Source organism: Alexandromys fortis, unplaced genomic scaffold (genome assembly GCF_014885135.2).
Source record: "Alexandromys fortis isolate MF-2015 unplaced genomic scaffold, M_Fortis_MF-2015_v1.1 scaffold_107, whole genome shotgun sequence".
In the NCBI taxonomy this organism is placed as follows: Eukaryota; Metazoa; Chordata; class Mammalia; order Rodentia; family Cricetidae; genus Alexandromys; species Alexandromys fortis.
Window position 1 is genome coordinate 757,673 of NW_026067987.1, and position 260,971 is coordinate 1,018,643.

The following is a 260,971-nucleotide window of genomic DNA, read 5'->3' on the forward strand; positions in this document are numbered from 1 at the left end:
ACCAAAATATAATTAATACCTTGCTAGAGTCCAAAGCATTGGAATGAACCAGTCATGGACTGAAGCTTCCAGAACTATGAACCAAATAACTCTTTTGTTTCCTTATGAGGTGTTTATCTCATGCATTTGTTATAATGGTGGAGAGCTGACACAAATGTGCTTCATTCCAACAACTTATGAGATGTCTATAGCCCACTAGTATATGTAAAAGATATGCACCGTGTATTTTCTCAACCCACACACATCTATTACTGTTTGTTTCCCTGTGTTGACCTCATCCCTAGAGCCTCCCTTGCCAGACTTGAAGCAGAGCACTCTGGGAGCAGAAGACTTAGAGAAATTTAATTCTCAATATGTTTTGAAAGTATTAGAGGACAGAACTTGTTTTTAGTTCAGTAAACTTGTTGTAGACATCGTTGTTTATCATCAAAGGTCTTGGGAGGTGTGTGCACTGTTCTGGCTCGGGTAGAACTTCACTTTTTGAAAGCAACACTGAGACTCTACCACTTCCCCTGCTTTTGAGGTTAGAAGCAGGTGTCTGCTCTCATGACCATAGTCAAGATCTTATCTTCTCTTGTTTTTCTACTTCTAATAAGTTGTCCCGGTACTTATCCTTATAGAATAGAAAAATGATTGGTAATCGTGGCTCCAACGGCAAAAACAGCAGGAGCACACACCCTGACTAATACAGCCGTGGTTCTGCGAGCTCCCATGTACCAAAAGGAAAACAAAGAGAGAAAAAAATGCATATATTTCAAAACCCCAGTGACTGCCTAATACCATGTATAATATTCATCCCTATGTTTAATTTATAAAGTAGGCATGTTAAAATTAACAATAATAAAACATTAAAATAGTATATTTTAATTAAAATTATGTGAACCTTTCTAATTTCCCCCTCTCCTCTCTCTCACTTTATTGTATTTTTTTGTACTATATTTTCAGACCAAGCCTGACCGTGGATAACTGAAAACGTGACTAGTAAAATCACAAATGAGAGAGAGAGTATACTTAAATATACATGTAGTAAGAATGTAAGAATCTTGAAAAGAGCAGAATGGAAGGACCCTCACCTTCAGAGATTATAATTTAACCTGGAAAATAACTGGATCTTCAGCTTTTTCAAAGTAACTTCTTAGAGCCTGGAACTATAGGTTAGTGCTGGAGGCCTGCCCAGTACGCACAGGCCCTGAATGCTCTAACCTACAGGACACTTTCCGACATGTCTCTGTCTGTTTGTCTCTCTCTCTCTCTCTCTCTCTCTCTCTCTCTCTCTCTCTCTCTCTGTGTGTGTGTGTGTGTGTATGTGTGTGTGTGTGTGTGTTTATATTTGCATTTGTGAGAAAAAAAGTGAGAGGAGAAAGAAGAAAGTTGGGGGAAGGGAGGAAGGGAATGCACATTCTTAAAACTTCCCCAGGGATTCTATCCTTTGACAAAGACAAAGAACCATTGACTTGGGGCAATTAGAGAGGACTGGTGTAGTTTTAAGAAGGATTTGTAAAATAGTATAGTTTTAGTATGTAAGTAAGAAAGATGAGGTTAGATCAAGAACTGGGAAGTGGGAGAATGGATTATGTTCAGACCTAGAATGGAGTTTTTAACCAAGAACAATTTTAAAATACCAAGAAACCCATAATGGTTTCCTCTAGACACTCGATAAGTAATTGTAATGATATTTTGTTTGTGATCTAACAAATAAAGCTTGCCTAAAGATCAGAGTGCAGAGCTAAACCACTAGTTTAGTCATAGAGGCCGGGCAGTGATGGCACAGGGCTTTAATCTCAGCACTGGGAGCCAGAGGTTTACCAATCTCTGTGAGTTCAAGGCCACCCTGGGCTAAGGTAGATTAATCCAGTCTCAAAGAGAAACAGATCCAGCCGTGGTGGCTCACACCTTTAATCCTAGTACTTGGGAATCACAGGTCTTTAATCCCAGCCTAAGGAGGTGATAGGAGTGATATATAGGACAGAAGGAGACACGGGAGTTCGGCAGCAGTCTGAAGATTCATAGAGACAGATGCAGTCTGAGGATTCATAGGAACAGGATAGCCCCTTTGGTCTGAGCATTGGTAGAGGTAACTATAGTGGCTGGCCCTCTGGTGATCCTTCAGATTTCATCCTCAGATAGCTGACCCCAAGTTTTTATTATTAAGACCAATTAGAATTCATGCTACAAGTAATAATTAAATTGAAATAATTTTAATATAAAAATGTTAAGTGAACCAGGCAGTAGTGGCGCACGCCTTTAATCCCAGCACTTGGGTGACAGAGGCAGGTGGATCTCTGTGAATTCGAGGCCAGCCTGGTCTACAAGAGCTAGTTCCAGGACAAGCAGCAAAGCTACAGTGAAACCTTGTCTCGAAGAAACAAACAAACAAACAAAAAATGCTAAGTGGCTCAGATAAGTTTTGTACTTACCACTGAGTCTGTTTAATCCTGGTCTTCTCCCAACACTGAGAAGAGGTATTGATCATTTTGTATACTCTCCCTCCCCTGCACACCATCCGTCCAATAGCATATTGGAAGGAAACATATTGTTAGCAACTTGTACTTCTTATTCTAAGAAAACTAAATGTCACCCTAACCCCGTGCATCGAAAGATCACTTTGAAGGGGCTGGTAAGATGACTCATACAGTAAAATTGCATGCCACCAATCCCAGTGACCTGGGTTTGATCTCCTGAGACCTCACATGGTGGAAGGAGAAAATTGACACCCACAAGTTGTCTTCTGGTCTTCACTCAAGTACATGCACACACACACACACATACACACACACTCCCCTGGAGATGGGAAGAAAGGAATTAAAGCTTAATAAAACACAGGTGCTAAGCTTTAGACTCTAATTGTACCTTAAAAGTCATGCCTAGTTCCTTTTTTAAAACTGAAAAACATCTTTGCCCTGTTTTTAATGTTATCTTCTCCCCCATGTAGAGAGCAGAGTAAGCTATTGATAGTTTGTGAGACATATAAAGAAGCTAGTCAACAGATTAGCTAATCTAGAGTGAAATGTTGAAACTTGCTTAAAAGTCAAACATGACCTGCCTGTAAAATATTTTCTTCAAGACCATGTGATGGACACTTGAAACTAGCCACTGTATCCCTAACATCAAATGAAAGTATCAACATTGTGTCAACAGTTCTCACCCACACAGATCCAGGAAAGGCTAAACCAAGCAACACCCTTAACACCTGCATGGGTTTGAGTGAGATTGTCCCACAGTAGCACAGGCGTGTGAACACCTGGTCCCCACTTGGTAGTGCTGTGTGAGGAGATTTAGGAGGAATGGTCTTGCTAAAGAATGTGTGTCACTAAGGGGTGACTTTGAGAGTTTAAACACCCCTGCCATTTCCAGTTCTCTTGCTTGATGTTCAAGATGTGCACTCGGCATCCTACGCCAGCTGCCACACAAACTGCGTGTTACCACTCCTCCACTCTACCATCGTGGACTCCTACCCCTCGTTGGTCCAAAATAAACTCTTTAAATTTCCGTGGCCATGATGCTTTATCACAGCACCAGAAAAGTAACTGTTTGAATGGGAAATAGCACCTGTAGGTAGAAGTACTTCATAGTGTATACTGGCCTAGTTATAGAATCTGTAGGCATCGTGCAGTTTCTGACCTTGAAAAAATATTGAAACAGGAACAGTGTGTCTTTGGTACCACCATCTGTCAATCATAAATTAATTCATCTATCTACACATTCATTCACCAAATTCCATGGCCACATTGTGTAGCAGACACAGAACAGAACAGGCTGTTCTCTGCTGTGGCGGAGTTCAGTGAACAAACATTAGCAACAAATAGGTAGACAAGGGAAAAGTTGTGCTTAAAAATTGGAGGGAAAAAAAGCATTACGAAGATTTAAACAAAAAAACACCTGGTTTCTAATTAGGCGATTGAGAAGGAACCAGCTTTTAAAAGTCACACGGGTAGTACTGTATCCAGAAATCCCAAAAGCATGGTGGTCACAACAAGGTTGTACAGGACCTTTTTCTGTTGACCCTTCTCATCTGCTCCCAGGTGCCGGGGCTTTGGAATCAAGAACACCTTCTCTATACCCCACCTGTGCTTTACTTAGCTCCTCAGCGACTGAGCCCTGCCTTGTATAACAGTCATGTATGTAGGTCTAGGCAAGGGCATATCTTTGTTTTAAGGGGAGGGCAATTGCTAGCTTAATTTACATTTTTCAGTAAAATCTATTGCTTTATATCTCTTACAGCTATGAACTTAATTTTTAACAAAAGCAATAGGTAGCATGATGGAGGTGGGTCATGTAATAATAAAGAAACTGCCTCGGCCCTCATAGGACAGAAAATTAGGTAGGCGGAGTAGACAGAAGAGAATGCTGGGAAAAAGAAGCTGAGTGAGTGAGTCGCCATGATGCTCCCACTCCAGACAGACGCAGGTTAAGATCCTCTCTGGTAAGCCAACTCATGGGCTACACAGAATATTAGAAATGGGTTAGAACAATATGTAAGAGCCAATAAGAAACTGGACCTAGCCGGGCCAGGCAGTGTTTGAAAGAATACAGTTTCCGTGTAATTATTTCGGGCATAAGCTAGCCATGCGGGCGGCCGGGTGCCGGGGACGCAGCCCCGCCGCCCCTAATTCAACAGTAGCAGGCTTTTTTTGGACCACCAGCCCCCAAATCACAATAAATCAGAGAGACTTATTATTATGGAAGCTTGGCCTTAGCTTAGGCTTATTGATGACTAGCTCTTATAACTTAAATTAGCCTGTTTTTAATCATCTATGTGCTGTCACATGGTTTATGGCTTTTACCTCTCCTCCTGCACGCCTTGCTTCCTCTGGGTCCAGCTAGCAACTCTGCCTTTCTTCTTCCCGGAGACCTCTCAATCCCTAGAAGTGCCACCTTTTCCTGCCTAACTATTGGTCATTTGGCTCTTTATTAAACCAATCACAGTGACACATCTTCACACAGTGTAAAGGAATAGTCCACAAAAGCAATCTATTCCTGAAGATTCTGTGTCCCAGGAGCCCAAACCTCTCACCAGGAAAAAAATGCTCAAAATTAGCAAACCACAGGAAAAAGACAACAAGTTCTCCCTCCAAAGAAATGAAACTGGCTCCTGCTTGTTCTTGGACTTCTGGCCTCCAAACTGCAGGACATCATCTCTCTTGTTTTAGCTGCATGATCTGTGCTGCCGTAGTGAAAGCTGGGGCAAACTGACACAAACTCCAGCTATTTTATTTGAAATTTCAGAACAAATGAAAAAGCAGTTTCCTATGAATCAATTATTTTAAAAATAAAAAGTTTCCAAAACTGGAGAGATGACTCAGTTAAGGGTACTAACTACTCTTCCAAAGGAACTGTATTTAGTAAATCACATAGTGGCTAACAACCATCTGTAACTCCTGTTCCAGGACAGCTGATGCCCTCTTCTGGCCTCCAAGGGAACTGCACACATGTGATGCACAGACATCTATACAGGCAAAACACAAGAGAAAAATAAATGATTTTTAAAAATAAGTTTAAAGTGTAGAGTTCCTTCTTACTACTTCTCAAACTCTTGGCTAAGATCAAAGTGGGGGTCGTCTATCCCTTTCTCTCAACCCTGTTGGTCATCAGGTCAAGAGGCTATAACGGTGACAGATGTAGATGGCTCCCCAGGAGACAGACTTCAGTGAATCAGATCAACTTTATTACAGAGAATAAGGAATATATAGGACTGGAGAGCCAGGGGACAGGCCCTAATTTTCATTAAGTGGCACACTTCAAGCATAAGGCTCCTAGCACAAGTCTTAGTTACCACATGTGCAGCAAAGGAGCCTTCTGGCAGGGATCTGTGCCAGGGTTCAAACTAAAGATAAGTCAGACATCTGGTTTAGAGACAGCTGGTTTAAAGACAGCTTTCAGATAAGGTCAACCCAACCCTCCAGGCCCAGGGACTAAAGGAATTAAAGTACTTAACACCATTTGAAAATATATGTTGCAGTCCATCCTGGAGTTTATGCAGATTTAGTGTTAGCCCAGGGTGAGATCTCCATTCACCAGGTATAACTCTGGCACAATCAGTGCCCTCCCTGTGATCTCTACCCAACGAAGCCCATACAATACAGCAACAACAGTCTGGACAATTCTGTTCCCCCAGGCCTAGAACCTTAGGAAACTGCTCCATTTAAGAGAGAACAAAGCAAGAAAGAGCTCACATTCAACCAGTTTGTCCTCAGTCTTAGTATGTAATGATGTAAGGGGATTCCAACTCTCCTCGGAACAAATACCATGTGTACACTACTGATTTTCTCTAACGGCCATAATCAAGTACCACAAATGAAAAAATAGCAGAAACTGACGTCATCTCGTGATTCTGGAAGTCATATTTCCAAAATCAAAGCTTTGGGAGTTGCTTCTTTCTGAGGGCTGTAAAGGAGACTCTGTTCCCTGCCTTCTGCACAGTTTCATAATTGTCAGATGCATAGCATCGACGTCTGTCAATTCACTCCTGCCTCTTCACATGGCATCTTCCCTGTGTGACTGTATCTATGCCCACATAGTCCCTTTCAGTAAGAATGTAAGTCAAATTGATTCAAGGACAACTCTCGTGACCTCATTCTAAGTTGACCGTCTATTTCCAAATAAGTCTTCATTCACAGATAAGAGAAGCTGGGGAAGGTAGAGCAGGCCGCTGAGCCGATAACAGATGTCAACCTGCCCATCCATAGTCTGAGAGACTCAGGTTCTGGACCAGAACTTCATTCAGAAGGCCCAACACTCACCCAGTCTACAATCTACCAAAAAGATCGAGCTTCTCCTTGTGTGCTCTCTCTTAGTAATTTTACGTCAAATCACATGTCCAGTTGCACTTGTGTCTGTGTCCCCAGGTGAAATTAGCCACTCATTTTCTGTTCTTGTCACTCCTTTGAACCAAAGTTGCATTATTCTCATATGATGAATGGAGAGATTGTTCCTTTCAATGTCTTAAATGTTCTGTTTCTTTTGAATTTCTTTTGGTACAATGTGTTTTTCCTGAAAATTGACATTTAATTTGTTTTCATAATTACAGCATATACTTCTTCATCATGTTCTGTTAGGATTTCTAAAATACGTACCATATGTGGGCTATGCTGTTTTTTTATTTAATTTTTCTAACATCAGCCCTCCTTCTCACCAACAGTTAATTTTGTTAGCTGTTTTAAATAATTAGATTATAATCTGTGGGTTTTTTCTCTGATACATAGTTTTTATTATTCATGTTCTGTTTTCGTGTTTATTATTAGCCTCCTTCTAGTTTGTTTGGTTTACTGTATGGCTCCTTTCTATCTTTCTGTGACTAATATTTGGAACATTCATTTCTACATTCCCATCATTTTAAAATTATACTTAAAAGTATTTTCTTTCCTAGTATGAAAACACTCCAGTTTAAGAAGTAGTATTTTACTTTGCAAATAAAGATATATTCTAGCCTATAATCCAAATAATTCTGAGACTGAGGCAGGAGGATTATGAGTTTGAGACCAGACTAAGTTATACAGCAAGATGCTGTTTCAATGGGTTCCCAGAGACACCCCTGTTGTAAGGAGGCCTCTTATTCATTTCCTGGCTGCCCAGACTCCCAAAATAACCACACAGAAACTGTATTAATTAAATCACTGCTTGGCCCATTAGCTCTAGCTTCTTATTGGCTAACTCTTACATATTAGTTTAACCCAACTCATTAATCTGTGTATTGCCATGTGGCAGTGACTTACCAGCAAAATTTTGGCATGTCTGTCTCTGGTGGTGGCACCATAGCTTCTCTTAAACTCCGCCCTCCTTCTCCCAGCATTCAGTTTAGTTTCCCCGCTTAGCTAAGTTCTTCCCTGCTGTAGGTCCAAAGCAGTTTCTTTATTCATTAATGGTAATCAAAGCATACAGAGGGGAATCCTACATCACACCCCAACCAAACATCACAGGCTATTGCCAAAGCTACTGCTTATTCTTCATAACCTTAATGGTAAGGCCCTTTCACTGAAGACAGACACCCCTTAAGTCACTGAACATAAAGAAATTGAGCTAGTTCTGACTAGCATCCATAGTACTATGGAAGGTACTTACTATTAAGGAGAAAAGTAATGATATCACTCAGCCACAAACCCTGAGACCTGAAACAGAGTCCTTCCTGTAAGATATACTGGTGCAATAGTGGCACAAATGTCATGAGAGTAACCAACTACTTTTTAATTGGATTTAAGGATCACCCCATGGTACACAACCCATACCTGACATTGATCAAATGGCCAAGAGCCTGAGAATTGAGAGGGGAAAGCCTACAGATGTTATTGCTAAAGGAACATAACAATAAGATGACTTTTCATGACATGTTGCTATATCCATAGAGCAGAGCACCAATCAACTCTCATTAGAGAAGCTGCTTCTTACAATAGATGAAAATTAAAAAAGAGATACACAATTGAACAATAGGTAAATAGTGAGAGACTTCAGAGCACTGAGTTCTAAATGAGATTCTTTCTCAACCCCCCCCCCCACCCACCTTCACCCTCCCACATCCTCAAGGTGCAGGGATCTATGTGAAAGAAGGGGCCAAAAGTTGTAAGAATAAAGGTGGTAAATGACTCCAGGGAATAGGACTGCTCCATATATAAGCTTACAGAGACGGACAGCACAGCATGCACAAGACCTGCACAGGCTCAAACTAGATAAGATCCCAGCACTGAAGTGGACACAATGTCCCACACCTAACCAAGAAGCCATTTGCTGTTGATGCCTGCTGAGGTAGGAAAAATCCATCTGCAATGGAGTGTCACTGAGTATATCACCACACCTCAGTAGAGACCCCACACCCAGGAATAGTTGGCCAACACAAAACAGACTCCATGTTTTCTTGTTTGCTTTTTGCTTGGGTGCTTTTTTTTTTCAGTTTTAGAAAATTTGCCTTCTATTAAAAACACAAACTTTGGTTATTCTGAGATGCTTGCAGTCTGCATAGCATGGTCAGAAACAGGAATGCTTGTGCTTTCTACCGTCTACCTTAGATCCCTGTGAAGAAGCATCATTACAGGGTTTAAAGATGTTTCTTATGCATATGTACTCAGAGATACATTTGCCTTGAGGAAAAAACAAGGACAAAATGTCCTAAGACATGCTAAATACATAGTTTATTAATTGCAAACCAAAATAGATTACACATAGCCCTGCAGAATCTAAGACAACTGGTTTGTTTGAGGCAAGAAGAGAGACATCTGGGGTGGGGGGCTGGACATTTCATTGTGTCCTGCTCCAGTATTGAGTAACCATGCAGTTAACTAGGCATTTAGTTGTATCCCAGAAAGACCACTGCCTAGGATCTTCCTGAGAGGCTGGTGAGGACTGTCGAGGGACAGCCTCGACAAAAATACCTCTCGCCAGGGTAAGGGCGTGGAGATTAGAAATACAGTAAAAACACAAAACTCAAGTCCAAGTGGATTAAAGACCTCAATATCAGTCTGAACACACTGAACCTGATAGGAGAGAAAGTGGGAAGTACACTACAACAAGTGGGCACAGGAGACCGCTTCCTACGTATAACATCAGCAGCACAGACAGTAAGGGCNTAAGTATATGTACATATATATTTAGACTCTTGTTTAAGGTATTATGTTTATACAGCTAATTTAAAAATGTAATGAATAATTAAAAATTACAAATTAATAGTCACTTGTTATAGTCAAACTTGTAGCCATGTTAGTTAGGTTTTCTAGACGTACAGAGATATATTTCAGATGGATGGGTATTCTTTAAACCTTTCAAAGACCTACAGAATGTGGCATTTAAAATGTTTTAAGAATTTAGACTTTTCTCTACAGTGAGACACAAAGAGAAGCAGCACCAATTACTTCAGAGAGGTTGATGGGCATTGAAAAAATTTTGTCTTCAGTGTGACAAGGATAGCCATTTAGGCAAGGAACTGCTCTTGCCTAGACTGCTTGATGGTAAGCTGTATAAACTGGACATGCAGGACCCACAGAAAAATGACCGATGAACTTGTCTAAAGAAAGTGAGAGAGTTCTTCAGGGTTCCTGCTTCATAAAAGAATCTGGAGATATTCTACAGGATATAGAAGAAAGTGACTGACAAACTGCCAATATAGGCAAAGTAGCCTTTCAAATTTCCCGCATCATGGAAAAGCTGGCCAGATATATGGGTCTGTAGGCTGAATATGGATGCCACAACATTACAGAAGAACTTTGGGTGACTGTCTAGGCAGCAAAATGTCACTGACAATTCTAGAGTTGTGGAAGTTGCTTATAATGCACTTCCTGTTTACTTAGGTAATAATATATCCTTCTGGGGTCTTTGATGGAGTTGAAGACAGATAGTTAAGTAAATGGACTAGATATTATAACTATAAATCTTGCTTGATAACTTTTGTTATATATAATTTTACTATGTTAAAGTTAGAACCTTCCTTTCTATTTAGACAGAAAATGGGAGATAATGTAGGATTCCCCTCTGTATGGTGTGAATATGTTTTATTTTCATTGGTTAATAAAGAAACTGCTTCAGCCTATGTCGGGGCAGAATAAAGCCAGGCAGGAAATCCAAACAGAGATATATATAGAGAGAAGACAGAGTCAAGGAGATTCCATATAGCTGCCAAAGTAGATACATTCCCAGAACCTCACCCAGTAAGCCAAACCTTGTGGCAATACATAGATAAATATAATGGGTTAATTATAATTAGCTAGGAACACAGCTAACTATTGGCCAAACAGTGTTGTAATTAATATAGCTTATGTGTGATTATTTGAGTTTGGGAAGTGGGAAATGAAAGAGCAGTCTCTGTTTACAAACTTGGAATATAAAATATTGGGAAATGAAGTAGATCAGGAGCATGGGTTGTGCACATGAATCCACTATGCTTTTCACTTCAAGTTAGCTCTTCAAAATAAACATATCAGTCTGCCTAATCTATAGCCACTCCACCCCTATGCAAAAGTATACTTTCTCAGTTCCTCAACTGAGAAAACCCTAAGTTGTATCAGTTCCTGAATTCAGGTCTCTAAGCCTAGAATGTCTACATTCTCCTGTTCCATCTCCAGTTGTCATCATCCTGTTCTAGTCTTTGCAAACTGAATTATAAATTCAACCCCCAAAATGTAGTGGGGAAGGCAACAGATGGATAAGGGATCATAACAAATTCCATGTTAGTGTGGACCTGAGGATGAGGTTCCTCCAGAAGTTGGCCTGGGCCGTGGCTGTTGGTCTTGTGTGCTTTTTTGTGGCCCCATGATTCCCATTCCATGTACCTCCTCTCTTCAGCCAGTACTCTAAAACCTCACCAGAGCTTCCTTTCCTGAGGAATCAGAGAGTGTTGATGATTCCATCCATATGGAATTGCCAGACCTTTTCTCTAAGCTTACATGATGATGGTGGTCTCAAGGGACTTCCCAGACAAACCTAGGGTTACAACAACTCATGTCCACCATTTTTCTCCTTACTCTAATTTAGAGGACTGTATCAAGTACTACAAGTGAAGGTCACCTTTAGTTGGGTCCTGGATTTTGTTGTTTGTTTATTGTTGTTTGTTTTTGTTTGTTTTTACCAGTTTACTCAGTGTAACAAATAACACAGATAATAAGTTCAGTTCTCAGTTCAGTGGAAACACTGTAGAATCTCAGATCAGATTCATTTCCCTCTTGGGACCTGAAGTCCCTAAATCAGATGAGCTCATAGTTTCAGCATTTGTGAGAGACTTTGTATGAGTTCTCACAAGAGCCTCCTGTAGGAACCCACTTTCAGTCTATATCCCCATATGCATGATTTACTGGTTCAAGAAGCACACCATCAACTCCTAACTGGAGATTGATTCTTAAGCTGCATACAGTGGTGAAGCAGAACACATCAGATGGGGTGAACATGAATCAAATAACCCCACACTAGCTCTGAATAGGTATTCTTTATTAAAGGGGAACTCATGGATCACAAGGAAACAGGAATGGAATCCAGCATCCTGGTGTGAGAGCAGGGAGTAAGAGAATGGGAGGAGGAAACCACATTCCTTTTGGTACCCAAAAGCCATGTCCAACCTGGTACAGCCTCTCAAAGACCATTGGCTAAAGGACAAAGGCCATTGGCTGAAGTCCCCCTTTTGACTAAATAAGAGAGTTTCAAACCCAATACAACACTATATACAATAAGAACAGATACCAAGTATAAAAATAGAATTACAACCAGGATAAACAATAGTAAGCAATACTAGTTTTCAATGTCTCAGAGTGTTAAAGTGATTGACTATTTAAGTTATCCTTTGTATCATGTTAATAGTCTTTTGTTACATTCTCCCCCCATTTACATTGGGTATAAAAGCTATGCAAAAATAAACACAGATGATTTTAGTAATCAAAAAAAAAGAAATACAGTAAAAAATATAAAGACGTGAATGAAAATAATAAAACTGAGAAACATATAGGATAGTATCGGGAGGAAATTCCAATGAGTACTGAAAATTAGCCTGCATTTAATTTCCAACTGCTTAAAATACCCCTGGCCCCAAAAGGTAGGAGTAAAAAGACTGCATTAAGGATACAAGGAAATAAGCGTACCAATTGAAAGTCCGTTGGCTATATTCACAGTTAAACACTGTGTTGTTAGAACAAAACAAGGCACACTTAACACCCTAGACCAAAACATTCTGTAGACAAACCACTGTCTGGGTGGAATTCATTGTTATGTCCATAAAGGGGATCTAGAACTTAGTTGGATCCTTAGACTCTTGTTGGCGGTGGGAACAATCTACTTCTCTATTCCTGGAGCACTTGGTCTGGATATTAGCCACACCTGATGACAATAACCTTGAGAGAGCAGAACTCTCTCAACAGGTGGGTGGGACCTTTGTTTGCCGTAGAAGCTATGAAGGAACTAGAAGAAAATTCTAACTCTCTGACTTTTGGTCAATGTAGACCAATTTTCGGGCCTCCACAGAAGACCCAGGCCAAAACTGAAATATCACTCAGAAAAGATCAGTGAAGCCAGGCAGTGGGGGTGGATGCTTGTAACTGGGGCCCGTGCAGCAACAGCCGTCAGCCATTTCTCTATCAGTCACAAACCTGTGCACAGGAAACGATCATTGGAGCAACAAACAGTAGGCCTGAAAGTTAAAAACATTCTTGCGTGGCTCCTTACTGGTTCTCTGTTCATTTCAGTTTGTTTGGATTTTTGTGTTTTTGTTTCTTTGTTTTTCTCGTTTGTTTTTTTTTCCGGAGAGAGAAAAAAAGAAAACATGGTGTTGAGTAGGTAGAGAAGCAGGGAGGATATAGGAGGAGTTAAGGGAGAAGAAAGAATATGATCAAAATATAATGTATGAGAAAATTAAAAAATTTTAAAATATAAAAAATAAATATTTTAAAAAGATCTTTGTTTCAGAAAGAAAAAAAAAGAAAAACTGAAAAGAAAAGGAAACATTTTTGATTGTATCATCCAGATTTGAACAATCAGAAATGAAGAAAGGAAAGAAGGAGGGGAGGAAGGAAAGAAGAAAGTGTCGGCCTTCTTATTCATCTGCATAGGTGGCTGACATCCTCCAGCAGCTGGTACCTTCAGCCTCTATCACGTCTGTTTAGCAGAGCACTAAGGTCACCACAGGGCTGTTCATTTCTACCCTAACTGAGGCTGCTCTAATGGGCAGCTTGTTTCAGAGCACTCTGTTTGGGTCAGACAAGAAAATGCATTATGGAACACTCCCTGTCTAATTTGCTCTCTTGCTCTGAAGTTTCATAAACATCAGCTCTGTATCATGGTCTGAGTGCTTTGCCTTACCAATTCATTTACTCCCCATTTTATTTTTCCTGAGCATAACACCCAAATAAATCTTTTATGCCCATGGTAGTTGGCTTGTCATCGCTATAACAAAATACCTAAGTTAGTAAAAGTATAGAGGTTGATTTTAGCTCCCAGTATGTAGTTTCCAAGTCCATGGGCATCCTATTGCTTGGGGGCTCTAGGGAGGGGTAGTGCATCATAACAGAGCATGGAATAGAATAAAACTGCTTATGCCATAAGCCAGAGAGCACAGACAACGTGGAAGGGCCAGAGTACCATAACCCTCTGTAGGCATGTTCCCAAAGACCCAAGAGCTTCATCGAAGATCCTCCGTCAAGCATTCTGTCACTCACAATAGCACTACTCTGGGACCCAATCCTTGAACACATGGATTTTAGGAGACATTCAAGATATAAAGTACAGCAATATTTTACATACTTGCTTGGTTTCTGCTTCCCAGGGGATACCCCTTGCACACCTATCCATATGATCATGAAATTTGTGATCTCAAGTAAATATGTTATAACTTTTAACAGATTTAAAAACAGGAGCATGAAATCATTGCCATCAGGCTTTTTTGTGCCTGTATCATATTTTTCCCTGTATATGAATTAAAGGGGGAAGTGATTTACATAAAATTTAAAACTTACTGGACAAAACTTTTAGAAAAAAATCTTTATAGATTTTATTATATTTTTCAGTATGTGCATGTCTGTGTGGGGGTATGTACAGGTGTCTGCAAAGACCAGAAGAGAACATCCGATTCCCTGGAGTTGAAGTTCTAGGCAGTTGTTAGTCACCCAAGTGGGTGCTGGGAACTGAACTCAATGTCCTTTGTAAGGACAGCATGTGCTCTTAATCTCTGAGCCATCTCTACAGCTCCAAGAAAAAATTCTCAACTATTTCATTCAGGAATAAAATAATGTGAGGGAAATTAAATATATTTTGTTTGCAAGTACCAGAAAGAAAGTTATGTGAACTGACTTAAGAAAAATGGTAAATTATTACAAAGATGCACAGCTGTTTTACAAAATCTTCTTTAGGTTGGAGTCCCAAGAAAGCAAGGCCTACAACAAAAAAAAAGTATGTGCTGCAGACAAGTCCAGGTAGGCATGGCACAAAGTGGAGAAGGAAAGAACGGAGAGCCAAGACAGCAGTACATTACAAATCAGTGCTCATGGGGTTTCCATGGTGACAGACTAGAAGACTAGACTAGGACACGACTGGTGAGGTGTCTGTTCTCTAGGGGCTCTGTGAGTGAGTGTCAGCACCATCCACCCAACACCTCCTGACATGTTTGAGAAATAGCTTCACCCACAGAGAGTTGACTTCTACGTACTACTGGCATGGATCATCAGAAATGGGCACAAAGCAGGCATCAAAACCTCTCAGGACTCAAGTCCAAAAATGAAGCCCCCAGGAAGGAGACAAGAGGAGGAAGATGAGAATCAAACAGGAGCAGGCAGCAGGATGCTGTCTCATCGTGCTTATATGACATTAGAGCCTACCCAGAGCTACTTGTTGGTCAAAATAGCACTTGGCCAATGTCTTGGAGACACCAAGACCAAGAGCTCTGAAGTACATGTGGGATGCTAGAACTCTGGGTGTTGTTGAGTCTCTACAGTAGGCTGGATCCTAGGGAGAGCACAGCTATCCTGATTGCCCATGTCTTTTCAGGTCAGCTTTACCCTGTTGTTGCTGATTGACCTTTTCAGAAAGGAGGGGGATTCAAAGCAAAGGAGGTAAGATGTTAACCCTGCATGAAGCAAAGAAGGGACATGGTGATGCCCTCCCTGTTTTGAGTCAAAAACAGAAACAACTAGAAAGGATACACACATCATATAAAATAGAGGAGGAGCCCAACTACTGCAAAGATGAAAATATTTTGATATAAACTTACAGATTTGTTATAATCCTCATCACCACTGTAGTGGAAAAAAGATGAAAAAGATCTTCAAGTGATTCCAAATTTTTGCTAGAGAAATGTGTAAGGTTAGTGTTTTTTAGGTTTTTAAATGAAAATAGAGTCACCTGAAGAAACTAGACTTTTCAGCTCTTGAAAATATATTTAATTATATTAGATTTGCACAAGAAAAACAGATCATGAAAGATCAATGTTCAAAACAGCCAATAATAACCAAGATAATTTCCTTTGGTCTTTTTAAAGAATGTCTCTGGTCTTTATGAGGACATTAAAATTTAAGTTTATTTCTCCTGAGGGCTATGAAGGAAAGAGCTATTCTAGACTCTCTCCCTGGTTTGTAGATGGCCACTTTAAGGTTTACTTGACATTGTCCTGGCTTACTGTTGTGTCCAAACTGAACCTTAAAAAGCAAAGAGGTGGGGGGGGGGGGGGTACTGGATCCCTGTAAACCAGAGTTACAGGAGTTTTGGGGGCACTCACCCGGCTTGTCATGTGGATGCTGGATCTGAACTTTATTACTCCATCGCCCCCAAATTTCACCTTTGAAAAAGGACATCAGTCCTGTTGGACTGTGACCCATCATAATAATCTTATGTAAACTCCACGATCTCTGTGAAGAACAGGTCTCCAAATGTGGTTTCATTCTAAGAGGTCAAGGCCACTCCTCTTAATAGTACCACTCTCTTTGGGGGTCATTTTCTTTCAGACCAACGTAAGCCTCGTTGCATTTGCTTCCTGAACTAAAATCTTCTTTGCAGCACTATTTCCCAGGAGCCACCACTATTCCTACAACTTCTGCTACTTTTGAAGTTTTGTCTCTGTGGGGTTTTGGAAAATGTAAATATCTTTGTTTTAAAAAAAGAATCATAGGGTCTTGCAAGCACTATAGGATTAGCACTTACTCTAAATCTCCCAAAACAAAATCATAGATTTAGCAAGGTCACAAAATACAAATGCAACATACAAAATAATTATATTTTTATGTACTTGTAACTAGTAATTAGAAAATAAAATCTGGCAATTTATATATAGATATAATTTACAGTAACATTTATAGGCTACTCTGAAAATTAAAGAACAATATTGAGAGAACTTAAGGGAAAAATATAAAGGTTCCATGCTTGTATATAAAAGTACACCTTATTTGTTCACAGATTTAACACAATCCTAATAAAATACATCAACATGATTTTTTTTTTTTTTTGGTTTTTCGAGACAGAGTTTCTCTGTGGTTTTGGAGCCTGTCCTGGAACTAGCTCTTGTAGACCAGGCTGGTCTCGAACCCACAGAGATCCGCCTGCCTCTGCTTCCCGAGTGCTGGGATTAAAGGCATGCGCCACCACTGCCCGGCGTCAACATGATTTTTTATAGAAAGAATAAAAGATGGGGGATATAGCTCAGGGGTAGAGTGCACACATTGGGGTCTTAGGTTCAACCTCCAGAATAACAAACAACACTCCAACCCAAATACACATAAAAAATCCTTTTGGCTGGAGAGACGGCTCGGCACCTGCTGCCCTTGCAGAGGATCCAAGCTGAAATTCCAACAGCTGCGTGGTGGCTCACAACTACCTGTAACTCCAGTTCCAGGGAATCCAACACCCTCTTTCGACTTCCACAGACACCAGGCATACATGGAGTATTAGGCCATATAGGCAGGCAATACACCCATACACATAAAATAAAATAATAATGAAAAAGCGAAAGTACTTCCCACACTTTCAGAGGATCCAGTTCTCAGCACCATGATAGGTAGGGTACAACTGACTGCAATTCCACGGGCTCTGGTGCCCTCTTCTGGCCTCCGTAGGCATCTGCACACAACATGGAATACATTCACACGAGTTAAAAAATAAATCTTTTTAAAAAAGACTATTCAAAGAAGACAGAGGTGGTAGTGCATGCCTGTAACTTCAATATTGTATTAGGAAGGCTGTGGCAGGATCATAAGTTCAAGGACTGCCTCAGCTGTTTCACAATCACCAGCAACAGCAATAATAAGAATATTCAAAGAAACTTTGTTCATAATATCCAAACATAGAAACATTATAAATGTTTGTTAATAACAGGCTAATTAAAAATTGTATTAATAGAATGGACTACTGCCATTAACTAGAATGAACATTTCACTAATCATATCACATCACAAAAACATCGCAAGTGTATTATGTTGGTTGGACCAGTGCACATAGTGTACATGTGCTTAAATGTCACTGAACTTTTAATGAATAGTCACAGCTAATACTTGCTCATAAAATATAGTTAAAATTGTAAATGAAAGAACTCTGACACCTAAGAGCATGTAACATGTCTTTACAATTATATAAAGTCCAGGAACACTTAAGACAGTAGAAATTAAAACTTATTCTTCTCAAGTTGACAGCACAGGGCAACTTTATAGAAGAATGAACACATTCTATGTATTGTTTTAGGTCAGTGGTTCTCAACCTTCCTAATGCTGCAACCCTTCAATACATGTTGTGGGGACCCCCCCCAACTATAAAATTATTTTTATTGCTGCTTCATAACTGTAAGGTTGCTACTGTTATGAACTTTAATGTAAATATCAGTGTTTTCCAATGGTCTTAAGCAACCCCTGTGGAAGGGTCATTCAAGCCCCCAAAGAGTCGTGACCCACAGGTTAAGAACCACTGTCTTAGGTGCTAGTTACACACACACACATATATAGAATTATCAAAACACTTCGAAGTTATTATTGACTATAATCTGTGGATTTAAAAAGTAATGTGTATAATATATACAAAATAATACATTTTCAAATGTATAATCCAGACTTGGATAATCAGAGACCCTTGTTAGTGGCGAGATCATGAATCAAGCCAATCAGAACCCTCCTTAGGACTTTCCCTGTAGTTTCCAGAGAAGATTGAGGGCATTCGGGATCTTGTGAGCCACCTGCTTTGCCATCTTCACTGATTTAAGTATTGGCAGCTGACGGCTCTCAGCTGAGTTGCTCCTTGTGAATTGCCCTCAGCCAGACACAGCAGTCACTAATTGATGGGAGGATGGGGCTTACATCCTCCCCTTCCTCCCATCATACCAGACAGTTCTAGGAGTTATCTGGTGTAGAGTTCCTTGCTGAGCTGAACTCCTTCCTCTGTCCAGTTCCACTTCCTTTAGTCCTTTCTTTCATGCCGATATTCAGAGTGCTTCCCAGTAAACTTCCTGTGCATACCGACAACAGCGACAGAAAAGAAGTTGTGTTCCAGGATCCTGATTACCTGTTCAGGACTACGAATCCAACCTTTGGATCCCTTGACTATAAGAAGCAATAACTTTCCCTTTTTCACCTAGACTTATATTTTGAATTCCTCTCATTTTCACCAAAAGGAATCATTACAACACCTGGGATGGAAGTTGCAGAAGTAACCTTCCTTGTATGAGCCGTGATGGCGTGCCTAGAACTTAGTTGAGCAGATAGAATCCAAAGACATCTGATCCGTGCCGTGTTCTATTCCAGGCCAGAGAATATATAAGTGCAACATCCAAAGTCCTTCCTATCAACATTTATTATAGAACAAGGAAGGTCTCGGGAGGCATTGCCCTTCTCTTGAAGGCTAATGGTTAATGGTATCTAAAGCAAGGGGTTTCTTTCTTTCATGAGGTGACCACTGATGAGTTATCCATACCAAGTACATAACCTCTCACCCATACTCATGCAGGAAACCCCAAATAAAACCAGTGGGCCACATAGGAAAAAAATAAAGACAAGAGAGCGGAAGGGGCTCTTGTAGGGAAGAGAGAGGCTTGAGCGGGGGAAAGCACAGTGGGTATGAAAATGACTGACGTCATTATACACACGTCTGAGACTGTCAAGGAATAAAAAAAAATTCAGAAAATTCAAAGCCCATGTTCTCAGATAATTTCATGTTAGTGGAGAAAATAGAAAACGATCAAGGAAGAATTCAAACCGTTTTAAGTAAAGATTACCTATCCAAACTCAGACTTTGGTGCTGGAATACCACTGGAACTAGCAGATCAAATGGCACTAAACTCGAGCAGAAGAGGCAATCTCCAGGTTCTTTACTAATGTACCTAGCATTTAAAATCATCCACAGGAGTCAGACAAGGCAACACACATCAATAGTCCCAGCTCTTGGGTGCCCAAAGGGAGAGGATTATGCATTCAACCAAGGGTACCTAACCTGAATTACATAACAAGATCTTGTCTCAAAAACAGTTTTTACATTAAGGACAAGGAGAGGTCTTGCAGTTAATATGTGCCTTTCAGTATAACCTTTAACCAAGACCAGCTGAGAAGAATTCCTAAACTGCAGCAGCTCCCGTCCCTGGAATGTTGTCTCCTGGGCTCCATCTCAGTCCCGCTGTTTCCATATCATCCCGAGTGTCTTTGTGGGTATTAGCTCTCATTCCACTCTGTGAAGTGGGGATCGCCCTCTCCTCCGATGTGTAAGAGAGCTAAGTCACAGAGAAGAGAAATAACTCCTCCAAGGTCATAACACTGAACAGTTCTGAGACTTGGCAGCCTGGCATGAGACCTTAGCTCTCTCTTCGGTAGCCTGAATAGCCTGGCAATACTTGACCCTGGGTCGTGCCTAGCAGACTAATATCTGTCTGTGCTTCTGACAATGCCAAAGTCAGGAGAAAAAGGCCTAGCATGTACTAGACACATAACTCAGACTACAAAATACTTAAATAGATAAGGACATATTTATAAACACCAACATTTTGTATGTCATTGTTGCTTCCCTGCCCATTAGTAATTCATGCAATTATATATTTTAAAATGAGCAACTGTCCTCTGACTAGGGCTAGAGATGAGTGACACTGGCTTCTGCCTGACTCCAAAGCATGTCTTTTCTTAAAATTACAATTAAATATATTATTTCTCCAAGCAAATGGTTTTCTGGATCAATGGGTATCAGTTGGTTATTTTCAATCAATTTCCTCTTTAGTAGCATTCAGATAGAATTCTTCGTCTTAGAAACTGAGAGTTTAAAGAGATCGACTGGGAAGAATCCAGTCAATGGTCTTACCATGCTTTTAACTTGGACAAACATTTGTTTCCTTCTATCCATAAGGAATAACACTTAGGATGGCTTCCACACAGGCACAACAGGGTTTCTCATTCAGGGTCTCGGCATATGGCTCCAGCCACAGGCAGGTGAGCGCAGACTCCCATTTTGGTCACACCACCAACCTTCCTCTCCCACCAGTTCTAGGATTGGCCTCGCCAGATTATTCTTTTAAAGTACCCGGCACTGTACTAGGTTCCCAGTGGGTTTCCTTGGACTCAGCCTTTCCTCTGCTGATCCCAGTAATTACGGCACTGTTACTTTGTGGCTCACCACGGCTGCCGTTTGTGCTCGTCCACCACATCGAACTCCTCGCTATGAACAGGACCCTTCTCTGTTGGGCTCTAAAAGCAGGACTCCTGGTTTGACCCGAGATCTTTGCTCATCTCAAAGCTATGATTTCTCTCTGCGCACAAGGACCTGAAGCAATCTCCCATGGACATATGCCTTGGCTCCAGGGCCAAAAATCAGTAATCTCTTTCAGTCCCTCTTCATCCTCCTTTGCTGGCTATCTGATAACTGGCCGCATATCTGTGGTCACTATGCATTTTAGCTCTCAGGCTTCCACCATCTTCCTCAACCTTGAATTTCTTCTCACTCTATCCTGGAGAGAACCTTCTATGTCATCCCTGTGGTTTTTGGTGAGGAACATCAATCTCCTTGGGAATGAATATTTCCCTCTCTATAGTTGCTCCCTAGGTCCCCTTTGAAAAAGTCTTCCTTGTTACGTTGCTTCTGGAAAAAGAGACAAAAAGATCCATGCCGCCAGCCAGGTCTCTAGCTACTTTTCCTGCAGAAAACCCTTTCCCACACCTAACAGCTCTTTGACTTCGCCATGTTTTGCTCCCTTGCATATGGGTTATGTGTTTCTATCTCCATTGCGCCATCGACTATATCCTGTAGCTTTTAATAGATTAGCACACTCGCAGTGTAGCAAAAGAGCTCATTCTGCCCCTGAAGCATCTAAGTCTAATTATAAAATGTAGACTTGAACTTTGGAACTAATAGTAAACGCTGTTTTCTCATTATGTCATCATAAGATATTTATAAGTGATCTGATAATATATTGTCATGCACCTATGTGAATATCATTTTCCCCAAAATAAAGTCTTTAAAAATTTAAGCCAAAGTTCAGGTCATTAAAAATGCAGGATGTGGCTAAGAATAAAAGGAACAGTTTACGTTTAATGAACAGTTACTATGTGCCATGATCTATGCTAAGCATGTTATGGACATTATCTCTCCCTTAGACCCTTAATGACGCTGAGAGGCTAATATACAACAGTAATTGCCAGCTGAAACTCAGAGAACCTACATAGCTTTAGAGTCCCAGAGCTAGGTCACGGTGGTGTTTGATTCAAACTTTAGTTGTGAAATCATATTGCTTCTTAAAACTAGAAAAGGATGAAAATGTGTGTATGTGTGTGCGGGGGGGGGGGGATGCAGATCAGACATACATAATAACAAATTGCAAAATTTCACCAGAGTAGTTTGTAGAAAAGAAACGCATAGTCTAGGTTCAAAACACATACAGTAACCTTAGAAACATGCTGGTACTTTTGTTACACATAACCATCATTTGTATAGTTTTCCATGGTTACAAGAGAAGGCCTCGAGCACAATATTGACCATCAGATAGGTTTTGACTCTTTAAATTTGACTTGTGAGAAACCAAGAACAAATGAGCCAGATCCTTGTCTAAATCATGGGTTAACAGTAAGGCATCCAGGAAGTGAAATTAAGGTTTTCCATCTTCCAAAGTTGCCATTTAGTGTATTGCAACTCCAGAGCAGCAAATAGGCACCACTTTGTGGGGATCTCATTTTAACGTGGAGTGGGGTGTTAATGATAGCCTGAGTAGTGAGTCACTCCTGCAGAAGCAGGAGCCATGGCAGTGATGGTTAGGATGTAGAGAGGCTGTAACGGTGACAAAAGCAGATCATAGCACACTCATCTTGCAGTTTTGCTGCCTATCCTGCTCAGCCCAAACAGGAAGATTTAGGAGGCTATAATTTTCCTTAAACCTGATGGTAAGGTGATAGGGTCTCTTGAATCCCTTTCCCATTTTCTGGCTTTGGTCCATACTGACCCTTTAGGATTGCATCCACCTCTTTGCTAGAGGTCCTAAAGACATCAACTACTATACAGTGATGTTCACAAAAGTTTTCTTTGAGAATGCAAAGGGGATCTAGAACACACACACACACACACACACACCGAGCTATATAGAACTTTAAGACCTTACTGTACCTCAAGATCTACTAAATTAGTATCACTGAGCTAGCAAACTTTCATTTATATGTGCTGATGTATGTATGTACATGCATGTGTGTGTGCATGCATGTATGTACATGTATACACGTGTATGCATGAGTGTGGAGGTCAGAATACAACATTATGTCATTCCTCAGGAGACAACAACCTTGTTACTGGTTTTTGTTTTGGTTTGTTATTGCAGTTCTGGGAATTGAACCTAGGGCCTCATACATGCCAGCAGGAGGTCGACTACTGAGCTACAGCCCTAGCCCTCACTTTGATTTTTGAAACGGTCTCTCACTGGCCTGGAGATTGATAAATAGGTTAGACTGGTTGGCCCGCGAGCCCCAGGGATCTACCTGTCTCTGTCTGCCTAGTGCTGGAGTTACCAGTACCATCACCTCCAGTCTTGTGGTTTTGTTTGAATGTGGGTTCTGAGGATTGAACTCAAGTTCTTGTGCTTGTGATGCAGAGATGTTATGGGTAGAGTCATCTCTGCAGCCCCCAAGACAGTGGCCTTCTAATCAAAGTGATACACTCTTATATACCTTGTCGTAGGTATTCTAGATTGGCCCAGTCAACACACAACCTATCCTCCTCCTGCTTGGAAGGACGGGGACTCTAACAATGGCCTTTCAAAGACTCCTTTACAGCTGGGATCCTCCCCATAAACTTATCTCCCATGCCATGCAATGTCACGAGAAGAAAGCAGAAATGGGAGAGAGAAGCCACGCTCCTCCCGATATATTGGTGATTGTTTTTTCCTGCAGCAATGTCCCAAAGTTTGTTTGGAGCTTCCTAGATGTTGAGGGCAATTGGAAGAGCAAGCATCATGTGTGAGTCCACCTTCTCGACAACTAGAACACATCTGTGCAGGTGAGGCTGTAACAGCATCTCAGGGAGAGGCTAGTCAGATTCTGAGACCCCTTTGTTTTTAGAATCCTGCATGAACCAAACCTTTAAACCTGCACCACCAGGCAGGACCATCTCCAGCACCCGCCTCTCGATGCCAAAAGTTGTAGAGAAATGACACAAGTTAAAATTTAACCACAGCTCTCTGTTCTTGCTGTTCTGTTCCCTCTTCTGCGCTTGCCGCAAAAGCTTGAGGATCTGAGTTTGAACCCACATAGAGTTCAAAGAGGCTAAGAGACCACAAAAGCAAAGGTGGGAGTCTTAGAGAGTAATGAATAGCAAGGCTCCTTCCAGAGAGCAGATCCAGGCCTAACTGCGGCCTTCATCATCAGAACCTAGGTTGCCATTACTCTCTCTGGAAGGAATTCATTCCCATTAGCTCATGACTGCCACATATTTCAGTCCTCTGAATATAGCAGATCAGGGTGCTGAGGTGACCCTATTTTTACTGATGTTATTTTGAGCATGAGGTGCAGGCCAGAATACTTTTCATTCATGGTCCAGCAAGGCAAATGATTGACAGTCCTGCCGACAAGGGCCATGGCACATCAGACAGAGATCTTGGGCTTTGAACTAGCCAAAGGAATAAGTAACATGCTTGAACTGCATCCTTTAGGGAAGAAGTGAATGGGATGGGTTTATAGGAAGAAAGTGCCTATATTCATTCAGAACCCCAGAGGGGAGGATTGTAACAGGCTAACTTTAGTCCACTAAAATCCATAAATCTCATTAATGACAGAATTAGAACTCCCACACTGTGGGGGAACATATGGCTGCCAAAATATCAGATGTATCTCTTAACACCCTTGCAATTAATGCTGTGTTACTAACTTCTAGCCCACGGGATACGTGTGACTAGCTGTGATTCTGTCCCTCCAGAGTGGTAGCCCCCACAGTGAAGGCATATATGCTGTATGTGATGTAGGAGCTAACTCCTAGCCCATGGGACACGTGTGACTAGCTGTGATTCTGTCCCTCCAGAGTGGTAGCCCCCACAGTGAAGGCATATATGCTGTATGTGATGTAGGAGCTAACTCCTAGCCCATGGGACACGTGTGACTAGCTGTGATTCTGTCCCTCCAGAGTGGTAGCCCCCACAGTGAAGGCATATATGCTGTATGTGATGTAGGAGCTAACTCCTAGCCCATGGGACACGTGTGACTAGCTGTGATTCTGTCCCTCCAGAGTGGTAGCCCCCACAGTGAAGGCATATATGCTGTATGTGATGTAGGAGCTTTGGGAAAGAAATGGCAGTTACTGAGGCTGACAGGGCTTCATCCTTTCTCTAACCGATTCTGGACAGAGCTACATTCCTGTCTTACCTGAGTTATTGCATACCTCAGGCAGCTTTGCCACAAGATTCCCTCCAACTCAAATATTTGTGTTTTACTATGAAAATACATAAACAAATGAAAAATTCATGAGCAACTAAACCAAGGACAAAATCAGCTACCAAAAAAGTATACGTATAATGCCCAGTTGTAACCCTTTAAACCCCTGGTACCTTGTATTTCTTTTTGTGTTCTAACACGTGTTTTTATGTGGGGAATGCATGTGTGTGCATGTGGAGGTCAGAGGGTAACCTTGGGTGTTATCCTCAGAAGAGCCATCCATTCCTTTGAGACAGGATCGTTCGTTGACCTGGAGCTCACCAACTAGCTGGACTGGCCCGATAGTTGGCCCCAAGGGTCTCTTGTCTCCACCTCTCTAGTGCTGGAGTTACACATGTGCCACGACACCTGGCATTTTTATGTGGGTTCAAACTCAGGCCATCATGCTTGTGAGGCAAACACTGTACCAACCGAGCCATCTTCCCTAGCCCGGAGCTTTGCATTTCTAAGGTATCCTTACTTGCATCTGTTTCCTCTCTATTTTTAGATCCTCATCATCTTTCCATTGCTCCCATCTCTGAAGCCACCTGGATAAATGGAGGGTTGGATTGTGGTTAACCCTTTCTTCCTACCTAAGATTTTCAGTTCTACGATGTGAGGTCTGACTAGCCTTATCATTTTCTTCTGAGAAATGTTCTGTCTAGATGGATCTATTGACTTCCTTTAAGTCACTTGTCTAATATCTGGTGGGATCGAGCTGACAGTCGGTCCCTCTGAATTCAGTCTTAGAGCTATACAACCATACATACTCACTAGTCTAGCCGGGCGGTGGTGGCACACACCTTTAATCCCAGCACTCGGGAGGCAGAGGCAGGCGGATCTCTGTGAGTTCGAGACCAGCCTGGTCTACAAGAGCTAGTTCCAGGACAGGCTCCAAAACCACAGAGAAACCCTGTCTCGAAAAACCAAGGGAGGGGAGCAGTCAGACCTGGAATATAAGTAATTTTGTGTCGTCTATGCTTTTGCCTTGTTCTGGATCTAGGAATCTGGATTAATGTCCCTCAGTGTCAGCCTTGCTGAATTGTATCAATTAGCTTGGATTTTCCATCCCATTGGGTATCCTGACAACTTCAGAGAAACCTGGAGTAACAGAAATGTGTCATTGCCAAGCCCCTGGCTTATCAGCCCATTGTGTGTCCCCCACATCCTTCTGCTACTACTGCCGTCATTACCCCAGGCCTGTCAGCACATGCAGCCAGCTTTGACCATTCTATAACAACCTCTGGGTTCAAGTATTTGGTTCTAGAACAGAAGTTAATATTCTTACCATAACCTTACAATTCAAGTGAATTTTGGCTTTCTAGGAAATTTTCCTTAATGTCACCAAAAAGACAAGATGTGATTGCCCTTTGTCTTTAACAAGCTATTGCTTGAATATTGTAACTCAAACTTTTTGGACCACTGTCCATTTAAATATGGAAAGTGCCCCCCCACACACACATATTGAGTATTACCAGATTTTATTTTCCGATAGGAGGAAGATAAAAGATAAACTGTAGCTCCTTAAACAGTTGAGGAGTTTGGTTTGGTATCAGTTGGGTAGGTGGCTGGCTGGCTGGCTGGCTGGCTGGCTGGGTGAGTGGGTGGTTGGGTTTTTTGAGATTGTTTGGCTCTACAGTCCAGGCTGACCTAGAATTTACTATCTAGCCTAGGCTTGTCTAGAACTTGCAATCCTCTTGCCTTCAGAGTGCTGCAATAACAAGTGTATATTACCTTACCCAGGTAAATACTATACATTTTATGCATAATTCTGTAGCAATGGATGAATTATTTGTGTTTCAAAGTTTAGCTTGATCAAACTACAGATCATAAACGCCATTCCGCAGATGTGTAACACTAAATGTAAATACTCTAATTATACAATCTATAAACTTAAAAAATCTACCTTTATCCAAATCTGCCTTCCTTGCTCTTATTCTCTAAGTCCATGAGAACATTCTACCCAATAGCAAACTTCCCCAGGCAGGCCTGTGCCATGGTAGACCCTTCTGGACATAGCTGTCCTCTTTCTTGTAAAACACTTCTTGTAAGGTGTCCTGTTGCACACCACCTGGCTCTAGATCACACCAGCTTCATCCAGAATTTCCCACTTTCAGTACAACCCTAGCAAAGGCTCATTTGATCTCCAAATATAAGACATAATCTAAAAGTCCAGACATGAAACTTTGTTGTTTCATAAAATACAGGAGTTCTATATTACTTCTCTGAAAAAAAAATTCATTTGTCATCTAAACACTGTGTAATTAAAGCTGCCAAAATACTGATATTTTAAAATCCTGTTAACTCATTCCCCAATCAGATAAATACAGTTACTACTCCCATATACTTCCTTATTAAGTTGTAAGTAATCAAGGTACATGAGATTTTAGTGTTAATAGCAGCAACAAAGCTCATTAAATCCATTCACCCATCCATCCATCATCCTACTCATTCACCCATGTATCCTCCCTTCTCCCCCCCCCCATCCATCCATCCTTCCATTCATCCCATTCACTCACCCATGCACCCACTCCTCCATCCATCAACCAATCCAGCCAGCCATCCATCCAGCCATGCACCTATCAAGTCATCCATCTATCCAACAGTTGTTACGCACCTACTAATGTGCTGGTGCTATTGTAGTCTTGCAGATTTATGGTTGAGCCCACATCCAAAGCACCTTCCCTTTATTGTGGGTATGGTGCTTTATGAATGTTCTTTTCTCCTTTGGTAGCCCGCTATTAGACGGTTCCTTTCCTCTGATTAGAACATCAACAAATATTGAATACACGTGCAGACTGTTTACTATTCTAATCAAATCGTGCATTTCACGAAGTTAATTTGATACCTATTTAAGATGACACATAATTGTCACTGGATTGCCTAGCAATTAGATAAGGTTGTAACAATAAATCTGTAATTGGCCCCCACACTGTTTTCTGTGCTGTGTGTGTGTGTTTTCCCCCCAAGAGCTATCATTTCCTGCTGGCAAGCTGTTCTTTCTTCTTTGCATCTTATACTTTGGTGCCTTCAGAACCCAAGCGAAATAAATGATAAACCTAGATTGAGTTTTTCATGGGCCTGAGTATCATATTCCTCAGGGCTCAGAGTTTTCTGGGCCTTTCCAAGCGTACCAACCTGCTTTCCCTGATCCTCACCTCTGCCTGGAGGCTGAACATTAAGCGACAACACAAGTCAGGTGAACATGGCTTTGAGACGACTATGGATTCATTTGCTGGTGACTCAGTTGACAATGACTACCACAGCGATGACACGGTAGAACTGAGAGTGAGCTCTGGACTCCCTGCATTTGCAATTTGACTCTTAGAATATTAATATTACTCATATTCTATATATATCATATACATATATATGATAAAGAAAGGGAGGTTTCCCAGTCACCTATGGCGAAACCAACAAGTTTTAAAATATTCTTATTCCTGAACCCATTCTCAACTGCAGTTAATAAAGTCACAATTTGCCAGGACAAAGAGTATGAAAGAAGACAGTCAATAGCGAGAAGCAATGTGAATTGCCTCATAGAGACTGGCAAACAGATAGCAGAGAAGTAACAGCTGAGAAAGCTTGCCCTACATTGTATATAAAACCACCAGCAGGAGCTCACCGGTCTCTGATTACAGGGCCTGGAGAGGCTCAGCAGGACATGGCTGCTCCTTTAAGAGAGCAATCGCGTATGTGACGGAAATAAGGTGAGTGGGTTGGTCATTTGCTCACTGAGCTGATGACCATCTAGACAAGACTTCTCTGCACCATACACACACAACCAAGGTCTCTGAAACCCTGGAGAGGAAGTAGTTCCTCACCGGAGAATCCCAAGCATATCAGACAATTGTGAAGCACAGACGAGGACCTTCTACTGACTGGAGCAGGATCCCAGTCACTTCTGTAAGTGCTTCCAGAATCGCACATGTGATAAAGTCAATAATGGCTGAATTCTCCCCAAGAGTTCTGTGCCTATGGTTAAGAAGCTATGTAGTATGTGGAATATAAAATTTCGACAGCTAACTTCAGCAAAGTTTATATGAGTTTCTATCTTATTAGTCATAAAGAAAGAATTTCTATTTTAAAGATAGAAGGATGTTATGTATAAAAGGCATATATTTCCTCAATATATAGAAAATGTTGGAAGGTCTAGAAAATACAGCAACCACTTGGGAGAAATATTTTTTTTCTTAACAGGAATAACCATGTCCTCTCAAGTAGAAGTTACTCTCATAAATCAGACTCCATAAAGACAGGATTATTGGAATGCAGTCTCTCTGTCTGCCAGATCTACAGGCCTTTAAAATATCTCAGCACTCAGACCCTGTGCAGAAACTCTAATCCTCTGGTAACTCAAGCCACCCCCTGGACTACACCTTCCTCACCACCGCTCTGCTCTGTGTGCCTCACCTCGCCACATCGCAACCACAACTAATTAGAACGGGGCTAGCCAGCTGGCCCCATCAGTCCCTGGCTGGCCCTGACCCACGAGGTGCCTTGGCACAAAAAGTTGTCAGTTATGGGCAAACCGGGCCTCTTGGGCCTCCATTGGGCATCTGTTTTGGTTTGGCTTTAATTAACAAATGATAATAGTGCACATTTATAGGGTACACTGTGCTATTTGAATGCATGTGCTGTGTAATTATTAAATCAAGATGATTAGTACTTCAACCACTGCTCATTTCTTTGTGGTAAGGACATTGAAAACATCCTCTCTTCTCATTATTTTCAAGTACTTATATATGATACGGTTAATCGCAGTCACCCACCTTATAGCTGAAAGGCTAGAAATGACCTTTACCATCTAATGGCCACATCGTACCTGTTGGCCAGTCCTTTCCTCTGGCATTTGACCTCAGATGTAGAGACTCACACTGTAGGAGACAGCTGTCCACAAGGACTAAGACCCAGTTACTCAAGATAAAGTAGAAGCTGAGTTAGAGAAAAGAGAAGAGAAGGGGAAGCTGAACAAAGAGCAAGCCTGAATCCATGAACATGGCAGGGTGGTGTCAACATGGCAGCCCCCGTGAAGTGAAGGGTTACTTGCACACCCATGCTTGTGCTTGGGCCACATCTAGACCCACAGATCAAATCTCCAGGGTACTCAGGTGTTGGAAAGCTACAAAATAGGGGCTGGAGAGATGGCTCAGCCGTTAAGAGCACTGACTGTTCTTCCAGAGGACCTGGGTTCCATTTCCAGCACCCACATGACAGCTCACAACTGTCTTTTAGTCAAGTTCCAGGGGACCTGACACCCTCACATGAAGGCAAAACATCAGTGCACCTAAAAGGAAAAAAAGCTACAAAATGGCAAGATGGGGGGGAAAAAAACTACAAGAGTCATTAAGATACCCTCTGGCACGGAGTCCTCATCTCAAGCGGCTCCCTTATGGATTACATAAGGTCTGCTGCATTCCTCTCTCTCTCTCTCTCTCTCTCTCTCTCTCTCTCTCTCTCTCTCTCTCTCTCTCTCTCTCTCTCTCTTTNCCAAAATATCAGATGTATCTCTTAACACCCTTGCAATTAATGCTGTGTTACTAACTTCTAGCCCACGGGATACGTGTGACTAGCTGTGATTCTGTCCCTCCAGAGTGGTAGCCCCCACAGTGAAGGCATATATGCTGTATGTGATGTAGGAGCTAACTCCTAGCCCATGGGACACGTGTGACTAGCTGTGATTCTGTCCCTCCAGAGTGGTAGCCCCCACAGTGAAGGCATATATGCTGTATGTGATGTAGGAGCTTTGGGAAAGAAATGGCAGTTACTGAGGCTGACAGGGCTTCATCCTTTCTCTAACCGATTCTGGACAGAGCTACATTCCTGTCTTACCTGAGTTATTGCATACCTCAGGCAGCTTTGCCACAAGATTCCCTCCAACTCAAATATTTGTGTTTTACTATGAAAATACATAAACAAATGAAAAATTCATGAGCAACTAAACCAAGGACAAAATCAGCTACCAAAAAAGTATACGTATAATGCCCAGTTGTAACCCTTTAAACCCCTGGTACCTTGTATTTCTTTTTGTGTTCTAACACGTGTTTTTATGTGGGGAATGCATGTGTGTGCATGTGGAGGTCAGAGGGTAACCTTGGGTGTTATCCTCAGAAGAGCCATCCATTCCTTTGAGACAGGATCGTTCGTTGACCTGGAGCTCACCAACTAGCTGGACTGGCCCGATAGTTGGCCCCAAGGGTCTCTTGTCTCCACCTCTCTAGTGCTGGAGTTACACATGTGCCACGACACCTGGCATTTTTATGTGGGTTCAAACTCAGGCCATCATGCTTGTGAGGCAAACACTGTACCAACCGAGCCATCTTCCCTAGCCCGGAGCTTTGCATTTCTAAGGTATCCTTACTTGCATCTGTTTCCTCTCTATTTTTAGATCCTCATCATCTTTCCATTGCTCCCATCTCTGAAGCCACCTGGATAAATGGAGGGTTGGATTGTGGTTAACCCTTTCTTCCTACCTAAGATTTTCAGTTCTACGATGTGAGGTCTGACTAGCCTTATCATTTTCTTCTGAGAAATGTTCTGTCTAGATGGATCTATTGACTTCCTTTAAGTCACTTGTCTAATATCTGGTGGGATCGAGCTGACAGTCGGTCCCTCTGAATTCAGTCTTAGAGCTATACAACCATACATACTCACTAGTCTAGCCGGGCGGTGGTGGCACACACCTTTAATCCCAGCACTCGGGAGGCAGAGGCAGGCGGATCTCTGTGAGTTCGAGACCAGCCTGGTCTACAAGAGCTAGTTCCAGGACAGGCTCCAAAACCACAGAGAAACCCTGTCTCGAAAAACCAAGGGAGGGGAGCAGTCAGACCTGGAATATAAGTAATTTTGTGTCGTCTATGCTTTTGCCTTGTTCTGGATCTAGGAATCTGGATTAATGTCCCTCAGTGTCAGCCTTGCTGAATTGTATCAATTAGCTTGGATTTTCCATCCCATTGGGTATCCTGACAACTTCAGAGAAACCTGGAGTAACAGAAATGTGTCATTGCCAAGCCCCTGGCTTATCAGCCCATTGTGTGTCCCCCACATCCTTCTGCTACTACTGCCGTCATTACCCCAGGCCTGTCAGCACATGCAGCCAGCTTTGACCATTCTATAACAACCTCTGGGTTCAAGTATTTGGTTCTAGAACAGAAGTTAATATTCTTACCATAACCTTACAATTCAAGTGAATTTTGGCTTTCTAGGAAATTTTCCTTAATGTCACCAAAAAGACAAGATGTGATTGCCCTTTGTCTTTAACAAGCTATTGCTTGAATATTGTAACTCAAACTTTTTGGACCACTGTCCATTTAAATATGGAAAGTGCCCCCCCACACACACATATTGAGTATTACCAGATTTTATTTTCCGATAGGAGGAAGATAAAAGATAAACTGTAGCTCCTTAAACAGTTGAGGAGTTTGGTTTGGTATCAGTTGGGTAGGTGGCTGGCTGGCTGGCTGGCTGGCTGGCTGGGTGAGTGGGTGGTTGGGTTTTTTGAGATTGTTTGGCTCTACAGTCCAGGCTGACCTAGAATTTACTATCTAGCCTAGGCTTGTCTAGAACTTGCAATCCTCTTGCCTTCAGAGTGCTGCAATAACAAGTGTATATTACCTTACCCAGGTAAATACTATACATTTTATGCATAATTCTGTAGCAATGGATGAATTATTTGTGTTTCAAAGTTTAGCTTGATCAAACTACAGATCATAAACGCCATTCCGCAGATGTGTAACACTAAATGTAAATACTCTAATTATACAATCTATAAACTTAAAAAATCTACCTTTATCCAAATCTGCCTTCCTTGCTCTTATTCTCTAAGTCCATGAGAACATTCTACCCAATAGCAAACTTCCCCAGGCAGGCCTGTGCCATGGTAGACCCTTCTGGACATAGCTGTCCTCTTTCTTGTAAAACACTTCTTGTAAGGTGTCCTGTTGCACACCACCTGGCTCTAGATCACACCAGCTTCATCCAGAATTTCCCACTTTCAGTACAACCCTAGCAAAGGCTCATTTGATCTCCAAATATAAGACATAATCTAAAAGTCCAGACATGAAACTTTGTTGTTTCATAAAATACAGGAGTTCTATATTACTTCTCTGAAAAAAAAATTCATTTGTCATCTAAACACTGTGTAATTAAAGCTGCCAAAATACTGATATTTTAAAATCCTGTTAACTCATTCCCCAATCAGATAAATACAGTTACTACTCCCATATACTTCCTTATTAAGTTGTAAGTAATCAAGGTACATGAGATTTTAGTGTTAATAGCAGCAACAAAGCTCATTAAATCCATTCACCCATCCATCCATCATCCTACTCATTCACCCATGTATCCTCCCTTCTCCCCCCCCCCATCCATCCATCCTTCCATTCATCCCATTCACTCACCCATGCACCCACTCCTCCATCCATCAACCAATCCAGCCAGCCATCCATCCAGCCATGCACCTATCAAGTCATCCATCTATCCAACAGTTGTTACGCACCTACTAATGTGCTGGTGCTATTGTAGTCTTGCAGATTTATGGTTGAGCCCACATCCAAAGCACCTTCCCTTTATTGTGGGTATGGTGCTTTATGAATGTTCTTTTCTCCTTTGGTAGCCCGCTATTAGACGGTTCCTTTCCTCTGATTAGAACATCAACAAATATTGAATACACGTGCAGACTGTTTACTATTCTAATCAAATCGTGCATTTCACGAAGTTAATTTGATACCTATTTAAGATGACACATAATTGTCACTGGATTGCCTAGCAATTAGATAAGGTTGTAACAATAAATCTGTAATTGGCCCCCACACTGTTTTCTGTGCTGTGTGTGTGTGTTTTCCCCCCAAGAGCTATCATTTCCTGCTGGCAAGCTGTTCTTTCTTCTTTGCATCTTATACTTTGGTGCCTTCAGAACCCAAGCGAAATAAATGATAAACCTAGATTGAGTTTTTCATGGGCCTGAGTATCATATTCCTCAGGGCTCAGAGTTTTCTGGGCCTTTCCAAGCGTACCAACCTGCTTTCCCTGATCCTCACCTCTGCCTGGAGGCTGAACATTAAGCGACAACACAAGTCAGGTGAACATGGCTTTGAGACGACTATGGATTCATTTGCTGGTGACTCAGTTGACAATGACTACCACAGCGATGACACGGTAGAACTGAGAGTGAGCTCTGGACTCCCTGCATTTGCAATTTGACTCTTAGAATATTAATATTACTCATATTCTATATATATCATATACATATATATGATAAAGAAAGGGAGGTTTCCCAGTCACCTATGGCGAAACCAACAAGTTTTAAAATATTCTTATTCCTGAACCCATTCTCAACTGCAGTTAATAAAGTCACAATTTGCCAGGACAAAGAGTATGAAAGAAGACAGTCAATAGCGAGAAGCAATGTGAATTGCCTCATAGAGACTGGCAAACAGATAGCAGAGAAGTAACAGCTGAGAAAGCTTGCCCTACATTGTATATAAAACCACCAGCAGGAGCTCACCGGTCTCTGATTACAGGGCCTGGAGAGGCTCAGCAGGACATGGCTGCTCCTTTAAGAGAGCAATCGCGTATGTGACGGAAATAAGGTGAGTGGGTTGGTCATTTGCTCACTGAGCTGATGACCATCTAGACAAGACTTCTCTGCACCATACACACACAACCAAGGTCTCTGAAACCCTGGAGAGGAAGTAGTTCCTCACCGGAGAATCCCAAGCATATCAGACAATTGTGAAGCACAGACGAGGACCTTCTACTGACTGGAGCAGGATCCCAGTCACTTCTGTAAGTGCTTCCAGAATCGCACATGTGATAAAGTCAATAATGGCTGAATTCTCCCCAAGAGTTCTGTGCCTATGGTTAAGAAGCTATGTAGTATGTGGAATATAAAATTTCGACAGCTAACTTCAGCAAAGTTTATATGAGTTTCTATCTTATTAGTCATAAAGAAAGAATTTCTATTTTAAAGATAGAAGGATGTTATGTATAAAAGGCATATATTTCCTCAATATATAGAAAATGTTGGAAGGTCTAGAAAATACAGCAACCACTTGGGAGAAATATTTTTTTTCTTAACAGGAATAACCATGTCCTCTCAAGTAGAAGTTACTCTCATAAATCAGACTCCATAAAGACAGGATTATTGGAATGCAGTCTCTCTGTCTGCCAGATCTACAGGCCTTTAAAATATCTCAGCACTCAGACCCTGTGCAGAAACTCTAATCCTCTGGTAACTCAAGCCACCCCCTGGACTACACCTTCCTCACCACCGCTCTGCTCTGTGTGCCTCACCTCGCCACATCGCAACCACAACTAATTAGAACGGGGCTAGCCAGCTGGCCCCATCAGTCCCTGGCTGGCCCTGACCCACGAGGTGCCTTGGCACAAAAAGTTGTCAGTTATGGGCAAACCGGGCCTCTTGGGCCTCCATTGGGCATCTGTTTTGGTTTGGCTTTAATTAACAAATGATAATAGTGCACATTTATAGGGTACACTGTGCTATTTGAATGCATGTGCTGTGTAATTATTAAATCAAGATGATTAGTACTTCAACCACTGCTCATTTCTTTGTGGTAAGGACATTGAAAACATCCTCTCTTCTCATTATTTTCAAGTACTTATATATGATACGGTTAATCGCAGTCACCCACCTTATAGCTGAAAGGCTAGAAATGACCTTTACCATCTAATGGCCACATCGTACCTGTTGGCCAGTCCTTTCCTCTGGCATTTGACCTCAGATGTAGAGACTCACACTGTAGGAGACAGCTGTCCACAAGGACTAAGACCCAGTTACTCAAGATAAAGTAGAAGCTGAGTTAGAGAAAAGAGAAGAGAAGGGGAAGCTGAACAAAGAGCAAGCCTGAATCCATGAACATGGCAGGGTGGTGTCAACATGGCAGCCCCCGTGAAGTGAAGGGTTACTTGCACACCCATGCTTGTGCTTGGGCCACATCTAGACCCACAGATCAAATCTCCAGGGTACTCAGGTGTTGGAAAGCTACAAAATAGGGGCTGGAGAGATGGCTCAGCCGTTAAGAGCACTGACTGTTCTTCCAGAGGACCTGGGTTCCATTTCCAGCACCCACATGACAGCTCACAACTGTCTTTTAGTCAAGTTCCAGGGGACCTGACACCCTCACATGAAGGCAAAACATCAGTGCACCTAAAAGGAAAAAAAGCTACAAAATGGCAAGATGGGGGGGAAAAAAACTACAAGAGTCATTAAGATACCCTCTGGCACGGAGTCCTCATCTCAAGCGGCTCCCTTATGGATTACATAAGGTCTGCTGCATCTCTCTCTCTCTCTCTCTCTCTCTCTCTCTCTCTCTCTCTCTCTCTCTCTCTCTCTCTCTCTCTCTCTGTGGATTTTCAAAATAGGGTTTCTCTGTGAAATAGTCCTGGCAGTCCTGGAACTCACTCCAGAGACCAGGCTGGCCTTGAATTCGCATATCTACCCACCTCTGCCTTCCAAGTAATCTACTGTATTCTGAAATGTCCCGAGTCTACCCTACAACTTAGTCCTTTTACATAGCCAAGTGGATTTCCATTCTCTTTAGATAAAAATGTCAAAAACTAAACAAAAACCAACCAACAAACAAGCCAGTAATTCAAAGGGGAGATACAAGAAAAATACATTTTAAAGGAAATTTTGTTGAGGCTGCCAGAGATAAAGACTATAAGAGATGAGGGTTTCACACTGAGTCATCTTTCAGAAAAGCAGGTTTGTTTCTGGTTTCTCACCATCAAAGCCTCCTGAGGCGATGGCTTTGAAGAATTTTTTAGGGAAAAGGAAACCCCAAGATTGTTTACCTATATATAAATTAAAGATGGCCCATTTCTCTTGACCTTTTCTAGACACAGAGGACAATGATGAACTCAATAACCCAGGCCATACAGAGAAGCTGGCCTGTTCTGTGCCAGTGTATGCTTTTATGAGTTGTCAGCTCCAGGGCTTTCCCCACTGTTTTGTCTGGAGCCATGGGCATAGTCCAGACATCAGGGAGACCTGGATGTTAGCAGCTCAATAAAAGCCCTCAAATCAACTGTTTTTTGGGGTTTTTTTTTATCTTATTTTTAAATTATGACTCCATGATACCAAAGCATAAGGGTTGGATTTCTATGACAGGAACAAAAGGAAATTTGCATATGCAAAAGTCATATGCATCCTTAGTCACTCTTCGCATTCACCATGATGACGACGAGCTATAATTAGATTGCCATATAATTTCAATACATGAGAAGGTGCTGTTGTAGAACTTGAAAAAGTTACTGCATAGCGAGCAGTGCTATCAAGTTGTCTCTAGAAGTTCTTTACAATCCACTGTTCATACATAAACCTAGAATTGGTATAGCTTAAGAATTTTTTTTTTTTTTAAATAATGTTCCAGGCTTCCCTTGCAGTGCAGATCTTGAGACTCTTTTTCCTCAGGTTACTAGATTCCTCTGCCTTTTTCTGGAATGACACCACCACGTCTAAAATCCTTTGTGTTGGTTAAGTTGGCCAACTTAACACAAACTAGAGTCACCTGAGAAAGAGGGGACCGCCACCAGACTGGCCAAGGGACCTGTAGGCTTATCTGTGGGGCAGTTTCTTGATTAGTGATTGATGTGGGAAGGCCTAGCCCCATGTGGGGTAGTGCCACCTCTGGGCAGGTGCTCCTGGGCTGTACAGCAAAGGAAGTCAAGCATATTACTAAGATAATTAACTGGAACCCAGTTTGTGGCCAAGAAAGAGAGATTTCACTGTAACTTTGGCAAAAAAAATAAAATGTAATAAATAATTATGAATGATCCAACGAAGAGTCATACCTACAGTTGTTACAAAAGAAATGACCACCTGGAACCTAAAGAGAAATTCAGAAAACTGCATTGTGGGTATCAGTGTGGATAAAAATGCTGGTCAGCCAACTTATCACAGTAGCCATGAGGAGTCTGAGCTGCAGTCCTGTCCCAGCAGTGAACTGCTTTAGAGTTTAACTTTTCTTAAACATAGGCTTAGAAGATGTCTCTCCTTTGCCTTTTGGGCGTTTATATAATTCTTTGCTGGTCCAGATCCTTCACCATCATGAACTTAATCACCTAGACCAGGGTACCTGCTGTCACCATCACGACACAGAAACATCACATTCACCATGGGAAGCCCGTGTTCCAACTTTGTACCCTTTGGAGACAGAGCCGCCACTGTGGGTCTCCGCCAGGCTGGCCTCCAGTTTCCAATCCTCCTAGCTCTTCTCCCAGGTGTTGAGCTTTGTAGGCGTGGGCCACCATGCCTGGTTTCTGGTCAGTTCCTCTCTCTGGTTTCTGAGTTTACAAGGAGAGACTGTCTCTTCTCAATCACCTCTCCCTTTCATGCTCTTCCTGGCCAGCCTCATGGCTTCCCTTACACAAGATCCTGCCTTGGTAACACACGCCCCTGCTATAGTCCTCACTTTGTCCCATCTTTCTTGTCACTTCTCAATGTCCAACCTGCCTACTCTAGGATGAGCACTCTGGACACTGTGGCCTTCACTGACAGAACCCTGCTTGACGGTCTCCGTCATCTTCAGCCACGTGCTGTGGCTGCACCGTGCAATCACAGAGAGCTTCCTTGATATGGGATTCCCCTCTGTGTGCTGTGAATACCATTAATGAATAAAGAAACTGCTCTGGACCTATAGCAAGGCAGAACTTAGGTAGGCAGGAAAAACTAGGCTGTATGCTGGGAGAAGGAGGACTGAGTCAGAGAGAAGCCATGGAGCCACTCTCACATGGCGATTCATGGTGCAGGAGGTTCTTCTATCTATGTGTTGCTTTTATTGGTTGAATAAAGAAACTGCCTTGGCCTTTTGATAGGGCAGAATTTAGATAGGTGGAGTAGGCTGAACTGAATGCTGGGAAGAAGGGCAGTGTGGCAGCTGCCTTGGTTCTTCTGCCCAAGACAGACACTGGTTAGACTTATGCTGGTAAGCCACAGTCAAGTGGCAATACATATTAATGGAGATGGGTTAAACTAATATGTGAGAGTTAGCCAATAAGGGGCTGGAGATAACGGGCCAGGCAGTATTTAAATGAATACAGTGGTTATTTTGGGGGTTAAGCTAGCCGGGCAGGACGAAACAAAAGGACCCGCTCTCCTTACTATACATACACAGATTAATATGTAAGAGTTAGCCAATAAGAAGCTAGAGCTAATGGGCCAAGCTGTGATTTAATTAATACAGTTTTTGTGTGATTGTTTCGGGTCTAAGCTAGTTGGGAAACCTACAAGCAACCCTCCTCCAACACTTCCTATTGTTTGAATCTAACAGAAAGGTAAAGAGGGAGTTTTTTGCCATTTCCCCTGACTTGGGGGCTAAGTTTGCATCCACATCAAAACCATAATTCTTATTTAGTTAACTTTGTGGGTTTTAAGATTTTTTTTTTCTAGATTAAGGTCATTTTTACTACAGTGACCTAATTTTGATACAAAATCTCAATTGTAAGAGGCACACTCATACTTAATGACAAAACACAGCTATCACGAATTTAAAGGCAGTTACATGTTTTTATTACATAAACACAGCGTTCCTCATGGCAGCTGATCTTCAATTTGCCTCTTGCTTTGACAGAATGTCAAGTGCCTGTAGAAATTCTCCAAGAATAAATCAAGAAAAACAAAAACTCCTCTCACATCTCCAAAAATGTTTCATTGCCTGCATTTCCCAATCACATTCTTAAGAAAAATAATAGGTTTTGTTTATTTTACAGTGTAATGTTTCAAGGTATAAAAACAGGACTTTTCAATGAGTCCCCCTTGTTTACAAAGTCCTATAAAAATACATAAGGAAGCGTATGTTTGTCTTTTGACTTAATTATTCCAGTTTACCGGAGATACGAAGATACGCAAACCACATTAATCTTGTAGCAGTACAATGTCAACATTGTCGTGAACACCCTGCAAAAGCAGTTCTCCTGTGTATGTAACAATCTTTCTTCGCTTTGCGGCTTTCAGAGTTCCTACCAATGCTTCAAAGAGGTTGGCACATCTGTCGTCTTGGAAGAGGACCCCGAACTTCACGCTTAACTTCCCATCGGCATCTAATTGCAGAAACACAACTGTTAGTAAACGTGTCTTGCCTCCATGGATGGCAAACTTGGGGCATCTTCGGAAAACATCTACTCAGGGGTAGCCAAGATTAAAATAAAACACGAAGCCTCTACCTACACTCAAGTAGCAGAACAAACATGGTATGCTTTGTAGACAAAGACTGAAGGACAGAAAGAAGCATTTATGAAAGGTGAGTGGGGTCAGTCGTGGTGATGCACACCTTCAATCTCAGCACTCAAGAGGCAGAATCAGGCAGAGCTCTGTGAGTTCAAAGCCAGGTTGGTCTACATATCAAGTGTGAATCCAGCCAGGGCTACATAGTGAGACCCTGTCTCAAAGTTTATATAGTGTGTGTGTGTGTGTGTGTGTGTGTGTGTGTGTGTGTGTGTGTGTGTGTATGTGTGTGTGTGTGTGTTCGGAAGGCTGTAGATGAATTTTTCTCAGTTTTGATATTCAAAATTGTTAGTTGGGACTAGAAAGATGGCTCAGCAGTGAAGAACACTGGCTGTGTTCTTTTTGAGGACCCAGGGTTCAATTCCCAGCATCCACATAGCCACTCATAACTATTTGTCACTCCAGTTCCAGAGGATCCGATGCCCTCTCCTGACCTCTATGGACACCAGGCATGAATGCGGTGCATACACATACATGCTGGCAAAACACCCACAAAAATTTACACATTTGATTTAAAAATAAAATTTTAAGAAATAAATCCTTTTGAAAAATAAAATTCTGTTGGCTGCCAGGTTAATAAAGACAAGAAATGGAAGGAAAAGAGCATGTTATGAACATACTCAGTGTCCAGGCTTGGAGTGAAGGCCTTAAAACGGCGCATATCTGTCTGTTATGACCACTGAATCTCAGTTCCTGGGGGGAGACCCAGACATTTTTACAGGATTATCTCTCATGGATATCAGTTTATAAGATATTTATTAAAAACTAGATGAAAAGTAGGTCTGCTGTTTAAGAAGCTGTCAACTGCTGATGGGTTGATGTAAGTAAAGGCGCTGGCTAGTCTTGGACAGCCCTCAAGTGTTGGCCTTCTGTTACCACATCCAGCAAAGGAAAGTGAAAACGCACTTGGCAGGACTGTGCAGAGTGAATGGACTTGGTATCAGTAAAGCCATCTAAAAACTTGCCAGAATAGTAAACTCCAATTTACAATACATGTTAAGGTACCAAATGCAGGAATTTGGGTATAATCCTAGAGTTCTCCTTCCTTCTTGTCCTTCAATCTGACAAATACTCAGGTGACTACACCTTCCTTGTGTCTTTGTAATTCTATCTGCTTATCTCCAATGGCCGTGCATTGCTGAGTTGAAGCTCTAATTGTTGTGCACCCAGATAACTTCAAGCTGTAACTGGTTACTCCTCACCAGTCTCCCTCTCCCTGTTTTTGCCCCCAACATACCATTCACATTAATGGGAAATAAAACATACGGAAGACATTTTATAAGATGCAAATCTGATGCATACTATTCTACGTTAAGCTTCCAATGGTCCCCGGCATCTTCAAAATAAAGCGAAGAGCATGGCCTCTCTTTATCTCTCTGTTGCTGAGCATCCAACGCTTGCCTGGTCTTCTTTAACTTTATGTTTGGATTTAGTCATAATGAACTGTTTGTCATTGCCCAGGAGACCTGGCTTTTGTAACTGTACCCATAGTGAGTTATCAGCGCAGCATTCCAGACCCTCTTCTCTACCTAAATGCCTTTATTCAAGAACAGAGTCAACTGTAACCTTCCTTAAGACTTCCTTCACAATTCTCAATCCCACTAGTTATCTCTTCTTACTAAACTCTGTGGCTATTAAAGCACACACCATCAACTTCAGTAACATTAGGCAGTGTTTACTGAGTACTTGCTATGTTCCTAGAACTGTTAAGTGAACTTTACAGTCATTAAAATGCACTTAATCCTCATTTCGTGTAAGAAAAGACACCATTGGTTTCAAGACGCACCATTATTTTATATCCAATTAAACTGCCAAGTTCAATAAAGCAAAGCAATATTAAGATACATTCTAAGCCAGACAGTGTTGGTGCACACCTTTAATCCCTGCACTCAGGAGGCAGAGGCAAGAAAATCTCTTTGAGTTCAAGGATAGTCTGGTCTACAGTATTAGTTCCAGGACAGTCAAGGCTGTAACACAGAGAAATCCTGTCTCAAAAAGACAAATATAACAACAAAATGCATTCTATTTTAGAGACTTTAAAATGAAAAGCGTCTGGATTAACCAAACATTATTATTAGACAAATAAAGAAACCAAGATACAGAAATGTGATAAGATACACAAGATCACCCAGCAAGTATAAGAACAAGTCTGACTGGAGTCCAGCTTCCGACATGCCCTTCTTTTAAAAAACTTTCAGAAAAGGTCTCATTAATCCTGGGTGGCCATGACCTACCAAAAGCTGGGATTACAGGCAAGTATCATCACAGCTAACTAAGCCCACAACCTCTTCCCAGTATACTTCCAGTCTGTTCATCTTCCAGCTGCCTCAAGAAGACCTTAAGGACCGAAATAGAATCTCTTTTTCAATTCTATAGTCTCTATACTTAAGCCCAAAGTGGGTACTCAAGAATTCTTGTTGGATGAAAGAATTTAAATCTCCAAGTAATCATAGTCTCCACTTCATCTTCTCTAACTGGATGAAAAATGAGACTTTAAAGATTCGGACTTTCAAAGAAACAGACAAAGAAACAGAATCATCAGTTTTTAGTAGGAGCGCATACTTCATCTGTAGATTAATCAAAATCACTCCAGCCTCAAGTAAAATAACCATCACATGTCAGAAGATGGCATAGTTCCATATCTGCTTTCCAACTCGATCAGTCATCTTTTGCCAACAATGAAGTCAAGGTGTTCTAGTACGTCTGTGAAATTTAAAGGATTTTCATGCATATGGATGTTATGCTAATGACCTTGTCTTGTAATTTGTAAAGCTGCTCGTTTTGAAATGGAGCTTCAGATCGCCCGAGTAGAACACTGACACTCTTTAGGAGTGCAAAGGTTAGAATTTTAAGGCCAGCTGAACCTGACCAGCGAACACCAGGTTGCCGTGAATAGGAACAGTCTGCAAATCGTTGGGAATACACTCTTAACAATCCAAACATACTAATTCCAAGTAATGTGACCCTACTGGAGCTGGAGAGACCCAGGAGATGTCGGAGAAGAACACAAATGGGGTGGCATTAGTGAAAATCAGACACCCCTCCCCAGACATGGGTACAGTGAGGGGTAAGAGAAGAGTAAAGTTAGGAAAAGATTTGGTTTGCCTGAGGACCCAAATATTAATAAATTACACTCTCCAGTGTCTTTTCAGTGTCCTGCACAAGCTTCAGTTCATTCCCATTCCTAGTTCAGCTCACATATCCCCTCCTCAACTCACCTGCCTATGCTTCTACACATCCAAGTACCACCTAGTCTAGGCTTAACCAAGTATGTGCCCCCAACTCTACAGTCATCGCTAATCTATGGCCCTGGAACTATCTTGAACTGAATGCCAGCACTTCACAGTCTGGCAAGCCATTTTTTTTTTCTGATAATTGCCTCATCAATTTTTAGGTATTTTCATCAATTAAGTAATAAGATGCTTGAAGAAAAAGAACATGCCTATGTCACATGTACTTAAACAGGGCTTGGCGCATACGGGAGAGAAGTATCAGTCAGTGATAAAATGATTAAACGCATGTGGCTGTGACCTCAAACACACTTCCATATGTCTGTCTTGACATTTCAGTTATGATGTCCAAATAAAAAGACTAGAGACGGCTCAAGGAGGAGGAAGCTGGGACTGGCTCCGTGGTGGAGCACCTGCTTAGCATGTCTGAGCATGAATTCTATACCAGGTCCGCCAAAGGGGGCTGGGAGAATATCGCCACCCCAAAATAATCCATGTTCTATTCTGTAGAACTTGGAGAACATTACCTTAGAAAGCAAAAGGAATTTTACAAATGTGATGAAGTAAGGGCTCTAAAATGGGACATTATCCTGGATTATCTGGATCCATTAATATGGAATCCTGGGAGTTCTTAAGAATGGGAGAGTGAGGACACCCGGTTCCCTACAGTGCTACTGGTGCAAAGGAATACAGGCAGCTACAGAAGAGCAAAAATAAGGAACTACAAACAGTCTCCGCAAAACCCTCCAGAAAGGATTGAAGTCAGCCAGCACCTGGATCTGAGCCTGGAAAGCGCCTGAACTACACAAAATAGGAAATGTGTCCTGGTGTTAAACATCTTGCTTTGCCATTGCTAAGTCTGTGGTAACTGGCTACAGCAAGAAGAGAAAACAATGCAGGGGGCTGGCGAGATAGCTAAATAGATGAAGTCCTTGCCTGTGCAAGCCTGGGGACTTGAATTCAATTACCAGAACCAACAAGAAAAGGGGGGTTGCACACTGAAGAGGTAAAGACAGAGAGGTTCTGGGGCTCCCTAGCCAATCAGCTTAGTCTGTTTGGTGAGCCCCATGACCCAACGAGAGACCTTGTCTCAAAAAAATAAAAATAAAAACAACACTCAAGAGAAGTCCCAAAGAATAATGCCCAAGATTAACGTTTGGCTTCTCCATGCATGTACACAGCTGTGCACATACACAGAGAAAAGGAAGACATCTAACACAAGACACAGTAAAAAATAACAGCTTAGTGCAAGTTTTGAAAGTGTGTCTATCCTTCTAGATTAAAGGATTTGTAATTCATAAGCAAACAATTCTAAGAAGACTCAAGCTGTAATGACATAGCTTCTTTTGTTTGTTTGTTTGAGATAGGGTTTCATTGTGCAGGCCAGTGTGGCCTTCAATTTGTCATCCTCCTGCCTCCACCTCCCGAGTGCTGAAATGACAACGTTTGTTTATGAGATACTCTGGAACATTAGTTTTCATTTATATAATAAGTTTAAAACTTTGAATTCCATATGCTCATTGTTCTTACATTCAGTATGCTCTCCAATCCTGTACATCTCAGATGTAGCAAATATCTCATGCTACAAATACAACCATTTTAATACTACTTAGGAGAAAGACGACACACACCAATTTTACACATTATCCTCACAATATTCACAATAGCTGCTTGGCCAATGAAGTCAAAGACACCAAAAAAGAATCAGTTGGTTTATTTTACTATTATGTTTGAAATTGTACAAATCCCAAGAATTTATAGAAAATAAAGAAAATTGTGATGGCTATTCTTGGTTGTCAATTTGACTCCATCTAGAATTAATTCAAATAAAACTTAAGTAGCTGGGTACACTTGTGAGAGGTTTTTATTCTTAATTAAATCATTTGAAGTGGAAAGGCCCACTTCTAATCCAGACCTTTGGAGGTGGGAAGATCCACCTTTAATCTGGGCCACACCTTCTGCTGGCAGCCAATACCAATACCAATATACAGGGCATGGAAGAAGGAAGCTTGCTCTCTTTGCCTACTTTCTCTCACTGGCAAATCTATTTCCTCACTGACAGCAGAGCCTTATTCTTCGGAATTCTGGCATCTACTGAAGACGAGCTGGGACTGAATAACTACTGGATTCTTGTACCTTCCATTAGTAGACAGCCATTGCTGGGCTACTGGACCACAACCTGTAAGGATTCTAATAAATCCCCTTTCTATACATATATAGATTTGTTCTATAAGTTCTGTTGCCCTGGAGGGGCCTGACTAATACAATTTAGTGTAATTTCCCTCTAAATCTCTAGTCACTTGTAAATTTATAAAATAAGGCAGAAAACAAAAATTTTAACAGCCAAAAAAAAAATAATTCAACCTAACTCAAATGCCAGTCTTTAATGCAAACAAAAGAAGCTCAGGGAGTTTTCAATTCAAAAACCAACAAAACATCTCAGCTACTCTCTGCCTCGGAAACCCAACACCCCAACAGCCCCATGTCTCAAATACCCCTTGAAAGAAAGCTAAGAGCATCACCGTCTCGGGCTGTGAACCGAGTGTGCACTGTACCCTAAGTCCTGGGCAGCTGCTCCAGAACGCCCGTCTAGGAGTGCACTCAGAGGAAACACCCTGCGTTAGAATACTTACTCTTAGACCCCAGACGTCGAATTTCCTCTACTAGGAGGTTCACCTCATGATCCACATTCATTGCGGACTGGAAGAGAAAAGAAGCCTTTATTACAGCCATTTCTCTACCCCATCAGGCACAGCAACCCAAGGGTCCTTCTCCTTCTCATGAAGCTTGTCACTATTATTGACCACGCCCCCTTTCTACTTGTACGAAGTAATGCACTTGAACATAATGAAGTAATTTCCCTCGACCTATAGACCTTCCCTCTCTGTTGCCCCACTCCTGGCTACTAGGGAGAAGATGGCCTCTCTCCTCACCACGGCATTACTCCTTGCACATCTTATCACAGAGTTCTGCTTAAGCACCCAAACTACAAAAGGTAATGGGATCCATGCTTAAGGCAGAGAAAGGCCTCCAACAAAGAGCAACATGGCAAGCGTTCTCTCGGCACTGGGTCCAAGGCATTACAGGCAGGTTCCTTTTTGGAGATGACGGGGTGGATCAAGTGGACAAATGGGAAAAGTAAATGGAAAATTATGGAGACAAAGGAGAAAGCCCAAGGCACAGCTGGGGCAGGCGCTGAGCTAGGAGACAGAGAGGCCAAGATAAATACATGCTCCCTGCTCTTCAGGAGCCTGGGGTCTAGCGGTAATCCCGACCCATGCAGGGCCACCTGAATAGCCTCCGGTCAGTGCAGTGATAACTTCCAGTTCACACACAGGCACCTACCTCGCACCCTTCTCTGGATTCTGCCCATGAAAGCTGACTGCACTGCACAGCTTATAGTGAAGCCCATTCGTTTCCCATCGTGAAGAGTCCAGATCAATACGAGCTGAGCCCCATAAGTCATGTTAACTCCTCTGTGGCTTGCTGCATCTTCCACAGGCTGGATTCTGGCCTCTGGTCCAGCCTCCTCCACTGTACGCCTGAGCGCTAAGCTGCAGCGGCAGGAATTTTTCTAGTCCTCAACTATCCCTGGCAATACCGCTGGCCTTCTCTGCACGCTCTGTTCTGCTCAGGTTACTGCCATTCCCCTCCTGAGGCTCATGAATCAGTCCCAGCTTGGATGGAACACCCCCCAGAAAGCATTCCCTAATCTGAGGAGCGCTCCCCTACTGGGTCTTACCACCACACTGTACGCCTCTTTTTTTTTCACTCGGATGGAATTACTGGTTTTGGGGGTTTTCTAGCTAGAAGGAAAATGCTCTCCACAGAGATCTGACTTAAATATTCCTTGTTAGCACACCCAGCACAAACACTGCCTCACGAACAAGAACAATCAAAGGCAGGAGGGGAGAGAACACCACCAGCAGAGACCAGCAAGTACGACTGACTGGGCAGGGAGTGACTGGGCAGGAGGGACATGGATTCAGTCTTTCTCAAGAGAGGTTCTCCAGGCTGAATAGGAGCTAAAAGGTGGAGCTGTTCCACTGTTTCCTTCCAGGTGATGACCCGATAGAAACAACTTCATCCGGATTGATTATTATTCATTCCTGGTAGCTTCTAAAGTAAGAGCGGCACCTCCAACTGGATACCACCTGCTGAGACGATACTGATTGGGACACCGTATTTCCTGTCGGCGGATAATTAAAATTGCCCCTACCATCTGCTGTTGTTTGCATGAACATTGTAGTTCAAGGGGCCGACACTACAGGAAAATGCAAAATCGTCGATTAAATGCAACTTTCTAAAACTTGTTATTAATAATTATACTATCCAAGCCCGGTATGGTGGTGCATGCCTTTAATCCCAGTGCGTAGGAGGCAGAGGCTGGTGGATCTCTGTGAGTTCGAGATCGCCTGGTCTACAGAGCAAGTTCCAGGACAGCCAGGGCTATACAGAGAAACCCTGTCCAAAAAAAAAAAAAAAAAATTGTGCTGCTCTCTTAAGGATTTTTGTGTTGGTGAAAGCATGGCACAATTTAGAAAGGACATTAAAAGGCTAAAATATCCCCCAGAGGATGTAGAATAAACCTGTCTGTGTCAGCGGTGGCCAGCTGCTATTTGGGGGTGGGGTGGCGTCCGTACTGTTTCCCACTCTGGCACAAGCAGTCTGTGTTTTGTTTGTTTGGGGACAACAGTTCTGTCTTTACTCTGAAGTCATGTGTGTGGACAGAGCAGTCCCCTCTCCGGAAGTGAACCTGAGTCAGTAGGATTGGTCAGAGGCCTCAGGTTCCTCATCTGAGTCAATTCATGTAACTCTTCTAGTTTTAAGCTTTAAAACATTTATTTATTTGGGGGTGGGGCGCACATATGTGGAGGTCCCAGGACAAATACTCTCATTCAGAACAGTCAAGTTCAACCCTAAGATTTTGCTAGACTATTAGTAAATAACTCCCTTTCCACTGGTTCTAAGATGTGAGGTTGCAGCCCCAGAGTAAATGGTTACCCTATGGGAAGATTTGACTGGGAAATCCAGCAGAAGGAAAATGACTCCGCCTGTTCCTGATCCTGGATATTTTGGTTATAGGAACCAATGACATTTTCCCTGTTTATAATGTGTATGTGTTTTGTATGAGTTTCTTTACTTGCATGCTGAAGACTATTGATCCAAAAAGCTAGCCTAATGAACTATTATTTAAAAAGCAACCAACCATATTTTAAAAAATGACATCCTTTAATGTACTTCTATACATAGTCTTGTTGGGTGTTGTCCTATTGGTTAGGATGAACAGCGACACCAGGAAAGCAGATCTGAAGGCTGGAGGAATGGCTCAGTTAGTAAAATACTTGCTTTGCAAGCACAAGGTTCCTGTGTTCGAGCCCCAGAACCTTTATAAAAATGTTGGGTGTGGTATCTGGGGAGACAGATATGGGAGGGGGGCACCCAGCTCCACAGCCAACCAGCCTAGCATAATGGTAGACTCCAGGCCACTGAGAGAACCTGTCTCAAAGGAGGTAGGTGGTGGCATCCTCGAGGATGACACCTGAGATTGTCCTCAGACTTCTGAGTGTCCACGCTTACATCTGCACCTGAACACTCACGTTCAAGATACACCTGCATGCACACGTACGCAGGCGTAGGAGAACAACACAAGACGAGATTTGGGAGCCGCATAAAAATTCTCTACCAAACTGGCCTGTTTCAGGAAGTACGGATTTGTGAGAATGAAAAGAGGAAAAAAAAAAAAAGAAAAGAGCCAACCAGGATTGAAGGGAGATTGAAACACCCCAGGTCAGAGACTTTGGCGTCTCCTATCCGTGTATTTCTCTCTTCAACATCGTCTGTCTCTTTGGACACCAAGGAGATACTTCGGTTTTATATACCATTTAACAATGAGAAACAAAGAGGAAGGCCCTCTCTTACGTGCGGTATGATAACCGCTTACATTAAAATGGGCACTTATCCAGTTTTCAGGAGGGAAGGCAAGGGGCATTTCTTTATAATTAACTACACACCAGGCTCCTTCTCTGAGTTAATTTATTTTTAATAAAAATTTTTTTTGCATTTATTTATTTTGGGAGGGTGTGAATGTGGAGGTCAGACAGAGCTAATGGGCTTCCCATGAGGGCCCCAGGGATCAAACTCTGGTCATAAGGCTCCGCAGCAAGTGCCCATAAGCACTGATCCATCCATTCAGCTACCCTAATTCATAAAATGCTAAGAACACGACAGAGCACTTAGTACCTACCCCGTTTTATTGAGAATGAAACAAACCTCACAATGGTTAACGCCACAAAGCGCTGTTCCTAACACATCACTTTGCCACTTCTTCCCCTTCCTTCGCTATTATGCAAATGAACCTACTATAATAGTGTATTCTTATGTAATATCATATACTGAGTACTTATTAAGGCGGATCATTTGCAAAGCAAGAAAAGGCTCCCTGTCTGGACCCCTATGAATAGGAAAATAACAGGTTTACTACTGCTAGCATACACAACTTGGCATGTTTTAGTCACTTATTATGGGAGGGACAAAGAAGAAAGCATCCACATTATACAATCTTTGGAAGACCCATGGCACTCTAAAAGCAGGACAGACCCCCTTCGACTGCAGTGAGCGAGATCAAGAACAATGAGAGGTCAGAAGCAGAGCAAGCCTAAGAAAAAAGACCCTGTCTGTGAGAGGCTGGGCCAGAAGAATGGCAGTGGCAGATGTTAGCCGGGCTGCTTAACTGTCACAGACTCTAATTGGGCTGTCTGTGTGGGTCTCACAAAGAGTAGGGCTGTGGCAAACGCGGCAAAGCGCCAACAATACACATTTGGAGAGGTACGTCTGAAGCGTCTTCTAGTTATGCATTAAAGCTCCAAAGGCAATAGGTCAAGGAAATAAAGCCTACTGGAGTCGCCTCCCCTGGGAATCCGCAGCCAACTTTACACGAGAGCTGGGCGCTCTTCCAGACTCAATTCTATCTCGAACAGCTGGCGCGGGCCAAAGGCTGACCCGGTACCTTTCTCCCTTTTCGTTGGATGGAGCACACTCCTTATTTGGTCATTCCCTCCCACAAGTTTGAGGGCTGGCCAAATATGGGTCCCCAAAACCTGGGGCCTGCGGGTACCACACGCTCAACTCTTAACTGGTGGAACAGGGTCGCGGAGTCCCGGACCACAGGAAGGGCTTAGTCCGGAGGCCTTTGTCTCCTCAACTCACCCGTCCTGGGTCCCCCAGAGCACCCAAGGGCGCTGCCCGGGGTCCCCACGAGTCCCGCATCCCCTCACTTACTCGCCCTCCGCACTGCAGAGGACACTGTCCTGACGCCGCTTTATTCCTCCGGGACCCCCTCCAGCCCTTCCCCACCCAGCTCTGCAGAACCGCACCACAAACCGATGCCAAGTGCAAAACCCACACATTGCACCGCTGCAAACATCGGTTCGGGCTGCTCCTTTCCCGGTCAGCCCCGCCCGGCAAAACGTCACGTGAGCCCAGTGCGGAAGTGTGCCGGCCGAGTGGGGTGCCCACGAGTGGAGCACGGGAAGTGGGGAGCGAATGCCCGGGGCCGGTCCAGCCACACCTCAGCACCCCGGCGTTCCCACCCTAACCCGGTACTCGCCCCCACCCCCCACCCCGAGACCGTGGTCCAGCCTTCCCTCCCCGGACTCGCTCACCTCTCTGATTGTTTCCTTCTTCACCGAAGAGCAGCTGCCGCGTGGGTCTGGATCGGGTTCTCTGCTTCCGCACCCTGGGGAGGAACAGGCAGAAGAAGGAAGTGGCCCGGGCGAAAAGAAAGGCTGAGGTGGAAGAGGGAGGGGAGAAGGAGAGGCGTGGGGGGCCAAGTGAGACTAAGTGCTCTCAGGAAAGGGGCCGCCCACTCTCCGGGGGGACACGCCTAGGAGGAGGCACCCAGAGCAGACGCCAGAGCTGGAGGCAGGCTTCTAGGAATGCGGACCCAAAGTAACACCACCTCTCTCCATCCTGCCGAGGCAGGACCCGCAGCCTAATGCATCTAATACTGGGCATTGATCTTCTGCCAGGATATCTTACCCAACAAGAGATAAAGCGCCCCACAAGCTGAATACTAAGGTCTCCTAGGAAAACCGTGACTCACATGGGTTCTTCTGTATGCCAAGAGCGTGAGGCTCAAGAAACGACAAAAAAAAAAAAAAAAAAAAAAAAAAAAAAAAAAAAAAAAAAAAAAAAAAAAAAAAACTCTGAACTGTCCGATTTGCAAACACTTGCATTCTTCAAGGCCAGTTTGTTCTGCTGAATTGGACAAACGTGGTTCTTGATCTTGGGACAGAACATTGTTTTCCACATTCAAGTTCATAATTCAAATTATTCACATTTTCTTTATTCCCATCGTGTGTGTAATATACTCGTCCTGCCCAGAGTTTTCTAAAAAAGAAAGTCAACCCAAATTGTTTTTTACAGTAGTTTCGATTGTAACTACGAAGAAAATTTCTCTTTCCAACTCCAATTTATTGTCCAAGTCACCAGTGTTTTAGTGGCCTAAGACTTTAATCCCAGAGGCAGGCTGATCTCCGCAAGTTCCAGGCCAGCCTGGTGAGCTCCGGAACAGCTATTTTGAGAGACTATATGGAGCTATGTAGAGCTATGTCTCAAAAAGCCAAGTCTTTGCCACCCCACAAACCTGGTCTTGAAGAACAAGGATCTATCAGATAGGTCTCATCAAACAGGAAGTCTGATCATTAGCACCAAAGTCTCCCTTTGAAATCTAATGCGGCGAATATGGAGAATGAGCCATCTGGATTGAGGCTGAAAAAGGCCAGGTCCAGCCAGAGACCCAAAACGGATTTTCATTAAGCAAAAAAACGTGGCCACGCAGGAACCAGGGAGGAAGAGGGGGGGGAGGGAGAGAGAGAGAGAGAGAGAGAGAGAGAGAGAGAGAGACAGAGACAGAGACAGAGACAGAGACAGAGAGAGAGAAAGGGGGGGGCGCGAGCGAGCTCAGGAAGTGGGTGGAGTCGGGTGAAGGGATTGCGGAGGTTGGGGGAGGTGGAAGGACAGCCTGAGAGAAGCTGCTACTGTGGAGGGTCCCAAAGATCTGCTTGCTTTCTGGGGATGTGGGAATAGCTTAGTCCCCTGACTGCTGCTGTGTCCATACGCTCCCCAAGCTGTGGCCTAGTTGCCCTACAGGGTCGAGGTCTGTCAATGCAGTGTGAGCCTGAATGGGTTGCTGTCCTGTAACTGACCAGCAAACCGGCACATTCTTCTTCTATTTCTCCCATCAGAAGAAGATGAAGGTAACTCCAAGATCCCTTGAGGCCCATTTTTGTCCTCTGATAGAAGATGGAAATTTATAGCCTATGTCTTTCAAAGTATACCTAATGCAAAAAAGTTATCATTAAGGCAAAATACCATATTTATCAATTCCCCAAGCAAGTCCGCACTACAAGGCTGCCTACACTGTAGAATCGCTTCTGCTCTGATGATGCAGTTACCCCCTACTCTGTGAACAAAGGAAAAGTAAAATAGATTATTTTATCTAAGTAAGTAAAAAAAAAGTTCCTTCAATACTTAATTTACTCTCAGTCGGGCATGGTAGTGTACATGTGAGCCCAACTCTAGGCAGGTGAAGTCAGGAGGATCAGGAATCCAAAATCAATCTCAAACTCAAAGCAAGGGAAGACCAGTCTTGGCTATATAATATCAAACCTCTAATTATTTAATTAATTAATTAAATGATTTACTCTTTTAAAAAATATATACTACTTGTACATATGTTCCAGGTAATCCACAGAAGGAATAGTAAATTTCATATTAACCTACTGAACAAAGAATTTTAATTCAAAAAAGTAGCTTGTGGTTTTTGTTTTGTTTTAGACACGTTCTCACCATGCAGCCCTGGCTGACCTGGCACTTGCCATGTAGACCAGGCTAGCCTTGAACTCACGCAGATCCACCTGCTTCTACCTGCAGAGTGCTGGGGCTGAAAAGGTGTGCCACCAACCCCAGCTTTGAAGAAAAGTCTGATGAAAGAAATCATGAAAAAATACTTTCTACATTCAAATCATCCACTTTCAGTTCTCATTCAGACTTTTGCTGTTTTCTTGTAGAAATGTTGTCATGTACAATGTAAACAAATGAACTTTAACCTGGAAAGACAAAGAATGAAGCTTTAGCAATTAGTCCAGAAGCATTTATTAATTATCAAAGACAGCTGGCAACAGTATGCCAACATGGAAAGTTACAAAGTGGCCGACTAGGTATGATGTTGACTTTTAAAAAAAGCACCTGGACAGTAATAATGTTCATATAAATACTAAGACAAGCTTATTCATTTATTTAATTGCAGAGTACAGATAAACACTATCCAGTAGAAATAGAATTGTGATCTATATGTGTAATATTTTTGTTTATATATATATACATACATAAATTTATATTTTTCTATAGCCAAATTGAAAAATAAACATGTAAACTTAACTTCAATAATGGCCTTATTTAACTCAGTCTATATAAACTACCATCCATTTGGCCTGCCATGGGTGGATTCATAGATTTTTTTTTTAGTGTATAAAGTAATAGGTTTAATTTTGTCATTTTCATACATTGTATTGTTGTACTTAGTTCATAATTTCCACTACTTTCTTCTACTTTACACTTCCCACGTAGTTCTTCTACTTAAATATACACACACTTACAGATTCCACACGTGAAAGAAAACTGTGACATTTGTCCTTCTGTCCTTCATTATCCGCTCTCATTCTTTTTCATCTGCCTTTGGACTGCTTCCTCTCCCAGCATAGCCCCCTTCTACTTTCATCTTGTCCTGGCTAGTTTTTTGTCAACTTGACACAACCTAAAAATCATCTGAGAGGAGGGAACCTCAATTAAGAAAGCAAGATGGATTGCAGGCAAGCCTGCAGGGTATTTTTTTTTTAAGTAGTTATTGATGGGGGTGGGCACAGCCCATTGTGGGTGATGCCGTTCCTGGGTTGGTGGTCTTGGGTTCTATTAGAAAGTAGGCTGGGGCTGGAGAGATGGCTCAGAGGTTAAGAGCATTGCCTGCTCTACCAAAGGTCCTGAGTTCAATTCCCGGCAACCACATGGTGGCTCACAACCATCTATAATGGGGGTCTGGTGCCCTCTTCTGGCATGCAGGCACACACACAGACAGAATATTGTATACATAATAAATAAATAAATAAATAAATAAATAAATAAATAAATAAATATTTAAAAAAAAAGAAGAAGAAAGTAGGCTGAGCAAGCCACGAGGAGCAAGCCTAAGCAGCACCCCTCCATGGTCTCTGCATCAGTCAGTCCTGTCTCCAGTTTCCTGCCCTGCTTGAGTTCCTATCCTGACTTCCTGTGAAGGTGAACCGTGATGCGGAAGTGTAAGCAGAATAAGCCCTTTCCTCCCCAACTTGCTTTTTGGTTATGGTGTTTCAGGGCAGCGGTAGAAACCCTAACTAAGGCCCAAGCCACGTGTGTCTTTTGTCTAGATTGTTGCGTATGAGAAGAGGCGTGCTCATTTTCCTTCTGAGCCCGCCTTATTTTGCTAAACATGCTGGTCTCACGCCCCAGCTGTGTCTCTGCAGAAGATGTGATTGCATTCTTCATTACAGCCCCATGAAACGTCCCTGTGTCTGCTCCACATTTCCTTTATCCATTCATCTGTTGAGGAACATCTAAACTGATTCTAAAGCTTGGCCATTGTCAATGGGGCCCAGTGAATGTGAATGGCCAAGTGTCTCTGTGGAATGGTGATCTCCATTTCTTTAGGTGGATGCGCAGGGCGTGGTACTGCTGGTTCATACCATACTTCTGTTTTTAGCTTTTTGAATAACCACCACTCTATACTTACACAACAGCTGCACTAGTCTACATTCCCAGCAGCAGTGTATGAGCCGCCCCCCCATCTCCACCCCCTCCTCACCCCAGCCCCGCCCTGCCTCACTCTGCCCCAAGCCCTCGCCAGCTTTGTAGCCCTTGTTTCCTTCCAGATAACCCCTTGAATAGAGGGGGGGGGGAAAGCTCCATGTAGTTTTGGTTTGCGTTTCCCTGTAGCTAAGGATTTTGAGCATTTTTTCATATGTGTTTTGGTTGTTTTTATTTGCTCTGAGAGTTTTTTGCTCAATTAATTTGCCCATTGATGACTGGATGTTTGGGGCTTGGGCTCTTTATTTTTATTTTTTTTTTTTGAAGTTCTTTATATGTTTTTAGGTCTTTCTTGATGCCCTGTCAGAAATATCACTGGAAAGATTGTTCTCCTGTTTTGGGATAGGCAGTTTACTCTGTCTGCTGTTTCCTTTGCTGGGTGGAAGTTTTCTACTCCCATGCCACCCCGCTTGTCAATTCTTGCTGTTGTTTCCTGAGCTATTATAGTCTGTCTCAGAAAGCCCTTGCCTATGCTCATAACCTGAAAGGTTCCTGCCTGTTGTCCCCTGGCAGTTTAGAGTTTGAGGTTTTACAGTAAGATCTTTGATCTACTTTGAGTTGATTCTTTAATAACTTATTTTAACTTTATTTTGCGTGCATTGGTGTGAAGACATCAGATCCCTGGGAACTAGAGTTGCAGACAATTTGTGAGCTGCTGTGTGGCCGCTGGGAATTGAACCTGGGTCCTCTCAAAGAGCAGCTAGTGTTCTTAACCGCTGAGCTCTCTCCAGACCCTTGAGTTGATTTTAAGCAGAGTAAGAAGCACAGATCTAATTTTACCTTTCTGCATGTGGGAATGTCATTTTCCTGGCACCATTTGTTAAAGTGTCTGTCTTTTTGCCAGCATGTGGTTTTAACACTTTTTTTACAGCACTGATTTTCTTCTGGGTATCCTATTCCATTGATCTCTTGCTGCTTTGTGTCATGCTGGGCTGTTTGATTGTCTTTTGCTTCACTATGATAAGATTCTCTAGTATAATTTGAAATCATGTACCCAGGCCATTGCTCTTTCTGCTTAGGAATTCTTTGGCTATTCAAGGTCTTTGTGCTTCCATATGCATTTTAGGACTGTTTTTTCTTTCAAGTTATAAGATGAATCTAATTTTGATAAAGATCACATTGAACCTGCAAGTTGCTTTTGGTAAATAGCCACTGGGCTGTCTAGTTTTTTTGTCAGCTTGGCACAACTTAGAGTCATCTGGGAAGAGGGATTCTCTCTCACCAGGTGTGGTGGTGCAAGCCTAGAACCCCAGCTGATAGGAACTGGAATCCGAAATTTTACATGTTCGAGGCCATCAACTGCATAGAGATTTGGAAATCCTCCTGAGTCACGTGAGACTCTGTGTCAAACACACACACACAGAGAGAGAGAGAGAGAGAGAGAGAGAGAGAGAGAGAGAGAGAGAGAGAGAGAGGACTAAAGAAGCTAAGAGTGTATCTCAGAGGCATACACAGGCCATGGATTCAAACACCTCCACCCAAACCAAAACCAAACTATACAATACATCTTCATATCCAGCAGTAAGATTACTTTATAAATAAATAACAGGTATTTGTGGGGTTGTAGGGAAGTTGGACACCTACACATTGCTGATAAGAAGTAGAAAGGTATGTTTATTAAAACATACTTTTTGACATTACTATTCCTACATACTTGAAAGTATTACAAGTATATGCATATGTAAAAACCCATACATAAATTGTCATAACAGCATTACCCATAATAGCCAAAAGTTGGGAACAATGCGGCCGTGACCACATACCCACAGCATGGTACAACAGATGCAGTAGACTGTTGTTCACATGTAAAAGAATGAGGTTCATGCTACAGGGTGGGCGAATCTGAAAACACTGTGCTCAGTGAGGGGAGAAAACCTAGGAACAAACGGATACGCACGTGTAATTCTATTTGTATAAAATCCCAGAAAGGATAAGCCCCCGGGAAACACAGGTAGGCTTGCTGTTGCTGGCAGATAGGGAACTGAGGAGTGAAGAAAGCGCCTGTGCACAGGGATCCTGTCTGTGATGATGAGAGACGGCCTGCAGATGGAGCTGAGAGACAAAGAGCAACCTCCTTGCTTCAGGATTCCATCACTCTACCTTCCTGCCTGCCTTGCCTTCGCTGGCCCTTTCCTACCCTGAGGTCCTAAACGAAGGAAATTCATAGCTGCAGACATCAGACCCCCGAGCCCTCCCCAACCTGATGTATGTGTCCTGGTTAGTTTCTTGTTATTGTTTTTCAACTTGACACAAACTAGAGTCATCTGGGAAGAGGGAACCACAGTGGAGAAAATGCCTCCATCAGATTGGTCTTTGGGCAAGACTGGGGCCATCTTCCTGATTAATGATCGATGAAGAAAAGTCTAGCCCACTGTAGACTGTTTTACTCCTGGGAAGGTAGGTAGTCTCAGGTGATGGAAGAAATCAGGCTGAACAAGTCATGGGGAGCAAGCCAGTAAGCAATAGTCTGCCATGGCTTCTGCAGTTCATGCCTCCAGGCTCCTTCCTGGAATGCTGGTTCTGATTTCCCATCATAATGGACTGGAAGAGTGAGACCAAGTTGCTTTTGGTCACAGTATTCATCACAGCAATAGGAAGTAAGCTAGGATGGCATGGGAATCTTGTGTCAGCAATACAGAATTTCAGACACAGGAAAAGAGTGTGAGTCCGTGTTAGGTTGTGTTCGAGATGCTCTGTGCCTTCCGGCACCAGACTCCCATGGACTTCAGCAAGAAGTACAGTTTTTAGCATGTAAAACCCCCACTCAAAGTCTTCAGCAGCTCATCTCTGTTAAAGAATGTGCAAAGTTTCCACTGTGCCTTTTCAAACCTTCTGCAGCTTGGCCCCCACTCCTGTCCAGATTCTTCACCCTCCAGTGCCATCTGCGAGAGCCACAGATCTGTCACAGTGACGAGCACATTCTGTCCTTGAGTCTGGCTCAGAATCTAGTGTCGGGGTGGGGTGGAGGTCATTTTCATTCTGTAAATGTTTATTGAACACTTTCTTGCCTTTGCTCAGATTGTTCCCTCTGCCTCAGGAGTCCTTGCCTCCCACTAGGTCTTCGCCAACTGAAATCCAAAACTAGCTTCGTGCCAGCTCTGGTGTTGAGCTCCCTGTGTCTCTGTGAAGCAGAAGAGACCCAGACACTCAGGCTGCCTCCAGGCTTGATAATATGTGTTCTTGGAAAAGTTACTAGGACTGAGAGAAAATCTAAATAAACTCTAACTTTGCTTACATTTTGCTGACTTTTAAGATCACTGATTTTGGCAGTCAGGCAGCTGAGTGATACAGGGTTAGTCTACCACTAGCTTTCTGGTAAATAGCACCGCTCGCGTGTGGGGAAGTTGATAACATTTGTCTGGATTACTTTTTTTTTTTTAAGGTCATGCTTATCAAAACCGCCAATGCTTCACCTGAGCCCATGGAAGTATCTGGTGGGTCACTGGACAACAGGCGTGAAAAACACCGCTCATTCAATGTAACCTAGTTAGTGGGCTCTGAGCCAGAGAGAACCTTGTCTCATAAAAGGGTGGATGGTATCTGAGGAATGGCACAGAGGTTATCTTTTGGTTTCCACATCCACTGCCACACATATACACATGTATACAATATGAACACATGCACGTATACTCACACACACACACAAAATGAAAGAACAATAGTAATTTACACTGGAACAGAAGAAACATAAAGGAATAAGAAATGCCCTCATCCAACATGCCTCCCTCTGTCTGTTTCTTATTTCACTACCCTCCTCCCTCCTCCCTCCAATGAGGTCTCCTGAGTCCCTCTCCCCCGCACCACCTCTCCTAGCCCTCTGTCTATTCTCAAGGCCTGACTGAGTACAGGAGCTGCCAGGTCCCTCCTCTGTTGTACAGAGGAGCTTAGCTTCCTGGTCCGAAATCCAAGCATCCTTAATATGCTCCGCTGAGAAGGGGAACCTAAAGCCAGAAGACAGTGCTGGCGCACACCTATAATCCCAGCACTCAGGCGGCAGAGGCAGGCAGATCTCTGAGTTTGAGGACAGCCTGGTCTATATAGTGAGTTCCAGAACAGCCAGGGCTACTCAGAAAAATACTGCCTCAAAAACAAAAACAAAACAAACAAAACAAAAACAAAAAAGGGGGTGGGTGGGGAACTGGTTGAACTTGAAACATTTCTTTTTTTTCTTTGTCTCTCTCCACCACCTAGACCATCAGTCCAGTAGTTATGGCAGCTTCTCTTCTCAGGGATCTGAACCATGATGATACTCTGGAGGACAGAGGTCCATACCATACCATCTGGTTTGTGTTTTGATTCTTTGAGACACAAACTCCCCCGTAGTCTATGCCAACCAGGAAGTCAGGATCCTTCTGCCTCTGATCTGTGAGTGGTTGGGTTATAGGCATTTTCCACCATGCCTGGCCTATTTGTTGTTTAAAACAAAGTTTAACTAACTTTGTGTTAGAGACTGTATCATAGCAATTTCTACTTAGTAGACTACAAAGGTTTGAGGGTAGACACGATCTCAATATTCTTTGCAAAGTTTGGCACCATGCTTGGCTGAGAATGAGCACTCAATAACTGCTTAGTTAAACAGATCAAATATTGGCTATCTAACCTCTTGAACTACCTCCTTCAGGCTACTTAAAATTAAAAATTAGATGTATAATTGCCATTTTACACAGAATATATTTTTAAATTTTCACTAAAATTAAACAAGTTTCCTTTTTAAAAATCTTTCAAGTTATATTTATTTGTGTGTTTCGTGCACATACATGAGCCTATGCCACAGTCCACATGTGAAGATCAAAGGGTACTTGGCAGAAGTTAGTCCTTTCCTTCACTAAGCGGGTCCCCAGGGATTGGCAGGAAGTGCCTTGACCTGCTGAGTCATCTTGTCAGCGGTAAAATTCCTGCTGAGTCATCTTATCAGTAGACAATTTAAATAGACTTCTATTAAGTCCCAGAGAATCACACAGAGGTCTACATTAATTATAAACTACAGAAGAAAAAATATTTAAATTTTTGGTATACAAGGGGCATAGTGGTGCATGCCTTTAAATCCAGTACTTGAGAAACAGAAACAGGTGAATCCCCATGAGTTCAAGGCCAGCCTGGTCTAAAAAGTGAGTTCCAAAACAGTCAGAACTTCACAGTAAGAATCTGTCTCAAAAACAAAGAAACAAACAAACAACAACAACAATTTGTATGTGTGATGGCTATTCTTAGTTGCCAACTTTATTACATATGAAATTAACTAAAATCCAAGTGTAAGTGGAGACTTTGTTTTAGTTTCCTGGCCGTCCAGACCCAAATAATCACACAGAGACTATATAATTACAACACTGTTTGGCCAATGGCTCAGGCATATTCCTATCTAGCTTTTACATCTTAAATTAACTCATTTATAGTAATTTATGTATCACCACCCATGAGGCTGTGGCTTACTGATAATGTTCTGGCATCTTTCTCCTTCAGCAGCTTTGACTCTGTCTACTCTCTCTCTGTATCTAGATTTCCTGTCTGACTTTACTCTGCTAAGCCATTGACCAAAACAATTTTATTCATCAACCAATAAAAACAACACAAAAACAGAAAGACATACCACATCTCCCAAGTGTGTTTTTTTTTTTCTTTATTAAATCATTTGAAGTGGGAAGACACACTTTTAATCCAGATCTTTTGGGGTGGAAAGATCCACCTTTAATCTGGGCCACACCTTCTGGTAGCAGCCTATATAAAGGGCATGGAAGAAGGAAGCTTTTGCTCTTTGCCGTCCCTTCACTGGCATCAGAGCCTCCTTCTTTGGGATTCTGGTATATATTGAAAACCAACTGAGACATCCAATCTTGTGGACTGAGCTACTAGATTCTTGGACCTTCCATGGGTAGATAACTGTTGACTGAAGTTTCTGTCCCGCCTGGTCTTGCAGCCATTAAGTCCCAAAGAATCACACAGAGGTCTACATTAATTATAAACAAGTTGGCCTATTAGCTCAGGCTTCTTATTAACTCTTATAATTTATATTAGCCCATAATACTTATCTGTGTTAGCCACGTGGCTTGGTACATTTTTCAGCGAGGCAGTCACATCTTGCTTGCTCTGTGTCTGACTCCCTCTGTGTCTGGGTGATGACTGCAGACTGAAACTTTCCTCTTTCCAGAATTCTCATTGCCCCACCTCTACTTCCGGTCTGGCTACTGGCCAATCAGCATTTACTTAAAATATAAGCGACAAGGTACAGACCATTGTCCCACAGATTGTTGGGATAGCCTTTAAGCCATTCTAATAAATCCCCCCATATATATTCATATGAGTATTCATATATAATGATAATATGAATATATGAATATATAAGTTCTGTTTCTCTAGAGCCATGGTTGTCAATCTTCCTAATGCTGTGACCTTTAATAAAGTTTCTCAGGTTGTGGTGACCCCAACCATAAAATCATTTTCATTGCTACTTCACAGCTGTAATTTTGCTAATATAATAAATCATAATGTAAATATCTGATATGCACGATATCGGATATGTGACCCCTGTGAAAGGGTCTTTAGACCCCCAAAGAGGTCCATGACACACAGATTAAGAACCGCTACTCTAAAGAACCCTAATACAGTATGACTGAGCATTTACAATTCTTTATACTATTGAACGTTGTATTTAACTTCCACTGTCCTTTTATTGTAAGATTAACATCTAATGTCATGGCCCTTGCTGCCTCTACAATATATTTAATTGAAATAATCCACCTAAATATGTAAAAATTAACTGAATGTATTTTAAGGGGCTAAAGTGGCGAGTACTTACAGTGATGAAAATTTCATTACTATAATCATTTACAATGTGACATGAATGTTAAGTTTAATTGTATGTAAAATTCTTCAAGAAACTTGCTATTGAACTCTCAGTTATTAATAAGTGTCATAATATATACATGTCAATGCTTTCTGAAGGAACTTCTCCACTTCTCCTGATAGAACCTTTGGGAAAAAAAAAACAGCAAAATTACAGCTTGATGTTTTCTTAATAAAGATTTTTAAGAATCTACCCATGACAATAAATACAGTCTTTGAAGTCATTTTCTCCCCTATAATCAAAGACTGAAAACACAAAAATATGTGAGGGAATCCAAAGCCAGGAGGCTGCACAAGCATTTCAAGGCCAGCTTCAGATAAACAGCCTGGACATGTTTTTCTCTCTTAGCCTTAGCAATGTTGATTAAAATTGTTCAAGCCATAAGAATTCCAGACTGTTTTTTTCTAGTCATAATTCCAGCCTCTTTCCGGTTCTTATTGTTTGTTTGTTTGGTTGGTTTGGTCCAGTTTTTCAAGATAGGATTTTTCTGTGTAGCCCTAGCTGTCCTGGAACTCGCTCACTCCCTCCGTAGACCAGGCTGTCCTTTAACTCACAGGGCTCCACCTGCCTCTGCATCTTGAGTGATGGGATTAATGGCTTGTGCTACCACTGTCCAGCTGGTTCTTTTCTGACTTTTAAAGAAGGTGTCACTCAGCTCAGGTTGTCCTGAAACTTTGCTATATGGCCCGGAATGGCTTGAAATTCCCAATCCTCCTGTTGCAGCCTCCACTGACCTGAGATTACATAAGGTCCACTCACTGGTTTCTTAAGAAGATGGTTTCATTGCCAAACTTTCCCTAAGATAGTTTACTCTCTTCCTTGAGGGCTAAGAAGTCAATTGAATTTAACAGGTTTAGCATAGAAATTTCTTAAGTGGTGCTAGAGATTGTATCCAGAATCCTTGCAAGTATGACGCAAGCACCTTACACTGAACTGCATTTCTGCAGTCTTTTGCAATTTTTGCTTTAGGACAGAAATTACTCAGTGTCCTAGGTGGGCCTTCAACTTGCTGTGTAGCGCAGGGTAGTCTTGAACTCTTCGTCCTCCTACCCCAACCTTCTAAAGAGCTGGATTTATAAGCATGTGCTTCTATTTCTGGCTTCGCTGAAAGATTTAGCTTTAAAACAAAGTATCCTACTATATTGTACACAAGTTGATGTTTTTACAGCGCAAACGTCCCGATCGTTCTAGATAGGCTTCTCTTTTGAGAAGTCAGGTGGCTTCAGAATGCTCCTTCATCTACAAATAAGGTTCATGTTAACCATTCCTACAGAAGATTGTCTCCAAAACCTCAGTATCAGTATACATTCAGAAATACAACTGTATACTGGGCAAGAAGATGGAGCACATCTGTAATCGTAGCATTTGGGAGGTGGGGGCAGGAGGATCAGGAGTTCAAGGTCAGCCTAAGCCAGCAGTGAATTTTCAGCCAGCCAGGGCCACAAAGGACCCTGTCTAAAAAGAGTTGGTTTTTTTTTTTAAAAAAAAAAAAAGTAAGAAAAAAAGCAATTTAACTATAAGAAAAATGTGATGAGTTGTTCACATAAGCACATCTGTAATTTACTGGCAGTATTGCTGCATGTGTAAAATCAGGCTGGTTTCACAAAAGTAGATTTGGTAATCACAGAGCTCAAGACAAAACAATGTGCAATTTTCCTTGCAGTGATCTAATTGCTGTCGCATAAATAGAGCTCAAAACTTATGACGGCAGTGAAAGAAGATGAATGGGTTGTTGGAATAGTGCTAAGATTTGATGCTACTACTAGGTCATTTCAAATAATTTTGCTTATCAGTCATAATTATAGTCATAAAACTAGTACTTATTAAGCAAATATTTACTGATTCCCTGCTATGAACTCCACAGGCTACCTTTTGCTCTAGCAGGATTTATGTCTAGGATATAGAGTTATTCCCTCTGCTGGGGAAATTTCTATTAGGTAGAGCTAGACCTTAGCAGGTCAACATCATAGTTAGTGTCAGCTGTCAATTGGACACAATGGGAGAAGAATTCTCAGTTGTGGAATCACCTCCATCAGACTGCCCTTTAGTCACCCTTGGGGGGACATTTTCTTGGTTGTGAACTGATGCAGAAGAGCTGAGTCCACTGTGTGTGGTACCACTGCTGCCCTTGCCCAACACTGGTGGAAACATTAAATCTCATTATTAGGTCCCCCCAAAGCAGTGGTGAGAACCCCGGCTTTACCACTTAGCGTGCATCCTTGGGCTCAGTTTCTGCAAGTCTCGAATGCCTCACCTCATAAGTAAAGGAAGAATAACAATAAGGTTTAAATGCACTTAGCCTTTCAAAGCAATATTCAGTGGACCGTAACCATTATTATTCTGCACTCTGTGGCTAAATGACAGAGCTGTGTGTCCAGTCCTTGGGAGTCATTCCATCTGATGTGAAGCCAGGCCAGCACTTCTGAAATTGGTGATAGTATGGATGTGTTGCAACCCGTGCCCAAGATAAGAAAGTAGGTGCAGTGTCCTTTGCATCTTGTAGGGATCCAGGAGGATATATATGCTGTTCCAGGAACTTCTGATTTTGCTGTATCATAATTAATCTCTAAGCTGCTTTTGTGTGGGTATATACAGACAAGTTCTCCGGGCTTTCTTTCTACTAGTTGATGAGACATCCCAGGAGCTGTAACAGGGACTCTTCTAATCCATATTAGGTGTGTTAAGACAACAGGTAAGGGAGGGTGTGCCTTACACCCACGCTTCTGACCTCTCATTGTTCCCTGCCACAGTGGTTACTCAGAGATTGTTTACTACCTTCAGAGGAGAGCACACCAATTACCCTCTGAAATTTCCAGAAAACTAGTATGGTTTGGTAAAGTAATTTGCATGGTAACCTAAAGAGACTTGACAGGTAAACCCCACACTAGACTTAACTGGTTCATAGGCAGTAAAACGGATGACACAGACTTTGTCTGGAAGCTCAGAGACAAGTCCAACTCTTTCTCTTGCCTTTGGGGAGGGAAGGGAGAAGGCAGCTTAATCAGGGTACTACCCACAGGGCAGGAGTCAGGCTGGAGAGTCACGTAGAGCAGGAGATCCTGAGGCTGCAGGAGCAGGACAAGTAATCAGGCAGGATGGCCAAACCTCATAGGATAAGAAGTGTAGAACAATAGGTTTGGAGGTCTAACACTGAGATAAAAACAAAACAAAACAAAACAAAACAAACAAACAAAAAACCAAAGAGAGCTGGGTGGTGGCAAGTCTTTAATCTCAGCACTCTGGAGGCAGAGGCAGGTGGATCTCTGTGAGTTTGAGGCTTGCCTGGTCTACAAAAGTTAGTTCTGGGAGAAAAACCCTGTCTCAAAAAAAAAAAAAAATTAAAAAAAAGCAGAATGCAACTCGGTAGAAGAGTGGCAAATAGACAAAAGAGCAATTGCACTTCTGCAGCTTACTAGACTATGTAATGCCTTCCGTGGGAACTGAAGAGATGCTGGTGGCCTCAGATGTGTGGTAAGCACAGATAAAAGGATATGGGGAAAGGCAGGTAACAGGGAGGTCAGCTAGGATCTCAGCCCAGGCAGGTTTGAAGCTAACTTCTTTGGCTCAGTTCCTTGCTGCAAATGCCTTCCCTCTACTCTCTGCTGAGAGCCATGTCCCTTTCTCTTGGATGTCCCTTTCTCTCGGATGTACGGATATTCTAGATCATTAAAGTCTGTGAAGGTGCACACCTTGGTAGTCAGATGGGGAATCAGTTATGGTATAAATGGTTTCAGAGGACGATATCTTACTTGGCATATGCATCATAATAAAAAAAACAGCGGCCCCTCCCATTAAGAGTGATATATGATTTTCCTCTAATTAAATCTAGGCTGGTCTTCATGACTCACCTAATAGATGGAATGTGACAAGATGATGCTGTGGCCTGCCCGCATCTCTTAGGAACTTGTCCTTTAGATAACTTTCTCTTAAAATCCCACCAACTCAGCCGTAAGAAGCCCCAGCGCTTGGACAGGTACGAGGCACTCCAGCTGAGCTCCTGGATCACACCCAGTGATAGTTGGCGCCACTCACAGGAGCAAGCTATCCTGTTCACCCACATGAGCCTTGGGGTGACCACAGAAGAGACACTGCAAAAGATAACTGCCAAGACAGGTTCTTCTCAAACCTCCGACCCAAAGAAGCATGCTTTATGTTGGAGGATTTGGAGGCAATTTGTCATACAGCAATAGCTAACCAAGTTCCCTCTTTAAGAAATCACCTTCCTGAACTCCCAAACAGGCCAATAAAACTCACAAATGAAAAGATTGGTAGAGCAAAAAGACTGCTATTTGGAGGTCAGTCTGCTAGTCCTTTGGTGACGCCAGTCAGCTTGATGTTCTCAAAAGCCAGACTGAACCAGCCAACTCTGGGTCACCTCACCTGAAGCTTGGGAATCAGGTTACACCGGTCCCTGTGCCCTGGAGCCAGAGGCAGAACAGGGACTCTTGCCTGCGGATTTGAGGCCCCCTCGCCTTCATACCTTGAAAATCGTGTGAACTGATTTCTGCTCACTGTTCACATGTGGTCCCAGGAAGAACAAGGAAGAGAAGAAGAAACATGAAAGGCTGAAACTATAATGCAAGAAACTGAATTACTTTAATAATTACACTTTAACAGAAAGCTCTGGAGACGTGGCTGATCAAAAGAAGTTGAGCTCCTATGCTACAGCTGAGAAAATAATACTCGAATTAAAATATTTGATTCTGGGCTGGCTCAGTAGGTGAAAGAAATTGTATCCAAGCCTGATGAGTTCAATCCCCTGAACCCTCATAGTAGGACAGAACGAACTCTAATTCCAAACACCTGCTGTGGCTGCATCTACCTATATACCTCTCTCTTCCTCTCCTCCCCCACACAAAGTATCAAAAATAAAAATTAATTACATAGATGATAGGAAATAAACATTTGATTCTACTATATTATGCAAATATACCAAAACAACAAGAACAATAATAATATTTAAATAGTAGGTGGTTTTAATGACTAAATGCTTCCTGGATAGAATACTAGTTCCCAATTTACTAGCTATGGTCCAGTTTTAATTAATCAAAGGATTTATAGAATAGCAATAACTTAGTGGCATGGAAGAAATAGATATTATAGGTGATAATGCATACTGTAAACAATTATTTATGTTCTGATGATGGATCTCCTCCCTGGTTGTTTGAATTATTTTAATAAAAAGCAAGTTGAAGAATCCCTATTACAATCGGTGTTTGTCTTTGATAAAGCTGCTATATAAACACCATTTATATATAACAACCTGTGGCATACATCAGTTCTATCTAACTCTTAGACCAAATGCAGTATCCCCTTTCATGATGAAAGATAGTGAGGCTGAGAGAGGTTAAAATCACATTAGGCTGCTTGGTTAAAAACTCCCAGAATTGAGTTTCAAATCCAGATGGGTGTGACTTCAGGGTGAGACTGCTGTGTTTTCGTTTCAACCCGCTGCTTTCCATCGCTACAGCCACAGAGATGTACACTCCCTTTAATTTCCATATATTTAATCTCTAACCTTGCACAGAATCAAACCCTAAGCATCCCCAGATATGGCAATCCTGACAGGAGCAAAGCCTGCCATAGGAATAAACCGAAAACAAGTTCCATGAAAAGACCCTTAAGTACCACAAAAGTACTTTTCCTCTATAGAACAAAGAGAAAAGAAATGATCTTTTCTCCATGTCAAAAATTCAGACTCACCCCAAAACACACTAAAGTGAGAATATTTAGAAAAGAAACGAAAGGAAAAACTGCCTTGTATGGACTAGGCAACCAATAGATATATGTCGGTTTGTCTTTTATTTTAAAGATTAAAAAGATGGTTAATCTCACAAGAACTGTTTCCACAAAGTTGATTTATTTTACTGATTTATTTACTATTAAGCTATGTGAAGGTTTCCACACCTTTGTTCCTGATGAGCACAATGCAAATATGAGACCCTAAATTTACCTGATGGTTTCAGCCTCACAGGCTTACAGCTGCAGTAGCCAAACGTAGTCATTTCATGACTGTTTCCTATTTGAGTAAATAAATTGAAAATAAATCCAATTGGCAGTATAAGGCCACCTCGTGTCTTCTGGTGGATACAGGTTTTTATTATTATCCTAATCATATTGTTTATATGGATGACTTCAAAAGAAGGAACGAATTATTTATATCAAGTTTAAAAACAGAATTTATACTTACAATCTATAGCTAATCAAATAGGACACACTACAAAAGAGATTAGAAAGAAGTAAACATACATTAAATAAATGAATACATTATGATATTCTGTTACCTGTTACTACATCTTGTAATATATAATGCATCCATTTATTCAGTCTGATTATGTAATACATAGTGATATGTACATGTATAAGTCCATACAGATATAATGGATTTTTTTATTTGATGTTATATGCCTAACATATTTTGTGTATGCTAACCAAATCCTGCCAAGAATATTCACTGCAATGCTAATTGGTGTCTGTAAATTGCAGGATTCCAGACAACTTGATTTTTCCTTATTTATGTCTGAATTATTTTGAATTTTCATAAGTGAGTATATTTTTTGCAAAAAATAACATATTTTTCAAAAATAAAAGCCAGGCATTCGTATAACAACCAGTCAACTATATCCTATTTCAAACTTTACATCAAACAGAAACTATACATTGAATATGTAATGTGCCAGGTGCATGGATACCATGTTATTTTTCCAAACTCCTACTCTCTCTCCGTAAACCCGTGACTAAATTACCTGCAACTTATTGAGATAAGGCTGGGTCCTGCCCTAAGGCACTCCATATTGTGAGAAACTGTAAATTCCAACTTACTGAGATAAGGCTGGGCCCTGCCCTAAGGTACTCCACAGCGTGTGAAACTGTGATTTTTCAGACTGCGAAACTGTGATTTTTCAGACTGCGACTTGGCTTGAGAGACTCTGTTTTCCAAGCAGCCTGTGACTCTACTTTGAGGACACAGGATGACACCGCAATTGGTGAACATGTGGTCACACCATCTGCCTGGGACCCCTCCAGGGGCACAGATGATAAATGACTCTTCCCTATAAATTCATCAGGGCAATTTGGGGCTGTAGAAGCACACAAACCTGTTATAGGGGGTGGGTAAAACAGGACCAAGAACTACTTATCAGACACCCTGGACAGAGGAAGAGACGTGCCCCCCTCAGCTGCAGCGCTAAAACCGTGGACACCTAATGAAATAGTTCTGGTTTGTGGGCTCAATAGCATGTCTAATGGGCAATGAGGAATGGTGCCTGAGGACGCCAGAAGTAGAGTGCTTAGCCAGAGTCCTTCCAAGCATCAAAGATTGTGTGCCTTTAAATAATAACAGAACAGGCATGAGCGAGATGGCTTAGCCCATAAAAGTGCTTGCCACCGCCTGACAACCTGAAACCTACAGGATGGAAAGAGAACTGACCCTTACACAGTGTCCTTCGGCCTCCATAGGCACTATCATAGAGCAGTTTCTTTAGAGATAGAACCCTTCCACCTAAAACAAACAAACAAGAACAAAACAACAACAAAAAGAAACCTTCCATCTTGAAGGGATGTTAGAAGGCTGTGTGTGTGTGTGTGTGTGTGTGTGTGTGTGTGAGAGAGAGAGAGAGAGAGAGAGAGAGAGAGACAGAATACATTAAGACAGGATTTTAGAGGGAGGTAAAGTAGTATGCTCTAAGCAGGGAGCTCCTTAACACACAGGAGGTTTACCAGGAAACTTGCTAAGCTCATGGAGTAAGCAACTCTAGGGCTTCATTAAGCCCCTGAAACTGACCAGATTCTCTAGGCCAGTGGTTCTTAACCTTCCCAATGCAGACCCTTTAATACAGTTCCTCATGTTGTGGTGACCCCCAATCATAAAGTTATTTTCATTGCAACTTCACAACTGTAATTTTATAAACTGTAATGTAAACATCTGTGTTTTCTGATGGTCTTAGGTGACCCCTATGAAAGGGTCATTTGACCCCAGAAGGGGTTGCAACCCACAGGTTGAGAACCACTCCTCTAGGCCCTTCTCTCCCCAAGCACAGATAAGCCCTAGAGATGGCTGGGAGATGCTCTCAGATAAGCTGAGCTACCTAGAAGAAGTAGAACCCCACCAAGCTGCCTGAAAAAGAGGCTCAGACCAACAGAGCTCTCCAGCCAAAGGGTGCTCTCCAACCTATGGGGCTGCCTGCGAGTTGTGCAGCTGGCCCAGGTTTCCATCACTGGGTCATTTCTGTTCCATAAGGAACCGCTCACCCATGTTCCTGTAACACCAATAAAACTCCTTGGTCTACCTAGCTGGAATTGGCTTTTACTGTTACTTTGTTCTGTCATCACTTCCCTTAGATCTAGGGTGAGATGTTTGTTCCAATCTCCCCCAGGGACGGTGTCACACAACATGTCCTGGGACATGACCTCCCCCCCCCCAAATAAATGTGATTTTAAAAATAATAAAACAAGTGGCTACAGTACAAAGAGAATGATTGTGGGCGGGGGGGACTTTTTTCCTCCTGGTGCACGGGAGGACTTCTTCCCAATGCTGAACCTCACACTCACATACTTACCTAAAGGTCATCTAGCACCCCGCCTTTGATCTGTGGAACATCACTGACATCATGAGTGCCGCCCAGACAGCTGTTGGGCTTGCCGGGGCCCGTCCCTAACTTCTTGTGCACCCTGAGTCTCCTATCTCAGGTCATCATGGTGATGACCCCAGCAACCTGACGTCTACACCACCTGGTGTGTGTGTGTGTGTGAGTGAAGGGCCCAAGGAGCTGACTGCCGCAGGGCCTTTAGCTTGGCGTCTGCTGTTGACGCTAGCTGTCTATCCTGTTTACCCTTCTGGGCATGTCATCCCCTGTCTCCTCACTGTCCAGCCCTGACTCTGCCCTTTCACCTGAGCAGCTGGGCTCAGCTCTGCAGCTTTGGCTCTCAAACCTGTAACCCTGCATAAAGTCTGACTCAGCAGCAGCAGCAGCAGCTTCTCCAGCAGAGCCAGGTACATTCATTTGTTGATGTAATATTCCGCCCTGCAATGCTGTCGTCATAATGATTACAGTCATGAGTCCAAGCGGCTGGCAGCAGGAACTCAACCAGTAAAAGCACAAAGGAGTGTTGAGGTAGTGTAAGTCAGGTTCCCGGGAAACAAGTCCTGAGACAGCCATCTTGGAAATGGAAAGTTCCCAGAATGTCAGGGCCAACAGCCATGAGGAAGTCGAGAAAGCAGAGAACTGGGCAGGGAGGGAGGTGTGAGGTGGAAGCTGCAGATGTCTCCATCCATCCTGAGATCTCTGAAGCTCAGATGCCACTTTGAAATTCCTAAACACCATGGTCCTAGTGGCGCACACCTTGAAGCCACCACCTGGGAGGCAGGGGCAGGTAGATTCTGAATTTGAAGCCAGCGTGGTCTACAGAGCAAGTTCTAGTCCAACCAGCGCTACATAGAGACACCCTGCATCAATCAATCAATCAATCAACCAATCCCAGCATCTCACAAAATTTCAGGGAATGTTAGGCTCCTAAACCCTCTGAGTGATTATTGAAAGTCAGCTCTCTTTGGGTTTGTAATTTAGGCAACTTTCTTCTCTCATGGGCAATTTCTGGAGAATTCCTGGACAATTCAACCCTGAGCTAAGCTTTGTCCTCCTGGAGGACACTCCCATGGCAATGCCTACTGTCCCATCACTGCTAGGGCTGAGGGCCATAGGATCTTATCCCAGCAGTCACAAACACACACGCTTATGTCAATCAGATCCTCTTGTGTCATATGTTTATTTGATGTGGAGGCAACTCATCAAGATTCATTAATCTCCTCTCTCTCTCCTTCTTTTCTTACTAGCTTTCAGTTCTTCCCCCTTTTCTTCTTTCTCCTGAATTCTTCCTCTTCCTATTTTTTTTTTTTTTTGTCATAATGTCTCTTTACACAGTCCTAGGCTGCCGATCATTTTACTTCATCTCCCAACTGTTGGGACTACTGCCATGTGCCACAATGCCTGGCTAGTGGTACCCATTCCAATCTCCTCCTCTCTTACCCTCACTCAGCCAGTGCTGAGGATAAAACCTGAAGCATCTTGCACTGCAGGCAAGGGCTCCCCCACCGAGCTACACAGTCTCTCATGATTCTGAATGGCTTTGTTTCCTGGAAAACTTGACGGAAGGGAAGGTAGTGGAAGGAACATTTTTCCTGACAACAGCACAGCTTATCTCAAGGTCATTTCTGTGACTCACTGTCTCTTGTCCAGGCAGCTCGTGTCTCACTGTGGATTTCCCATGGCCTCAACCCACACCTCTGCTGCTCCAGGTTGCTAACATCTCAGGGCAGCCCCGAGTCTCGTCTCTAGGTGATCTGTTGTTACCCTGTCCTTCTAGATTATGGTAGTCACATCTGTCCTGTTATTGCTACAGGTGAACATGGGCGGGGCTTGGCAGTTCACATCTCTAATCCCTGCACTAGGCAGGGTGGTGGTGAGGTGATGGGGTGGGGAGCGGGGGTGGGGTGGGGAGGGGGGTAGGTAGAGCGTGAGCTGCATAACAGCAAGAACCTCTCTCAACGAACAGAAAAAATAACCTACCAGGGGTATTAGAGACAGTATTACCCACTGAAAGTTGTTGGGGGACAGTAAAACCGACTCTATTCAGGACTACCATGATGGCTACAGGAGATTTCTGTAAAGAGATTCTACAGAGGAGGAGAGAGACTAGACCCAACTAGCTCATGGGTGAGCATGAACTGGCAGGAGTGTGGTAGGGTAAGGATATGGGAGAGTTACTTGGGAAACAGTAGGCTCAGTGGGGATCTCAGGGCTAAATCAACCCACCATGTTTCTTGTCGAAAACAGTGGGGAGAGCTTAGGCGTCACCTGAAAGATGGTGGAGGAAAAAGAACTATCAGAGATGCAAGGTGCCCAGATACTGTAGGCAAGGGGGGTTCTTGCTGAGTTGACTTAGCAGAGCTTTTTGCAAAGATTAGGCTTTCTATGAGAATGCATAGATGGGACTAGGGGACATTTTAAGAGATGGATCGAGTTTGACCAAGCAAGATGTCATTATCAGGGCACTCACGGAAACCCCAATAGATTGCTTGGTGGTGAAACCCATTGCTTCCTTGCTCAGCTGTGAAAAGCGAGTACTATTTCCTCCTGGTGAATAAGTTCAATTCCCCTGCAGAATGTCGATTCCTTTGTTCTCTGCTCATCTGTTAGCACGAGGAAGCCTAGGTGACTGCACAGCATTTATAGCTGGAAATTCAGTGGGACTAACAATACACCCCCCTTTTCAAACACAGCCTCCCATTGCTGTAGCTGGGGACAAGAAGTGGGATGCTGGAGCTAAAGTGAGGACCAGTCTTCCAGGCCTTTGGTTGTGTGCAGCGGGGGAGGGGAATTGGAGTCACGGTAACATATCTGGTCATTAACTTAGGGTATATCCTGTCTTCTGCAACGTGGAGACCATTCTGTGCAAAATATCACGTGCAAGTAGATACATGTCTGTCCCTTCAAAGGCTATCCTCTTACTCCCCCAAGACAACAGCTTCTGAGAGATGTGGCTTCTGAGCCGTCCAGCAGGACAAGTCTCTTGTTCTGAAGTGAGGTTATCCAGGATACCAGCCCTCAGATAGTGATGCTGCTGACACTCAGGGCAAGAAAGCAAATGTCCACACATAACAGGTTTGACCTTAGTAAGATGAATCACTTCCATTACCCCAATGCCTGGTAGATGCTCTATTAGCAGGAACTCACCCCAAGTTTCTGCGATTGTCAGGATAGAGATTTGGACTTGTGAAATGAAAACACACGGTAAGGGGCCTAGCACAGTCACGATAGCTAAATAGTTCCTTAAGACCACGCACCACACCCTGGTTGCTGGTTGGAACGCTGTCTTAGATCAGCTGACTGGGTCACTTTGTTGGCCTGGTTGTCTTCTGTCTAACTCACAGGGGGTGTTTCCTGGTAAGTATTCACACTAGCAATCCTTCCCGTGGGCTTCGCAGGTGCTTTTCACAGCCTTCTCCTTCCAAGTCCCCAGCCTCCTCACCAGACCAAGGTCATTGCCCGCAGGGCAGATTTAATGTTTGTTATCATCTTGAATCTACTTTCACACACAAAGCAAAAGACCAGGTGTGGGCACCCAAACTCTCCCCAGGAGTGTTCCAGTCTTCAAGTGTCCCTAAGGCTACCCTTTCTATGAACTTCACTCAAAATTTATTCTTGTTTCAATTTGAATGTAATAGGTTTCCCCCACTATTTGGGGAGGTCAGGAAATCTATAGGTAGGGAGGAAGTGGGTTGCAGGGAGGTGATAACCTTGAGGGTGAGAGGTAGCCTGCCTCCCTTAGAGTCAGAATCACCTCTGCTGAGCTCCGCTGCTAAGATGCGAGTAAGCCACGCTGTGAGCTTTTCCGCTGCAGCTGGCGCCCACCACGTGCACCTCCCCTACCAGGATGGGCCAGATCACCTGAACAGGGCCCAAATAAACTAGTCTCCTCTTAAGACGTTTCTGCTGGGGCCTTGGTCACAGGACTGTGAAGTTTATTAGTACAGTTCTGTTCTGCGAAGGATATTCCTAAAGGAGTAAAGATACAAGCCGTGCCGGGCGGTGGTGGCGCACACAGGCCTTTAATCCCAGCGCCGTGGAGGCAGAGGCAGATCACTGATTGGAGGCCAGCATGATCTACATAGTGAGTTCCAGGACAGCCAGGACTACACAGAGACACCCTGTTTCGAAAAACAAACCAACAAAAAGATTGTATACTACTCTTGCAGAGGACCAGAGTTCAGTTCCCAGCTCCTACACCTGGCAACTTGTAACTGTCTGTAATTGCAGCTCAGGGGATCTGATTCCTTCTCTGGCCTTCATATAGGCACCGGCACTCAGTTGTACACACATACACATAAACAAACAAGATAACAAATAAAACAGTTCAACATAAAAGCGGAAACTTTTTAAACATTGGCTTTTGCCAAAGGCAAAATAGATATTCTGGTGCTGAGCAAATATGTGAGAATTTGCATAGGGTCATTAGAAAAGTGCAGGTCTGAACCAGAGTGAGGCACCACAATTCACCCATAAGACTCACTCCAGAAGTATTCATGAGGATGTTAGAAAAATACCGCAATTTCATATACATTTCTAGTGGGAATACAAAACAACATTACTGTTTCTGAACAATAGGAAATTCTTTGTAAGAGTATACAACCCAACAGAGATATTTCATAAAAAAAAAGAATACCAGAAAAAGAATGATTAGTGATTTCCAGTTTTAAAAGAGTCTAAACATTTTTCTAGCAGTAACCAACTGTTTGATCTTACTCCAAAAACCAGCATTTTAAAATCTGTCTGGATATAATATAGACCATCTGTTTAAAATAGCTCTCTGATGATGTCACTAAAAATTGATATGCCTAGAAATGCCCGAGAAAGAAATTAGACTGGACTTCAAAGGGCTCGCATGGTAAATTGTATAGACCATACTTCTTTCCCTTCGTACTTGAAATATCATGGACGTGAAGGATACAGAGAAAAGCCCCCACTTAGTTCTGAAACTGCTAAGCTGCCCATCACCCACTGGGGATTCATGGGGTGGTGGCTGAGGGGTGGGGACAGGGAACAGTTTCTCCTGATGACAATTTCCTCATACTCCTGAGTTTCCCTTCTCACTCCATCTCTGTGTACCTTGTAGTTGGTTTTTTGGGGAGGGGCTGGCACCCAGCTCCCAAATAAATACATGGAGACTTATTCTTACCTATGAATGCCTGGCCTTAGCTTGGCTCATTTCTATCTAGCTTTTCTAACTAAAATTATCCCGTTTCTCTTGAACCACACTTTTCCTCTGGACTTTTTACCTTTTTTTATTCTATATATCTTTCTTTCCCTCTTACTCCGTGGCTGGTTATGTGGTTGGATGGCTGGCCCTTGGTGTCCTCCTCTCCCCTTTTTCTTGCTCCTCCCTCTTCTCTGGAGCCTACTTTTCTTCTTCTATTTATCTCTCTGCCTGCCTGTTTCTCTCTCCTGCCTAGCTATTGGCTGTTCGGCTCTTTATTAGACCAATCAGATGTTTTAGACAGGCAAATTAGACAAATTTCAGAGTTAAACAGATGCAACATAGAACAATGCAACACATCTTTGCATCATTGAAGCAAATGTTCCACAGCATAAACAAATGTAACTCATCTGAAACTAACTTTCCACAATAGTACCTCACAGAGCAGTGTTGTCCAAGGTACTCAAGAAAGGGGTCTGTGGGCCAAAGGCAGCGGCTGTTGGCAAAGCGAAGCTTTCAGACGCTTCTTATTAAAAAGTGGGAGTGAACTTTGTTGCTTCTCTTCAGAATTCATGGTATTAGTGGTTGTTTTTACTTTTAGTTTTATTTTTAAATTACATATATGTGTGTATACATGTTTGTGCAGGTTTCTGTGTGGGCTAGAGGTGTTAGATCAGATGGAGCTGGAGTTACAGGTAGTTGTGACTTGCCCAACAAGGGTGCTAGGACTCAAACTCATGTCCTCTACAAGAGTGGTCTGTGACATTCACTGCTGAACTGTCTCTCCAGCTTTATTAGAAACTTCCTAAAGACAGGGCCTTTCTATACAACTTAGACTGGCCTTAAACTTACGATCTTCATGCCTCAGCCTCTCCACTGTTGGGACAGCGTGCACGCACCACAATGCCTGGTCTGGGGTTGGTATTTCTTTGCCATCATTTGGGCCTAGGCTGTCACTGAGAAGTCTCCTACTTAAAGGCCTGTTCCATTAGGAAAGCGTTGCAGGACTGTAGAGTCACAGAAAGAGAACTTCACACCTGAGGAAGCCCATGCTGTAGTTAACTTAGTATTAGTATCCACTAATAGATAATCGGAAGGACGGTGTAGGGAGGAAGCAGGGGTCTGCAAAGTCAGATCATAAGGTCCTAGACTCTGTGATTCCCGAAGACAAGAATCCTTGCTGCTTATTCTACAATGGGACAATATGATCAAAGTATAGGTTTCTGTCTGTGTATTTTTTGAGACAGGGTCTCATCGTTGTAGGGAGGCTGCTAGTTAGTTCCCAACTGCTCAGTTCCAAAATCACTGCTTGGCCCATTAGCTCTACTTTCTTATTGACTAACTGTAACACGAGGGCCTGCTTGTTGTCCGGGTTTCTGTCCTGCCCGGTTCACGCAGTTGTTATGGTCCCAAAGAAAATCACAGAGAGGTCTATATAAGTTATAAACTGATTAGCCCATTAGCTCAGGCTTTGTATTAGCTCTTATAACTTATATTAGCCCATTATTCTAGTATATGTTAGCCACATGGCTCAGTACCTTTTTCAACGGGGCAGGTCACATCCTGCTTCTTCAGTGTCGGGATAGGACTCGGGAGGAATGTGCTTCCTCCTTTCCAGAATTCTCCTGTTCTCATTGCCCCGTGTCTACTTCCTGTCTGGTTGTCCCACCCACACTTCTGGCCTGGCTACTGACCAATCAGCATTTATTTAAAACATAATTGACAGATACAGAATTGTTCCACACCAACTAACTCTTACATATTAATTTATCCCATCTCCATTAATCTGTCTATTGCCTGGTGCCTGTGGCTTACCAGCTAAAGTTCTGGCATCTGTCTCTGACTGGGCTATATGACTTCTCCCTAACTCCGCCTTTTTCCTCCCAGCATTAAGTTTAGTTTTACCGCCTAGGTAAGTTCTGTCCTGTTATGGGTCCAAAGCAGTTTCTTTATTCATTAATGGGAATCCCACATCATCTCATTATGTAAACCAGGCTGGGACTGAACTCACAATTCTTTTACCTGGGATTACATGTTTGTACCATCATGTCTGGATTTCAAAGTATAATTTTGACTCATTTATTTTTATTTTATATGTATGAGTGCTTTGACTGCATGCACGTATATGCACCATGTATGTGCAGTGCCCACAGAAGCCAGAAGGGGGCACCATATCCCAGGGACTAGACTAACAGATGTGGGAAGACGTGTGCTGGGAATGGAACTTGGGTCCTCTGCAAGAGCTGCGAACGGTCTTCTTAACTGCTGAGCCATCTCTCCAGCCTGTCAAAGTATAATTCTGGATACACTATGTTGGATCTTAGAGACTCGGAAGTAATAGGCTTCCTTGAGGAATGGCAGGGGAGGGTAAAATGACAGATTCTGACCTGAGAAGGACATTTCAGAACCTAGCACATGTGTATGAAGCAATCTCGCTATTACTTTAGATTGTAAGACAGGCATGGAGCTGGAGGTGCACAGATTAAGGATAGGAGATTAGAGAACAGACAGTTCATCATATCAGTGCTGAGCTTCCTTTGATCACTCATGATTGAGGTACTGGCCTCGGGAGGGTGGTGAGGAAGAAACACTTTCTAGCGAATTCAGACCTAGTGACTTAGGGGACTTTAGGTACCGATTTTAGAGTTGAGTAGATTTCAAATCCTAGATCCAGATATTTAGTATCAATGCAAGTTACACGTTATGAAAACCATTTTTTTGGTCTCAATTTCCTAATTTTTTCAAAGGAGAAAAATACTTGTAAAGCTTATTTCATGGGGTTGTTGTCATTATTGTGGTAATCAGTATAAGATTTTAGGAAAATGGCCACAAGAGTACTCAGTAATTATTAACTGTTAATACACACAGATTCACACTTGAATGCCAGGTAGAAAATGCAATAAAGACAAAGAATTCAAATAAGAGGAGCACGTGCAGTAGAAGAGCTGTAGGCCAGGTGGAGAGGAACAGCTCTCCAAGAAGGTGACCTTGGAACAGGAGGCTAAACCAGGGGTGAACCTGTGGGAAGACTTTCAGACAGCAACAAAGGCCCAGGGCATCAAAGAGCTGCTAGGCCTTGGGGAGGTGGCAGGGGAAAAAAGGCCAAGGAATCAATCCCCCGTCATGGAACCTATATTTTAAAAATTATACAATAATAATGGCATTATATGAAGTGTAGAGTAATATGAAAATATCAACATGAAGTTGCATCTATAAAGACTGTGAACAGCTTCATGGGAGTTTGACTTGGCCTTCAAACGAGGCATGGCAGGATCTGGTAGCACAGAGCTCCCCTTTCAGGATTCTGGGCTGTGTTTGTGTGAGACAGGGTCTCAGCTCGATTTTAGTTCTCTCCGCAGCTGAAGGTGACCTTGAATTTCTGATCGTTGTGTCTCCACAGTGCTTTAACAACTGAGTTTTTGGAGACAGTGTTTCTCTGTGTAACAGCTGTAGCTGTCCTGGAACAAGCTCTGTCCACCAGGCTGGCCTCACACTCACAGAGATCCCTGTGCCTCTGCCTCCCGAGTGCTAGGATTAAAGGCGTGTACCACCACTGCCCAGGCATCTCCTTTGAATCTTACAATCATGTCCTCTTAATGGGCTATTTGTAGGGTCAGCACTCAGGGGAACATGTGTAACAGAGACTAGAAACCAAACCTGAAAAGTCCTCTGTGTAATCTTTCTTGGCCTGTTTCTGAAATACTTCATATTTAATCCTAACAAGATAGACGGCTGGCTGGTGGTGGGATTCTATCACCAGAGAAGCAAAAATGCAGGGGGATCAAGAGTTCAAGTCCAGCCTGACTTCACAGAGCTTCCGAAAAACAGCTTTAAAATATTAGAAATTGCCGGGCGGTGGTGGCGTATGCCTTTAATCCCAGCACTTGGGAGGCAGAGGCAGGCGGATCTCTGTGAGTTCGAGACCAGCCTGGTCTACTACAAGAGCTAGTTCCAGGACAGGCTTCAAAACCACAGAGAAACCCTGTCTCGAAAAAAAATAAAATAAAAAAAAAATAAAATTAGAGAGAGTTTATGCACCCCTTTCTAAAACAGGCGCAGAGTGAGGCAATGCAACCCCATCACTTTCACAGAGGAAGCAATTTTGAGGCCCTGGGGTCGGCTGAAGGCCTACACAGGTTTCCAGAGTCGATGACATATACATCGACAATATCCGGCTCCTGGTGACCAAAACTTTGACCGTTTTCCTTTCTAGTTTGCAAACTTGGTTTTACAGAGGCCACGGCTTGGGGCTAGAGTGGGGGTTCAGGCTGATGAGTGTCAGCCAGCGGTCCACATTTGAGCAAGGTTTCCAGCTCCAGAGCACAGCAAGGCGATGCATTCTCTTCGGCAGGCACAATCGGGTAGGAAGGGCTGGCTGCCAGGAGCTGCCACCCGCGAGCCCGCAGCAGCCCTATCTGAATCCTCCCGCAGTGAGCCAGCCGGGTCCCCACGTTGTCCCCTTAGCTAAGGGTCCTCGCGGAGGGCGCGCGGGCCCCCCCGGCCGCGCCGCGGGGCTCCGGCCAGCAGGGGGCGCTGCGTCCCGCTCTCCCGGGAGCGGCCAAGCCAGCCCGGTGGGTGTTTCTCTCTCTCTCTCCCTCTCCCTCTCGCGCTCTCTCCTCCCGGCCTCACATCCGGGTCTGGAGCGCGGCCGCCGCTGTCAGTGCCGGGCCCGGGGCGCAGTCAATGGCGGCCGAGGGAGGCGGAGCGGCGGCCACGCGCAGCCCCGAGCTCCCGAAACTTTAGACTTCCGAAGCCCCACAAGTTCGCGGGCGGGGCGTGGGGGGGCGTGGGCGGAAGGGGAAGCCGAGGCGGGAAGCCCGAGGGACGCGGCCGAGCCGAGCCCCGCGGCCGCCGCCTCCTTACCCACGCCGAGCCCGCGGCCGCGCGCCGCCGAGCGCCGCCCGCCGCCCCAGGGCCACGCGAGCTCGCGGCCCCCCGCGAGGAGGCCGTGCCCGCGCGCACGAGTCCCCCGCCGGCCGCCCCGGGTTGCGGGGCCGGCGCCCCGGTGGTGCATGCGGGGCGGGGCGGTCGCCGGGCCGAGGCGAAGATGGAAGGCTTGACGCTGAGCGACGCCGAGCAGAAATACTACTCGGATCTCTTCTCCTACTGCGACATCGAGAGCACCAAGAAGGTGGTGGTCAACGGGCGGGTGCTCGAGCTGTTCCGGGCCGCGCAGCTGCCCAACGACGTGGTCCTCCAGGTACCGCCGCCGTGTCCCTCCCCCCCACCTCCGGGTCGGTCGCGCGGGCCTCGGGCAGCGGGCGCGGGCGACGTTTCCAGAAGGGCAGGTTCCCCCGGGGGCTCCCCCGCCGCGGGCCGAGGCCGCAGGTGCGGGTGCGTGTGTGTGTGGGGGACTCCTGGAGGGGGAGGGGTCGCTCAGCCGGGATGGGGGGACGGGGGTCTGCGGGGTCTGAGCCTGCATCCCCCCCCTCGGTCAGCCTGTGCACTGGGAGAGCGCGCGACTTCCCAGGGAGGCTCTCGGGTGAAATGAGTGTGAATCCTAGCTCCTGGTAATGTATTCCCGTCTACACACAGCTTTTCGGATCCTGCACAATAGTAAAGTTACGAGTATAGGCAGGCAGAATGCCATTTGGGTTCTTGAGTGAGCCGAACAGACTCGATGAAGTGAGGGTTTTTTGTTTGTTTGCTTGCTTTTTTTGTTTTGTTTTGTTTGTTAAACTTAAGGTATCCAAGAAGCAGGTTGGTTTGGTTTTTGTTTTTAAGGAAGCTATGTTCTTAGGGAGACTTAAGAAATTTGAACTTCTGGCTAATACTTTGCGTGTAGATGGAAAAAGAACTTTTTCGTAGGATGGGTCACCGATGTACGGGTGGACAGTATCTTCCAGTGGGCACTCGGGAACGGTTGGTGGGTCTTGTGGATTTGGTTTGGACTATATTGAGCAGCTGGAATCGAAATATGTAGTCCTGCCCTGCAGCAGAAAGCACGGATGTTTAACCTTGTCATCTGGTTTTACGGGAAACTTCGTAGAAGTTCCTATCTGATATTTGTGATGAGCGTTAACGCTGCTGCTAAATGATTCATAGCTGGTAGTAGTTAAGAGCCTATTTAAAGTGCCTGGCAGGAGCCGTTTTCAGTTCTCATCCTAATATTGATCCAAGCCAGTTCTCTGAGTTTCCAGACACATGGGCATAAGGTAGCAGGAGCAGAATATTGGGCCAGAGGTTTTATTTTATTTTTAATGTTTTGAGGCAGCTTCTTGCCCTGTAGCTCAGGCTTGCCTTGAACTCAGGGCCGTGCTGCTCCTTCAACTGCTGGGATTTCAGGTGTGGGCTGGGCCAGGAGTCTCCAGGCTTTGATTGTAGTCTCTTGTTAAGAAGCCTGAGTCTGGGCGAGCACTTTGCCTATCCAGCCTTGAGTTCTTGTAGGCCCGTGGTAGAGCGAAAGTCGCTTTTCTTCTAACAAAAATCCCATGCTGTATAAAAATGTATGTGCACATCCCTCATGTAAAAGTTGTGCCTAGGGAATGAGTTCTTTCCTTTTTTTAAAAATTTTGTTTTACCTTTTTAAAACTTGGGGGTGTGGTGATCCATGCTGCTGAAAAGGGCCACATGATGATTAGGCTTTAGCAGCTAGGTAGATTCTGTTGTGGATTCGTTATTTTTGTTTTTCTGGCCCTTTTGCAATGTGGAGCCAGTGTTAGCCCGGGATCACACAAAACAGAGCTTGTAGTTTGCTTATGGGTTAATGGTGGTAATTTGGGGCTAGTGTCTGACTTGGGACAGAACTTACCAGGTTCGGTCAAAACATGCTCATTCATGATTCTGCTCTTTTTGTGGAAACAAAACACACTTTCAAGGGCTTAAAATGAAGGAGAAGCTGCCCAAAATCTATTTGGGGTGATATCTGGGGCATGGGGTTGAGCATGGAGTTGACAGAACCTGACTTTTGTCATTTTGTTGGTGCACAAAGCTTTCGGCTGTTTAAATGTACTGTTTAGGGCTCACAAGTTAGCATCCACTAACCTCCAGCTGAGCCATGTTCAGCTAAGTCCAACTTGTTTTTATGTTTTACTCAATTGTATTAGCATTTGAAAATAAATTTCTATTGCCTTTGTGCATAGACAGCTTAAATAGCTTAAATATTTGAGATTCAGTTACAAGTTGGAAACTGTTGGAATTCCCTGAAGCCAGACTCTCACAGTAATATGTTTAGGTTGATTTTCCCTGTTCAGAACATCTGTGATACTCCTAAATTCAAAGCTTTGAAGGCCAAAGTAGCACAGGTTTGAAAATCACACACCATGAATTATCATTTTTTTTTTAAATTTACTCTCAAACTGTAAAAATGGTGTATATGAGACATAAATGAGCTCTCTTTAAACTTGGATCCCACCCGCAAGATATCTCATTGTGTATATACAAACAGTCCAGACCCTGGAGGGAAAAGAAAGAACTCAGAACACTTTAGTCTCAAGCATCACTGATAAGGGATACCTAACCTGAACTGAATAGCAATCTGGAATACTTAGAATTTGGCCTAAGACCTAGAAATGTGAGACAGAAGGGAATGTGGCCGAGTTTCTGTCTCTGAAAGGAGTTTTGAGATTTTCTGAAAACAGCCCTGCCTTGCTTTTCTAGTGAGAAGTATTTGGGACAAGACAAACAGGCAGTTCTGTACCCTTTGCTGAGCAAGTTCTGCGGGGAACTAGGAGACACAAGGTGCTCTGGGTCTAAAAGGCAGGGCTGCTCAAGTGTGAAGAAGAGGACGCCTGGGAGAGGTTCTTTGTGTTCACGAGCACAAAGGAGGCGGAAATAGGGCACAGTTCAGGTGGACTTCCAAGCAAGGGGCAAAATATAACCGAAGGCAGATCACAGTGGGGCCTTCAAGGACTAGGAGATTGTAAGATTTGGAGATGATGTAGAAAGAGGTCCTGTCACTAAAGACTGAAGGCAGGAGACTTGATATGTACTTCAGTAGGCAGTGGAGAGGCCTTGGAAAGTTTTGGCTTTGAATAGTTGAGCTGTTAGAGGGTAGGGAAGGCGGCTCTTGCCGAGACCTGTGGTATGGGTGCTGGGTAGTAGACGTGCAGACCAGAGTGACAGCAGTGGAGTGGAAAGTCAGGGTGCGGTGGATTTCTGAAGGGTAGCCTTACTTTACTGTGTGAAGCACCTTGTCAGACAACATTTAATCGCGTCCAGATGGTCAAGGCAGGATGGGGAGCTTTGAACTTGCTGTGAAGGGTGTTGGAAAGAAAAGCTTCACAGAAGCAGTGTTCTAGGAGGCAGTTGTCTCTGATACAGCAGAGGAAAGCAGCTGGAGTCTGGTTATCTTGGGGGCTGATTTTGTATCAGAGATAGGAAATGGTGAGGAATTGGGCCAGTAACAGTCAAAGCGTGAGGTCAGGAGGCTGGTGACATGGTTCCATGGGGAATGGCATTTGATGCCAAGCCTCATGACCTGGGTTTGTTCTTCAGGACCTACATGGTGGAAAGGGAAAAAACTGACACCCATAAGTTGTTTTCTGACTTCCCAAGATCAGTTATGGCGTATGCCTCAGACTCTCCAGAAAATATTTTTAAAGTAATGAAATAGTTAAAAACAGCAACAACAATAAAAACCACAAAAAAAAAAAAAAAAACCCAAAACCCATAGAGTGAGAGAGGACAGTGTATGAGGGAGTAGTTTTTGTTCCCTCTGGCTATTTGTTAATGTCTAAAGATATTTTGGATTGCTATAAAATGGGGGGAGGGAATAATTTTACTGACATGTAGTGGGTAGAAGCCAGAGATAATACTTAATAGCCCAGAGCACAAGGGACAACCTGTATAACAGGAATTATCTTCTTCAAAATGTCAGTATTGCAGAGATTTGAGACCTGACTTGGACTCTGGCCATGGGACAGGAAATGAGGCTGGAGTTACAGGGGTTCTGGAGGCTAACTTGATTAAGTGTGGACTCTTTGGCATAGTTTGGATAGGAGAGATGGTGGCAAGGATTCCTCACTTTTGGACGTCACTCAATTAGAAAAGGTCAGGAGGAGTGCCGAGGGACTGCCTTGTGATCACGGGGCATTTTGGGATGTGCTAACCTGCAATGAGTAGAAACAGGTATTTTATTCATGATGCCTGTTGGTTCTGTTCACATGTTCGGGCCTCTTTCTCACCTATGTTGATGGCAGGGAGCAGACCTTGATTGATCCAGTGTTTTTCAACATTTGTTAATAAAAGTCACGAGAGAGGACTGAGTCATCCGGAGAAATGAGGGTAGAGAACAAAGAACAGAGGGCCCAGAGCTGAAGGAGGCAGGAGCTGCATTTACTCAGTGCCCAGTGGGCTCCTTTTACCAATGCAGGAACTCACTTGATCCTTGCCACAGCCCTGTGAAGTGGATATCATATTTATTAACTAGGAACTTGATAGGCAGAGAAGTTAAATAACTTGTTTACAAATAGTGAGTGTCCTCCCCTTCTCATTGTCCCTTGCCACCTTGAAGCTGCTTCTTCACTGTTCACATGATATGAGACCAGGTGAGGAATGACGTTAAATCATGCAGACTTTGATTTGTGCCTACTTCTTCATGCAGGGTAAAGATTTCAGATTGCTTTTGAGTTGTATGTAGACATTTTCTTTTGCATAGTAAAGAGTTTAATTTATAATGATATCCTGAAACAGTCACTTCAGAGAGAGATGGATTCTTGTTGCTTTCTGGGTACAGACAGATACCGTTTTATATTATTACAATGTCAGACATCTTAAAGTATATCATTATACTCGTTAGCATCTATTTTTTAAAATATCAGTTTATTTATTTTTATGTGCAAAAGTGTTTTGTCAGCATGTGTGACTGCACTGTGAGCATCTTCGTGCCTATAGAGGTGAGAAGAGGGTCTCAGATTCCCTGGAACTGGAGTTAGAGACTATTGTGAGCCACCAAGCAGATGCTGAGAATTGATCCCTGGGCCTCTGGAAGAACAGCCAGTGCTCTTAACCGCCAGCTGATCTCTCCAGCACCCAAGTGTTTGTTTCTTGAGACAGGGTCTCCCTATATAGCTGGAGCTGGCTGGAACTGCAGAGTAAAACCTATTTAGGGGTTCAGGTTTGTGATGTTTTGTCCCAGCGCAGGAATCACAGATCTGACCTATAGGATTTAATCATCAGTTTTGCTGTCTATTGACAATTTTCAGTGTTATAACTTTAAAATTAACTTCTCAAGAAACTGTTTTTTAAAGAATAGGAAAAGTATATTATTTACCACATTATTCAGTATGTCTTCTTAGCTTTCATGTTTAAAAAAAATTCTTTTTCTGGGAAATGTGAAACTTACACAGACTTTGCATGTGTGATCTCTTGATAAACGCTTTGGGTACTAACTGCCTTTTTATTGAAGTTCGCTAGCCAGAAGGCTGAAACACTTTAGATCAGTTGTGTTGAGCAATAGCTTGGTAGGATATTTGAATAAGATAATAAATTTAATGAAAGAAGACAATGAAGTGTAAACCAGGTTCTGTCTTGTTAGCTTGAGCTAGTTACAGATCTGTTCACTAGCGAGCCATCTGAAGTGCATTGGATATTAGAAACTTAACTCTCAAGTTGTGAGATTTTTGTTTTGTAATTTCTAAATCACTAGACTATTTGTCAAGAATAAAAAGTACACTTGCATTAATTAGACATTTTTCACTCACTACTTATGAAAGAGGTCACACTGAAATCTTCATACAGTGCCACGCTTACTTTTGGAACTCATATCATGCTACTTGGAGCCTTACCTTCCTTCTTGACCCGATTTTAGTGTTTTGGGAACTTACTGCAAGCATTATGACACAGTAGAAAAGAACAGGGCCTTGGTATGGGAGCACTAAACAGAAGCTGGCTTCAGCCAGTCTTGTGACCTTGCGGATCACTTCATCCGGATCACCACGCGTGAAGTGGCTGGGTTGGGTTTTCTAAAGTCTGATTCAAAAAACTGTCTTTGTGCACTGGGCCTGTTCCGTCCAGCCACACCCTTAAGAAACAGGAGCTAGCACTGCTCTGCTGTTGTTGCACATCAGCTGCTCGTGTGCACTCTGAATGCTCTGTTGACTAACAGAAGCAGCAGCTGAGGGGAAGAGTGTATTGGTTCTTCAAGGTGTCTGACCAGTGGGACTTCAGAATGAGAGTTGAACTGGCTGCTAGTCTTTATCCTTTCTGATGTTTCGTTTTCTGCAACCTTTCACCTGTCTGGTGTCTTGATTGGGAAGGTTTAGGAGGTGTGGCATTTTTAGAGGGAGATGTGTCACTGGAGATGAGCTTTGAGAGTGCAGAAGACTCACCGCATTCCCAGTGTGCTCTCTCTGCCGCCTCCTTGTGGATTACATGTGAGCTCTCACTGCCCCTGCTGCCATGCCCTTGCCCTGCTGGCGTGGGCTCTAACCCTCTGAAGCTGTTACCCCAATCGAATGCTTTCTTTCTTAAGAGCTTTTGGTCATGGTCTTTATCACAGCAATGGAAAAGTAACCAAGACACTGGGATAGATACATCTTCTTTCAGTTCTTCCTGTTTACCGCTGTAGAAGAGATTAGGCTGGCGGGAGCTAATTACCTGCCATATTTCTCTTTTTGTGCTGATGGTTTTTGTTGTTGTTTTGTTTTTGCTTGTTTCTTTTCGAGACAGGGTTTCTTTGTGTAACCCTGGCTGTCCTAGAACTTGTTCTGTAAACAGGCTGGCCTCTAACTCAGAGATCCTGCCTCTGCCTCCTGAGTACACAACTACCCAGCCCAGATTTCTTTCTTTCTTTCTTTCTTTCTTTCTTTCTTTCTTTCTTTCTTTCTTTCTTCCTTCCTTCCTTCCTTCCTTCCTTCCTTCCTTCCTTTCTTTTTTTCTTTCTTTCCTTCTTTCTTTGAAAAGTCACACTGGCAAAAGGTTTTTTTTTTTTTTAAATTTATTATGTATACAATATTCTGTCTGTATGTATGCCTGCAAGCCAGAAGAGGGCACCAGACCTCATTACAGATGGTTGTGATCCATCCTGTGGTTGTTGGGAATTGTACTCAGGACCTTTGGAAGAGCAGGCAGTGCTCTTAACTGCTGAGCCATCTTTCCAGCCCTTTTGTTTTGTTTTGTTTTGTTTTGTTTTTGTTTGTCAAGACAGGGTTTCTCTGTGTAGCTTTGGAGATGGTTCTGGAACTCACTCTGTAGATCAGGCTGGCCTCAAACTCACAGAGATCCACCTGCCTCAGCCTTTGGAGTGCTGAGATTAAAGACAGGTGCCACTACTGCCCCACCCACACTTCTTTAAGATTGGTAAATTACAGGACTTGGACTTTAAAAAAATACATCTCTTTTCTGTTTTGTTTCAAGAATTTTACTTAATTTGAGGTCTGCTGTTTAAAGGACGAAGTCAGATTTTGTTAGTAAGTGTTATTTTTTGAGTTGTTTAGTCCTTTGGGAGTCTGGTGAACACACTGGACATCTGCTTAGAAAACACAGTTTTGCAACATTTTGCATTTAACTTGATGTTGCTGGCCTGTTCTAGCCTAGGAAGATCATTTGACCCGAGGTTAACAAAGTCTTATGGTAGAATAACATGGTCTTGAAATGCTGAAGGGACATCTTTTACAAATCAGTTTTCTACACTACTCCCTGTGGTGGTCACTGTCTACCTCCAGGGAATGTACATGGCGGTGAAGGATCAGCTGTTGTCTCTGCCTTGTGCCTTGTGTCTGGTAATGTTGAAAAGAACTGTGTGATACTGGAGGACCGCTGATAGGAAGACAGACATCCCAGAGGAGGTATGGACAGCCATGCTAGGGATGGGGTGAGCGAGACAGCGTATCAAGAGAACTATGACGGGCCTGGGGCTGTGAAGAGATAATGTGTCAGATGAGAAGCTGGGGATTAGTGGACCGGAGAGGAGGAAGGAAGGACCACTTACTGTAGGCAGTGGGATCTTATAGGAATCTATAATTTTTTATTTATGGGAATAGCATCTGAATTGTATTTTTTAAGACCACTCATAACTGGGGAGGTGAGCAGTTTGGCCAGTGGATAGGAAGTAGTTCATGGTGACTTAGATTAGAGCGAGACAGCCAGCTAGAGAGGAGTGGACTTTTAAATGAGATTGTTTAGTTTAAAGTAGGAAGCCACAGAAATATATATGGAGCGTGAGAGAGAAGAAAGAACATAAGAATGTTGTTGGAGTTGTCAGTATTGGATGGTTGGGAGAGGAGTGGGTCCTAGGGAGTACTGTTTTGGTAAAGGAGTAATGAAGAATTCTCCTTGGTTCATTTTAAATTTATGGAAGCCTGTGTGTCACTTATGAACTTTACCACGGAAGACCTACAAGTTTAAGATATTTATCTCTGAGGGGAAGATAAGTTGAAGATTTTTACTTTGTTGGCAAATTAAAAGCAGTAACTAATGAAATTATTGAAGAAAAAACTTAAAAAAAAGAAAAAAATACCTGACAGTTGAGTCTCAAGGAGCAATGAACATTTCTAAGTTGGGAAGTAGAGGCTGTAGGGTGAAGGCTAAGGACGGCAGAATGTGTGAAGAGAGATGGGGGACAGCGTGCATGTCATGGTGGAGATGGCACGACAGTCATCAAGGGTTCCAAGGAGGTGAGAGCCAGCTGCCCCGAGATTTCATTTGGCTGAGAGGCAGGGAAATGTGAACAGAAATGAAGCCATTGGATTGCTTTAGAAACCTAGATGCCATTGATAACTCTTTATAGCCTTGTTTCGTGGACTAGTTGCAATAAATGCCAGATTGAATGACCTGAGAAATAAATGGCAGCCAAAGGACTAGAGATGGAGCATATAGGGAGTGTCTGAAAAGTAAAGGACTAGAGATGGAGCATATAGGGAGTGTCTGAAAAGTAAAGGACTAGAGATGAAGCATATAGGTAGTTTCTGAGAAGTAATGTGCCCATAAGAGTGACAGACCCAGGTCAGGGGCAGCTGAATAAAGTGTGTGTGTGTGTGTGTGTGTGTGTGTGTGTGTGTGTGTGTGAGAGAGAGAGAGAAGGGGATTGTAAAGTAATGTGTATTTCAGTTGTCAGGATTAGGACTGCTGAGGGGAAGAAGGAAGAGATGTCCTCCAGAAAGCAGGAATGGTCTGGATCCTGTCCACAGTCTTCTGGAGGGGTCATTGCTTCAGTCTGAACACAGGGAGGCGAGTAGGAAGGTCCATAGATTGGTGGGGCGGTGTTCCAGCCCAGTGGCTCTGCTCTCTGCTGTAATCTGAGGCCAGATTAGCAGGCTAGTAACAGGAAGTCAGCATACAATAGTAGGAAACACATTTGCAGTAACATCAAAAAGATCTCAAGTCTTAGGGTTCAGCTTAATCAACGAAGCATTAATTTTTTACACCGAAGTGTAAGATATTGCTCAGAATATAAAGATTTAAATAAGCAGAATATGTATCTAGGTCAGAAGGCTGAATTTTTTTAAACTTTTTTTTTTTTTACTTATTCTTTGTGTCTTTCATATCATGGATCTCCACCCATTCATTTTCCCGTCCCTTTGTATCTGCCCTCTGCCCTAGCAATGTCCCTCCAAAATAAAATAAAATTTAAGAGAGAAAAAAAGAAAAAAATCTCATTATGAAAGCTGCAATGTGACGTGCAGTAAACCCATTTATCTATACATCTTTACCTGCAAGTGTTCATTGCAGAGTCGTTGGTCTGAGCCTCTGGGTTCTGCTGCACTATTGCTGCTGGACCCTCACTGGGACTCCTCTTGTTATCCTGCTGTTGCCCTGCGTTGTGGAGATCCTGCAGCTTTGGGTCTGCAGGACCAGTTCTTTCACATGCTCCAGCAGATCCCAGATGGGGTGGGCCAACACTTAGCTGTGGTTCTAGGTCTGGGTCGGTCAGTCTGTCAGCTCTCCCTTGTCCTTAACCACGAGGGTGAGCTCTCCTGCATCGCCCTGGCTAGTTCACCCCGGAAGGTTGCATATTAATACTGAGACTTTAACAAAGTTCCTGCAAATTTTTCATTAGCCAGTCCCAAAGATTTGGAAGAAGAAGCAGAACAAATTGGAGACTTGGCCCTTTGCATTCTAAACATTGACTGCTCTGCTCTGCTAATCAGGGCAGAATGATTGGCCTAAGGTCAAATACAGAGGTCAGTGATCAGACCTGAGAAATCAGAAATAACTCTTTACACTTATGGTTAGTTTATTTTGGGGAATGTGCCAGGATAGTTCACTGATAGTATTCTCATCAGATGGTTACTTAGGAAAAAAATTTACTTAAACATTTTTGTTTATAAATCACACAATATACAAAAATTATCTCAATTATGTGCTTAATTATGAAGTCTAAATCCATGAAATTTCTAGATGATTTCATAGAAAAAAATCTTCTGCAACCTTGAGTTAGCCTGAGTTTTTAGATATAACACTGAGAGCATATGTACCATGAAAGAAAAGAACTTATAAATTGAATTTTATCCAAATATATTAAATCTTAACAGTTAATATTACAGAGAATACTTAAATATAAAGAATACAGATTTGGGAGAGATATTTGCATGTTATAAACATGATAAAGGTCTTGCATCTAGAGTACATCATTAGTAGTTAGGGAACAACACATTCAATCAGTGTTAGACCGTCACTAGACAGCTATAGTTAGAGACTATATTCTTAGTATTGGTGTTGTGGAGAGATGGAATATTCTCACACTGCTCTTGGGAACATAAGTGGCACAAAACTATTTTGGAAGACACTGGGCGTTTCTTTAAAAGGTGAACATAAATTTACCTAGGAATAAGTAGCTCTATTCTTATGTATCTACCCAAGAGAAATGAGAAAATGTTCAAAGAATTCTTTGTTGGAACATTTAAAATACACCATTCACAGTAGCAAGCCTGAAAAAGAGTCCAAATACTCAAAAGTTAGTAACTGACAAATAAAATATGTTATATCCCTAAAGTGAAATTGTTCTGCCACTGTAAGAACAGGTTTCTAATATATGCTACAACAAAAAATGTTAGAAGCATACTGAATGAAAGAAGCCAGACATAAAGAAGTACCTGTTGTATTGCATTATGTGAAATAGTTGAAAATTATCTATAGAAAAATGTCTGTGGGAAAGATCCGTAATAACAGTATTGGTGGTTTCCTAATGGCAGGGCAGAAGCAGCAGCCTGGAGGGAATCATTCTGGGATAAGGGCAGTCCTAAGCTTGGGTGATGTCATGGTACACAGTACTGTAAGTCTGCTTTAAACTCGGTAAGTTGTATTATGCTGTAAAAATTGTGCTTCACAGTGCTAGTTTGGTTTTGTTTTTTTAATCATGAATTTACCATTTTGGAAGTGTTGTATAAAGGACTGTACTGTATATATAATTTTATATATCAAACTGAAGCATAATTTAATGTAAAGTGGCATTTGGTGAGGGACTTAGGTTTTAAAGATAGACTTTATATGTAGCTTGTCTCATGAAGAGTTACTAGAACTGGCTATGCTTCCTTGCTACTTTTTGCTAATGTAGCCTAGACTGGCCCCACATATGCTATGTAGCTGAGGATCGCCTTGAATTCCTGGTCCTCCTGCCTCCATCTTTCAAATGTTGGGATAACAGGCATGTGGGACCATGTCTGGCACACAATGTTGAAGTACTTATGGTTAGTATTTATTCAGTTTGGTCTGTGTGTTCTGTGTGACAGGGACTGTTCTGTATACTCTGTATATATAAGTTTTCCCCTCTAAACTCAAGGGATCCTGCTGTCTCGGCCTCTGGAGTACCAGGTTCATGCATGTGCCATTATACCTAGTTATCTTACTCTGTGTGTGCACTCATTTGTTAGACCTAGAAGGGGCTGAAAATGATGACTTAGAATGAATCTAACCAGTGTCTGTCTTTGGACTTTGAGTGGTATATTCTAACTTCTGTTGCTGTACTAAAACATCACAACCAAGCTAACTTTTATAGAAAGTTTAGTTGGGGCTTAGGACTCTAGAAGGTGTGAATCCACGATGGCAGGAGCCTGGGGCAGAGCTCGTATCTTGGACCACAGATGGGAAGTAGAGAGGGACTAACTCAAAATACCATGAGTCTTTTGAAACCTCAAAGCCCATCTCAGTGACATACTCTTCCTCCAGCAAGACCCTCCCTGCTAATCATTCCTAAACAGCCACCAACTGGGAACCAAGTGTTCAAGTGCCCAAGACTTAGTGGGAGCATCTCATTCAAACCAGCTCATATTTACTGCACTTATATATTCTTAATTGGAGTATCGTAATTTTTATGGGAAATTAGAGAAATTTAATGTCCCCAAATCCTGAATTTGAAATAGTTGTGTCTGACAAATTATAATCTTAATGTAATAGTAATATCTGCCCCTTGGGGACTGAAAAACTAGTCTGTCACTACTATGAGTCGTTGTAGACAGCTAGCTGCTGCTGTTATCTAGATGGGTTGATCTGACATATCCATTTAATTCTCCTTGAGCTTTTGTAAGCAGCGAGATCTGAGGTCCAGGCGTCACAGTTGTTCTACTCCTTTGTGTAAGATAAGTTGTAAAGAGGGCTGATCTAATAGTGACTGTTACTTCTTTTGTGCCTATGAGTTAAGCAAAAAATAGACGTGGATGTAGAGATATTAGTAGCCATGAACAGGGAACTTATTGCCTATTTTATGTTGAGTTTGTGACTTGGGGTTATGGGCTTGGTGTTCTGAGTACATATTGCCATGCTACATTATTAGTAATTTACTTAGAGTGAGTGTTTCTTCTAGAGTACTGCGTTATATCCCAGAGGACAACATTTGTGACTTTCCATGTCAACAAGCTTTGAGGTTAGTTAAAATAGCATAGACTTTGGAATGTGACAGCTTCAGATTTAAATTTCTGTTTGCTGCTTATTAACTTCTTACCCTGATCTGATAACTTAACCTGCTGAGACTATTTCCTTTTAATCCCAGTTCAGAACGATTGGTAATGAACGCTAGCGGAAGTGTGTGTAAGCTGTGAGCATGGGGCCTGGTTCTTAGAATGTGATCAAGAAGTTTCATTTGTTCTGCTCTGTGAGAAAACTTGGAATTTGCAGTATCTTGGCTTTGATAACAGAAAAATTGCTCATTGTTCTCAAACTGGTGTCACGCCTTTGGTTGTGTGTGTTTTGTGTGAACGTGGTGCTGCTGCTCCAGTCCTGCCGATAATCCCTTTGCTTCCCTCTTACCTGTGCGGCTAGGTTGAGGGTTTGTTTCTCCAAAAGTGTGCACAAATAAAAACCAGAGACACCAATAAAAGATGGTTCTGAGGTGGTGAGCTCACTGAGCAGGCGGAACTGTGATGCTGCTAACCGAGGGGATGCAAAGGAGCTGCTTTTGTTTGTGTGTAGATCTCATGGTGAAGTCTAGACATGCAGAGAGAGACACCATGTTCGTCCCATCTAGGCAGAAGTTAGGTGGACATTTGAAAGCATGGCGGTACCAGTTGGGTGACTTAGCATGGGCAGTAGTTTCTGAGGAATGCAGGCTTAATGTTAGAAATGTCTGTTAGGTCTCAAACCCAGGACAAACAGCTAACCGAGGCATCCAGGTTCACTTTGCTGTGTTAATGGACAGCTCAGTTAGCCCTTTGTCCTGGCTTCAAGACCTAATAATATCCTTCTGCCTTTAGCATTAATGAAGGTAGAGGGCTAGTGTGCACACTGGGGCATAATAGGTGCTTAATAATGCTTGTTGAGTTAATGAATGGTGTAATTATAGGATTTTTTTTCCCCTGAAATGGTTTTATGTTATAGCATGAAGCTCAATGTATACTAGGCTGGCTTTCTCCCAAGTCCTGGGGTTAGGATGAAGATATGGAGAATGGGAATTCTATAGTCTTTGAAGAGGTGCGGTAAAACCCTAAGCATGACTAACCCCTAAGGACTTTCAGGATCTCCCAGTTCTTGAAGATCACTGGAAGCATACTTTTTTTTTTTTTTAAGAAACCACGTGGGACTAGCAGTATCTGGTGACTCACTCTAAGGGTTAAATGGGGTACAGTGAGAACATTTTTCTACAGGAATATGTTGATGCCAGGTGACAGGCCTGGCTGTTCCAGTTTCAAGGACCACTCTTCAACTAAATGCAGCTACTATGTGTCCAGGGCCTTGGGGGGGGGGCACTTGCCAGTAGCTAAGATATATGGTTAATGCTTATTTTCTCACATATTTGTTGTCTTTGCCCTCAACCACATGTTTCTAATACTCATCTGAATACCCAAATAAAAATTATTTGACATTTACAAAGCATTTTGATGGTGTCATTGGTAATTGGTAGCATATTCCTGTGTGCTGTTGGGAGTCCTGTGAGAATCTAAAAGTTATAACAGGCCCTTTCTGCCTTAACTTGTCTGGGCATGGCTAGGGAACATTAAAGATAGGTCTTCAAATAGTTCCGTTTGCTGTGTCTATTTAGATCCCACTGATTATTGTCAGTAATTTGCTAAATAAATTAATGATTTTCCTAAGGGACTTAATTTTAAAACCAAGACACTTAATATTCTATTAGATTTTCGATGAACATAATTTTATCAGTTGAAGCAAAACTAATCAGCATCTGCTCAATAAGTGTAAAGTATATGTTTTTAAATCCTTATTATTTGTATGTATGTGAGTTTGGGTGTGCATGTGCCACAGGGCATATAGACGTTAGAGAATCACTTTGGGAGTGCATCTTTCCTTCCATTCAGTTGAGGTAGGGTATCTTTTGTTTCTGCAGCCGTGCTGTGGTACTTCAGAATAGTTAGGAGCTGCTGCTGCCCATGTTGTTGTAGGCATGCTGGGATTAACCTGCCAATTCTGATCAAACCCATCACCCTTGACCCCCAAAGGCTCAGCTTATCTTCCACAATTGAGGTGTATATGAGGAACAAACCTTACTGACCTTCAAATTTTTCCTTTACATCCTGGAACTAGCTCTTGTAGACCAGGCTGGTCTCGAACTCACAGAGATCCACCTGCCTCTGCTTCCCGAGTGCTGGGATTAAAGGCGAGTGCCACCACCGCCCGCCTGGCAGGGCAAATGTTTTTATATGCAGATTTGTGGAGGTCAGAGGAAAACTTGTGGTAGTCTGTTTCCTTCCACCATGTCTGTCCTGTGGTCAGGCTCAGAATATCAGGTTTGAAGGCAAATGCTTTTACCTGCTGAGCCATCTTGCAAGCCTTTGTTTGCATTTTTTGAGGGCCTGCTTAGCAGTGCCTTCCATAACATGATTTTTATATCCTTAATAAATAGATGCCAATTTATGCCAAAAGTATGAAAAAGGTCAGCCAGAATGCATTTGTTAGCAAAAGAAAGTAGAGGAGAAGGGGCCTGAGGCAGCTAACTCGCTGTCTGAGGCTTCTGAAGGAACAAGTAGAAACTAGAAAAGGCTGTTGCATGCCACACAACTCAGTATCAGATGCCTTACAGGTAGAAGAATGAAAGATACTTTTGCCAGTTTGTATATTGCTCCTTTAAAAATGTTTTCTAATTTAAATTTGGACTGGTTCCTATTGGCACTTTGAAGGGGAATGTGCCAGATGAAGGGGAACATGCAAGATGAAATAATCCCACACTAGCTCCAAATAGGGCATAATAAGGGGTTCTTTATTTAAAGGGGAACTCATAGATCACAACGGGGAGCAGGAATGGAATCCAGCATCCAGATATGTGGGGGGAGTGCACAAGTGGGCATGCATCTTTTTGGTACCCAAGGCCCCACCCAACCTGGTCCAGCCTCTCAAAGGCCGTTGGCTAAAGGAGGTTCACCATCACCTCTCCCTTTTGTCGAAATAAGAGTTCCAAATCCAATACAAAACTATATATAATAAGAACAGATAATCAAGTATAAAAATTAGAATTATATAAACAATATTAAGCATAAACAATATTAAGCAAGAAACATGCTAAATGTTTTAATAATTATTCTATCCTAAGTAGTCTAAATCCTGTATTAGAAATAGCTTGGCTAAGTCATAAGAGGAAAGTAACTACAACTATCTAGTCTTCAACTCCATTGAAGACCTGAGAAGGGAGATAATATTACTTGAGTAAGCAGAAAGTGCAATCAAGCAGCTTCCAAAATGTGTAGTAAATGACAGAGACAACTGGCTATTTGGGCAATCACCCAAAGTCTCATTTGTAACGTTGGAGCAACCAACTTTGACTAAGACCTAGAGTAACTGACAGATATTTTCAGAGGCAGGAAAAATTTTAAAACTGTCTTACCCTGTCTTGGCAAGATTTGGCAGTCTTTTTTTCTTGTATCCTGCTTGTCCCGACAACCGAGCATTTTGTCAGTGGTCAAGGAATGGGCAGTTCCTTTCCCAAAGACCAGTTTTGCCAAGAAGAAAACAAGCTCCAAGTGGAGTGTCTTCAGTACTCAGCCAGGAGCACTTGTGTCTCACGAAACAGAACCCTTAGTTATTTAAATGCCATGTTTTACAGTTCTTTGAAGTGGTTGAAGATTACCTATCTATGCAGAATACAATCTCCATGTATCTAAAGAGCCTGATTAGTCTAACCATAAGTGTGACCAACATGGATGACTATTGATCTGCAATTCTTATATATATAGCTCAAAGACTAAGCTTATATATATAGCTCAAAGACCTATATAGCTCAAAGACTAAGACATCATATTAGAATATTAAACAATCTTTTAATAATAGTGTGGCAAATAAGGACAATGGCCTAAAAATGTAAACAATGTGTAAGTATCTTGATCAAAGGTAGAAATGTATAATGCAATGTGATAGATATATTCTAAAATTGTATCAGTATACAAAATGTTTTAAACAGAGGTAGAAACATGCATGCATATAATCTGACAAAATAACTGAATAGATGTACAAATATTGTAAATAGAAATAGGAGCATATTCAATCACAAATATCATTTGAATTTGTATAAATATACAGGAATCTATACCAATGAAAATTGCCTATAAATAATAGTTGACAAGTATTCCCTATATTACTCACTATTATTATTAGTGAGGGTAAGCTCACTCTAATCTACCTATTATCCCATTCAATTTCTTTTTTAAAAAAAGTGAGATCCCTGAGCCTACAAAACTTTACCCCAAACCCCAACCCTATACAGTTATAATCAACCCCTAATTGATGTCCCTGGTCCTGAGGACAGACTTTGTTGGGAGAAGAGCCATTGTCTTCTAGAATGTAGTCATGTTAGTTAGGTTTTCTAGATGTACAGAGATATATTTCAGATGGATAGTTATTCTTCAGACTTTTCAAAGACTAACAGAACATGCCATTTAAAATGTTTTAAGAACTTAGGACTTTTCATGACAACTAGACACATCTGTTCCTGGCAGCACCAGTCTACTTCAAGAGGATGATGGGCATCAAAGAGGCTCCTTATAGAATTTGCTAGCCATTTGGGCAAGAAACTGCTCTTGTCTGGACTGCTTGATGCTGTGCTATGAACTGGACATGCAGGACTCACAGAAAAATGACTGCTGAACTTAACCTAAAGGTGAGACTGTTCTTCAGGGTTCCTGCTTCATGAAAGAGTCTGCTAGACTTTCTACAGAACACAGAAGAAAGTGACTGACAAACTGCCAATATAGATGGAACTGTCTTTAAAATTTCCTGCTTCATGAAAAAGTCTGCTGGATACTATGGGCCTGTAGGCTAAATATGGGCACCCCAATGTTACAGAAGAACTTGGGTGACTGTTCAGACAGCACGATGTCTCTGTCAATTCTAGAGTTTTGGAAGTTGCTTACAATGCTCTTCCTGTTTATGTAGGTAGTATTTTATCCTTCTGGAGTCTTTGATGGAGTTGAAGAATAGGTAGTTGTAATTATAGTTTTCCTTAGTTATGACAAAAGATAAAGTAGATATAAATATTGTAACTGTAATTCCTTCTTGATACCTGTTTTGTTATATGTATTTTTACTATGTTAAAGTTAAAACCTTCATTTTTGTTAAGACAGAGAAGGGGAGGTGATGTGGGATTCCCCTCCTGTATGCTGTGAATACCATTGGTTAATAAAGAAGCTGCTTTGGGCCTATTGCAGTGCAGAATAGGGCAAGGCGGGAGTTCCAAGCAGATAGAGGAGGAGAAGTAGGTGGAGTCAGTGAGACACCATGTAGCTGCCAGAGGAGAAAGACCAAGCTGCACACCAGTACCAGCAAACCACGAGCCTCGTGGTAAAATATAAAATACTAGAAATGCCTTAATATAAAAGAGTTTGCCAGGAATATACCTAAGCTAGTAGACCAAGCAGTGTTTTAATTAATACAGTTTCTGTGATTATTTCAGGTCTGGGAGGCCAGAAAACAAATGAGCAGTCTCTGTCAATAGCACTTTGTTTTACATTGTCATTATTTACTATATTCTTGAAACCTAGAGCACATTCTTTTCATGATAAATTCTTTTTTTAAGATATTATAAACCTACTCACTTTTTTTGTAATCATTTAGTTTCCTTTCCCTAGAAGTATTTATAACAATCTGAATCATCAAGGTAAAGAGTGCTGTATTATATGAAGTTAGCTATTCAAGATAACAACTTAATACGTCTATATAAAATATGTTTGTGTTTGTTTGTTTGCTTATTATGTCTTGAACTTGTCATTGATCCTCCCAGCTAGATAACTCCTCTTCTTTACTTTTCTAACACTGTTCTTTATGTTTTCTTTTCTACACTGATGGGGGAGAGTCTTCTGTTTTGTGTTAATTTCATTGGTTAAATAAAGAGACTGCCTTGGCCCTTTAATAGGACAGAAAATTAGGTAGGCGGAGTAGACAGAACAGAATGCTGGGAGGAAGAAGCCGAGTCAGTCAGTCACTATGATTCTCCCACCCCGACACAGACGCAGGTTAGGATCGTACCGGTAAGCTACCACCTTGTGGTGGTACACAGATTGTTAGAAATGGGTTAATCGAGATGTGAGAGCTAGCCAGTAAGAGGCTAGAGCTAATGGGCCAAGCAGTGTTTAAAAGAATATAGTTTCCGCATAATTATTTCGGGTAAAGCTAGCTGTGCTGAGCCAGGCGGCGGGAAGCAGCCCGCCGCTCACCGTACAACACTACACTTTTAGTATCTTCGTTCCTTAACAGTATATTGTTAGGTCCTAACTAAACTCTTCTACCACCTTAAAAATTCCAAATGACAGTGATTGATCGGCTCTTGAACTATATGGAGCCTCTGAGAGCAGACTGTGTAAGTCTTTCAACTAGACCCAACATACTTGCTGATAATGGAGAAGCTGGTAAGATGCCTTGAGCCAGGCAGTGTGAATACATTACAGTATCAGTATTGTTCTTGTGGTTTTGTTTGTTTGTTTTTGGTATCATGGCTAGGCTGGAGATAAAGTTCAGTGGTAGAATGGTGTTCAGAGCCCTAGGTTCATCTCTAGCAGAAGCTAGGGACACAGAGAAGGGGATGTAATGACCCACTGAAGTAATTACGCTAACATGAGTATTTCTGTGTAGATGTGTAGTATAATTCAGGGTAGGTTAGTGGCTTTCCATTTAGTTAGTTCTTATAGTGTGAGATCAGAATTCTTGTACATGGTGAGAGCAGTCTTTGAAGTGGTATTGTGGGCGTGCCCTAGGTGACTAATCAGCTTTGTGAGCACACAAACTCAGGGCTAACACATTGCTGCTTCAAGCCTGTTTGCCCACTTACAGTGTGCTGACAGCTCACTCCCACATGTCCAGCTCAATCCTGATTTTTCTCCTAACATGGACTTTCAACTCAGCAAGTCTGTGATCTGTTTCTCACATAGCTTGTGTTTTTTATCACTTGCTTTTATCAGGCTGCTTTCCTTGTCTGTAGCACCCTCTTTCCTCCTCAAGATACTCCTTGTCCTTTTTATGAATTGTCTTCTCTTTGCTAGGCTTTGGAGACCCTGAGTTGAACAACATTATGGTTACGCGGAACCTGTGCTCCCTCCTACGCATGTGTGTTTGTATCTTAGTTAGGGTTTCTATTGCTTTGATGAAACACCATGACCAAATTTCGGGAGGAAAGGGTTTGTTTTACTCACAGTTCCAGATAACAAATCACCTTCAAAAGAAGTGAGGGCAGTATCGTGGAGGCAGGAGATGATGTAGAGGCCGTGGGCGGAGGCGGAGGTGGGGGTCTCGGGGTGCTGCTGCTTACTCGCTTGTTCCCCTTGACTTGCTCAGCCACTTCCTTATACAGCCCAGAACCTTTAATCCAGGGATGGCACCATCCATAGTGGACTGGGCCCTCTCCTATCGATCACTAAAAAAGAAAATGCCCTACAGGCTGCCTCTTAACTGAGACTCCTTCCTCTCAGATGAGTCTAGCATGTGTCAAATTGACATAAAACTAGCAGTACAGTTTGGAGTTTAAACACCATTTGGAGTTTAAAATTCAGATTTCTTTCTTGTGTCCCTCCCCCCTCCTTCATTCCTCTTTCTCCCTTCCTTGCTCACTCATCTATTACTCTTTCCTCCCCACCCTCCCTCCTGCTTTAACCTTTTAAGTACTAGGATTGCAGGCTTGCACACATCTAAAATTCAGATTCTTTCATGATCCCATGGTAGCAGAAATGCATGGTAGATGTTTAGAAAACACAGAACTTTGGGGCCACTCAGTTGCTTCTGCCTGCTTGCGGTCCACTCATAGACATGAGTAGGATGAGGGAGTGAGCACAGGCCTCTTCAAGCAGGGAAGTACAAAGAGTGGGCGGTGGAGCTGCACTTGGCTGGCCTGCTGCCTAGCCCTGTGGGTGCTTCTTCCCTACCCCATCAGCATTCTGGGCATGAGGAGGGAGAGGCAGTGAGAACAGGAACAAATAAATGGGCTGAGTCTGAGCTCTGACTTTGCTGCTGCTTTGCCAGTTTACCAGTTCACCAGTTCCCCTTCTCCGTCTGAGGACTTTCTTTTAAGTGTACCAGCAGACTGAGAAATTTTAAGAAAAACAAAACTAGGAATTTATTGCAATTACAGGAATTAGCTGAGGCAGACTCTGGGTATCCCAATGTTGCAGCGTGTACGTTTGTTCATAAAATACAATAGAAATCACAACGTGGAGAGTTTCTGGGTACCTGGGTGCTAGTAGAGCTACAAATGCGCTTACAGCTGAGGGTGCCTTTGCACACAGTGTCACCTCATGCTAGCACTGTTCCTAGCCTAGGCCACTGCAATTCGGGCCATGTCAGAGTCTCTGCAGGACCAGAAGCTGAAGTTGCTAGTGAGCCTTTTCAGTAGAGAGTCTGCTTCCAGAAAGTTAGGGTGTGGTGACCCAAGGAAGGGAGTTTATGGTTAGGTTTTCTGTTGAATGCCCACAGTTTTGAACCGCTAGCGACAGTTATCTTTTACTTCCTTGATCACATTTCCCTCTAAGCCTTAATTTTGGACGGAATCCAAACCTAGTGTTTCTCACTTGTACCTAACAAATGGCAAAGCCATAATTGTCATAGTTACCATTGGTGTTGTATGGTGGTTATTTTCTGCAGTGTTCCTTTTTGCTTCCGATGTAATTCTCTTGATTTTGCACATCCGTGTTTGTTCTTATTCTCTTTCTTACTGTTAGAGAACAAATGACTCCTGTCTCTCCTTACCCACCACGTACCCCTTCTATTCTCTGTAGGCATTAGTCGTCTCACCTCTCCATTCTCCGTCTTTTCTAAAAGGTTTATTACTGTCATTTTACCATGTGTATGTGTGTATCTGTGTGGCATCATAGGCGAAGATACTGGCAAAGACCGGATGTGTTGGGTCCCTGGGTCTGGAGTTACAGTCTTGTGAACTGCTAGAGGTGGCTGTTGGGAGCTGAACTTAGGCCCAGGTTTTCTACAAAATACATGCTCTTAATTGTTTAACATTGCGCTATCCGGCCTCTGGAAGCTTAGCTTCTCCTCTTCTTCCTCTTCTTCTTCCTCCTCCTCTTCTTTTTCTTCTCTCTCTGCTTTTTTTTTTTTTCTTCTCAAGACAAGACTTCTCTGTATAGCCCTGATTGTTTGCCTGACCTGGAACTCTGTAGACCAATCTGGCCTTGATTAAGGTCAGTTATGCTTCTGCCTCTGCTTCCTAAGTGGGGATTAAAGGCATGTGCCACCACACCTGTTTTAAAGATAGTCTTAAAGTTCACTTTTATCCTACTTAACCAATTCCAGACACCTTTTCTTACATCTGTTTTTGTCTTACCACCTCCCTTGCAGTTGACACTGAATGACATCTTGGTGGTTATTATGTCTTTCATCCTGTTGTTAAAGGACTCTGTGTTTAGCGTCCTCATTGTCTCCATGCTCTTTCTCCTTTTCAGAGTTAGCTTTGATTCCTTCCTTCTGTTCCCCCTACAAGGTCCTTGAGAATCTCTTTGAAAGGTCTCAGCTTCTGGTTGCTTTCTTGTCATTGATTTCCCAGCTCTGACCACCCATTGTCATACTGCTGCAGTGGTCCCTCAAGTCTCAACAAACTCTTCTGTAATACTCAAGACTGAGAGAGTGAATTAGAGGTTACGAGCTGTTCTTCAGGCCTGGCCACGAAGACTAGCCTGGCAGTTAGCACTCTGGCTGGCTGGCTCTAGTTGTCTGCCTTGCCTCCACGATAGCCCTCACCCTGGTCTACTGGCATTCCCCATTTGGACTGTCTTTGGTGTTTTCAGCTCACCAAAAACCTGGTCTTTTTTGAAGGTCCAGATAAGATTGCTTTAAAATAGTGTTTTTTTACCCCAGTATCGTATACCTCTATTTAGTTCTTAAAATAGCAAGTACTTACTGTGGAACAGATGTTGAGCTAAGTGACATAACTGTAACTTTAAATTTTAGAGGTAGATATTTCCATTTTTCTGCTGAGAATCCTGGAACTCAGGAGAGGCTACATGTTCAACATGAACTGGGATCGAATCCAGCTCTCTGGTGTTGTAGTTACACTCAGAACTGAGGACTCTGTGATACATAAAGTTACAGCCGTATATTGTGGCATATCTTTGAGGCTTGTATATTGTTTGCAGTAGGTAAGGTGTTTCTTGAGCTTTTTGTCTGCCTCCCAGTACCCAGAATATTTGGAATATTTATGGGAGCACTAAAGAGACAGTTCTGTTGAGGTGTTCCTGTAGTGCTACTGATTACTGTAATAACTGTTAGGACAGTCTCTAAGATGTCGGGAATACAGTGCTTTAGATCTGGCTGTATACTGGAGCCAGAAGGGAGGCAGCAGAGCCAGCTTATGTTTTGTTTCCCAAGTGTGGGATGTGTACCCAGAGAGATAAGAGAGCACAGGCCCAAGGCTTCCCCTTCTTATTCCTCACACCACAGTATTAGAGGACTAATAACAGCAGCTTTCAGATGCTGGGCTCCTCACTGAAGACCAGGAGCATCTTGATATGGCTATAAGCACACTTAGCAGACACTGGCATTGGCTGAAGTTAAGTCCCAGCTGTGTGTCATTGACTTTGTTACTGTTATTTGCTACATATTTCCATTGAGACTTGTTTTCCATTTGTATTGTGACATAAAATTTCTTTCTTGATTTGAAGAACAGAGATATTGTGAGCTATCCGTAGCCTAAAATTATAGTGATGCCATTATACAAACTCCAAAGAAGAACACTAACAAATCCCTATCTCTCGAGGGGACTGAGATTGAATCCACCCTGAAGTTATGTGTACTATAGCAGCTTCCAATTGAATGAAATACCAACTTTTCTTGGTAACACACACACACTCCATTAATAATTCTTTAAGGATCATGGATTTATATAGTTGTATCATTATAATTTATACTATTTGTTTCTCAGGTTTTATCTATTTCTAAGGACAAGTGATGTATTTTATTCTGTGATTTAATCATGTTTCTGGTGGGTCAGTTATGAAACAAGTGTATTAAACCAGGCTGTTCATTGCTGATTCTCCCAGTATAACAAAATTGATCATCTTCAATATGGAGGAAAACTGATCCTAAAACAAAATAAAAACTTAGAAAATGGGAAGTTTTTCAGTAAAAATGCAAAAAGTGATAAGGCTTAGAAAATCCTGGTATTTACACTTGAGTTTCACAAAAGGTATTTGGTGTCCCATGTTCAAGACAGGGCTTAGAAAATCACCTCAGTTATTTTCATATGAATCCTCACAGTGAAGTTAACTTCTTCATTTTATTTACATCTGACACTTAGGCAGAAACAGTGTTTTTTGTTGGTGGTAGTGATTATTTTTCTGAAGCAGATTTTTAAAGATGAAATATTTTCAGAGTGTGGTTTTTGATGTAATCATAGATTTTGTGTGAAGTTTGCATTCAGAAAACATTTGTTCTAGATCAGATCTTAGTAATGAAGCCTATGGACTTCCATCTGAGTTCTGGTCCTGCATGCCCATGAATAATTCCAGAGGCTTAGTTGTTCTCCAGTGAGCGGCTCCTGCCTAGAGAGTGGCTGAGTTAACTGGATCAGTCATTGTGTCGCTGAGCTTGAAACAGTCTGCATTCTGTAGCATGGTTCATGGTCATCCATGTCCTAAAATAGCCTGTAGCACAGGTTGTCAGTGTGTTACCCTAACGCTGAGTTGAGTAGCTTTTCCTTTATTTCCGGTAAGTACATTTTCCAATCTGTGTTTGCTGCTGGCCACTGGTAATGAATATAGACCAGAAATCTCACTGAGGCTGACTGCTGTTTGACCTGATTCTGCTTGTTTGCTTGGCAGCGCCATTCTGTTCTGTGTGTTTGTAAAAGATCATGGGCTCCTGGTCTCCCCTCAAGGAGCAATAGTGACCTGTACTGTGAACAGTGAAGACCTCAGCTCGCCTCTTACATTGACTGGCTCACTTGACTTCTCAGTGCCTGACTCCCATCTGTGAAACAGCCACAGCAGTCCTTATCTGGGTGGGCTGTTCTCAAGATGAAATGCGCTACAATGTGCTTAGAATGATGCCTGACCCAGTGTCAACATTTTACTCTATAGTTTAAAGTTTTTGGTAAAGAAATTTTGTGGTTTTCTGTAGGTAGATTTCCATGTAAATCAGGTTTGAAAACTAACAAGTCTTTCTGAAAAATACTGCTTTTTAACTTAAAACATAAGTAATATTTTGCCTTTTTGTGTTGCAGTATGCACTGTTGGTTCCGTGGATGGTTTGTCTTTGGAGGTTTGGAAGGGCAGGTGTAGGTCTACTGTGTGTATTCAGCCTTGGCTTACTTCTCTTGTCCCCTGGCATAACCGAATGCATTGCCCTCCTTTTCACTCTTATAAATGTGCAAGTTTGGATACAAAATTTCTGTTCCCCCAAGTACAGGTTACTATTAGCTTTATTTTACTGCACTGTTTTTCATAAACCATAGCATAGCAACTGCTCTTTCAAGCTTAGGTTTTAATTATTTTTATCTTTGTGTTTTTTTCCTCCTGTTACCATGTATTTTACATTTTATGTTTTTAAGGCTTCATGGTAGTAGGGTCTGGGGTGACTGCTTCCTAATGTAGCTAATATAAAAATATTTTAATTGGGAATATGAGACTTGGATTGAACTGCCAGTACACTTGAAAGATAATCTCAGTTTTTTTACATTATAGTCGTATTCTGAGGCTATCACAAATGTTTTATTTGTTTAGATAACCTTGTGAATATGGTATAAACTATAACAAATAAACTACTTGTTAGTCTGTATGTGCCACTCTTAACAGGGTAGAATGCTCATGAGCGCTTGCCTAGAGCAAGTAGAATTTATAACTGAAAAAAGTCAGGGATCACAAGAGAGTCGTTAATTACCTGTGCTGTCCATAAACTTTAATGTTTAATAGGTTGGCTTAGTCCAGTTCCAGTTGACTGACTCAGCCAACACATGCATTATGATTCCTTTCCTTAGTGGATAGACTAACACCTGCCTTCCACACAGTAAGGTGCTCCTAGGTCCCATAGCAGTGTGTAGGGCTGAGGTCTTTCCCGGAGTTCTGTCCTAATACAGGTAGGAAATAAAGCTGTAATGTATTTGAACACTCTCAGATGAAAAGTTATAATACAAGACACTTGTGGTTTTTAACTTTATTTAATTTTTATACAAAAATAATTACATCTTTGCCGTGTCCTTCTCCCACCAACCCCTCTTAAATCTCCCTACACCCACCCCCTCAAATTCTTAGCCTCTTGTTCATTAATTAAACACTTGTGGCTTTTGTTGTCATTGAGAGATAAATGCTGTCATTTCTACACAGTTGCTTTATGAAAAGAAGTCTACACTCACTTAGTACGTCTAGTATTGTTCATCTCAATTGTTTCCTTATTTTCAAGTTGACAAGTGAATATTGTGTCTATGTCGTTTCACAATTTATATGTTGAGTAATGGCTAGATTGTTTTAACTGGTATACATATTTACTTACACTTGTATATGTTTTTCTCGTTTGTGTATTTTTATTGTCTGACATATAGCAAGAAATGTCTGATGTGTTATTAGTCAAGCTTTAGTAAATTTTCTGACACACTTTACACTTTTTTTGGGGGGGGTTGAGTTGGTCTGTAAAATAATATAGGTATCCTCTATCAACATCACAACATATAGGCTGTTTTACCTCAGGATATACTTAGGGATACATGGAGAACTAATCCTTGATGAAGGAGGCGTGTAGTTAAAAAGTAAAATGAAGTTGTAGAGAAAGATGGGGAGCAAGCAAGCATTCCCCAAGAGAATGCCTACGTATGTTCATTTGTATGAAGAGAAACTCAGCAGGAGAAGTGACAGAAGCAATGTGGTTTGGAAGTCAAAGATCACTTGAATTGTGTCAGCAAAGCAATAAGTCAGTTAAGGATTTCGGATAAGAGATACAGTAAAAGTGAGCTGGGATTTGCTCTAGTACAACTGGCAAGTATTTCAGAAGGGTTGGCCCAGCTGTGTTTGTACTAGACTAGATTTTAGGAGAGATTTGGTCATGATGTTGGTCACGGGGTAGTGGGAGTTACTTAGGAGTGCAAGCATGATCCTGAGGTCAGTACATGGTGTGGGTTATGTGCTTATTTCCTGGACTCTGCTAAGTTTAAAGTAATTCTTTATTGATTCTGTGGGAATTTCACATCATGCACCCCAGTCCATCTTTTCTCAGTCCTTCCACGTCTGCCCCTCACCCCCATAGCATCCCCCCCAAGAAAATTTTCAAAATATTAATTAAATACAAAACCAACAAAAAATCTAATTTACTCCTCCAACACCTCTTTATTCATCTTAGTGGCACTGGGAGCTGCAGTGTGTCACCCAGTATACACCTTTGTTCAATCAGGTTTACTTGTAAATGTTCATTTTAGTGTGTTGTTGATCTGGTTCAAGGCCTCTGGCTGAAAGTCCCCCCACCCTGCACCACCTTTTAAGATTTACTTCTAGCTTTAGTTTTGTGTGTGTGTGTGTATGTGTGTCTGTCTGTCTGTCTGTCTGTCGTGTGTAGGAGGGCATCTGCTTCCATGGAGCTGGAGTTATGTGTGTGTGTGTGTGTCTGTGAGTGTATGTCGTGTATAGGAGGGCATCTGCTCCCATGGAGCTGGATTTAAAGGTGCATGTGAACTAAACTTAGGTCCTCTGAAAGAGTAGCCAGTGTTCTTAACTATTGATTTATCTCTCTGGGGCCTGTGCTAGTTAAAATAAACCCAAAATATTAGGGATCGGTGTGTCTTTAAAGCTAAACCTACTGCTACAGTAGGGAGGAGGGCGCTTCAGAATGAATGGGTCTTGGTGTTTCCCCTTTCTGCTGTTCCCTTTATTTATTTTCCCTCTGCAGTAATGTACTGCAGTGCTGAAGAGCATACATGGAAGTGTTCACAAACTGGCGTGGTGGTGCACATCTTTAATCCCAGCACACAGGAAGCAGAGGCAGGTGGAGCCCTGTGAGTTCAAGGCCAGCCTCTGTCCAGCAGATCACTCGTAATTCAGACCACTTTGGAAAGAGCACACAATGCTTGTTTTCATAAAATGCTTAACTTGTAATGAATTTAATATATATTATGGGTGTGATCCATAGTACATATAACCATTGCATGGAAAGTGCCAGAGCTTGCTTTACTTTCCAGTGTTACCAAACCACAGTGTCTTTACCACAGCAGTGGAGTGAAGGAGGTCAGAGCGAATAGTGTGGGGGTAGGGGTTTATATAATTATAGAACTCACACAGGAAGTTCAGACTGAAGTGCAGGAGGAGGCCACTTGTTGGTTCCCGCTGCTCTCGGCTTGTTCGTCCCAACTGCCCAGAACCGAAATAATCACACAGAAACTATATTATTTAAATCACTGCTTGGCCTATTAGCTCTAGCTTCTTATTGACTAACACATCTTAATTAACCCATCTCCATTAATCTGTGTATCTCCACGTGGCTGTGGCTTACCAGGAAAAGCTCTCAGTGTTTGTCTCTGGCAGGGGCTACATGGGTTTTCTTTGACTCCACCCTCTTTCTCCCAGCATTCAGCTTAGTTTTCCTTACCTAACTAAGTTCTGTCTTGCTATAGATCCAAAGCAGCTTTTTTTATTCATTAATAGTAGTTACAGCATACAAAGAGGAATCCCACACATGGAAAAGGTTGGTGCTCTAATAGAAAGAGCGAAAGATTATAGACTATTCATTTGGTTGTAGCTGGATGGGCAGATTGTTACAGGATGTTGGATAGTATGGTCACTTGGATGTCTTCCTTTGAGAAATATCTGTCAAAGTCTTTTACCAACTTTTAGTTAGATTGATTTTGCCCATGAAGGTTTTAGAAGTCTTATATGTTCTAGATGTCTACAAACACGTTCCTATCCTGAGAGTCGGCTCTTCACTGTTGATTGTGCATTTGTTGTGCAGAAGCCCCTTAGTTTAACATGTTCTCGTTTGTCAGTTTGTGCTATTGTTCCCTCTGTTGTGGATGCCCTCCAAAATACTTGCCCCTTCTAATGTCATCAAGTATTTTCACATTTTCTTCTAATAGTTTCACCATTTCTGTTCTTACATTGAATTCATTTGGGGTTGTTTTTGTTTGTTGGTTTTTGTAAATGAGCATCATAAGGTCTAGTTTTTGGCAAAGGTGTGGAGGAAAGAGACTTTCTTACTGTTTGTGCACATTTAAGTTAGTGCATGATGGAGAACAGGACGGCTATGTATGCTAGCACAAGCCTGTAGCCTAGCAGTCAGGCTGAGTTATTGCTGCAAGCTTGAGGCCAGACTGGCTTGGACAGAGAGATGAAAGTCATTTGAGATGTATAGCAAAATCCCATCTCAAAAAGGGGAGTGGAGGGCTGGTGAGTAAAGTATTTGCTGTGCAATCATGAAGACCTAAGTTTGACCTTCAGGGGAAATCTGGGTGTGGTGGTAGGCACTTAGACCCCAGTGCTGGGGAGTCGGGGACAAACTCCTGGGCCCCCTGACTGGTCAGCCTAATCCACTTGGTTAGCTGCAGGCTGGTAAGAGTTCCAGTGAGTGAGAAATGACTCCTGAGGTTGACCTTTGCCTACCACCACCCCCCCCCATACACACAAGATCAGTTCCACAATACAGATATATATCCAGAACATTGTAGTATTTCAGCGAGACCTCTGTACCCTCATGTTTATTAAAGATTATTCTTAATAGTTAGGAAATGGAAACAGTGGAAGCATCCATCAAATAATAGTGGAATCTTCAAGATAGGGTTTCTCTGTGTAGCCTTGGCTGTCTTGGAACTCACTTTACAGACTAGGCTGGCCTCGAACTCACTGAGATCCACCTGTCTCTTCCTCCCACGTGCTGGGATTAAAGGCGTGAGCCACCACCACCCAGCCTAATAATGGATTTTTTAAAAGTAGCACATATATGAATAGAATACTCTTCAGCCATTTAAAAGAATGATATCATGGTGCAAGCATGAGAACAGAAGTGCTAGAAGAAAGGTTTATATCTGATTTGTGCTTTACCCTTGGTTGGGCCTCTGGCCTTAGGCAATAATTATATGAGTTCCACTCTGGTGTATTTTCTACCTTACTGTATGTTGTGGGTGTTTTGCTTGCCTGCATGTATATCTGTGCATCATGAGCATTCCCAGTGTTCAGGAAGGCTAGAAGAGGGCGTGAGTCCTCCGGAACTGGAGTTACAGGCAAGTTGTAAGCCACCATGTGAGTTCTGGGAGAAAAACTTGGGATCACTGGGGAGCAGTCAGAGCTCTCATTGCTGAGCCATCTCTCCAGAGCCACTACTGCATCATTTTAAAGGACAGGATAGAAACTCGAGACTGTTCACACTCACCTAGCGTGTGTGCTCAAGGCATGCTGGTCCCTCCCATTCTTGTATTTGTATACACAGGCAGAAAACACCGCTCAGATGCTTTGCTCAGGGAAAAATTTGAGGAATTATTATTAAAGATCTATTCTTGTTTTGTGTAGTTTTAAAACTAAACCTCATGGCATGCAAGGTACAGGGTTATAACTAGAGACTGCTGACAGAGCATAACTTGTGGAAGTCCTTGGGACCAATGCAGATCATCAGGCTTCGTTTACACTGATTAGTCTGTGTTACTGGCTCTTTTTTGAAGCCAACACTGACTTCTCTCTCTTCTCTCAGACCACACAACCAGTATTCTGGCTGCTTAGAAGGATATTATAGTCAATCAAAACTTTTAACACTAGTATTCAATTGTTACACGTGTATGTTTAATTTTAAATTGTATCTAGGGTGGTCTTTCCACTTCAGTTAGCCTAATCTAGATAATCCCTCAAAGGCAGACCCAGTGGCTTGTCTCTCAGTGATTCTAGAGAGCTTAGTCCATTGACACTCAACATCACCGTCAGAGACCTGTGTACTGATGTAAAGGCCACACACTGTGACCATGTGTGTGTGAAACATGTTATCTATATGTTATTTATGTACATATATAAAAACTGGGAGAATATATGACAGGAATGGTCAGTTCTGATGAAACTTTGAATTTTTTAGTTTTTATTTATTTTCCTGTGATCATGCAAATTTTACAGTGTTAAAAAAAAAACTTAAAAGTTTAGCTATCAGTGGTACACCAACACCCACTGCCTGCCCTTGGGTTTCCCAAGAGAGCTTGATAACTAATGGAAGGGATCTGAGAGTGTATATCCTAAGAGGCATCCCAAGTGTTCCTTGTGGTCATGTAACCAGACACTGGAGGAAGAGTGAACTGCCCACAAATTTGTGTAATTAGTATTTGGTTAAAATTACTCTAGAGAAGGGGCTGGAGAGATGGCTCAGCGGTTAAGAGCGTTGTCTGCTCTTCCAAAGGTCCTGAGTTCAATTCCCAGCAACCACATGGTGGCTCACAACCATCTGTAATGAGGTCTGGTGCCCTCTTCTGGCCTGCAGGCATCACACAGACAGAACATTGTATACATAATAAATAAATATTAAAGAAAAATAAAAATTACTCTAGAGAAGAAATTTTAAGAATGAGATTACCTTGAATGATGCTGAATTTACTAAATATAAAAACTTGGAAGTCATAATTGATTCTGTAGGAAATGATCAAATAGCTTAAAAATAAAAACCTCACTTATTTAAAGTAACACAGAAGCAGCTGGGGCACATGTGAATTTGTCTGCATTTATAGGTGAACTCTTTACCTCTTCATGGCACACCTGATACTGACTAGTTTGAAACAGCGCAGAGCATAAAGAGCAAGTCTTGCTATGTTAGTTATAAAGGTGAATATACCCCTTGAAAAACCCAAATATTGCATTTTTTAAGTTTAAGATTGTGATTATAATTTTATAAATATTATTTGGAAAGTTAATATATCACAAATAAAGGGAACTCATTCTAAGAATCTAGGTATAGTTCCATATTAAGAAATCTGATAATGTATAATAGATGAAGAAGAAACACAGTCTTTTAATTTTCTGCCCCAAATACACATGGTAAGATTATTATTTATAGATTTAAAAATAGGACCCCCCCCCAAAAAAAAAAAAAAGAACCTTCTAACAGTGGAACTAGTTCAGTAGCATAAACTGCTGTGGCAGGATGTTGGCCAGAACCTCAGGGAAGAGCAATAGCAGCAATGGTCACGTTCAGGTTTGGAAGAAGGCTATATAAGTAGTATATTGCCTTCCTGAGTAAAATCTCAAGTGATTTTCAAATTACTCTAAAGATTATTTAGGAAAATAAATGTCAATATCAAACAAACAAAACCCAGAGGACTTGGCTAAGCCTATGATATTCTTGTCTTCTCAAGCTAAAATACTCAGTGTAGGACCAGCATGTATATGTAGTCCAGAGTACATGCGACTTGGCTTTTCAAGTTACTGCAGAAATGATAGTTTTTTTTAATAAATAGGTAGTTCTATAAAGGAGGATTGAGTGACTTGCTTTTCATTTAAAAAACAAATTCTAGTTTAGACAGACTTAAAATTTCAGTATGACAATCCCCAAAGCTGTAAAGCAGAAGAAATGATAAACTGTATGGAAATGATAATATTCTGTGATCAGAAGAGCTTTTCTTTAAACTGGGCAACAGCGTCTGTGATGTGTAGTGAGTGGTGTTTGTCTGAGTCTTCAGCTTCATTCGCTGATACTCTATCTCCTCTCCCGACCACACCCTCATCTCTCCTCCATAATTAGCCTGCCATTCTGTTCCTGTTGGAATCTCAGTAGTTTTAATGAGACATAATTGGTGCTAAGTAAATAATCATCGAATGAGTTAATTCCACAACAGTTTGGATATCAATAACTGTAATATAAAACTTACTGAGATAATAATGAAGACTGCTCTGTTGGAAATTAGGAAAGGATAAATTAGGAAGTTCATAGGAAGCTAACAATTGTAATCTTTAATAAGTAGAAATTAGACTGAGCCGTGGTGGCGCACGCCTTTAATCCCAGCACTTGGGAGGCAGAGGCAGGCGGATCTCTGAGTTTGAGGCCAGCCTGGTCAATAGAGCTAGTTTTAGGACAACTAGAGTTGTTAGAGAAACCCTGTCTCAAAAAACCACAAGAGAGTGGGGGGGGGTGGAGAAAACGAGAACAGAAGTGGGACTTGGAGCTTTTTAAAAATAAATATTTTTATTGAGAATTTCATACAATGTATTTTGGTCTTTCACTGCAAACTCCTCTTTAATTTCTTCCAAATTCACCACCCCCCATTATAACCTATCATATACAATTTGTGTTTCCATTTACTTCTGAATGGGGGCCATCCAGTGGTGCATGATCAACCTAATACGAACCCTTAAAACTGTCTCCCTCCTTCAGAAGCCATCAGCTCTCCTCAGGTCCTCAGTTAGGAATGGGGCTCATGGAGCTCCCCTTACTCCATGTTAGGATGTTGACTGCTTTGGTCTTGTTCCGCCAGCCACAGCTGTTGTGGTTTGCTGAGGGCGGTGGTCCTGTCATTTCTAGAAGACTGACCTCATACTGCCCCTCTTCTGTCGTGGAGCTTTGATATAGATGTCCTGTACCCCCTTATTCTCCACCTTTTGACTTGTGACTGTCACTGCACTGAGAAACTCGAGGTCTGAGCGCTGCATTAATCTACAGGTAGAAAGTATGAATTTGGAGGGCATTTTAATACTATGAACATTTAACAAAATAATAATAGATTCATTCCTAGGGCCTGTGAGCTCCCAACCATGGGTTCTTGCCCAGATTTACAGTATCAGGCATGTGTTTTCTCCTGTAGAGTGGGCCTTGATCAGCAAGCGGTTGGTTACCCCATAATATATAACGTTCATGACACTGTTGCAGCTGTGGTCATTTCTTGCCACTGTGGTCATTACTACAACTCACAGGATTCTCACCTGGGTAAGACTGTTGACGAGTTTCCCCACCACCACTCTGCATAGCATCTTCTAGCACTGTGAGAGTTAGCCAGCAAGAAGGAAGCTTTCTGTCAGCACTGACTTGATCTTTATTTGCCCTGTGACCATTGTATGGGGGTGTGTCTTCAGCAGTAGGGCTCACCGTCAAGTTCTGGGGCAACCAGAAGCAATAGCCTGTATTGGTTTTTTGTTTGTTTGTTTGTTTGTTTGTGTGTGTGTGTGTGGGGGTCCTCTGGGATACCTCTTACCACCAACTACAGGAGAGGTAATCAACACACGGCAGTGAGCTTTTTATTTGCTTCTAGAACAAATATGATCCCCTTGGTAGGGTTATTCCAGTTAAACTCTTTCATATGGATTAATAATCATATATATTGTGTGTGAGTGAGAAAGAGATAAAAATAGTAGTTGTCTAGAGGTCTTTTTCAGATATACTTAGCATTAGTTATACCCCTTTCTGCCCTCCCCTTCCAGCCCTTTCCCTATATAAACATAAACCTACCTCCCCATTACTCCTTTCTGTTCCAGTCCCAGTGTTCTGCTGTCCCCCTCCCTTAAGATCCTGGCTTTCTTGAACTCTCTTCTGATAGCACTTGGTATCAGACTGTGATCATGACTATGATCTTTTTAGGTCTTTCTTTTATCTGATATTAACTGGAATATTTTAAATGATTTGCTTTATAAACAGAACTACCCAAGATGTGTAATGATTTCCAAAGAGGCCTTAGATGGTCAGAAATGGAGTGAATTAGGACAACAATCACACTACAAGTGTAGTTTTCCTTTGTTCATTCTGCAGTTTTCTTCAGTTTTCTAGTGGTTTCATCTGCTGCTCTAAATTTCCTTTGCACATTTTACATTTCCTCAGGAGTGCATGCCCCTTAGTGGCAGAACTAAGAATTTTCCCCAAGTGTTAATGGCTCATCAAACATAACTTTTTCTCCCTTTCATTTCATGTAAACAAATAGTTATTACTGTGATCTTTCTTACCCATTAATGATTTTTTGTTGTTTTGGTTTTCGTTTTCTGAGACAGGGTTTCTCAGTGCAAGAGCCCAACCTATCCTGGAACTTGGTTTGTAGATCAGGCTATATTAAAAGTTCTCTCTCTCTCTCTCTCTCTCTCTCTCTCTCTCTCTCTCTCTCTCTCTCTCTCTCTCTTTTTACAGTTCCGTAAACACTTTCTTCAGACTTAATAGCACAATGTCTCTACATCTTACCTTCTTTTATGGTTAAACACAAAGGAGTTCGTCCTAGTGGGGAAGGTGTGACAAGATACTTGTGCTTGTTTTAAGATGAGTTCATAGACCCACTTCATCTTCTTGAGCCATGATTTCATCTCATAATGTGAAATTTCCTTACCTGTAGTTGAATAGCTGCACTCATCAACTCAGATCCTTGGCCACTTTCATGTTTTAAAGAAAAGTAGTATGGTCCTATTAAATACAATTAAGAAAATCAGAAAAAGGAAAATTAACTTTTTTAATTTTATTGATTTCTATTGAGCTCTACATTTTTCTCTGCTCCCCTCCCTGCCTCTCGCCTTCCCATCAACACTCTCCCATGGTCCCATGCTCCCAATTTCCTCAGGAAATCTTGTCTTTTTCTAATTCCCATGTAGATTAGATCCATGTATATCTCTCTTAGAGTCCTCATTGTTGTCTAGGTTCTCTAGGATTATGATTTGTAGGCTGTTTTTCTTTGCTTTATGTTTAAAAACCACTTATGAGTGAATACATATGATAATTGTCTTTCTGGGTCTGGGTTACCTCACTCAAAATAATGTTTTCTAACTCTATCCATTTGCCTGCAAATTTCAAAATGTCATTATTTTTTTCTGCTGTGTAGTACTCCATTGTGTAAATATACCACATTTTTCTTATCCATTCTTTGGTCAAGGGGCATTTAGGTTGTTTCCATGTTCTGGCTATGACAAACAAAGCTGCTATGAATATAGTTAAGCACATGTCTTTGTGGCACGATTGAACATCCTTTAGATATATACCCAAAAGTGGTATTGCTGGGTCTTGAGGAAGGTTGTATCCTAATTTTCTGAGAAATTGCCACACTGACATCCAAAGGGGCTGTACCAGCTTGCATTCCCACCAGCAATGCAGGAGTGTTCCCTTTACCCCACAACCTCTCCAGCATAAGTTGTCATCAGTGTTTTTGATCTTGGCCATTCTTACAGGTATAAGATGGAATCTCAGAGTTTTTTTTATTTGCATTTCTCTGATGACTAAGGATGTTGAACATTTCCTTGAGTGTCTTTCAGCCATTTTAGATTCCTCTGTTGAGAGTTCTCTGTTTAGGTCTGTACTCCATTTGTTTTTATTGGATTATGTGTTCTTTTGATGACAAATTTCTTGAGTTCTTTATATATTTTGGAGATCAGACTCTGTCTTATGTGGGGTTGGTGAAGATCTTTTCCCATGCTGTAGAGATGGCTCAGCCATTAAAGGCTAGGGTCACAGCCAAAAATGTAAGAAAATTAACTCTTAATCTCAACTAACAGACTAGTTGACAGGCTTTGGCAGTTGACAGGTTTTCAAATTCATTCTTAGGTAGTTAGACCATGTAGCAGGACTTTCCCTTGTGTGTATCTTTAGCATTGCCCCTCATGTTAGGTCCGTTATGACTGTAACTTTAAATGACCACATACTAGCCTATTTTGTATTACTTATGGTAAAAGTGTAGGTGGTGTACTGTTTCTTTAAACACAACTCTGAAGGATAAATAGTTATTTTCCTTTGGTACTTTAAGATAGGAACTCATGTAGCCTAGGCTGACCTGAAATTCACTGAACGGCTCAGTAGGACCTTTAATTCTTGGTTCTCTTGCCCACACCTTTCAAGTGCTGGGACTACAGGCTTGCAGTGCCCACATCCAGCTCTGGGAAAACAATAATTATAATAAAATGGTGAGCAATTTTATTTATAAAACCAGTGCCTATTGTTTTTAAACATGAACATGAAACTTGAAGGAACTGGTGGATACTTGAGATAGTAAAATACTTTAGATCATTAGAAGCAAGTGGAATAATTATTTATTGTTGGATGAAGAATCTTTGCCATAAATCTTAATGTTAATACTGTATTCTTTTGTAGATCATGGAGCTATGTGGTGCAACAAGACTTGGTTACTTTGGAAGAAGTCAGTTCTACATCGCTTTGAAACTTGTAGCTGTTGCCCAGTCTGGTTTCCCATTAAGAGTGGAAAGTATAAACACAGGTAAATGTGACATACTTGAGGTACAAAAGTGGAGATAGTCTTCTAATTACAAATGAAGCCAAAGTCAATGTACTTTGAGTTTTTCTAGTATTATAATGGCCCTTGTGGCTTTGAAGTGTCATGACCTAATTGTCACTTGTTGATATGTGAGAACATTAGAAAAACATATCTGTTTTATATGTGTTACGCTAAAGAATATGCTTAACCACCTAATGAATGCTATGGTTTTTAAGTTTTAATTTTATTTGTGTGTATGAATGTTTGACCTGCGTGTATGTCCATACACGTGTGTGCCTGGTGCCTGTGGAGGTCGAAAGAGGGCATTGGATCCTCTAGAACTGGAGTTAAGGACCGTTGTGAGCCACCCATGTGGGTGCTAGGAATTGAACCAGGGTCTTCTGCAAGAGTAACAACTACTCTTAACTGCCAAGCAATCTCCAGCTTCCTCCATCTTCCAGCCTCCTGTACAATATGTATTTGATGACAATGGTAAAATGATTGTTTGTTTATAACATTAAAACTCACCTAGAAAGAATTTAGGCAAATACTTTTATAAAAGTAAATGATAGGGCTGGAGAGATGGCTCAGTGGTTAAGAGCATTGCCTGCTCTTCCAAAGGTCCTGAGTTCAATTCCCGGCAACCACATGGTGGCTCACAACCATCTGTAATGAGGTCTGGTGCCCTCTTCTGGCCTGCACACACACACACACACACACAGAGAATATTGTATACATAATAAATAAATAAACATTTAAAAAAAAACTTAAAAAAAAAGTAAATGATAGTGACCTCTATGTGTGGCTTCCTTATTTTATTCTTTTCTATTGTGGTTTTTAATATGTATGTATGGGGTGGGGGTGAGTGTGGGGTCTTATCCATGCTAGTCAAGTGTTTTCTCAGTGGGCAATGACCCTAGTCCTCATTTTATTTTGAGACAAGTTCTCACTAAGTTTCCCAGGCTGGCCTTGATTTTATTCTGTAACTTAGGCTGGCCTTGAGTTTGCTACTCTCCTGTCTCAATGTCCTAAGTAGCTAGAATTATAGGACTAAGCCACTCAGACCAGCTTCTTACCTTGTATTTGCTGGTGTTTTGTTTGGGAAGATGTTCCATTTTAATCTTAGAACAAGCTCTGGTTAGAGCTGGCAAGATGGCTTATTCGCAAGTAAAGTGTTGACTGCCTATTTGAAGCCATTGCGCCCATGTGGTAGAAGAAAAGAATGGACTTCACGAAGTGTCCTTTGACCTCCCCACATGTATATCATGGTGCTCGTGCACATGTATTCACATGAGTGCTCATACACGCATGGGAGTGAATAAGAGGACAAATCTACAAAAACACCCTTTCTAGTTAATAGAGACAATATTAAAGTATTAGTAAACTTGATGTGGAAATGTCATATATCAATCTGTTGCTTTCATTGTTTAATTATTAAAGAAACTGCTTGGCCTGATAGGTTAGAACATAGGTGGGTGGAGTAAACAGAACAGAATGCTGGGAGGAAGAGGAAGTGAGGCAGATGCCATGCCTCTCCTCTCTGGGGCAGACACGATGGACGTAGGCTAGAATCCTTCTCCGTAAGCTGCTGCCTCATGGCGCTACACAGATTTTTAGAAATGGGTTAGTCGAGATGTGAGAGGTAGCCAGTAAGAGGCTAGAGCTAATGGGCCAAGCAGTATTTAAATGAATACAGTTTGTGTGTTGTTATTTTGGGTAAAGCTAGCCGGTGGCCGGGAGCCAGGCGGTGGGAAGCGGCCCGCAGCTCCTACAACATAAACTGAAACTTCATTACTCACCTTACAATGTTTGCCTCAGATAATTCCTTTTTTTCTTTTATTAGAGACTTATTGATGTAAAACAACATACACATTCTATAAAGAGAGATACCTAAATGTAGTTTCATACTTTTCATGAGAAAGGGGAAATGAGAAAGTATGAATTTCTGCAATATTCAGATATTTCAGTCTTCCTGTGTAGCCTGGGCCAGCCTCAAACTCAGGCCCTGGAACGCCTGTACGCTAAGATTACAGGTGTTTGCCCACAGGCCTAATAAAATGGATACTGTGTGAAGTATTAACTTAGTCTTCTGTCACCTGGAAGTTCTCACTGTAGTCCATCCTCTGGCTTGTCACCCACTCTTCTGTTGAAAGCTTAAGTTCTCAGAGAATTTTGGATTCTTTATATCCTTACTAGATAGGCTTAGCAGTTTTATTCCTTTAGGTTGGGGATCTATGGAGAAGCAAAGCCATGCCAAGCTTGAGGGACACACATCTTTAATCCTAGCAGAGGCAGGCAGATCTCTGAGGTTTTGAAGCCAGCCTGGTCTGCTTTTAGCAAGTTCCAGCCCACCAAGACTACATAGTAAGACCCTGTCTCAATAAAATGAAATAGAAATGAAGCTAATTGTGTTAGCCAAAAGTACACCTTACTTTGAAAATGATTCTTTGGTTGTATTGCTCTAAATTATGAGTTATGGTTAGCCTGAAACACAGTGTCAGTTTTTTAATCCTCTGTTCAAAATTGATGGAGAGCCCTGGCAGATAAAAGGCAGTGGTGGTGCACACCTTTAATCCTAGTGCTTAGCAGGCAGAGGTAGGAGGATCTCTGAATTTGAGACCAGCCTGGTCTGCAGAATGAATTCCAGGACAGCCAGGGCTGCCCATAGAAACCCTGTCTCCACCAGCAAAAAACTGATGGAGAATATTGGCAATAGGAAAGTAATAAGCTAGACTGAAATTGGGTAGATAGAAAACCATGTACTCAGCTGGGCATGCTGGGCACACAAGGAGTTTCCTTCTAAATTAGCCTAGTCTCAGACTTCCTTCAGTCAGGGCTCTGACATCTTACTTAAAATCCCTAGTGCAAGTAGAAGCAGCCTAGGCTATGGTTCTGGGTGATCCTGAGTGACCTGTCACTACTCAGCAATCTCAAAACCTCAGGTTCTTTGTAAGTAGGAACTTCGCAGGATCCATGCAGTTAACACACACACACACACACATAGACATTTACATAGCTCTTGATTGCCACCCATCAAAGAATATTTTTGTTTTATCATGTCTTTGGTAAGATTCTTCCTAAATTGTCCCAAGAAAGAGAAATTTAGAAATCACTAAATTTAATAGTGATAGTTAATATCTAGTTCACCTCCTATTTCATCTTTTCATATGGGTGTCCTTTCTATTTGAAATAATACTAGGTTGAACATACCTAATGGGAAAATCTAAAATTCAAAATATATTAAGTACTAACATTACACTCAAAAGGTTTATACCATCTCTGATTGGGGTTTTTATCTAAACCATACAAATAAGCAGATTTTCCATAAACTCTGAAATGTGAACACCTTTGTTCCCAAGTATTTCAGGTAAGAAGTACTGAACATGTCATCATTTTTGTGGTTAACAGTAAAGGATCTTCCTCTTCCACGATTTGTGGCTTCAAAGAATGAACAAGAATCTCGCCACGCAGCCTCCTACTCTTCGGACTCTGAAAGCCAGGGCTCTTACTCTGGTGTGATTCCTCCTCCTCCTGGCAGGGGACAAGTTAAGAAGGGGCCTGGAAGCCATGATGCGGTTCAGCCTCGTCCATCTGCAGATCAGCAGGTAGGCACACGCTTGGAAATGTCTTCAGCCAGGGTCCTGGGAGAGAGTTACTTACAAACACCTGTTTGTATTTGTAATTAAAATGTCACCGCAAAATGAAAATTTTTAAAGAACATTTTTCCCTAGGAACCTGCATCTCCAGTAGTTTCACCCCAGCAATCCCCACCAACTTCTCCACACACTTGGAGGAAACATAACCGTCATCCCAGTGGGGGAAATAGTGAGAGACCTCTCACAGGACCTGGGCCGTTCTGGTCACCTTTTGGTGACGCACAACCAGGTATTTTGAAATTCTTTAGAAATACTCTTTTTAATTTTGTAAATTAAAGGAAATCAATAGCATTCCTCTAAGAATTATCCCCAAATCATTTTTCCTTATAAATTAAGGTAAATATGAGCAAAACCAATTATGAAGTTTGTAGGTAGATGCCAACTGCTTTGGAAAGTAGTAGTTACATCTGTGATGCTTAGGCAAAAGATTATGGATGCCAGGTAGCCTGGTGGTACAATGAATAATTATTTCCTACAATCTTGGGTGTATAAGGATTTTAATATTGACAAGGAAAACACAAAATAACTAAAAAGCTTTAAATGAAACATTTTTAATTGAACAGCAAGGATTCCATTTCTTTACAATGATAGAGAAAGAGGGAGACTATCACAGCACATACACGATAGTCCATTGTCATGTGTGAGTCAACCTGGTAACTTCTTGTCTCTTTAAACACGAGTCAGCGTGGTCCGTTCTCCTTTTAGGCTCTTCTGCTGGTGATGCGGTGTGGTCTGGGCATTCCCCCCCTCCACCTCAAGAAAACTGGGTCAGTTTTGCAGATACTCCACCAACCAGTACTCTTTTAACCATGCATCCTGCTTCTGTCCAGGTGTGACATTTTATTGGAATTGCATTTTTATTTGCTTCATTCTAAAGTCGCTGCAGTCATTGTTTTTATATTTTGCTATTGCAGATTTTACAAATGCAAGTTCACTTTTACTTAAAAAAAAAATGAGAGCTCTGCTCTGTGCTATTTCTTCAAGTCTGTTACCCACAGAGTGTCTCACTAAGTTCTGGCTGGTTTTATTTCTGTTTCTAATTCCCTAGTGAAGTTTTAAAAGATTTCTACATCTGGGAATATATTCGCTTGGCTTTCTTAGCACATTTTTCATAACTTTCTGTTGCTTACATAAATGCTGTCATCCTACATGTTTATATACTCACTGTGCGAAAACATATCCAGTAACCTGACCATAACATTATGTGGTTTGCTAATGACTTCTTACCTTTTAAATATCCTCAAAAAAGTAAATTTTACTTTCACAGGAAAGCACCTAGCAATCTTGGTCCTTGTAAGCATTTAGATAGATGCTGTACTGAGGAAACAATGTTTCATTGCAGGACCAGACAACAGTAAGAACGGTAGCCTCAGCTACTACTGCCAATGAGATTCGTAGGCAGTCCAGTAGTTGTGACGACCCCTGGAAAATAACAGATGAACAGAGACAGTATTATGTAAATCAGTTTACAACCATTCAGCCTGATCTGAACGGATTTATTCCAGGTGAGTCGTGGACAACAGTTCTTCTAGGTGGGCCAGGACAAAGTCTCCGTTTCATTATCTCAGACGTTGTTTTGTTGATCCTAGATTTTAATTATTGCTCACATTATTTGTCCAAAAGGACTTTATAGTTACTGGGAAACAAAAACATGACGTTTTCACATTATAATGTTACCTTTTCCCTAGTCTAAGACTGTTATCTTCTCTTCTTGCGTCTGTGTTCAGAATAACATTAAGTAAAACTTTTAATATTTCAGGATCTGCAGCTAAAGAATTTTTTACAAAATCAAAACTTCCTATTCTTGAACTTTCTCATATTTGGTAAGTGTAATCTATTAGTTCATGTGGGTTTCCAAAGAATTTGTAGTGCCTTAAAACTAGGACTAGACCGCCCTTAGGTACTGGTGGGGAACTCAGTGTGTCTGAGGCCAGTAAGCCTCTCTTTCTAGGAGAGAAATAAACAAGGGTAGTTAAAGACGTTCTTGTGACTTAGAACTAAAGCTGTGTTGACTGCCCCCTGATGCTAGTGTACTGTGTGTAGAAAAGGCTGCCTGTCGATTTTTCCTGGTGTTTATGAAGTTTATATCTAGCCAAAAGCATAGGAATAGTGCTTAGCTCTCGTGTTATATATAGATTAAGACTCTTAAGATAGCCGCCACATAATTGGAATTAGTCCTTAGAACACAAATTATAACTTCAAATTACTTTTAAAAATTGAATAACCAGATAAACATGATTTTACTTTATATCATTATTCTTCCCTGAGAGCAGGCATAGTGGTACAGGCTTTGTAATCATGGCTTTCGAGAGGCAGAGATGGATGGGTTGTGAGTTTAAGGTCAGCTTGAGCTATATAGTGAGACTTTGTCTCAAAAAATAGAGCAATGCACGTGAGTTCAATGTAGGGGGCAAAGACAGCAGAGCAGAGGCCATATTTTTCTATTAAACTTTAACCTACCTGTTTCCTTAAAGTGTAAAACTGTTGAACTTTGATAATAAAAACAGAATTTTAAATAATTTCTTGGAGTTTATTTTATGTACCTCACTTGAACTAAACTCTTACTAAAGTGCATTGGGAGTTAAAGGTAATATTTTGGTGACTTTAATTTTGGAGACCATTTTTCCTCTTGTGCTCTGAGAATGCCGAGCATGCAGGCACGCTGACGGGATCATACTGTGAGCACTCAGATGCCGATTGCTTGGTTCTGTGATACAGTTATTTGCTTTCTTACACCTCTTTGCACATATGGGAATTTTTTTAATTTTATTTTTTTTACTTCCCTGTGGGAGAAATTTTTGTCTACTTTTTTTTTTTTTTTTTTTTTTTTTTTTTTTTTTTTTNTTTTTTTTTTTTTTTTTTTTTTTTTTTTTTTTTTTTTTTTTTTTTTTTTTTAATAAATGAGGGGCTCCAAAGCAAAGTGTGGTGATAACGGGCTTGTCTTCCAGGGAACTCTCAGACTTCGATAAAGATGGCGCCTTGACACTGGATGAGTTTTGTGCTGCTTTTCATCTGGTGGTTGCTAGGAAGAATGGCTATGACTTACCGGAAAAACTCCCTGAAAGCCTGATGCCCAAGCTGATTGATTTGGAAGATTCAGCAGGTGAGAGAGACTGGCAGCCACGGAAAACTGCTTAGTCAGTGGTTCTCGCCTTCCTAGTGCTGAGATCCTTAAATAAGTACAGCTCCTCATGCTGTGCTGGCCACAACCATAAAATTATTTTCATTGCTACTTAATAACTATAATTTTGCTACTGTTATGAACTGTAACATGAATAATTTTGGAGATAAGAGTTTTGTCAAGGGTCATGACTTGGGTTAAGAACCACTGGCTTATGGGCTGGAGAGATGGCTCAGTGGTTAAGAGCATTGCCTGTTCTTCCAAAGGTCCTGAGTTCAATTCTCAGCAACCACATGGTGGCTCACAACCATCTGTAATGAGGAATGAGGTCTGGTGCCCTCTTCTGGCCTTCAGGCATACAGACAGACAGAATATTGTATACATAATAAGTAAATAAATAAATATTTTCAAAAAAAAAAAAAAAAAGAACCACTGGCTTAGATGAACCTAATACTTCATTTTGAAAAGGAAATTAAGATAGATGTTAAAATGAAGTTTAAAAGTGTAAACATTTTTATCAAGAGCACACATTTGGCTAAGCATGGTGGTATACAACCTTAATCCCAGTAGAGGCAGATCTCTTGAGTTTGAGGCCAGCATGGTCTACATATCAAATTCCAGACTGGCCAGAGATTCATACTGAGGCCCTGATTTAAAAAAAAAAAAAAAAAGAAGAAGAAGAAGAAGAAGTAAATAAAAGTGCACGATTTGTCAGGCTACAATGGATAGACTGAATTTGGATTATTAGGTATTCAGCTTTAATAGAGGTCCAGAAGGCTGGACATGGTGTGTCACACTTGGATTCCCAGCCTCTGGGAAGCCGTGACGGAAGATTTCTGCAAGTTCCCAGCCAGCTTGGGCTCCTGGATTAGACTGTGTCCCAAGGTAAAGTGAGAAAAGTAAACAGAAAAGCTTTCTTTGTACCCATGGAGGATAAGACTGGAGGAGGATCGCGCACTGCCGCTTGCTATTCACGGTTTCTAACTGCATGGGCCCTGTCTAAAGGAAGGAATGGTGAGCACTGTGAGTTTTCCCAGTCAGTCTGTCTCACCAGGCTTTTACCATAATTAATAAACATAATGGGTTATTTTGAAGACTTAAGAAATCTGGAAATTTTGAATTCGATCTTAGATTAATACCATTATGCATTATGATATATATGTAATCATTAACAAATAGCAGAAAAAGTAGATGCCTATTTATTGGTATCTTCAAAAGGAGAGAGACTATAATTGTTGAATATCATTTTCTTCTGAGTGAAGGAAAGACATTGGGCTGTCAAATTCCCAGTGAACCCAATTATAAAGCTGTTGATTGTCTTCAGTGCTCTTGTCCAAGCTCTCTTTCAGGTATGCCGACAAAAGGTCTTACTTTAAAGAGGGGAAGTAAAGCAGAATTGAACGCTTTAGTAGCCATGTGTTAACGTAGGGGCCTATGTCCATGGTCTGCCTTTCATATCACACAGAAACAGTCATATACACGGTCACTTTCCTCCAAACAGCTGTTCCCTGGGGCAAATTCGAACCCAGTCTTCTCTGATTCCTTAAAAATTTTTTGATTTTTTTTTCTTTTTAAATGAATTCTCTGATATTTTGGTTGAGGTTACATTAAATCTGTAAATTGCATTTGGTAGGATGGTCATTCTCACACTGTTAGTTCTACTGACCCATGAACATGAGGAGTCTTTCCTGTGTTTAGTGTCTTTCTCAATCTTTTTCTTCAGAAGGAAGTTTTTATTGTAGAGGGCTTTCCTCTCCTTGGTTAGCTGTCTACCCCACAGTATTTTATTGTCTTTGACGCTGTTGTAAATGAGTGTGTGTCCATTCTCTTTCTCAGTGTTTGTTGTTGATGTATAAAAAGACTACTGATTTTTTTGTGCTGCTATTTTGCTGAACAAGTTTTTCTGGTGTAAGTTTTGGAATCTCTTATGTATGGTATATCATCTGCAGATGAGGATAATTTGACGAGTTATTTTTCTGTTTAGATCCCTTTAATTTCCTTCTCTTTCCTTGTGGCTTCAGCTAGGGCTTCCAGGACTATTGAAAAGGAGAGGGATAGTGGGCAGTCCTTTCTTATTCCTTAATAGGCTGGCTTCAAGTTTTTCCCCATTTAAGATAATGTTGACTCTGGAGTTCTCATATGGAGTCTTTATTAGGTTGGGGTATGTTCCCTTTAGACCTACTTTCTCTAGAACTTCATCATGAAAACGTGTTGGATTTTGTCAAAGGCCTTTTCTGCATCTATTGATAATCATGTGATTTTTATCTTAAGTCATTTATATGATTTTCTGTGTTTATTTACTTATATATGTTGGATGAACTCTGCATTTCCACAATAAAGCCAGCATGATTATGGTAGTCAGTCTAGTGACTTATTTTGGCTAGGCAGTTGGAATTTTACATGCTTTTGAGGTTATTTGACACGTCTGTGCCTCTCAAAAATACAAAGCCCTACATTTCACCTCACTTGTCTCACTGGCTCACTGTTGTCTCATAGATAGGTGTCCTTTTGGGGTATAGTTTTATGGTAACAGCAAGGTTTGTAGAGAAGATGTTAGCAAATCAGTAGTTTTCAAAATAATTCCATGGAAAGATGGAGGAATTTTGTTTGCTCGAAAGCATTTGTGTTGAGGAAAGCTGACTTAATGCTTATTTATGTGGGACATCACAAGCCTTGACTGCAGACACACAGGGCAATGCCCCCTGGGGATTAGAGTATCCCAAACTCACCAGAGCAGAACTTGGGACCCTTCATTCTCCTGTCTGAGGTGTGCTGCAGGAGTGCACTGTGGGAAGCTGACAGGACTTCCCTGCTGTCAGAACAGTCTGCAGCCTTCTGCGTTGTTATCTGTCTAACATTGTTTTTTCTGTTTGTTTCTAATTTGACTTTTCATGGAAAGTTAGGAAGCCATGATGTTACATAGACTATAAATAATGTAAGTATTGTCTGCTGAAGTATCTGCTTTGGGAAAGGAAAATGAGAGTATAAATTACCACTTATACAAAATTATCTGTTAGCTACTCATAAATCATCCAAACTAAAATATGTTGTCGATAAGAATTTTTTGTATCTAAATTGCAGATGTTGGGGACCAGCCGGGTGAGGTAGGTTATTCAGGCTCTCCTGCAGAAGCACCTCCAAGCAAGTCACCATCGATGCCATCGCTGAACCAGACTTGGCCTGAGCTGAATCAGAGCAGTGAGGTTAGCAAAGCTTCCCTTTCTCTGCCTAAAATTAACTTGTTTATGGGAAGAAGCTTCAGACAAGATCAATTCAGCACAGGCTTCCTCAAGTACATACACAGCACAGGGTTCCTCCAGTACATACACAACACAGGCTTCCTCCAGTACACACAGCGCAGGGTTCCTCCAGTATACATACAGCACACAATTCCTCTAGTACACACAGCACAGGGTTCCTCCAGTACATACACAGCGCAGGATTCCTCCAGTACACACAGCACAGGGTTCCTCCAGTACACACAGCACAGGGTTCCTCCAGTACACACACAGCACAGGGTTCCTCCAGTACACACAGCACAGGGTTCCTCCAGTACACACAGCACAGGGTTCCTCCAGTACACACAGCACAGGGTTCCTCCAGTACACACACAGCACAGGGTTCCTCCAGTACACACAGTTAGAAGACCTAAAAAGGTGACAGAAAGAGTAGTAATCATGTGGCTTGTGAGTTTTTTGTACTGTGTGCACTGTCACATGATTTCCACCATCCATCTGCACTAAAGCCTTCTGAATTAGGTAGGGCAGATGCATAAATTGAAAGTCAAAGAAGGAGTGACTTAACCAGATCTTGTGTCTCAGGAGACTCAAGAGCAAGATTTGGACACAAGTCCTTTGCTCTGTTATCAGCTGCATGTCCACTGAATCTTCACAGTTGTATATGTAGGATAGGTGAGGACACGTTTGCAATCATAGCATTAAAGTGATACAAGTCACTAGTGTAGCTTTCTGCATAAAAGAAGTATTTTCTGCAACCCAAACTAAAATTAGTTTTATTTAAATACAAAATGGAGGCCAGGCATGGTGGCATACACCTTTAATCTTAGCACTTGAGAGGCAAAGGCAGGAGGATCAGTGTGAGCTCAAGGCTACCCTGGTCTACATAGTGAGTTTCAGGACAGCCAGAACCATGTAGAGAGACCCAGTCTCAAAAGAAAATAGTAATAATAATACAAAATGAAGTCTTTTTACCCTATTAACTATGGCCAGTGGTATTCAAAACAGAATAGGGGCAAATGCACTGTTTCCCGACGGCTTGGACTTGGGCTGTACAGGAGTAGGAGAGCATTCTCAGCAGTAAGTGGAAGGCCTAGCACCCCATCCTCATACCCCTTGAGGTCCCTCTGAAGAACTGCTGTGCTCTGGCCACCTCCATTTTTAGCCTTTTAAACAACTTTCCTTGTTAACTGAGTTTCCTATCTATAAGTTGACTTTAGCGAAAGCAAACCTTTGTGCTTTCCCGTCTTTTAAAGTCAGAAAAATATTTTGTTAAAGTCATGCTAGTTAATTTGGGGCTGCTGGGAAATGGAGAACTGGCAATTCTGTGTGCCCATAGCTCCTCCATTGCAGCACCACCTTCAGTCGGACGTAAAACGTAAACCGTTAGCTACATGTGTGTGAGGAGGGCGGGAGGGAGCCTTGGAGAGCTTGCTAGTAGAGATGCTTATGGGTAGGGTTAGCATTATAAGGCTGCATTTGGACTTTTTGTCATGTTTTTAAAAGCAACATTAAGTTAATGGAGTACTGTCAGGCCATTGTGGACAGTTTGTACACAAGCTCAACTCTTCCCAAGCATCAGGCTCCAGAGTCCATTCTAAAGGAATCAGATGTGACCACTGATTGAGAGATGGGGATAAAAGTACTTTTCAGTTCTGATTTCAGGTACATGTGCTATCCCTTGCAAAAGGTCCTAACAGGTTTTATTTTATAATACTTTGTAAGAAGATCATAAATGACATAATTTTTGTTGTTTTGCATAAAAGACCAAAAAGCTAGTGAGATAATGATTTAAACTGTTTTGATAATAGGTATTAAATATATAATTGCAATATAATATAATATTTTATATTTAATAAAATATATTTTATCTACTACAAACTTAATATTTCATTGTTTATTTGTCACTGATGGATATAGATAAGGTGCTATAGGAGAAAACACTAACAATAATCCCTAACTTTTTAAAGCACTTTTGATACACTAATCTGTTCAAAAGGCTCTTTTCCTAATTTAACTTCATAGTTCCTCACAACACTCCTATGAGGTAGGTATTTCTAATTTCATGTTAAAGATGGAGAAACTGAAACACAGAGGTTGTGTAACTCAGCCGAGTGTGCACAGCTAGCTGGTAGGCCAGAAGTCAGATGCCCGAGCCTGGTGCTGTCCTTGTCATGGGGCTTAGTTCTGCATGTAAGCTGTTTTCTAATATGTAGACAGTTCACTTCCTTCTAAATCCTTACAACAACCATTATTGAAGAAGGAATTAATTATATTACCAAATTTGGTAAATGAGTTTCTGATATGAAAGCTCATGATAAAAGTGAGCTATTGTGAGCTTTACTCACAACTTTAAATCAACATTATTTTTCAAGTTAAAATAACCTGTAGGAAATGTTGCTAAATGCTTCTGTTAACCATTTTGTAGGTAATTTTCAGCAGTACTCTCATTTGCTAAAATCTAATTTCTATATGTCTACTCACATTGAATATCACTATTTTAAATAGAAAGTTGAACTTTGAAGCATAAAAGCATATATTCTCACAAATTGAATCATATAAAGGATTCTGGTTAATGAGGTAGTTGTGTCTGTGTGTAAGCATTCATGTGTATATAATGTATATGTGTAAGTAGTTGTTTTCCTCTTTAGAGGACTACTCATCACTTTAAGAATCAAATTCAAATGATAGTTTTGATACAGTTTTGATGTAAAAATTCTGTGCTGTTATTAAGATCTCAAATGGAATTTACTGTAATTAATGTTGACTTATCATTCCACCTATTTTAAGAGGTATGATATTTCTTTGTGTACCTCTATTAGAAAAGTAGTTTTTCCCATGCATCTCCTGTGTATAACACATACTCAGATGCTTGATTTGCTCTCATGGCCGCATTCTGATTTTCCTAGCATGGGGAGGGTGCCTGATTGGCAGTTCTGTCTTGTGATCTGGCATGGCCCTGTTCGTAGTGCTGATCGCAGAGGTTGACTTGCTACAAATTGACAAATAAGCTCAAACGTTATTAATTCCAGAATTCTTTGCATTTTATCTGTGATATCTTATTAAATATCTATGCATTCATAAAAGGTATGTGCACGTACATGATGGAATCCTCTTTCTGGGGCTGCACTGGCAAGTCGCGCTGAATGCTCTATTTTATCAGAACGTCAGCTCCTTAGCCTCTTTAAATGAGTGTTTTAACTGGAGTTTAACAGGATTTGAAGTTAAACTTTGTTCTAGACAAGACAACCCCTGTGCATTTCATCTTGGTTGCCATTTTCATCACTTATCCTTTGTTTTCTTTATGGTGTTTTGACTCTTAATTTTGTAAGAGTTTTAATCTCATCTATAGAGATTGCATTAAAAATTTACCATACATTTGATTATGAAGATAGTCATCTTATGTCAATAAGATGGCCCAGCATAGACACATATGAAGTGATTGTGGGAATTAGAAACTACAGAAGTTTATTAATCTGGGAACGCAGCTTACAGTGCAGCCTCTGAATGACTTTGCTGAGTCTTCTCCAGTGGTCTCTGCGCTTCTCCCCATGCTGACTTATCTCTCCTCTGTCTGTTCAGCAGTGGGAGACATTTAGTGAACGCTCTTCAAGCTCACAAACTCTGACCCAATTTGATTCTAACATTGCACCAGCTGATCCTGTAAGTCAATCACTTAGCTTGCTTGTTTGAAATTAATTTTATTAACCCAATTTCCATCATTATGGTTTTTAGCGATATGCATGATTCAGTGTAGTGCTTAGAGGGAAATTTGGCAGGCCTTTTGATTTTTTTGTGTGCTTAATAGTGAAAGAACACTTTTGCTATTCTTTGTATTTTGGTTAGAGAAAACTTTATGTTTAAAATCTGGTACATGTGTCTGTGAGGAGTATTTTGTGACAGTTGATTTAGTTAGCCATGTTACTATCTGCTAAGTGTATGTTTTATTAAATATACTGCTTGTATCAGTGGAGTAACCTTATGTAAATATTTTATGTGTATGCTTATACGTCATGTAACATGTACTCTATATGTAAATATTTATGCAGTGTCTTTTTTAGTATTCCCAATAACATACCTTTTGTTTAATTGGTGTCTTGAGTTCTGGTAAAGAAAATTGAGTTCAGCACAACAAAAGTAAATGGATAGAGATCACTCCTGTGCCACAGAGCCTCTGTCTTGTCTTCTGTGATTTTCTGTGTTGCTTTTTAAAAGATGCTACAAAGTTCATATTCTGATTTTAAAAATAAATTCTGTCCCTATAGACTTATACCGCTACCTGCCCCTCAGGTCCTTGAAATCTTTTAAACTTAGCTGGAAATCATTCTTCTTACTATCCATTCCTTTGTGTGGTCTTTTTCTCTCGTTTCCTTTACGGAGGACACATGCTAATAAGCATACTGATGAAAAGAAGAAAGTAACTAGGGAGGAGGGAGAATGTAAAGGTGGCACTTTCTTTAAGGGGCAGAAAAGAAGGGTGCAGAGAGAGTGACACATGGCGTTCATGTCTGTGCCCTCCTCCGCCGTTGCTGAGGTCTGAGCCAAGAGCCTGGGTCATGCTGGAACTGAGCTCTGTCTTGTAGATGCTTTTGATCAGAGACAGCCAGCGCATGTCCAGCTTAAAGGGTCTTGGTGTTTAGTGTGGTTTTGGGGAAAGTGGGATTTAAAGAAAATACTGCTTCAGCAGTAAATTAATGAAGTTTCAATGTGTTTTACAATTTTATAGAGGATGCTTTTATAGCTGCTGAAATAAATCCAAACGTAATGTATGAATGGTTTAAAAATGTTAAGGCTATAATTTATTGTCTCAGGGGCTAGTTAGTATGTGGATTACTCATGCATTTGCTTTTTTTTCTACTGTGTTTAAACCTTGTCTTTGTTTTTAATTTCTGAAAACTTCATGAGAAATAGAAAACATTGAGATTTTTGCTGCAGCCACAGTTCTGGTCCCTTGGAATGTGACAAGCTGTAGAACAAGAGTTTACCTTTAAGTCTCTTTCAGCTTTGCTTTTATTACTCCTGTCATAGTTATTGTGTGGTTTAACTAATGGAAATGTTTTATGAACTAGCAATTTAAAAAACTTGATTAATTTTCTAATACTTAAAAGGTAGGGAGCATAGTTACTGATTGTGTTAGTGGTCTTCCAGACCAGGCAAGAACAGCAGCTGGGCTTTTGCTTACTTATTTGTTTGCTTTTGGTTTGATTTTGAGACAGAGTCTTGTGTAGCCCAAGCTTACCTTGAACTCTACTCCAGACTGGTGGGAAATGTCGAAAAAGAAAATTTGATGTTCTTATATGTTAGAAATAAAGTCCAGATTCATGAGTACCAACTCTGGTGATAAAAACAGGGCATGGTGACAGTTCCCAAAGTTCTAGCGCTTGGGAGGCTGAGACCCACGATTCTAGGCTACATAGAGAGAGACTCTCTCAAAAAAAATCAGGAAAAGACCCAAACTTTTTATATAACTCAGTACTTTTTATCACTATCTATAACTTGGCATAAGACTTAAGAAAATAAGAAATGGTTTATTGAGATTTTAAACTTGAATTTAGACTTGTGAATTTGGTCAAATAGAGGTGATACTATTAAATACTTAACAATCAGCTTCCTATAGTGTGTTGCGGGGGTCGGGGGACATGATAAATTTAAATCTTGATTCTCCAACCCATTTCCATCCTCATTTTAGGTTCTCTATTAGGAGAAAACTCTACTTTCAGTTAGTTGTGTCCTCTTATATTAGTGTCTGACACTTCATTTACTACCTTAATGTTGCCAGTCTGCAGGCTACAGCCTGTAACCACACTCTCCCATGACCCTTTGCGAGGCTTGTATAAATAAACAGGGATTACAGTTAAGTGAATCAGGACATGTTTAGCTGAATCACCATGGGGTAGGGGGAGCAAAAACAAACTCACACTGCTGTTCTAGTTTGAATTTAATATTTTCATTTAATGGGGTGGTTTTACAAACAAAATTTTGATAGTCATTTGCTGAGTAAAGGTCTGTGAAAACAGCCTGCTCTACTGACATTTGGCACCTCTTACACGGTGTCACACATCACAGTAGCTTCGCAGTTCTAGTGAAGCTGAAGCTTTCCTGAGCTTCCAGGAGAATATGCTGCTAGGGTGAATGTGATCACCAAGGACACTCTAGACTGATGGCAAATGAAATGTTCTAGTCTTTGTTCTTGAGTGCTCTAGAGCTGAGCGGGTCAGCATATAAAAAGGCTTAGCTTGATCACCTGGTAGACCAGCACCCTTTCTGTGATATTCTACAGAAATGAAAGGTGCCAGAAACAAGACTTCAGTCTTCAACAAACCAATTTAATTACTCTTAATTGATGATCATGATAATGCTGATTGTGATAATTATCATGGTATATGGCTGAACAGAACCAGAAGTGGCAGAGAGGATTGGGTAGTTCAACCCAGGGTGTTTGGGGAAGTTTTAGACAAATAAGATACATTATTTATTGATAATTTTTTTAAAGCTCAAGAACCCTTTTATTGGCATTTAAGAGGAAATCAACAGGACAAGCAAGTTTTAACTCAGTGTTTCTCAGCCTTTCTAACACTGCAACCCTTTAATGTAGCTCTTGTCGTCGTGACCCCAACCATAAAATCATTTTCATTGCTACTTCATAGCTGTAACTTTGCTACTGTTATAAATCATAAATACTTGATATGCAAGATATCTCACATGTAACCCCGGTGAAAGGGCTATTCAATCCCAAAGGGGTCACAACCCACAGGCTGAGAACCACTGATGTGATTCTTGGCAGCTGTCAGGAAGGTGGGAGATGGAGACGAGGAAGAAAAACAATCATGGTTTTCAGCTAAGGTCTAAAAAGCTGGCAGGTTCAGCAGTGGAGGCTGGCAAGCATCTGCCTGGCAGGAGAGGGACAGATTTTGGAGAATTTTCCACCCACAGTATCAGGGATGCCCAGTAACTGAGAGAAAAAGAGAAAGACGGGAAAAAGAAAAGTGGGCAGGCTGCGTGCTGGAGGTCATGGAAGTGCTTCCCTGTGTGTCCTGATTGAGAGTGAGAGTTGGCAAAAGTAGACAGCAGCCTTCAGAGCAGAGCATATCGTGAACAAGATAAGTTTTGTGTGGTGATAGCATATGGCACACATATGTGTTGGGGGAGGCTAGGGGTTAAAGAAAGTAGTTGAATCCAGATGGAGACATCTCAGTAGGCCACACTAAGATCAGCCTCACTTGGTTGTCAACTAGGAGCTAGCACCAAGTGCCAGAATGAGATAGGTAAGGAAGGGCAACTGGGAAGAAGACTTCGCTAACAGTGTGAAGAAGTCATGGGTCAAACAGCCGATGACCTCTTAGCACTAGAATGGAAAGTAGGCAGGACTGAATTAGATAGGAGGTCGTATTAGGATGGCAGGCATGTAGAAAATATGGAGAGATGAGCTTAATTGTGACAGTATGAAATGTTCTGAATTATATTAGTTAGGCTCCCAGCTACATGATATAAATGTGCAATTGGAAGTGGCTTTTGGATGATTTGAACAGGTAAAAGAAAGTGCTTGCTGCTGGTTTTCTAATGGTGGTGTGATGGGTTTTGTGGGGTTTACTGTTTTTGATTTGGAGACAATAGATGAGAGCAGAGAGGAAGTATGACCTTTTATAGACAGTCATGCTTCTTCATTGGCATATTAAAGTGAGTGCATTATCTGAGGTTAGGACTGGTCATCCATGTCAGGTTCATCTGTATTTTGTGATCTTCTTTGGGCTACAGAAGCCACTGGATTAAACCATCAGTAGCCAGTAATTGTGCAAGGACAACATGCTATTGAAATCTGATTGGTTGGTACAGACATAGCATGCCTTTTGGAAAATTAAGGCCAAGGTTTTTTTTATTACGTACTTTGTGTTTAAATAAAAATACGTAATAAAATTAGCTGATAGTTCACATCTTTAATCCTAGCACTTGGGAGTTAAAGGCCAGTCAGAACTACATGAGGAGACTGATTTGTTTTTTGTTTTGTTTTGTTTCTTAAAAAGGCAATGAAATTATATTTATTTGAAAGATACAGCAAATTTAATGTTTTATCTCATAGATTAAGAATATATGAAGATGCTAGATAAAAGGCTTAGTAGTTAAGAGCTCATTCTGCTCTTGCGAAGCTTGGAATTTGGTTCCCAGCATCCAAGTTAAGCCACTCTGAGGGATCTGATGCCTCTGGCCTCAGTGAGCACTAATACACATCCCCACACAGATGTATGAGTCTTAGTTTCTTTTTTATTTCTGTGACAAAGCACCATGAGCAAGGTAACTAGTAAAAATGATTTTAATTGGGCTTACAGTTCTAGGGGTTACAGTCCACGATGGAACAAAGGCACAGCACTAAGTGTTCAAACATATGAGCCTGTGGGGCCATTCTCCTTCAAACCACCACATAAACAATTAAAAATAAAAATAAATCTTTAAAAATGAAACAAAAATTATAAAAATATAGTTAAAATGGAAAAGATCACTGTAGAGGGGAATAAATTAACCTAACTTTAGCAATTAAAATATCAAGGATTACAATCATACAATTAAAAATCCATTCAGTGAGTGTATTGAAAATTTTGTGTCCAAGACAACAATCTGTGCACATTTAAAAGTGTCACAGACACAAACTATTTTAATGGTTTAATTATAATAAAAACAAAATACAAAGAATACTAAGTATATTAATCATGTACTGGGAAACATGCTATAAAGTATATTTTTTAAAACTATCATTTAGACACAAATCAACATAAAAGATACATACACACAAACTATAAAGAAAAGAAGTACAAACATGCTCAAATCATCAGAGAATACAACCAACTTCAGTGAGAAGCCACCAGCACCTACCAGGTTAGCAAAAACGAAAATTCTGGCAATATAAAAAACTCTTTAAACTAAGATGTTATTGATAAAGCCACATTTTTATAATCATAAATACGGCAGTGACTTAAATGTATTATTTTCAGTATTTTTTGAGAATGCAAGAGAAATCAGAACATTCACCTGTATATAAAATTAGTCTTTTAACTCTAGTTTTAGAGGTACAGGGAAAGATAGTGGTTCGGGTTTATTGGTTATTTACATGAATCCTGGTTAGATTCTCACTATCATAGGAACAGGAAATTACTCTAAATGATTTTGTCCTTGTAATAGCTGTGACAAATTTCTTGTAAACTGTTTAAGTTTAGACAACAAGAGTAAGCCCACAGCCTGTAAAATAAAAGGCGCATGCTGACGTGTCATTGTCCCTTAAGGGTTTGCTGTTCACTCGGTTTTGTCACCGTAACAGCGTCCAGCGTAAACTGAAGGCCAGTGCCCCTTCCTGCACGCACTGCTTACCTCACCTACAAGGACGGCATGATGAACACAGGAGGCCCCACCCTTCTGCCCTGGCTTTCCCCACAGGGTCCCACTGCACAGCTGGCCTCCTTCCTAGGGCTCCTCTCTGCCTTCCTTCTGGTTCTGAGGTCTTTCCTCTGTCGTCATCCTCTTTCTTGGCCTTTGCTCTTTCCTTCCTTTCAGAAGTCACTGCTGTCAACTACTTTACTCCTTTGAAGTCGCCTCTCCATAAGCTTAGACATATTTGATGTATTGCAGTCATAAAATCCTGACGTGTTAGTGGGGGCAGGGTCCTCATTGTTCCTTTAAAGTAGTATATTCCTTTATGGATAGGAGGCATTTAATTTACCTACAATTGCAATAGGACAGACTTCTAGCTATTCTTGTTTTGTAGGTTAAAAAAAGCAAAATTTTCTTAAGCAGTTTAGCAAAAACAATTTTCAGTCTGTCACTTAGCTTTTGAGTTGTCATGAAATATTTTAATTTACCTCAAAGGTTAACGTTTATCTAATCCTATCAAACCTTTGCATTTTGTTTTTATATGTTGTTTTGAACTCTGTTTTTAATAAGCAATTTTCATGAAATCTTTAATCATTCAATTTAAAATTACATTATGAAATCAAATTAGTGAGTATGTAAACTTGATTTTTTAAATTGAGCTTTTAATTTTTAAAGCTGTCCTGTTTGCATTACTGTGAATGAGAAACGCTGTGCAGGAGCTTTCTGTGCAGTCAGTCTTGAGGGTCCTGTGACTCCTAATGCCGATCTGTATTTGCTTCACTTGTCTCTAGGACACTGCTATTGTCCATCCCGTTCCCATTCGCATGACTCCGAGCAAAATCCACATGCAGGAGATGGAGCTGAAAAGAACGAGCAGTGGTAAGGAAGGCACGGCTCAGCTTGCTGCCAGACACTAGAAGGAATTAGTCTTCAAAGGGTTGATTTCTTTCATAAAAGATCTTGTTTTGTTTGTTTTTTTGAGGCAGGGTCTCACTTCATAGCCTTGGGTTTCCTGGAACTCTGTCTGTAGGCCAGGCCGTCCCTGAACTCACAGAGAGCCATCTGCCTTTGCCTCTGCCTCTAGAGTGCTGGGAGTAAAGGTGCACTCCTCCACACTAGCAGTGGTTGCTTTTTCTTTTAACTTAGTACTTTTCTTCAATTGTAGATGCCCCCAGAGCTGCACCTGTAAATAAATGTCACTTTTAAAAAGAAATTTTTTTAACCATATAAAGCTTTAAAATGGGGATTTTTAAGGGTAATTTTACAGAATAAATAAGGTCATTTAAAGATGAGACACTTCTGATATTCTGGGGTTTTTCTGTGGTTATTGTTTAGATGTATTTTATATGTATGATTATTTTCCATGTGTGTGTATGCAACTTGTGTGCCTGGTACCTGAAGAGGTCAGAAGAGGCCATTGGATGTCCTGGACCTGGGGTTAGAGATGGTGGTGAACCACCACGTGGGTTCTCACTGTGTAACTCGGGCTGACCTCAAGCCCTTGACCTTCCTGCCTCGGCCTCCCAAGTACATCAGGGCCATATGCAACACCATGCCTGGCTTAGTAAAGGTTTCTTGGAAAATAGATTGTCTGTATAAGTCATCATTGATACCATTTATAGCCCAGATTTTGGGTGGTTTGCTACCTGTGATATAAGGATACAGTTAACCAAGTAAAAATGCAAAGTTTTCCATAAACAGATTTATATCGGTTTTATTAAAATGATTGTGTTGTCTTATGACACTTTTTGCAATATCTAAACGAAGTCTTATATTTTAATGTGATCTCTTATGAATTTTATCAATGCAAATGTCTGTCTCTTGTATTGTTGTCTCTTAATTCTCTGCTAGATCACACTAATCCCACAAGTCCATTACTTGTGAAAACATCTGACCTTTCAGAAGAAAGTAAAATCAATTCATCAGTAAAGTTTCCTTCTGGAAATACTGTAGGTAAGTGAAAGATAGCATCATATCTCACATTTGAGTTCAGTAAATAAATTTAGAGTCTGGGGAGTTGAAGTATTTATCTATTAGCACTATGTTACTGCATAAAATAGGGGACAGAAGCTCTTCAAAACCTGCTACCCCTGTGTTTGCCTTCATTCTCTGTGTGTCTCATTAGCTCTTCCCCAGGTGCTCCTTTCCTTGTTTCTCACAGAACATTGGTTATGCATTCCTTCATGCAGCCATGGTAATAGGTTCCAATCTAGGGAGTGGGGATTTAACAGTAAACAGAACAGAGCAAGTCTTCATCCGTATTGAGTTTATAAGGGAGATTGTGCTGGGATGGGTTGACTCTGACATGAAAAGAAAGCTGATTGCATGGGTAGAACTTAAAAGCTGGAAAGGGTATGAGAACGTTGTTTAAATGAGAACAAAGAATGCTTTATTAGAAGATAAGGTTTGACTTAAAATTTGAAGGAGCGGATTGACAGCTCTGTGATTGTGGGAATGATGACTGAAATGCAGGCAGCTGCCAGTGTGCAGCCCTCAGGCAGGAAGCCGGGTCTGCAGAGCAGGAGGCAGTGCCATGCACCGTGCAGTAGAGCCAGTATGCAGCCCTCAGGCAGGAAGCCAGGTCTGCAGAGCAGCAGGCAGTGGCATGTGCCATGCAGTAGAGCCAGTGTGCAGCCCTAGGCAGGAAGCCGGGTCTGCAGAGCAGTAGGCGGTGCCCTGCAGTAGCCAGTGTGCTAAGCAGAGGCAGCAAGGGAGAGAAGAGTGTAAGAAATTGTAACATTTGCACTCTTGCTAATGGTGTGAGGAGTCACTGGAAAGTTTCCCAGGGAGGAGTGACAGGAGACGTGCCCTTCCTTTTTGAAAGACTCACCCTGCCTGCTCTAGCTCCAGACCAAAAGTAGGCAAGTGCTGAAATAGGAGATAGTTAACGATGGTGACTTGGGCTAGAACGGAAGTAGTACAGGTAGTGAGAAGTGGCCAGATTTGGGACTATACTTTGTAATCTCTATAGAAGGGCTTTGCTTACCTGTATGTCAGTAGCAAAATGGCATCACCTGAACTCTTGGCAGATTGTAAGAAAAGGAAAGGCATACTATGAACCTAGCTGTGCACATGATGGTAGAGGGGGCATGAATGGGCTTGTGCTTAGCCTTGGCTCTGTTCTCTGAGTATCTCATGTCTACACAAATGCTTTACATTTGGAAAAAGAAAGTGGAAACCAGAAGCATTCGGGGCCCAAAGCTCTTCATATAAGGGATATTCAATCTTATAGTTAGGATTTTGTATGAGAAGCAATTGTAATGTGTGTGTATGATTTTTATGATTTATTTTGAATATTTCTATCTCATTAGATATTTTATCTAGATTGTAACTTTTTCTATCTACTGTATACCTATGTATGATGTATTTGATTTTTAAAGTTGGTAACACTGGAATGAATTGTTAGCCTATATAGCAGCCTTTGAATATCTATGATTTGAAGCAGTGAAACAGTCTATTACTTAGGTTTGTGGTAGAGAGAGTAAAAGGCAAAGAAATGAACATTATTAACTAGGGTGTATCTATTTCCCAGCAGATGGGTACAGTAGTTCAGACTCTTTCCCTTCTGACCCGGAGCAGATTGGAAGCAGTGTAACTCGTCAAAGGTCAGTATTTGTATCACACTGTGTGGCGATCTCCCCATGCACTTTAATGTTTAAAGTTACTTAGGGCTAAGCACAAAGTTTATGTAAAAGACAAATATTTTGGTTCTACTTGTTAAAAATTAAAGGGAACCCTTATTGTTAGTATTGTTTTGTTTTTATGTGTTTTATGAATGGTCTAAAAAGGGCTGATAATTTCTTAGCAGTAGACGTTAATGCAACCCTTTGTGTCAGCTATAGAACAGTGAGAGTTAAGTGATAACCATGTGATAAGTACCCCAGAGCATTGTTTTAAACACCCAGGGCATGTCCAAATGGGAGCTACCTACTCACTCTGCAGCCTTACATGCTGCACAGTAATACATGGACTAAGCAAAGGACGATGGTGGAGAGGTTTATCAGCATGGCCTTACTATCTGCTCAGACATAGAGGATAGACGGAACTTTTACTTCTCACACTTTGTATATGTTGAATATTCCTTTGCTGCATGATTGTTGGAGAGAGAGATGAGCATCCCCCCTCTCAAATTTCCAAGGAACTTAGAAAGTCAGAAGACCATTTCCTTTCTTTGATGTAAGGAGTTCTCATGTGTTTCTTAGAGTTCTCAGCTATTTTGGAGTTTGTTCTTTTTATTCCTGTATGTGAACATCTGTTTGTCAGAGCCCTTTCAGACTTTGATCCCAAAGAACAGAATCTCTAGGGCTAGTTGAACTTCAGTTTAGTCACCTCTAAAAGTGGGGTACCTCTGGTGCACCGCTCACGCACCTCACAGTGTGGCCAGATTATGTTCCACATTCGAGCTGTTGAAGAGTAACCATGTGGAAGTTCTCTGTTTTGAAAATAGGTTTTCAGGCCAGTGTTGCCTTCAGTTGAATGCAAGAAATCACAAGAGATTCATGGTCTTCTTGATGAAAACAAGTTGATGTAGCTTCTAATTTTTATAAAAAGTTGTTTAGCACATTAAGTAATCATTTGTTTCTGACACAGCATAAATAGTGCTGCTCTTATTAGCTGTAATACCTTCATAGGTGCTGCTTGGAAAAGTGTCATTCTAATAAGGTCTGTGGCTGTTCATCCAAGTTTGAATGCTTAAAAAGGATCAAGCTCCAGTATTGACATAACCAGTTATGATGGGTAACTTTTGCAGGTCTCATTCAGGAGCATCACCTGATAACACTGCACCACCACCTCCCCCTCCAAGGCCACAGCCCTCTCATTCTAGATCATCATCCCTAGATATGAATCGGACCTTTGCAGTTACCACAGGTAGGGAGGGGCTAGGGGATCATAATATGCATTAATCGGGCTGGAGAGATGGCTCAGAGGTTAAGAGCACTGACTGCTCTTCCAGAGATCCTGAGTTCAACTCCCAGCAACCACATGGTGGTTCACAACCATCTGTAATGAGATCTGGTGCCCTCTTCTGGCCTGCAGGTGCATGGAGGCCAAATGTTGTATATATAATAAATAAATCTTTAATTTAAAAAATGCATTAATTATATTAATATACATTGTTTTAAAGTTAGTCCAAGATACAGCTTTTTATTTCTCTTAATATGTCTTATTTTTTACATTTGAGAAAAATAAAGATATCAAATGATCCCAGCACTCAGGAGGCAGAGGCTGGTGATCTCTGAGTTTAAGGCCAGCCTGGTCTATAGACCTAATTCCAGGTCAGCCAGGGCTACACAGAGAACATGTGTCTCAAAAAAAAATAAATAAAAACATCAAATGAAAAATACTTTTTTATAAAGTGGGGAGAATGTTGTTTTACTAGCCACTAAGGTGTTTTTGAGTACAAATAATAATGGTAGAACTTGAGAAATCCCACAGGAAATTTGAAACGATGTTTTTGCATCTGTGTTGAGGGTGTGTTGTAGGGGACAGCAGAGAGGAACCATGACTCAAGGATTTTAATGTTTTTACAACTGGAGGTATCGCAACTACATAGACTGAAATAGAGAAGCAAGGGCAGAGATGGTGTTTTAATTGGTGTGATTAAAGGCTGTGGGAGAGAGGGAAAATGTAAATAATCAACAGACTATTGGACCTTTGAGCCAAGAAAATGGAAATACTGAGAACTGTTTACATGGAGATGGTAGTTTTAAGTTAAAGGGACGTTTTAGAGACTTTCATCTGGACGCTAAAGAGCAATCAGAAGCCCAGAGGAGAAAGCCAAGAACTGGTTACTGTTAAAGAAATATGCAGGAGCTTGTCAACAGCCCTCATGTAGTGGAGGTGACAAGAAATGAAGTTGGAAGAGAGGCCATGAAGTTGGACCATTAATTAGGTCACATGTAAGGCTTTTGTTTTGGAATTTGTTTTAAAATGGTCTCATGAGGCTAGCTGGCCTCATACTCATTGTGTAGCCAAAGTTGACTTTTTCAGCTAGCTTCTCATCGCCTTACCTCTACTTTCCAAGTTCTAGAATTACAGGTATGAGACACCATGTCATCTGGTCAAACCAGAGCTTCAAGCAAGCTAGACATCTACTCTACTGCCGTGCTATAGCCTCAGCCCCTTGGAAAGTTACCAAGTGCTCTTAGAAATGTTTTGTCGTGTGGACACATTCACCTGTTTCTTCTACAGTAACGTAATTCCCTAGTCACTAAAGAGATTGGTATATTCTCACAGGACAGCAACAGGCTGGAGTTGTTGCCCACCCTCCTGCAGTGCCTCCAAGACCTCAGCCCTCACAGGTACTTCTCGTATGTTCTTGTTAAAAATGGCAGTTACTGCCATCCTCGGGATCAGTTTCTGTCTTAGACAATCCATTCTATTTATAATTATCTGTAAGGTTGGCACTTAAGTCAGTGACATTAAGTATTCTTGGAAGCTAAGGATTCCGATAATAATTTGGGTTACTAAGAAATAAATAAAGCTGTCTTTAGCAGAAAACCAGTGGGTTAGGAGATGGAAATAAGTGATGTCCTGGGTCCAGCACTGACTCTAGTCAGAATCCACTGTATCTTCCTGAACATTTGCATCCCTTCTAGGTCAGAACTGGAGTGCTGCTGTAGACATTTTTATAGACTAGCTAGGAACAGCCTTGGTGGCTCGTAAAGTTAAAAAGCGCGTTGAGAGGTCCAAGTGAAATGAAGGAAGGCAGACCCAGAAGATAAAGAGTAAGCACATTCCAAAGAAAAGGAATGGCATCCACAGAGGCATGGAGATATGTTATATATACACACACATACACGTACACACACACACACACACACACACACACAGGTACACATACTGCACGCATATACATATATGGTTAAAGATGTTGACATCTTATTGAGAGAAAGTCAAGTTCAGTACAGACTGACAGACTGTGTGCATCTGTATCCAGGACATTCGCTAAAAGTGTTACAATATGAAGATCACCACACTGTGACACTGGTGATGCTAATAAAACGCATGCTTCTGTGTTCTAACCCATCGTACAGGCACCTGGTCCCTCAGTGCATCGCCCAGTGGATGCCGATGGTCTAATAACTCACACTAGTACCTCACCTCAGCAGATACCAGAACAACCAAATTTTGCAGATTTCAGCCAATTTGAAGTATTTGCTGCATCAAATGTAACTGAAGAACAAGACAGTGAAGCCGAGAAACATCCTGAGGTCTTGCCAGTGAGTTTCTGGAGTTCAGCTCCTTTGTGACGGTCTCTTCCCTTACGCTATAAAGAGGACTCTTGAAAAAGCAGATTAAATTAGCAGAGGCTTGAGTAAAACACCTGCTGCTGACTCTTGGAGGCTATGTATTCCCTAGATCTATGCTTCTCAGCTACTTTATTGGCCTTTAAGATCTGATACTTGCAATATGATTTTTAGTAAGATTGAGGGGTCATGGCCAGGGTTAGGTATGGTGTGAGATACACTTACCCCTGGTCCTGGTTAATACCGCTCTGGGAACGTAATGCTAAGCATCTGGTTGTATGAATTGATGAAAAGTTCCATAGAATAAGAAGCTGTTTACCAAGCTACACACTTCAGCAACACACACACAAGCATTCTCAAAAACGCCACTGTGCCAAACTTAGCCTTTATATACTGTTCTTGGAGACTGTAGTTTTAGTGGTCAGGAATCTGTGGCATTGTTTGTATGAATCTCAGATTTAAATCATTGAAATGGAAGGAGAAAAGTAGTACTGACGTCTCCATTCTGATTGCTCCAACTGTTGCACCTCTAACAGATGGAACAACCCATGTTAATTTGGCTGGCATAATCTGAAGATTTCATGGGTCTAAACCACAGGGAAGCTCTTATTGGCAACCCCTTTAGCTTAGCTGGCTCATTTGGGAAAGGGACTGTGCCACAGAAGGTGGTGGTGGACATGGGGGCAGAGGTAGATGTGCCCAGGAGACTGTTGTTCATTTGCTTGGATGGATGTCTCTCTCTCTCTCTCTCTCTCTCTCTCTCTCTCTCTCTCTCTCTCACACACACACACACACACACACACACACACCCCAGTCCCAAGAGACTCGCCTCTCAGCAGCCAACATGGTCAGTTAGTTCCATGACGTCTCTGCTCTCAGGTCTTGATTTCCAGCTTCAGTGCTAGGGAAAGTCATCTGGCAGTGTTTTCTCGGTGTGGTTCATCCTACCTCAGATTTTCAGTATGAACAGCTCCCAGCATCTTACTTTGTTAAACATTCTGCGCTTTGCTATGTGTAATCATGTAGTAATGAGATACTATATCCATCTCTAGGCTGAAAAAGCTTCTGACCCCGCAGGCTCTCTTCGGGTTGCCCAAACAGACGGTAAAATCGAAGAAAAGACAGCTGCTAGTGTTCCTGCCAATGTGGTATGAAAAGTCTTTCTATAATGTGGACGGTTTTGTGTGCATGAGGGGACTACCAAGATGCCTATGGGAATAAAGTGAGCTGAGCCTGGTGTGGTTGCTGGGCAAGAGGGTCACGAGCTCAGCCTCAACTGCATGGTGATAAGCGCCCGTTCCTGTTTCCCCTTAACTGTTGCCACAGATACATAAATTACATTAAAATGAGACAAGTAACCTCCTTTTTTAACAGCAAGTGGCTTTAAAAAGGCAATTGGTGTTAGCAAAATGCTAATTAAGTCTGAATGTCACTAAGAATGCTCATTTCTCTTGTATTTTAGAGCAAAGGCACAACACCTCTGGCTCCACCACCTAAGCCTGTTCGGAGAAGATTAAAGTCAGAAGATGAGTTACGGCCAGATGTGGATGAGCACACACAGAAGACAGGTGTCTTAGCTGCTGTCCTTGCCTCACAGCCTTCGATTCCCAGGTAATCCAAGCTATTCCTCAGTATATTTATTTATTTTTTTGTTTTTGTTTTTTTTTTGTTTGTTTGTTTGTTTTTTGTTTTTGTTTTTCGAGACAGGGTTTCTCTGTGGTTTTGGAGCCTGTTCTGGAACTAGCTCTGTAGACCAGGCTGGTCTCGAACTCACAGAGCTCCGCCTGCCTCTGCCTCCTGAGTGCTGGGATTAAAGGCGTGCGCCACCACCGCCCGGCTCCTCAGTATATTTAATTACCAACAACTAAGCACAATGAAAAACACCAGACAGACAGAAACAGATCTGTTCTTTGGTTATGTAGAAACTCTCACAGCACTTTCTGGGGCCAGTGGAATGGCTGTGGGTAAAAGTGCTTTGCACCTGGCAACCTGAGTTCAAACCCAGAACGCACATGGTGGAAGGAGAGAACCAACTTCGACCAGTTGTTCTCTGACCTGCCCACATGTGCCATGCATGAACAGGTCAGAGGAGAACTCCTAGGAGTTGGATCTTCTTCTATGCTGGTTCCATGGAACAGACCAGAGTCATCATGCCTATGTGGCATGTGCCCTTCCCACCTGGGCCATCTTTCTGGCCCAGCTTTTATGTTTCTAAGAAAAGAGAAAGAAACAAAGACACACAGCAGCAACAGTATGGCCCACAAAGACAGAAAAATTCATTGCCTGGCTGTTTATAGAAAGAGTCTATAAGTACTTGGTCCAGGCTGTTTCACTCCATGAATTCAACAGAATAACTATAATAACTAAAGTGATAGCTATGGTCTTGGGCTTCTGTAGCTTACATTTTCTCTTTATCATTGGAACAGCAAGTGAAGATCTGCTTGGAAGTCACTGGCTGTAAACAGAAGTTTCTGTCCCACCAGGCTCCATAGCCATTCAGTCCCAAATAAACACACAGAGGCTTATATTAATTATAAACTGTTTGACATATTGCTCAGGCTTATTATTAACTAGCTCTTAAAACTTAAATTATTAACCCATAATTCTTATACCATATATCTTTTATCAGTAAGGCATTCTCATCTTGTGTCCTCTGTGTCTAGCTGACAACTGCGTCTCTGCCTTTCCTCTTCTCAGAAGTCTCCTAGTCTGATCACCATGCCTGAACTTCTGCCTGTTTAATAAAACACTGATTGGCCAGTGACAGATTTTACAGTGTACAAGAGCATTATCCCATAGCAAGTAGGAGTAAAGGATTAAAGACAGGAAAGAAATGAAGAGTGTTTTTGTCCCTGTGTCTTCTCAGATCTGTGGGGAAAGATAAAAAGGCTATCCAAGCATCGATTAGACGCAATAAGGAAACCAACACTGTTCTGGCCAGATTGAATAGTGAATTGCAGCAGCAATTAAAGGTAATGTCATGTCTGAATCTTAGCTTTCGTGAATGTAACACATCGCAGTTTTGGGGAATTGGAACTGATCCAATAACAAGATGTCAGTCTATGAAACTTTCCCAGAAGAGAAGTGTGTAAACTGTTGATTTTTAATACATAGGCAACTGCTCTATTACCAGTTTATTCTTTGATCAGAGACAACTCAGATTCAGTAATAGGGATTTAAACCAGTCTAATGAAGACAGAGTGGGAAACTTTAAACCATCTTGTGTGTGAAAAAAAGAAGGGGCTGGAGAGATGATAGCTCAGCAGTTAAGAACTCTGTTCTTCCAGAGGATCTGAAATTCCCAGCAACCACTTGGCAGCTTACAACTGTCTGAAAATCCAGTTCCAGGGATCTGACACCTTCATACTAATTCACATAAAGTAAAGTTAAATAAATCATTAAAAATTATATATACAAAAAAGATGAACCTTAAAGTACTATTTTATGGGCCAGTGAGGTTGCTCAGCAAGTGAAAGCTGCCAGCCTGCTTACCTGTGTTCTACAGAAGCTGTTCTTCAGCCTGAACACACGCTGTGGCATATGTGCTCACACGTACACTATTAATAAGTTTTAAGATTCTGAATGAAAAACAAATCTTTGTGGAATCAAATACCATCATTAGAGGAAAGAATTCATGTTAAATTCATATACAGTTAAGGCTTTATTCAGAATTTGTGTAATAATACCCATTCGCTACAATCACTGACTTTTCTAACAATTAACCTAAAAGCATTTTATTACCTGGCTCTGTCGCCGGAAATGGCTTTGAATTGGTAGGCTTGTGTTTTCCTATTATGAATGTACAAATTGCCTTCCAAGGTGAACTAGTTTCAAAATAGGAATCGCTGTGTCTTTCTCTTGACAAATACAGTTGTTAGCACGAAACAGAGATAGCACTGGTTTTCTTTCTACTTTCAACATGGCTTGGACTTTGCATCTTTTTCAGGATGTTCTGGAGGAGAGAATTTCCCTGGAAGTTCAACTGGAACAACTTCGACCGTTCTCTCACCTATAAGCCAATTGCCGTTAACTGTGAACATGCCTATTTGGAAGCAGTTTTGGGTTCAGAGCCTATTTGGAAACCCAAACATTCAGCTCACTGCTTAATTGAACATTAAATTTTATGATTCTGTTTTGCCCTATATGTTCACCATTGTATTTAAGTATCTTTTATTTTTTAATTTCAACAATAAAAGGGTTAGGAGGACTTTTTCTGGAGGATACATTGTGTTTGTTGGCGTGCCTCACCCTTCTGTGCCATAACAGTACATAGCAGTGATACAGGCCCTCATCATCCGTGGGCAAACCACACCATGATTGCATTTGCAGAAATGGGCATCTCATTAAGCACAAACTCAGAAAACTTTGCAAAGGGAAAACGATATCAACCTGTCAACATCTCCCTATATACAGAATTTTATACAGGGTTTGATTCAGGAGCCTGGTGTGTTTCTCAGAAGCTTTCCTTCTTCACATGCCAACTCAGGGTCAGGGTTCATGTTTTTCTTGACCAATTTCACCCGTGACTTACTATTTGTGTGTGTTTATGTAAGGGTGTAATTCAACAGGAGTGGTGTAAGCTTACGAACTATGAAGACAGGTCTTTTTTCATTGTTCCCTGGAGGTGAAGGGAAAGGATAAAAGCATTACATAAGGAGTGGGAAAGCCATTTCAGAACATTACTGCTCTCTGCAGGACTGAGGTGCTAACTGCTGGCACTTTAACAGGGTGCCATTTAGGAATATGATTGTATATACACATATGTAGACATACACATAACAATGAAAGATGAGGCCATGAATTTAAAGATAGCAAGGAGGGGTTCAGGGGGAAGTTTAGAAGGAAGAAAGGGGAAAATGATAAAATTATACCATAATCTCAAAAACTAGAAGTAGCTAGGCATAGTGACTGATGCATGACTTTAATTCTAACACTTTGGAGGCTGAGGCAGGAAGATCTCTATGAGTTTGAGGCCAGCGTAGTTTACAGAGTTCCAGGACAGCTAGGGATAGAAACCCTGTCTTAAAAATAAATAAAGAAAGAAAAATGGAAAAAAAAACTTCTGCTACTTTCTGTTTCATAATGTATTATGGTAATTAAACCTATTGTACAGTATATGATTGCGAACTCAGGGTACTTAAATATATTTTACTGAAACTATAATTTCTAATTCTCAGTTTAAAATTCTGGCTAAAATATATAGAATTTAAACATTGTATTTTCCTATTATTACACTAACCAGTTCTCATGTAAATACCCTCTGTGTTATTTGTGTGCATGTTTTCAGGGCTGACCAGTTGGTACTGGATATCCAATTGTTGTCTTCCCTGGGGAAGACTTTCTCCCTCTCTCAGCACCCCGCGGTTGTCTATAGTTCTTGTGTAGGGTTGGGGCCTGATGATCTTTCACCACCCACTCTGACACGTCTATTGTAGTCATCCTTGTTCGGCTCCTGTTTAGGCAGTCATGTTGGTGAGACTTTATGGGTGTAGCTTGTGACATTACTGGGAGACACATTCACATAGCAAACTAACCCGATCCTCTGGCTCTTACAACCCCTGCTCTTGTAACCCCTGCCTTCCACAGTGTTCTCTCAGCCTTAGGTTCTGGGGATGTTTTGTAGATGAGTCCATTGGGACTGGATTCTATAAATCTGCTATTTGATTGGTTGTGGTTTTCTACAGTGATTCCAGTTGTTGCAAAGAAAGGTTTCCTTATTGAGGGATGACCACACTTGTCTGTGACTAGAAGGGCAAATCTTTAGAATATAGCTAGGGATTATGCCGGTTTAGTAAAGTGGTGGTTGTAGATTGTCCTCCAAGATTCATGACGTCACTAGCCCTGATTAGGCTTCCGGTATTGGCCTTGGTTTCCTTCTTCTTAAGGTGGTCTTAACTACAATTAGCTGTTGATACTGCTCAGGTACACATGCCAAAGCTGCACTCTTAGGGTCATCATGCCATGCTGGTCATTGTATCTCATAGACATCATAGCTAGGGAGACTCTTGGTTGCTTCCCTCCTTTGGAAGCTTATTTGGCACCTTCTGGGTACTTGGAAAGCTAGTCCTTAGGGAGGAGGCCTTCGGGCCCATTCCAGTGCGGGAGTCTCTGGGTCCTGAGCCTGGAATAAAACAATCTCCATTCATTTTTACAGGTTATTTTAATTCTATGGGTGTGTGTGTGTGTATGTGTTGCCTGCAAGTATCTCTGTGCACTGTCCATTCCTGGCACCCGTGGAGGCCAAAGAGATGATGAGTTTCCCCAGAACTGGAGTGAGAGGTTATAGTCTGACATGTGGGCTCCAGTGAGATGGAGCTCTAGTCCCGTTCACTAATTTTCATTATTTAAGAATTGGATTCTCCTACCACTGCATTTCTGATATTATTTTTAAAAAAAATTTGGGGTTATTTGGGAGATCTAAGAATTTGGTCTTTTTTTTTTTTTTTTTGGTTTTTCGAGACAGGGTTTCTCTGTGGTTTTTGAAGCCTGTCCTGGAACCTCTGTAGACCAGGCTGGTCTCGAACTCACAGAGATCCGCCTGCCTCGGCCTCCCAAGTGCTGGGATTAAAGGCGTGCGCCACCACCGCCCGGCCAGAATTTGGTCTTAAAAAGTAAAAATTACAGAAAGCAAACAAAACCCACTAAACGTTCTGGTATTTTGAAATGGCATATTCTAATGCTTTAAAAAGGACTTCACTCACATTTGACATTGCTTTAGAAGGCTGCCAATTATATTTCTCAGACATACCCTTAAAAATCATTAATTGCTTCATGAAAAGTTGATGTTGATTTGTGAATCACAAACAAGTTCAAGTATTGTTCTAGAATGCTCGTGAAAGAAACATTGTTCATTCTGATTTTTCATTACTCACTTTTAAAATCTACATAGGTCAAATTGTTTTAAATAGCCTCTGTGAGCAGTAGCTACCAAAAGATATAGTTCAAAATCTTATACATGTTCTTCTAACACATTCCGCAAAACTTAATCACACATCCCTAGGAGTTGGAAGAAACCTCACAGGCGGTCCTAGCTCTGTCATCTCCCCACATCCATGACTGTTCCCTGTGTGCTTCTTACTAGATGTTCTGAAGCAGGAAACCTGGTATATGACTTTCCAAAGACCCTCTTGTCTGTTTTGAGTCTAGTTTTACTTCATACTGCTTCTGATTGCCATTTGGAGTGCAGACAACCAGAGGAATTTGTCGTCTGCCGCCTCAGTAGCACAGATCCATTCATGCATTGGACCTTGAAGAATGAATGCATTCTTGACATCTGTGAAAACATTTGAGATATATTACTTTTTTTCATGTATTGAAAGTATACCACTTGTTGATTTTGACTGTATAGTTACATAATTGTCACCATTGTCTGATTCAGGAACATTTTTTTTCCTGCCTAGTTTATTTCACTTAAATATAATATCCTCCATGTTCATCAGGGAGCTCACGTATGGCAAAGTTTTCTTTATGGCCAAGTGGTATTGCACTGAAGCTATGCTAATGTTTAATCTTCACAGGCAAAAATCAAAATGTTTTCAGTTCAACTGGCCAGTGGTGGCACATGCCTTTAAATTCGGCACTCAGGAGGCAAAGGTAGGCAGATCTCTGTGAGTTCGAGGCCAGAGTGGTCTACAGAGTGAGTTCCAGAACAACCAAGGCTGTTACTTAGAGAAACCCTGTCTCAAAAAAATACAAAACAAAACAAACTTTAAGACTTGACTATCTAATCTTAAAATTTTTTAAATCCTACAATCAAGGATTCCAGGTAAGCTAAACATAGTTTAGAAGATTATCTTCTAAACAGAATTGCAACATTATCAAAAATTCTGTCTTTATAATAGTTTGTCAGTTATTTTAAAGGCCAGATGATAATGTGATCTTTTAATCCCTTGTTTCAATGCCTCTAGAAAGAACTGCGATCAGTAAAAAATCTTCACTGGTGGCTGTAGAGAGGCTAGACCTGGAGTGGCCTTGGTATGAACGACACAGCCAGCTACTATCTTAGCTGAGTGCCCGTGCCCTGGTGTCAGCACAGCTGACAACTGCAGTCAACGGGAGCTGAAGAAAAGGAGCATTTCCAATCCTAACCATGCTCAGTGGTTAAAGGTGGAGTGAGACTCGTGAGTCAAGAACTTAAATAGGGCCTTGGTTCCTTCTTTAAGCTGCGGTCCTGTCTACACGCGGGGCAAATATTGCAGTGAGAAATGTTACCTTCCTGTTGCCTGTCCTAACAGAAATGCAGACTAGAGACGGATCCTGTGCAGCTTGAGAAACAGGTGTTACAGCATGGAGAGTTAACAATAAGCACAACGGGTTAAGTTGTGTTCTTTTATGACCTGCTATTTCTATTGGAGTGTTTGAACCAATGTTTAGTTACTAAGCACACTTTGCAAATGCTGGCTCTTGTTAGAGGAACTAGCTAAATCCAATTAAGGGAAGAAAAGGACAATCAAGTCTGGAATAGCTACTTACTTCAAACAGAATAGGAAAAATGATAGAGGGCTGGGGCTGTAGCTCAGTGGAACACTCGCTTAGCATGCATGAAGTTCTGAATTCTATCTCCAGGACTGCTAGTAATAATAGGTAGATGATAGGTACAAAGGTGGGTGGGTGGATGGATCGATGGATGGATGGATGGATGGATGGATGGATGGATGGATGGATGGATGGATGGAGGGAGCCTGAAATAGTGGCTCAAGCCTGTAGCATCTTCACAGAACCCTCAGAATGATACAGCACTTAACCACCCTGTGACTAAAAGTTGCTTTTCTGTTGTTTGGGGTTTGTGTCTGGTAATGGCAACTTTTGTTTCTTCAGAGGGAAGTTAATGAAATCTTAATATTGGTAAGCTGACAAATTGCCCCAGCCTTTCCCTTACTTGGATATTTGTATAGTTAATGAGTTTGGTGTGAGATAGCTTTTCTCATGAAAGAAAATACATACATTTGGAGTCTGGAATGTCTTCTATGAACATCCTGGGAAGGGCCACTGACGCAATGAACTGGTAGGTTGTTTTGGACGTCCTTTCAAATGGAGTATGAGATGTGGCCCGACCAGTAACAAGCAGTGCATCATTGAAGAGGAAGAGGCTGAGGTCTCGGGTCTGTTCATAGAGCCTGTTAGAGTGAAGAGCTCACAGGTGTGCGCCTTGCTCAACAATTAACCATCTTTAAATTGATACTCCCATGATTAAGACCTTATCCACTATAGACTTTTTGTGTAATTCATGGACTACTTGGTAAAGTGACCCTGCATGTCTAGACATAATGTAGACCACCAAGGTACCTGATAGTTATTTGATCCCTTCCATTAGTCAAGTATTCATAATGTGCAAAACATGAACAGTGAGGGCTGGAAAGAGAGCTCGGGTTAAGAGCACTTGCTGTTGCAGAGGATGGGTTCACAGCCATTGTAACTCCAATTCTAGGGCACCCAATGCCACCTTCTGACCTCCCTGGACACCGAGCACACACATGGTGCACATAATGCAGGCACACATAAAAGAGTAAATCTAACTTTTTTAAATGAACATCGAATGTTCCCTCCTTTCCTCCTTTATTAGATGAATTCTATCATGACTGTTTTTATAACTTTTGTCAGCTGTGGCGTTCTGTGCCGGATGTATTTGGGTGACCTGAGAACCATGAGTTTGCTTTGTTTCAGCTCACATGATCCTCAGGCGAGAACTATCAGAGTGGTGTGACTGCAGGCATCTCTAAGTAGAAACCTGGGGAAGAACCATTGAACTGGTAGTTCAAATGAACTGCTTATCCGTTTGCAGAGAAACTGGAAGGGAGGCAGCTCAGTGACTTCACCCCTAAGGGAAGTAAAATGTAAATTGTTCTTTGTCTTCATTGATATTGCTAATAATGGTTAGCCATAGGCAAAGAGCAAAATTTGCTGTGCTTCGGACCTCATCTGTGACCCTCTGATTTTTGCTTTGGAGCCAGATTGCTAGATGGTTCTCTTCATATAATCAAATTCTTTTCATGAGCTGTTATATCTGTGAGGATTTGCAGTGAGAAGTGATTTGTCAGATACTTTATTTTTTGTCGAAAAGTTTTATATTGTGTACAAAACTTAGTTTAGTTCATAATAATTCACTTCGTAATGACTGATGTTAAATGTGTGTTGACCTGAGTTAATATGACCAGGATTTTGTCAAATTAGACTTTTTGCCTCCAGGGGCCTATGCATTTCTGGCAAGCCCCTGGCGACTCTGGTTCCACAGTTCCAGCCTGGTTTTGAGAAATAAGACATCTGAGTCATTTTAGTTACAACTTTGCCTAAGAACTGGACCAAAGGCTGCCATCAGAGTTAGGAAATCCAAGTGGAGAACCCTAAGTTCATTTCAGATGCTTGGGTGTGCAGTAAATAGAATCACTGTGGTCATCAGCCGCTAGAGTCAGCTCTTGCATCTAAACATTTCCTTCTTTTGATTATGATTTATGCTGCTGTGAATGGGTTGCTTCATATTTACTTACATTTTGAAGGGGAAAAACAGTTTTAGATCAAGTTATTGAGTTTCTCTCCGAATGATGGGGCAGCAGTAGGAAGAAAGGGAAAGAAAGCCAGCAAAGGTCAACCACATGCAGGCAAAGGCTGCTTTCACTAGGTAAAGAATTCTACCATGTTTCCCAGGTGTTGCCCAATAACTGATAAATATAGAAAAATAATTTTTCTTAAGTTTAGAAAAAAGTCCAAATTTTTACATTTTAAAATGTTAAAAAAAAATAGCTTTATAATTGGAAGCCCTCCAGAGTGCTGTGAAGAAATAAATGCCATCGATGTTGGTGCTTGCTTCAGAAGTAAATGTTTGGCTTTCCCCTTTCGAATGGACGGCATTGAGTGGCAGCAGCCGTGAGTTCTTATGTAACTGAACTGGTGAAGCTCTGGCAAAGGAGGAAGCTGCACGCTAATTCAGTGTGGCCGCTCAAGGACAGTGGAGGAAAAGACAAATCGCAAGGAACTTTTTCTACACGTGTGTCTGTTTGGCACCTGCACACACTTGGCAGAAGCTGTTTCCTAAATTCAAAGGAATTGTATACAATTCAAAGGAAATGTATCTCTATCAGAGTCACCACAGGCTCTATTAGGTCTTCTAAATGAGCAAATCAGGTAATTTCACCTCTAATACTGACGTGATGGAGCAGCCAGAATTTCAGACCGTGGCTGCACCTGCACTCAGGAGCCCACCAAGCTCTCACACTGAGCTGAGAAGACTCTCATCGAGTCTCCTGGGGCACAAGGGTGGCAGACCTGGCCATTATGAAATGCAACCTCAAGGTTCTTAACAAGGTCCTCAGGGGTTCTTTTAGCAGCCTGGGGAAGGGGGAATTCTTACTCACTCCAAGCCCACAGCTTCCCTGTCACTTAGGGGAGCCCCCCTATAATCCCGGTCCTTGGGAGAGCTAAGGCAGGAGGATATCCACAAATTGGAGTTCAGCCCAGGCCACACAGAGGGTTACAGAATGTGTGCCTCCTCTCGCATCTTTCTACCACCTCAGGAGAACAACTATCTAATGACAATAGACAAAAATACAAAACTCAGACTCTGTTGAAGGGGTCTTGGGGCAGTTAAGAGCACTTACTATTACTATTACAAAGGATCTGAATTTGGTTCCCAGCACCCACATGTAGCCTCCATAACTCCTGGTCCTACAGGATCTGACACCCTCTGGCTTCCATGGACACCAAGCACACAGTGGTACACATGCATACACGCAGGCAAAACAATATTTTTAGGAGTCCTTAAGGCTGGACCTGCTGACAAAACACAGACGTGAGGAACATGGCAGCCTTTCACTATGACAGACATTGTAAGCACAACTTAAGTAGGGGGCATAAACCTCACACTAAAAATGCCTATTTGTTTTCTTGGGGGGGGGGGCTGGTTTTTGGTTTTGTTTTTCTAACTTTCAGTAAAAGCCATGCTGAAAGGCAAAAGGTGGAGGGAAGAGGGCAGTCATCAGAACCAGACTGGGATATGGCAGAGATTTTGAAACATTCAAATTGGGAATTTAACCATGGTTAATATGCTAAGAAATCTAATAGGAAAAAAAAGAAAGAAAACCAGGTAATAGAGTACTTGAAACCATTTCCATTTTACAAAGGAAATGGTAAAGGTAAGACCAGCTGTCACAAAGAACCCCATTGGTGTCTCTGAGGAGACTGCAGCTGAGTTAGGTGCTGGAAGGTGTGTGAGGAGAAATGTCAGTCACACTGAGAAACAGGAACAGACTGAGGTGGAGAGAAAGGAGACTACATGTAGGGACGATTGACAAAACAAAACATGCATGTAGATAAGGAACAGGAGAAATACTCAAATTTGCTTAGATGATGGAGAGAGGTCCCAGCGGATGTCTGCTGTTCTTCCAGAGGACCTGAGTTCAATTCACAGCACCCACATCATGGTTCTTTGCTGTCTGTGATTCCAGCTACAGCGGATCCAACACCCTCTCCAAAAGGCAAAAGACACCTGTGGTGATTTGATTTTTCTCTTTTTGCTTACATTGTCTTTTTTCAGGGAGGGGTGTGCCACAGAGCATGTGGGGAGGTCAGAGGAAAACTTGCTGAGGTCAGTTCTCTCGTTCCATGTCAGTTCTGGGGCTCAAACTCATGGCCTTTGATTTTCATTGAGGATCTCCCAGGTGGGGATGGAGGTGCAAAGAGTGACCCATCTGCCCCACTGCCCTGGCACATCCAGATGTTTGCTGAATAATCACGGAAATAAAAGAGCCTCCTTTCCATTTGGTTGCTATGTGTTGAATGATTTGTCTTTGCCCTTGATACTGAAAACATTGACCATTTTCTAAAGCAGTGATCAGGAAACTATAGTCTGTCACCTGTTTTGTAAATAAAGTTTTATTGGCACATAGCCACAGCTGTTTATGAATAGCATACTGTTGTGTTGTCTAGATGTCTCTGTGCTGCAGCAGAAAAGGTCATTGCCATAGACCTCATTTGGCCAGCAAATGCTAAATATTTACTCTTCGGACCTCATGGAAAAACTTGTCCATTCTTGTTCTAAAAGAGCAACAGGAAGACTAATTTATGGACTTTGGCATCTTTCCAATTATTCCTATGCACTCTGAGCGTTATGCAAATATAGTAAAGTCATTTTCGGTGTTAACTTGAACAGCTAGCTGAAGATAATAAATGATTCTCTCACTTTTCAGCAGGATATTGGTGTGAGCTCCCACAATACTTGGATCTGACCTCATTAGGAAACTGACCGACCTTGAGAAGGTCGCCTGTAAAGTCATAGTCTTGGCAGACACTGTTCTTATTCTACCAAGGAGCCAGCTGAGATGCGAACAAGATGATAAGATGTCTACACCACCGACAGGCACATGCATGTGGCTTTGACTCAGTGCAAAGGTTTTCTTGACTGCACACAAGGTCAAGCCTGTACTGAATGCCAGGGGTGAGCAATGAGCAAGACAGTCACTGCTTTGCGGGCATTCATAGCCTCGGCTAACAGCTGCTCACCTTAAAGGGAAATCCATTTTCTCATCATAGCAGTGAAGTTGAACTACATCTTGGATCCTAATCAGGTATCTGTTTGCTTCTGATAGAGTCTATAAAATAAAGAGCAGGATGTACAATTATTCAAAATCCCACTGGTGCAGAACTGTTCTACGCCCCAGTTTATCTTTTCTTGTGGTGAGACACAGAATAATAGAAATGGGTTAATTTAAGGTGTAAGAGTTAGTTAATAGAAAGCCTGGGCTAATTGGCTAAGCAGTGTTGTAATTAAAATAGTTTCTGTGGGGGACTGGAAAGGTGGCTCAGAGGTTAAGAGCGCTGTCTGCTCTTCAGAGGTCCTGAGTTCAATTCCCAGTCATCACATTATGGCTCACAACCATCTTTAATGAGACCTGGTGCCTTCTTCTGGTGTGCAGGTATACATGCAGACAGAACACTGTGTACATGATAGATAAATAAATAAATACTTTTAACTATATATATATAGTTTCTGTGTTATTATTCAGGTCTGGGTGGATGGGAAGTGAACAAGCAGCCTTCATCTACACAGATGTTGACTAGAACTTAGTGTGGTTGTCGAAAAGTCTGTCTTTTCTTACTTTACAAACACAAGCTTCCTTTAGCAAATTAAAGTGACAATGAAAACTATTTGAGTCTGTCAGTTTTTTAAAGCTATTGATATATTAAAGCTATTGATATATCTAAAGATATAGATATAGATGTATATTTTTCCTAATGCTAAAAAAAAAACAAAAGTTAGAGAGGAGGTAAAAGGAACTGTCAAGAAAAAAGAGGCAAATGAATTAATTAGTAAGATTAAGAAGTAGGCCCATGCATTGCTCTTGCCATGGGGCACAGGCCTTCTCAATGTGCACAGAGACCCAAAGATGAAGTTCTGTGAGTTCTAAGAATCATCCTTTTGCAGTCCAATCAACCACACTTCTTTCTTTACAAAGATATGAAGATAGAAATTAGAACAAAACTACTCTGTCCTGCTTCTCTAATTTGACCGTGTAAAAGATCTCCAATTAGTTAATACTTTCATCCATCATTTATACCAAGCTCCTGCTGAACATTAGACACCAGAAAACAAGTCAAAGCTCACACACGATGGGGCTCCCAGTCTGTGAATAGATGAATACAGGGACACATGATAGGGCTGACCATGGGGCTATGGAACACCAAGGAAAGAGCTTCCAGCCTGAGACCAAGGGACTTAGATCATGAGATCATGATTACAATGAGTTTATGATTGATCTCATTTAAAAGGGGGTGTGTGTGCCCCCCACAAAGGACAACAGTTGTCCCGCTCTATTGTTCTGCCTTGTTGTCTCAGTAAACCTGGAGCTTGGTGGCCCCAGCAATTTTCTCCCCCTCAGAGCAGTGAAGTTAGAGGTGTCTGCCTGTGGCCTGCCTGGCTTTTTATGTGAGTCCTGGAGATTTGAAGTCTTCATGCCTTTAGAGCAAGAGCTCTTGCCCGCTGAGGCATCTCCACAGCCCCCAGCCTAGTTTTTAAAGGACTAACAGCACTTAACCAAGGAAGTAGGAAAGAATGGCAATGTCAGAGAAGAAAGTGTATCTTCAAAGAGCAATGGCAAGAAGCTACATTCTTAAAGAATGGTATGGTAGGTGCTCAGGGGATAGGGGAGTCAGAAGATAAAGGTGAACATACAGGTTTACAGAGTGATAGGTGGCCAGTGTGGGGGTGTTCAGTGTACCAAATCTCCACCAAAGATTTTTATCAGTCAGGCAGAGATCGTGTAGAACACATGACCATGCTCAATGCACAGGGAGTCATGGTCAGAGTGCTACCAAAGAAGGGGCTGTAGTACAACCTTGCAGACCCCAACCGTGGGATAGGGCACAGCTCATATACGCATGTGCACATAATGCACATAAAAGGGATATGTTACACGGAAGCCTGCAGTGCTTGGCAGTAACAGCAGCATACCACAAAATTTAGCTGCCTCAGGATCTGTCTGTCTCCTTTTGCCAGTGACAAGATTATACTCATGTGTGTGAGATGCAGCAAAAACGCCCGCATACGTACGGGGCAGTCTGTGATGGTGGTCTGTACGTGGGTCAGCTGCTCTCTCAGTTTGATGTTTTTCTTTATCTAGAATACAAGGTTATATTAGGCAAACAAAGGTCATGACATTTTTATTACTATTTTGTGACACCTGGCAAAGGGCTTGGCTCTTTAATAAAAATACCAATTTTCTGGACCCAGTGTTTTAATAACAAAGGCAAGTAAACAAGGCTCTTCAGGGAAAAAATCATTTTAGGGTGTGACATGCCAACACAGTATATAGGGACTAGTGAGTGCTAGGGTTACCGATCACTAAAGTGACTTGAGATATTAAAAGCAATCAACTTTGGAAGCCAAAAATTTTACATTTTGGTGTTTCTCTTCTTGTGGTTATCTACACAAATCCAAATCTTACATACTTTCCCACTAGAAAAGGTGGCACTGGGGCTGTGACCTGGGTGACAGAGTGCTTGCCTGATATTCACAGAACCCCCGGTTGGAGTCCAAGCCCTACGTTACCTGGGAGTACTGGGGAATGCCTTTTATCCTAGCACTCCAGAAGTGAGGGAGACAGGAGGATTGGAAGTTCAGGGTGCTCCTTGGCTACATATCAAGTCCAAGCTAATCCAGAACACATAAGACCCTGTCTAAAACCGAGTGTTTGGGGGCACTGTGGCCGTACAGTTTTCCAAAAATGTTGTCTCACATTGTTCGGATTGGAATAGATGACTTTCAAGTCCAAAGGTGTGAAACAGGGCTATGGGTTCATCTATAAAGGGATGAAAGGTTGATGTAAAGACACCCACAGAAAAGAGGGCCTCTCAGGGTCCTTAAATGAGATGACCACAAAAACACTGAAACATTTGTACCCACACATGCGTATCAGCAACCCACCTGATCTATGTAGCCTTTATAGTTTTTTATTTGATCAATTGCAGCGGTCAGATCCCCACGGTCTATATGTCCTGCAGGTGTATGGAGTCTCAGAGCATAGAGAAGGTGTATATATTCTTCAAATCTCCGGGATGGGTACAGGAGCAGCTCTGGCAGGCTGGACAGGACATAGGGTAGGGTGCCCTGGTTGCTACTTGGAGGTCACAGGGGGCATGTCCTTGAGTGCCCAGCTGTGCTCTCCCTGGAAACTCACCTGAGCATTTTAGTAGCAATGGTATTATCATGCCTCTTCAAGAAAGCTCTGAATGCTGGTGTCATTTCTCTGCACTGAAAGGTGAGAATTACATTGTCAGATCTTTGCTCTGTCAGATAGTTCTAAAGCCTTGTGTTCTACCAGCAAGTGGTGATCTACAGAATATCAACGCAAGAAGGCGGCAGCTAGGTATCAATAGTACTATGTGTATGTGTTCTAATACATGAACTCTAGTATTGTAATTATATCACACACCTACCCATACTTATTAATTTAGTCAATAGAAATAGTGACAGATTTATTGTCAGGTAGGATTGGATTAAAACTAGAATAAATTGAGTAGGTGACCTTGTCAAGTTACCTGACTTTCTCATCTGTAAAATAGAAGACCCAGCTCATAGTGAGGGGACAGAATCCCACCAATAAAGGGTCTACCATGCAGTAAATCTTATTTAATTCCTGTAAGAGTTTGGCTATTCACCTTTAATTCTTTGGTGCTATTACCTTTAATGCTGCTGTCAGTCACGTTTTCCAGAGTGGTATTACAAAAGCATTCCACTGTACTTAATGTCCATTTCAAACGTACTCATTTGATCATCACTGGTACACCTATGAAATTATGTCCTTCTATTTGGTATATACATGTCGAAAAGATGTCAATATAGCTAATGTATGAGTTCAAGATTCGCTGATTCCAAGCGCCAAGAATGTTGAAGGAATAAGACCATTCATACTTGCAAACAACTAAAGGTCTTAAAAGACTTGATGGGCTGGGCGGTGGTGGTGCATGCCTTTAATCCCAGCACTTGGGAGGCAGAGGCAGGTGGATCTCTGTGAGTTCGAGGCCAGCCTGGTCTAGAAGAGCTAGTTCCAGGACAGGCTCCGAAGCTACAGAGAAACCCTGTCTTGAAAAGCCAAAAAAAAAACAAAACAAAAAAAAAAAAAACAAAACCAGACTTGATGCAGAAATAATAATAGCTACCATAAAAAAAAATAATAGCTACCATAGCTAAATGTAGTCGACATCTGTATGCCCTCACTCTGCTCATGAAGTAGGTACCAGTATTTGCCATGGTTGTAAAAGTTTTGCCACCAGTTTGTTTCTGATGACACTCTTTGCTTTAATTCTTGCCCTTGGGTCAAAAGTCATGGTCAAGGTATCCATTGAGTTGACCTTGTGTGTCCCCATCCTTGCCATTGAGTGCAGAGCATTCTGAGCCCACAATCCTGCTCCAACTTAGTTGTTTAATGTCTTGTCACTGAGCCACTAAGTGACTGGGCTACGTGAAGATTTGGCAGTGTATATGAGTATGCTCAGTCTATATGCTACAGCTCAGCTATCAGTATTGGTTCCTGAGCACTGATGTGCGTCTGTTACTGTGTTGGCCTCTATGTTAAGGTCTCTGTCGTCAAGAAGCTTGAAGTACATGGGAAGAAACCTGAGAGGGAGTAGCTGAGAAGCACCCTTTCCTATTTACCTCAGTGTTAGCATGGAGGTATCACAACCACTTACCTTCTCAATTGTTTTCAGAACAACAGGATAGTTGTTGAAGAAATTGGTGTATGTGTTCAGCTGCCTTCCAAATTTTATGAATATTTCTCCCACACAGTGGGCTGGGCTCCATTCCTGTAGTCTGTCTCTTAGGTTAGCTAGAAATTCTCTACAACATGAGAAGGTTGTATATTGACATAGAAACCTGTGAGAGGCTCCAAACGTAAGCAACAAATTCATTGCTATAGGCTTTTCCGCCTAGTGTTTTCAGGTGGAACTTGATCTTTACCAGCCGGGTACTTTACCACAAAGAAATCTGGATTTGACAGCATGGGAAAGCTGGGAAGTAAGGGAAGAGGTTGGATGCCCAGAAGCCCATCTTTTACATTAATTTCCTGTCAGAATCCAGCTTCCCACAAGAGAACCACTTCTGAATGTTCCACCCTCAGAGAGCCAGAGCTATGGATATTCTCACAGTCTGCTGAGGAGAGTGGTACCTTCAAAAGCTTCAAGGCCTTGGCCTTCAACTTTAACTTGCATAGAGCCATAGCTTGCATACAGCCCACATACTCTACAGATCCAAGGTGACCCTTCTCAGCCATTCAGGCCGTGAAAGCTGAGGAGAGGAGGTTTCATTAGCCTTGTCACTAGGTTGGGGCCAGAGAGGTGCAGGACTCTTCCCCAGGTCTGTAGAGACTGACTAAGACCAGAAGTTGGCTCACTTCACCCTACTACATGAAGAAACCTTTGTTCTTCTCAATCTCTTGATACATATAAGAAACCCGCCATGGAAAAGCAGAGTTTCCTAGTCTTATGAAGTCCTTTTGTTCCTGTCCTGTTATTCAGTTAGACATTGCTGACTTATTCCTGTGGACTTCTGCGTGAGCAGTCTACTGGCTATAGAATGTCTAGGCATTGAATTCTTTTTATTGCACATGTTGTGACCTGGACCTGGGGTAGCCCTGGAAGCCATCACTGCTGGTTGTACATGTGCTGCATGTATCAGGTAACATGCAAAGGAGACTCTCTGCTCTTCCAGGTAATGGGATCCCAAAGAAGGTAGAGAATGGCTGGGCCATAGTGGGACTTTTGAGACAAAGTGTGCTCTTCCCACCTTCTGGGGAGTACATGTTAATGAATCCATCTTTTGGGTTTACCTGTTGAGATTTAAGATGTGTAGAACATCAGAGAAAATGATGTGTATATTGGCAGCACTCAGAATGGCTCTGTTTGAGGCGAGCGCTGCCCTCAGGGGCCTGGCGTATACGTCCCTCACGATTCCCAGCATCTGCACATACCGTCTCTCACTCTGCACAAGTTCCTTCACAACTCGCGTTCGTTTCTCTACTGAGTCCATCTGGAGCTTTCTCTCCTGCAGAAAACATCAGGAATTCAGGAGAAATGTAATGGCTGAGACCCTCAGCAATGGCCCATAGCAAGATGCCGGAAGAGGAGAAAGAGGCAAGACCCAAAAGACGGATCATCTTAGGGGAAGGTGGCAATGGTGTAGCTCTAGATACAGCCACCCAGCAGCCTGGTGAACTGAGACAGACAGCCTGTGGTGGCCCACCCACTCCTGAGTGTCTTCTGGTCTTTCTTCCTCATCCAATGGGATAGCAGAAGGAACTACTTTGCTCTCCCGAGTGCTTGGATTAAAGGTATGTGCCACCACTGCCCGGCCTCTATGGCTAACAAGTGTGGCTAGCTTCTCACTCTGATCTTCTGGCAAGCTTTAATGTTAAAGCACAACAAAATATCACCATGGCCAAAAGCAATTTAAAACAATCCTGGCCAGGTAGGTAGTCTAGGCGTGTGATCTCAGGGCTCAGAAGGCTGTGGCGGTTGCTACCATCAGTTTGTAATGGTTTTCCATGCTGATTTCTAGTGATCAATCAATCAGTAGGGAGAGTGAGAAACCCTGCCCTAAGGCCAGCGCCTGCCCTGGACCCTCCCTGGGCATGATGGGGCTCTAAAGTTTTCTAGGTCTGAGCTCAAGGCTTGCAGAACTCATACTGTTCTCTTTCTGAGAGTCTAACCTTATATAAGTCACATAGGCTTTCTAACTCAGGTGTTCATCTGTAAAACTGGATACTAACATCTTCTTTGGAGTCTTTGGAAAAAGAAATGTAAATAAACGTGAAGCCATGATGAACGTTCCAAAATCATGAATGCATGCTGTGCATATCGGCAGCTAGGACAGCCTCTGCATGTCTGGCATCCCCTCTCCAGGCTGTCCATCAGCCCAGGGCAGAGCATTTCCCATATAGTGACTAGAGTAAGCTTTTGCTGCGAGCCTGTAAGTTGGTGAGCCAATTAAAACCTGCAAACCTTCACACCCGTGTGTCCTTTTTTTTTTTTAAATGAAAAAGTCATAAGAGTCACATTCAGATTGGTCTTCTCGCAGATGCCAACATCTCCATCCTGTGACTCAAGCTCTGAGTCTATAGCATAGTTACCAGGGGCTGAGAAATCTACCAACTGGATTTTACTCCAGCTCAATCCAGTAGTTGCTTGGTTGTACCTCTCCTTAAAGAATGTGTCCAAGGAAAACAAAGAACCACGGTTAATAATGGCTCTTCCCTGTCAGCGAGAACACTGATAGGAAATAGGCGGCTTACCAGCTTAAACAGCACCTCCATGTTCAAGTTGCTTTGGTTTGGACTAGACTTTGTGTCCTGAAAATTGTCTTCTATGGCACGTCTTTCCTGAAGATGAAATGGAACTTAGTTACCTGGAGGCGGGTCCTGTAATCCCTGGAAGCATGGTCCAGTATGCTTCCCATCCGAGCCTTGGGAACCCTCTGCCCTCAGCTCTCATGGCAAGGTCCCTAGGCACACTGAATTAGGTACTTGACAAACGTGGTGCCTCTCCAACTAAGATTTGTGTTTTTAATAACAGCCCTTAGGGCAGTGGTGCTCAACCTGTGGGTGTCGACACTTTTGAGGGGTCACATCAGGTATCCTGATTTACATTACGGTTTATAATAGTAGCAAAATTACAGTTATGAAGTAGCAACAAAAGAATTTTATGGTTGGTGGTCACCACAACACAAGGAGCTGTATTAAAGGGTCGCAGCATTAGAAAGGTTGACCACTGTCTTAGGGATTTGGGAGCTGGTTCATTGGGTAAAAGTGCCCACGTGTAATCCCAGCCTTCGGAGGAAGAAATAGGAGGGTTCCTGGGGTTTGCTGGTCAGCCAATCTATCCAAGACAGCAAGTTCCAGGCTCAGTGAGAGACCCTGTCCAAAATAAACAAACAAAACCTAGAGAGCAACAGAAGACGATTCTCACCCTCTGATCTCTACACACGTACACACACACACACACACACACAATTTAAAAATAGAAACAGCTTTTTGCTTCCTTTGAGCTACTAAACTTAAAACCTAAATTCTAGCTTCTTCCCTGAAAGGTGGGGTGGGGGTAAGGGTCCTGCCTTCAGGGCTCCTCTTGGTCTACACACTCCTGGGAGTGGGCTGGACCTATACTCCTCTTCTTCCCTTGGCAGCGGTGGGAAGAGGCTGATCTCACTTTGAAGATGCTGGAAAGAGCAGGCTCCAAGGCTTTAGAAAAGCCACCCCTTTCTTCCACTCATGAGAAAATGTCATCAAGCGGTTCACATACTCTTGCAAGATTTGTCTGTTTTCACATTTAAATATGACTTTTTTTCTCTCTCTCTCTCTTTACTATATCTTGTGGTTTGTCTATACATTAGTGGATCAAAATAAAAAAGTCCCCTGGTTACCTGAGCTGCATCTCAGGGGCCCCTCTAGCAACAGAACAATAGCTCTGTGTTCCTGCTAGAAAAACAGAACAGCAGTAAAAACTGCTGCTCTCCCTACTCAAAGATAAAACTCTTAGTAGAGATCCCCTGCTGTCCCTGGAAGAAGTCAGAGAACAAACATCACCTTGTTTGAGGATTTGCTTGTCTTGTTTCTTTGAGACAGAGTCCCCAGTATGCCAGCCTCTCCTTAGATTTGCTCTCTGGCTAAGGCTGACCTTAAACTCTTGACCCTCCTAGCACCTCCAAAATACTAGGATTATAGGCCCACATTTTCTGGCCTGGCTATAAACATCAGTTTTCAACCAAAACTCCTTTTCTTTATGAGGAGAAAATGAGTATATTCTGTAGCTCTGTGCTTTCATATAGCAGCTTCAGGTCCAAAGGCAACTCCACTTCCCCACACGCCAGAGAGCAGCCCAAACACTCATCCTGAACTATAGGGGGATTTCTGGCGGTTAGATAAAAGCCAGCGTTCCACAGGAACTTGTGAAACTGGTCCTCACCTGTGAGAAGGAGTCTTTTCCCTCACCTCTGTCAGAAGAGACAAATGGCTACCTGTGGTGCCTATTAGCATATCAAAGCTCTTGCGGGCCTCCAGCCCTCCTCAGGGTCAGAGTACCTGTCACAGTTTCAAAGCCCAGGCTAGCATCCCCCTGTACCCAATACTCCTTCCAGCACGTGGGCTCCCCTCCTTGTAACCCTGCTAGTCTCCTTATTCCTCTCTCTGTCTGTCTCTGTCTGTCTGTCTGTCTGTCTGTCTGTCTGTCTCTGTGTCTCTGTGTCTCTGTGTCTCTGTCTCTCTCTCTCTCTCTCTCTCTGTCTCTCTCTCTCTCTCTCTCTCTCTCTCTCTCTCTCTCTCTCTCTCTCTCTCTCTCTCTCTCTCTCTCTCTCTCTCTCTCTCTCTCTCCAATAAAAATCTTCCCCTTAACCAAAGCATGGAGCAGTCACATCAACAGTTTAGACAGCAGGCAGAAACTTTGGTGCGGGAGGTGGTCCCTGAGCAGTGGCCAGTCTCAGCTCTCTCCTGGTGTGCTGGCTCTACCTCTCAAGCACCCGTCTGCTCCAGGGACTCTGCTTTTCCATGTATGGCTGTCTCATGCCAGCCTGGTATATTTTTATACTTTTGCCTTGAGGCGGGAGGGGCCTTTGAATTTTGAGGGGAAAAAATATTCTTCAGAATTTCCCTTTGAGTAAAACACTCTTCAGTTTAAAACAAATTACAGCGCTAAGTATTTATAGCCAGGAAACCATCACTTTGTCAAGTGAGCGGAGACACCGGCGGCTCTGAGGGGCAAGCAGCTGCAGTTAAAACTTAATCACTGTCCTGCAGCACGGTTGGGAGGTGGGACCTAGTAAAGAAATTGGTCATGGGGGCACACCCTGGAAGGGATCTGGGGATCGTGGCTTGCCTTCCTTTTCTCCCTTCCTTTCCCTTCCTGGTGTTGGTGGAGGCTGTTCGTTAGTTTCCAGCCACCCAGACCTGAAATAATCACTGGCCTAGACCTCACAGAGCTCCAGCTGCTTCTGCCTCCCAAGTGTTGGGATTAAAGGTGTGCGCCTCCACTCCCCGTGAAAGATAAACTCGTAGTTTCATCTGCAACACAACGGATCTCAGTCTGCAATCTTTCTTTCAAGTTACCTCAGCGAGAACTCAGCTGAGTAAATGGAGCAAAATGCAGATTCACAGCTATCCAGTCAGCCGAGGAGCTTGCGCTCTCCGGTGGCCTAAATGCCAATCAGGTGAAGAACCACGAGACACCCTATTTAATAGTCTGCGTCAATGATCTTGGTAAAACAATTGACAGCTGGAAGTTTTCCAGGAAATCCGTCACCCTTCCGGAGAATCTCTTCTCCACAGAAGACTTGCTCTACAGAGAAGCACCGCACAGGCTCCAAAGCTACAGAGAAACCCTGTCTCGAAAAACCAAGAAAAAAAAACCACACAAAACAAAACAAAACAACAACAAAAATACGCAACAGCAACGTTTACCTTCGTGAGTGGATCCGATGTTACTTTTACGTCACAGTCTAACAGAATATCATTTCCTTCAAATTCCTCACTCTTTTTATTAGATTTCTTCAGCAGAAAAGATGACAAAAATTCCAGAGGTTTGTCCTGAAAAATGCCCCCCCAACACACACAAAAAATTCAATTGAAAATATTCCTCTGACATGTTAAACATACAACAGAAAAGAGCAGGTCAGGTGGTAAAGCGCCTGTTTGAGCTTAAGGACCTGAGTTCTGACCCCAGCACCGAGGAACAACTCAGCTCTGGTGCTACTGTGCCTGTAACCTGCCCCCCCCCCCCCCCGTGGGTGTTCAGATGGATCCCCAGAGCTCAGTGGCCAGCTGGCCTAACTGAGCTGCAGGGTTACTCTGTCTCAGAACCTGAGGCAGAAAGTGATCAAGGAAAACACCTCTGGCCTACAGACACACATACATGTCACACACATGTACCACACTTTTTCTTTTGGGGCCACCAACCAGCTTCCAAATCATGACGCCCAGTTTTGAATGCTTGGCCTTAGGTTAGCTCTTTTCTGAATAGCTCTTTTAACTTAAATTAACCTGTGTCTCTTTATCTACCTTTCGCCTTGGGGCTTTTTACTTTCTTTCTGTAATCTTACTTTCACTGCTTCTCTTGTCTGCTGCCTGTTGGCTCTCTGGTTTCTGACTCTGTGTGTTCCTAGTTCTCTCCTCAGTCCCTCCTCCTCCTCCTCCTCCTCCTCCTCCTCCTCCTCCTCCTCCTCCTCCTCCTCTTCTCTCTTTTTGAGCCTTGATTTCTCCTCCTATTTATCCTCCCTGCCTGCCAGTCCCGCCTATCCTTTCTCTGCCATGCTATTGGCTGTTCAGCTCTTTATTAGACCAATCAGGTCTGGACTTCCCCCAAATGTCTGGTCATTTCCTTTGGCTTCACAATTATCCTTGAGGTTTTGAGAAAGGGAGTCCATGGACTAAAGCGTGTGTGTGTGTGTGTGTGTGTGTGTGTGTGTGTGTGTGTGTGTCTTAGGGCTTATATTGCTATGAAGAGACACCATGACCACAGCAACTCTTACAAAGGAAAACATTTAACTGGGCTCGCTTCCAGTTCAAAGGTTTAGGCCATTGTCATCATGGTGAGACATGGAGGTGTGCGGACAGACATGGTGCTGGAGAACGAGCTAAGAATTCTACATCTTGATCCAAAGGCAACAGGAAGTGCACTGAGACAATGGGCATGGCTTGAACATATACGAGATCTCAAAGCTCATTCCCACAGCAACACACTTCATCCACCTGCTCCAACAAAGCCACACTTCCTATGAGCTTATGGGGACAAGTTACATTCAAACTACCAGTGTGTGTGTGTGTGTGTGTGTGTGTGTGTGTGTGTGTGTAAGCCAGAGGACAATCTTGGCACTGCCCACTTTTTATTTTAAAGAGGGTTTCTCATTGGTCTGGAACTCATCAAGTAAGCAATGCTGGCTGGTCAGAGAGGCCCAGGGATCCACCTGTTTCTTGCTGGGCAGCACTTGGATTACAAACATCCGTCACCATACCTCGCTAGGTTCTGGGAGTCAAGCTCAGGTCCTCACACTTGCAAAGCAGGCCCAGGCACTGCCTATTCCCCAGCCGGCTAATCTCTTAGAGTCTTCTGAAATGTACGCTGACTTTTCTGGCAGACTGTCCAAGATGGCCTGATAATACTAATACTTCTTGAGACTCCCCAACTATTATTCCTATCCCCAAAGGCTGGCTCGCCTAGCTTTCTTTTGTGTTTTCTTTCCTACTCTCTCTCTCTCTCTCTCTCTCTCTCTCTCTCTCTCTCTCTCTCTCTCATCTAAGCCCCTTGCCTATCATCATTTTGCATATGTTTCACATGCTTCAGTTCCCCGGCTCACACTAAAGAATAACATTTATGTGGACTATCAGGTCATGAACTTGTTTTCTAACGAGGTCACTTCTGGCTGAAATTAGGCACAGGATAGAACAGCACAGAAATGAATAGACTTTAAATAACCCAGAAGTTCTCCTGCTTCTCTGTTTTATATACTTAGTACACCACATCTTGACTCCAGAATCTCTCTGAGCCTACTTTTATAAACTGACGTGATTTCTCTGAGGAACTCTGTCCCAGCACGATAAACTGGTAAATGATAACAACCATAAACTTAGGGTTTATTTGTGCTGAAATTTCTTCCGGTTTTTGTCTTTCAGCCACAACACTTACAGATCCTTCTTTTGACAACTCCACCAGCCCATCCGCCAGAGCCTGTGCAGCATCTTGGTTATCTAGGATGCTGGCCACACTCAGAGAGTCAAACATAAGTTGCCCTGAAATATAAGTAAGGCACACATGCTGTACTTAACTCATGCAAGACAATGTGATAGCGAAGAAAACAGTCACCACAGTTGTTTTCAGTGGACAACAATACAAGGACCAAAGTTTTCTTATTGCCCTGAGAAGCTCTGTCATAAACCAGGAAATGAGCCAAAGCGATTTCTATGTGGAAAAACTGATATTGAAAGGGAATCTAATAATCTGACAATAATAAAGGAAAATTATGACTGGAATTATGACTTGTTTGTTAGTTGTTCTGGCTAAATAGTCTCCCATTTCCCTCACCTTGTGTTCAATTGTAAATATTTTAAGTTCAGAGAAAGTCGCTTTCATATAAGATATCTATCCATTTTAATATTTTAATATTTACATACTTTACTGGGAAATATCTTTCCCCATTGACTTCTCGTTGCCAACACATTTTCATAAAAAATAATCTGCTTTTCCCCTTTTTCTATCTAATCCTTAGTATTTATAAAAGAAAAATATTTATTTTTCCTGGTTTATAGTTTTTGTTTTGTTTTGTGGTTGTTATTGTTTTGTTTTGTTTGTTTGTTTGTTTGATACAGGGTTTCTCTGTGTAGCCCTGACTGTTCTAGAACTCACTTTGTAGACCAGACTTGCCTTGAACTCACAGAGATCCACCTGCCTCTGCCTCCTGAGTGCTGGGATTAAAGGTGTGCACCACCACTACCAGGCTGGTTTATAGTTTCCAATGATGTGGGAGTGTCATATATCAATCTGTTGATTTCATTGGTTAAGTTATAATAAACCAACTGCTTGGCCTCAGCTTGGAACATAGATGGGAGGAGTAAACAGAATAGAATTCTGGGCGGAAGAGGAAGTGAAGTCAGTCTCTGCTCTGCTCCCAGACAGACGCCATGCTCAGCTCTCCCGGGTAGACGCGATAGCTCTGCTCTCTGAAGCACACGTGATGAAGATGGATGTAGGCTAGAATCTTCCCGGTAAGCGCACCTTGGGGTGCTTACACACATTATTAGAAATGGGCTAGTCCAGGTGCGAGAATTAGCCTGTAAGGGCTAGAGTTCATGGGCCAAGCAGTTAAATGAATACAGTTTGTGTGTTGTTATTTCAGGCATGAGCTAGCCAAGCGGCTGGGGTGTTGGGGACGCAACCCCGCCGTTCATATTTCAACATTCCAAACTATTTAAGAATATAGGTTTGACATTTCCTAGATGTGACAGAGCAGGTGGCACAGGAAAATTCAGGGGAAGATCTTGACATAAGAGGCATTTGTGAAGCAAACGTGCCGATGGACAAAGTGCCATTGTGGACACACGTGCGCTCCTGTCTGTGTGCACAACACAGAGGGGGAGGAAGGCACAGGTCTGCAGTGTTCAAATGGTACTGTCTTAGTCCAGTGGAATGTTTAAGCTTTGAAGAGATGGTCAGAGGTGAAGGGGGACATATTTACCCAAATGGCGAAAGTGCCTCTTGCTAAAGAATAAGCTGGTTTAGCTTTGTGATCTGGTGTTGAGACTGTACATTATTCCACAAAGATTGGTATGCTAACTGGAGCAGGGGGATGGAGTGGGTATGGAAAATTGATTCAGTGATGTCCAACAGGCTCATTAAAAGACCATGGAGAGCCGGGCGGTGGTGGCGCACGCCTTTAATCCCAGCACTCAGGAGGCAGAGGCGGGTGGATTTCTGTGAGTTCGAGGCCAGCCTGGTCTACAAGAGCTAGTGCCAGAACAGGCTCCAAAGCTACAGAGAAACCCTGTCTCGAAAAACTAAAAAAACTAAAAAAAAAAAAAAAAAAGTCCATGGAGCCCAGCACCAAGCTCCATCTTTTATTTTATTGTTTATGAAGAAAATTATAATATATAATTTATATGCATAGTTGGAGGGGAACCCGAATGGGCTTATCTACCTGAAGCATCCGTATAAATTATGCATTTCAGATAGTAACGGAACTGTAGAACAAGTTTTGTAATAGACACCATGGGTAAGAAGTGCCTAGCAGCTGGAAAGTTGTGGTGTGAAAGGATACAGTTTTCTAGTTGGGCAAAAAGCAAGTTCTGTCCCGGGCAGATGGGCTGCCATATGGACCAATAAGATGGGGAGACCTGAAAACGGGAGTCAGTTCCAACACTCTGAGCACGGCTAGTTTTCTCTAGAGTATTTGAGAAACCAAGGCGATGGTGTTTGACCAAGCATGTGTTACAGCTGGCTTTTCCTTCTGCTGTTCTCGGTCTTGCATTTTCTCAGGGAATAGATAAGCTCTGGTCTGATCTGCGGAAGTGTCAGAGATCTTACCCAGGATCCGGCCGCTGATGCTCCTCTGCAAGTTCTTGAAGAGTGGGCGGAACTCCTTCCTCACTGACTTCAAGGTGTCTTCCAGGGAGTCCGTGAAGTTGGTCCATGCCTGCAGCTTAGACTCACTGAAGTAGTCAGAAGGAGGCGGCCTGTCCTGCTGTGGCCCCAGCCAGTCGCTAAGAACTGACAGGATTTCTATTGAAGACTTGAGATCACTTGTGTGTGTGTGTGTGTGTGTGTGTGTGTGCATATGTGCATGTATGTGTACAAGTGTATGTGTGTGAGTGTACATGTGTGCACTTACATGTAGAGGCCAGAGGTCAACTCAAAGGGTGTTTCCCAGGTGCTATCTACCGTGTTGAGACAAGGCTTCTTTCATTGGCCTTGGGCTCTCCAAGTAGCTCAAGACTTGACCTGAGGCAGGGGGTTTCTACTTTTTGTTTAAAGTACGACCAGCTCAGCTGCCTTTCTATGGGGCATAGTGGACTTTCTCAGGAGAAGATAAGCAGCCACAGCCTGCTTTCAGTGGTAAAATAAGAAACTCAAAAAGGACACCGTGAATGCCCGTCTGTTCGTGGCAGATAAGGTTGACATGTTCTGCTCGAAATTAGAAATGAAATCGCTGTCTGGTGCTTTGGGAAACAGAGGGGATAGATGTAAGTAAGAATGTGTCTCTCCAGTCTAAAGTGAGAATTCTTCCTACTTAGCACTTCCCACACCCTGCCTTGCCATTCGAGGTCAACCCCCCAGCAGCCCCTCCTCCTCTCTTTCTCAAATTATGGGGAACCCAAAATATTCCGCATGACTGTGGTGGATGGGGGAGAGAGTCAGACTCCTTGCAAAGCAATTGCATCATGATGGAGCGGCCCACTGGTGTGTTGTTGGTGCAGGTTTTTACTGGAATGGATAATCAGATCCATTGCGTTTCCTGTCCCTACAAGCATGCGCATGCGCAAGACTCTCCAATGTGTTCCTTTACAAGGAGAGCAAGAAGAAACGACCAAAGGAGAAAGGGGCAGGAGGAGAAAAAGAAGTACAGCTGTCCTTTAGGGCAAGCAACAGGACCCAAACCTTGCTGTGCTGAGCTAGGCAATTCTCTCCACAGAGCCGCAGGCACCATCGTTTGCTGATGCTGAACGAACTGCAGTGAACCTGGCGTCTCTGAACTACGAAGTCAATGCACTTTCTGTTCCCCTACATGGAATCATTTCCCTTACAAGTGTCACACTGGTGCCAACTCTCCCCAGTCATGAAAGGCCTTTGGGGACTAAAGAATCAGTGTTCCTGTCTTCTCCAAGGCAGCCCAAGCCCTGTTTGGTAGAAAGAGGGGAGTTTTCAACTAGAAAATGACGAGTGACCTTGTAGGATAGCAGTGTGGTTCTCCTGTCAGCCAATGTTGCGTTTTTTTAGCCAATATCAGTAGCTTTATTTATTGAGTCAGTGAAGGTGGACACGCAGGCATATTTTCTCTTTTGACCCATTTCCCTTCTTGATCATGCTACTCCGTGGGATCTGAGCAAAGCTCCTTACAGCTCCAATTTCTGTTCCCAAATAAAACCTAAGCCATTCTTTTTAAAAAAAAAAAAAAAAAAAAAAAAACTAGAAAAACACATTCCCTAAATCATCCAATTTTTCTAGACTCTTTCAAGAGGGTTTTAGTATACGATGGCTTGAAGCAAAATATTTTCAGCCAAAAAGCCTCCTCTAAATAAATGAATGACCCAGTGGTATGAAATGACCCAGCTCTGGAAGGGACAACATCCACTCAGAGAGAGTGACAATTGCCGCCGGCAGATCGGAATCATTGTACAACGGCAAAGGTGTGCAGCTGCTGCTTGCTGGTGAAGAGAAACGAGACAAGGAGCGTGTTCGCCTAGCCCTTGTCCTCCAGGGACGCCGAAGCGGCCGTCTGTGACTGGGCTCAGCAGCCAGCTCTCATGTACACTTACTGTGTTGGAATGAACCAGTCGCGATTCCGGTGGGGGCGGAGAAGGATGTGCCAGTTAGCTGAGACAGCTGAGAAAGAACTTCTAGGCCTGCTTCTGCACATTCAAAAAAACAAAAACAAAACAAAAAACAAAAAGCTTGCATTAGTTAACTCACAGGTTTCTTGAAAACAGTAAACTCTTATTGAGAAGCCTGGCAGAGTTGGCCAAGAGAGACCACAGGCAACTGTCATCTTCAAGTAAAATTCTTCTGTTAAAGAGCCCATCAATGCCTCACCTTTACCCCCATGGACAGACATCCACACACCTAATTTGTGAGAACAGAGCGATAAGATGTGGAAGAGGGCAGGCAGCTCCAGCAAATGCTTTCCTTCAAGTTGAGAATGTTTAAGTCAAAGACAGAAAACCTCATGGGTTTCCTAAAGTATTCGGAAAAAACAGGAATTGTCATTGAAAGTGGACTGAGTTGAACCAGATAAACAGGATGGAACGACATGCCAACATTTATTGTGGCGTTAATTTCTCCTCTTCCTCGGTGACACAGACTGGCATATAAAGTGGATTACAGAATTCAGCGACTACATTGAATTGCTTGAGAAGAAATTTGCGTAATGGATGGGGCATTTTAATTCTCTGTGGTCCAAAAATAAATACCCTATTGCTTCTAGGCACAAGATGGTAGAAACTGATGGGGTTAGATGCTATTTTCATTGACAATTAAGTCAGACGGAGAGTCCACAAGAGCTCAGAGACAGAGAGTGCACTCAAGTCCATATCAACCATGATTGCAGGCGGTGGCGCACGTCTTTAATCCCAGCACTCGGGAGGCAGAGGCAGGCGGATCTTTGTGAGTTCGAGACCAGCCTGGTCTACAGAGCTAGTTCCAGGACAGGCTCCAAAGCCACAGCAAAACCCTGTCTCAAAAAACCAAAAAAACCAAAAAAAAAAAAAACAAAAAACAAAAACAAAAAACATGATTGCAGTAAACTTGTACGTAAAGTTCACTGTGGGGGGAGAGAGGGACAAAAGGCTTCCCTACAGGAATGGTGCTGGGAAAATAGGTCCCCATATGTAAAATAAATTAAATTTCAGCCCAAGTCTTGTATCCTGAAATAAATCAATTGGCCCACAGACCTAAATGCCAAACTTAAACATAAACTCCTATGATGTGCAGGAGGGAATCGTTATGATCTTTGATTTGTAAGGAATTTTAAAACATGGGGACCAGAGAAATGGCACAGAGGTTAAGTGCCCTGGCTTCACTTCCAGAGAACCCAGATTGGATTCCCAGTACCCACATGGCTCCTGACAACCTGGTGTTAACTCCAGTTCTGGAGGATCTGACGCTCTCTTCTGGCCTCCATGGGCACTGCACCCATGTGGTACAAACATACACATGACAGAACACCTACCTACAGGCATAAGATTTTAAAATACATACTTTTTAAATAATTTAAAAATATGACAACTAAAACATAATTACAAAAGCAAAGATAATAAATTTGATTTAATCAAAACTAAGACATTCTTCTGTTCAGTGGAATCTTCAGAGAAGGAAAACATGAGGCAGCAACTGGAAAAACAATCTACCCTTCAAAATCTGCTAGATACTTGAACAGACACTGAGGAAGGCTTTTAAATGGCGGATAGTACATAGAAAGATGCTCAGCGTCGTGACTCAGTAGGAGTCTGCACATCAGAACCACTATGAGATGCTTCTGTATCCACTTGAATGGCTAAAACCAAAGTGTCAAGTGTCGAGCAGTTCTCTGGAAAAGTAAAGGGGGACAACAGGCCAGCTGGCTTTGTAAAAGTTGAGTATGCACTGCTGGGATCGTATGTACCTTAGGGGAGTGACTACACACATCCCTACACATGCTCATAGCAACCTCACTTATAAAATACATAGTATAGATAAAGAAATTACAGTATACAGGGTAACCGTATTTCGCACAATCATTACAGTGGCAAAAAAGGAATGAGCCATTGATCCAGGCATTAAATGGATTCATTCGTGGAGGCACCTCAGAAACACACAAAAATGACATCATGGGTAGACATGTCCCCTGCCTTTCTAGATCCTGATGCTGACCTGATGCTCCAAGTGGCACAAAGAAGTCTACCTGGCCCCCTTCTTCTTCGGCGGCCACATAGCTCCCCAGCTTCTCCCAGAAGTCTCTCACTTCAGGCCACAGTAAATTTTTAATAGAAATTTTATAGCCTAAGGAAAGAAATTAAATTATCAATATTGTTTTTTTTACATCACCATAAGCAGAAACTTTTGGCACTTTGTGGAATTAAAATCACAAATTTAAAACATAATATTTGCCCATAAAACCAAGATTGCCAATTGGTGTGGAGGTTCTTCTGTGTATGTGTTGCTTTTAGTGGTTAATGAATAAAGAAACTGCCTTGGCCTGTTGATAGGGCAGAACTTAGGTAGGTGGGGAAAACTGGACTGAATGCTGGGAGAAAGAAGGCAGAGAGAGACGCCATGGAGCCGCCAGAGTCAGACATGCCAAAACTTTGCTGGTAAGCCACTGCCACATGGTGATACACAGATTAATAGAGATGGGTTAAATTAATATAAGAGTTAGCCAATGAGAAGCTAGAGCTAATGGGCCAAGCAGTGATTTAATTAATACAGTTTCTGTGTGGTTATTTTGGTTCTGGGTTGTTGTCACAAACAAGCAACTTGATCCTTGTAACAGCCAGTGTGCCTGTGCTTCATAGAGCACCATGTTAGGGCCATGAAAAGTGCCACTGAACGGCTTTGTGGCCAAAGGCTCTTTCACACTCTAGATTAATCAGGTGTTATACACTTATGCTTTGGTCGTTGTGTTTCTGCCTTCACTGCACAGCACTGGGACTCACCAGACTTGAGCAAAGTTTAAGGTGGATGGAGTCCTGGGATCTTGCAACTAACTTCCAAAGTAGAAAGAACTCCCACACGTGTCAATGAAAAAAGGAGGTCAGAGAGCAGAGGTGAGGCTCCCAGAGTTGGCAATCATCACCTCAAACTCTCCTTTACCCCCAATTCCTCGGGGGTGATTTGTGACTCTTCTGCCTATTGTGGAATAGTCCTTTACACTCTGTGAAGATGTGTCACTGTGATCGGGTTAATAAAGAGCTGAATGACCATTAGCTAGGTAGCAAGAGGTTGGGCAGGAGGACTTCTGGGGACACAGAGAAGAAAGGCATTGTTGCCGGACAGTCGCGGAGGATGCAGGATGAGCAGTGCAGAGTAAAGGTAACTGAGTCACGTGAAAGAACATAGATTAAAAAATACGGGTTAGAAGAATGGATAAGGAAAATGTGGTACATTTACACAATGGAGTACTACACAGCAGAAAAAAATAACGACATCTTGAATTTTGCAGGCAAATGAATGGAGCTAGAAAACATCATATTGAGTGAGGGGAGAGGCAGGGAGGGGAACAGAGAAAAATGTAAAGCTCAATAAAAATAAATAAAATTTTAAAAATGGGTTAATTTAAGTTATAAGAACTAGTTAGGAACAAGTCTAAGCATAAGTCTAGCTTTCATAATTAATAACAAATCTCTATGTCATTTTTTTGTGGGCTGGCAGCCTAAAGTAAAAGCCTGCTACACTGTCATTTTACAAGTTCCCTGGAAGCTAGAGCATCCAATTTATTTCCTTTTCTCTCATTCAGCATGATTAGAAGTTTTGATGTTAAAAAAATTAAAACAGTTCTGCTTTAGAAATAAGCAAGAGGGAATGCAAGTTATATATAAAGGGTAAAAAATCCTCTAAAGGGGTAAATATTGATGAGATTTTTTAATCTCCTCATAACAACTTAGTTATGTCGGCCATTTCTTTCCTTTGCAATACAAGTCAAATGGGACTTCATCAGAGGTGGTAAAGTTCATACCAATTTATCTACCGTGGTGTTCATTGTAATTACTATTCTTTCATCAAACTCAAAACTTTGCACATAAAGTATAAAGGACATCTTAGTGTGATGGTTTGAATAAGAACGGACCCCCATAGGCTCACGTGTTTGAATGCTTAATCAATCACCAGGGAGTTGCACTATCTGAAAAAATTAGAAGGATTAGGAGGTGTGGCCTTACTGGAATAGATGTGACCTTGTTGGAAGTGTGTTGCTGGGGGTGAACTTTGAGGTTTCAAAAAGCCCATGCCAGACCCCCCCCCCCCGCTTATATATCAGGATGAGACTTGTAGCTACTTCTCCCACACCGTGGCTGCCTGCCTGCTGCCATGCTTCCTGACGTGATGATAATAGACTAAACCTCGAACCTGTAAGCATGTCCCCAATAAAACGCTTTCTTTCATAAGAGTCGCCTTGATCATGGTGTCTTCACAGTAATAGAACAGCTACTCTGACAATATAGTAGAGAAGACTATGCAGAAATCACATATCTGGTAAGGAATTAATATCTATAACATACAACGAATCTCTACATCTCAACCTATTCGATAATCAGCCCTCTTTTTAATAAGCAAAGGGCTTGTTTTCAGAAAATACAAGAATGGGCAACAAGGCCCCGACAGACAGATGTTCAGCGTCATTCATCAACAGAGATGGGCAAATCAAAACACAATGCGATTGGACACTATGAAAACAAAAACCTTTAGCAAGTAAGTGGCACAGAGGACTTGGTATTCTTGTACATTGTTCATAAAAAACAGTTATGGAAAACAGTATGGAGGCTTTTTAAACTAACAAGAGAGCCACTATACTTATAAGTATATCTCCATAATCACTGAAAGCAAGAGCCAAAGAGGTTTGTCGTTATTCATGACAACCAAGAAGTAGAAGCGACCGGAACGACTACTAAGTGGATCGAGCGGCAAACAAACTGGAGCGCATACATAGAGTGGGTTAGTATTTATCCTTAAAAGAGAAAAAAATCAACAGGTACAGTGTATGAACCCTGAGAGTGTAAGGGAAAATCTAGTCACCAAAAGACGAAACAAGGGATTCCACTTCTGTATTTAAGGGATATGGAAGTTATTGGGGACAAGACTAGGGAAGGAAGGCAGATGTTCCTTGAGTTTCAATTTTGCAAGATGGAAAAGCTTTACAGAAACTTTTATCCCTTTAAATGAACCTCCTATTTCCCTCACAATTAGAGAAGAAATAAAGACCTTTAATCCCAGCACTCAGGAGGCAGAGGCAGGCGGATCTCTGTGAGTTCTAGTACAGCCTGGTCTACAGAGTGAGTTCCAGGACAGCCAGGGCAACACAGTGAAACGCTGCCTTAAAAAAAAACAAAAAGAAAAAAAAAAGAATGTGAATAAACAAACCGTACACTTAAAGAGGATTAAGATTGTAACCATTATGTTGTGATTTTAATCACAATATTTAAAATTATTATCAAAAATCATCAAAAGCTACTTTACATTTTTCATGACGACACAATGAACCTTTCCTAGTGAATGAGAAGTTAACAGCGCTGTTGTGACGGTCACATTTGTGGGTAAGCGTTGCAAACACTCAACCTGTGGGACTGTTCTCCGCCAATCCCCAGACCAACCTTGGAGTAAGTCAATTTCTCGGCTGTTCCCACCGCTAAATATTCCCAGGCTCCGTGCCTTCCGCCCTTGCAGAGCTCTGTCTAGGAGATGAAGCAGGCCCTCCAAGGTCACACCGCTGTGTTCGTAGGGCACGGTCACGACGCCCACCTTCACGCTCTCCACCACCATCTGGAAGCGAGACAGGAGCTGTAGGAGTCGGTGTGTGCGCGCTTTAGAGCTAGATGAAGAAGCCAGGTGATGTGCAATACACTATCGTTGCTGAAGAATTGCTTCAGAAAGTACAGAAGGAAGAAACTAAACGTCTTTATTTCTTCTCTAATTGTGAGGGAAATAGGAGGTTCATTTGCAACCCCATCATGCAGATAAATAGTACGGACAATTTCGGTTACTTTTCCTCCACCCTCTTTATTTTTATACATGCCATCTAGATTTATGCACAACTTATTAAAAACAATAAAATTGAATTAATACCATTTTGCAATGGACTTCTTAAGTAGATTTTAAAATCTAAATATATATTAATGAAAATACATAACTTCATTTCATTTTATTTTTATATTTTGAGACAGTCTCATTATATGGTCCTAGCTTACTTAATACTCCAGGTTGGTCTCAAATTTCATCTATCCTCCTGCCTCAGCCTCCTAAATGCTTGGATTACAGGTACACACTACTATACCTAGCTATAATTTCATTTTGTAATAATCATATTTTGATTTAATGGCACCATTTTTAAATAGATCATGAAGCAGTACTTCTAGCCCACTTTTGAAAACTATTGGTCACATAATATTATTAAACTTCTTGGGAATTCTGGAAGTCTTAAATATTTTTAATCATTATGCCAACTATTTTTTTAGTAATTAATTAATTAATTTTTACATATCAATCCTAGTTTCCCCTCCCTCTTCTCCTCCAGCTCTCCCCATCTTCCCTCTACCCCACCCCCAATCAGCTCCTCAGGAAGGGTAAAGCCTCCCCTGGGAAGTCGGTTAAGTCTATCCTATCATCTCCTTGAGGCAGGACCAAGGCCCTGCACCCCTACCCTGTGTCTAGGCTGAGTAAGGCATCTCTCCATAGAGAATGGGCTCCACAAAGTCAGTTCATGCATTGGGTTAGTTAGATCCTGGTCCCACTGCCAGTGGCTCCACATGTCACATCATTGTCACCTGCATTCAGGGGGCCTAGTTCGGTCCTATGCAGGTTCCCCAGCTGTCAGTCTTCTACTAGCTCAAGTCAGCTGATTCTGTGGTATCCCCATCATGGTCTTGACCCCTTTGTTCATAGTATCACTCTTCCCGCTCTTCGATGTACAGTGCTTAAGAGCACTGACTGCTCTTCTAGAGGACTAGGGTTCAATTCCCAGCACCCACATGGAAGCTAACAACTGTCTATTAACTCCAAGGGCTGACACCCTCACAGAGACATTCATGTAGGCAATCACCAATGCAAATAAAAATAAATAAATAAATTATTATGGGGCACAGCCCCATAGGATTTGCTGAAGGAGGCGGAGGCAGGAGATTCACGAGTTTGAGACCAGCCTGGGCTGGCTATCATTTTTCAGAGCAACAAGCGCAATCCAACAGGAGTGTTTTGACACCAGCTGCTCACACAGCAATCTGGACCTCTCATGCTTTCTCAAAATAAGTTTGATTACTTTTATATTTATTGCTTTCAGTTTTTAAGACTGTATGGGTCTTGTAAATGTTCACTTGATTAGACAATGTTCCTCTCGGAAGATAAATCATTTTCACACACAGGACAGCCAAAAGATTTTGTTAGTCTAGATGGAAAAAAAAGCCATCCAGGGAAGGGCGTCCCTCCTAGGACAGCAGTACCTCATAGGCGGGAATCCGCGATGAGATCAGGATGACGCACGGTTGCAAGGCACAGGAAGAGCTGTCATTGGTTCCTCCAACCCCGTGATGATTTTTCTTTACTAAGAAAGGGGAGGAGTGGCTTCCAGAGAGATTGCTTCTGTAGGAGATGAGAGGGAGGGATAAAACCCTAATTCTCCGCTAGTATGACTTTTGATAAGTGCCAGTATCCTGTGAACACTGGTGGACAGCAGAAGCCAGCACCCCTGAGTTCTCAAGCTTTCCCAGCAGTCCGAGGGACAGAGACAAACAGGGGTCCCAGGCTGGCCAAATCTGTCCCCTTGTCTCTCCACTTCCACATGAGGAATGCAGGGAGAGCTTCTTGACTCTCACTTAGCTTTTATTGGGCTCTTAAATTCCATGATACACCTAAGGGCTCAAAACTGTATTTTAAAAGGGGTAGCCAAGCAATTCATAATTCACTTCTGGGCCCTTAGGGGTTCCTAAGTAACATTTCCATTATTTCCACAGCCCCATCCCCACATTACCGAGGATGAGAGATGCCCTATGCCTCTTAAGATTCTTTATGTGTCCTCAGATGAGTGAGACGTAAGGCCACACTCACAAATGTTCCAACCCAGATCTGCATGTGACGTCAGTGGTGAAGCTGAGGAGGGTTGGAATGTGGGGATTTGGGTCCCAGTACTTATGACAGTTGGATGAGTCACGTCACCTGTAGACTTCAGTGTCTTCATTCAAAATGTTAGTGTGGAATCCAAAGTGAAAAGCAAAATAATCCTTTTTTTTTTTTTTTCGTTTCTAAGCAGCTACTCAAGTTTTGGAAGTTACAAACGTCACATAGGAGAGTAGGTAGAATAAGAACAGAATCTTTGGGACTGGAGGGGTGGCTCAGCAGTTAAGAGCACTGACTGCTCTTCCAGAGGACCAGGGTTCTATTCCCAGCACCCACATGGCAGCTCACAACTGTCTGTAACTTCAGTTCCATGGGATCGGGCACCCTCACACATACTTGCAGGCAAAACACCAATGCACATAAAATAAAAATAAAGTTAAAAAAAAAGAACCACCTTCTGGCACTGTGCTCGTATATTATGACTTGAATTGCTGAAAACAGCTGCCATTTCTCTAATTTCAGTAGGAAAAGAGAACTGTGTTTAAATTACCAATATAAATGGGAGTTTGTCCATATTTGTTTGGATGCTTCTATAATTTTGATCTGCAGTTTCCCTCAGGTATTAAAGGCTTGGTTACCAGTCCATGGTGCTATTCAGGGGTAGGATGGATATTTAGGAGGTGGACCTAGTAGAAGGAAGTTGGGTCATCGAGGATGTGCTTTTGAATGGACTAATGGGACCCTAGTGATGTCACCTTTTCCTCTCCACTTCCTGAGCACCATAAAGTGAGTAAGCCTCCCTATCATGTGTTTCCACCATGATGCTCCATGCTACTATAGGCCCAAAGCAATGGAAGCAACTGTTCATGAAGCCATGAGCTAAAATAGACCATTCATCTTTATAAGTTTTATTATGTTAAGCATTCATTAGGCCAGTGGGAAAGTGACTAACATAGACATTGTGCAGTTACTGTTACTCCATAAAAATGTAGGGAAATGCCATTTTTGCTCATCAGCTTTAGAAAATATATGATATCTACAATATGTCTTTACCATAGGGTTAAAAGTATATTAGACATAAGTTTTGAACATTACATATTTTCCTCTTCAGAAAGCTTTTAAAGGCTGCTATTCTTGAATATGAAGTCATTAATTCCTTCTCTGGGATTTCATGGAATGCAAGGCATCCAATTCCTGAAGATCCCTCTGTTGGCTAAATAATTCTATAATGAATTCTCCATGACACAGGAGAGTCCCGAGCCCTCGGTAGATAGAAGTTTGCTCACCGCGTGGGCAAAGCATCTAAAGATGCCAGAACAAGCTGCCTCTCCAAAGCTTCATAGAATCCTGCTCCTTCTCTCTGCATCCAAGGACCACCGGGCAGGCTCATGGACCTGGAACAGCGCGTTCCACTCAGCCAAGGGGGTCGAGCTTTGAATAACTCTTCTGAAAAATGAACAGCAGCAGGCTTCCTGTTTATGCCACACTTTTCCCAGACAAGCTGACATAGACCAAGACATCAAAAAGAAAGCTACACCAGGGCAATATTCCAAACAGGAACTATAGCCACTTGTACCCACTCCTATCGGATTTCTCATTTGCTATCTGTCACTTTGAGTCAATCGGTAAAGCTCATAGAACAAGCAGTTCTTCTTGTGAGAACCAGATAACCAGTCCACTGGTTTGCATCCCTTTCTGTCCTTGGCTGGAGGTAATTTTGTGTCTGTCTTCTCAGGGAAGAGTGACGGATAAGAGGAAGGCGAGCCCCAGCCTGTTGACAGTGTATCTTAAGAACATGTGCACATCAGAGGCTTCCCCGAGCCCATGGCCTTAGCCTGTTTTCTTCTTGCTTCTTTCAAAGCAATCGCTCTTCTAAGTCTCACTCCCATGCTTGCTCCTCATTTTCACCAGCCCAAATTCTTCTGTCCCGAATTTACTTCTCATTTTCTGACTGTGTTTGCACTTCCTTCTCCTTTTACATGTGTACAGGGCAGGGGAGTTGTGTCTGGGAAAGGTCAGAGGCGTGTGGACAAGTGTGTGCACAGATGTATGGGTGCAAACACACAAGTGGCGGTTAAAGGTTGACTTGGCTATGTGCGCTGGCCAGGAAACTCCCAGGATCCTTCTGACCTTGCCTCCACCCTAGAACTGGGAATACAAGGCACAAACACCCTACCTAAGGTCCCCCCCATTTTGTGAGTACTACCAGTTTTAACTAGGATCTTCGGGCTAATATGACAAGCATGTTAGCCAACTGAGCCATTTTACCAGATCCCCTCCTTGTGTATACTCTTACAAATCTGGGAGTAGACTGCCATGGAGGTGGATGCTTGACCTTAGCTATTTTATCAGAAATTATGTTTTTATTACCAATTAACTGAAAGTATAATAACGGAAAAAGGAGCTGGTCTTGAGCATATGGTGACGAGAGCCCCACATGCTCTCTGTCTAGATGGGAGTCTGGATGTAAACCCTTTTGTCCAGTGTCCTGGGTAAGACAGAAACTTTTATAATGCTACTCACTTTTACGGAATGCAATTCTCTCCCAAATGATTTTCCTCAGGGACTTTTCTCTTTGCCTCTCCTTGTACTCCTCATCCTCGGTTTTGGGTTCATTCAGTGTCCCATAAACAGCAGCAGCTTCCCTGGGCGTTAGCCAATCCAAGCTGGACACACAAGCAATGTAGTGGTGCTTCCAAGCCCCGTATTCATTCTGTGCTGGAGTATAGGGCAGAAACCACCCAAGCCTCGTGCATTTGGGCATCCATAAGCAGTCCTCCAGAGAAGAACAAGAGCAGGATGAGTGACAGATTAGTTTTCTCACGATGGTGGCTTCAGTCACACACACCTTATTCTTTTTGGTAGACTGCCATTTATAGTATTGTTGACTCAATGTCTAAACTTTATTCTACAAAAAGGATAAAGTATATTTTATTCCATATGAAGAATGCTCTTTGGTGAGTATACATTACATTATATATATAATATATATTGTAATGTATATAATGTAGTATATAATGTAGTATATTTGTGTATATATATATATATGCCATCTTGTAACACTTACAGCATTCTGTCACTTTAACTCTACGTTATGAGAATTCAGGTATAATACTTTGCTTCAGAACAACCCTCCCGCAGAGAAGAATTTTTTTATTGAACTCATATTGCAGAGATTTTTGACTTATTAAAAATGGTGAGTTTTATGTGACTCACTGAAATCACTATCTAGACAAAATATAAAAACAAGCAGGGCACAATGGCATGCACTCATGCTCCTGTGCTCCAGATCTTTGGGAGCCTTGGAGTCCTAGGGCATCCTTGGAAAATCTTAAGACCTTAAGAGAAGACAATGTGTGTATGTATGTGTGTGTGCATGAGTGTGTGTGTGTGTGTGTGTGTGTGTGTGTGTGTGTGCATTCTAAAACTACCAGCACAGTAAAAACTTTGTGTCCTCAGGATCTCAGAACAAAAAGAAACCCAGACCGGTTTCAAGGCATTTGCCAGATTTTTTGTTTGTTGGTTTGTTTGTTTTTTAATTCACTATATGGCATAACTGAGAATGACCTTGAATTTCTGATGTTCCTGCCTCAGCCTCTTGAGTGCTGAGATTACAGGTGTGTACCACCAGACCTGATTTATGACTGACACCAGGTCCTCAAGAATGACAAGCACCTTATGACTGAGGACTTCCCAGTCCACATTTGCCAGTTTCAAAGTAAAGGAGCTTTAAAGAAGCAGGGAAGATGAAAAAGGAAGAAAGAAAGGAGGAGGGCAGAAGAAAGAACACAATCTGAAATTCATGAAAGCAGAGACCTGGTTACCACACAGGGGTCTCAACTGAGAACCACTACAGGAAGAGTAAGACTGAGTTATGTTGGAGAGATGGTTCAGCAGTTAAGAGCAGTGGCTGCTCTTCCAGAGGTCTTGAGTTCAATTCCCAGCAACCACAAGGTGGCTCACAACCATCCGTTATGAGATCTGGTGCCCTCTTCTGGCCTTGCAGGCAGACATGCGGGCAGAACAGTGTATATATAATAAATAAATAAATCTTTAGAAAAAGAAGACTGAGCTATGCAAACTATGACAAGGGCTGAGGCCAGCTTTGAAGTAGTTCATTTCTTACGCAGTCAGTTCCTGGCCTGATTCCATGCTAGAAGCAAAAGTAAATTCTCTCTGGAGGAAGATGACATCATCCAGAGACCCAGATGATGACGTCAGTGTTTTATACCTAATATCTGCACTCAGTCAAAAATAATTCAGTTACTTAGAAAGACATGAATTCTTTGTTTATCTTTCAGTTTTTAGTAACTATAGAGAGTTGTGAAGAAGAGCCAAACATTGCTATTATCAGACACAAACTTTGAAATAAATCCTATAATTAATATGCCTAGGAATATTAAGGGGCCAAGTGGGAAGTGTTGGCAACAGAAGCAAATCAACATTCTAGGCCTGGAAAAGATAATAACTTAATTTTAAAATTCAATAAGTAGGCAAGAGCACATTAGAATCCAGCTAAAGAAACAGAAAACTGAAAGGTAGATCAGAAGAAAATCCAGACTTAAACATGGAAAGACAAAATGATGCAAGACTCACTTAAGAGAGTGTGGAGCCAGGCTTGGTGGTACAAGCTTATAATCCCATCTCTCAGGAGGCATAGCCATAGATACACATACAAATAAATACATGCAATTCATGCATATATACATGGTACTAAATATGATTTTAAAAATAATGACATGTGGAAGAATTTAAAGTATCCAAGAGAACTGATTACATGTGGATACACCGGTGTATATAAAACTCTCAGGCAGCTGTGGACTTTGCTATTAGAGGAAGAGGGATGGACTGTATCCAGTCTGCTTTAGGCACGCAAGGACAACTATATGTTTATTATATATGTATATGCACGTAATAAAAATATGCCAGTAAGCAGCACCCCTCCATGGCCTCTGCATCAGCTCCTGCCTCAGGTTCCAGCTCTTCTTGAATTCCTATCCTTACTTCCTTCAGTGATGGACTATGACGTAGCAGTGAAAGCCAAAAAAACCCTTTCTGCCCCAACTTGATTTTGTTTCATCGCAGCAAGAACAGCCCTGACTAGGACACCATGTAAAGCCAGACACAGTGGCTCAGTCTGTAATGTCTGTGCTCCTACAGTGAGGAGGCGGAGGAAGGCAGAATCCCTGAACCTCACAGGAGGACTCAGCAGTAAACAGTGGAAGATCATGTTTCAAAGAAGGTAGAGGTGAGGACCAACAAACTCCTAAGGTGCTCCCTCCACAGAAGCGCTGGGACTCTACCCGGTGCCCCCACCACACACATACAAAGGTAAAAGCAATGCACGCTTGTGGACAGGGCTTACTCAGAGGGAGAACATTTGCTTAGCATATATGAGATCCTGGGCTCACTTCTCTGTTCCCTAAAAACCAAAACAGTATATATATATATAAAACCTCAAAGACTTCCAAATGCCGACCAAGCATATTCTCTTTAACGGGCATATCTTGGGTGAGTTACTACAGAGAAGCCAAGAGTGAAGATACATAAATAATGGGTTAAATCAGAAAGCCTAAGTCTGAGGAGCCTGGCAACAGTTCATAAAACAAGGGCCGTTGTCTGGTTTGTGCTTGAGGCCCTCACTGAGCCGCAGCTAGTGTTTGAAGTGAACATCTGGACAGCGTCGTCCCTGGACATGTGCGGTGTACAGGAGGAATACACGAGATGAGGCCAGAGAGTGTCTACTCACGATCAACTCTCGGAAAAGACAATGGGGAGACACCTAGAGCAAAGGCAGAAGCAAGGACAGGCATCAGGTTTAGCTGCTGTTCTGTTCCTCGGCAGGTGTCCGCCAAGGATTCAGTAGAAGCTCTGGTTATGGACCGGCTTTCCAGAATTAATTTATCATGAATAAAATAATACCATTAAGAAAGCTCAAAACATTATTTTCAAAAAGAATAGTGCACTTCTACAAATGAAATGTTTTTAAATAATAATCACATTGAATAATTCATAGGCATGATAAGAGTAAATTAATGATTGGAATGGTGTATATAGCCATGATTGCAACATGTTACTGGTGCTGGTATTTGGCTCAGCGGGAGAGTGCTGACCTAGCATGTTTGATTCTCAGAATGAAAACTGGGAAACCAAAGGTGGGTGGGAAACCTTTCCAAGTAAAAAAGAAGTTACTGAATTTGACTTATCTCCATTTTTAAAAGTGTGTGTGTGTGCACATGTGTGTGTGTGTGTTCATGTGAATAACTATAGGTGCGTGTGTGCCAGTGGAGGTCAGAAGACAGCTTTAGGAGTTAGCCTTTACCCTCCAGCTTGTTTGAAACAAGGCCTCTCTTGTGGTCCCCCAGGCTAGCTGCCCATGAGTGACCAGGTCTCCGCTGTCTCCATCCCCCGTCTCGCTGGAGGAACACAGACATTGTAGATGTGAGCTGCCATGCCCAGCCTCCCATGGGTTCTAGGGATCAAACTCGGGGCCTCACATCTGCTGCAAGCACCTTTACCCACCGAGCCAGCTTCTCCCCAGTCCTCTGATACCTCCTCCTAAGGGGCACGTAACCACTGCAGGCCCCCTCCACTGCAGTTCAGGGAAGAAAGCCATCCAGACCACCCCATTACAGATCATGGTTGCATTTGTGTCCCATTACTAGGACGTGAGAGGAGCAGAGAGGGAAAAACCTGTTCCGTTAGGAACTTCCAGGGCCAGCTGACTTGAGCAGCCGCACACAGGTCTTTCGGATTCAGGAAGGAGAAGATATAAAGAGAAATGGAACGTGGTAACACAGTCGAGAAATCCACGCTGGCCACCTGCTTCCTCTCTGAAAACCAGTCTCGGATGAACCTACAAAGGAAGACATAGCAATTCAGTTCATCATCTAACAGTGACTAAAGATCCCAGAGATACCAGACATTGCTATTTTCCAAAGTTCACTGCAAATTAATTAAATCAGGACTTGGGAAGTGGTAATATGCCTCGCTAGCCTGAGCAAGGACCTGAGCTATAGCCTCAGCATTGCAAATAAATATATATAATATAATATAATATAATATAATATAATATAATATAATATAATATAATATAAATGTGTGTATATGTATAGTGTATGTGTGTTTTGTCTGCATATATATCTGTGCACTCGTGTGTGCCTGAAGAGGCTAGAGGAGGGCATCAAATTCCTTGGAACTAGAGTCACAGAGGTTGCGAGTCATTTTGTGGGTGCTGGGAATCAAACGCGGGTCCTCTGGAAAGTCAGCCAGGGCTCTTAACCTCCAAGCTTTCTCTCTACCAGAGGTTTTTAACCTATGGGTGATGACCTTTTTGCCAAACCTCTTATTTCCAAAAATATTTACATTATGATTCACAACAGTAGCGAAATTACAGTTATGAAGTAGCAGCAAAAATAATTCTGTGGTCGGGGGCTGCAGCAGTAGGAAGGCTGAGAACTCACTAGACTAATTGAGAAGACTAACTCAATTTTTGCAAATGAAAATTTAATTCAGCAGGCAAAGCAATGCGTTCCTTTTGCATTTCCATCCACATGGCACCAGCCTCTGCCTTTACTGTCTCTTTCCCTCATTGACCTCCCCATCCCTTGCCTCCCCTTGTTAGTCTTCTCTCTCCCCCAGATAGCCTTTCTTCAGCTCTCATGTCAGACATATTCCTCCTTCCCCCACTAAGATTTCCTCCTCCACTCTCATAGCCTCCTTTCTAGTTTTATGACTTTTACACACACATGTACAGTACACACTTTGTGTGTGCGTACAACTTGACACATGACTGTTCTCTTTATATATCCATGACAAAACTCTACAGCGCTAGGCCGCCAGATGCTCTTTGAGTACCTACTGCTAGAACAGGACGGGCTGGAAGCAATCCAGGCAGCAGCAACCCCGCATCACAGCCAAACTCACTGAATTCTTGGATCTCTAGGACCAGCTTTTGGGTGGCTGGAAAAGTTCTGCTAACCAAGAATCTACCACAACTCATCCACTTGAGACCTTTGACAACGACAAAGCTTTCTTTCTTTGCTAAATGGCCACTACTGTCCAATGTCATTGGGCCCCAGGGGACACAGATGAGCTCACCAAAAGTCATGGCACTGTTGTAATATGAGCGGCGGGGCTACATTCCTGGCACCCGGCCGCCCGCTAGCTTATGCCCCAAAATAATTACATGGACACTGTATTCTTTTAAACACTGCTTGGCCCATTAGCTCTAGCCTCTTCTCGGCTAACTTTTGCACCTGGACTAGCCCATTTCTAATAAGATGTGTAGAAGATTCTAGCCTACGTCATCCTGGGTCGGAGCTTTATCATGTGTGTCTTCCCGGGAGAGAAGAGCATGGCCTCTGCTCCAGAGAGCAGAGCTGTTGAGTCTGAGCTCACTTCCTCTTCCTCCTAGCACTCTGTTCTGTTTACTCCTCCCACCTATGTTTTAACCTATGAGGGCCAAGCAGTTTATTATAATTAACTAATGACCTTCCTGCATCATGGCACTGAGCAAACCCAATCCTGCAATAGGACTTCTCAGACTTAAATTTCCAGAGGGTGACTTAAGTCTCGGCTGGTTGCATAGAAACGGAAGCAGCATTTCTCATAAAGAAAAGACCATAAGTCATCTGGCTGAACACCTGTGACTCCTAAGAGGTAGTCTTGACCACTGCTCTACCAAAACTGTTGGCTCAGTCTGGAACCTCATCTACAAGGCCCAAACCTGAAAACAGGAAAGTTCATTGATAAAATCATCTACCTTCAAGGGCAGCAGCTCCATTCAGTGTGATAAAGAACTGTTGCTAATCTCTGAGAAGTGCTCTGAACTTCAAGCAGTGAAAGCCAACAGCTAAGATCCAATCACCTTCTAACTACATCCATGGTGCTAGGACCATATAGGATCAGAACACTGTGGGACTCGTGTGAATCAGATGCAATACCTTCAAGGCAAACTCAATTTTGTGTCTGCTCTACACACTCCTGTGATGCGACCACATTTTACAGCAATGGAAATACTAATGAACATCTCAGCTGCAGCCAGCTAGGTTTATGCCCCAGACAGAATCACAGCAGAGGAGCTTCCAGAAGGCACTGGAACACCTGACAAGAAATTCTTCCAAGTCATGAAAAGAGAGAAAAAGCCAGACACAGAACAAGCCAAGATGTGGCTGCCTCGCCGAAAAAGGTACCAAGCCACGTGACTAACACAGACAAGAATTATGGGCTAATATATATAATATTATATATAAGAGTTAATAAGAAGCCTGAGCTACTAGGCCAACCAGTTTGTGATTAATGTAGACCTCTGTGTGTTTCTTTGGGACTAAACGGCTGTGGGTAGCATGGCTCACATAGAGGGACCAGGTAGGACAGAAACCTTGGTCAACAAAAAAAGCCATGAAGTTACCCATGAGGCTGTGTGGTTCATAGACTCTTGCCAAGCTTCAGCAAAGCTCTTGTGTGTGTGTTTGGTTATTTTACATTGTAGCCAGGCCTCCCCTGCTATGGTATCCAGGAATCAGTGCAAGGTAGGGTGTGAAGGAGGTAGTGCACATTCTTTAGATTTTTTTCATGAGCACTCATATAAAAAGGAACAGTGCATCCTCCTCCTCTTCCTCCATCTCCTCCTTCTCCTCCTTCTCCTCCTCCTCCCCTTCTCCTCCACTTCCTCCTCCTCCCCTCTTGCCCTCCTCCTCCTCGCTATCCTCCTTTCCCCCCCTCCTCCTTCTCCTCCCCCTTCGCCTTCTTCTTCATGCTTGGTTTGACCTTGAAGAATGAACAATTCCCATGACTTCAGAGGACACCTGAGTAGACGTGGATTTGGACCCTGACTGCCATGGGGCACACCTTCACACACACACCCCAGAGGTAATTGAGGACATTGCTATAAAATGGCAACCTCCATGTTCCTGTGCCAAGAAATCCATAAGCCAAGAAAGGGCAAAAAGGTTACCCTGGAGGCATAGCAACCAGGTGTAATTGATGGCCATGGAGTGGAAGTAGATTGGGTTCAAAAAGGATGCAAAAAAAATCCATTTTCTACTAAAGTTACAGACAGACCTCGCCACAGAAGCCTTCTATGACTTCTCAGTGTTAGGTATGTCTTGCCCCACTTGGCCAGCTGTATCAGATTTGGTTGACACTCCACTAGAGAACAAACACGTAAAACCTAGTGTAATCTAATGTCACCTAAAGATAACACAGAGCATTACATTAAAAGAGTCTCGAGTTCCAGGGGCTGGACTGGGAAGGGGCTGATCCTGATGGGAGCTTGCCAGGACTTAGCAGAGAGCTCTCAGCAGACCTGGTCTAGTTCAATGGAAGAACGATTGCTGGGTGCCAAGTGTTCGTATTTAACAGAGCAGCACCCTCTATCATTCCCTGTTCCTCTCCCCCACACTATAAATATCCATCAAATCTCACGGGCCAAGTCTCAGCATTTGCACTCACACCCTGGCCCAGGGCCACACAGCCCATCTCCACTTTGCCTAAACTGCATGATGAAAGGTGAGGTCACTCCTGCTACCTCTCCGTTTATGTGAGTTTTCCCTGGGGTTAGGGAGGAGGAGGGGTTTGACATGAGAACAGGGGAGGGGTGGGGGAGCACTAGATGAGATAAAGGGAATCAGCAAGAGTGGGAGAGGGCCCTCCTCTCTCCCTTCTCTATCTCTGCTTCTCTGTGTGTGTTTCTCTCTCTCTCTCTCTCTCTCTCTCTCTCTCTCTCTCTCTCTCTCTCCCCCCCTTCCCTTTCCTCCCAAAACCCACTGAATAAGCTAAGCTCAAACTCTTTAAAAAAAAAAAGATTGGGAAAGGGCTTAAGGGTATGATATGTAATTATGATCACAATCCATTCCATCTATGGAATTGTCAAAAATAAATAAATCATATCCTATAAAAACATTTTCCTAATAAAGTCTGTTCTACATGTACATTCCATGGAGCTTGTGTGTATGTGTCCCCTAAGCAAGGTAGAAGATAGTTCATGGCATAGAGAAGGCACTCAACAAATACGTGTTAAATAAACATGTCACAGAAAGGAAATATTCTCCCTACCATCTACAGGGAAAAGTCAGTGTCTGCAGATTTGCACTTGGATTTTTGCAAGAGAGTCCTACATGCCTTGATTGATTTACACTAAAAAGAAGAATCCTGGGGCTGGAGAGCTGACTCTGTGGTTAAGAGTATTTGCTGCTTTTCCAGGGGACTAGGGTTCAGTTCTAAGCACCTACATGGTGGCTCACAACCATCCATAGCTCACACACATAAATAAGACAAACAAAAGAGGAACCATTGCTTGCAGCAGACATGGCGGCACAAGCCTGCAGCAACAGTAATCAGGAGACTGAGACAGGAGGATAAAGAGTTCGAGACTAGATGGACCACACAATGCATCTCAGAAATGACTAGGCATTTGTCAGCCATACCTGGCAACCTGGGTTTGATCTCTAGAACCCAAATAGAGATGGAAGGAAGGAACCAGCTCCACAGGTTGTCCTCCGGTCTCCAAGTGTGTGTTGTGGGACATGCACACCCACAACAATACACACAATAACAATAAACTTACTAATTTAAACAACAACAAAAAGCACAGTAATTTGAATGAATGGGACGGAGTTGTTGGCTAGGAGTCTAATAGTTTCTTCTACACCTTCCAAGAGTCGCTTCCAGTGCCTGCCTTCCGGGAGGGTTTTGTGTGATGTGTGTTGCTCCTGATACAGCTCACTCCTCGCCTGTGAGGCTTCGTGGGCCTGTTATTTACCACGGCTCCTTTTCTCCTGGCACATTTGTGATTTGTGTTTATAGACATGGCTTTGCCTCATCTAAGGTAAAATGCTCTTTATTGTTTGGGATGATCTGGGGAGTCGCTTTACTCTCATCAATTGATAACAGCAGCAGCCCAAGCGTTTTAGTGGAGCTGAAGTGCAAAGCAAGGGTATTTGTTTGGGTATTCTTGTGATTTATTTGCTGGGTCTGTGACACTTTTAGAAACAGACTTCTTTTCCCTTTTAGCTGGTAACTTCTACACGAGATAACATTTCCTTCCCGACTAGAGCTGTCTTTTGTTTACTCCTACTTTTAATATCTAGGCCTATTCCGAACTATCTATCATTTCTCCTAATCTGATAACTATCAGGCATTGGAGAGACTGTCTGATGGGGAGGAGTTGTAACAGGTTCACTCAGCCTAGTGTGGGCTGAGTTAAAAGTGAGGTGGCAACGTGACTAGGCTGCCCTCTGCAAAACCGAAATGAAAAGACAAGGACACAGTGGGCAACTGTCCCACAGTGAGGGTGGATCTAGAGATAGGAGAACTGGGTGTGGTGAGTGACTGCACTGGATCCTGGACCACAGGGGAGATGTAGCATTCTGTGTACTAAGAGAGGAGGATGCTGCTGGGCCAATAAGGGATACTGATGAGGTCTGTGATGGGATAGTTGAACTGAATCAGTGCTGGTGTGTGTGGATGAACTTTGATTTTTCATCAATGCCCTCGTTAGAAAAATACAAACTGAAGGGCTGGAGAGAGAGTTCAGTTGGAAAAGCACTTGCCTTCCAAACGTGAGGAGCCAAGATCTGTCACCAGAACCCAAGCCATGTATGCTAGAGTCCACTTGCCAACCCAGATCTGAGGACAGGGAGACAGGAAGTTCCCTGGGCAAGGCTGTAATAAGGAAAGACCCTGTCTCCAAAAGCAGTGTCTAGCCTGGCAGTGGTGGTGCACGCCTTTAATCCCAGCACTCGGGAGGCAGAGGCAGGCGGATCTCTGTGAGTTCGAGGCCAGCCTGGTCTACAAGAGCTAGTGCCAGAACAGGCTCCAAAGCTACAGAGAAACCCTGTCTCGAAAATCAAAAAAAAAAAAAAAAAAAAACAAACCTGTTCAAAAGCAGTGTCTAAGGAACAAAGCTCAAGATCGTTTTCTAGACAGCACATGTATGTGCACACATGTGTGCCTGCACCCCCATATGCACCTGATCACACACTAACACCAAAAAGAAAAAGAAAGTCGACACTGCCAAAGGTTATGAGAATCACATTTACAACTTAATCTCCAGTGGTAAAGGATAACAAGGCAAGCTTGATACCGATGTTTACTACTGAGCGGTACACTATTAAACTTCAATGAAGTAGAAAGTATTTATATTATTCTTGCCTAAAAATTATTGGAAAACAAGAGAGACCACACAGGCAGTAGTGGCGCATGCCTTTAATCCCAGCACTTGCGAGACAGAGGTGGTTGGATCTCTGAGTTCGAGATAGCCTGGTCTACAGAGTGACAGCCAGGGCTACATAGAGAAACCCCGTCTTGGAAAACAAAACAAAACAACAAACCATCCAAAAGAGACACTTAGTTCATTGCATGTTGTATATGGACCCATTTCCTGGCCGTGTTTAAGTTACTGCTGTTTGTTATCTGTATCCATACAGCCTAGTCACATCCAGAGACAGTACCTTAGAACTCATTGGCAGCATAGTCTGAGAGATGACGGCGTTGTCAATCTGCAGGGCTGACACCAGATGATATCCACCAGTGGGTGAGGGGGCTGTCTCAGTATTGATGGTAAAGTACAGGTGATAACTGGGTCCCTCCTTTGAAACTAACATTCACACTGAACAAGACCATGACACTGAGAACAGCTAGGCCCCAAAGGATATGGTTCCAACTACAAATTTAGAATTTAGAACCAGTTCCTCTTCCTCCTCCTCCTCTTCCTCCTCCTCCTCTTCCTCCTCCACTTCCTCCTTCTCCTCCTCCTCTCCTCCTCCTCTCCTCTTCTTCTCCTTCTCCCCCTCCTCCTCCTCTTCTTCCTCCTCCTTCCCTCTTCCCTTCCTTTTCTTTTTAAAGAAAGACTTACTTTATTTATATTTGTGTGTGTGTGTGCGCACGCATGCGTATGTGCACATGCACACACATTACCCTTAGAGGGCAGAACAGGGTGTTAGATTCCCGGGAGCTGGAGTTACATGAAGTCACGAGCCGCTCTAAGCCAGTGCTGGACAGCAAACTCCAATTCTCTGGCAAAACAGCAAGCACTCTTAACTTCTGATCCATCTCTCCAGCCACTTTGAGAGAAAATTTGCTGTCATCTTGGAATTTTAAGAAAATTAGCAAGATAACATGAAAAGCGGAAATTTTCCAGTCACTTTTTCTTGAAGTGCTGGAATCATACATACTCCAGGGGATCGCACATGCTAGATAAATACTGCACCAGTGAACTATATCCCAGTCCCTGGTCCTTTAAGACAGGGGGTCTCTGTGTATAGCTCACACCTACTTGGTAGACCTAACTGGCCTCAAACTGACCATCTTCCTCAATCCCAAGTGCTGGGATTACAAGCATGCAACATCATGCCCAGCCTCAGCCACCTTTTCCAAGAAAGGTCTCTGGGTATCTTTGGAATGTTTGCTTCTATCACCATCCAACTTTGTAGAATCTACTGCTGCATCCCAGAGAGACTGGGAGGAAAGCAGAATGCAAGTGTCTTAGAAACTAGACTTCAGTTATATGTGTTTGATGTTTGTGCCTGCTCGGCTCTGCTACCAGGATCATGGAGAAGAAATACGAATCTTAAGCAAGGAGAACAGAAAATGGCCCAATTATGCTTTAAAAAAAAAAAAATCCATGCCTGAGCAACAGAAGGAAGGTTTTTGCAGTAATGACACCCGGCTCGTCACTTTGCACTTAATGTTGCCAAGTAAGAAATCAACGAAGAGAAATAACAACACGTAAGGAGAAAATGAACAAAATGTGCCTTGCTCATTTTCTTGTGACAAGGATAGTTTTATCTAAATAATTCATGACAATACTTTGCGGTGTATTACTGAGTGCACAGTGTGTACTTTCAAAAACAACGGAGCTTAGTGCTAGGGGACTCAATCTCATTTTTTTGTTAAATTTCTGATATGAAGGAGAAAGCAGCTGCCAAAATTCTGATGAAAAAGGCTGGGAGGACAGCCTGGAGAGGTGACTGGAGAGGGTAAGTGGCTTTGGCTGAGGTCTTTGTTTTCTGGTTGTCTAGGCAGCACATCTCAGTCTAGTGGCTTCTTGAAAACACTTAGGGCAAGGTAAGGGCCTACTGGGCAGTTTATGCACCGGTTTCAGCCAGTGGCATAGACTAAGAAGACAAGTCAGCAGAATGAGAGGTACCAACAGCCACCCCAAGGTGCCTTTGAATCCACCAATTCTTCCTCTAGGAGTTTGTCCTTAATGATTGAGGACATGACTAAAGACTCAGCTAAAAAAGATTCCTATATGTGTTGTTTCTATAGCAAATGCCAGGGAAACAAGATAAATGTCTGGGATAAGTTATGGTATATTTATAAAGCCTAATAACTCTTCCTAGAAATCAAAACTCTGAGTCGAAAGGGGAATCCACGTGCTAATTTCAAATGCATAGGAGTTCTGGGGAATATAACAATAATATTTTAAAGCATCTTCCAGAAAAAGGTAATGAAAAAGTAAATGTGCAATTTACTGGAATAACACACACACACACACACACACGCACACACGCACGCACACGCTCACACACTCAAGCTAAGACAGCTACAGTGAGGAGCTGGCAGAGATACTCTTGAGAGAGTTGAGCCCTTGAGCTTCACTTCCACCTCCTCTGGGTTCCATGGGGAAGGTGTCAGCTGGGATGCAAGAGTAAAGGTCTAGGGGAGGGATGGAAATCAGAACAGATGTGAACTTTATGTTAGCATGAAATTTTTCATGAGTCGTATCAGTACTCAGAGTACTTTGGGCTTTGAACAGGTTCAAGCCCAACACATACCAACACTGGAAAAGGAAAGTGGGCACTCCTAACTAAACGCTCTTTTCTTTCCTTGCTTCCTTGCTTGCTTGCTTCCTTCCTTCCTTCCTTTTCCCAGACAGGGTTGATCTACATAGTGAGTTCCAGGCCAGCCTAGACCACATACTGAGAGCTCATTTCAAACAGAACAAAACAGCTAATCAAACAACTTGAAATTGGATCACATCGAAATATTTAAATTCATAATAAAATTACGTGAGTTCATAATGCTACTAAGAACTCAATTTCCAGATATGGAAGAAGCTAAAAAACCAGACTATTGTTGTCTGCCTTTTCAGGACAAACAGCACTTACAGAGAAACGAACTCAGCAAAGACAAGAGGTCTCTCTTTTGAAGAATTTCAATTAGTAAGCTAAAAAGGACTGAACTTTAACAAGTCAACGTTTTGCAACTCTTAATAACATAATAGATCTAAGCAAAGAAAGGCAGATGGCAGCCAGAGGGACATCTGACATGCCCTTCTGAAGGGGAACCCTAAGAACATTTAGCATATCTTCTTAAAAAAAAAAATCAAACTGCAATCCAATTAGGTAGGCCCAAACACCTGATTTTCAGAAACTGCAAGAGACAGAAGGATACAATCAACAAGAAAATTGTGGGAAACTCTACAAGTTAAAAGGGAACATTGAGGGCAAGGCACCTACACATTTCCTAGAGAAATCTAGGAGACCTACTTAATTTGTTTTTATTTTTTTCCTTTATTTTTATGTGAACAGGTGTGTGGCGTGCATGTATGTTTGTGTACTATGAGCCTTCAGTGCCTACAGAGGCCAGAAGAGGCTGTCAAATCCTCTGGGCCTGGAGTTACACAAACTTGTGAGCTACTGTGTGGGTGTTTGGCGCACAAAGCGCTATGCACTAGACCCCAGTTCGCAATCTTCGGGAAAGGGACTGGAGGTTGAGAATACTCACGCAGAGACAGACACAGACCTTCAAACACTGGTACAAAAAACCCCTCTTTAATAGCACCACGTAGGCTTAAATACCCTGAAGTCAATGGCCAACAGGTGAAAATCCCATCCTCTGATCCTCTAAGCTAGGCACAGCTTCTAGTAACTTTAATTAAAAGGTTCTAGGAGGGAAGAGCAGCTTAAGGCCAGGACTCACTAATCCTAACATCCAGCTGAAGGCCAGGACTCATTAGTCCCAACAGGTATTGGAATTCAAGGTTGCGTTCCCTGGAAAAGCTGCCCATGCTCTTAACCACTGAGCCATTTCTCCAGCCTCAGGAGTCCTATTTAAATCCACCACAAGGTATTGGGTTTATTGTAGTCCACATTAGAACAAATACATAGTGAGACCTTGACAAAACAAAACAATAAACCCCCTTTAAAAATGTATTTATTTATTTTAATTTTTTTTTTTTTTAGGATAGTGGTCCACTCTGTAGCCCTGGCTACCCTGATATTGGCTACATTGCCCAGGCTGGCCCTAAACACGTGGCCATATGACTGCCCCAATTTTCTGAATGCTGAGTCTTTAAGTGTGTGTCATCATGCCCAGCCCAACAGATTACTCTTTAAAAATATTTTGTGTGTGTGTATGTATATACGTGTGAGTATAGTGCCTGAGGAGGCTAGAAGCATAAGATCCCCTGAAACTGGAGGAGTTACAGGTGGTAATGACTTCAGTTTCTATTTTGTGGTCCATGGGTATCCATAGAAACTGACTCTAGATCTGAGCAGCACAGGATCAAGGCCAAGTTACGCTATGTGGCTCAGTCTCTGACAGCAGTCACCCAGACGCTGTCCTGAGCTAGGGGTATGGCTTAGTTAGTAGAATGTTTGTCTGGCATGCACAGAGCCCTGGGTTTGATCCCCAGCACCATGTACATGGGCATTATGTCACGGGCCTTTAGCTTCAGCACTCAGGAGGTGGAGGCAAGAGAATCAGGAGTTTGAGTCACCCCGGTACTAGCTTGGGAAACACAGCCTTCGCAGGGGTACAGGGGGTTGTATGGGAGGGTGCTGGCCTGAACCTATAAGCTAGTCCAGTTACAATGAAACCCCAAACAATGCACTTTCTTCCACTGTAGACACACTGAGGATGCCTAAGAAGCCAAGGCCGCTGACAGCAGAGCAGGGAACGAGAGACACAAGGCATTGGCTTTATTGCTGAAACTTGACTTCAACTGCAACCAGATCTATGCCTGGAATTTCCAGCCCCATAGGAAGAAAATCTCCTTCATTATTCCTGTCAAGTTTAGGACCAACAGCATAATGAAGCATCTTCTAAAACCACTAAGTAGTCTTAGCAGTGTAGGATGCAAAACACACAAAGCCAGGGCAGCTGGTGGAGCGAGTGTTCCCGCCTCCAGGAAGTAGGGAATCGCGAGGCACGTGGAGCCTTTGGGCCTGGAGAGCCTACCTTGTGTTGTCCTTGGCTATGCACCGGATCACCTGGGTAATTTGCTGACAACAGTTTCCTCAATCCGATTCTAGGCTACTTGAGCTAACGTCTCTATCAAGACTCATGATCTGTGTTTTACAAACTCCAGGCCAGTGTTTGTGAACTTGACTTCCCACTGGTAAGGAAGCAGCAGGCACCAGGGCCAATTCTGCGGCTGCAGCTGATTCAAGTACACAGCACAGCGTATATACATGGTTGTAGGAGAGTGTCTATACACACCTCTGATTAACTACCTAGACCACATGTGTGGGTGTGATGGGCTCTCTCATATCTGTGTGATTGCCAAGTGCTTTTCCCCCCAGGGTTGAGATGACCAGAGATGTGGCTACTAAATAGAAAGACTGTTTTAGACTTTTCTAATCAGGGCAGCTTCAGATTCAAGGAACCTATGACAGCAACACGGGCCCAGGATTTCTGCATTTTGGTTTCGCCATCCTCATGCTCTGGTTCTCTGAGCTGGTTTCCCCCGAGGACTCTGAGCACTAATCTTGACACACCAGAGACCCCAGGGCGGGAGAGGGCTCATACCTGTCCTTAAGTGCCACCTAAAGTTTAAGGCTGACAAGAACACCTCGAGGAGTTCTCTGCAGACATTGCTAACATCTCTTGGGCAGAATCACTCCCTCCAAACACACTCAAGGCCTCTCCTCAACCGAACACACTCAAGGATGTAAATCCCATGATGAATTCAGTCCAATCCCCAGGTGCCCTGGACTCTCGGGCCCTTGGGTGTGAGGTAACCAAATAATCCTCAGGCATCTAATACCTGAGGGGTGGGGAACAGGGAAAAGAGACCTGGAATGGGCTGGGTGTGCAGGTAATGGAGTGTGTAAACCCTAGGCGGGAACTGGGAAGAGTGAAGAACCTTTCTTCCTGCTCCTTTCTTACGCATCTCAACCCACTCCGCTGTACACTGGAGCTACTTTGGGGCCAGTCTTAGGATCTAGTGGTTTAGACAAACAAGGGGCTGTATTTGATGACATTCCATATGGTGGGTAATTCTACGGGAGGGGATACAGAGAACTGAGAATTTAGGTGCAAGTACTTGCTTTAGGTCTCCACTCCTCCACTCCTCCCCCAAGGCTATACTCTCCCTTTCTCCCCACCCCCCCCAGAAGATTTGGAACCTATCGTGGAACTCGCTCTGTAGACCAGGCTGGCCTTGAACTCAGAGATCTACCTTTCTCTACCTCCTGAGTGCTGGGATTAAAGATGTGTGCCACCACCGCCCACCGGGCTCTCCTTTCCTTTTAAGCTAAGCATTTTTGTTGGGGAGGGGACAGGAGAGATGGCTCAATGGTTAAGAGCTCTGGCTGCTTTCCCAAAGAATTGGGTTCCAGTCCCAGCCCGGACATGGTGGCTCACAACTGTTTGTAACTCCAGTCCTAGGAGATTCAACACCCTTTTCTGGCCTCTGAAGCACTACACACCCGTGGTGCACAAACATACAGGCAGGTAAAAGCACCCATACACATAAAATAAAATAAAAATAAACAAACTCAAGTGTTTTATTAGCGCCATCCATCACTACAAAAACATTGTAGCAATGAACGAGAATAATTCTTTCAGTGTGTGAGTGTCTCAAACAAACGAAACCGTGAAGAAAACTGGAGAATGCTCAGAACATGGGCCTTAGGGGAAGAGAGACAAAATGGTCCTAGCTTCCAGACTCTCTGCAAGTCCAGATACAATAGTTTGAAGTGCAGAGGTATACAGCTCGCCTCTGAGCACGGCCTGCACCTTTCTGACCAAACTTCTCTAACCTCAGGCTCCTGGGCTGCCTCCTCTGTCCTTCCGAGCTCCATTGTAAAATCCAGTCTTAACAACAGTGCCAAACCCCAACCTCTTGAAACCTGATCACCCTGGAAATGTGATCAGGTTCCTGGTCCGTCACTGCCCCTCAGAGGACGTCTGATCCCCTGGCCTATCTCCAGCAGGAGCTTGCTAGGTTGACTTAGACCGAATCCCCTCACCCCGCAGTTCCCTCCCAGTGATTTTCCAGTCACTTGCTCTGCTCTGCCCCTTGGCTAGCGTTTTTCACTTTGCCTGTGTTGTGTTGCAGATCAAGCTGCACCCTTCTCTGGGGGCAAATCCCACAGCAGGGATCCCTCTGCCCATTGTCAAGGTCCTAAAAAGCTGGTTCCATCCTGTTTTAGGGTTAGACCATCACTAAATGTATTTTTTCCTTAACGTTCTCCTTGCCGCTTGGAACTATTCTCCATTAGAATGAGTTTCTGAACGCTGAGGGACCAGCTGTGTGGGCTCCAAATTAAAACGAAGTGCCTTGTCTCTGAAAAACTGCACACCTGGTTTCCTCTTCAGGCCACACACAGAAGTAAGACTTCCTCCCTTCCTTTCCTCGTGGAAAGAGCGGATGAGTGTACTGGAGTTCTTAAGTGTACCTGGGTGCAGATGTTTGCCCGCCCGCCCGCCCGCAAGTCCATTCTTCTCGGATGGAGACAGATGGCCAGAGGTGATTGATCTCTCTTGCGTTGCTCCAGACCTTCGTTCTTCCCTCCCTCCCCCACCTCTAGAAACGCTGTTGTGTGAGCGGGGCCCCACCCACCCAGGAAGGCAACAAGTTTAAACTTCTCCAGGTCCGGAATGAAAGGCCTTTGTAGGAAGGCAATGCTGGCAGCTGGGCAGAAGCAATTTAAAACCGGTCCCACCAGTGCAGCAGGGAGAGCAAGTCACAGTCCTCCGAGGCTTCTCCAAGTGTGACAGCCCATTTGCCTTCAGAGTCAAGTGGAAGAAGGCAGACGCCAGTGGGAGCCATGAGGCCTGTTTTGTCCCAGGGAAACCGCGTGATGGAGGGACAAACACACTTCCAGGAGAGGGAAGTCTAGGAGGAGCACTGGCCAGAAGGATGGCCTGAGACGCTTAATCAGCGAAAAATATCCTAGTTAAAAAAATTCCACTTAAGATCATCCTAAAAATTAACAGTGGAATGTTAAATCTTAGATGTTTAAATATATCTATCTCATAGAGATTAGGGATAAAGTTTCAAAGAAACATGGGATAACATATTCCTACTGATATTGAAATACCATGTTTATAAATGTGGCTATCCGAATTAAAACATATTTGGAAAAAGGCAAAATAAACATTTAAAACAATGGTCTCCAGACAAAGAAAGGGAGTGGAGTGGGTGTGTGAAGAGGGGGGGGGGATCTGGGAGGACTTGGAGAAGGGGAGAAGTGTGATCAGAATATATATTCTGAAAGGGATTTTTTAAAAACAAATTGTAAAATGAACAAACGAACAAACACTGGTCCTGTCCTGGGAGAAGCATTGGTCTGTAAGGACAGCAGAGTTTACACAGAGTTCAGGCTTCCAAGTGATGTATGCTTCTCTTATTAAGTTTGCAGTTATGGGAGGAGAAAGACTGCAGGGATAAGGAGGCTTCGAAAAGAACACTGAATAAATAGCTAGAGTTTGATGGTTCTGTTTGTTATAATTATGATGGTGCTGGTCTGCTTTGTCACTTGAGTACCCTGTTCCTTTAAGGGACAAGCTCCGCCCACTCCCAAGCTCCGCCCCCCCAACTGAAAGCCACTCTCCCTTCTCTCTGTACAGCTCCTTTTCTGAAAAGGCGGCTGTCTGCCTCCCTCCTCCCCCTCCTCTTCCCCCTCTTTCGGTCCCTTTTTCTCTTTCTCTGTCTCTTCCTCCCCATACCACCCTACTCTTATACCCTCCCAATACTCACTAAATAAACTCTCCATACCCAAGCTCTCTCTGCAGGGCGAATCTGTCTGTGCGTTACCCACCGCGGTCCTCGCTCCATAAATCATAACACTGTTACGGTTAGAGCCATTCATTTCACTCCTAAACATATATGCTTCAGAGCTTCTTTCCCCCATGATGAGGATTGGATTCAGGCCCTTGCACACGCTAGGCAAGTACTCTACCAGTAAGCCCTTTTCTACCTACGCTAAAAAGATCAAAGGGCCAGAAAAGAAAAACAAACAAAATGAGGAAAATACAAGTAGCTCTAAGTTTAGCCAGGCGGAGGTGGCGCACACCTTTAGTGCAAGCACTCAGGAGGTGGAGACAGGCAGATCTCTGTGAGTTTGAGGCCAGCCTGGTCTACAGAGAGAGTTCCAGACAGCCATGCCTACACGGAGAAACTATGTCTTAAATAACCAATAGATAAATAAATGCAAGCACCCCTTTAGAAAAATTGGATACAGAAGTTCACAGGAATGTGATCTTCAACAGCCTGAAGGAGACGCAAACCAAACGTCTGTCAGCTGATGACGGGATACACAGTGACAAGCCCACACAGTGGAATATTAGTCGGCAGAAAGAAAAGCGCTCAAGTGTGCGATGAAATGCATTGCTTGACATTTTAATACATGAAAGAATCATGTATTGCTTGGGTCTGTTTATACAAAGGGTCCAGAGGGGATAAATTTAGAGACACAGGAAATAGACTCATGTATCGGCACCTTTGAACCGACTGGAGATGGAGAATGATTTCTATTGACCAGGAGGGCTCTGGGAAGGACGGCGAGGCGTTACACTTAGATTGTAGATGACCTCACAAATCTGAGCAGGTCCTAAAACTAATGACTTGAATCCTGCGGTTGTCAAATGCTATCATACACAAATTGTATCTCGATAAAGATGTATTTTATTTATTTTGATAAAGATGTTTTAAAGGGAGCTGATTCCGTTAACTTGTTCAGAACTGAGCTGAGCTTCTAGAACATGAAACACAGCTCTAATTGAATTAGTTAGCGACCCACAGTGAACCTTTGGGAACCGTTGAGGGTGGGTGAAGTCTTCCAAGTGTGAAAGCCTGAACTGGGAAGGGGGGGAGCGTGAAGAGAAACAGACTGTTTCAATAACAAAACCGTCCCTACAGTTTAAAGATGACCTCAGAAGTCAGATCCAGAAACCAGCAACTCACATACAACTTCCTGTGAGATCAGCACTCCAGAGCATGCTAACAGCTGCATGAGCTATGACTCACTGGTCGCTCCCTCCGTGGGAACACAGCTGCTGTCAAGCAAAACAAAGACATTCTACAGAACACGTTGGTCACACATGCTTATCCCGCAGAAAGAAGAATCCAGGTAGCCAAGGGTGCAATTTCCAGTGACCGGCTGACTGTCAGGCCTCAAACATACCACAAGATCTCTAATGACCTCCAGTGGTTACAGCAGAAACTGCTGGTTTATGGTCCCTGAGATGGGAATGAACTGTGCAAAGTGATGATGGATTATGAGGTTTGGTAGGTTATTATTATTTTTTTTCTGGAAAGCTGCAAGGTAGGGTAAAAGGAATGACAGCAAATAACAATGGGGAAACCTGCCTTTCTGACCTTCAGACACTGACTGCAGAGCCTGTGCTAGGGCTGGGAGCAATCTCAGTGGTCAAGAGCACACACAGCTCTTCCAGAGGAGCAGGGTTCCATTCCCACGTTGTACAGCATCTTACAGATGCCTATCATCCCATCTCCGAAGGATCTGACAGACTCTTCAGGCTTCTGTTGGTACCCCCTTTCCAAGACACACACTTTAAGTAAATAAAGATTATTTAAATAAAAGAATCTTCGCAATTCACTCAACACAGCCAGGGAGCTGTCTCCTTCCAGTGACCCCCCCCCCCCCCAGGAAGCCTCAGTGAACGTTCTGTTCTATGAGCACAGATACAGGAGCGATAGCCAGTGGAGAAGAGAAAAAATAAATAACTGATCTCAGTGTGATGGGCAGGGGCAGCTGGAAGGAAGGGTAGAAGGCAGTTTTGGGAGAAGAAGCCAGTTTGACCACTCCTACCTCTTGATGATTTCTGATAGTTTTATAAGAAATTGAAGGTTAGTTTCTCCTTGAGCTCAGAGTGAAATCAACTAACCCCAACTGATGACATACCCAGTTTCACGAAGCAAACTGTAGGAAATAAGTCACTTCCTCAAGTCTCCTCTGCGGGCTTGACAGAGTTGTAAAGAGTTTCACTTCATGGACAAAGAACAACATCTCAGAAACGCTATCGAATTATGATGGTTGGCTGAAGTTACCAGCAGTTATCCCAGAAGGACTCAAGAGCACCTCTTTGGGGGTGAATCCTGCAAAACCATCCTTACAGCACCTGCTACTGGCCCAGCTAGGTTCTTCGGTCAGGTTCAGGCACGCTGAGGGGCTTTCTAGAATATATTGGTTAGCCACACATCTTGAGTATTTCTGACATTTAGCTGGCTGTTTAATATTCCCTGGTTGATCTGATTACCTCTTGAGTCTGATGTTTGCTCTGCTACCTGGGAAATATCTGGGATTTGCAGAACCATTGTGACTTTCTCAATATGAGAAAGCTAATGAAGGGCTGGGGAGATGGCTCAGAGACTGAGCACTGGCCCTTCTTCCAGAGGTCCTGAATGCAATTCTCAGCAACATCATGGTGGCTCAAAACCGTGTATAATGAGATCTGATGCCCTCTTCTTGTGTGCAGGCATGCATGTAGACAGAACATTGCATACATAATAAATTAATAAATCTAAGAGAGAGAGAGAGAAAGCTAATGACCTCTAGAATACTAATTTCTGATGAGAACATTAGCCTCCCTGGCTGTGATTTCAACTAACAAATGTCACACTATCTGTGCCAAAGGGGAAGGGAGAAATAAGAACAGGAATCCACAAACAATTCGTCAGCTGCATATCTTGTCCATAACCCTAACGGTCACTAGTACTGTCCCTTTTTACATTTTTTGACCCATCCATTGTTTAATAATCGTTATGAACTGTCTATCCATCTGACATATATTGTCTATCTGATAGCTCCAAGAAGAATTTAATAGACCAGGAGAAAAGACCAAGCCACTGACAAATGTTTGCAAAAAAACGAAACAGCCGCCCACTGGTATGAAGGTGTTAAGCCCCCTGGGCTCTGTTTCAGACTCAAAGAGGAAGCAGGCACTAGAAGGATCTGTTCATAAACTGTAAAATAACAATGGCCTCATTTTTTTTTTATAGAGAAAAGAGGAAAAACTCCTTAAGGGTTATATAAACATGTTACCATAGTTTAGCTTAAGAACCAATAATTCTATCCTTATGCTATTTTTACCTGAGCTGTGACTTAGAGCATTGTGAAAGAATTGCGAATAAGAACTCCTGCCGTTGCTTGTGGGTCCAGAGGCCAAACCAGTGACTTATGAGAGTAACTCTTTCTTGAAAGAGCTAGAAGAGACAAAAACGAGATTTCACTGTCGGCTTCCAGAAGGTCTCAGTTGCTAAGCAGTCGGCCAGCTAATAACCTCACAGCTAATAGTCGCGTGCTCACGGCAGTTCACAGGTAATTTTCACGCATGCTGGAGGGGCTCTGCTTTGGCCTTCAGGTGTTTTTATTCAGCCATCCAGGCAAGCCAGGGCTTGTCAGTGGGCCAGTGGGGAAAACCTGGGGGTGTATAATTACGGAGGGGCCGGGAAGAGCCTCCTGAGAACAAAGGGCAACGATGAGCCACTGCTCCTGTGTTTACCTAGGTTAGTGTGGCCCAGGGCAAGAATCCAAGTGTTCCTCCTTGTCTACAGGCCCTACTCCCTGAATGGTGGAATCAGTACCATTCAGTAAGGATTTGGTTTCTTTGCTCTTAGATCTGGAGCTTTATAATGCCCATGAAGCTGAAAATGAGCAATAACTGCACAATACCTTTGTGAGCTGTGTCTCCAGTGAGGACAGACACGGTGAACCAACATCTCTGAAAGCCTGGTCTCAGCCTGACTTTCTTACACAAAGACATATGCAAACCCATCGTCTTTACTGTTGATCAAGTTTAATCTGCCAGCTACCTCCTCGCCTCCCACTATGTGGAAGCAGCTGAACCCACGTGAACTCAGTCTCCATGAAAATCTGGCAACACTGCCCTACAGTTCAAAGAATTCTTCTTGAATTACTTTTCAAAAGAACAGGCGCTCCGGGGCTCCGTGGAATCATGCAGTGTGCATACGATAGAAGAACAGATGAAAGACACATAGACACATACATGAAAGTGCCCTTGCCACCTCTCAGAAGCCCTTCCCTTACTTCCCTCCCCCAACCACAGAAGCCCACGGTGTCCTGGAGGAGCAGAGTTGAGGGGAGGTGGGGGCAGATGTGGTGCCTTCCTGGGTAACAGAGTCCTGGGCGAGGAGCCTCTCACTCTGAGACATAGTCAGGTTTATTAAAAAAAAAAAAGACTCAAAAGCTAAATGATTTTTCTTTAAAAAACATGATAGCATAAGACTCAACGTACTCAGTAAAACTGACTTTACCAATTGAACTCACGTCTTCTGTAGAGAATGGAACTCACCTGTCTGTTTAAGGACCGGTTGTTAAAAGGAGTCCAGGTGCTGAATCTCGTGTGGAAACTCTCCATTTCCAGACTTCTCTGGGGAAAGTTCCCGAGTGACATCTCAGCAAATTACTGTCTTCCACTTCTAGGAACTATTGGTTCAATTTAACAGATGTATGGATAAGAACGCTTAGAAACAACCACAATATTAATTGTTTTCTCTATAGGAATCACAGAGTTACTATATCCACTAATATACAGGTAAACCATACACAAAATTAAAATTCAGGTGTGTCTACGCATGTGTATAGTAGACCATGAAAATACCCACCAAGTGTCCACGAACTCCAAAGTGTGACATTTATTTTGTATTTATATACATGTATCCAGATCTGAATCTAAACAAGGGATTTTACTTCGCTGGGAAAGTGCAGAGCTAGGACGGGGTTTCTGAAGTGCTGTTGCCCACTCAGAACTGGTGTGAAATTGTTACCCATTGCTGCATTCCCAATCACTCCAAATTTTAGTTTAAAACATCAAACTTTTTTTTTTTTTTTATCTCAAGATTCCTGGGGGTTAAGAATCGAGGTATGAGACCAGGGTGATGACTCTGTAGGTGAAAGAGCTTTTTGCACAAGCCTGATGACCTGGGTTCCAGGTCCTGAAGCGACGTAAACAGCCAGGGGTGGCGCCCACATCTGTAAGCCCAACACACCTACATTTTTTGAAAAACAGAAACAGGGAAATGAGCCGAAAACTCAAGTGTCACCCAGCCTAGTGATTGCAGTACAGCGGCAGAAGCAAGAGAGAGACCCTGCCTCAGCAAGGGGGAAGATGTTGAACTCTGACTGCCAACCACACCGTGGTCCACTTCTGCAAATACAGTCAGTAGTAACGAGTTTCCTGTAGTAACATTCATTTTGTACCCCTTTGTATAAAATACAAGCTCACTCTGTATATTAAATGTCTTTGGACTACTGGTCTACCTTTTCCCCAGGAACATAACATGGAAGATGGGTTCCCATCTCCATCTTCCGGTGCTGTGAGCCTGCTGTAGACACCACTTGGACTGCATTGGTCTTAACCACAGCATCTTGTTCTTAAAACTAATGTCTGCATCAACTGAAGACTTAAGGAATAAGTCACACCAAATTTATGTGAGCTCTTTCAAAGAAGGGAGAAAAGGGTGGCGATTCCAAAATAAAACTTTGATACCAGCTCCCAATCTGAAAGGAATACTGAAGGTTTACTACCATAAACAGAGATGCAGAAATCACCCACGCACCAAATTCAATTGTTGCTGCTGCTTCTCCTCCTCCATAGGCTGGCCTCTAACATGCTTTAGCTGAGGATGACCTTTGAACTTTTGATCCCCTTGCCCCTCGAAGTGTCTTAATATTGAGATTACAAGGCTGTTCCACTACTTGGGATTTATATGACGCTATGGGTTGAGTTCAGAGTTGCTGCAGGCATGCCAGGCGAGTATTCTACTGGCTGAGCTACATCCCCAGCTCTAGATTTAGTCTTCAAATGTAAATGTGACATTATGTCAGATTACTACATGATGACATGTACTACAATATGTCAAATATAATCCGACATCATAAAATCAATGTGCTTATCATCATAAACTAAACAAAGAAGTTATATAATAATCTCAGTAGACACAAAGCGTGTATTTTATAAGTTTCTACCACCTATTCATTGACACACACACACACACAACCCTTAGTAAAGCAGCCATGGGGGATTTCTGAATCCAAACATGAGTATAGATAAGAAATGTATGTCAAGCATGGAACTCTACAGTGAAGAGGACCCTTCCTTCAGATTACAATTAGCATCTTTACTTGACATTGTTCAGAGTGCTCTTTGCAGTGTGATAAATCAATAACCAAAAAACATGTGTAACAATGTTAATGAGAGAAAAGAAATTGCCATTTTTGACATCTATACTACAGAATCAACAGCAACTCGACATGTTTAAAAGCTGCTTCTGAAAGTTCAACAGGCAAAATCAATTTCCATATGCTCATAAACATTTACAAAATTTTAAATGATTTATTTTCATTGTCTGTGCATTGATGTTTTGCCTGCATGTACACCTGTGTGAGGGAGCCAGATCCCATGGAGCTGGAGTTCCAGGCAGTTGTGAGCTGCCACATGGTGCTGGGAACTCAACTCTGGTCCTCCAGAGAAGCAGATACTTAACCACTGGGTCACCTCTCCAGTCCCTCACGAAGACTTTAAGCAGCAATGTATCATTTATTTAAAAAAAAAAACTTTAAAATCCAAGTCAAATATGAGGGCTAAGCATTCCATATAGAACACTAACTAAAAAGTGTATCAAAAATATTAATAGATTATAAATAAGAACATGTATGTTAAAGATATTCTCCCAAATATAATACACTATTACCCAGTGTAATCTCAACCAAAATCCAAAAAGCGTTGAACAACTGATTAGAAAATGTAGCTAAAGCTGGGTGGTGGTGGTGCAAGCCTTTAATATCAGCACTGGGAGGGGAGAGGCAGGCAGGTCTCTGTGAGTCAAGGTCAGCCTGGCTTAAAGCATGAGTTCTAGGACAGCCAAGGCTACAGAGAAACTCTGTCTTAAAAAGGAAAATGTATCTAGACCAGCAAAGGCCAGCTTGGCAGAGGAGGAGTCAGGACTTGGCTGCAGTCCATATGTCAGGACTTGTTTATCCTAAAGTTAAGGTAAACAACTGGTGAGATTTTGGCTCAAGAATCGCCAAAACAATAGAAGCCCAGAAACTGAGCCACGTGTATATGGGTACTTGACTTCTGACAAAGGTGGCACTTAGATTGCAGGGAAAGGACAGCTCCAGCCACAACACAGAGTGGGACAACCGCCCCGGTCACCCGGCTGATCACCTGAATCAGGACAAGACATTACTGTTGTCTCGAGCCACTGTTTTCTTTAAGGTGGTTTGCTATTCAGAATTAACAAAAACCAATATATGTGGAAGTTTATTTATGCCATATGTAACTTAACACAGAGTACCGACACCGGGCCCAGGGTGATGAAAGATGAAGAGGGGATGTATCATTAAGACAGGCTCAGAAGGTGATCTGGGTTAGTGAGCTACAGGAAGCCAAGTGACACTGTTGCCTGTGTTACTGTGATTAACCTAAAGTGCCAAAGAGAACATAGACACAGGACTGGAGGGGTTCCGAGCAGAATTGAGAAACTGGTGGTTGATTAACTTCTTCATTTATATATGCAAAGTCTAGCGAGACAGCCAGGGCTAACATGAAAGATCTTAGTCTGGGGGTAGACTATCCAGTACGCTTTCCAGCAGGCCAGAGTCTCAATAACAATCAGCCTTTGGACAAAGATCGAACAAACAGTGTGGTCGTGAGATTCTGGTAAGATTTTAGGGCGATATTGGGTAAATCCTCCCATTCAACAAGCGAAAGGATTTCTTTTTTCCAATTTCTTTGTATTTCTGTGTATGTGCGTATATCTATACGAGTTTATACCATGTGTGTGCACTTACCCACAGAGACCAGAGAGGCCTACAAACAGAAGAACCACACAGAGGAAGCCAGCACACTTACAACGCTGTGGAAAATAATTATTGTTACATGCACTTGACATTTTGGATGGTTTGTTACTCAGAACAGACTTTAGCGTGCCAGCTACAGTGGGCATTGGGAACTCAGACACAGCTGGTGCCGATGTACTTTAGACAGCTGTTTGGCATTACTTACTGAAGGTGAGCATATATATATAATCGCCCTAACAGAAAAAGTACACATATGAATTAAAACATCAAAAGCACCAGATTGCTTAGCATGAGGATCATTCAAGCAAGCGTCTATCAACAGCTGGATGGATAAATGTTATATATCCACGTAACAGAAGGCTGTGTGATGAAGGAGGGTCATCTTTCTATCTGTTGTTTCATTGGTTAAGTAATAAAGAAACTGCTTGGCCCTCTGATAGGGTAGAATTTAGATAGGCGGAGTAAACAGAACAGAATGCTGGGAGAAAGAAGCAGATTCAAGGGTCGCCATGATTCTCCCACTCCAGACAGACAGACGCAGGTTAAGATCTTTTCTGGTAAGCCAGCTCATGGTGCTACACAGAATATTAGAAATGGGTTAGATCAATATGTAAGAGCTAGCCAATAAGAGGCTAGAACCAATGGGCCAGGCAGTGTTTAAAAGAATACAGTTTCCGTGTAATTATTTTGGGTAAAGCTAGCCTTGCGGGTGGCTGGGTGCCAGGAACGCAGCCCCGCCACTCCCACTACAACAGCTGTGTCTCATGGGATGAAGGAACTGTTACACACGGCCACAGGAGGCTCTCTCACACACACACACCCTAGTGACAGAAGAGGCTAGGAACAGAACAATACAGTTAATCACAATGGTTGAAGAACCAAGACAGTTTCCTTTGGAGAAGGAAAGAGTAATATTTAGGAGGGGGCACTAGAGGAGACTGCAGGGGCTGAGAATGATCTAGAAATAGCAGCCCAGGTGAGCTCACTTCATAGCACTTCCAGCCCTATGGTCATTTGTTTTTTTTCGTAATTCTGTATTTTGAACAAGAAGTTTGTAAAGTAATATAGTTACAACATCAAAAACAAGTGCATTGAAAAAAGTGAGTAAAAAATATTATGAAGAAAACCATAACACTTTATTGAAAACTATTCTCATCGGGAAGAGGTGACACACACCTTTAACCCCAGCATTTGGGAGGGAGAAGCAGGCGAGTCGTGAGCTCGAGGACAGCCTGGTCTACAGAGTGAGTTCCAGAGAAACCCTGTCTCAAAACAAAACAAAGGGAAGAAAACAATTCCAACGTTCTAAGTGATCTCAAGTCCGAAGTGAATGGAGAGGTATACCCCTTTGTGGTCACAGGACTTAGCAGAGTGGTTGATTCTCTCACGCTGATCTATAACTCCAACTCACTCCATGAGACATTAACAGCCACAGACGAATACAGAGGTGATGGTGCATCATTCCCAGCACTTAAGAGACTGAGGCAGGAGGATCTCTGAGTCTCCGAGAAGCCAGCCAAAAGTAACACAGCAAGGCTCCAACAAAAAAAAAAAAAAAGAAAGAAAGAAAGACAGACAGACAGACAGACAGACTTGGTGGTGTCAGAAAATTTTTTTAAAATCACTTTAGACCTGAGAGGACTCATTCCAGAGAACACCTGGTCACCTGAGTGCTAGGACACACACGTGTTCTCTCTCTCCTCTCTCTCTCTCTCTCTCTCTCTCTCTCTCTCTCTCTCTCACACACACACTCATACACACACACACACACATACACACACTCACACACAAAATACACTAAGTAAATGCAGAACAAGTCATCCAGCAGCTCAGTTGCCTCCCTATGCCCACTTCTAGACAGTGAAGCTCAAGCTGGGTTGCCCCGTGTTGGTGATGTTCCAGCTGACACACAAGCACTGTGGAGGTTTCTAGCCGCCCTTGGGTGCTGTAAATTCCAAGTGAGCAAGCAACTAAAGACTGGGGCACAAGAATCCCGGAAGACGAGCATTTGCATATGTCCTGCCTCCTGCCATACAACCCAAGAGAAAGGCACGATTTAAAGTGATCGTATTTCAAAGGCAACAACTGGGGGAATGCTACAGGAGCGAAGCATGATACAGCGAGCACCACGTGTGAGTACACGCAGCCATGCAAGGCAGTGAGTACTGCATCATGACAAGCAACACAATGATTGAAAACCTCAGGGCAATGTGGGAAATTAAACATCTCTGTCTGGATCAGCACATCAAAACGAAGCCTATGACACTAAGGTGTTTTAAGATAGTTGACTGTTATTATGGAAAATCGCCCCAGGAGCCAACTAAGAGATTTGTACGTAGCAAGTTTCTCAGAATCGTTGCTATCCTCTGTGTGGAGGGATTCCTGACTTACATAATGAATTGAACACAACAGAATAGTTGTTGTCTCTGCTGGTGGGCTTAAATACATGATCAAGGTGTGTGTGTGTGTGTGTGTCTGTCTGTCTGTCTGTCTGTCTGTCTGTGGTGTGCAAGTTAACACAAAATTATTTTCATTATCTGGAATGCCAGTTTGGGACCAGGAACATAGCTCAGATGGTAGAGGGCTAGCCTGCTACCCAGGAAATATCCTGGGTTTGAACCTCAGGACAATAGAATGGAGTACTGTCTTACGCGCCTGTAATCCCTGTACCTCTGGAGGGGTAGAAGTAGTTCAAGGTCATTCTCCACCGAAGTGAGTTCAAGGTCAACCTGGGTTACCAGAGACCTAGCCTCAGAAGTAAAAGCCAAGGTCGGTTTTCCTAACTAGCTATTCACCCAGGGTGCGAATGGCCGCCCCTCCCCCTTTAATGCTTGATTTCTGGCCCTGTTTGGAGAAGCGGGGCTCACTCTGCAGCCCAGGCTAGCCTCAGACTCGTAAGCAGTTCTCTTACTTCTGCCTCTCAAATGATTTCTTTTCTTGTCCCAGCCTTTTATAATCATCCAACGAGTAATTCTACAAGGTATTAGGGGCTGTTTCCTCAGAAACAGACTCTGTAATTAAATATAATTAGGAAATAAATGACCAGAATTAATGTCATGCACAATGCTTTAGAAGTTTTGACACGCTGGCATTACAGTGACTGTTAGAGGAAGTAGTAATACACAGCATTTTCTCTCATTCTCTATGACATCACACTCAGCAGTGTGTGTGTTTTCTGATGCAATTATCACAGTGTTTATCTAATTCTAGCAAATTATTTCCCAGTCAGTGGCGGACTGTAACAAACACCGGTTATCTCCTGGTGTCTGTGAGTTAGGAGCCCAGGCGCAGCTCGGGTAGGCCTCCAACTCAGGGCCTCTCAGAACAGCTGTCAACTAGAGATTAGTCATCCAAAGCTGGACTGAGGAAAACGTCCCTTCCGAGCTCATGCAAGTGGTGCTGAGCCATTTCTGAGCCCCATCTCTGATGCCTGTAGCCCTAACCTGCGAGCTGTGATTGGCATCTGCTGGAGTTTGGATCTTGAAGGTCCCTCCCAAAGGTCCACGTGTTAGAGGCCTGGCACCCAGAGTGGTGCCGCTGGTGGTGTTTAAAGGAGGTGGGGCTTTTCTGTTGGGACTTCTAGGATTAATGAGTCCTGGCCTTCAGCTGCGCTTCCCTCAGTGGACCTGATAGCAAGAGACACCTACTCCTGCTGGGAGCCGTGGAGGACTGGGAGAGAGACAGCTCCCACTTTGGTGGCCAGAGTGAAGGTCATATTCAGCAAGTGTGTGCGCAGAGAGGAAAAGCTGCTGAGATTGTCTTGTTTCCTTGTATTTTCTTAGAACAATCAATCCCGGATTAGGAGATGAAATGGCCGGGCAACAGGCAGTCCACAAAGAGAGCTGCCTCACTGCTGGAATAAACCAGAAAGCTGTGCCATCAGCTCACTGCTTCCCCGAGTGATTTGTGTTCCATAGCTGGAGAAGGGCAGAACAGGCCAGTCCTGCTCCACTCCCGCAGAGGGAACATCTTAGAATATCAAAAACAAAATGTGTTCGTCGGGGGTGGGAAGATGGCTCTGCTGTTCTAAGTGTTTGCAGCTCTTGGGGAGTTCAGTTGCCAGCACCCACATAGGTACCCTCACGGTCACTTCTAACTCCAGCCCTCTTCTGGGCTCTGTGGTGCTCTAGTACATACACAGAGACACACAGACAGACACGCACCACACAGACACATGCAGACACACACACAGAGACACACACAGACACATGCACACACAGACACACACACAGACACATGCACACACACGCACACACACAGACACACACATACACACGCACACACACACAGACACACACATAGACAGACATGCACACACACAGACACACACATAGACAGACACGCACAAACACAGACACACACAGAGACACATTTTTGTTGCTTTGAGTGTCCTTACGTAACCCTGGCTATCCTGGAATTCACTATGGAGACCTGGTTAGCCTCCAACTCAAAGAGATCCACCTGCCTCTGCCTCCCAAGTGCAGAGATTAAAGGGTGTGGCACCATGCCCAGCCCATACAATAATTTTCTAAAATGTTATTCCTTGGTAGCGAGGTGATTGCATTTGGCACTTTACAGCTTACACATACAGATAACTGGGAGGAGCTTCATTTAGAGTCTGAACTGTAACTCATCCAAAACTCCTCTCACAAAGGTTCTCTCCAATAACAGTGAAGAAACGCAACACACAGAAATGTGGACGGAACCGGTAAAAACCAGGAGAGAAAGACAATCCCGGTCCAGTGCATTTACCTGCATTTGGAGCATGATTTAATACGAACACAAGCCGGTATATACATATCTCTATTAACTATGCAAGAAAATAGTAAGTAGGGGGCTGGAGGGATGGCTCAGCGGTTAAGAGCATTGCCCGCTTTTCCAAAGGTCCTGAGTTCAATTCCCAGCAACCACATGGTGGTCCACAACCATCTGCAATGAGGTCTGGTACCCTTTTTCTGGCTAAACTGTATAAATAATAAATAAATAAATATTTTTTAAAAAAGAAAAGAAAAAAGTAATGGAGCAATGGGATGGCTTGAAGAATTCTGCACTGAAGCACCATAGCTTATAGAAAACACAATAACACCTGAGGCTACGGATGTAGGTCAGTAGGTTGAATGCTTTCTCAGTGTGCAGGAAACCCTGGGTTCCATCTACCACCATAGAAACTGGTGTGGTATCACATATGTGTACCCCAGTTCTGGGAGGTCAGGAGTGAAAAGTCATTCTTGGCTACACAGTGAGTTGGAGGCCAGCCTGAGCTACTTTAGACACACACACACATGCACACACACACATAAAATTAAGGAAAAATGCTACTTGTGTTGGTATATATGCTTACTAATTTAAAGCTACAAAATCAACACAAGAAATCACTGCACTATTTAAATTCACTCTGTTGCCCTATTTTTGTTTAAAACTTTCTCCACTCCTATTTCCCTCCCCCTGAAATCAGTGTTTTTAGAACACGATTTCCAAGGCTCCCAAGTAACACACAAGTCAAGTTTCTGAGGACAGACCGCCACATGGGGATGTGCACACCACCGCTTGAATTGCATGAACTTGGATACAGATGCTGCCAGGAAACTGTTCTGATATTCAGAGCAATGTTTATTCATATGTACACCACCAGTACTTCTCAAAAGATAAACACTTAGCAATGGCATAGTCATTCACCTTATTCATGAGATCATAGCATATGAAATATTAGAACCACGAACCAGTCTCTGTAGAGTCTTAGCCTCTTCTTTATTAGCCCTACAGCCCTTTCCCACATCTCTGGACTCCAAAGTAGCAAACAGAGCAAGATGAGAGAGCCAGAGAGGAGAGCTAGCCTGAGCTAATTTAGAGTCTTGTGAAAAATCACTGTTTTCCAAAGTGCGGGAGCACTTCTTTCTACCCCAGGAGAGTTCTGGAGGAGGAGGGAAGGCTTTAGTTGCCACTGCCCAACTCAAACCTGACCCTGCAGGACCCTCCAAGGCCATGGGGTCCCAAGGAAAAGACATCGCCAAGAAGGCAGGGGCTTTACCTCCGGGAAGTGGCCAAGGGGCTGAGCAGGGCTGCCGCAGACTCCTCTTGGCACAGTATAGTGAAAAGGAGAGGCAGTTCTCCAGAGCACAGACGGGGCAGGGACAGCCCCATCTCCATAGGGATGACAACACAGGCCGCCACCACGCCCCACACGTCCGGCACTAAGTAGATCCTGCTCAGTGCCGCGCTCCAGTGGCCAGTCTGGGTCTTTGCTGCAGGAGGGCTCTTAAGTCTCCTTCCTTAGGTTTTCTGGACTCAAGTTCTGGGTGGTTTCTTTAGCTGGCAGTGGGAGGCGGTGGCTGTCTGACCTCCAGGGTCTTGAAAGTCGCTGGAAGGTGACAGACACACAAAGCTGCTGTCTGTCAAGAGAGGCTTAGGCGTCGAAGCGGAGTTTGCTTAGCTTTACACAGCCAGCAATGAAGAAGACCTGTGTGGTAAGGGGTGGTGTTTCTTAGCCTTTCTCGTGTTCATCTTTAGCAAATCCTTAGGAAACTTTAGAGTTTTTTTTTCTTGCCAGAATTAGTTATGCAGGAGTTAGACATACGAACACCAACATGTTTCTGCGTCGATCAAAATGCCTTTGTCTATTGTGACATCTCCCTCTCCGCCACTGCTTTTTTGTACTTAACGTGGCTAATTGCACAATAATTGAGTATGGGAAAGCTAACAATCCCATGAATGGGGGGGCTGAACAAAACCCAAGTATGAAGCCTGGAAGGAAACACACAATTAAGTTAAAAAACAGTTTGCTCTATACTAGGTTTTTGGAGATCATCTGTAATTCGATTTAAAAAAAATGCAACGGTTCTAACATCTGTGTTGAAAGGGTGGTCTTTACATATCAAGGAAATGTAAATTAAAATTGAGATTATATCTTATTTTAGTCAGAATGGCTGTCATTGGACTGTCAATGCTGAGGAGAACAAGGGGAAAGGGAAATACTAACCCACTGTGGCGGGAGTGTAAACTGGCGCAGCCACTAGGGAAATCTGTGTGGAGGTGTCTCCACAAGCTAAAATTAGAACTACCATATGACCCAACTGTACCACTTCTGGGCATACACTCAGAGGACTCTACAGCCTACCACAGGGACACCTGCTGCTTAACTGACAGCCGTGAGGAAATGAAACCAGTCTAGACAATGGCAGTTTGTGTAGATGTTAGGAAAAGGAAATCCTGACATTTTTCTGGAAAGTGGACGGGACTGAAGAATATGATAGAGGTAACCCAGGCCTGGAGAGACAGATGCCTCTCTCTCTCTCTCTCTCTCTCTCTCTCTCTCTCTCTCTCTCTCTCTCTCTCTCTCTCCTGTGTAGATCCTAGATGCACATCTTTTAGATCTGTGAGTTTTAGTTGAGGTCAGGAAGCTAGAATAGTGCACAGAGCCCGGGAGGCCTTAGACCGGGCGAATGCACAAAACAGGTGTGACAAGGGACTGGGTAGGTTCGAGTGTTTCAGCAGGAGTGAGGGTTGGGGTGTGGGGGCGAGTCAAACACAATTAAGGATGTATGAAAAGGCCAACTGCTTTGCAAACTAACTTAAAATAATTTTAAAAGGAGTTTGAACAGAGGTATCTTTAACAGACAATGTTCCCCTAGAAGATGGGGTTTTTTAAATAAAAATCTCACTGTCAGGTATGAGATACTTCCCTATGAGTTACAGGACAGAAAGAACCCAGAGGTACCTCAAATAACACGTTATCATCATTGTTCTTTGTTGTCGACCATAGCTAACAGTTAAGGCCCAACTGACAAATACATAATTCAGATTGAAATGGATGTGCAAACTTCATCCCTGTAAGCTAGCTGTTACAGTGCTAGGCAGTGTTATATAGTCTGTGGGAGAGAAAAGCTATCAACAGACTACACACTATACACTACTACCCTGCTAAGCAAGATCTGCCTACTGGTGTAATAATGGCATGACTCTTAGGGAGTAACCAGCAGCTTTTGGATTGAATTTGAGCCCTGCTACAAAGAAGGAAATTCATGTGTTGTCCTGTAAACCTGGTCAAAAGCCCATGGCTGGAGAAGTCATGGGTCCTGCGGGAGTACTGACCGTTGTTGTCAAATTGCTTTCTAAATATTTGTAAATGTTTCTATCCTTAGAATTAGTGCTGCGCTTAACCCTCGTCAGAGAAGCTCTGCTCTGCAGTGGGCAGCAACCTCATAACCGATTAAGGTGTTCAGAGTAAGTGACTTTGAGTACTCAGCCCTAAACAAGCCATTTCTATCAGGTCCCTCAAGGCTCAGGGAACATCATGGAAAAAAGCAGCAGAAAGAATATAAGAGACAGAGGATGGGAGGGATGCTGTGAAAGGCCATCTTCCAGACTTGACATGGTGATTGCACTGACGAGCTCAAGCCGGTCAATATTCCCCACGGAAGAGAGAGGAACTCACGAGGCACCAGTCACCCCTAGCTGAAGAGCTTATTCACAGCTGATGGCTGTTGGGGGAGTGGGAGTCGTTTTTCATTAGGGGCGCATCTGCTTGTAGGCTGCCCATGGATGGCCCCAGGGCCACGCCCGTATGGTTCACTAACTAGACCCCGTGAGTCATAAAAATAAAATTTAACAAGGACATGACTGTGGGAGAGGGAAGTACTACGGGGTTCAGGAGGATGGAAGGAGGGTGTTGGGGGTGGCATAATCAATGGATATTCATGAAACTGTCAAGAATTTTAGAAAAAAGGGTGGCTGGTGTAGTTCAATGACACTGTTTGTCTAGCGCCCGCAAGTCTGGGGCGTGACCCTCATCACTGAAACAACGAAGTGAGGGAAGGTAGTGAGGATGTCTCCAGAGCTTTCCTGGCATCAGCCTCATGCTAGGCGTCTTTCGTGCATCTCTATCATCCTCACACAACTACCAGCAGCTGGTAATCCTCACAGGCTACATTGAAAATCAAAGTTGAACTCAGCCATAGTACACACAGGCTAGAAAGCCAAGGAGAACTCAGCCAAGGTACATACACGCTAGAAAGCTAAGGGGAACTCAGCCCAAGTATATACATGCTAGAAAGCTAAGGGGAAGAATGGGCATCCAAATCAGGCTCTAGCTTTACAATCACGCACTTTCATTAAACAGTATTTAAACACAAAGGCACAGGATTTGCAGAGATGGCACAAAATCCTCATATTATATACACAGTTTCCTTTGGAGGACTGAACCCTTGTTTCCAGACTGAAGGAAGACCACCGGGTCTTCCAAACAGACAAGAGAGACAATCACTTAAAACAATCACTTTATTAAAAATAGCGAATCTCACAAATACTTATTAAACATTTGTCACTGGCCATTAAGGAACATACCTGCATGTGTACTGATTGTCTGACGTAAACTGAAGCTGGGCTGCCGCAGGAGGCCTGTGCACCACCACCGTGTGACCAGAGCTGGGTCAGTGTGGTGGCCACAGGAAGGACAATTCCTTCAGCCCGACCGAATGTTTAGCACAATGCATTTCAAGTATAACCCTTAAGGCAACAGAAGAAAGCACAGCAGCCCAGCCCAGCATCCCACTCCTCAAGGGCCCTGCAGCCGGGCCACGCCCCCCAGCGGTGAATGACAGCGAGCACATGGACTAGAAGCCGGGAGAGCACAATCGCGGCACTTGCACTCCATCACTTGAATTGTGTTGTGCGGATGATTCTGCTACTGGACTCGGCGAAAGCAGCAACGGCTGCTTCTCTGCAAACCCCCCGAGCAGGCTGCACACCGCCTTAGCCGGTGGACGGATTGGGGACATCCTGTGCGTCTGCCAAATGCAGCTTCTGTCTAAATCCATAAGTTAAGAAGATTTTCATTTGAGAGTGAGTATTTCTTCTACATTTCAGGAATTCACACTCAGTAACTGGGAAACAGAAGCATGGGGAGGGGGGAGGAGGGAGGGAAAGAGGAAGGGTAATGGAGGCTTAAAGGGAAAGCTGGCGTGTTGCCAACATGTTTGGACCATAGTTCAATCAATGTAGAGAATAATGCTATGTGTATAATTTGAAGCTTGAAAACATTTATTTAGGAGTTACGCAGCCTCAAAGTCCAAATCCTCCTGCCTCAACCTCCAGTGCTGCAGTTGCAGGAGCACAGTAGCATCGTGTCTGTACTGTAATTTTAATGCAGCAAGAGTCATTTTCATGACAAGAAACCAGTGAAAGCGGAACATGAGAAGAACGGGATCAAGACAATCCCTCAAAGACGCCATTTCCCCACGTCTGGGGAAACAAGCTCCTTATAAAGCCAAACATGAAATAATTCATCACAACTCTGGAATCTTTATGTAATCTTACTCATCCTTCGATAAAACTGTGAATAGAAAAGGATTTCTGCATGAGTCCTTGTTCCCTTTCATGGCTGTCTGCTGTCGCCCACCTCTCCAGGTCCAACGCCAACAGCGATCTGAGCACACTGAGGACAGCTGTGGTCAGCAGGGCTCACTGGCAGAGTGCAAAGGCACACAGACGAAGGCATGGCCGTCCCAAGTACTCTTGTCTAGTGTGTGGGGAGGGTTGAGACTTAACATATGGAACAATCATCAGACAGTAAAGTAAGGCAGAATGCTAGCTTACAGGTGCAAACCAAATACTTGATGGGAGTGGTCAGCATGAGTATCCCCTGTCTGGCAGAGAGGAGGGGAGAGAAGGCCAGAGTGTGTCTGGATCAGAGTGCAAGCTGAGCAAAGGATATCATGGCAAGAGTGAAGAGGATGTGCTCAAGCCAGAGAACACAGTGGGAACAAGAACTCTAACATGATATATATGTTGTAAGCACCTGGAAAAAGTATATAAAAAACATGATGGTAAAAAAATAAAAATAAAAAAGCATTGGCAAGAGTCTGTATAAAACCAGAGCTACGGGCAGTGAGGCAGAAGGACTCCTGCAAGTTCAAGGCACCACAGTGGGTGCTCGGCCAGCCTGAAGTGTAGAATGTGATCCTGGTTGAAAAGCAAAACAAGAATCAAAGAGAAAAAAAAGTGATGTTTTAAGGAAATTAATATCAATGTCTGAAGTACAGAGTTTTAAAAGTTCCTATCACTGAGTTAAAAGGAAAAATAGGTGACACTAATTTAAATGTTATCTACTCAGATATATTTAAATTTAAAACGTTTTAATTTACTGTGGGTAGGTGTCCATGCCACTGGGCATGTGGACAGCTTTATGGAGCCCGTTCTCTCCCTTAATCTTCCAGAGTCAGGGTGACAAAACTCAGGTCACAGGCTGTGTAACAAGCACCTGCTGGCTCTATCCAGAAATAATTTTTTAAAAGTTCCAATCAGGCCTGGTAGACATGAGCTCCTGTAACTCCAGCACCTGAAAGACACAGGCAGAGGAAGCTTACATGGAGGCCAGCCTAGGGTATCTAAGGGAGATCTTGTCTCAACCAAAATAAAATACCTCATTGAAATGTTTCATGTTTGACTTTTTTACGGATGAAATTTACTGTCCTTATTACAGTCAAAGTATATTTCAATCCTGACCTGCTAAACATGTCATATGCTCAGTAGCCATGGAGTTAGTGGCTTCCATGTTTAATTTGAAGCTCAAGTCAGAACATAAAATCAGAACACTGAAGAATTGGCTTCTAAGCGCCTGCAGTGTAGTGTGGAGAATGAAGAAGGAAGGCTAGGAGCAGACGTGGTAAGAGCTGGCACTCGGCAGGAAAGGCGAGTGGAACTCATAATCATGTCCAAGCTCAAAGCAAAACACAGACTTAACTGCTGTTGCCACAGGGCTGAGCAGTCAGTAACAGCGTAAAATACAGCAGCATTCGCACTTGCTGCTCTACCCTCGCATGTTGCTATGTAGTTTACAGCAGCATTTGGACTTGCTGCTCCACTCTGGCATGCGCTATGTAGTTTACAAATTTCCTCATACATACCACTACACAATACGTAACTGCGCTGGCACTGAACAGGCCCCTGCAGATGTTAAAGAACATGTGGACTGTCACATTACTGAGTGTGAACATTTCAGAAGTCCTATCTCATGTCATTACTGTGTTCAAAGAGAGAGTGTCCTCACATAAAAGCAGGTTGAAGGCAGGATTGTTTCCTGTTATTCTTGTGTATTAGCAATCATGTTGACAAATACATGAAAAAATAGAAAACTTCCTTAAGTCATTGTTTCAGACTGGAATATCAAAATCAAAATAACCTACCTGTGACTTGGTGTTCTCCTTCACGTTAATTCTAGACTGCACTAGCTTTGGCACAGAGATGCCAATTCACAAGCTGTGGAAGAAGTCCTTGAATACTGTGCTTTAGTGGCACCTAAATTTCAATTTTATGCACCTTAAGTAATCATATTAAATATATCTTTGGATATCTGCCAGGTTAGTTTCAGAATCTAAGAGTCAAAATAATTCTTATAGTCCAATATGCAATTTTCATGACTTGAAAAGTAATAATTAAATTTGTTTTGAAAAAGTAAGTAAACAATATAAAACAAAAAACCAACCAGACATGGAATTTCAGCATGCAAAACCATGAAACAATCTGATTTGGAAACTAAAAGAGAAGAGACATAGCCCTAGTAAATAAAGTTAAGATATGACAGAAATTATTTACCCAGAACTATAGATTATGAACTTTACACTGTTCGTAGTAGGCAAAGGATACATAGAAGAATTCAATTCTTCTAACTGCAACACAAAGAAACAAATTGAATATTAATTTTTACAAGATAAATATTAATAAGTCACTATAAACCATGTTTTAAAATATCTTCATGTTGGTGTTAACTGAAAAAAGAAACTATTTAAAAAGTTCTCAAAAAGCTTTGTAGGCTAGGAATTCCTTTGCACAAAATAACTATCAAGTAGCTGCAGCTTAGATTAAAGACCCTGAAGCAAGAACAGAAGCAAATGCTAAAGACTAGAGCTTTGGAAGCATTCCTAGAATCATGTATAATGGCAGTAATTGTTACTGTGTTTGTATTTCTTTTTGAAAGAGAGTCTCACTAGGCAGTGGTAGCATACATCTTTAATCTCAGCATAGGCAGGTGGATCTCTGAATTTGAGGCCAGCCCTAGTCTATAGAGCAAGTTCCAGGACAGCCAGGGCTACACAGAGAAAACTGTTTTGAAAAATCAAAAACAAACAAACAAAAAACAGAAGGAAAAAAATGTAAGTCTCCATATATGGTCAGGCTGGTCTTGAACTGCAGAATGCTAAGATCACAGATGTATAACCACTTGTTCTCTTAAGAGAAATCGTATCATTATTGTGTGTGCTATGTTGTTTGCGTGTGAAGGCAGCACACATGTGAATGGAGCTGCTTCTCACCCTCGGCTCTTACATGAGTTCTAGGAAGTGAACGCAGGTACCGATTTCACCAGGCTCACACTGCAAGCACTTTTCCCTCCTCAGACATCTTGCTGACCCCTTGCCTAGCTTTTAAAGAAGTTTTTTTTTTAATTGCCATTTCTGTAATCATAATCTTTGAAACCTTTATTATTTATAAAAATACTTACAAATATTTCAATTCTTACTATAAAGTAGAATTTATCACCCCTTAGTCTGTTTGGACGTCTATTAAAAAATCATTAAATTGGCATTTTGTAGAAAAAAAAGAAACTCACTTCTGATGGCTCTAGAGACCAGCCACGTGCAATTAAGAAGCCAATGAAGCCCTAGTGTGGCCTTGTACAATGTCCTCACAAAACGGAAGCAGTGGAGCATCCCTTTTCTGCCTCTTTTCCTCGGATACTAATCTCACTCCCGACCTAATGGCCTTACAAAGGCCTGTCTTTTGTTGCCCCAGGGTGAGGACTTAAAAGTATGAGTTCTAGAAAGATACAGGCATCCAGACTACAGTATCTTTAATTTTAGAAGGAGAAATATAAAGTATAGAAATGCGGTTTGAGGCTGTAGCTTAGTGGTGGCATGCTTGACTTGCATCCATGGCACCCTAGGCTTCATCTCCAGCACCTCAAAACAGTTTAAAAATAAAGGAAGGTAGGCAGGTAGGCTAACGAGACTTCACCGTCACCAAGAGCAACACGGTGAAGCCCTGCACTAGGCCTCCTGGTTTCAAAGTTAGTATTCCTTTTGCCAAAATGCAGTATTTTCCTAAGTGCACTAAAAGTACACAAACCAAGCTTATATTTAATAGAAATAAAGCATATATGAACTGAGATACTTGTGACACTAAATATTATAGGGCAGATCTGGCCTTTAAAATATAGGCTGGAAGGGATTTTTGTTTGTTTTTGAGAGGCTGACTTTGAACTTGAACTCCTGTTCCTTCTGCATCCACTTCCCAAGTGCTGGGATTGCAAACAGGCACTGTTAATCTTCTAGGTTTAAACCTTTCAAAAGTATGCCTTTAATCCCAGCACTTGGGAGGCAGAGGAAATGGATCTCTGAGTTTGAGGCCACCTGGTCTACAAAATGAGTTCCAAGACAGCCAGAGCTACACAGAAACCCTGTTTGGACAACTGCCTCAAACTTATTCAAAAAAAGAAAAGAAAAGCAGCAGAAACAAACTCTTGCCACTGCTGAAAATGAAGATAAGCTACGTTGAAGTCAGTTTTTATTTATTTCCCTTTCTTCTAAAAAGGTTTTGTGGATTCCTAAGTTCCTGTGTGTGCAGTCTGCACATACGGAAGCCAAAGGTCAATGTTTCGTGTCTTCCTCAACTGTCCCCCACCTTACTTTTATCAGAGAGTATCTCTCACCAAGCCTGGAGCTCACAAATTCGGCAAGAACTCAGGCCCTCACGCTGGTGTAGCAAGATCTTTGCTGACTGGGCCATCTTCCTAGCTGCCTAAAGAAGGTTTTAAAGATTTATTTATTTTTATTTAACGGGTATGAGTGTTTTGCCCACATGTTAGCATGTGCACCACTTGTGTGCCTGGTGCCCTCAGAGGCCAGAAGAGGACTTCAGATCCCCGGAACTGGAGCTAGAGACGGTTGAGGGCCGCCATGTGGGTGCTGGGAACAGAATCTCGGTCCTCTGCAAGAGCAGCGAGTACTTTTAGTCGCTGAGTCAGCTTTTCAGCTCCCTAAAAAAGGTTTTAAAGAGGCAAATTTACAAGATGTTATGGGCTGAGTTGTGCCCCACTCCATCCCCAATTCATGTGGGTCACAACATGTCAGAATATGTGGGCATGTGGGGACAGAACCTTTAAAACAGTAATCAGTCAAAATGAAGTCAATGGAGGGGGCTCTAATCCAATATGACTTTAACAAAGAAAGGAGATCTAGACCCATGTGCACAGGAGAAGACCCACAGAGGAGAACTGAAGCCTTAGGCGACACTGTGATCTCCAATTTCCAGCTCCCAAAACTGGGAGAAAATAAAGTTCTAGTTATGGTAGGGCTGACAGATGTGGCAATGTGCTGAATTGCTGGAGGGACTAGGATGGCTCTGTATTTACAAATAAGTAACCATCCGATCAGGCAAAGGGCTTCTGACTGGTATCTTTGATGGACTTATGATTCGCATATGAACAAGGTCTCTGTATAATATAGGCCTTATATAATGTAATATAATAATATGTATGTAAAAATGTACAGAAGCAAGCATTTCCTTTACAAGTTTGCCAGGATTATGATAATACATGCTTCCATAAATCTAAGTTCAAGCATTTCTTAGATTGTATTTCTTTAAAGAGAGTCAAGTATAACAAGAGATGAATTCTGAGGACACCACACTAAGAGAACCCCCACCCCATGAGGGCACACACTGCATAATGCCATCTGTATGAGGTGCCACAGAGGCCAGTTCATCAAGATAGAAAATACGTGAGTGGTTGCTAGGGCATTGGGAGGACAAACTAAAGGACAGGCCTCTTTAGGGGGTAAAGAAAATGTTCTAGAATTAGATGGTGGTAATGACTGCAAAACACTTTCTATATATGATCTCACACATATAGAATATATGAGCATATACAGTTAAAATTCTGATAGCTAAAATGTGAGTTGTGTTATGTGTGTACTGTTGTAAGAAGATGTTTTTAAACAGAGAGCGTTCCACTCACGTCCGACAGAAGCCTGTCCAAGTTGGCGTCACTGGCGGCTTTCCGCTTATCCTCAGGAAGTTCCTCTAACTCCCCGTAGAGCTCCAAATTCAAGCGAGCTAATTTCTCCTGCATTCCCCGGACATGTTCCATCTGTTCTATGGAACATTCATTTCCTGAGGAACATTCCAGAACATTAACAAAGATTAGTGTTAAAGCCTATAACCCTCAAGGAACAGCTTTTAAACTCCAGGTGCGCAAAAGAAATCCAGTTTCTCGGTAAATTGCCTTGCTAATAACTGTTTTCTGGGTATAATCACAAATCCTTTATATTTTGAGACAGGGTGTCTAAGCTGGCTCAAACTCACAATCTTCCTGTTTTGGCCTCTTGTCTGTTGGGAGCAAAAAAAATTATTGGTCAGGAAAACAATGACCAGCAATGACTAAGAAGTAATCCTGGGCCCTAAAATAAAATTATGCATAAATTTTTTTAAAGTAAAATCATTCCTTAAGTAGGGAAGATGTGTTCTTTTTCTTCCACTGTAACACTGTATATAGAAGCAATAACCATAATTATGTCCGTTTTGACGACTGCCAGGTGAACTGAAAAGCCAACATTTTGTAGTACTCTGAGTAAAATGAGGAATTCTCTGAGAATTTCAACCATAAATTATTTTTTTACCAGTTATATATTCTGATGTGGGAATAGTTTCTTATTAATAAAGAAACTGCCTTGGCCCATTTTATTGGATAGAAAATTAGGTAGGCGGAGTATACAGAAGAGAATTCTGGGAGAAAGAAGGTTAGAGGAAGAGTCGCCATGGTTCTCCCGCTCCAGACAGATGCAGGTTAAGATCCTCCCTGGTAAGCCAGCTCATGGGCTACACAGAATATTAGAAATGGGTTAGAACAATATGTAAGAGCTAGCCAATAAGAAACTGGACCTAGCCGGGCCAGGCAGTGTTTGAAAGAATACAGTTTCCGTGTAATTATTTCTGGGTATAAACTAGCCATGCGGGCGGCCGGGTGCCGGGGACGCAGCCCTGCCGCTCCTATTTCAACAGATGGCGCCCAACGTGGGGCTAAATCCACTTAAAAACCTGAGAAGCCTTAAAAATAAGGGAAACAGAGTTTAACACAGATTTTTGCTGTTTTGTTGGTGACATGCTGTAGAGAGATTCCTGATTCAGCAACAGCAGCAGAGAAAAAAAGCTGCGTCATTTTAAAGCGCGGCTTCCTGGTGCTATGCTGCCAGCGTGAACTCTGGCTTTAAAGCATTTCAAGGCTTTTATGGGACTGGATGTTTCTGTTCCCACTTGGGATCGGAGGAGATTGCTCTGAGACCTGCCGATGGCTCAGCGTTCCCTGCCTACACCTGGGCAGATGGCGGAATCAGGCTTAGGCAGGCGGAAGAGCATGGCGGATTCCTGCTGCCATACAGAGACGCGTTTTCAGACTGCGCAGTGCTCTGCGTGTCAGATTTGGCTGTAACTTGGATAAAAAGAGTTTCTGTGCTGCACACTCAGTCTCAAAATTAAATTGCTGATTGCGGCTCCAATGTAAACTGCTGTTTGCCTGTAACTGTGCTCAGCTCAAAAGCACCAAATGACTCTGAGGCAGGAGCGGCTGCTCCTTGCTGAACTGTGCTGATCTCAGGCAGGAACTACCGTAATTACCTTAAAACCGTGCAGTTAAGGTTTAGACTGGGCAGGACACAGGCAGTACCGTATTACCTATACATGGTGCAACTTAAGTTTTTAAGAAATGCTTAACATTTTAAGAAATGCTCCTGGAAAAAAAAAAAAAAATTACAGATTCACAGTAAAACAGATTCAGACACCGTTGGATGAATGTACGTAGGCTTGGGGAAAAAAAGAGAATATAAAGAATAAAGTTAATGTCTTAAAAAGAAAAAGGGTAAAGTCTTTAAAGAGACAGAGTACAGAAGTACAGATAGTTATAGATTAAGAGAAATAAAGAAAAATAAGCCACGTAAAAATGAAAAATTCACAGAGAGTCTGGATTATGTACATTGTGTTTTCTTTAAAATTTTTGACTGTGAAGGAGCTAAGTACAAAGAGACATTTTATTATATGGGCTGCTAAGCTGAACCTGCACATATGTTCTAAAGGTATCTTGACTTCAAAATTTGGATCTAAGGATATGATGCTTTGGAGAGGGTCTTCTTTTGTTTCCACAGAGGATGTGACCCTATGGATTGCATCTATCCCGGTATGGTATGATAGACCACGCCCTCCTGAAAGGTTGCTGTGAACACCCTCAAAAAATTACTTCACTCAACTGCCAACCGAGATGAACCTGACACACAGGTTACACCCTAAATGATCTGATTAACAGTGCCCCCATTCAGCAGGAAGCAGTTTGGAGAGAAAAAACTACGCCCATGTTCCCAAATATTGTTTATAAATGTTCTTTTACATTTAAAGGGGGATATGATATAGATATGAATAATTTGCATTGGTATGGATTTTAAGGTCAATTTTGTTATATGTATATGTATTTTTGAACTTGATTAAGGTATTGTGATTATGTAGTTCACTTAAAATGTAATGTATAATTAGGAAATATAGGTTGTTAATGGATAATCATTGCTAATAGTTAAGCTTGTAGTCATGTTAGTTAGATTTTCTAGATATATAGAGATATATTTCAATTAGATAGGCATTCTTCATATCTTTCAAAGACTGCAGAATATGGCATTTAAAATATTTTAATAACTTAGGACTTTTCATGACAAGGAGACACGTCTGCTCCTGGCAGCACCAGCTACTTCAAGAGGAAGATGGGCATCGAAGAGGATCCTTATGGAGTTGGATAGTCATTTGGGCAAGAAACTGCTCTTGCCTGGACTGTTGCATAAACTGGACACAGAGAACCCTCAGAGAGAGGACTGCTGAACTTGCCTAAAGGTGAGATGGTCTTTCGGGGTTCCTGATTCATGAAAGAGTCTACAAGACATTCTACAGAACACAGCAGAAAGTGACTGAACTGTCTTTAAAATTTCCTGCTTCATGGAAATGTATCTGGATACCATGGGCCTGTAGGCCGAAGATGGATGCCCCAACGGTACAGAGGAACTTTGGGTGACTGTCCAGGCAGCGAGATGTCTCTGTCATTTCTAGAGTTTTCTTATTTCTTGTTTACTTAGATAATATTATATCCTTCTGGAGTCTTTGATGGAGTTGAAGAATAAATAGTTATAGTTTTCCTTAGTTATGATAAGAGATAAAATAGATATAAATATTGTAACTGTAATTCTTACTTGATAACTGTTTTGTTATATGTAATTTTACTATGCTAAAGTTAAAGCCTTTCTTTTTTGTTTAAACGGAAAAAGGGGAAATGATGTGGGAATGATTTCTTACTAATAAAGAAACTGCCTTGGCCCATTTTATTGGATAGAAAATTAGGTAGGCGGAGTATACAGAAGAGAATTCTGGGAGAAAGAAGGTTAGAGGAAGAGTCGCCATGGTTCTCCCGCTCCAGACAGATGCAGGTTAAGATCCTCCCTGGTAAGCCAGCTCATGGGCTACACAGAATATTAGAAATGGGTTAGAACAATATGTAAGAGCTAGCCAATAAGAAACTGGACCTAGCCGGGCCAGGCAGTGTTTGAAAGAATACAGTTTCCGTGTAATTATTTCTGGGTATTTCTAGCCATGCGGGCGGCCGGGTGCCGGGGACGCAGCCCTGCCGCCGCTCCTATTTCAACAATATTCTTCCTTTAGGAAATATAAATGCAAGTATTTAAAGCATAATGATTATACATTACACAGTATAATATTTTCAATCATATGCAAGACAGCTTCACTAAGGCATGGATCTCATGACTTCTTAAGTCCAGCATGGTATCTTTACTTGCCCAGAACAACTAATGTATATGCACATGACACAGTCTATATCTTTATATATATCTTTATATAGACTGTGTCATGTAGACGGGGAAGGAGAGTGGTAGAGAGGCAGAGAGAAAATGAATGAATACAGAGATGTAAACCTAACAAAGAAAACGGAGAGGAAGACAGGCCTAGCTAACCTGCCAAGAGACAACAGAAGCCTCACAAGAGAAAAAGGACAAAGAACTTTGCTCTAAAGGACCAAAGATGAATCAGCAGCTAAGAATGGCTTAGTGATTCCCTGGAGGGATCCATGAGAAAAGACCCAGTGCTCACATTTATCCAGATAAATGCCCACAGTTACTGGTAGAGAGGTGGTGGTGGGCTCTTAGACATAAAGCTGTAAAATAAAGCTAATGGTCCCGGAAGAAAGAAGCTGACTAGCAACGGAGTTTTCATGGCAACACTTACAGCACAGGGCTGCGTGACAACACCGGGAAGGAAGGACTTCAATCAAACACAAAGTCACCTGACCTTAAGGGAGGAAGCAAAGTAAAAGAGGTCCAGAGATTGCCACTGAGAACAAGTGAATGGGGAAGAGAGGAAGAAGTGAGAGGAAGAAGTGAAAACATTTTGGGATACCATGTTGTTGGGGTGCAGTGAAGCATGAGATGGGGGAACATGTCTGTGAAGTAAATAATGCTTATTTATTTAGAGTCAGAGGCTCCTATGTAATCCAGCCTGGCCTTAAAGTCATGATTCTCCTGCCTCAGTGGCTCCAGTACTGAGATTTCGGGCCTGAGTCCTTGTCCAGTATAAGCATTACCAAGGACTAAAGACCCAGAAACCACAAGAAGAGAGATCTGAGTACATAAAACTCCAGCACTTCACAGGACCAAAGAAGATACCCAACATCTGTAGACATAAATATATTTGGAAAAATAAGTTTAAAAAGTGTATTGTTTATGTGTAAGACATACAAAGGGCTCCTGACAATGACAAAGTAAGAAATTACCAAACTAGCTGGGCAGTGGTGGCGCACACCTTTAATCCTAGCCTGGTCTACAAGAGCTAGTTCCTGGGCAGGCTCCAAAGCTACAGAGAAACCCTGTCTCGAAAAACCAAAAAAAAAAGAAAGAAAGAAAGAAAGAAAGAAAGAAAGAAAGAAAGAAAGAAAGAAAGAAAGAAAGAAAGAAAGAGGAAGGAAGGAAGAAAATTACCAAACTAAAAACTATGTAAAGATCCTGAAAAGAACAATCCAACTAGTAGACAAGTAGACATAGAAATTCAAATTTGATGGCCATTAAAAAAATTTCACTTGACTGGCAAAAAAAATTAAAGATAATATCTACTGCAGGAAACTTCTATTACAAATAAAATTAGGGCTGGGTGTGGTGAATGAACCACTCCTCTATTTCAGCCCTTGGAACCTGGAGACAGGAGGAGGATCAAGAATTCATGAGTAGCCTATGCTACATAATGAATTCAAGGCTGGCCTATAATACATGAGTTCCTGCCTCAAAAAAGAAAAAAAAAATAGGATAAGAATGTTGGCAGAATGCTTGTCTAACAGTCACAAAGATCACATTCAATTCCCAGCCTGTATAAACATGGGACTATAATCCTAGCAGTTGGAGATGCATAGCAACAGGAAAATCACAAGCGCAAGATCACCCTCAGCCACAGAGTGAGTTTAAAGCCAGCCGGAGCTATACAAGCCCCTGCCTCAAAAGGGGAAAAATTCCCAGTGCGTGGAAGCTGAGACAGAAGATCATGGACTCCAGGATAATCAGGCTACGTACAGAGCAAGACACTTTAAAAAAATCAAAAGAAAATTGACCACACTAAGTCTAAATTGGTTTAACTAATAAAGACTTCCCTATTATTTTAAATAGATAAATTATATGATATGGTTTTGTTTTTCAGAAATAAATTAGGTTGCTTTCTAAAGAAGGGGCATACAAGACCATACATAGGGATGAAGAATCTAATTTAAACAAGCACTTCAGGACGGTTATTCCATAACAGCATCCTACTTTAACATTTCCGCTCATCTTCCCTTGTGTGTGTACCTAAGTGTAAGTGTGGTGTTACGTAGTGTGCAGGAGTGCACCTGTGCATGCTGGCGTGCAGAAGCCAGAGAGGAGGATGTCAGCTGTCCTGTCCATCACTCTGCCTTATTCCTTTAAGACCAGGTCTTTCTGAGAACCTGGACCAAGGCTGACAGCAGTAAGCTCCAGAAATCTGCTTCCCGTATCTCTGGGTTCCAGGTCTGGCTGTGCCCATGCCCAGCTTTTAACACAGGTGCTAGGGTACAAACTCAGGTCCTGACGGCTGGACGACTAACTGTCTTACCCACTAAGTCATCTCTTACCCACTAAGACAACTCTCTGGCCCTGAAAACTCCCTTTTAAAAATCCCCCCAATAATTTTAGGGAGCAAATTATATTCCATGACAATAAAATCTAAAATTCTTAAATTTTGTGTCTCTATATTTTGTGGTTCCCTTCTTTCCCTCTCCCCCAACACTGAGTGTGTGTTCTTGTTTATTTGTTTCTGAGGCAGGTCTCAAGTAGCACAAGTTGCCTCCAAAGTCACTGTGTAGCTGAGGATGTTTCTGAACTGTCTAGCTCTCCTGCCTCTATTTCCCGAGAGGTAGGATTAGAGATGGGCACTTCCGTGCCTGGCTTTCTGTAGTGCAGGTGTCAAACCAAGGATTTTGTAACACTAGGCCGTCTACCAACTACCAACAAAGCCACATCCTAAGCCCTCTCTGGGCATGCTCACAGTCTCAGTAGCCCACAATGGCTTCAAACTCTCTACGTAGTTGTGGATGACCTTGGATCTCTCATCCTCCTGCTTCTACCTTCTAGATACTGGGATTACAGGCATGAGTCACCACATCCAGTGTTCCTTTGCTTTTTAATAAAAGAAAAAGATACTTTGAGAGCCCCTCAAACAAAAGTAGGTGGATGGTGCTGAAGAATGACACCCAAGGGTCATTTTGCTTTCACACACGCACACACACACACACACACATGCACACGCACACACGCATGCACACGCGCACACACACACACACACACGCATGCACACACACACAAGAACATACTAAACAAAAGGAAGAATGAGACACTGTAGCAAACGGGATGCAAACATCCTCAAGAAAAGGCATGGAGCGCACACTGTTGTCTTACCAAACGCCTGCAGCTTCCCCGAGTGGAAATCATTTAGCAGACTGAGGAGCCCGCGCTCCATCTCCTGGACATCGGAGACGTCTGTGAGGAAGGAGTGCTGGATGGGGGTGGACTGGGCCCCCTTCCCTTCTCCTCCCGGAGGCTTGTTCTTTTCTTTCACCGCTCTGCAGAGAAGACACAACGGAGCTCGGTTAGATCTTCCAGACTGTTCTAGATTAAACGCCTGCTTCACTTCTCAGTTACATAAATGTCTTAAAAACAGGAAATCAGAAAAGAGTCAATACTAGGTAAAGTCTGAAACCTCGAGCCAACAGCAAATGAAAACAGGTGGTGAAAAATCCCAACTATATAAAGTGTAGTCACTGAGAAATGTAGAAAGTTTGGTTGCTGCGTTTATGCAGTATGCTAATTTGTTAGACTGAAAAGGTATTGAAAAGAAAATTGGTAAATCTTTTCAGGGTCCTAATTTGTATATCTCATTTCTCAGTAAAACACAGCACACATTCTACTTTGTTTTTTGTTTTCCAAGACAGGCTTTCCCTGTGTAACAGTCCTGGCTGTCCTGGCACTTGTTTTGTAGACCAGGGTAGTCTCAAACTCACTGAGATCCACCTCCTTCTGCCTCCCAAATGCTGGGATTAAAGGCCACCACCATTGCCTGGCTACACACTCTACTTTCTAAATGGTATTTTTGAACTTTTTATAGCTGGGTGAGTGGTTCTGGGTTCCTGCTCTGAAGACAGCATACCGCGAGTGCTTGGGCTTAGGAGAGAAACATTTAAAACCCAAACTCGAGCACCTGGTAGCATCCTGAATTCTGCCACCTTCTGTGCGGCCCCTCATGCAGTTTCAAAGTCTGGCTGAGGAATGTAATATAACATCGCTATTGCTCCTCTTAGCCACTGCCACCATTTTGTATCTTGACCTAACAGCTCCCCACACCTTCCCAGATGGGCCACTTGGTCCTATGTATGGTCGTTAGTCCCCTTTCCTTCCCCATGAAGCAGACAAGTTCCTTTCAAAATAATGCCAGGTCGTATAATTTAAACCTTCAAGGGCAGGTTTCTTAAGAAACCCTACTCTCCTTGGGTGTGGCTGTTCAAAGCTTTAATCCCAATGCAGAGGAAGGAGGCAGAGGGATAATCTGCCTGATTTACAGGAATCCAAGGACAATGAGGGCCACCTAGTGAGATGCAGTTTCAAATAAAACAACCAGTCAGTCCCTAACCATATTAGCCTCCTAGAAGTACATTGGCCATCTTCTTATCTGAGTCCTGGTCCTACATTCAGATCCTCCACTTCCCACCATCTTTGCCAGGCCACTGCTCACAATCCCTTCAAGCCTCAGTCTAGCTGTGATTGCCCCAGAAAGGCACCTGGGAACCTTTGATTAATTCTTATCACATGCATCTGCATACACCAGGCTCTCAGACACTAGGGAGATGGCACCATGCACACTCCTATATAAAAACAGGAGAAACAGGAGATCACGAGGCACAGAGCCAGCCACCTACAGAGACGCAGTACTTGATTTTGACATAATAATGAATGAAGACTTCATCCCCACAACTATACTTACAAAGATAAGATAAATAGGGCGTGTGTATGTGCACAGACATCTTTGTGTGAGGTTCTGGGAGTGTAAGCCCATCGATGCGGTTGGGTAAAGAAACTAACAACTCTTAAGAAATTTAGAATTCAGGCTGGAGAGATAACTCATTGGTTAAGAGCACTAGCTGCTCTTCCAGAGGACCCGGGTTCAATTTACAGCCTCCACATGGCTGCTCACAACTGTCTTAACTCCAGTTACAGTGGATCCAACACTCTCTCTTCTGACATCCACAGGTATGAAGCATGCACAAACAGACTTAAAGACAAAACACCCATATGAATAAAATGAAAATTAAAAAAAATTGGAACCTGGAGTACAGCTTTAATCTGAGCATTCTGGAGGAAGGGAAGAAGAGAGTCCTACGTGTTCAAGGCCAGCCTAGTCTACACAGTGAGTTCCAGGCCAGCCAAAGCAACATAGTGAAGTACTTCTTAAAAACAAAAACAAAAAAACCAATAGGAGAAAATAAATTTAGAACTCATAGTCTGTCAGTTCTTCACATGGAAAGGTTTGCATATTGTGTGTGTTATGCAGTGCATGCATGTACATGTGTGTGCATGTGATGTGGGATTCCCCTCTGTATGCTGCGAATATGTTTTATTACCATTGGTTAATAAAGAAGCTGCTTTGGCCTTTGGCAGGGCACAATATAGCAAGGCAGGAAATCCAAGCAGAGAGAGGAGGAAAGAAGGCGGAGTCAGGGAAATGCCATGTAGCTATCCAAGAAGATGTAAGGTGATAAAAAATAATAGAAATGGGTTAATTTAAGATGTAAGAGTTAGTTGGAAATATGCCTGAGCCATCAGGCAAACAGTGTTGTAATTAATAGTTTTTGTGTGATTATTCGGGTCCGGTGGCCGGGAAACAGAAGCACTCTCCGTTTACACGCATGAATGTGGGGTGGCCAGAGGTTGACGTCAGGTAGACACATCTTCCTTTGTTGCTTTCCACCTTATTTTTCGAGACAGACTCACTCATCAAACCTGGAGCTTGCCACATTGGCTAGACTGCATCAACAAGGATCAACAAGCCCCAAGGATTTCTATGTTCACAATGATGGTGCCGTGTTGGAACCATTTGGAGTCCTGGCCTCCAGCTGCTCTTCCCTGCTAGATCTTTACTTTCCTTCTGATTTGAGTTACTAAAAGCTGTGTCAAAGTTGTTTACCAGCTCTGCTTCACGAGCACGTGTTGCCTTGCCTTGAGGATCAGAGGATAAGGTTTTCACCTGTTGGCCCACCTGACTGTTGGGTATATAAGCTTTCATGGGGGCTATTGAAAAAGGGCTTCTTACCAGTGACTAGAGGTCCGTGTCTCTGTCTCTCTGTCTCTGTGTTTGTTTGTGTGTTTCAACCTCCAGCCCCTTGCCCGAACCTCGCGAACTGTATGGTAGCACATAGAGCGTAGACAGGCGGTGTGCGCTGCAGTGCTGAAGTCCAGACATGCACTGCCACACCTTGATTTTTCACAAGGACGCTGGGGCTCCAACTCAGATCCTCATGCTTGTGTAGCGAGCTCTTTATCTGAGCGGTCCCCAGCCCCAAGGCCTGTGTTTTTATACCGGTATTTCATATGGTATTAATTGCCATCACTCAGATCCTTACTTCTGCTTCCTCTTACTGTCATGAAGACCATGACAGAAAGCAACCTGGGGAGAAACTGAAGCAGAGCCCACACAGGGACTCTGTTTGTTGACTGGCTTGCTCAGCCTGCTCTCTTATACAACCCAGAAGCACTTTCTCAAGGGTGGCACTACCCACAGCGGGCCAGGCCATCCAATATCAATAAATAATCAAGAAAATGTCCTACAGAATTGCCTACAGGCCAATCTGATGGAGGCACTTCTTCAGTTGAAGACCCAGCTGACTCTGGCAGGTGTCAAGTTGACAAGAAATACCACAAGTGCTGTCCATGACCTCACCTGTGAGATTATCACGTGAAGACCCATTCCTGCTGATCCAGAATGTGCAGCTTAAAAAGATCCCACAATCCCCCTACTCTCTTTAAAAGTAGAGAAAAATCCACTGTAGATTTTATGGTTTCTGTGTAGCAAATGTATTTTTCTCATTCTTTCAAATTTGCAAGTTTTTATCTACTAGGTAACTTCATCAGGTAACAGAAGAAAAGAGGCATACACTACAAAACTCTCTTTACTAAAATTTGTTTCCTTTATGCATATGTACATCTGTGCATGAGGGTGTGCATGGTCGTGTGGTTGCGCCTGTGTGTGTGTGCAGGCATGTGGAGGTCAGAGGGTACTCTTAGATCTCATCTCCGGGGGCGCTTTCTTTGAAGTCAGCAAGTAAAGTAGACCGTCTGGTCAGCAAGCCCCAGGACTCCTCTTGTGTTCCCTAGGATGGGATGACAGGAATGAGCTACCATTCCAGGTATTTTTATGTGGGTTCTAGGGATGAATGAAACTCAAGCCTTCTGGTTTGTAGGACCAGAGTTTTAGCAACTGACCGATCTCTTCAGAGCTTACAACCCCTTTCTGAATATTTATTCACATGAAACTCTCATAGTCATTGCTTTTAGAGTCAAAGCCTGGGCTGAGACTGTAGCTCAGAGGTAGAACATTGGATGGGCGAGGACGCGGATTTAATCTGCAGCATTGGGAAAAGTCAAACCACCAGAGGAAAAGAGGCTGGGCAGAGGAGATAACTACTTATTAGCACATTACTGTGAAATGTCAAAGACAAAAACTCACCTCTTTAACTTTGGCCGCTGGGACGTTGACTGTGCCGTGGGATTTGAAAAGCCTGTGCTCTTACTAGCTGGGATGGCATTTTTTTTGGCATTGACAACCTGAGTAGAGTGGGCACTGAAAGACTTGGGACTCTTCCTCTTCGCTTTCCGCTCTTCCATTGCTTCAAGTTCTTTGTTGCATCAACAGCAGCTTCATAAGACCTAAGTAGGGAACTATTGTGATTACAGCTATAAGCTACAATATGTAAAGAGAGAGACAAAGACACATTCCACAGGCCAAAGGAGCAAGAATCTCAAGTCATTAAGTTAGAACAAGGAATCCCCTTATGTCTAATCTACTTTGCTAGTGCACATAAAGATCTTTATGAAGACTGTCTAATAATCTTTTTTAGCATTTTCTCTCATCACACATCTAAGCATCTACTGATTCTCCTCCACAGGCCAGGCACTGCTGTCGGTCCTGGGGAAGCGATAACGAATAAGACAAAGCCCTTAATCTCAAGAAGTCACCATTACATAAGGTGGCCATTATAAGCCGATCACCCATGCAAACCTGCAGCCTCACGGAAGCTTTAGCTGGCCTTTCAATCTCCCTTCCAAACAAGACTCAAACAGATGCCTATCAGGGCATCGGAAGTCTAAACTGCAACTTTAAGGCTTATGTCACGTACACTAGATTGGTATGCTATGCACCACTGTAGAGTTTTTGCAGGCCTTGCTCTGTACAGAAGGCTGGCCTGGAACTCCCAGAGATCCACCTGCCTCTGTCACCTGAGTGACGGGATTAAAGGCATCACAAGTGTGCACCACCTCACCTTTTCTTTTTTTTTTAATTTTTATTTATTTATTTATTTAGTAAAGATTTCTGTCTCTTCCCCACCGCCGCCTCCCCTTTCCCTCCCCCTCCCCCAATCAAGTCCCCCTCCCTCATCAGCCCAAAGAGCAATCAGGGTTCCCTGCCCTGTGGGAAGTCCAAGAGCCACCCACCTCCATCCAGGTCTAGTAAGGTGAGCATCCACGAAACTGCCTAGGCTCCCACGAAACCAATAGGTACAGTAGGATCAAAAACCCATTGCCATTGTTCTTGAGGTCTCAGTAGTCCTCATTGTCCACTATGTTCAGCGAGACTCACCTTTTCTTTTTGAGGAAAAGTTTGGCTCTATGTTTCTGGTTGGTTGAGAAATTACTATGTAAGCCATGCTAGCCTCCAGCTTGTGATGACGTGCCCTCTTTGTTCCCAAGTGCTGGGATGATGGGCATTTGTCACTATACTGGTTGTTTAGATTTGAGTTTTTCTTAATTCTATTATTAATGAATCACAAAGCCGTCAGAAACATACCTATTCATTCCTTCAAATTGTTAATTGCATTATGAATGTCAGGTCTTAAAAAGAAATACCGTCGGGCTTGAGAGACAGCCCAGCAGTTAGGAGCCACTGGCTGCTCTTCCAAAGGACTCATTCGAGTTCCAGGACCAACAATGTGGCTTTCAACAATCTGTAACTTCAGTTCCAAGCTATCCAATGCCCTCTTCTGGCCTCCAGGGGCACTGTATGCAAACGGTGCATAGACATCCAAGCAGGCAAAACATTCATACATGGCCATTAAATTTAACATTTAAAAGTGTTGAATTCAATCCTGCCGCGACTGTTTTAAAAGTCAGAAACCGTCTTGGGAATTAAAAAGACAATGTTGGATTTTTGTTTCTTGTTTTTGTTTTGCTATCTAATAGATGGCTTTCTTGGGAAAGGGCCCAACATCCAGATTCTAATCTCACTTGTGAATAGTGAATCCACTTGACTTAGTTGCTAATTGTTTATCATGTAATACAGATTAAAAAGAAGTTTAAAGATGACAAAGCGGGTCTCCAAGAGGAGAGGCTCTGTATAAATTCATGATACATATAAACACACTAACCTTTAATCCTAAGGGTGCTAATACACATTTAGTGACAGAAGAAAAAAAATAGTTAACACGTAAAGCATCGCAAATAAACCAATGGTCTCCTAGGGAGCAAGTTTGAGATTTACTCAATTCTGGAGGATAACATTTGTCCCAGAACCTGAAATCCTAAACAAGCACCAGAGACCGTTCTAGAGAGGGCGAACTGCTGCTCACGGTTGAATGTTATCTAACCAGGACCACCGGGGTGGCCTCTGCTCTGCCTTCATTTCCCTTCCGCAACCCACCGCAGTGATGACCAATCAATCCCCAGCAGTAACCGGAGCGGGTGCTGAAGGGCCCGAAGGAGCAGGTTGCGGGAGTCCCCTCATCCCATTACATACCGTAGGAAGAGGCTATGTCCTTTCCCTCAACTGGAAAAGGTCAGAGAGCGTCCAAAGCCTCTGCTACAGCTGCAGCAAGAGTCCGGTCACCAGCTTGGGACCCGCGCCTCCGCAGCGCCCTTTGTTTACGGAAGTGACGTAATCGGTGCGGAGCCCTCTGTGGGGCGGAAGCCACAAACCTTCCGGGTCCCTTAGCCTTGCTCTCATCCACCGTCTTGGGTTCAGTGCGCCCATAGCCGCCTTCAGGTACGGCTCCAGCGGCCACGGGAAAGAGAAATTATTTCTGGCCACGCCAAGTCTGCCCCTGCGACGACCTCGAATCGGCAGTATAGTGTCCTCACCGGAAGCGGCTAGCCACCACGGTGAATAACCGCCCCCGTACACTGCAATTCCCAGCATGCCGTTCGAGCACACCTGAAGGCGGAGCCTGTTGTCACCCTAGCAGCGGATCCAAGCCTCGGATTGGCTACTTTGAGTGTGGCCTGAAAAGCTGTAGGCAGACGAGCCACTCGGATGCTGAGCCTCCAAGTGGGAGTCTGTAAATAGCTAGTGTCGGAGCCCTGCGGTTCTGTGTGTCAGTGTGCCCGAGTTTTTTTTTTGACAGGGTCTCGTTCGGCCGAGACTGCTCTACAATTGGTTATGTTGCTGAGATGGCCATGAACCCCTGATTGTCCTGCCAGCACTTCTTAAACGCTAGGATTACCTCACTACAGTCCTTTGAGATAGCTGGCATAATCGCGTTTTAGAAATGAATCTGAGATTCAGAAAGGCTAATCAATCATGTTGTCTGACTCTTCACTTCATCCCTGGGAGAAAGAATTGAGGTTTGAGAGAGGGTCGTGAAGGGGCTCTAGGCAGCCAGACCATGGCAAAGTCCAGCAATCAAAAGCCCCCTTTGGCTGCCCTAATTAACATGCCCAATCAAAATTAAGCACCTCATCCTAACACGGTGTCTCCCCTTTAACCTTTACAAACTGTCATTTGCCTATGGGCCTCTCTATGCAAAGGTAGTCCTTTGTCCTTCTCCAACAAATATTCCCCCTCTCCCTTATTCCTCTTTCCTTCTCCCTCATCCTCTGTCTCCATCTGTGTCTCTTATTCCCTTGCTCTTCGTCCTTCTGGGGCAAATGAATCACCTTTGTGCTGAGAACTTGGTCTTGGGGTGTCTTGTGCTGAATACGGTTCTTTCAGCCCAGTCCTCGGCTAGAGAAGAAAACCAGTCTTTCTTGCCCAGGTGTGGGTTGCCTTCTTGGACTGGGATCTGGAGATGGGAAATTTTAGATTCCTAGCCTCTGGGATTGAAGTAGCTCTGCCCTAATTACCTAAAGAGGAAATGTGTATAGAGAGTGTCAGTGCTAGAGGGTCAAGGCAAAGATGGAGATGCTAAGTCCCTAGGCTCCTACCATGAGAAGTTCTTCCGTTAGAAAACAAAATAAAACTGAAATTAATTTTTTTTAACACAGACATAACATTCATGATCCCACTTTCCAAGGTGAATGCATGTTATAGTTTTTTGATTTGGTATTTTAGGTTAAAGAACTAGCAAATTCAGGAAAGGTGGATTCCTCATCCCCCTTGGTTAGCTCCCTTCGCACAGACCACCAGGATCACTAGGAAATAGATCTTGATAACTGATGATCAATATGCTAGTCTTTTTTCCCAAGATCTTTGCTGACAGAGTGAAAAGAAGAAAGAAATGGATTGTTGATAGTTTGTGAATAAATGAGAAGATCCGGTCTTCACTGAAGCCTGGCGGCAGTGGTCAAGATGACCTAAAGCAATATCTGCTTTAGAACAGAAGATAGATTTAAACTCTAGAAGTATTTAGCTTTTCTCTGCCTTTAGAATCCACCCAAGACCTGTGGCATTTGAGTTTACAGCCTGTGATATAATTTAGGGACACTGAAAAATGCCCTTCTGAATGTAGGTAAGAAAATCCACTATGGAGACTCAGGCTTATCATCCCAGCCTTGGGAAGGTAGAAGCAGGAGAAACCTGGGCTACATGAAACTCTGTCTCCACGTAAGTAAATAAATGCCTTGCGTTGGAAGTATTCACATTTTGAATGTCTGTCCCGAGTCCCTCCAATGACTTACAGATGTGTCACAAGAGCCCTGTCTCAGGCATTCTGTCACTTCCCAATACATCCCCATATGGGAACCAAGCCTTTATAAGAGACTGGGGGACACTAAAGTTCCAACCTCACATTGTTCCTTCTCTACTATATTATCAAAATATCCCACATATAACTTAACCCAGAGTGCAGAAATATCCAACCAGGGTTAAATTTCCATTAACCTCAGTAAATGTAATGAATTAATAAAGTTCTCTAACTTATTTCTGAAAATAAAGTGATTAAAACAGTGTGTCTCCCTGACTCCATATTTATGGTTGTCTTACATAGCCTTGGCATAAGAAACTCACTTGGTAACCAAGCCTGGCCTTAGACTCACTACAATCCTCCTGCCTCAGCTTCCTGAGTGCTGGAGTTACAGGCATGGAACCATGTTGTGGAATATTAGTTCAAATATGCAAAGATGTGCTGAGTTTGCTTAACTATGTAAAGATGATTCTTTATCTTGCCTCTCTAGGACCTGGTTAGTCTAATAAAAAGTTAAACAGCCAATAGGTAGGAGGTGTAGGCAGGACTTCCAAGCAGAGAAAGTAAGAAGAAGGGGAATCAAATCTAGAAGAGAGAGAGAGACAGACAGAGACAGAGAGACAGAGAGAGGAAAAAGACACGCCAGGGAGATGTTACAGGCCAGTCAGCCAAACAGTCGTGGAAGAAGCAGGAAAGCAGGACATAAAGAACGAAAGAAAGGTAAGGCAAAAGGCCCCGAGGCAAAATGTAGCTGAATAGAAACAGGTTAAGTTTAGTTATAAGGGCTAGTGGGACAAGCACAAGCTAAACAGGTCTCCGTGTCTTTATTTGGGAGGTAGTTGGCAGCCCAAAGAAAATGCCAACTATAGAACCATTCTTTTTGGCTATGGAATGTTATATGGATTTGCTATAGAGTGTTGTTTTTCATTAAATTCAAGTAGCTGCCCCTTAAGAAACTGCTGTCCTAATCGGCAATTGCAACCCCTCAGCTACCAGTAGTAGTTAGATCGCATTGGCCGTAGCCAGGCAGGAATTCTGTTCCCTGGAGCACTGACTATCACAGCCACTAAAGAAACTTTGTCTAGATCTCTATTCCTCCATAGAACTCAGGAATCAGAGGTTGTCAGCAAAACTGAATAACTAGTAGCTAACCCTCTCTCTCAAAAAGCAGCCCGTAGGCCTTCTGCTTCGCCCTGACTTAAGAACCCTAGCTACACCTGGCTCCTCCCACTTCCTGTCAGCTAGCTGCTGTCTCAACCTCCTGATCCCAGGCTAATTTTATTTGATCAAACAAATGTAACGTGTCTAAAATTACTATTCCACAACAGACCAGGCTGACTTTAAATGTATAATCCTCCTGCCTCAGTCTCCCCAAATGCTGAAGCCGCAGTTGTGCTACATCACATCTGGCTAAGCTTCCCTCTGCAGCATCTGGAGGAGTTGGCTCAGCACAGCACTGACCCGATGGCTTCACCAGTGTCCAGGCAGGCATTCCTTCCTCAGCAGAGCACCTGGGCTTTGTATACTTGCCTTCCTCCAAGAGGTCTGAAAAAGGATCTAATTGCCCTGCCTTTGGAGTTCTGATGCCTTCTTGTTAAAAACAATAAAGCTTATTATTTGGGTCTTACGGTTCTACAAAGTTAATGTTTTAAATGCGTTTTTTTGCATTTCAACTCTACGCTTCTCTTTTAAAGCTAAAGTAGTTAACTAGATTAGGAGATAGGTGTCAGAAAGAGCTAGGGAAGTTTTGCTCCACCAAGAATCTTCTCCAAGCTGCTGTCGTCAGAACAGCGGTAAAAGAAAGCTGAACCAGAAAGCAGAGCATAGTGGGATGGGGTCAGAAGTTGGCTACACTGTATCACAACCTTAGTTTTCTCTCCTTAGCTAGACTTATGGAGTTTACCAGGTAGTCCTAAAAGGATGCTAGAAACACCTGAAGGAACGTCTTACAAAGTAACACAAAGTAAAAGGAGGAGTGTCTTGCTTTTCTGTAGCCGTGAAGCGATACCATGACTGCAGCCTATAAGCTACACTAATGAACCGCGCATGCTCACATACATGCTCACACGCATACATATAAATGATATATAATGTATATGATGAGGGGAGTGTGAATATGTGTGTTCTGTCAGCTATTCCTTAGAGAACACTGACATGAAGGGTGAGGGAGGGTAGAACGGGAAAGGAAGAAGACGAGTTAAAGAAGGAGCCTATTTATACCTGATAGATAACACTACTTTCTACAGCCTCCGTGTCAGTTCCTGCTACCAGGTTCCCGCTTTGAGTTCCTGCCTTGACTTCTCTCTATGATGGACTATGACTGGGATGTGTCAGCTCAATAAACCCATTTCTCTCCAAAGTGCTTTTGACCAGTGTCTTATTACAGCAAACCAGCACAGCTGGGGGAAATAGAGGCAAAAGAAAATAGATGACCTACTGTGTGCTCATAATGAATGATGACAATTAGACATTCACAGCTGTACAGGAGGCTGTTCTCAACTTTGTGGCTTTCAACTCAGCCTCCTGTTTGCCTGTTGGCTTGCTCTGTGTGATAAAGAGGGAAGAATCACTAGGGTAGGGTTAAGGGCCCTTTCAATGTTGGTGCTAAAGGCAACCAAAAAGGCAGACAGGAGAAGGGCAGTTAAAATGGTAGGAAGAATTGTACAAAGAACGGTGGTTGACCAGTTGCAGTGATGCACACCTTTAATCCCAGGACTCAGGAGGCAGGGTAGGCGGGTTTCTGTGTGGCTGAGGCCAGCCTAGGCTAGCATAGTGAGACCAGGACGGGCAAGGCGATAAAATGACCGTGTCTCAAAATACAAAAAATGATGGTGGTTAACATATGGAAATTCAGAACTTAGTCCTGTGCTGGTTAGCCTGTGTTATAGAGTGAAATGTTGTCTCTAAAACAAAACAATCTAAAGAGTGATGGAATCTGTTGCTTGACCTGTAATTGTTACTATGTGTGTGGTTACGCGCCCATGCACACACACACATGTGTGTACAAACACATCATACTTCCACAGAAAGAGTCATCCCTTATAGGCGCAAAGCTCCCTAAAAAATTACTATAGGATTCCAGGGAAGAGAGCTGGGTTCAACATCTTTGGGGAGGTCTGAGGAGAACAAGGGCAGAATGAGTGTCAACTAGGTAGTCCGTACACTGAATAGAGTCACGGAGACAGGTTCTCTGTAGTGATCAGGAAAATATAAACTATCACATACTCTGTCGGCCTAGAAATAAGAAACACTTTCTACCATATAAAGATAGTTTCTTTTCTTCTTTTTTAGGCAGTCTTGCTATGTAACGTTGGCTGTTCATTATGTAGAACAGGGTTGCCTTCCGTTTGAGGTTGTCCTCCTGCCTCTGCCTCTTGAGATCTTGGATTACCAGTGTGCCAGCATGCCTATCCTGTGAGTTTAGATTCAACTGCGCATTTGCATCCTTGGTGTCTGGGGTCAACGTGTGCCTGTCCTTCTCACTGGACTGTTAGTTCCTCAAGGAAGGATCTGGACAGTACTGTCTTTATAGTCACCTAGGACAGCATAGTGTCTGCAGCATAGGAAATATGAACCATTAGGGGAAATTAAACTCCCAGGGCGGCGAGTTGGAAGACGTGGTCAAAGCAGGCAGTCCTGTTCACTCAGTTTCAGTCAGAAGGCTTGTTGCTCTTCTGATCTCCAGGTGGCAGTATTTTCCCATATTTGTTTTTTGACAAACTAGATTCCACTAACTTTTTGGGGGAAATGAGCACATTTAAATAAAAATCAGGTTATCTAGTTCTATATTTGTATAGAGGCAACTAAATGATAAAATATAATTATAGAATTCCATGAGATTATGTATTTCTTCCCCAGTTTCAGTACAAAGGAGGATTCTTGGTAATTCTTGAAGCAATTTCTAGAATCTTGAGAGAGTCTGTGACAAGCTGTTGTGTTCTTTTTCCTTCAGCATACACACCATCCTTCAAAACACAAAAATGTCTAACACACATGGGTTTGAGTGATGGGAAGAATTAGGGAGAGAAGGCAGTGATTAGCTGACAGGGTGGCCAGAGACAGTGGCTAGTAAAATTTGCATCTAGGATTAGTACGAGTGTTGTCTTTCCAAATATTGCATCCAGGACACAGAAAACAAACAAACAAACAAACAAAACCAGAGTGCTCCAGTTGACCTGAAATTCAAATTTACTGAAAAGCTTTTATTTTTTTTTAACTAAATCAGGCTATTTTTACCAACAGTTTGTAATTGTTAGTCCAAAATAAACAAAACAATCAAACAACCTGGCACTTTTTTATTTGGAGAGATAATAAAAAGGAAGTAGCCAGTAGGCTCAGCTTCCTCACTGGAAGGCTGACTTAGTTGATCTTTGTGCTCTCTACAGGAGGCTAACATCCCTCTGTGCGGGGTGTGTGTGTGTGTGTGTGTGTGTGTGTGTGGGGGGGGGGGGGGGGGGCGGTGCTTCTCTCTGGGAAACTGAGTCCTCTAGTAAATGAACATGGGAAAGCCCAGACTGGTTATTTGATATAAGTAGTGTTTTATGACTTGTGAGACTGGTTGAAAATGCCGAATCCTGGGGCTGACGGAATCATGTATGTCTGAATCCCTGATTTGTTCTAGGCAACACACATGCACGCATGCACTCACTCACCCCAAACCTGTTAATAATAAGTTGATCCTAGACCCTTTGCAGAAGAACTCGATATACAACAATAATAATAAAACGACAATGACAATAAATAGCTATTAATCCCTTAAAATATTAAATTTTATAGCAAGCTAAATAAGATATTGTTTTATATTTATTTGTGTGAGTAATATGCATCCCCTATCTTCCAAGTAAATTGTGCTTTAGGATTATGTCTATTGGGTCAGAGATGGAGCTTAATGGTGGTGTGCTTGCCAGGTATGTATTGAAGTCCTGGACTCAATCCCCAAACCACATGATGAAAAAAGAAAGACTGGGTGGTGGTAGCACATGCCTTTAATTCCAGCGCTTGGTGTTATTCTTTATAAAGATATGGTGATGGAAGTGGGGGACCCGTCCCACGAGGGGCAGCCTGTAATGGTCTGCTCTGTCCCTTTAAGGGACAAGCCACACGTATTCCCTCCTGACTGCTGAGGCAAACTGATCTTCAGCTTCCAGCCTGAGTCAGTTCTCTTTTTCCATCCCAAAGAGGCACTCTATTCTCCCCTTCCCCCCATTTCTCTCTCCCCTCCCTCCCTCCCTCCCTCCCTCCCTCCCTCCCTCTCTTTCTCTCTGCTCTTTCCTCTTCTCCCCTTCCCTTCCATAACCCACTAAATAAATATCCAACCTCACTCTGCATGTGGTGCCTATCCATTTCTCTGTCTCTCACCCACCATGTGGCTCCCTGAGTGGGATCAGCCGCCTTCGGGAGACCTGTGGTGTGGTGTGCCCATCTGTCTGTCTTTCCTTGTAGGACTGGCTGCCTCATCGAGATCTCTCGCCCACCATGCCTGGGACTTGTGGCCTCCTGCCGCCACTTCGGGGACCTGCAGCTTGGTCTCATGGCCCGCTGCCCACTCCAGCCACGTGGGGATCCGCAGCATTTTTACTTAGTCCATTACACAGCCGGTCCCACAAGGAGGCTGCGGTGGTGACTGGAGCCCTCCACAGGTCCCCAAGGCCTTAGAGGGTCCCCTTGGCAGGTAGGAGACCGTGGAGGGTAAGAGACAGACAGATATGCCATGCAGAGAGAAAGAAGCTTTCCATGGAAAGTATCAACAGTGGCTAGACCACAGGAGGTTGGTTATTTTAAGAGTCTACTTAATCACGTGGCTGAAGCATTATTTGCAGTCTTAAGATGTGCTTTTTAGCCAGGCGGTGGTGGCGCACGCCTTTAATCCCAGCACTCGGGAGGCAGAGGCAGGCGGATCTCTGTGAGTTCGAGGCCAGCCTGGTCTATAAGAGCTAGTTCCAGGACAAGAACCAAAAGCTACAGAGAAACCCTGTCTCTAAAAAAAAAAAAAAAAAAAAAGTGCTTTTTAAAGAAAAGCTTATTGTAATCACATTTTAAAAGGAAGAAATAAATGTAACTATTTTAAGTGTAGAGTACTTGTGTTTCAGGAAATATTTTTAAGTCCTATTTAGTTTGTTTTTGTGCCAAAAGCCTCCTAAAGTGGTTCATTTAAATTAACCCTTTTAATGTTTATATCAGCCTAGGAGATAGAGTCTATTGAGAGCCCTCTTTTTTTTTTAAAAAAAAAAAAACTTACTTATTCTTATCTTATGCACATCGGTGTTTTGTTTGCACGTATGTTTGTGCGAGGGTGTCAGATCTTAGAGTTATAGACAGTTGTGAGCTGCCATGTGGGTGCTCGGAATTAAACCCAGGTCCTCTAGAAGAGCAATTACTGCTCTTAACTGCTGAGCCATCTCTGCAGTCCTTACGAACCCTCTAGACAGATGAGAAAACAAAGACTAAATAGCTGCCTCTCGCCACAGAGCTAAGAAATTGACCTGGGGCTTATCTGGGGTAGGGCACAGGCCCAGGCGAGAGGAGGGAAGGCTACCCAAGTCAAGGCCACCCAAGTTAGCAGTTCTTTACACACTCCTTTCTCTTTCTTTCCTCTTCTGGAGCAAATATCTGTGAGAGAGTGAGGGTGGAAAGGGATAGTCACGTGAGTGTCTAATACGATAGTGAGAGTGAAGGGGATGGTCATGTGAGTGTCTAACACTTCCAGCACTTTGGAAGGTAAAGGCAGAAACATCAGGAGTTCATGGTCAGCCTCAACTACACAGTGAGTTCAAGGCCAGCCCGGGCTATGTGAAACCCCATATCTAGAACAAGAAAGCAAACAATAAATACACAAGGAAGAGAAGAAAGACTTGTCTTTAGGAAACAGAGTTCTAATGTGAGAACCAAAGTTGCAATTTAAGTTTTAACTACCATGCCTAAGAGATCCATGAAACAAAAGAGCCTCTGATTTGCAAGCCTCTTGCAGATGGACAGATCCTGAAATGCTGGAAGCTGTTGTTTATGGGAGATAACAAGTCAGGTGTTTTCACTCCCCTAAACAAGTTTGTTTGACCCATCTGTACTGGATGTGCTTGATCACATGTGGGCAGGAGGTTCACAAGCAAAAAAAAAATACATCAGGGTGTACACTTGTCACTGATTGGATGTAGGCTAGAAGTGCATCAGAATGTATGCTTGCTCCTGATTGGACCTGATGGGAAATGCAACGAATTATGGGTTTTCCTTCTTAAGCTGTTGCAAACTGTGATTCCGGGCCATGTCCCCAGAACGTGGGTGTAGACCTGGCCAGAGCCCATTCACCTGGTAAGTATTTAACTAAAGCATGCTCCAAATTTGACTTTAAGTTGTAGTCGCTGTCTCATTCTTGATTGTAGGGTTGACACTGACCATACTGCTTTCTAAACTGGAGATGGCGGTGGTTTTAGGCACAGGCCAGAGAGGGTGATGCTTTCTTGGATGCACTCTGGAACAGAAGGTGGATGCTCGGGTGGCCTGGATCAGGAGCGAAGTCTAAACAGGCTTCTGAAGGTTTTTTTTTTTTTTTTTTTTTTTTTTTTTAAACTAGGCTGGTGAGTTGTGCAATGGTTCAGGCAGTGAGGTGCCTGTCTCTTAAGCATGAAGATCTGACTTATTTTGCTGCCCAGTCACACGTTCCTAGGGGGAGATGTGGCCGTGTGTCATGTCATCAGTACTCATCTCCCGCTATGACATAGTCTGTGTGAGTCACAGATGGTGACTCGCGACGGAGGTGCCCGCCTCCATCTAGTTTACTCCGTATGGTGTGATCCTCAGTGTCAGGTGCTCACCTCTATGTAGTTTACTCTGTATGGTGCGATCCTCAGTGTCGGGTGGGCTGCTTGGCTTAAAATCCTAGTGACTAGTGTTATACCAAAGAGTTCTATAATAGCCTGGAATGGAGTATAACAAAAAGCTTTATTTATTTGTGGATAAACTCACCATAAGAATAGCAATCCACAGCAGGATACATGCAAAAAGACTGCTAAACCTTGCCAAGACAGGGAAGACAGGTTTTTTTTTTTTTTCCAGATTTTTCTGCTTGGCTGTACTCTGCTAAGCCATTGGCTGAAACATCAATCAATAAAAACAACACATATACAGAAGGACATCCCACATCAGGTGGCATGACCTCTCTGTGTCTTTTCTTCTTCGGTGGCTTGCTGTGATGTAGGAGACATAGTCCCTGGTAGCTCATAGCCTAACCAGAGAGACGGGTTAGTAACAAAGCATTAGAGGGGTGCGTGCAGTCATGGAGATAAAAATGAAATGCTTCGCTTGCATGAAGAAGTCAGTGCAGAGGAAAGGAGAATTGACAACATAGGAAGGGAAGCTGACCAACAATCTATACGCATATTAAAAAACACACATCCAAACATCTATGTATGGGAATACCTGGGCATAGTGGAACACCTCCGTGTTCCCAGAATAGCCCTCCCCACATCTTCCCAAAATCCCAGTATGGTTAGGATATTCTGTTTGTATGTATTCTTATGATGCTAAGGGTGGAACCCAGGGCATCTGCACATGATAGACAAGTCCTAAGATAAGGAGACATAGCCTCATCTCCAGGCTGGGGGTGGGAGCTGCCCCTGTAGAGGAGAGCGCACAGGGATGTGCATGCACGCACGTGAAGGCCAGATACTGATGTCCTGTGTCTACCTCTATTGTTCTCCACGTTATTTTCCGAAATAAGCTAACCTGAAACTTGCTGATTTAGTATGACCAGCTGACCAGAAAATCCCAGGGATCCCCGGTTTCTACCTCCATAGGTATGTGCTGTGGTGTTCAACTTCTTATGTGGGTTCTGGGAATCCAACCGAGTCCCTGAGCTTGCACATCAAGCACTTTATCCCAAGGCATCTCCCCAGTCCAAAGCTAGGATTTTTACCTAACACTGGCTACTGTAAGAGCTCACCTCTGGTCTTGTTATCAAAACTAACTCATTATTGAAGCAATTCTGTCATTTAAAAGAGCATCTTTCCCCCATGTAAACTATAATATTCCTTATGATTCATCTTGTATTTTTGTAAGAAATTGCATGCACACAAGCGTGTACGTGTTTTGTTTTGTATGTGACGAGTGTGTTTGTGTGGTATGTGCACACAGGATTTAAATATTCTGGTATGTAAGTGGGATATTCAGGGTCTTCCTCCATCACCCACTGTGTTATTCCTTTGACATGGGGCCTCTTACTGAAGCTGAAGTTGTCATTTTGATTAGGCTGACTGGCCAGCAGGCTCTCAGGATACTGTTTCCACCTCCCAACACTGGGTTCCAGACATGTTTTGTTTTTATTTTTATTTTTATTTTTATTTTTGAGACAGTGTTTCTCTGTAACTTTTGTAGCCTGTACTGGAATTCGCTCTGTAGACCAGGCTGACCTAAAACTCACAGAGAAACCTGTCTCTGCCTCCCGAGTGCTGGGATTAAAGGTGTGCGCCATCACACCCAGCTGGTCTTTCAGAGGTGTGCAGCCACACGTAGGTTTTTAAAGATGATTTCTAGCTTTTTAAAATTCTTAGTTATTTTTGAGTTTTAGGTGTATGAGTTCCTGCATGCCATGCCCATGGTGGCCAGAAGAGAGTGAAGGATCCCTTTGGAACTGCAGTCACAGCCAGTTGTGAGCCACCGTGTGGGTGCTGGGAACCAAACCTAGATATCCTGCAAGAACAAGAAACCACTGAACCATCTCTCCAGCCTCAGTATTCAATTTCATTGTGTGTTCCTTCTGAGACCGTCTATCATATGACGCTGACTGCCACTCACTGGAACTCACTGTGTAGACCAGGCTAACCTAGAATTCACAGAGATCTATCTGCTTCTGTCTCCCAAGAGGGAATTAAAGGTGTATACCACCATGCCTAGTTCTTAAAATTGTGCGTGTGTGTGTGTGCATGTGTGTGTGTGCGTGTGCGTGTGTGTGTTTGTGTGTGTGTGTGTGTGTGTGTGTGTGTGTGTGTGTAATGAGCTCAAGTACCCTTGGAAGCTGAGGACTTCAGAAGTCTTGGAGTTGAAATTGTAGGCATTGGTGAACCCCAAGCATTGCTGCTGGGAACTGAATTCAGACCCTCAGCAAGAGCAACAAGCACTCGTAAATCACCAAGTTATCTCTCTAGCTGATGCCCAGTTTTTTTATGTGGATGGTGGAGAATCAAACTCAGGTTAATATGGTACACACCTTTAAGCCCAGCACTTGGGAAACAGAGGCTGATAGATTTCTGTGACTTCTAGGCCAGCCTGTTCTACACAGCGAGTTCTAGGACAGTCAGAGAGATATGGTAAGACCTAGTCTCAAAACGAATGCACAATGAAACTGAATACTGAGGCTGGAGAGATGGCTCAGTGGTTTAAGAGTACTTGTTGCTTTTGCGGGGGATCTTATACCTGCATGACGGCTCACAACTTTCCCCCACTGAGATATTTTCCCACCCACCAAAAAGTAGTATTTACTTTAGAAAATATAGATAACAAAAATAATGAAATTCGGGCTGGCGTGACTGTTACAGAGGTGACCAATGCTTTCTGCTTGAATTTAGGACTGTTCCACCAGGTCTAGTTTTGCAAACCTGGTTAAAGTTCATAGGTAGGGATGTCATAGACCTTGGGAGAGAATCTAGCATTATATTGGCTAAATAGTCATGTCTTCTAAATATATTTATGTTTGTAATCACAGGTTTGTGCTGCTTTCAGTCTTGGTCAGAAAAACTTTTTGAGGTGGATTTATAGCTGGTCAAAGCGCTCTGAATAAGTAATTGTGAGTTCTCAGTCACGCATGAGTCATCCCTGTCAACCTACCCCGAGGCTCAGGGAATATAAAAGAAAAGATGTAAGGAAATTACAAAAGGAATGTAAGGAGCATGGGCAGGAGAGCCGTTGCATGCATGCACTCGCAGCTGTGACTACCTGCATGTCATCAGACCAGCCAGAATTCCAGCATGAATAGGGGACTGGCTCCCGAGGCCCAGACCGCTAGCTGCAGGGATATTGGCAGTTGATGGCTGCCTAGGCAGCGTCACTTTACTTTGGACATGAGACTGCTGGGGTCTGAGTAAATGGAGCCACAGCTATGTGCATATGAGCAACACAATTGGATTCAGTAAGATGTTTAAAAAAAAGGAGAAGGAGATATAAGGTTGTCAGAGAGCCATGTTAGGGGTCCCAGCAGAAGACAGAGTAAGGTAGTAAGGGATGAATATAAATCAAAATACACACATACACACACACACACACTCATACTATATAATTAATTTTGCTTTTTGTATTATTTATTTAATACATTATATAAAATATAATGTGTTTTATCTTTAAAAATGTCACATATATATATTATGTATATAATGCATGTATTTAATGTGTACATACAAATACACGCACCATTTCCAAAGAATAAAAGACCGTGGCACTTGGCAGAAGGCAGAGAGGGGGGAAATGGCCTGAATCCATGATCATGTGATCTGCCAGGAGTCCAGCCCGGGGGTGGAGATTGTGCCACCATCACAGGTACAGTCACACCTTTCTTGGCAATGTCCCATGTGTGTTATCTAACATGGAGGTGTGCCTCTCCCCGTGTGAGCTTCAGACCAGGAGAGAAATCCACACTAGCCTGAAAGAAAGTGACCAGGATCCCGCCGTTACCCTCAAACAACAAGAACAATCACTGGGGATTGACCTTAGTGGTAGATCAGCTTGGATTTCCTGTACGCTGGAGTTTTACACACATATTGCCATGTAACAGCCTTAGAAATGATCAGGTTTATGTGTGATTATAGATCTTTTTTTCCTCACAGTCAATACCAACTTTTATTTGTGACTCTGTGTGTGTGTGTGTGTGTGTGTGTGTGTGTATACAAGAGGATGTGTGTGGGTCCAGGAGTATATACCACCATGTGTAGAGGTAGAGGGTAGGTAGCTTTTAGGTGTCAGCTGCCTTCCATCTTGTTCGAGGCAGGATCTTTTTTTTTTATTTTTTACTTTTTGGTGTTGTTGCACTGTCTATGTTGACCTGCCAGCCCCTAAGATGTCTCCTCTCTCCACCCTCAGTCTCACTGAGGGAACATTGGGATTACAGATTGCATTACTATGCCTGGGTCCTGAGGACTCAAATGCTGACCCTCACTCTTATGTGGCAAGTGGTCCTATGACTTGATTTATCATCAATTATGGGCATCAATGATTTAAATCTTTTTTTGCATACATCTCCAATATTTTATTTACATCCCTTCTTACAAAACCTTGATTTTTATCCCACCCCTATATTGACCTAGTCCCAAATTTTTATGTCATTTTTGGAGTTAAAGCAACAAACTTCATTTTCAGCTTATCCCTATTTAAAAAAAAATATGTTTTTAGGGTTCGTTTTTCAGCTTGTTTTCCAGTTTTAAAAGGTGAATTTATTTAAAAGGAACCAAAAAGAAAGAAGGAGGGAAGGAAGGGAAAAAGGAAGAAAGAAAGAAAGAAAGAAAGGAAGGAAGGAAGGAAGGAAGGAAGAAAGAAAAGGAAAGAAGAAAGGATGTTCTTGGAGGTTTGATGACAACTTAGCCGATTTCCAAATTTGTTAAATTTCCTATTGTCAATGTGCTATATTTCTCGAAGTAATACTATTTAGAATACACTGCATCTAAGAATTGCCATGTGTTCTCCACAGAGATTCAACATCCCCGCCAATTCTCCCTTTACCTCTCTCTGGAGAGTAGGTGTGTGCAGTGTGTCCGGATAAAGGCTGGGCCCCAAGTTGTAAGAAAAGGTTCACTTCATGCCAAGTAAAATAACCTTTCCCGTGACTTTAGGAACATAATAAAAAGGGCAAGAGAGATCTCCGCATAGATGAGGAAGAGAGACTGGTTTCTGCAGTTGGGAGCTGCTATAGTGCCAAAATTAATTTCGTAGTTTAGATCTTTCTTACAGTCCATGATAAAGCTTTATATTGTTAGCACGAGCAAAAGGAAATAATTGGTACTGTTTTAATTTCCAAAGAGAAGGTTCACAGGGGCGGCAGGAAGATATCGAAACAAGTATTTTAGAGAGACACGCGTCGTTTCTATTCATGTGTTAGTTTGTCATAAGATTGCATTTCTCTAAGTGTGAGCTAAAAGCATCTAAGTTGAAGTGATGTCTTCAATTTTTTTCTCCTTTTTTTTTCTAGTAATTTTTCATTTTGTCTTAGTTTGATTACTTGGCAATTAAGTCATTCTTCTCATTAAATATTATTGGAGCTGGGATGTATCTTAGTTGGTAGAGTAGTTGCCTATTATACATAAGGCCTTGGGATTTAAATATGCATAAGCCATGAGCAGTGGTGAACACCCACAATCCCAGCACTCAGGAGGTAGACGTAGGAGGATCAGAAGTTCAAGGTTATCCTCCGCTATATAGTGTGTTCAAGACCAGCCCGGGATATATATTGAAACTTTCTTAAAAAACAAACAAAAACATCAGTAGGATACATGAGACCCTGGGTTCAACACACACACATACGCGTACACACACACACACACACGTACGCGTGCACACACATTCTAACGTATGCAGACACACTCATTATGACCCTGAGAGAGGCAATGGCTTCTACTGAAGGTAAATTACTTTCCAACAATACATTTTTTATTGCTATGAATAAATTTCATTATAATCCATCCAAACTACACTTTGACAACATTACTATTAACTCCAATAATCTGGAAAGGAAAATTGCAGCATGAGGAAGAGAGGCCACATGAACACAAGGTGGGGCTGAACAGAGAATTAAACACTGTTTACATGATCGACCATGTCCTTCTGAGACTGTAATGGGGGAAGAAGAGGATCCAAGCTGAGTTCCAAGAGCAGCCCCTTCCTGTCCTGTCTGTGACGCCTGAGGGACAGTGTTTAGGCTTGTCACTGCCACTGTCCACTTGAGTTTTGGCATTCAATAGTCAGCTAGCAATCATCAGGCATTTGAGTAAAATAAAACAAGTACGTTAACTGGATCCCATTACTTCATTCCAGAATGTTAAAGCCATTAGAATAGCAAGAGCTTATTAAACAGCTTATTAAAGATTTCCTATACGAAGTCAGGCATACAGTTTCAATGAAAATGCTTCCGAAATGAGGTTTCTCAGGGCTCCATGATCTTCTTGGTGGTGTAGCATGCAGACTGATTTCAGTCTAGCCAAATGTTTGATGAACTAGGCCTGATAGCACGGGCCTGTCACCCCAGCCACTCGGGAGGGCTCAATGAGGATGACCATGCGTTGAGGGCTTGCCTGGGCTAAGTGAGGATGATCATGCATAAGGGCTTGCCTGGGCTAATTGAATGCATTGAGGGCTTGCCTGGGCTAAGTGAGGATGATCATGCCTTGAGGGCTTGCCTGGGCTAAGTGAGGATGATCATGCATTGAGGGCTTGCCTGGGCTAAGAAGCAAACACAAGGTCAGTCTAAACATCTTAGACAGATTGTTTCAAAAAGGAAAAAAAAACCAGTAGAGCAAGTCATTTACAGAGGAGACAAATGATCAATAAACACATGCCAATGCTTTCACTCACAAGAAACCAGGTGATAAAGATTAAACCAAGGCCAGTGAGCCAGCTAGCAGACAAAGGGCTCAGAAGACCTGAGTTCAGTCCGCAGTACCCACATGGTGGCAGGAGAGACCGTCTCCCACATGAGTGTATGTATAGTCTCTCTCTCTTACAAGAAAATAATAAAAACAAACTAAAACCAAATACCCTGTCTTACTGCAGTTAGCAGAATTCAGTGAAGTCGGTAACACCAGGTACCGTCAAGTTCTGGGCAGGAGCCTCAAACTGTGAGGAGGGGGTGGAAATAGGGAGCTGGTAACAGCAAATAAACCAAAGCTGTGCTTAACCCATGATCCAGGAGTGTAGCACGAATAATAACAACCCAGAGACAGATACTGGAGTTCAACCTGAAGATCAGAAAAGCAAAGCAGCCAGCCACTGGCTCTATCTCAGACTGAAATGGGCGAACCTGCCTCCACGAATCTTCAGATTGAGACTGAGCTGAGACCTGTCTCCTCCTGTTTTATATTCCTCTCTAGTGCTGGGTTTAAAGGCATGCACCACCATTGCCTGGTCTTTGTGGCTAACTAGTGCGGCTGCTGGGATTAAAGGTGTGCGTGACCATTGCCAGCCTGTATGGCTGACTAACGTGGCTGCTTTGCGCTGATCTCCAGGCATGCTTTATTTATAAATAACATACCACCATACAGGAGTTCCAGGAAAAAGTGAAGAAAGGAATATACGCAGAGCTGCTCACTGCCTCTCTGTACCAGCAAAAGTGTGAAGCAGCACACGTGTGCTCAAGTGTAGGATGGGGATACGTGAAATATTCATTCATTCGTTGACTGTGAGCATCTGCTGTATTCCAGGGCTATTCTGGGTGCCGAGGAAACATCAATGAACATAACAAAGTATCTACTCTAACAGAGATGTATCTGTAGCACAGAAAACAATTTTTCCCATGTACACCACAAGAGGGCGCAGGAGCTCAGGCCGGATGGCTGCGAGCCACCGTGAGTTTGGCGGGAATCAAACTTGGGTCCTCAGGATCTCAGCACAATTGGGCCGCGGACAGTGCTCTTAACTGCTGAGCCATCTCTCTGGACGGTTCATAGAAAACAATTTAAATAAAAGGATTAATCTTACGTCTAAGATATAATGATAGGTAGCACGGATGAAACCCAGCAGTGAAGGAGAACCGGAGGAGCCCATGGGTGGGGAAAGAGGCAGCTGAACAAACCCTACATTGAAAGCAAGCTGTGAAGGTAACGGGGAGAGCAGTGGAGGCATAGAAGGTCACAGAAAGAGGACAGGGAAGGATGGGGTGATTCTGGCACAGTTGAGAACCATAAGGGACAATGAGAGAGCTAGCCTGGCCCGAGCCCACTTTGTAGACTACTGACTCCTTAGAGCACACATGGCTTGAGTTGTCAATACACTAGGCACCGGGCACTATTATAAACAAACTTACCTCTCTCTCTCTCTCTCTCTCTCTCTCTCTCTCTCTCTCTCTCTCT

The 260,971-nt window shown here is 42.6% G+C and overlaps 4 protein-coding genes across 18 annotated transcripts; 1 reads left to right on the forward strand and 3 right to left on the reverse strand.

Annotated features, from left to right (window-relative positions):
• Window positions 1–39,787: 39,787 nt before the first annotated feature.
• On the reverse strand, window positions 39,788–51,613 carry Abracl (ABRA C-terminal like). The gene is made up of 3 exons (XM_050159504.1): window positions 51,419–51,613; window positions 46,388–46,454; window positions 39,788–40,340 (listed from the first exon to the last, which is right to left on the reverse strand). Exons 2-3 carry the CDS (start codon window positions 46,446–46,448, stop codon window positions 40,156–40,158), a joined length of 246 nt encoding a protein of 81 aa, XP_050015461.1. The 5' UTR covers window positions 46,449–46,454; window positions 51,419–51,613; the 3' UTR covers window positions 39,788–40,155.
• Window positions 51,614–81,146: 29,533 nt separating this feature from the next.
• Reps1 (RALBP1 associated Eps domain containing 1) lies at window positions 81,147–148,914 on the forward strand. 8 transcript variants are annotated; one of them, XM_050159421.1, is made up of 21 exons: window positions 81,311–81,448; window positions 92,322–92,421; window positions 117,967–118,090; window positions 121,496–121,692; window positions 121,819–121,972; window positions 122,449–122,573; window positions 123,086–123,248; window positions 123,503–123,566; window positions 124,692–124,846; window positions 127,946–128,067; window positions 131,683–131,763; window positions 138,249–138,336; window positions 139,309–139,410; window positions 140,990–141,062; window positions 142,208–142,326; window positions 143,695–143,759; window positions 144,495–144,680; window positions 145,760–145,855; window positions 146,170–146,318; window positions 147,574–147,679; window positions 148,654–148,914. In XM_050159421.1, the coding sequence occupies exons 3-21, from the start codon at window positions 117,970–117,972 to the stop codon at window positions 148,720–148,722; spliced, it is 2,235 nt and encodes a 744-aa protein (XP_050015378.1). In that variant the 5' UTR covers window positions 81,311–81,448; window positions 92,322–92,421; window positions 117,967–117,969; the 3' UTR covers window positions 148,723–148,914. The 8 variants fall into 8 exon arrangements, with proteins under 8 accessions (XP_050015371.1, XP_050015372.1, XP_050015373.1 ...); XM_050159414.1 differs by lacking the exon at window positions 92,322–92,421 and having other exon boundaries at window positions 81,147–81,448; XM_050159415.1 differs by lacking the exon at window positions 92,322–92,421 and having other exon boundaries at window positions 81,147–81,448; window positions 140,993–141,062.
• A 144-nt stretch (window positions 148,915–149,058) lies between these two features.
• Ect2l (epithelial cell transforming 2 like) lies at window positions 149,059–222,339 on the reverse strand. 4 transcript variants are annotated; one of them, XM_050159412.1, is made up of 22 exons: window positions 219,228–222,339; window positions 209,688–209,821; window positions 208,466–208,578; window positions 189,867–190,029; window positions 185,697–185,949; window positions 184,460–184,619; window positions 182,561–182,699; window positions 180,719–180,887; window positions 177,288–177,416; window positions 175,199–175,291; window positions 173,250–173,432; window positions 170,859–170,962; window positions 168,638–168,763; window positions 165,482–165,568; window positions 164,162–164,235; window positions 162,885–163,032; window positions 161,372–161,445; window positions 161,119–161,275; window positions 160,246–160,311; window positions 158,199–158,287; window positions 153,651–153,823; window positions 149,059–151,980 (listed from the first exon to the last, which is right to left on the reverse strand). In XM_050159412.1, the coding sequence occupies exons 2-22, from the start codon at window positions 209,787–209,789 to the stop codon at window positions 151,856–151,858; spliced, it is 2,727 nt and encodes a 908-aa protein (XP_050015369.1). In that variant the 5' UTR covers window positions 209,790–209,821; window positions 219,228–222,339; the 3' UTR covers window positions 149,059–151,855. The 4 variants fall into 4 exon arrangements, with proteins under 4 accessions (XP_050015369.1, XP_050015367.1, XP_050015368.1 ...); XM_050159410.1 differs by having other exon boundaries at window positions 164,021–164,235; XM_050159411.1 differs by lacking the exon at window positions 160,246–160,311 and having other exon boundaries at window positions 164,021–164,235.
• A 115-nt stretch (window positions 222,340–222,454) lies between these two features.
• Window positions 222,455–243,197, reverse strand: Ccdc28a (coiled-coil domain containing 28A). 5 transcript variants are annotated; one of them, XR_007594820.1, is made up of 7 exons: window positions 242,837–243,190; window positions 240,554–240,753; window positions 236,236–236,399; window positions 229,203–229,357; window positions 228,047–228,224; window positions 225,839–225,861; window positions 222,455–223,001 (listed from the first exon to the last, which is right to left on the reverse strand). XR_007594820.1 is itself a non-coding variant. In XM_050159424.1 (6 exons), exons 2-6 carry the CDS (start codon window positions 240,709–240,711, stop codon window positions 224,432–224,434), a joined length of 651 nt encoding a protein of 216 aa, XP_050015381.1. In that variant the 5' UTR covers window positions 240,712–240,765; window positions 242,837–243,197; the 3' UTR covers window positions 222,455–224,431. The 5 variants fall into 5 exon arrangements, 3 of the variants coding, with proteins under 3 accessions (XP_050015381.1, XP_050015380.1, XP_050015382.1); XR_007594819.1 differs by having other exon boundaries at window positions 225,839–228,224; XM_050159424.1 differs by lacking the exon at window positions 228,047–228,224 and having other exon boundaries at window positions 222,455–224,531; window positions 225,788–225,861; window positions 240,554–240,765; window positions 242,837–243,197.
• Window positions 243,198–260,971: the final 17,774 nt, after the last annotated feature.

What these genes read in the sequence shown, in the direction of transcription:
- Abracl (XM_050159504.1), bottom strand. Translation starts at nt 46,448, where the DNA reads ATGAATGTGGATCATGAGGTGAACCTCCTAGTAGAGGAAATTCGACGT. An exon ending in TCGACGTCTGGGGTCTAAGA is followed by an intron (nt 40,341 to 46,387) that starts GTAAGTATTCTA and finishes TTCTGCAATTAG; the next exon opens with ATGCCGATGGGAAGTTAAGC.
- Reps1 (XM_050159414.1), top strand. Translation starts at nt 81,296, where the DNA reads ATGGAAGGCTTGACGCTGAGCGACGCCGAGCAGAAATACTACTCGGAT. An exon ending in TCCTTCTGGAAATACTGTAG is followed by an intron (nt 139,411 to 140,989) that starts GTAAGTGAAAGA and finishes TCTATTTCCCAG; the next exon opens with CAGATGGGTACAGTAGTTCA. An exon ending in AGCAGTGTAACTCGTCAAAG is followed by an intron (nt 141,063 to 142,207) that starts GTCAGTATTTGT and finishes TAACTTTTGCAG; the next exon opens with GTCTCATTCAGGAGCATCAC.
- Ect2l (XM_050159410.1), bottom strand. Translation starts at nt 209,789, where the DNA reads ATGTCACTCGGGAACTTTCCCCAGAGAAGTCTGGAAATGGAGAGTTTC. An exon ending in ATTGCTACTAAAATGCTCAG is followed by an intron (nt 161,276 to 161,371) that starts GTGAGTTTCCAG and finishes TGTCCTGTCCAG; the next exon opens with CCTGCCAGAGCTGCTCCTGT. An exon ending in AGACATTCCAGACTCCAAAT is followed by an intron (nt 151,981 to 153,650) that starts GTATGTATTTTC and finishes ATGTTTTCACAG; the next exon opens with ATGTCAAGAATGCATTCATT.
- Ccdc28a (XM_050159424.1), bottom strand. Translation starts at nt 240,711, where the DNA reads ATGGAAGAGCGGAAAGCGAAGAGGAAGAGTCCCAAGTCTTTCAGTGCC. An exon ending in CAGCGGCCAAAGTTAAAGAG is followed by an intron (nt 236,400 to 240,553) that starts GTGAGTTTTTGT and finishes TCTTCTCTGCAG; the next exon opens with AGCGGTGAAAGAAAAGAACA. An exon ending in GGGGAAGCTGCAGGCGTTTG is followed by an intron (nt 229,358 to 236,235) that starts GTAAGACAACAG and finishes AATGTTCCTCAG; the next exon opens with GAAATGAATGTTCCATAGAA.